Source organism: Lithobates pipiens, unplaced genomic scaffold (assembly GCF_037356315.1).
Source record: "Lithobates pipiens isolate NorthernLeopardFrog02 unplaced genomic scaffold, aLitPip1_a1.2 Scaffold_18, whole genome shotgun sequence".
NCBI classification, from domain to species: Eukaryota; Metazoa; Chordata; class Amphibia; order Anura; family Ranidae; genus Lithobates; species Lithobates pipiens.
In genome coordinates, this window is record NW_027507758.1 from 268,773,618 (window position 1) to 269,061,975 (window position 288,358).

Below are 288,358 nucleotides of genomic sequence, written 5' to 3' on the forward strand. Positions count from 1 at the left end.
TCTCCTTGGCCTACAAGTTTAAAGGGTTGGCTGTGCCAGGAGAATCACGGCACTCTTCACTGGAAGGGTCTCAACCTTGAAAGTGGCAGCAGTCCAATGTGCTGACATGGAGCCATCAGGAAAACGGAAAATTGAATTCAAATACTGTAATTTTCTTTTCCTGACGAGCTCCATGGCAGCACAGATCCCATCCAGCTTGGTAGGACTAGTTACAGAACGCAGAGGCTGTAGGTGGGCTCAAATTTATATAGTTAAGAGTTAAGTCCTGGAGGCATGGGGGGACATAACCCAGCTGTGCTGCCTTGGAGCTCGTCAGGAAAGAAAAATTATGATATTTGAATTAAATTTTCAGTTTTCTCCATAACCTCATCCCCCACAGCTATTTTGTTCCACTTGACCCTCCCTTCTAGATTGGAAGCTCTAAAGAACAGGGCCCTCTGATTATTCCTGTATTGATTTGTATTGTAACTGTACTGACTTGCCCCCATGTTGTAAAGCGCTGCGTAAACTGTTGGCGCTATATAAATCCTGAAAAATAATATAATAATAACTGTTTTGGGAAATAGTTGAATCATGGGTTTAGCTCCACTTTGAATTGATGGGGTGATTTAACTGTACACTCTAAACATCTTTTTTTCCCTACAGTTTCTTTGATGAATTTAACTACAAATTTACAGAAGTGGGCAGAAGAAAAAATGAAATAAGTGTCGCAAACTGCAAATGTCATTGCTACCTCCTCTAGCTCTGCTGTCCTATGCAATGCCCCCGAATGGTATTACGACAAATATAGCCTTGGCCTACACCAAGGCTTCTATCATTTCTCTAACTGACAGAACTGCTTAGGGTACATGTAGCACGGTTCTATTTTTTCACTTGTGAAAAGTCTTTTTGCATACAAGGATATTGAATGCACAGAAGAAAGGCGTTCTGATATCATGCTGCACCCTATATCATTTCATTCAGTCTGAGAACAGTAGCTGGCTTCTTGCATGTTCCAATTGTATAAGTCAGTACCACTATTGTAAGTAAGATTTGCAGTATATGTATGCCATGCAGGTATGAGTATTTTAATGACTATTTTCTGTTGCACTGGCCTGACAACTGTACTAATTTCTATTATCAAATGATAGACCCCAGAGGTTTGTAAAAGAGCTCTCTACTTATCAGCTGTGTTCCACATTGTAAACATGTGTTCCCTTTTGGGCCTGGCTTAACAGATTTCCAGGTGGTTCCTGCTTGTAAAAAGGAGACTCAGACTGTGGGCGGCCCATTTTAACAGCCCACAGCTGCTATAAAACTCTTTTTATTAAACTAAGACCTCTTCTCACTTGTTTGATAATTTATATACACTAAACAAAAGTGCCTTCGGTTACCACGGCTGTATAACACATTAGCACAGACGTTATAACATTCATATTCGGTATTACTTAACAATCAAAAGAAATCTCGAGGAATACATCACCACCACTGACCTTAATACATTTTCCAAAAAGCAAAAAGAATGACATTTGCAGAAAATACATACATTTTATTCCGAGTGGTTAGCAGAACAGTTTTCCTCCAAGCTGCTATAGAATCAGAACTGATGGGGTTACATAGGTACCTCTTTGCTTTGTGTAGGAAAATGTAGGTCAGTAGCTGTCAAGTAAACCTGTGGGTAAACAGAAGGTAAACAGAAGAGCAAAAACCATTGGCACATAAAAGATGGCACCACAATACTGCTGATTTTATTTTAGTTCATTCACTATGCCCTCCAAATTTGCTTAGCAAGCAGCGCCCCACCCAGGGAAGGTCTGGGCCAAAGAGAGGCATTTGACCCCCTGGCCATTACGTGGATGATGCATTCTGCTTTTAGCCCTGAGTGGAAATATGATACCATTTAGATCTAAATCAGAGTGGATTTAAAATAATAGTTCCTTCAAAGACTTCAGGTCTTTGATTTAAATACAAATGGTATATGTTTGACTGGCGTGTACCTTTAACTACATTAGAGAACAACAGGCAATAACTATAAGAAAAAGGTAATCTATTCATCAAATAAAACAATTGATTGAATTCCCTCAAGGGCTTTCATGCAGCAAGAGATAAGTCAAACAAATGCAATGGATATAATAAATGATAGTAAATTCTCAGTTTTTTTATTTAAAAATAACAAACATGATATGCTTACCTGCTCTGTGTAGTGGTTTTGCACAGAGTAGCCCTGATCCTCCTCGTCTCAGGTCCCTCACCAGCTTTCCTAGCACCTCCCTGCAGCTGAGTGACCCCCCACAAGTAGCTTTGTACGGGGGCACCTGAGCCAAGACGCCGCTCTTTGTCCATTCGGACACGGAGCTGCGGTTCAGCCCCGCCCCCTTTTTCCCATCATTGGCTTACTGACTTTGATTCCCACTGCTGTCTCACCCAATGAGGAGAGAGCAGCCAAGACTCTCATGCAACATCACTGGATCAAGATGAGCTGAGGTAAGTATTAGGGGGGCTGAGGGGGGCTACTGCACAGAGAAGGTTTTTTTAAAAAAAAACTTCTGACTTTACAACCACTTTAAAACCAACATATTGCTTACAATATAAACTCTGGTGCATACATGAGGATAAAATGACACCAGAGATTAGGGATGAGCCGAACACCCCCCTGTTCGGTTCGCACCAGAACCTGCGAACAGACCTAAACTTCGTGTGAACTTTAGAACCCTATTAAAGTCTATGGGACTCGAACGTTCACAATCTAAAGTGCTCATTTTAAAGGGTAATATGCAAGTTACTGTCCTAAAAAGTGTTTGGGGACCTGGGTCCTGCCCCAGGGGACATGGATCAATGCAAAAAAAAGTTTTAAAAATAGCCGTTTTTTCAGGAGCAGTGATTTTAATAATGATTAAAGTGAAACAATAAAAGTGTAATATTCCTTTAAATTTCGTAGCTGGGGGGTATCTATAGTATGCCTGTGAAGTAGCGCATGTTTCTGGTGCACTGTCCCTGCACAAAGTGTAATTTGTGCAGGAAAAAAAGTATTTTAAAATCACTTGCGGCTATATTGTCGGCTCCCGTAATACAGAGAACACTCAATGAGTATTCTCTGTATTAGTCGACAATTCATTCATTCATTGATAATAAAAAAAAAGGCCTTCAGGTCTGACATGGATATTAAGGGGAACCCTGTGTCAAATTAAAAAAAATTGACGTGGGGGTCCCCCTAAATATCCATACCAGACCCTTCAGGTCTGATATGGATATAAAGGGGAACCCCGCATCAAATTAAAAATTTTTTTTACGTGGGGGTCCCCCTAAAAATCCATACCAGACCCTTTATCCGAGCACACAACCTGGCAGGCCGCAGGAAAAGAGGGGGGGACAAGAGAGCGGAATTGAATTGAAAAAGATTTTAATTTCTATAATAGAAAGTATAAAATTTGTTAACAGCAAAGTATTGTCACACCATATACACTAAGACCCCTTTCACACTGGGGCATTTTTCGGGCGTTTTTCAGGTATATGGTATATGTTTGACTGGCGTGTACCTTTAACTACATTAGAGAACAACAGGCAATAACTATAAGAAAAAGGTAATCTATTCATCAAATAAAACAATTGATTGAATTCAGAGAACACTCAATGAGTATTCTCTGTATTAGCCGACAATTCATTCATTCATTGATTAAAAAAAAAAAAAAAGAAGGCCTTCAGTTCTGACATGGATATTAAGGGGAACCCCGTGTCAAATTAAAAAAAAATTACATGGGAGTCCCCCTAAATATCCATACCAGACCCTTCAGGTCTGATATGGATATTAAGGGGAACCCCGCATCAAATTTTAAAAAAAATTAACGTGGGGGTCCCCCTAAAAATCCATACCAGACCCTTTATCCGAGCACACAACCTGGCAGGCCGCAGGAAAAGAGGGGGGGACGAGAGAGCGGCCCCCCCTCCCTCCTGAACCGTACCAGGCCACATACCCTCAACATTGGGAGGATGCTTTGGGGGTCTGTGACCCCTCAAAGCACCTTGTCCCCATGTTGATGAGGACAAGGGCCTCATCCTCACAACCCTGGCCGGTGGTTGTGAGGGTCTGCGGGTGGGGGGCTTATCAGAATCTGGAAGCCCCTTTAACAAGGGGACCCCTGGATCCCGCCCCCCCCCCTGTTTGAAATGGTAAGGGGGTACAAAAGTACCCCTACCATTTCACAAAGAAAGTGTAAAAATGGTTAAATAAGACAAACACACTTTTGAAAAATTCCTTTATTAAAAATAAAAAAAATAAAAAAAAGATTCCAGCGGTGCTAATCCACTCTTGCTATCCAGCAACGAATTTCCGGGGTCTAGTGATGGATGATCATATCCAGCGATGAGGGATCTCTCAGTCCAGCGCTGTCCATACATCCGTCTTCTGTCTCCACTGCGGAGACACTGTGGAGATCCCAGCGCTGACGTTTCTTATATTAGGAGGGCGGGGCCACCCGTCACCTGACCCCGCCCCCTCTGATGCTGGTGAAAGGAGCCAGGGGTTCCCCAGTGACGTATGGGTGACCCCGCCCCCTCTGATGTAACGGAAACCTGATGGAGTAAATAAGTAAAATTGGGGAACTGCATTGTTCTACAGCCTTATAAAATCACACAAGACCTGGACCCACCAAACACTAAACAAAAGAAATATGGGATACCACTGACAGCTTTTCAACAGATCCTACAACTGATTTAGGTTTACTACCCAACATTAGGAATGAGCTCGATGTTCGGGTCGAACATAAGTTCGACTCGAACATAAGTTTGACTCGAACATCAGGTGTTCGCCCGTACGCAGAACAGCAAACATTATGGGGCGTTTTCGGGAAATTTGTTTGCCATGGAACCCCCCATAATGCACTGCGAGATTGCAGTGCATTGCTGTATGATGATGATGATGTTGTTGGCGTGGACAGAGAGATAGCTTAAGTTAGATTAAGCAGACAGGTTATTCAGTTAGTCGCAGTGTATTTGATAGTCAGTCTAATATATATATATATATATATATATATATATATATATATATATATATATATATATATATTTATTTATTTAAACTCTGGATTTAACATAGACTGTATATATTCAGTGTTGATATTTTAACAGAGGCATGTAATTACAATTTTTTATATAATATTTCAATGCAGGGCCCATTCCTGCACCCAACAAGAGTGACTGTGAGGGCTTACAGTGTTGTGGCACCACCCAAGGCCCAATTTTTCTGCCCCTGTTTAACGGGAATGTAATTACAATTTTTGATATACTGTAATATTTCACAGCAGGGCCTGTTCCTGCGCCCAACAAGAGTATCTGTGAGGTGTTACAGTGTTGTGGCACCACAGCTACCCAATGCCCAATTTTTCTACCCCTGTTTAAGGGTACCTGTGAGAGCATACAGTGGTATGGTACCACTAACACCTAAGGCTCAATTTTCTGCAGAGTATATAGGGCAGGCCCTAAACATTATAAACATGGGAAAGATGCATTACTTTACAGGCATACTAAGGACACCCCCAGGCACGATATTTAAAGGAATATTACATTTTTATTGTTTCACTTTAAGCATTATTAAAATCACTGCTCCCGAAAAAAATGCAGTTTTTTTTAAAAAAAATTGCATTTATACATGTCCCCTGGGGCAGGTCCCGGTCCCCAAACACTTGATTTTTCACGTTCGCATCCCATAGACTTTAACGGTGTTCGCATGTTCGCACAAATGTTTTGCCTGTTCGCTTGCTCTGCTGTGAACCGAACTGAGGGGGGTATTTGGCTCACCCCTACCCAACATAAGTATTTTATAAGAAGCATTTCTTGCATTGTAAATTCCATACCAACATTTGCCTAAATATCCAACACTGACTTTTTGTTAACCTGGAGTGCATTAAACATTACTCATGTTCATATATCAACTGATGTGTTGGTAAAAGGAAAGAAAGAACACTTCAGTTTTTAGAAATTGTGCTGATGTTAACAAAAGGCTGAATTGAAAAAGATTTTCATTTCTATAATAGAAAGTATAAAATTTGTTAACAGCAAAGTATTGTCACACCATATACACTAAGACCCCTTTCACACTGGGGCATTTTTCGGGCGTTTTTCAGGCGCTTTAGCGTTAAAAGAAAAAGCCTCTTGAAAGAAGCTGCAACTGCAATCCCAATGTAAAAGCCCGAGTGCTTTCACACTGAGATCCCTTTCACACTGGGGCGTTTTTCAGGCGCTTTAGCTTTAAAAAAAGCCCCTGTAAAACGCCTGAAAGAAGCCGCAACTGCAATCCCAATGTAAAAGCCCGAGTGCTTTCACACTGAGGCGCTGCGCTGGCAGGGCGTCAAAAAAAGTCCTGCAAGCAGCTTCTTTGCAGCGCTTTTGGAGCGGTGAATACAACGCTCCTAAAGCACCCTTCCCATTGAAATCCATGGGACGTGCCTGTAAAACACCTGAAAAGCGCCTGAAAAGCTCTATTGGCAGCAGTGTTTTGTGGGCGCTTTTAACCCTTTATTTGGCCACTAGCAGGGGTTAAAAGCACCCCAATAATGCTCAAAAAATGCTGGTAAAGTGCTGCTAGTTTAAGCGGCGCTTTACAAGCGTTTTTCGGGTGCTGACATTGTGAAAGGGCTCTTAAAGCACTCGGGCTTTCACATTGGGACTGCAGATGAGGCTTCTTTCAAGTGCTTTACAGGCGCTTTTTTTAACGCTAAAGTGCCTGAAAAACGCTTGAAACTTGCCCCAGTGTGAAAGGGGTCTAAAGGCTTGAATATTAAGTTTATGGATTGGCACCCAAAGCTGAGGGTAACTCATTTCAATTTAACTGTACAATCTCCTCTGGATTTAGTATCAATTAGTGTGTTAGTCCTGGATAAAAATGATGTGGATTGCATAGGCAGGCCTTCACACTATATATAGTTAATGATAAATATATTGGAGATTGTATTATGATTATTCAATCAAAATGTAAAATGTGTGGCCAGCTGAACTCCAAGACAGCTAAATACAAATTTCAAATACACATATGCGATCTGCATTATCTGCCAAAATATTTACAATTAGGTTGAGACATTCTTCTCATTGTTTAGGCACCCTACCATATCAAGGTCAAAATATTACTTTTTTTTTTTTTAGTTTTGAAGAGTGGAGTGGAATTACAACATCTGTCCATTTTTATTGTTGTCTGTGCTCCCTTTAAGTAGCTTCACTCTTTTTATTTGCCCTGTTTACCATTATTATTGAAGATGAAAGTAAAAGAAAATCCCAAATTTTGGATTGTCCCCAGAAAAGTAATAGTAGGGAAATTTTCTAATGGGGACACTAGTTCTGGTGACCTGGGGGTCCCCAAGTAATTCCCTTAATCTGTCGGGATTTCCTCTCACTTTGTGCTTGGTTATGGGACAGGAAGTGAAGTTAAATCTCTGCAATGGGACACAGATGGCGGAAAAAAACCTGACAGGGGTTATATCCCCCTTTGCTCTATCCAAAATGAAAAAAAAAGTGTTGCCTATAGTTCTACTTTAAGATTGGGTTGTTGTAAACCAGCCCTATACCAGTTTGCTGACTGGATAATGAGGAGCAGCAGCAAACTGATGTGGTCATCTCTCTGATCTCTCCTCCTGTTAGTTTATTCATGAGAGGAAACTGACAGCACTGTGTATTGCAGTACCACCTGATTAGCTCAATTTTCCACTTTTTCCGTTCTTAGCCAGGTACCATAGCAGATTGATATCAAGGTCATCATAATAGATATGCATATTGAAAATAAATAAATAATAATAACTTGAGTAAAAGGTGCATGTTCTTGATGCCATGGGCCCACAGGAAATGTGTTAAATGATGCCAAGCAGAGGAAGGGGTGTTATTGAACATTTATTTAATTTAACATACATGTTTAAATTTGGCCCATCGCTACCCTAGCAAACTCTTGCTGCTTAACCTCCTGAATAATGCCTAAAAGGCAACATTTAGGGTCTAGCGGGATGTTTACCCGAAACATAATTTTCTACGTGTCCAGGACTCTCTTCCAATAGAGCTACAGCTTGGGAAAGCGCCACAATAAGTGAATCAAATCCCTGTGATTTCTCTTACATTGAGCACAACAAGGATCTCCAATGCAGGCCATTTTTATTATCTTTAAAATATAAGCAACATTTTTGCTCCTTGTTACACTTTCTTTGCTTTACTTTATGGCATATCAAAGACATCCATGTATAGTTGTGCTCATAAGTTTACATACCCTGGCAGAATTTATGATTTCTTGGACATTTTTCAGGGAATATGAATGATAACACAAAACCGTATCTTTCACTCATGGTTAGCCTCCAGATCCTGTAAATTCTTGGGCTGTCTTGCATGAACTGCGTGTTTGAGATCTCCCCAGAGTGGCTCAATGATATTGAGGTCAGGAGACTGAGATGGCCACTCCAGAACCTTCAATTTATTCTGCTGTAGCCAATAACAGGTTGACTTGAACTTGTGTCTTGGATCATTGTCATGTTGGAATGTCCATGTACATCCCATGCACAGCTTCCTGGCTGATGAATGCAAATTTCCCTCCAGTATTTTTTGATAACATACTGCATTTATCTTGCCATCAATTTTGCCCAAATTTACTGTGCCTTGGTAGTTCGCACATCCCCAAAACATCAGCAATCCACCTCCATGTTTCACAGTAGAAATGGTGTACTTTTCACGATAGGCCTTATTGACTCGTCTCCAAATGTAGCGTTTATGGCTGTGGCCAAAAAGCTAAATTTTGGTCTCATCACTCCAAATGAATTTGTGCCAGAAGGTTTGAGGCTTGTCTCTGTGCTGTTTGGCGTATTATAAGCAGGATACTTTGTGGCATTTGCATAGTAATGGCTTTCTTCTGGCAACTCGACCATGCAGCCCATCTTTCTTAACGTGCTCCTTATTGTGCATCTTGAAACAGCCACACCACATGTTTTCAGAGAGTCCTATATTTCACCTGAAGTTATTTGTGGGTTTTTCTTTGAATACCACACAATTTTCCTGGCAGTTGTGGCTGAAATTTTAGTTGGTCTACCTGACCGTGGTTTCGTTTCAACAGAACCCCTCATTTTCCACTTCTTGAATAGAGTTTGAACACTGCCGATTGCCATTCTCAATTCCTTGGATATCTTTTTATATCCCTTTCCTGTTCTGCACAGTTCAACTACCTTTTCCCGCAGATCCTTTGACAATTCTTTTGCGTTCGCCATGACTCAGAATCCAGAAACGTCAGTGCAGCACTGGATGAAAGATGCGAGGGTCTGTCAGGAGTCCAGAAACTCATTGACCTTTTATACACACACACTAATTACAAGCAAACAGATCACAGGTGAGGATGGTTACCTTTCATAGCCATTCAAACTCCTTTGTGTCAACTTGTGTGCATGTTATCAGGCCAAAATCACCAGGGTATGTAAACTTTTGATCAAGGTCATTTGGGTAGTTTATCCTGCCATTATGATTTAAAAAGAGTAAACACAGTTGATTTATAATAAATGGCTTTAGCCAAACACTTACTATGAGTGAATTAAACGTTTTTGTGTTGTCATTCATATTCTCAAAAAAAAAGGCAAATAAATCATAAATTCTGCCAGGATATGTAAACTTATGAGCACAACTCTATACTGTACATGAGACAACTGCTTTGAATTCCAATGCTTTTCAGGAGGAATGAAACACATACCAACACACATGTCCGTGTTTGTAAGTGAATACCTTCTGTTTTCAATGTAAACTTTTTAGGAATAATTGTAAATTCACTGACATGTTCCAAGTTCTAATTTATTGTCATGCATTCAAATAAGATACTTCTAGAAGGCCATTTTTATGCATTTGGCTTTGATGGATCACTGTGAGTATGCCATTACAAGGGAATGCTTATTTGCAACTGATCACCTTTGATCATTTGAACCTTTGATCATGGTTGTGTAGCACTAACCCCAGAAGGAGCTGCTGGTCCTATTGGGCCCACCTTTACCTTCCTGTCTGCTTCTCTGTCTAGGGATTCCCGTGGTAGATGGCCCAAAGAAACGTGGAAACCGACACAGAATCTTCTTTTGGGTTATTTATTTGAGACAGAAACAGAGTCTTTCGATGAAGAGTAGAGGGTTAGTAGTAAGTTCAGGTACTTTAGACTGAAAAAAATAAAGGAAGTCCTTATAGAAAAATCCAGAGAATAGCAATCGTTTCACAACTGGATTTTACAACCCCACGGGTAGACCTCCTCTCACTAGGCCTAGCAGCCGGTAGGTTGCTCGGTAAAGTCTCTGCCACAGACTTGAGCATAGGATGTTTGACAAAGTCTCTGCCACAGACTTGAGCGTAGGATGTTTGACAAAGTCTGTGCCACAGACTTGTGCGTTACTGAGGGACGTAGACAAATTTAAAGAGCTATTATACGGTACCAGTATCTCTCAGCCGATACAGCGATACCGTATGAGTGTTAATCCAGGTTGCATCCTTCAACTAAGCCTCCAGGCTCCTTCAGACAAGCCAGCCTTGCCCTTCAGATGAGACAGCACCAGACCACTCTTGGATCAATAGGTCTCGAAGTCCACTCGGACCTGTCCCTGCAGTTGCGTTGCCTCAGGCCAGCCAGCCCCGAGACTCAAAATGCATGGTTCCCCACCCCAGGCCAGGAGGGCCATGGGGCTGGGTCAGGAGGACCACCAGAACCGAACAGACAGAAAATAATCTCCAGAACCCTGAACCACGTGATGTCCGTACCGTAAATACCACCTCCAAGAATGCACAGCAGGAGAACACTCCCACTGGGCTGGTTCCGAGAGAACAGTGGCATTCAATACACCCAGCTAAACTGCGTTCTTACTCTTGCCGGCGGTGACAGTGACACCTGAGTTCAAGGAGAACCCAGTGCAACCCAGCTGGACTGGTACTGAAACCAGAAATTTTGAAAATTAGCCCCAAAACCCAACTGTGGTTTCAGGAAAATTAACTTTCGAAAAATACATAGTGCCAGCTCGTCCGGAGGCAGCGCTACAGTTGTCAACCTACATTTTTGGCAGGTCATTTCTATGGAGCAAAAGAAACAATGTACCAGGTTCATGGTGAGTTTTCCTGCCAACTTTTTAGGTTAAACAGAGTGAGCTGTTCATTTTAATCACCCCTGCTAGTGGTAAAGTGTAAGTAAACCCCCCTATCATTTTCAACCAAGGAAGCTGCCATCTTTGCCTCTGTTTAATCTACAACTGCCACGATGCTTCACATGTGATCAGCTATGACACCAGCCATTGCATGGTTTGACAGTTTGGTTGAGAGCACAGACAATGAGAGTGTTAGATTTCCGGCATGTGGATTTACTTCCGCTTTAAGTATTTGTCTCATCAATGTAAACTGACACCGTCTGCTGGAGAGCTTGTGCTTATTTAAAACAACAGACTTGCTGGCTGGATCACTAGATGAAAAATACTTAACGCTAGCAGGGGTGATTAAAATGATCAGCCTTTATTCTTACAAAACTTTTATCCCAATAGGAAAAAAATATGTTTTCTGTAACTGATTATAAAGTGCGAGCTGGAGTTAGGTTCAATGTGTAAGGCCACGTACACACGGGCGGATTGTCTGCCCAACTTAGTCCGCTGAACCGTGTTTCAGCAGACAATCCGCTCGTGTGTGGGCTTCAGCGGACTTTTTCAGCGGACAGTCTGACTGACTTTGTCTTTCGGAATTTCCGTAATTTTGTCCGCTGAAACTTGGTTTTGTCCGTCCAAACTTGGTTTCAGAGGACAGTCCGCTCGTGTGTAAGCAAGTTGGACGGACTAAGTATGGCGCATGCTCAGAAAGGATTTACACGGCCGAAGGTTGCATTGCAGTGTATTGGACGTCGTTTTTCTAGTCCCGTCGTACGTGCTGTACACGTCATCGCGCAAGTTTTCAGCGGACTGTCTGTTCATCGTGTGTGGTCAAGTCCGTTCATTCAAAATTTGGACGGACTGTCTGTCGGATTGTCTGACAAACTTAGTTGGGCAGACAATCCGCCCGTGTGTACGCGGCCTTAGTGTCTAAATCATAACCCCCCCCAGACTTACAATGCAGAGGTCTGCTGTGACTCTGGTGCTCATTCATCCACAGTTGTGTCTCACTAATACAGTAGGTGTGTTTATGGCCAGATCATCAGGTCACAAGTTAACACAGGAGGCTCAATATAGCCTACAGAATAACCTTATGGTCAAAGCTACCATCAGCTGAGGCCTGAACCTCCACCTTGGCAAAATTTGAAGTGGAATTCCAGCTTAACCCCAAATTCTCCTTTGCTGTGTTGCCTACTTCTCAGTTGGACTCATTTTGGATGTCCCTGAATTGTTTCATCCTCTGTCCTTACTGTACGATTAAGAAAACAGGATTTTTTTAGATACCAAAAAATTATTTTCTTGGAGTACAGTAATGCCGTGTACACACAGTCAGACTTTCCGCCAGAAAAAGTCAGACGGAATCTTTTCATCGGATATTCCGATAGTGTATGGGCCTCATCAGACTTTTTTGTAGGAGAATTCTGACGGACCTAGAAATAGAACATGTTTTAAATCTTTCAAACTGAGTCAATTCCTATTCAGCTTTTATCCTAGCACAAATTGTAGGCCGATGATAGTAATATGCATAAAAAGAAATCATAGGAAGAGTGCAGACTAGGTGCATCAAGTGGTTCTAATCTGCTGCTCACTTCCGTGTTTAAAGTATTGCTAGAAACAATGTCAATAAATGTAAAATCTTTAGATCATGTCGTATTGTGTTCATCATCTGTTATCTTTTGAGCTTCAGTTCACTCTGTTTAACCTAAACAGTCAGCAGGAAAACTCACCATGAACCTGACACATTGTTTCTATTGCTTCATAGAAATGACCTGCCAAAAATTTAGTTTGACAACCATGATCAAAGGTTCACTCTGAAAAAAATGTCCTTATTTGACCAGTTGCATTCCCTTGTAATGGCATACTCACAATGTTACAGTGATCCATCAAAGCCAAAATGCATAAAAAAGGCCTTCCAGAAGTATCATATTTGAATGCATGACAATAATTTAGAACCTGGAACACGTCGTTGTATTCACAATTTTTCCTAAAAAGTTTATAGTGAAAACAGAAAGTATTCACTTACAAACATGGACAAATGTGTTGGTACCCTTAGGCCCAATGCTTAATTCCTCCTGAAAAGCACTGAAATTAAAGGCAGTTGTTTCATGTATACATGCGTGCCTTTGATTTGTCATGAAGTAAAGCAAAGTGTAACAAAAGAAGAAAAAGTGTCGCTTATTTAAAAATAAAAAAATAATGGCCCAGATTGAGGATCCTTTTTGTGCCCGAAGTAAGAGAGATCACAGGGATTTGATTCACTTATTGTGGCGCTGTCCCAAACTGCAGCTCTTTTGGAAGAGAGTGCAGGACACTTTGAAAATGGTGTTTCAGATAAACATCCAGCTAGACCCTAAATGTTGCCTTTTAGGCATTATTCAGGAGGTTGGGCAGGAAGAGTTTGCTAGGGTATCAATGGACCATGCCCTGTTTCAAGCCCGTAAATAATACTGTACCTCTGGAAATCTCCTGACCCCCCCTCGCATAGGTCATGGGTGACTAATGTAAGTAACACCCCTATACTAGAACAACATATATATCAATGCAAGGGCTGCTCCTGGATAATTTGAGAAGTTACGGTGCTTGATACACCCATTCTTAGTTCAAGTGAACTCATATATCAAAGAATTTTCCAATCTCCTGGAAGACCATAGGGGGGCAATTCTGGTTATGTTGTAAGGTACAATGTACATTATTTTCTTGGATGTCCCCAATTCCTCATCGGTGCTAGCCTTTGCTGGAGGAATGTTAGACGAAAATGTATAAGTGCTTTACAGTTGTGTTATTACATGCTTACCGAACATTGTATGTAATGTCCTGGAATGCCATATTCCTATTTATTCAATAAACTTCTCTTTATTTAAAGAAAAGAATGGCCTGGACAGATGCTGGTACCCCTAGAAATGATTATGAATAATTAGATCACATTGATATTTCAAACAGTTTTCTTTTATTAGGATCACTTCTCCAACCGTGTAATCAATCAATCTCCAATTTAAAAAACACTCTGATGTTTGGTATCGTGTGTACACCCCACTTAACATGGTCCAGAGGAAGCAAAGAGACTTCTCTGAGGAAATCAGAATGAAAATTATAGACCAGCATGACAAAAATAAAGGCTTTAAGGCATCTTTAACCAGCATGATGTTTCTGTGACTATAGCTGCAAACATTACTAGGAAGTTCAAGGTCCATGAGAGTGTAGTCAACTTCCCTGGGCATGACTACAAGAGGAAAACTAACCCCAGAATGAGCAGAAGGATGGTATGAATGGTAGACAAGCACCCAAGGAAAATTAATACAAGCTGAATTCCAAGGTCAAGGTACATCAATGTCAAATTGCATCATTAGTTGTTTTTTGAGTGCAAGACCTAGGAGGAATCCACATAATCAAACATAAATAGAAATTTGGGACTCACTCAAATATTCTTCTGACTAGTGGCGGCCGTGGGGGCACGTCACAAACTAACATCACCCTAAGACCCCTTTCACAACGCACCACCCATAGCATCGGTGGTAAAACGCTGCTATTTTTAGTAGCGTTTTATCGCCGGATTTGAGAAAGGGTTAAAACCGCCGGCAATACGCCGCAATAGTGGGGAGCAGCGGTGGAGGAGCGGTAAACACACCGCTCCTTCACCGCTACAAAGAAGCTGCTGGCAGGAATTTTCCCTGACGTCCTGCCTGCGCACCGCCGTAGTGTGAAAGCCCTCGGGTTTTCACACTACAAACAATGTTGCAGCTTTTTTAGGGTGGATTGCAGGCGCTATTTCTAATGCTATAGCGCCTGCAAAACGCCCTGGTGTGAAAGGGGTCTAAGCCCTTGTACACACGGTCGGGCATTCCGACGGAAAATGTCCGATCGGACCGTGTTGTTGGATAATCCGACCCTGTGTGGGCTCCATCGGACTGTTTCCGTCTGAATATCCGACCAACAAAGTTTTAGAGCAGGGCTATAAAATTTCCGACAACATGATCGGATCGGACTTTGTCCAATCGTGTGTAGAGAATTCGGGAGTCTATGCCTCTTCCTGTCCCTGAGTGTTGTCTGCTGGGACACACACAGGTCCCAGAGACGGCGCGGACAATTTCTATTGCGCTGCGCGACTCACGCATGCGCAGTAGGGAACCGGGAAGTGAAGCCGCAGCGCTTCACTTCCTGATTCCCTTACCTAGAATGGTGGCGGCAGCAGCCGAGCGATCGATCAGCCTCGGCTGCTGGCATCGCTGGACCCCGGGACAGGTGAGTGTCCATTTATTAAAAGTCAGCAGCTGCAGTATTTGTAGCTGCTGGCTTTTAATATTTTTTTCCACAGTGAAATCTCTCTTTAATGCCTAAACACAATTTTGCAACTTTGACATGTGTTAGTAAAACTGTACATAGAGTATCATCACAACTACTTTGTGCATCCAGGTGGTAAATGGTAATGGATACTTCCTGATTTATTTTTTATTATCAATAGAAAACTGGCCCAAATTTTTATTTAATTTAGTTGTATATTTATTGCTATCTAACTGTCTACCAAAGAACAACACAAAATAAAATTTACTGCTCCTGATGATCGCAGCGATACCACATATGTGTAATTTAGTTGTTATTTGTACCAGTAATACAGCCCAGTAATACAGCCCAGAAACAATAGTGCACAATTTGCTCTTTTTTATCCTACCTAAAACACTGCCACTGATACTAATTTAAAAAAAATTCTGTCCAAAAAAATACTGATCCTGATCTTTACCCAAACACTAACCCAGGCACTTGACCCAAACACTTCCTCTCTGCAAGGAAATATATGAGGTATATTTCCATACATTCACAGAGGGAGAAAACATGGGGGCAGGTTTCACACAGTGACTGTGGTAGCCAATCAGAGGCAATCGCAGAGATCAGGTGACCCAGAATCGTGAGTTCCAGGTCCCAATTGTTAGTACAGGGCCCGCACTTCCAGCACAAAGGGAAATATGCAAATATGCGGCCCAAAGGATTCATAGCACGCTGACATGTTTTGTCAGAACCTTCCAAATCAATGGAAGGAAGGATTTCCCTAACTCCATGACTATACTCATGGTCCACTAACCCAGGGCAAGCCTGGTTTTGTAGGTTAGGTGAATGCAACAGTCCTAAGACTGAATCTGCTTGTCCCAGGTTGGCTGATACAGGATCCATCCAAACCTCTGTATGCTCTAGACAGTCTGACATTAGAGTCTGAGCTGACTGATTCCTCAGAAGGTCATCCAGATATCCCACTATGGGGATGCCCTGAGAGCAAAGCAGAGCAAGAACAGGGGCTTGGACCTTGGTGAAGTGGACAGACCAAAGGGAAAAGCAACAGACCCACAGCAAAATGCAGGTAGTGTTTTTATATTTGTTGTGATGATTTTTGGGTGCTCGACTGGAGAAGCTCAGGGGGAGTCCTTTTGGTTTGGCTGGGATGGCATCGTTTGGCATGTGTGGCCCCCCTTCCATGTTCTCGTCGGGTGTGGGGGCATTTGTGGTGACTCTCTGGGTTCTGGCGCCATTCTTGCTGTCCCCTTGTCGAGCGTGGTGTTTGATTCTGCTACAATCCTGTCTTTGCAGACACTGGTCTTCAATACGGCCACCATGTGCCACCCCTATGCATGCACATGACATCATCAGTGGCCATTTTTCCATGGTCTGGCATCCCGCGCATGCAGTGGGGTCCAAAATTGTGGCATGGAGGGTGCCATTCTGCATACTGTGAGCTGCAGTTTTGATGGCTCTTTCTATAGGGCCATACTTGTTGGTTTCTTGGAGTCTTCTCTTACTGTCTCTTGTGTATTTAAGGTGGCCCATCCAGTGGCACGGCTGACACTGCTCACTTGCTGTTGGTCAGCATGCGACCGTGTCACTGGATGGGCCCTGTGTATGGTAAAGAGTAGGTAGGTTTGTTTGTTTTTTGTTTGTTTTTTCTGTTTCTATTTTTGTTAATATCTTCTTTTTTTTTTGATTGTTGGGTTCTTTTTTTTTTTTGATTGGTGATATTTACTATTTAATGCTGCATCTCTCCTGGATCCCCTTGACTGAGCACCTGTACAATACAAAAGTGTTTGTAACAACTTATCACAGGCTAAACTTTTACATGTTGTTGTCCTATGGTCCATGCCCATACCTTTTACCTATGTTTTTCTGTTTATGAATGTATCTTCAATGCCAGGGTTTCGGGGTTGTCCCTGAGGAAGAGCTTTATACATGTATAGCTAGCTAGCCCTTCTTGAGCTATTGTCTAATGATTACTAACATTTTCAAGCCTGTGTCTCTGATGTTTTAGTCTTTTACATGTTTAATAAATTACTTTTGTATTTTTATACAATTGTGTGTGTTTGTGCTCTTTAAAATCCCTTCCGCCTACTTCTTTTGATTTGTATTTCATTTTTGGGATGGGCACAGATATAATCTCTTTCTACACCATTCTTGTTCTTGTTTTAACTGCAGGTAGTGATGATGTGCCAGGATGATGGGGACATGCAAGTAGACATCCTTGATGTCAACAGAGGTCGAAAGGTCTCGCAGATGAAGGGATGAAATGACTGACCTGGTGGATTTCATGCAGAATTTTTGCACTTGGAGGAATGTGTTGTGTTGTGAGAACCTTCAGATCCAGTATGGAGCGAATGCCCCCTTTGCCACAGGGACGATGGACAAGTTTGAATAGAAACTCTGGAAACTTTCCATTTCTTGAACAATGGTTATGACTCCTAAGAGAGGAGCTGCACCAGAGCAGCATGGATTTCTTGAAAGTCTGATAACATAAAGTGGCTACAATATTCTGGACCCAAACATCTGAAATGACCTTGGATCAGATGGCCGCAAAGTGTCTGACAAAGGGTGGCAAAATTTCATTGATAGGAGGACTTTTTCATAGATTTTGGCGGATTTGGGGGTCCATGACTTATGGTAGAATCAAGTTCTGAGTCCTGAGAAAAATTAAAATAACTTTCTTTTCAGCCATGGTTGCATTAGATAGGCACTCACCAGGAAGTACCACAGATCACCCATAGGCTGTCAAATTTGCACATGTAGCACCTACCTTAATTTGCATATGTACCACACTACCTTGGGTAGGTAGGTTCCTAGAGTAGTGTTTTTGTGTGTACTGCCAGTGCAGGTAAATTTAGGCAGGCCTACCTGTGAGCTAGGCCTTTTTGTTTTTGATCTGGGGGCAGGGGGGTGGTTTTAGTGTAGCAGCAGGTGACTGACATGTGCCTCAGCTCTCTGGCGCCTCCTCTGTTTCCAGGGAAAGGTTCTGGAAAAGAGGCAGGACAGAGGGCTGGAGTGACATGGGGTGTACGTGGGAGCCCTGACAAACGCCAACTAGGATTGGCAGGGGGCAGGCCTACTATATATACCCATGGTCAGCCTGCTGAGGGAGGAGTAGTCGGGTGGAAGAACTGCGATGATGGCGTGTTAGGCTGTGGTGGCCCTTGAGGAACCCCCTTTCTGGGGTGGTGACCTCCAGCCTGGAGCTTGGAAGGAAGCCTCTCTTTACACGGTCATTGAGAGGTGCCCTGGAACAGGAGCAGGAGAAAGACAGCGGGGAGCATGGCCAGGAAAATCATTCAGGAGGCATCCATGTCGGGGTCGGTGAGTGAGAAGTTCTGAGAGAGACATGCCAGGATTGGATGTGGAGCCAGAGAGAGTGTGGTGTTGTTGAAGTCAAGTCGCTGCAGCCACAAGGGTTGACAGGATTTGCACCAGACTTGCTGGGCTCGGTAATCCACCAAGTATTAGTTAGCAAAACTATCCTTTTCATCTAAAATGGTTGCTACCACAGAGAGGACTGCAGACCCCCGCCTGCAAATGGCTACTAAAATTTTTTTAGGACTTATTCATAGTGAGGCCTAGCCATGTTCTAACGGTGACAGGAGTCTGGAATTGGACAGTAAGAGAGCAAGCGATCTCAAGTTACATCCAGTTGCCCATAGAGCTAGTGTGAGTCCACCCATGTCCAATGGAAAACACACAAACCGAACAAGCCATTAATGTAAAAAAAAAACTAACATCCATCACATTCACCTGTGATTCAGCAGGGGATCTGCTCACAGATCCCCTGCTTATTGGGGAGGTCCAAACCATTTGTAATAGAGCCCTAGATCTGCATTGTTTTCTGGTGCCCCCTCTGGGTGACAGTTGTCTGTCCTGAATATAATCAGCTGCTGTACCCTTCAAAAAGACCCTGCTGCTGTATCAGAAGTGTCTAGGTCCCCAGGCTCTTGGACACCCAAAGAAGGACCATTTTCTCTATAAAGAAGATGGAAGGCTCTCACAGTTATTTTGGCATGTACAATTTAAAATATTTAAAAAAAATGTCTTAAATTTTTTAGCTGGTTGGTTAGTTAGTTGTGTAGGGATGGGGGGTGTTGTGCTTGGAGTCCAGTGTTAATACTGTGGCACAACAGGGATACAAACAATGGACACTGACTGCAGAGTCTACAAACTATGGTACATACTGTATATCGGCCAGTGAGTGTATATATATATATATATATATATATCTGCCAGGACAGTACAAATACCCCAAATAACCCCTTTTTGGAAAGTAGACAGTCCCAGGTATTTAGTAAAAGGCATGGCGAGTTTTATGAAGTTGTAATTTTTTGATGCCATTTTTTTTGGAAAATTAAGAAATTAAAAAAAAAAATTTTTTACATATCGTCAGCAGTGCAGTTCAGCATCATATGACTGGTGTGGTGGTGATCAGGGACACTGACTGACAGTATGTAAAAAAATATATATATATTAATTAATTTTTTATGATTTTTTTGCATACTGTGAGCATAGTAACACTGTACTATGGAGATGTGATCAGCTTTTTTTTTTTTTTTACACACTGATTGCTTACATCAGTGAATATCACTGCTATAAATAAAAAAAAAATTCTGAATGAAATCCATTATTTCAGTGTTTGCTATTTTGATTAGCAGTGACTGGCCACGACTATTCATACGGTACAGATGGGCAGTGATTCGCCTTGTTTGTACCATGTGTTTACCGTGACCAATTACAGAGATCAACACAATGAATGGCATGAATGGAAGCCATACACTGTGTACAACTGTAATTTGATCTGCTGTGATTGGTCACAGCGATCACATGGTACCAGCAGTGGGTGGGTACACCGATTTGTCATCTGCTGTGTCTGGTAGACACAGCCGGTGACAGATTACACCGCAGCATGGCCCATGGGATGTGCGTGAGGCATGTTCTGGGGAGGATGTCATGTGATGTCCACCCAGAATGAGAGAGCTGTTAAAGTTTTTTATAAAGCTGGCTGTAGATGAAGCGCATAATGGCTGTTTCAGCAGAGACTGCCCAAGATTCAATCCATCTATAGGCAGGCTGATTGTAGCCAAGTCGATCCATCAATCCCCTTGGGTACAATCAGCATGTTGGATTTTTAGCATGCAATTATTGCTGCTAGCAATAATCACTGTGTTCTCCTGGCAGAGATAGCTCCCCACCAGGAGAGCACAAAAGCTCAACTGACTGTGTTGATGGGGGAAGCTAGAGATTTTCTTTCCTGCAACCCATGGTTACAGGAAAGGAAATTGCATATTTATGGCTTAAGACTCTCTTTACAACTGTTAAAAGCAATGCACTGCTTGTGGTTGTGACTGATATGTTATCTTATTAAGTTTGCTGCCACACAAACATGCATTGTGAGAAGGAGCAGTAAAGCAAAATCAATTTGCAGAATTGCCAAACAGGAAGTAAATCCAGCTGAGTATGTAATGAGAAAATATGACTGACAGGTAAAGGGAAAAACAATAAAAATGGGTGGAATATATTAGGCAGCAAGTAAACATGTTGTTCCTGAATCTGATGTGTTGAAAGCAGAAAAAAATGGGCAAGCATAAGGATTTCAGCAACTTTGACAAGGGCAGAATTGGAATAGCTGGATGATTGGGTTAGAACATCTTCAAAAATAAAATACTGTAGCTCTAGTTAGATGCTCCCAGTCTGCAGTGGTCAGGATCCACCAAGAGTGGTCCAAGGAAAGAAAACCTGCAAACCAGCGACAGTGATGGGTGGCAGAGACTCACTGATGCACATGGGGAGCAAAAGCTGGCTTGTGTAGTCCGATGCATTAGAAGACTTACTGTAGCACACATTTTTGAAAAACTTAACACTGGTTGTGACAGAAAGGTATCAGAACACACAGTACATTGCAGCTTGTTGCATATAGGGCTATGTAGCTGCAGACTGGTCAGGGTGCCCATGATGACCTGTGTCCACAGCCAAAAGTGCCTACAATGGGCAAATGAGCATCAGAAGTTGACCACAGGAGCAAAGGAAGAGGGTGGCTTGGTCTGATAAATTCAAGAATGGTTTGAGGAACACAATGAGTTTGAGGTATTGGCCTCCAAATTCTACATCTCTCAATCTAATCGAGCCTCGCAACTTACAGGACTTAAAGTATCTGCTACTGATGGCTTGGTGCTAGATACCACAACATAGCTCCAGAGGTCTAGTAGAGTTCATACCTTGACGGGTTAAGATGGGTGGTCAAAATGTTATGGCTAATTATACATAGAAACAAGGTTTTTAAAAATGATACGCATAAAATAATTTACATCAAACCAATTTATTTCACATTTATTTAAAAAAAACATATTTAAAAGACAATACATTCATTAAGATTTTCTATTTACAATTTATTATATGATCAAAATGCAAGGTCAGCTTTAATGCGTGATGTTTAATGGGAGTTTATCAAGGCAAAAACACCTGGAGAATCTTCAGATATAAGCTACCAATCTATCAACTCAAGGGATGCATACAATTCCTTGGAAGTGAAGCTTAGCCTGTTCAGTATGCTGAGGGACATCACTGCACTGGAACAATGCCTGGGAATCAGATAATGGCAGCTTCCATTTGACACAGATATTTTGATTTGTGAGAGATTCCCTTTCAGAAAACAATTTAAAAACGACCTTTATTAAATTGTGTCAAACATAAAAAAAAATGTTTCAGATTACAAAAATCATAGAATCAGTCTGTATTTTATTTTTACATGCCAGCATGCAGGATCTCAAACGCAGGCAGTATCCAGTCACTATGTAGGTCATACGGTCACTTTGCACATTTCACGTTTGGTTTCTCATTCTCTTCCAGTTTATACAATTTTAAGTATCAAATGTATCGGGCTTCCAGAGTACACTGGGTGGTTGACTAATACTGGAGTCATCAGTTCACTCCAGTCCCACACTTTCCTTGTCCTTTTCACCTACTGTGTGCTGGACTAGTGTAATAGGAACCAACGCCCTACTAACCACAGAACTAGCTTTTAGTGATTCATCTTTATGGTTAGCTGCCCCAGTGTGACAAGGTAAAATCAGCAAAGTATTACCTCTGAAGAAAAATAGAGGAACGCAAAAGTCTAAACACAGCTTCGGTTTCAAAGAAAGTGTTTCAGTGTCAACGTAAGTAAAATCCCACACCTTGTTTTGACTCCACAAAAAAAATAAAAAAATTATAATGAAAGAAAAAAAAAAAAAACAACATAAACTCGGTTGTCTTCAGAGAGACAGATTTTAGGAATGTAAAAACAAATGAAAAGGAACAGATGAGCTTCAGATGTGGACAGGCTCAACTGAATACCATAGCCTTCCGAGCCTTAGTCAGTCCTTTGGGCTTAACATAACTGGCCTGGGTCAGACCAATAACAAACCACAAAGGGCCCTTTGCATGCAACACTATTGTAGGAAGACAAAGCAAGATTGTGTGTGTTTTATGTGTATCAATTACAAACAAAAACAAATGAAAGCAATCTCTCTAATGAGGGACACTTCATCACCCTTACATGTTGAGAACAAATTCCAGAGGTCCGAGACTGAAAAGCAAACAGTACAACTTCCTTCTGTGAAAGACAGACGCAGCAGCCAGTGAGCTCCAGCTCTGTGGCCACTTAGCAGTGCTAATTCCTATTAAAAAGATCATAAATACACAGCGCAGGTTTATATACACAATAAAAAAGGCAAATGTAAACCAGAAACCTCACAAAACCACCATGAAATGTTTTTTTTGCTGTTACTTTAACCCCTTGGTAGCCCTTAGTAAGAGTCAGTGCAGATACTTTGGATTCAAAGGCAGGTGTCAGGGTCTTGTACGGCACATACTGCTATTACGGTTCTTTGCAGTTACATTTATTCAGCCTCTCCAAAGGTTTACCATAACTAATGTACAGAACTCTGTATCTTTGAATCCAGCTTCTTCAAAATAATGATGACGATGATGATGAAAGAAATAGATGAAAATATCAGTAGTTAAAAATTTGACATAGACATTAAAGTATATTTCCACTTTGCAATCAAATTTGAGAAACCCCCCACAATACGTTTACTATGTGTTCACACAGCATACCTAGAAAAAATGTTAAAAATATTTCTCACCTTTCTAATAGTTTCTTTGGAGTAGGTTTAAACAGCGCACTCTGCAAAATAGTTTAATTAAGGGACAGATGGATGGATAGTTTTTTTTTTAGGTGCATAACATAAAATGAAGAGAATTTATCAAAATTGGAGAAAGAGGGTGGAGCAATGGTGCATGGCAACCAATCAGCGTCTTTCATTTTTAAAGCTTACCTGAGCAAGCTAAAAATAGAAACTGATTGGTTGTCACACACAGTTGCTCCACATTCTCCAGTTTTGTTAAATTCTCCAATTGTACTACCGAAGCCTGAGGTCTTTAACTTTGTTAGGGCAGACAGTGTGCACATCTAGTTTAGAACGGATAGTGAGCTCTGCCAGCACAGTACAGACAAGGTTAGTTATAATAAACTACCCAGCCCCCTCCTTAGAAGGTGAAAGCTTGATAGGATTTTTATAGCGGAATTTTATGTTAGAAATGAAAATTGGTGAACAGGTAGGATTTTTTTAATGCAGAAGAGACATGCTTTGCATTAAAGCTACTTACCTGCCTGTCCGATCCTGTACAGTAAGCTGCGCAAGCGCAGCAATGCTGAATGTGACGAAACATGAACATGCGTGGGAGTGACGTCATCTGGCCAATGACAGCAGCCGGCGATCAAGACCAGGAAGCCAGCTGCCCGAAGATGTCAGTGGCAGGTAAAGAGTTCCTGGGATGATGCATCACTGGATTCACAGCAGGTATAGTTTCCATTTAAAGCGGAGGTCCACCCTAAAGTGGACCTTCCGCTCATCGGAACCCTCCCCCCCTCCGGCGCCACAATTGGCACCTTTCAGGGGGGAGGGGGGTGCAGATACCTGTACAGTACAGGTATTCTGCTCCCACTTCCGGGATAGCTCTCTGCGGAAAGGGGCGTAGATTACGCCCCTTTCCGCAAGCGCCCGCCCCTTTCTGCAAGTGCCCCGTTGCCTGCTGGGAAACACACAGATCCCAGAGGCAGCGGGGACCGTCCTTATTGCGCAGCGCGATTCGCGCATGCGCAGTAGGGAACCGGGAAATGAAGCCGAAAGGCTCCATTTCCTGATTCCCATACCCAAGATGGCGGCGGCAGCACCCGACAGACGATCTAGAGATCGGCTTCGGGTGCCGACATCGCGGGCGCGCTGGACAGGTAAGTGTCATTATTTTAAAAGTCAGCAGCTGCAGTATTTGTAGCTGCTGGCTTTAAAAAAAAAAAAAAAAAAAAAACGGAGTCCCGGCGGACTCCCGCTTTAAGTAAAAAGGTATGCAGTCATTTTAAATATATTTTAAGTTAAGTTATGTGAATGGGAACATATAACGAATATAAAGTAGGTGTTATTCTAATTTACCTGCAAAAGTGGAATATATTTTAAGTCTATTGAGAGGTAAATAAACACATTTAGTATGTGAACAGCACACAACTGTCAAATCTTTTACATTAAAAAAAAATCTGGGAATTCCATAATGTTTAGCGTCTGTCACCTGCTAAGCAATTATCTTTCTATAGCACAAAAAAAAAGCATTAAAAAAAGTTTACATTTGTCACAGAACAGAGTAATATTCCCTTAATACTGCACTGTGTGCCAATCCAGCTGACAGTAAGAGTTCTATACATATCAGTCAGGATTGTCAAGTCACTGACTATATTATTGAGCATTCCTGCACTTCATTTTTTATTTTGTTTATTGGTTGGTCGATTGCTGTTTGGTAGCATTATGTGGCGCTTGGGTAGATCTGCAATCTGGGGAATTCTCTCCCACTTTGGCTTTTTCTTCTCTTGCAAGTCTCTTTGTTAATCCACTAAAATACTTTTCACGGAAAGAGTTGTGGCCATGGTATGGTAAATACTGTTCATCCAAAAGATGAGCATGCTGGTCTTGTTCCTGTAAGAGAAAAATAACTGTGTAAAAGTGCATATAATATAACAGTGAAACAAAACAAGTACCAGGGCATACTGTATAGTATATCCTGGTTTTTAAGAATGCAACTAAAAGACCTCCAAACTAGATCTTCTGCAAAACAAGTCTACTAAAATGCTCCCAGGACACATCATTTGAAGTATTTTTAGTTTTAAGATGTACTGTATTTAAATTCTAAAATTCTCTGGAAGAATTACATAGATGAGCTGACGCTATCTCAACATTCATGACAACATAGATTGATGGTTACTGAAAGACAAGTTCAAGTTGGATAGTGCAGTTTTAACAGTCATATGTAGGAAAAAGTAATTTCACTAGTAATCAAAGAGACTATTTTTTTTACAGATTTTTTTTTTGGGTTTAAAGACAAACCAACATACAAGAAAAAAAAACTTGTTGTTCATTGGTATACAACAGGCAGTACACTCTTTCAGTCAATAAACAAATGGCCATGCACCTATCACGTGTGATTATTAACTACTTCCGGACCAGCCGCCGCAGTTATACTGTGGCAGATTGGCTCCCCTGGGTGAACCCCCGTAACTCTACGTAGGCCCTTTAAGACGTAGACTTTAAGTGTGCTCGGAGCCAATGTGAGGGCCCCATGATCGCTCGTGACAGAGCGAGAATCGGGATCTCTGTGTGTAAACACACAAATCCCGATTCTTTCAGGGGAGAGGAGACAGATCGTGTGTTCATACTAAGTAGGAACACTGAGCTCTCTCCTCCCCTGATCAGTCCCATCCCCCCTAGAGTTAGAACACATCTAGGGAACACAGTTAACCCCTTGATCGCCCACTAGTGTTAACCCCTTCCCAGTCAGTGACATTTATATCGTAACCAGTGTATTTTTTATAGCACTGATCGCTGTATAATTGTCAACGGTCTCAAAAATGTGTCAAAAGTGCCCAATTTGTCCACTGCAATATCGCAGTCCCGATAAAAATCGCAAAACACAGACATTCCTAGTAAAAAAAAAAAAAATGGCATAAATCTATCCCCTATTTTGTAGACGCTATACATTTTGTGCAAACCAATCAATATACGCTAATTGTGATTTTTTTACCAAAAATTTTTAGAAGAATACATATCGGCCTAAACTGAGAAAAAAATTATTAAAAAAAAAAAAACGCAGTGGTGATCAAATACCACCAAAAGAAAGCTCTATTTGTGGGGGGAAAAACAACGTCAATTTTGTTTGGGTACAACATCGCATGACTGCACAATTGTCAGTTAAAGCAATGCAGTGCCGTATGGCACTTTGAAGTACGTAGCACGACCAGGAATTAACATTAAAATGTATTCACTATGGGGTAAGGGTGAGAGGACTACCTATCCATCTACCCCAGATTATTTGGAATGTCTTATTCCGTTTCTGGAGTTAAATTTATAGAATCATTAATTAACTTTAACCAGAGGGATTTCAGAGGGGTCTGTGTTCCCTCCCAAGACAGAAAGATCGTTTTTTTTAACATAGAAATACAGAATGCAGAGTAGTCTCTTAGCATGTGACGATATGTGAAAGTCACCAAAGATGCCTAGAAGGCAGTTCTTGGGATGAACAATATTCGGGAGACCCATCGCTGAGGAAATGAACAAGCCTACCTCTGCCCATAAGTCTTTAACCACTGGACATGACCAGAAACAGTGTAGGAAGCCAACGATTTGGCCACAGCCTCGGAAGCACCCAGGTGAGGGTGTTAGTCCTATTTTATGTAACCTAGCTGGAGTAAGCGGTGAGTGATGAAAAATTTTGATGTGTATAATTCGGGCCCTAGATGAGATAACTGAGGTTTTGTACCTATCACTAAATTTGGACCAGTCATAATCCGTAAGAGAAATGTCCATAGAGGTCCATTTCGTCTGAGCCTTACAGCATCTAGGATTAAATTTGTGAGGGCAGCATAGTAAGTGGAGACAAGTTTAGTGGGGTCAGAGTGTCTTAGCAGTTTCTCCAATGGGGGTGTAGGGTCATCTAAAGAACCAAACTGGGCACGAACAGCATGTCGGAGCTGATAATAATAGATCGTATAGATATAGACCAATAATAGGTCAAAGTCAATGCGTAGTTAATGGAAAGATTTAAAGCCCTGTGCATTGTATAATTAACATAGGTATTTAACCCCCTTAGAGTACCAGCTATTGGGATCGGTAGGGAGTACAGTTCCTGCAAATTGGGAATAAACCACAGAGTGTTATCAGGGGAGGTCGACCAGGAATGTTTAGATATGTTTGAAACAATGGAGCAAAATAATGAAAGAGGGGTAGTGAATATGGATGTGCCGGGACGAGCTGGGACCCAGCCTCTATAGATAATGTTATGGAGGGTAATACATGTATTCGCTGCAACTGGGTGCAGCCAATCATGAATATGGACCAGTTGAGACGCTAGATAGTATAGATAAAAGTTAGGAAACGCCAAACCTGCCAGATGCATCGGCAAAATAGACTATTTATACCTAAATTGTTATAGCTTCAGTTAGCAACAAAGTAAAGTATTTCAAAATAAAAACCAGTATTCATCAATATGCCTGAAATTGAAAACTGGGCTAAACAAACATTCTGTAAATATAAGAGGCATGTGTAATATTATTTAAATCTTGGTGTCCTTTGTGTCTTTCTTTCAGATCTTTGAAGTAATTTGGAGTGGACATCCTGAACTTTGATCTGAGAAGTTTCTCTTAATAAAGATTGGTCACTGTTGCTCACTCTCCTTGTGCAGTGTGACAGGCCCTTCCCCTATAGATTTCTGCAGTCAGCCTGCTGTAGGTGGAACTGCTATGTTCCATCCACAGTTCTCTCGACACAGGTGAAGCACCCTCCTAGTTGGGCTGCTAGGTAAATTGAGTTTTAGCTCCTTCTGTAATCAGGGGAGCAGAGATTGTTTTGTCGGGTCTGGTCAATGTTTCACAGGCTGGGAGTTTGATTGCTTCCCCCTACCTCTAGAAGAAGCTTCTAGAACTTAGGGAGGGGGGAATTCAAATAGTCAGCCTGAAAATTGATCAGGGGCTAGCCAATTCCTGGGGAGGTGTGCACACATGGTGGCTCTGAAGCTGATAAATAGTCTGGAGCTCTAAAGAGATTGTCTGGATTGTTCCCAGCCTCATGGGGCTGTTGCCCCTGCAGCAGCCTAAGGGCTGTGTCACTGTTTTGTGAGATCTCATATGCGGAGATCTGGGACCTGGAAGTGATCCGAAACTAACTGCAGGACTTCTCCAAAGGGATCTAGTCTAGAAAAAGAATTTCTTACTCACTGGATTGTGTCTGGAGGAAGCTGGAAGGTGTGCTGCTGTCCTGGGGATTTGTGAGTAAAGACCCTTAACTGATCCCTGTGACTGTACAGCGCTCTGGAGATTGCACTGGGTACCAGCTGTTGTGCATTGGCGCAAGGTAACTAGAAGCTCAAGAGACTTGCCTAATGGTCTTCAGCTGTGAGAGAATGGACTGTTCATTATTCGCGTTTGCTTCAGACGAAAATTAAGCTACAAAGAGACAAACCCCTATACGGTTTATAGGAGCCAGAGTGAATGGACTGCTTGGGTGACCAGAATCCTCTGTACTGTTTGGAAAAGAACCAGTTAATATCTGTGAACCCTACAGGGGTAGCACTACATGGGCTATATGTATAAAAAATATCACAGGCTATATGAAGGTACTTTAAAAAAACATATCTGGGTGGTAAAGCACATAAAGTAGTATTTATTTAAAAGTATTTATGGCCTTTGTGACAATTGTGGAATGCACATAAAGCTTTAATTGGGCAAATAAATAACTAAAAGCTTAATAAGGCCTTGTAGACAATCACAGCAGATAATGTGTATCTGAAACTAGTGTAAAAAATTTCTGTAGGAGGTGTGCAGCATTAACACGGAGTAACGGTTTAAACTGTAACATTGACATTGGACACAAAATAATATATACAGTTGTGCTCATAAGTTTACATACCCTACATAACAGTGATGGGTCACCCAAACAATGATGTCATGCACTAACGGTAAATTTAACGGAACTATAGAAAACTCAAGTCATAACTCTCCAATAGACACAGAACCCCCCGTCCCTAACCAAGGGATGAGTGCATGATGCGCAAATCCAAAATGTGAGAGAACCACCGCTCCAGGTAAGTCCACAAATCCAAGAAAACAGCCCCTCCAGGAATGGAGAAACCCAGGTGCAGGTACAGCATATACTTGCTGCAAATAATTGAAGAACTCTGGATGGCCGCACTCCAAGTTAAATTCAAATGCCTTTTATTCGTGAAGCAGAATCACACAAAAGTGAGTCACAGCAAAGCACAATAGCTAACACGTTTCACACTACCAAGAGTGCTTACTCATAGCTTTGAGTAAGCACTCTTGGTAGTGTGAGACGTGTTAGCTATTGTGCTTTGCTGTGACTGACTTTTGTGTTATTCTGCTTCACAAATAAAAGGCATTTGAATTTATCTTGGAGTGCGGCCATCCAGAGTTCTTCAATTATTTGCAACAAGGGACGAGTACGGGGGGGGACATATGTTGAGGTCCCGAACCATGAGCATACCAACAGCATGCGCGCCAATTCCATCCCTCCACATATAACACTAGGTTGTCACACATACTAAATAAGGCTTCTGGTGGTGGCAGAGTTGTCAAATCTCATGCCTGTCATTCTCTCTTCCATACCCCCCCTTCCTCTTCTTCTACCCTCCCCTCCCCTCACATCCATACAACACCTTAGCTTAGTTCTCCAGAATAAGTCCTAATATCTAATATCACCAAGTTGTTCCTCATGAAACACTTCCTCAACGCAACTGAACAGCACTTAAACCTATACCCCACACAACCACATAATACATTAACCAAGCATAAGAACCCATCTCCATTCTCATCAACATTAGAAGTTGAAAGGGGATCCCTAATACATCCCTAATACATAAAACGTCACCCGTCATGAACCCAATGGTAGAGGAGCTTTTTCATTCCTTTTTTGTTTCTTTCATGTTTCAATTTACTATTGATAAGCTGTTAGGTATTAAGACAGGGGAAATATATGCTGATTTCGTTCTACGTGCATAAGTTCTTTAATATAGATCTACACCAAATACTGTTTTGTATACACATTGTTTACATGAGGACATTGCAACCTGCTTTTATTTTCCTCAAAAAACTTATTGGAACAAAAAAATTTACATAACCTGGCAGAATTTAGGAATTCTTGGCCATTTTTCAGAGAACATGAATGATAACACAACATTTTTTCTTGCACTCATGGTTAGTGTTTGGCTGAAGCCATTTATTATCAATCAACTGTGTTTACTCTTTTCAAATCATAATGGCAACAGAAACTGCCCAAATGACCCTTATCAAAAGTTTACATACCCCAGTTCTTAATACTGTGTATTACCCACTTGAACATCAATGACGGCTTGAAGTCTTTTGTGGTATTTATGAATGAGGCTCTTTATCTTCTCAGATGGTAAAGCTGCCCATTCCTCTTGGCAAAAAGCCTCCAGTTCCTGTAAATTCTTGGGCTGTCTTGCATGAACTGCACCTCTGAGATCTCCCCAGGGTGGCTCAATGATATTGAGGTCAGGAGACTGAGATGGCCACTCCAGAACCTTCAATCTATTCTGCTGTAGCCAATGACAGGTTGAGTTAGCCCTGTGTTTTGGATAATTGTCATGTTGGAACGTCGAAGTACGTCCCATGCGCAGCTTCCTGGCTGATGAATGCAAATGTTCAAGTATTTTTTGATAACATACTGCATTCATCCTGCCATCAATTTTGATCAAATTTCCTGTGCCTTTGTAGCTCACACATCCCCAAAACATCAGCGATCCACCTCTGTATTTCACAGTAGGAATGGTGTACCATTCATCATAGGCTTTGTTGACGCCTCTCCAAATGTAGCATTTATGGTTGTGGCCAAAAAGCTAAATTTTGGTCTCATCACTCCAAATGACTTAGTGCCAGAAGGTTTGAGGCTTGTCTCTGTGATGTTCGGCATATTGCAAGCGAGATACTTTGTGGCATTTGCGTAGTAATGACCTTCTTTTGGCGACCCGATCATGCAGCCCATCTTTCTTCAGGTGCCTCATTATTGTGAATCTTGAAATAGCCACACCACGTTTTCAGAGAGTCCTGTGTTTCACCTGAAGTGATTTGTGGGTTTTTCTTTGCATCCCAAACTATTTTCCTAGCAGTTGTGGCTGAAATTTTAGTTCTACCTGACCGTGGTTTGATTTTAACAGAACCTCTCATTTTCCACTTCTTGATTAGAGTTTGAACACTGCCGATTGGCATTCTCAGTTCCTTGGATTTTTTTAGATCTCTTTTCTGTTTTATACAGTTCAACTACCTTTTAAATTCTTTTTCTTTGCCCATGACTCAGAATCCAGAAAAGTCAGTGCAGCACTGGATGAAAGATGCAGGGGACTGTCAGGAGTCCAGAAACTCATTGACCTTTTATACACACACTAATTAATAATTAACACTAAGAAATCACAGGTGAGGATGGTTACCTTTAATAGCGATTCAAAACCTTGTTTGTCAACTTGTGTGCATGTTATCAGGCCAAAATCACCAGGGTATGTAAACTTTTGATCAGGGTAATTTGGGTAGTTTCTGTTGCCATTATGATTTAACACAGTTGATTGATAATAAGTGGCTTCAGCCAAACATGAATCATGAGTGAAAGAAAGGTTTTTGTGTTATCATTCATATTCTCTGAAAACTGACCAAAAATTTATAAATTCTGCCAGGGTATGTAAACTTATGAGCCCAAATATATATATTTGGGCTCATAAAACAGAATATCAAAGACCATCCTAAAACTATTCATTTGTCTTAATACAACTCTTATTTCACTAGGTACTAAGAAAACCCTAAAAGCATGGCAAAAACTTGCTCCGCTTTGGTGTTCATGCAAATGAGATCTAGTGGAGAAAAATGTGTTACGGGTAGAGATTAATATGCAAATAATTACACTTACCAGTTAAATTGATATTAAAGTTACTTTTTTTTTTATTTAAAAATAGCAACCATGATATATGTACCTGCTCTGTGCAGTGGTTTTGCTCAGAGCAGCCCAGATCCTCCTCTTCACTGGTCCCTTGTCGGTGCTCCTGCACCCTCCCTCCTGCAGAGTGCCCCCACAGCAATCAGCTTGTTATGGAGGCACCTCAGCCAAGCCGCTGCTTGTTGTGTCCATTCAGACATGGAGCCATAGTTTGTCCCGCCCCCCTCTCTATTCATTGACTCTCTCCTCATCAACAGCCAAAGAGGGGGGAAGAGTCTCAGGCGGCCACGTGGCTCGTGCAACATCGCTGGATCGAGATGGGCTCAGGTAAGTATTAGGGGGGCTGCTGCACACAGGTTTTTTTTCTTAATGCATAAGGATAAAAAAACCTTATAACTTTACAAGCACTTCAAGTCACACTACTGTAGTAAAGCTTTTCCACTATCAAATCTTGTAGTCATCTAGTATCTTGTAAAAGTTTCCCAATGACATTCAAATGTTTTGACACAAAATGGCCTAAGGCAGTTCTACAAAACTGCTTTTGAGGGCCATGAGACTTATACAGAATTCAACCTTCTCTGCCAACTAACTGTACATGGACCAACAGATACTAATATAGCCTGGCTGTAAAATTGAATTAATTGTGGTCCACATTGGTGACAACCCTGCGCGGTTCCCGGTGACCACGCTTCAAGGTGACCATTATCACACATAGCCAAATATGGAGATCAGGCTGCATCAAGCAAAAAAAAAAATAGTGCTTTGAGTGACAATCTCTGCACATGCTTGGGAAGTAGTATCCCAGATAATGAACTGGGATTGTACACCCCAATGCGGCCCTGAAATACAGGCCAGAAGACTGACAGCACACTATCAAAACAGAAAAAAAATGTGATAATCATCCTATACACAAGATCTCAATCATGTTTCTCCCCAAACCACTGAGTATTTAAGTTTTAAGGGGAGCTCCCTGATTTCTTATCTGATACTTAAAAGAAAATACATCTTATTTATTACAATCTTATTCTGTGGCGATAATTCCATGTGTGCACAAAGGATCTCTATGTGTCAGGGCTCTGCAAATAAGATAATAATCTCTGTCTTGTAGTGGGAAAATAAGTACCAGGTGTGAGGAGACAGGAACCACTTCAACTAACAATCTACAGCAGACAGAAATATATACGATCCCTTGTTTAAAGTTGGTATAATTGGGAGCAAACAGACAAGAAATGGTCCAAAGTAAACTGTTGTTTTCAATAAAAGTTTTTTTAGATTATAAAGGGTCATGAAACTCTTAGAACCCAACAGACATAATTCCCTATTTACTGGATTAAGAGAAAGTTGGAAACGAAGTCTTGAATAACGGTTTTATCCTGCAGTCAAATCAACAACTCTGAAATTAGAGAGTGTGAGGGAGGAACATTGCTGGAAGCCAACTCCAAAGTGTGTCTAAAGATTTGGATCTTGACAAAAGACAGACGAGAAAGTTTCTACACTAAGTAAATGATTTCCAAACAATCTGGTGCTAACGAATGTTTAAACCTACTGCTGTTAAAGTAGTGCAGTCAATTACCAGTGGAGTCACACAAATCTCACTTATTTTTAAAGCCAAATTAAATTGTGGCAATATTAAAATGTTATTGCCTTCTACTGTACTGCTCAAAAAAAAAATCTGCAATGCCGAAACATTACAGCAAAAAATGAAATCTGCAAAAGTGACCACCCAGACAGAATCCCAATCTAATATATCACAGTATAATTGCTCACTATTTACTGAATAGTTGTGAGGCAGTAGTTCTCAAATTCTATCCTCAGGACCCACTAACAGGCCAGATTTTAAGTATTACCTTGGGGAGATGCAGACTAGAATACTGCAATCACTGAGCAGCAAATTATATCACCTGTGATGTATTTCAGTTATCTTGCAAACCTGGCCTGTTAGTGGGTACTGAGTTGAGAACCACTGGAGTTGAGAACCACTGCTGTAAGGTGTAGGGACAACTAATACAACGAAATACTATATCTGACTGTGTTACAAATGACTGGGCTATTAATATAGAAGGCTATAATGTGCACAACTGATCAGCCCATTTTCAGGTGATCAGAATTGTGGATTAAAGTCCAATGTCTATATGATGATAAAAATATGTATAGTTCAGAAAAGGACTTTATTTTGTTGTATTAAAGTGGTTGTAAAGGCTGAAGGTTTTTTACTTTCACCTTGTGCTGCTCCCATCACAGCCCCACCTAATACTTACCTGAGCCCCCTCTTGATTCAGCGATGTACACGAGTACCTCGGCTGCCCCAGGACTCCCTCTCCTCATTCACAGCCAGTAAGCCAATGAGGACAGTGCGGGGGAAGGGGCTGAGCCAAGGCTCTATGTGCCATAAGGACACAGTGCAGGACTCAAGAGTGAGCAAGCACCAGTGCCCCCATAGCAAGCGGCTTACTATGGAATGCTGGTCAAGGGGGAGGAGCCAGGAGCATCAGCAGGGGACTCGAGAAAAATCGGATCGGGATGCTCTGTACAAAACTACTGCACAGAGCAAGTAAGTATGACATGTTTGTTTTTGTTTTTAAAAGCCAAACCTTTAATACCACTTTAAGCTTAAAATGTTTTATTTAGGTTTATTGGAGACCCAGAAGGCCTGTGGTTGCTATATGTTTAGTCTTTAGGATACTGGATACTAAAGGCATGAGTAGTATCAATTCCTTCTCCTAAGTCCTAAGTAAGGTGTCCCAGGATTTTGCTTCATCTCATCAGCCTGGCATCCACTGTCAAAATTATCCATTGTAATAAATAGTATTTATCTGAAAGGGATAAATAATGTACTGGAGTAACTAGAGGGCAGAGATCTGTATACCAGAAGAGAAACCCTCCTTTCCAGAGAATTATCCAGAGAATTATCTTTTTCAAACTGGACACAATGTCTACCCAAAGACTGGCTGATTGAAAAAAAAAAAGAAAAAACTATGCATGCGCACCCAGCTTTAGACTAGCTTGTACAAGGCTTGCATCTCCTCCAATATCCGCTGAATCCACCAAAATTTGAGCCAAGGGGAGCCCTATCGACACTACTTGTCTCAAGCAACTTTGACAGAGTCGGGTAGAAAATTGCCAGCCAAACAACGACTGTATAATCAGATGCAGTCACTGTTCAGGTATTCGGACAGTCACTGGTCCTGCAGATTCAAGTGATGTATCTTGTTCAGCCATGAAAATCTACAAAAGTGTATGGCTAGCTACACAATAGCATAGACAGAAGGCAGATGAGCAGGACTTGTGCAGATAGAGATTCTAAAAACAAAGTCCTTCTCAGACAGATAGAAATAGTAATGTATTGTATACACAGACTGCATGTGAATGGTACGGGCAGGTTCAAAGTTATATATATAAAACCAAGCCCTTCCTATCAATATTCTACCTCTATTAAATATATATTAGATATTGTTTGTGCATAATGATAAAGTGCAAATGCTAAAAAAATCTTATATGCCTATATATAAACAAAGTGCAAGCGTGACTCTGATGTGTATATCAATCTATATATGTATATGTATCATCACAATTTTCAATACAAAAATGTATTTGTGAAAGAAATCTAATAACTGCAACTATTAATTGTTGGTGAAATGAAAAGTGTAAACATAAAACTAAAAAATATATATTTTGTAAATAAAAAAAATGTCCGAAATTAGAAAAGTACAAAGAAAAAACAAAAAAAACAAAAAGAAAAATGTTTTTTTGAATGTCTCCAAATACTTTTGTACAATCAAACACAATCCAAATTTCAAGCGTCAATGAAAAAAAAAAAATATGTGATCCAACCATTCATGTGTTCAAATATCTGATGTGCTCCTTCATCAATAAAATCCTAAAATGACTCATCAGATGCTGTGGCTGGTCAGATTATAAACTAGCAATGTTTGTATATTTAGGAAGATCCACTTTACACTCTGCTGATTTCCAATGCATCTATCCATCAGTTTATCTCCCGTATTAAACAGCAGATAATTATGGGGAAAAAAATAAATATTTTTTTATTTTTATTTTTTGTTTTCTGTTTATTTTTTGGACTTTTCTAATTTGGGACTTTTTTTTATATACAAAATAATAGGATTTTTGTACACACCGTAAAATCCTTTTCTCTGAAGTTTTTTGACGGACACAGCATCTTCATCTTGACCTTAGGTTTATATCGCACCTTTAGGAGAGGACTAGGCAGAAAGTGTTTAAAACAGCAACACTTGCACGGTACTACCCAGGGGGCGGTCCTACTGGCTATAACCCCTCACACTGCACCCAGCAGCTCTGTTCCTCAAAAGCAGTACAAACATAAATAGGAGGGGTGGGTGCTGTGTCCGTCAATGAACTTCAGAGAAAAGGATTTTATGGGGAGTACAAAAATCCTATTTTCTCTTTCGTTCATTCACGGACACAGCATCTTCATCTTGACCTTAGGGACGTCCCCAAGCAGTGTCAAAAAAACAAGGGGTGGGAACAGCAGGAAAATAACTCCACCCATAACAACCAGAGCTCCTCAACGGAGGAGTTGCAACCTTAAACAGCTGTCTGCAAAACCTTGCAGCCGAAGTAAGCATCCGAAGATGCGCTCACATCAACCTTGTAAAATTTAGTGAAAGTGTGAACAGACGACCAGGTCGCCGCCTTACCCACCTGAGTAACAGATGCTTGATGCCGGAAAGCCTAAGAGGCAACGAATTGCCCTGGTAGAATGTGCTGTGACAGGAAAGGAAGGCACCTGCCCCCTTATGGCATAAGCCTGGACCACCGAGAAATGGTGGCCTACGAGACCGCCAGTCCCTTCTTTGGAAACAGCAAGCCCGACCTCCGGAAAGGAGTCATAGCAGACAGATACACCCGCACAGCCCGGACCACATACAAGGAATGCAAAGCCACCTCTTTGGTGTGTGACGGCTGAGGACATAAGGGCGGAAGCACAATGTCCTCATTTAGATGAAAGGCCGAAACAACCTTTGGCAGAAACGAAGGCTGCGGACCGCTTTATCCTTGTGGAGGATCAAGTAGGGAGACTTGTAAGATAAGGCCGCCAACTCAGAAACCCTCCTGGCAGATGTAATAGCCACTAGAATGTCTACTTTCTGAGAGAGTATCAATAAGGGGATCTAATTTTCAAACAGCGGTTTCTGAAGCACCAGATTCAAATCCCACGGAGGTAGCAGTGGTCGAACTGGAGGGGTCGCTGAAAAAAGACAGCCAAAGCTGATATCTGCCCATTAATGGTGCTTAAGGCAAGTTTCTGATCCACTCCTAGCTGCAAAAACAGCAGGATCCTGGAAACTGAGTACGTGCGTGGACGCCACCCCATCCCCTTACATATGGAGATGTAGGCCTTCCACATACGATGATAAATCTTCCGAGAAGATGACTTCCGTGCCCTCAGCATAGTGGAGATTACCGAATGCGACAGACCTTGGTCCCTTAGCACCTGGTTTTTAACAGCCATGCCGTTGGTGTCGTGTAGAAAGGCTACAATCTTTCCAAAGGCCTTGTATTTTCAGACAGGCCCAAATTAGGTGGAAAAATGTGCCCGCCTCTTGGTTGCACATCAAGCAAGAGGTAGACCGGCCACGGATATATCTAGCCACTCTCAGGGGAGTGAGATATGCTCGATCGAGTATATAAATTTGGGCTAGTCTATCCGAGAGCTTGGGGGAGACAGCCTTGCAGGACTCCAGCGTCTCTTCCCATTCCCATTCCACATTGGTCCTATCTCTCTCTCCCAATGGAGTTTAAGATCATAGGCTAGTTTGGTAGAAACGGGAGTAGAAAGTATACTGTAAAAAGTCAATATCAATTTTTGGGGGTCTGTGCTTTTCATTACTGTCATAATGGCATTGGGAGTAGGTTGTGGAAGGGATTGTGATTGGACAGCGTGTCGGACCTGTAAAAATCTGAAAAACATGTGGTTTTGGAGTGTGAATTTGTCACGAAGTGCGTCATAGGTCTTAAGCTTTCCATCTGACAGCAGGTGGTGTAAGTAATATATTCCCTGAGTCCTCCAAACACCTGCATTCTATAGCTGGAGGAATTCAGAGAGGAGTTTGTTATGCCATAGTGGAGTATGATCATTATATTGTGGTATCCCTAGTTTGTTCGAAGTGAGGTCCCATATGCGCCTATAATGATACAATAGGGTCCGTTTCCCCCTGATTCTGCTCCCCTGGAACCTACTGCTAGCGCACACATCCCGAGTGTGCCGCACCCAGGCTGGGCACAATAGGGTATCAAATCTGTCACTATCATTTTGGCAAATGTGGAATAATTGGGATAGCTGGAATGAGATGTAGTATAGGTTAAAAATCAGGTAAGACTGTGCCAAACAAGGTCTGTTGGGTTCTTAACCACTACAATACAGGGCACTTTCACCCCCTTCCTTCCCAGCCCAATTTTCAGCTTTCAGCGCTCTATCGCTTTCAGTGACAATTGCGCGGTCGTGCTACACTGTACCCAAATGAAATTGTTATCATTTTGCTCGCACAAATAGAGCTTTATTTTGGTGTTATTTATTCACGACTCCGTTTTTTTTTTTTTTTGCGATATAAGCGCAAAAATAGCGGAAATTTGGAAAAAAAACAATATTTTCTTTTTTCTATTTGAAAAGAAATCCAATAAAATCAAATTTTGTCATAAATTTAAGCCAAAATGTATTCTGCTACATGTTTTTGGTAAAAAAAATTCCGTTAAGTGTATAATAATTGGTTTGTGTGATCACGGACATATGTACGCAAATGATCATGTACATATGTGTGCAGGTGATCACGTACATATGTGTGCAGATAATCATTGGGACATGTGATTTTAGTGGGACATATGTGGGGGACATGTTTTTATTATTAGGGACATGTGTTTTTATTATTTGGGGACATGTATGTTTTGGGGACATGTGTGTTTTGGGGACATATGTGGGGACTGTGTTTGTACTGTGTGGTGTGTTGTGTGTTTACACTACACTGATGATCAGTGAGTAAAAAGCTGTAAAAAGCAGCCCATACTCACTGATCATCAGCCGGCTGCAGCGTTCTGCTCTCCTCTCCTCAGTGGTGACTTCCGTGTGAGGAGAGGAGAGCCGATTGCCTAGCAACCGGCTGTTTGTTTACATCACATGACGGCCGTGATTGGACACGGCCGTCATGTGATCAGGAGGGCCAATCACAGAGCCCTCCTGCCGATCTGAGATGTGCCGTGTCCGGGTGACACGAGCACATCGGGATCGCGCCGCTGCGCGGGCGCGCGATCCCGCTACTCCTGAAGGACGTTCCTGAACGTCCTATCAGGAGTAGACGGCTCCCACCCGGCCGTATATATGCATTGGCCGGGTGGGAAGTGGTTAAGCATTTGCCAAGCAAGTTTAGGGTAGCCTGGATCCTTTCCTGGTTTAGGTATAAAGACTATTGTTGCCTCTCATGGAAGGGGGTAGTGTGTAGGTCTCGAAAAGGTGGTTATACAAGGCTAGTAGTTTTGCCAGGCTTTGGACCTGGCAAAACTAGCTATTGCAGTCACTATTTCATCGGTGGTGAGAGGTGCCTCTAGGAGGTCTACCTGGTGGCTTGTCAATTGAGGAAAGGTAGCGCTCTCTAGGAAGAGGTACATCAGTTCTACTCTGTAGAAACTGTTGATGTGAACAATCCTGTGAAAAAATCTCTGAACATAGATATTATACTGGGTGGGTCTGATCTGTTCACCCCAGGGCCATGGAGAGAAACAACTGGAGGCCTATTTTCACTATGTACTAAGTATGCCAACAGTTTGTCAGCCTTCTTCCCACGTTCGAACAACTTTTGTTTAGAGAAAAATTGTTTTTGTCTTGCTCTCTCAAATTGTAGCTGGTCCACCACTCTAGTTTGTAGTTTGGTCTGCCTTTGCGGGGATGGGATAGATGCATATTCTTGTTCTGTGGAGGACAACTCCGCCACCGCCTTATCAAAGGCACCAGCAGAGTCTGCCTTGATTCTATTAATGTGTGAGATCAGGGATGTGCAGGCGTATAGTTTAAAGGAGTCCCTAACTGCCAATGGGGAAGCAGAATGATAGTTCTCTGCAAAGTATAACCTCCATTTATTCATGATCTCTTAATCCTCTGGCAGTAAAGAGAGCCAGAATGGGTTTAGGCGCCAGGATCGTGGCAGTTTGTGAATGGGGATACTTAAAGTAATTCAGTAAGGGTTATGGTCTGATAGTAGCCTAGGGCAGAAGGCTGCTTCTAGTAAACTTGGTGTGAGTGTGTGGGATAGCAAGATAGACACATGGAGATACAAGTTATATCAAGTGGAAGGTGGAAATGAGTTTTGAGAATCTAGTGCTCCTGACAGTTCCTGTAGTTGGAGATGATGGTTGGAACCTGTCTAGAGCAGGATTTAGCGTGGTATTAAAATCTCCAAGTCAAACTGCCTGTATCGTGGGGTGACGGGCCATACATGAGAATCCCTCCATAATTAAAGAAGTGCAGAATGGGGGAGGGACGTAGAAGGCTAGCAAGAGGTTCCCCATATAGTTTGGTGGCTAGAAATACATAACGCCCTTGTGGGTCAGTGGATAACTCACATGGTTTGAAATGCACTGACTTAGCAATAAGGACTGAGCATGGGATGTGTGGGTAGAACGAAATGCCCACCCAACCCACGGGCATTGGAGAGCCACCTGCAGCCTTTCCTCAATGTGTGTCTCAACCAGTACTACCACATCTGCACACTGTTTCTTAAGGAATGTGAAGGCTGTCGAGCGCTTAATTTTATCGCGCAGGCCCCTCACATTCCAAGACATTTTATAGACGCCATAAGCTAATTATTGCATAATAACATTACAGTTATACTGAACATCCGTTTTCCTATAAGCAGGTCAGCGAGATCTCTGTAACCTGGACATTGCAATAAAAGTAATAAACTTGAAGGAGCACAAGAGAATAAACATCGCCGTGCTACCTGTATCTGAAGCATGTCATACACATTGTTACTCAGTAAAAGAAGAACACCACCCTCCCCCCACCCCACCCTACACCCTTCCCAACTGGTGTGGGCATTATCTCATAACAAAGTGTAAATGTTAACTAAGAAAAAAATAGATCATCCAATACTTAAAAAGTAAGAAAATCAGGTGAAGCAGCTGTGACAAGGAGAAATACTGGGTCATCATCCATAGTAAAAAGACAGCAGTGAGCAGTGTTATATGACCCATGTAGAGTATGCTCAAGAAAGCAACCGGGTCCCAGCAGCTTCCCCAACCAACATAACTGTGTTTCCTAGTGGTAGGTGGGGCAAAGTCAGGTTGCACTTTACATGGGTCTTGTAGGACTGCTATGTCTCCAGGGCACCTGTGGTCAGCATAGTGCATGAAAACGTGTAGAACCCCATGGGGGGTGATAAACAACAGAAAGTTGACTCTTACAGATAAGATATCCAGACTCCTGGTAGTCTCTTGCACACGTTTGCAAAAAGGATTGTGGAGATGTATTTAGTCAAGATGTAGGTCGCAGTTTGCTTTGCAACGAATAGCTAGTGGGAGTCGAGATAACAGATTGTGACGCCAGGATCCAGTATGACTATATAATAGAAGGTATTGCAATAAGATAATCGTGGACGTGAATAGATAGTACATCATGCATTTCCTGGAACTCAATCTGCTTTCAGGGGTTCCTCAGCGTTTCAGCCAGGTGATTACTTCTTTAGAGTCTTCAAAAAAGATGACACGACAGTCATTCTACTCTGAGACTTGCAGAGAAGAGCATGGAATACTTAAGGTGGTGGTTTCTCAGTCTGTGTTTGGCTTCCATGAAGCTCTGGTGGCGACGCTGGACCTCCGCTGAAAAATCAGGGAAGATGGCCACTTTAAGATTCCCAAAGGGAATATTACCCTTTTCTCTGGCAAGTCTCAGGGCTGCATCTTGGTCCTTATAGGTAAGGAATTTAGCTATGAATGTACGGGGGGGGGGGGGGGGGGTTGTCACTGGCATGCGCGGTGTGCTCTCTCTACTGCCAGCATGGGGGAGAAGGCTTCTCTGCCATAGGATGTGATAAGTAGCTTTTTCAGGAACAGGGTAGGGTCCTTACCTTCTGCCCCCTCAGATAGCCCTATAAATCTATAAATCGTAGATGACACCTCCTGAGCCTGTACGCCATGTCGTCCTGCTTGGTCAGGAGCTGGTGGATCTGCTGCTGCATGCGGTCAGACCCTGTCTGTAATGGCGGGATGGTGTCATCCACGGAGCCTAGCCAGGTCTCCGCAGTCTTGATTCTGTCACAGAGTTTCTGGAAATCCTGCCTGAATAGTGAAAGGTCTACCTTGACCTCCTCAATTTGTGCTGTTAGCGAGGTCCAGCAAAACGTGATTGCTTCTAGTAGTTTGTCAGTTTCTCCTCCCGCCTGCACCCCCCTGGCCTTTACAGCACCGCCATCTTACTTCTACTCATCTCTTTCTTGCTGGCGGTATTGCTCAAGTTTTGCTGCAGCGGTTTTGTGAGCTTTTGACAGGGACATAATGTCAGTAGTCTGGGGTGCTTCTCCAGGAAAGTCAAGGTCTAAGAGGATGCCAGCGAGTCACAGGATTAGCTGGGTTGCAGGATCAATGGACAGAGCCCTATGTAGATGCACCTACTCCATGCCGCGTCAGTCCACACCCCCGAAACGTGTTCGTTTTTAATTCTGTTCTGTGATAACACTTAGCCAGCTTCTGTCCGACAGGCTACCATATGCACAGGCCGAATGTTGGCCGAGGTCTATTGAACCCGGCTAAAGCCACCTAAAATTCAACCAGTGTGCATAGCCTATAATTATGTTATGCAGATTGTAATTAAAAGATAATGGACCAAGAGTATGTGTTAGGGTCCAGGTGTGGAAGCCCGACTTGTAGGAGGAGACCTCTCTTACAACGCTGGTTCAGGAGCCGCTGGAATGGAGACAGCGGTCTCGAGAGCACAGTGGGTAGGAGTGCCTGCTGGATAGGACCGCTGGAGCTGATGGTAGAGCAGAGGATCCTCTGGAAAGGCTGAGCGACTGGAGGTTAGCTGGCAGGCTGAGAGATGCAGACAGTAGCTCGGGAGCCGATCACTGAACAGGCAGAAGGCTGGAGCAGAGTCAGACGGTCCGGGTCAAGGTAAGTAGGCAGGTGGCAACAGGAGGCAAGAAGTGTCGGTAAAACTGGCAGAGGTCGGCAACGGAATCGTAGGCAGGAGAGGTAGCGAGGTCAGGCAAGCCGGGTCGGTTCGGAGAAGGCAGAGAAGTCAGACAGGCCGGGTCGGTAACGGTAGCAGGTAATCAGGTTCAGAATCAGGTATTCAGGCACTCAGGAGCTGAGACGAAACAGCGCCGCACCAGCGCGCTTGAGGGACCTTTAAACGTTCAGTGGCGGGAAGTAGCGCACGAACGCCACTCACGACCACGCGAACGAGCGCGCGCACGAACGGCACACACGACGATACATATTAGCGTGTAAACGAACGCGCACGCGAACGCGTACGCGAACGCGCAGGGAGCACGCGTCGACGCCTGTGTGAACGCAGCTGTGCCTGTCTATTGCTGGTAAGTTCCTGACATTGCCCCCTCCCAAGGGGCAGCCTCCGGATGCCCAACAGGTTCCTCTTTTCTGGATGGGCAGACAGGTATGCACGAATTAATCGCTTGGCATGGATATTGCTATCCGGCTCCCAGGAATTGTTCTCCGGCCCAAACCCCTTCCATTTGATCAAAAATTGAATGCGTCCCTGTCTTCTTCTGCAGTCAAAGATGGCCTCCACCTCATATTCCTCATTTCCATCCACTAGGATGGGCTCAGGAGGTCTAGTTCCTCTATCAGGGAAAGGATCAGGGACGGCAGGCTTCAGCAGTGACACGTGAAACACAGGGTGAATTTTAAGCGACTCGGGCAGAGTTAACTCATAGGAGACTTCATTAATTTTCCTCTTAACCGAGAAAGGTCCCATAAACTTAGGTGCAAGCTTCCTGGAAGGACAAGCCATTTTAATGTTACTGGTAGAAAGCCATACCTGGTCGCCCGGTTGTAGGGTCAGTTCCCCTCTTCTTTTCCGGTCAAAGGCTCTCTTACCGTCTGCCTGGGCCTTGGCCACTGCCTCCTGCAACACCCGGTTATTGTGGCTGAGGAAGTCCACTGTCTCCTGGACCGCTGGGACTGAGGTTTCTGAAAGAAAATCAGGAAAAAGGTTAAATGAAAGCCATAATTGGCGAAAAAAGGGGATTGACCGGTGGCCGAATGACAAGCGTTGTTATAGGCAAATTCTGCCAACGGCAGCAGGGGCACCCAATCATTCTGCACGAATGAAGTGAAGCACCTAATATACTGCTCAAGAGTCTGGTTGGTCCTTTCTGTCTGCCCATTAGTTTGGGGATGATAGGCCGAGGACAGGGCCAGCTCAATTTTCAGGATTTCACACAGGGCCCTCCAGAAACGTGAGGTGAACTGCACTCCTCTGTCGGAGACTATATTTGCAGGAACTCCGTGTAGCCTCACAATCTCCTTAATGAATACGTGGGCAGTCTCCACGGCAGATGGGGTCCCTTTTAGGGGTAAGAAATGGGCCATTTTGGATAGCCGGTCTACCACCACAAAGATGGTCGAGCACCCCTCAGAACATGGGAGCTCGACAATGAAGTCCATGCTAATCATTTTCCAGGGTCTGTCGGGCACGGGTAAGGGTTTTAGCAGTCCCCAAGCCTGATTCCTTGGTGTCTTGTTCTGAATGCAAACGGGACAGGAGCTGACGTACTTTTCGCAAAAGTCCTTCAGATTGGGCCACCAGAACGTGCGTCGTACGAGCTCAAGGGTCTTACGGACCCCAAAGTGGCCTGCCAGCGGGTGGTCATGAAGAAGGGACAACACCTTGACTCGGACATCTTTGGGGACGAAGACTTGACTTCCCCTCCAGAACAGGCCATCTCTGGACACTAGGGTGATTCCGGGGGGTTTTGATGAGTCAGAGGATGCTTCCTTGATCAGGGAAAGTAGGTCTGACTGTAAAAGTAAAAAATTTCCGGCAGGCAGGATTGTATCGGGGACAGATGAGTCTTTGGGGTTGTCGTACATTCGTGACAGCGCATCTGGTTTCACGTTCTTCGATCCGGGCCGGTACGTGATATGGAAAGAGAAGCGCGAGAAGAACAAGGCCCAGCGGGCTTGTCGGGGTCTTAGTCGTTTGGCAGACCTTAGGTATTCTAAGTTCTTGTGATCTGTGTATATTAATACCGGGTGAGCAGCGCCCTCCAACAGATATCTCCATTCCTCCAAGGCCGCTTTAATAGCAAGCAATTCTCGGTCGCCCACGTCGTAATTTCTTTCTGCGGAAGAGAGTTTCCTGGAGAAGAACCCCACAGGGTGCATTAGGTCCTTGTTGCCTCAACGTTGGGAAATGACCGCTCCTATAGCCACTTCAGAAGCGTCTACTTCGAGGATGAAGGGTAGAGACGGGTCCGGGTGACTGAGAATTGGGGCAGACGTGAAAAGTCCTTTAAGTTCTTCAAAGGCACTCTGGGCCTCCTGAGTCCAGCAGAAGCGAGAGTTCTGTTTGGTCAGTTGCGTGATGGGCGCAATTATAGCCGAAAAACCTCTTATGAATTTTCTATAGAAATTCGCGAAGCCGATGAAGCGTTGTACGCCCTTCTTATCCGGAGGCGCGGGCCAGTCTAGCACAGCAGATACTTTCTGGGGATCCATCTTGATGCCCGTTGGGGAAATCACTAGTCCCAGGAATTGGATACTCTGTAACTCGAATTCGCATTTCTCAGCCTTTGCGTAGAGTCGATGTTGGCGAAGACGGTTTAGGACCTTGCGGACATGTTCCCGATGCTGATCGAGGGAGCTGGAGAATATTAGGATGTCGTCCAGGTAGACGATCACAAATACATCAAGGAAATCCCTGAATACGTCATTGATTAGGTGTTGGAATGTGGCCGGGGCATTGCAGAGCCCGAAGGGCATTACTAGATATTCATAATGCCCAAATCGGGTCCGGAAGGCTGTCTTCCACTCGTGGCCGGCCTGAATGCGAACTAGGTTGTAGGCTCCTCTTAGATCAAGCTTGGTGAATATGACAGCGGATCTCAGTCTCTGAAAGAGTTCGGGTATCAAGGGTAAGGGGTAGCGGTTCTTCACCGTAATTTTGTTTAACTCCCTATAGTCCACACATGGTCGGAGGGTCTGATCCTTCTTGGTGACGAAAAAGATTCCAGCTCCTGCTGGGGAAGTTGAAGGACGAATGAACCCCTTCTCTAGGTTCTCGTCCAAGTAGGTCTTAAGTGCTCCCTGCTCCTTTTCCGATAGAGGGAAAATGCGTCCGAAGGGGATCTCGGCCCCAGGGATTAGTTCAATCGGACAATCATAGGGGCGGTGAGGAGGTAGAGTGTCTGCTCCCTTTTTACTGAAAACATCGATAAAGTCGTGGTAATGCTTGGGTACAGTCCGAAGTAGATCTTGGTCAGAGTCTACACAAAAAAGGGTGGCAGAAGGTTTGGTGGAGTCTGTGAGGCAGTGCTTAGAACAATAGGAAGAGGGAAACGTGACTTCTCTAGTGACCCAATTGATGTAGGGGTTATGGGCTTGGAGCCAAGGTATGCCCAGAATGATCGGAAACATTGGAGAAGAGATCACATCAAGGGTCAGGAATTCTTTGTGCAGAGAGGAGATGGTGACAGGCAGGGGAAGAGTCTCTTGGATTACCTTCCCAGAACTGATACTGGACCCATCGGCCAGAAAAACTGAGAGTTCATGTGCCTTGCCTCGTAACGGGATGCCCTGCTGGCCAGCAAAGGTGGAATCAATAAAGCAGCTGCACGCCCCGGAGTCAATGATAGCGTTGACTGTCACCGTCCTTCCTTGGAGCTGTAGAAGAAGAGGAACAGCAAGGTGGGTTGAGTTGGCAGACAATGCAGAGAGACTGGCAGAAGCAGGAGACAGACACTTACTTGTCTTGACAGGGCAGTTGAAGACATAGTGGCCCGAACCACCACAGTAGAGGCAGAGGTTCAGCTGCCGACGACGTGCGCGTTCCTCCGGAAGTAAAGCAGGGCGCATTAGTCCCAATTGCATGGGCTCAGAGGTGTCTGGAGTCGTGCAAGGCGGAATGGAGCTGGTCGGAGGCACATAACGGGAAGCAGGCATTGGGGCCTTTGCTGTCATCCAAACTGGGCGGCCTTGCTGAGCGGAGCGCTCTGATCTTCGCTCCCGGAGGCGGCGGTCAATCTGGATTGCCAGGGAGATCAGGGCCTCCAGAGTTTCGGGTATGCCAACTCGAGCAAGTTCGTCTTTAAGCCCCTCGGATAACCCCATGCGAAATTGATGTCTCAAAGCTGCATCATTCCATTCCGTGTCTGCGCTCCAGCGTCGAAAGTCCATAACGTAATCCTCGGCCGGTCTGCGGCCTTGCTGGAGCGCAAACAGGGCAGACTCAGCCGTGGCAGTCCTTTGGGGATCCTCGTAAAGCTGAGCCATGGCCTCAAAAAAGGACTGCAGAGAGAAGGTCGAGACTGAATCTCCTTCAAGTAAGCGGTGGGCCCAGGTCTGGGGTTCTCCTTGCAGGAGGGAGATTACAAACCCTACTTTAGTAATCTCTAAGGAAAAAGTCAGTGGTTGTAGGGCGAAATACAGTTGACAAGCGTTCCGAAAGGCCCGAAATTTGGTTCGATCCCCAGAGAACCTCTCTGGGATGGGTACCCTTGGTTCAGGTGGAAGCATGACAACGGATGGTGAGGCGGCAGGCTGTACTGGTGGGGAGGAAGGAGCAGGAGCCGCGTGACCGGTATCAGTAAGGTTCTGGACCTGTCCTTCAAGTCTGGTGTAGCCATCCTGCAGTGATTTTACAGCTTGGGTAAGGGCCGACAGATGCGTGCAGATCTCCTTCATGGGAGAGGTCTCTCCTGCGGGCTCAGTCATGGCTGTTTCGTACTGTTAGGGTCCAGGTGTGGAAGCCCGACTTGTAGGAGGAGACCTCTCTTACAACGCTGGTTCAGGAGCCGCTGGAATGGAGACAGCGGTCTCGAGAGCACAGTGGGTAGGAGTGCCTGCTGGATAGGACCGCTGGAGCTGATGGTAGAGCAGAGGATCCTCTGGAAAGGCTGAGCGACTGGAGGTTAGCTGGCAGGCTGAGAGATGCAGACAGTAGCTCGGGAGCCGATCACTGAACAGGCAGAAGGCTGGAGCAGAGTCAGACGGTCCGGGTCAAGGTAAGTAGGCAGGTGGCAACAGGAGGCAAGAAGTGTCGGTAAAACTGGCAGAGGTCGGCAACGGAATCGTAGGCAGGAGAGGTAGCGAGGTCAGGCAAGCCGGGTCGGTTCGGAGAAGGCAGAGAAGTCAGACAGGCCGGGTCGGTAACGGTAGCAGGTAATCAGGTTCAGAATCAGGTATTCAGGCACTCAGGAGCTGAGACGAAACAGCGCCGCACCAGCGCGCTTGAGGGACCTTTAAACGTTCAGTGGCGGGAAGTAGCGCACGAACGCCACTCACGACCACGCGAACGAGCGCGCGCACGAACGGCACACACGACGATACATATTAGCGTGTAAACGAACGCGCACGCGAACGCGTACGCGAACGCGCAGGGAGCACGCGTCGACGCCTGTGTGAACGCAGCTGTGCCTGTCTATTGCTGGTAAGTTCCTGACAGTATGATAGGACACATTAAAACTGACAAATTTGTAGAGGAAAAAAAAAAAAAAGAAGAAAAAAAAAAAAAGAAGAGCGGGCAGTAGTTCGATCTGCATTTTAGATGTTGTCAGTGAAAGATTACAAGGGGTATATGAAGCAGGGGTGTGATAGGATACATAAACACTACTTTGTAGTAATGTAAAAAAGGAATGGGGCAATAAGAAACAGAGTGGCAATGAGGAAAGACAGCTGGGCAGTGGTAGGGGACAAATAGCCACAGAATCCTGGGCTGGAAAGGTGAAAATTAGAATTTCGTGAAATTATTATTTGACAAATAACCCTAAACACCAGAGATTTGTGCATGGGCAAGATGTGAAGGGCATAGGCCTGATTCTATTTACCTAGACAACTATGGATCTAAAAAAGTTATAAACTGTATAATTGTAGTGTAATTAGTAATGAGAAGTTTTCTCCTTTAAGATGATGCAAATATTAGTGCTGTTTTACACAATATAAAAAAAGCACATTAAAAAAAAAAAAAAAAAAAAAAAAAAAAAAAAGTCATATCTGATATAAGCAGCATCCTAATTCAAAGATCCAACGTTGACAGTGTGTACTGTACTGCTATGCTAACAAGTGTACAGGAGGCTGGAATCACTTAGTGTATTTCTGGAGAAAAAAAAAAGTGCTTGTGCTCCAAAACTACAGAGCACAGCTGTATCTGTGTGCAGGAACCAAAAGGAAGTCATTCATAGCTCCAAGTACCCCTTAGCAGAGCGTGCAATGTAAAGTTCTGGTGTCAATGTGCAAATTATCTGCAAACCATCTGCTCTGTGAATTAGAAGCACCTGCCTGTTTGCCTGCCAAGGAGCAGTAAGTCATTTGTCTCTGTGCATCGGTCAGGTGCTGTAATCCAAACTCTTGAAACCACAAATAGATGCTTGGATAAACAGCCAAAATTGCAAAAAAAAATAAAAAATATTGGACTGAAGAAGCAGGATTGCATGCAGTGCTCAAGGGGTTAATGAGCAATAAACTACCAAATGTGGCCATTCTAAAAAGATGCTTCATTTAAAACCTGCTTGTGGATTACAAACAAAAACCAGAAAGAAAACAAACATATGCCAAGGGTTTAAAGTGGGGGAAAAAACAGAGCAAACCTTTTGTTTGTGCCAAAGTCAACACTGTTGATCTGAGGAGTAACAAGCACAATTTGTTATGTTAATGCTAGGGCTGTTTATCATGCTTGCTCTCGTTTTATCCAAGCACTGCCTGAGATTTGGTCGCTTGTTGTGCACATCATAGATGCTTATGACCTTGTAGTGGCTTCCCTCAAGCTGTGATGTTTTGACAAACCAAGTATAAACCACAGATGGTTAGATCCGTGCATTATGAACACATTTAGGCCACATCCTGGAAATGCAACCATTTAGGACAAACAGAAGGAGTAAAATCAAACTTTTGATGTCAGTTCTGTCGCTAACTCCCAACAGTTAAAGGGGACCTAGCTACATAGATATGTTTTGTGATAATGGCTTGCATGCCAAGTAAGGTGTAATTGTAACACTTGCAATGATTTACTAAACTTTCCCTTGACAGTGCCTCCACCTTTATATTATGTCAACCTCATCATAGTTGCAGGGTCTGAACCTTTTTCCTGGAACGAGCTGCTGTCCCAGAGGGGGCAGTCATGTTAAAGCGGCTTTCTGCACAGTAGCTTGGTTCCTAGCTGAGTGTATATGTACACAGCCACATGCTGCTAAAAAGTTAGGAACAGTGTAGGAACAGTTTGGGTGAGTGATCACTAGTGAACATTTAACAAATGCTTCCTCCTGCCTGCAGCAGACATCATTCCGCCAAAATACTCCTCTCAGGTTGATGCATACTTTATTTGAACTCAAGGAGTAGCTTTTAAGCAGAGAAGGTAAAATGGCATGGTTAGTATATATTGCAACATGTCATGTAGACTTGTAAAGTTTTGTTAGGTCCAAGAACAGGGCATCTTCCAAAGACACTGAGCACATATGAATAATACATGTTCTGTCAGGCCATCTACATTCAATAATACAGCTTCTTCTTGTTGTTTTCTGTGAATGCATGTTTTCCTGCGGATGAGCCTTTTAGAATAGAATGTAATGCTTCACAACATTTTGAACCTTAAAAGAGAAGTATATAAAATATATACCATATTTATCGGAGTATAACACACACTTTTTTCCCCTTAAAACCAGGGGAAAATCGTGGGTGCGTGTTATACGCCGACCCCCCACCAATTGTGAGCTTCTCTGCGGCTTTCAGAAAGCCGAAAGCCGCAGAGAAGGGGCAAGTGCGGCCGAAAATAGCGGAAAGCCGCAGAGAACGACCAAGAGCTAGCGAGCGCCCCCGAGATACACAGAACATCCTCTCTGTATCTCGGCGGTATCTCGGCGGTGCCATTTTTAAACGGCAAGCCTGCAACGACACTGACAAGGCTGCAATGCAAGGCTGCAAATGACTGACAAGGCTGCAAATGGCACTGACAAGGCTGCATTAATGGGCATTTAACCACCTTCAGACCGGACCATTTTGCTGGTAAATGACCAGAGGTCTTTTTACAATTTGGCACTGCGCTGCTTTAACCACTTTCAGACCGGACCATTTTGCTGGTAAATGACCAGAGGTCTTTTTACACTTTGGCACTGCGCTGCTTTAACTGGTAATTGCGCGGTCATGCAATGTTGTACCCAAACAAAATTTGCGTCCTTTTCTTCCCACAAATAGAGCTTTCTTTTGATGGTATTTGATTGCCTCTGCGATTTTTATTTTTTGCGATATAAACGTAAAAAGACCGCAAATTTTGAAAAAAAATGATATTTTCTACTTTTTGTTATTAGAAAAATCCAATAAACTCAATTTTAGTCATACATTTAGGCCAAAATGTATTCAGCCACATGTCTTTGGTAAAAAAAAAGTCAATAATTGTATATTTATTGGTTTGCGCAAAAGTTGTCACATCTACAAACTAAGGTACGTTTTCTGGAATTTACGCAGCTTTTAGTTTACGACTGCCTATCTCATTTCTTGAGGTGCTAAAATGACAGGGCAGTACAAAACCCCCCCAAATGACCCCATTTTGGAAAGTAGACCCCCTAAGGAAATTGATAAGAGGCATGTTGAGCCCATTGAATATTTTATTTTTTTGCCTCAAGCGATTGAATAATGACAAAAAAAAAATTTTTTTTTTTTTTTTACACAAAGTTGTCACTAAATGATATATTGCTCACACATGCTATGGGCGTATGTGAAATGACACCCCAAAATAAATTCTGCTGCTTCTCCTGAGTACGGGGATACCACATATGTGGGACTTTTTGGGAGCCTAGCCGCGTACAGGGCCCCGAAAACCAAGCACCGCCTTCAGGCTTTCTAAGGGCGTAAATTTTTGATTTCACGCCTCACTACCTATTACAGTTTTGAAGGCCATAAAATGCCAAGATGGCACAAAACCCCCACAAATGACCCCATTTTAGAAAGTAGACACCCCAAGCTATTTGCTGAGAGGCATGTTGAGTCCATGGAATATTTTATATTTTGCCACAAGTTGCGGGAAAATTACAAACTTTTTTTTTTTTTTTTTTTTTTTCACAAAGTTGTCACTAAATGATATATTGCTCATGCATGCCATGGGCATATGTGAAATGACACCCCAAAATAAATTCTGCTGCTTCTCCTGAGTACGGGGATACCACATATGTGGGACTTTTTGGGAGCCTAGCCGCGTACGGGGCCCCGAAAACCAAGCACCGCCTTCAGGCTTTCTAAGGGCGTAATTTTTTGAGTTCACTTCTCACTACCTATTACAGTTTTGAAGGCCATAAAATGCCAAGATGGCACAAAACCCCCACAAATGACCCCATTTTAGAAAGTAGACACCCCAAGCTATTTGCTGAGAGGCATGTTGAGTCCATGGAATATTTTATATTTTGCCACAAGTTGCGGGAAAATTACAAACTTTTTTTTTTTTTCACAAAGTTGTCACTAAATGATATATTGCTCACGCATGCCATGGGCATATGTGAAATGACACCCCAAAATAAATTCTGCTGCTTCTCCTGAGTACGGGGATACCACATATGTGGGACTTTTTGGGAGCCTAGCCGCGTACGGGGCCCCAAAAACCAAGCACCGCCTTCAGGCTTTCTAAGGGCGTTACAGTTTTGAAGGCCATAAAATGCCAAGATGGCACAAACCCCCCCCCCAAATGACCCCATTTTAGAAAGTAGACACCCCTAAATTTAGGGGTACACTAGTGAGACTAGGTAATAAATGGCGGGTGCCCTGAAACTATAAAAAAATAACTAACCAACCAGCGTCACCTGTAACAGTTATATGGTGATCACTGGTGAAAGGGTTAACTAGGGGGCAATCAGGGGGCTTTATGCGGTAGTATATGGGGGTCCCTGGCGCTATAAAAAGCTGCGGCGAACCTAAATACCTACCTGCCTAACTAGCGTCACCTGTGACACTAATACAGCGATCAGAAAAACGATCGCTTATTAGGCTGGGTTCACACTGGAGCGATGCGGGAACGCCACGAATGCGCGGCGGGTTCCCGCATCGCATGCCTCCCGGCGGCAGTTCACACTGCCCTATGCGAACTGCTGGGAGTGTCAGTGAAATGTTAATGACACCCCCAGATCAGTTCGCATATCGCAGTGCGATCTGCAAACTTGGATCGCATGGTGTGAACACCCATGCGATCCGATTCTGCTGCGGACCAAAAAAAGGGTCCCGTGCGAGTTTGCGGCGGGTGCGGCGGGTGCGACACGAATTCAGCCATACTATCTGTATAGCTGAACTCGAATCGCACAGAGATCGGATGTGATTTGCACTGCAGTGCGGTGCGAATCACATCCGTTCTCATAAACCGCTGCAATGTGAACCCAGCCTTAGTGACACTGGCGACGGGGGGTGATCACGGGGTTAAACCTTTATTGGGGGGGTTAGGGGGGTACCTTAGAACTAAAGGGGGCTAACCCTAACTGCCCTAACAGTTATTAGTCACAAATGACACCTGCCGGGTGATCAGGGGGTTAAACCTTTATTAGGTAATAAATGGCGGGTGCCCTGAAACTATAAAAAAATAACTAACCAACCAGCGTCACCTGTAACAGTTATATGGTGATCACTGGTGAAAGGGTTAACTAGGGGGCAATCAGGGGGCTTTATGTGGTAGTATATGGGGGTCCCTAGCGCTATAAAAAGCTGCGGCGAACCTAAATACCTACCTGCCTAACTAGCGTCACCTGTGACACTAATACGGCGATCAGAAAAATGATCGCTTATTAGGCTGGGTTCACACTGGAGCGATGCGGAAACGCCGCGAATCCGCGGCGGGTTCCCGCATCGCATGCCTCCCGGCGGCAGTTCACACTGCCCTATGCGAACTGCTGGGAGTGTCAGTGAAATGTTACTGACACCCCCAGATCAGTTCGCATATCGCAGTGCGATCTGCAAACTCGGATCGCATGGTGTGAACACCCATGCGATCCGATTCTGCTGCGGGCCAAAAAAAGGGTCCCGTGCGAATTTGCGGCGGGTGCGGCGGGTGTGGCGGGTGCGGCGAATGGCTTAACTCGAATCGCACAGAGATCGGATGTGATTTGCACTGCAGTGCGGTGCGAATCACATTCGTTCTCATAAACCGCTGCAATGTGAACCCAGCCTTAGTGACACTGGCGACGGGGGGTGATCACGGGGTTAAACCTTTATTGGGGGGGTTAGGGGGGTACATTAGAACTAAAGGGGGCTAACCCTAACTGCCCTAACAGTTATTACAGTCACAAATGACACCAATGCAAAAAAAAAAAAAAAAAAAAAAAAAATGACATTGGTGTCACTGTGACTGGGGGGCAGGGGTAATTGGGGGGGTGATCGGGGGGTAAAGGGGGGGTGTGAGTGTGCCTGGCATGTTCTACTGTGTGTGGGATGTGTTGGTGCAACTCACTGATCCGCTCTCCTCCGTGTCGGAACGAAAAATACCGACACGGAGGAGAGAATACATCACTTCCTCTCCTGTGTTTACATTACAGGAGAGGAAGTGATGTCACCGGGGATTTCCATTCGTCGGGAGCGATCGCGAGGGGGTGGCCATGAATGAATGGCCGTCCCCTCGTCCGGGATCGCTCCCGAACGAAAACCGACCGCCGCAGGCACCGGGCGGGGGCCCGATCGGGCCCCCGACCCGCGGGAGGCAAATCACGTACATGTATGTGCTTATGCCTGCCCGTGCCATTCTGCCGACGTACATCGGCGTGCGGCGGTCGGCAAGTGGTTAACTGGTAATTGCGCGGTCATGCAATGTTGTACCCAAACAAAATTTGCGTCCTTTTCTTCCCACAAATAGAGCTTTCTTTTGATGGTATTTGATTGCCTCTGCGATTTTTATTTTTTGCGATATAAACGTAAAAAGACCGCAAATTTTGAAAAAAAATTATATTCTTATATATATAGTCATACATTTAGGCCAAAATGTATTCAGCCACATGTCTTTGGTAAAAAAAAAAGTCAATAATTGTATATTTATTGGTTTGCGCAAAAGTTGTCACATCTACAAACTAAGGTACGTTTTCTGGAATTTACGCAGCTTTTAGTTTACGACTGCCTATCTCATTTCTTGAGGTGCTAAAATGGCAGGGCAGTACAAAACCCCCCCAAATGACCCCATTTTAGAAAGTAGACACCCTAAGGAAATTGATAAGTGGCATGTTGAGCCCATTGAATATTTTATTTTTTTGCCTCAAGCGATTGAATAATGACAAAAAATAATTTTTTTTTTTTTTTTACACAAAGTTGTCACTAAATGATATATTGCTCACACATGCTATGGGCATATGTGAAATGACACCCCAAAATAAATTCTGCTTCTTCTCCTGAGTACGGGGATACCACATATGTGGGACTTTTTGGGAGCCTAGCCGCGTACAGGGCCCCGAAAACCAAGAACCGCCTTCAGGTTTTCTAAGGGCGTAAATATTTGACTTCACTCCTCACTACCTATTACAGTTTTGAAGGCCATAAAATGCCAAGATGGCACAAACCCCCCACAAATGACCCCATTTTAGAAAGTAGACACCCCAAGCTATTTGCTGAGAGGCATGTTGAGTCCATGGAATATTTTATATTTTGCCACAAGTTGCGGGAAAATTACAAACTTTTTTTTTTTTTTTTTTTTTACACAAAGTTGTCACTAAATGATATATTGCTCACGCATGCCATGGGCATATGTGAAATGACACCCCAAAATAAATTCTGCTGCTTCTCCTGAGTACGGGGATACCACATATGTGGGACTTTTTGGGAGCCTAGCCGCGTACGGGGCCCCGAAAACCAAGCACCGCCTTCAGGCTTTCTAAGGGCGTTACAGTTTTGAAGGCCATAAAATGCCAAGATGGCACAAACCCCCCCCAAATGACCCCATTTTGGAAAGTAGACACCCCTAAATTTAGGGGTACACTAGTGAGACTAGGTAATAAATGGCGGGTGCCCTGAAACTATAAAAAAAATAACTAACCAACCAGCGTCACCTGTAACAGTTATATGGTGATCACTGGTGAAAGGGTTAACTAGGGGGCAATCAGGGGGCTTTATGCGGTAGTATATGGGGGTCCCTGGCGCTATAAAAAGCTGCGGCGAACCTAAATACCTACCTGCCTAACTAGCGTCACCTGTGACACTAATACAGTGATCAGAAAAACGATCGCTTATTAGGCTGGGTTCACACTGGAGCGATGCGGGAACGCCACGAATCCGTGGCGGGTTCCCGCATCACATGCCTCCCGGCGGCAGTTCACACTGCCCTATGCGAACTGCTGGGAGTGTCAGTGAAATGTTACTGACACCCCCAGATCAGTTCGCATATCGCAGTGCGATCTGCAAACTCGGATCGCATGGTGTGAACACCCATGCGATCCGATTCTGCTGCGGGCCAAAAAAAGGGTCCCGTGCGAATTTGCGGCGGGTGCGACATGAATTCAGCCATACTATCTGTATGGCTGAACTCGAATCGCACAGAGATCGGATGTGATTTGCACTGCAGTGCGAATCACATTCGTTCTCATAAACCGCTGCAATGTGAACCCAGCCTTAGTGACACTGGTGACGGGGGGTGATCACGGGGTTAAACCTTTATTGGGGGGGTTAGGGGGGCACATTAGAACTAAAGGGGGCTAACCCTAACTGCCCTAACAGTTATTACAGTCACAAATGACACCAATGCAAAAAAAAAAAAAAAAAAAAAAAAAAAAAAGCAATTGGTGTCACTGTGACTGGGGGGGCAGGGGTAATTGGGGGGTGATCGGGGGTAAAGGGGGGGGTGTGAGTGTGCCTGGCATGTTCTACTGTATGTGTGGTGTGTTGGTGCAACTCACCGAACCTCTCTCCTCGGTGCCGGAACGAAAAATACCGACACGGAGGAGAGAATACATCACTTCCTCTCCTGTGTTTACATTACAGGAGAGGAAGTGATGTCACGGGACATTTTCATTCGTCGGGAGCGATCGCGAGGGGGTGGCCATGAATGAATGGCCGTCCCCTCGTCCGGGATCGCTCCCGAACTAATACTGACCGCCGCAGGCACCGGGCGGGCCCCCGACCGGCGGGCAGGCAAGGACGTACATGTAAGCCCTTATGCCTGCCCGTGCCATTCTGTCGACGTACATCGTCGTGCGGCGGTCGGCAAGTGGTTAAATGTAGTTTTTTTCCTTAAACTTCCCTCCTAAAAAAGGTTTTCCTTAAAATGCCCTCCTAAACTTGGGGTGGGTGTTATACGTCGATAAATACGTTTTTTTTTTTTAATCTGACTTACCTAGGTGTCCCGCGCCAGCTCTAACACTGAGAACCAAGTGATTAAACACCTCCGTTCTCAGAGCTACATGAGCTCACTTGAGTGTTGGGTTGTGTAGGGGAAGGAGTGGCCAGCTCAGGCTCTTGCTAAGAGGTTGAGCAGTGTGGCGGTCCAGGCATGTGGGCGGATCCCGACCATATGGTCACGATTTTTCCTGACCCTGGACCGCCTCTGTGACATCAGGCGACAGCGAGCTTCACAGGAGTGCAGAACGAACTGCAATCCTGTGAGCAACAGGAAAAGTATGGCCAAGAAAGCTTTAGCTGTACTTCTCCTAGAAAATGAAGCGTGTCATAAAAAAGTTTCTGTGGCTGAGTCAAGTGTCCCAGGGCACATGTAAAGGTAAGTTTATAAAAATGTTTATTGTGATTGGAGATCTATAAGCAGACTAACTGGTTTTCTCTTCTATTTACTTTACATTTGGTTAATTGATAAAAAGATAAAACGATTACCGGTAACACTTCTATTTTGGAAAGCATTTAACTTACAGATCATTTTTACACCTGCCTAAAACTTTTGCACAGTACTGTATATATACAGAGGCTAAATCTGACAGATCTGTACTATTAAACTCTCTGCGTTTATTTCCATTTCATCCATCATTTTAGCATTAAGGTTAACTTCTGAGATCTTTCATCTACTAAACGAGTTCTAATTCTAAAATAAATATAGTAAAAACTAAAACGATTTACCTAAACTGTAGCTTTTATTAACATTAAAATATCTACCTGAATACATTTCTGACATATCACTGTATAGAGGAGCAATATAATAATAACAACAAATAAAAAGGAGGCGTAAAGTGTATCTACTATGGTCAAAATTTTAAAAAATATAAAATGATTTCCACATTGAATCTATCCTACATCTTTTAATCCGAATGAAAATCCTTCTTTGCGAAGAGCCGCACACATTTGATTCCTTGATTTCTGTGACACGTATTCACTATGCCTTGTGAAATATGTTCTGCTGTGTCACGCATTTCACAGAGCCTGCTGTGTGAACTACAGAGGTGGTGAAAGGTAGAGTTTCAGGAGGCACAGTCAGTACAGAAAATACACTTTACCACTTCAAGGCAGCAAGGTACAATGGGATATGTAGTTCTTAGCGATCAAAAGCAAACCAAAGGAATGAGCAGAGGAAAAGCTACAAATCATGCATGTAAATTCAGGAAGTTGTGGAAAGAGATGGCCAGAAATTTTACAATTAAGCTTATCTTGGATTGCCAACAAATAAATAGTTTGTACTGCAATGCTGATGTTATAAAATGTAGGTGTATGCTGTAGAGCTGCATTAATCGTGTAATAATCGCGATCTCGATTCAGCCCCCCCCCCCCCCGTGCAATCTCCAGCCTGGATTACCAAGATTTTCCGTCTCCCCGGAATGTAGCCTGGCCCGGAGGAGAAGCCGCTGGAACCAGCATGAAATGCAAATGGCGCCGATACCGGAAATGATGTCAGTAACCAGAACTGATGTCAGCAGAGAGCGTGATGCGCCGCGGTGGATGCCTGGGCATGGGCGGTACCACGTTTCCCATCCAGGAAACACAGTGACTGAGTGCACACCAGCAGCATTGATCCAATGCAGCCATTTTCCAAAACAAATGTGAGCTGCCCTATATATATTATGAATATATATATTTATTTATTTTCTTGTTGAGTTTAACTTTGATATAGATCTTTCTTTTTTTAATCATTTTAAAATGTAGATCTGTGGGTGGTGCATGGTGACATAGGGAGGACTAATATATATAATGTGTGTGTGTGTGTGTGTGTGTGTGTGTGTGTGTGTGTGTGTGTGTGTGTGTGTGTGTGTGTGTGTGTGTGTGTGTGTGTGTGTGTGTGTGTGTGTGTGTGTGTGTGTGTGTGTGTGTGTGTGTGTGTGTTCAAAAGTTGCAAATCTTTAAAATGAAAACGTTTTTGAGAATCGTTATCTTTAGTCTAAGCAAAAGAATCGTGCTTCTCATTTTTCCCAGAATGGTGCAGCTGTGACTGAGCGTTATGAATTTCCCTTAACCACTTTCAGACCGGACCAATTTGCCGGTCAAAGACCAGACCACTTTTTGCGATTCGGCACTGCGTCGCTTTAACTGACAATTGGGCGGTCGTGCGACGTGGCTCCCAAACAAAATTGACGTCCTTTTTTTCCCACAAATAGAGCTTTCTTTTGCTGGTATTTGATCACCCCTGCGGTTTTTATTTTTTGCACTATAAACAAAAATAGAGCGACAATTTTGAAAAAAACGCATTATTTTTTACTTTTTGTTATAATAAATATCCCCCAAAAATATATAAAAAAAAATTTTTTCCCTCAGTTTAGGCCGATACGTATTCTTCTACATATTTTTGGTAAAAAAAAATCGCAATAAGCGATTATTGATTGGTTTGCGCAAAAGTTATAGCGTTTACAAAATAGGGATAGTTTTATAGCATTTTTATTAATAATTTTTTATTATTATTTTTTTTACTAGTAATGGCGGCGATCAACGATTTTTATTGTGACTGCAACATTGTGGGGGACCCATCGGACATTTTTGACATATTTTTGGGACCATTGTCATTTATACAGTAATCACTGCTATATAAATGCAGTGATTCCTGTGTAAATGACACTGGCAGTGAAGGGGTTAACCAGTGGGTGGCAGTGTAGGGGTTAAGTGTTCCTAGGGGTGTGTTACTAACTGTGGGGGGGTTGGGCTTTCATTTAGTGAACACTGATCTCTGCTCCAATCACATGGAGCAGAGATCAGCGTCACTAGTTGCTAGGCAGAATGGAGAAATGCTGTTTACTCGGCATTTCCTCCATTCGGCCGCTCCGTGAGACGATCGCGGGGATGCCCGCGGCGATCGAGTCCGCAGGTCCCGCGACCGGACTCACGGGGGTCCTGACCATGGCAGGGCGGCATTGAATATTGGACGTACCTGTACGCCAATATGCCTGCCCGTGCCATTCTGTCGACGTACATCGTCGTGCGCTGGTCGGGAAGTGGTTAATTAACCCCATGGGCTAAAGGACATTGATTCACCCATTTATGCTAGGCAGCATAGATAAAGGATTGTCAGCTGCTAGTTATTGAATTTAGCAGGTGCTGTTAAACTCCTGAACAGTGCTTACATCTGACTGTATGCTCCTTCGACAGAATTTTATTGAAAATTCAACTTTTGTTAGGTGAGGAAAACAAAGGAAACCACAGACTCAGATAATGCTGTCCCACAGAATCTGGGCTTCAACAGCCATCCTGTTAAACCCAGGGGCTGAGAAACAGGACAGTAAATCAGCTCTTGGGGCAGAAGATCCTGACAATCTGGACGAGTCCAGAGCATTGAGAAGCACCAGAATTTCGTTCATTTTGATCCTACGGAGCAGACGAAGAAGACATTTCTGGAGACAAAAGGCAAAAATTTGCATGTACCGATACCACTGAGCCATCAGGCCATAGACTGCTTCCACAAGAAGGATGCCTGTACTTGGATACAAACATGTCTAGTTTTTTCTTGAACCTGGAGGCCAGGAGATCCACATCCAGTTTCCCCCATGACACAGGTCATGGAACATCTTTGGGTGGAGAAGCCACTTCCCTGGGTCCTTGCACTGCTGGCTGATGAAATCTGACTGTTGATCATCTAGTTCTGCCCAAGACAGGATCTTCTACACCTCACCAGCTACAGCAAGAATTCTGGGGGGGGCCTCATGGTTGATGTACATCATGGCCATGGTTTTTGTCCAACTGACCTTCCAACAGGGTGATCCAATGCTGAAAATCCCAGAATGTTTATCAGGAGAAGTGATTCCTACTATGACTAAGGGACCTGCACTGACTCATCCACAGTCTGACAGGCTGCTGTCTCTTAAAGCAGTAGTAAACTGCCTGCGATTTTTTTCAATTATGTGAAACTTAACTTAGAAGCAGGGCTTCCATCTTCACCTGTCTCCCTTCTGGACAGTTTGTGGACTTTAGCTGTGTGAGTGGCATGCGCGTGGGAGCAGCCATTTACAGCACAAGACTGAAGGAACAGCCCAGGTGGCCATTCCTTCAGAGCACATGCGCCGGTGATGTCCCCAGCTGTATGTAAATATATCCTAAATGGTGCACATTTAGGAGATATTTCCTGTACCTATAGTTAAGCCTTATTATTATCAGTGATCCAAAGCAGCTACTGAGACAAGCTGCTTTGGATGAAAGGGCATGCTGAGTCGTCTTGTTAGTCACTGACCCTACCTTCAGGACTCTATGGCAGTGCACATTTTTCATCCCTCCAGGAGAAATAGAGGATCTTTTTACATATGCTGGGCTGAGTAACGGATATACTTTTGGATGATAACAAGGCTCAACCCTCTACGGATGATACCTTATCCCCCTTGATAGGCACAGGGATGTGTGGAGACCAGAAGTGATTTTGATCTCTATACCTTGAGATCCAGAGTCTCTGGTAAAAGGTGTGAGTTGATGTTTGGCGGTCTTGTACAAGCACCCTGAAATTTGTTTTGCTCGTTTTGCCCATTTAATCACTGGGATACCAATCATCTAAATGGACTGTCATTTCTTGGATCATGTGTTCATGTATCACTTTGATGGACTCACTTGAAAATTGTTATATATTTTATGCTTTTTTGTCATATGTGATTATTGATAACTTGCATAAAAAGTGTCATCAGCAAATACCTGGATAATTTGGGTGAAGTTTTAAATGATTGTGGTAGAGATCTCAGCTGAGAGGGCAGAGGACCCAGTTCCTCCTGACAGAGCTAAAAAGGCTCTGCAAATGGGGAACAACAACAGCAGAAGACAGCATGACTACAGATATTGGCACTATTAGAAGATGTGCTACAAGCAGTCCTGGAATTCCCCAAGTGTCTACAATCCTACATGCCTCTCAGTGAACCGCAGAGCAGAGAGCTGGTGACAGACAGTCATCACCTCTCTGTTCATGAAGCTGTTAGAACCAAGCGATCGGCGGTGTTTGATCACTCGGTTCTCAGTGTAGAGGTGCCGGGGGACAGATGCAGCATAAAACCGATGCTCAATCCACCTAGGTAAGTATGATACGGAAAAAAAAATCCAACCCCATACTTCTCTTTTAAGACACTATACAGGCTCAGGGTAAGAGGCATGCTCAAATACTCATAAAACCGAGACAGCTAGTAGCATGTGAGGATCAGATACCCAGAGGTGACCACAAGGAAGGAGGGAACGAATCAAAGATCAAATTTGCACATTTCCCTTTGCAGCAGAATATGGTTGGAAAAAAGTGGAGAGAGAATGCACAACACTCCACCCAGTGGATCACAACAGAACTTCCACAACGTAAAACCCTTCTGAGAAAAAAATGCCAGAAATTATGAACAATGGAGGGCATTTCTAGGCTATTGCAAATTCCTTGAGATTTGGGCTTATTGATTATTTACTTTAAAGTGCCAAGTCCAGCCCTCTGATACAACTAATTGTATACTTAAATTGTAAAAACAATTGTGAACAACTATATGTGAGTGGCTAAGGGGTTAGCACTTGCGCCTGGTAGCACTACCTGCCTGAAGTTTGCATGTTCTGCCTGTGCGGGTTTCCTCCAACACTACAAACACATGCTGGTAGGTTAATTGGCTCCTGTCTAAATTGGCCCCACTATATGTACACATGAATGTGAGTTAGGGACCTAAGATTTTAAGCTCCTTGAGTGCATGGACTAACATGAATGTACAATATATATGTAAAGTGCTGCAGAAATTGTTGGATCTATAGAAGTACTTGCAATAAATAATAAAAATAAAGTAAGGAAAATGAAACATAAAATGGTTGTTTTGACATGATCATTGATGTTACAAGTGTCTTAATTTAAAATGTTTTTAAACTGACTTTAATTTGAACCAAAAAATGTGAAGTGAGCTAAAAAATGTTTGATATTGGAATTTATCTTTATTTTGATGTACTGTATATCGTTTTGTGGCCCAATTAGCTTTTAAATTTATATTCCCTTTAACAAAAGATTTTAAAATTGACCTGTATTCTGTTTACTGGCAGAAATACAGCCTAGAAAAGAGCAGCGGCAGAACGTAACTGTCGATATATGAAAGGAGAAATTTCGTTTCCTGCTGTTAAATGGCACACAGTATGATGTCATACAGAAAGTGAGTCAAATGCAAACATGCTGAATGGCTGATTATGACAGGTAAAAATATATCCCTATTCTGGCTTCTACTCTGTCTCAGCACCCTTACCTCAAACTCCTTCACCTTTTCCATTGTTATGAGGCGGCGAGACGTGTGGCTGGAAAGCATCTGTTCACAGTTGCTAATAAGTTTCAGGCACGGATGCCGGGGTACAGTCTCATCTGTATACCTAAAAGAAATAAAGCAGAACTTTAAAAATTGGGCAATAAACCATAAGTATTAGCCTTTCAAGAGCATTTCAGAGGCCGTTCAAACCAACATTCCATTGTGTTTTACATATCATTAGGATGATTTACTAAATCAAGTACATATTGTGAAAAAGGCAGGCTCAGCTAAGGAAACTGGCAACAAATAAGAAATGCACCTCAGAGTGGTAACTGTGTGGTCAGTACCCAGAAGAAAACTTCTACATCCAGTGTCACAAAACTGATATTCAAATTATATTCTACATATATTGACAAGTAGAAAAAAACTGTAATACTTAAACACCTCCACAACAAATGTAAAGTATAATAGATCTATTGCAGCTGGTTATGTGCAGAAAGAATGGAAACACATCTGTCAGTTGATCAGCCTACTGTACATACAATCTATTCTGACCTAATAGCAGTAAACATTTCAAAAGCTTCCCAGAAATGCTTTTACTTACAGATGTAACTCAGACGTCTCAGCTTGGGTCCAATGAGCAAATTTTGGTAGTGCAATGGCAATACTAAAATTGCCTGCGATTAATTATGCTAGTAATTAGCAACAGATTGCTAAACATAGGATACAATGGACTGTACAGTGTAGGAACAATTTGCGCAAGTGATCGCTAAAACAGATAAGGCCAACCATAAAATTAATTTAGAGGCTATATCAGGAAAATCGAATGAATCTGTCTGCAATCAAAAAGCCTGGAAATGCAATATGATGAATGAATCACAAGAACACACGCAGCTCTCTCTCTCATTACTATTAACTATTCCTGCCATTTAATACAATTTCCCATTATGCATGTCTGATTTGTATGGGGCAGAGCCATTAAAACAGGAACAAAAGGGCATCTGTTTCCCATAACAACCAATAAGGCTAATAATAAAATGGCACTGGAACTCCAGTTGTAGAGTTGCACAACATACACTATATTACCAAAAGTATTGGGACACAAGTGATTCAACCCCTTCTATGATAGGATTATTAGTTTGAACTATTTAGGACTTCTGTTCATGGGTCATCCCAGGCATAGGACTTGCCACCAGCATTTCTTGTGGTCTCCCTTTCCCCAATACCGATTTATCATGTCTTGTTCTGCACAGTGACTTTGTATGAAGGCAGACAGCTTGATAGAGTGAAGGTTTTAGATCCTCCTGTCAGATCCTCTGTCTAGGACAGGGGTCTCCAAACCGCGGCCCTCCAGTTCTTAAGGAACTACAATTCCCATCATGCTTAGTCATGTCTGTGAATGTCAGAGTTTTACAATGCCCCATGGGATGTGTAGTTAAGCAACAGCTGGATGGCCGTAGTTTGGAGATCCCTGGTCTAGGAGAACAAGAGGCAGCAAGGTAGTACTATCATCAAATCTTACTCCAATTCTCTTTAGTTTAGTGCAGTTAGAGGCAGCATTGCCTTGGACCTCACACAGCAGATTTATAGCTAGCATACTGTAAGTACAGGAGTGCCTAGGCACACTCACATAACAGAAAGTGCACGGAAACTACAGACAACTGTTACCTGCAGTAACATAGCAGTCAACTTTACACTTTCAACATCCTTACACTTTCTGAATAAAAGAGGTGGAAAAGCAGAAAACGTTATGGATTCATCAAGCAAGAATTCCCCTTTTTTTCCCACAAAAAATGACCTCATTTTAAATAGATGTATTAATTCTTTTAGAGCCTAAATAAAACAAGTACTATGAGATGGCAGTCGAAGGCTTAGGAGAACTATTAGGCTTCTAATTAATTTTACATTTCATGCAGAGGAATTTCTGGTTCTGAGAAGTGTAAAATATCTCCAAATAGGACATGTTTGTAGCCTTTCCCCGCTGTGTCATAATACTGTCTGCTCTCTGGATTTGCTCAGCGCACGTTCTCAGCATCCCATATCCAAACTGATTTCTAACTCTCAGCAATAAAACAGAACAAGTACCAAATCCCTTTATCCAATACTTGTCAAACAATATTAACTTCTAAAAGCTGTTGAAAATGAGTGTTTGGTCTGAAAATATAGCAACTTGTCACAGGGTGAAGTTCATGGATAAAAAAATGAAACTGCTGCCAGGTTTAAAATTAAAGGAGCAAGAATCGACCCCTCATATTGTTAATTGCCATTGAACTGTGTTCTTTAAATGTTTCCGAGAACTGAGCAGATGATGCTTATGCTGTCAGTGCTGCAGGTATACTATGTATACAACGCCACATGTGTACTGTAAAGGAACGTTAAAGTGATACTAAACAGAGAAGTGTAATTTGCCATAATTTGTTCACATTAATCATGTATTTCATGCAACTGTATTTTGTTGTTGATATTTCCCTGTTCTTTGCCATTTCCAGGGAAAGGTTTTTGGGAAGGGCTTCTATTACTCTGCTGATGTATGTTCTCTGCAGTTTGAGTCTGTGTCTGGCCAGCCCTGATTGGTGCTGTGACAGTCACTGGACTTAAAAAAAAAAAAAAAAAAAAAAAATTTCAGAAGAGTAATTCAAATTAGAATATAAATATCAACTGTTTTATAGTGCACTATAAATCTTTAATGAACATCAAAATGTGTATTATTTGTGCATTAATATTATGTAGGTGGAGTCAGAGTTGATTGATAGTAGCCTTCATTTTTTTCAGATGGCATCAGCATCCAAGGCTCTTTTTTACTTTAAAGGTATTAGCAATTACATTTTATATATTTAAAAGAAACGTTGTGGATTTTTCTTTTCTTTTTTAAGAATCATATTTACCTAGGTGGATGTAGCATCGGTCTGATGCTGCATTTGTCTCCCGCCGGCTCCAAGACTGAGAGTTGAGCAATCAAACAGCACTGATCACTTGGGTCTCAGTGCTCCATGAGTCCGGTCTGTCAGTCACTGCTGCCTGCTTTGCCATCCCCCTTCCCTTACTGGAGTGCTGTACTGTGAAGCGGCTGGCCCAGGCTCTCAGCAGCTCACTGAGAGGTTGAGCCAGGTGCCGGTCCAGGGTTCTGGGCAGATCCCGACCATATGGTTGTGATCTTTCCCCAACCGGGACTGGCTTGACAGAAAATTGACAGGGGTATAATCCTCCCTTGCTCTATCCAAAATGGAAAACAAAAAATGTGCCTATAGTCCTACTTTAAGGACTAGCATTCTTTATCAAACAAAGCTGTTTATACCAATAGCACACATCATAAACAGCACAGTTAACTTACAGCAGAACAGGAAAACCTCTACAGATTTGCTTCAGCATGGTTATAGCCTGCCAGAAGTTGCATCATATTTATGACATTTATACAGGCAAGCCAGTGATACTTTGTGTGTCGGGGTGTAACCTAAAACGTGAAGTGCAGGGAAATCTCCTCAGCTGGGACAAAGACTACAATTCTACACCTGATACAGCTTCAAACCCTTCTCCACACTTTCCAAATTTAAAAAAAACAATAGGTCAGAGGATTGTTTTAAAGCTGCTAATAAATTGTACAGTATGAGATCAAGTGGTTATACCTCACAAATAATTTTAGAAACATGATCAGAAGAGACATTAGCTTTCTCAGTGATACCACAAAGGAAATAGTCTATATCAGAGATATGCAATTAGTGGACCTCCAGCTGTTGCAGAACTACAACTCCCATGACGCATAGCAAGACTCTGACAGCCACAAGCATGACACCAAGAAGCAGAGGCATGATGGGACTTGTAGTCCTTGTATGACTTGCAACAGCTGGAGGTCCCCTAATTGCATATCCCTGGTCTAGAAGAATGTTTGTCTATTAGTTATACTTATAGCAGTTCTTAATGGTCCACTATATCTAAAACTGGCAAGCCAGTTTGTTTGGTTGGTGGTAAAATGAACCAAGTGCTAACTTCGTATACCTCAGGTCTTCTAGTTGTGAGGTACAATATCTCCCTCAGAATTCCTTTTTCTCTCTGAATTCCATTACAGAGCCAAATAATGGTGTCATGCCCGCCAAGATGGATTCTACATAACGTAAACAAACACTTGGAAAATCAGCCACGGGAGAAGGACACCTTTGTTATGGTCTTTTGGGGGAGGCACAAACTACTGTGAGGAAATTGTATTCCTGGTGTTACTGAGAGCTATGCAAGAAATGCATGGACGATTTAACCTCCCAGTATCCTTCTGAAATATACATTTGGGACTTGAAATGCAGCATTTACAACAGAGTTTACTCTGACATTTTTTAAACTATCACTGACAAATATATGGATAACTACTGTACTAAAACTGCACTGCAAAGCCTAACTATAACTGGGATGTCTACAGAAATACATACACGCGCTGACACATTTCTATTTCACTGCACAAGGGTTACTATCGGAAGAATGTAAAAAATTCAGACACAACAATGATGTTAATGTGAGATTAAACAAATAATCTTTGTAGTTTGATGTTATCTTTCAGACAGAGATGATTATCGCTTCTCGCTAAAACACAGCCTGTCTTTCGCTTATGGTGCGCGCAATAAGGTTTGCTTGGTGAAAATCATATTTAGAAGCTCAACCTAAAGGATAATAAAAAGAAGCAGGTGCATAGCTAATGATTTTCTGATGTGGGCAGACTCACCTAAAAGCAGCATTCTACTATCCACTGGTGCATAAGTCTACAGTAAGGAATTATCTTCTAATAATTCAGATATTTTGGACAAATTATAATGGCTGATTGACCTCAACTTAATTTTACTATGAATGCTTTTCTATATTTTATCTGTCAAATTTAACAAAAATCTAATATTGGCAAGAAAATGCACTGTTTACACTAGCACCCATCAATAGAATTGTATATCTGAACAATAAATACTAAAATATATTCCTCTATTCCTACCAATAAAACTATTTAGTTATACGTATTTTAAAGCCATCAGAACATGCATCATAGCACAGAAATGCTGCAATTGTATTAAAAAGCACACATCTACAATCAATATATAACTCAACATAGAGAATAACCTCAGTGTATGCAAGTTGAAGCACTTACTCTGGACGGTACACAGGTAACCAATAGACTAATCTTCCTCCTATAACAAGAAACTCAGCTGAAAAGTTCAACAGGTCCAAGAAGATATCACTTAGATGATAATTCAATTGAACAGGAACGTGACCTTCAGGGCTGAAAGACAGAATTTGATGTGCAGTATTTTAGTATACAATATTCACAAATACTATATTACAGCACATGTAAACAACTTACATCAAGTGTATTACTACTACAAACTATATATAAAACATATCTAATAAAATAAATAAAAAAAAAGGCACTTTAGTTGAGATTCCTACTACTGAATTCTCTTCTGAAGATGTTGGACACAGTCCATTGCATTGTAGCTGCTAAGCCCTATAACAGGGATATGCAATTAGTGGACCTCCAGCTGTTGCAAAACTACAAAACCCATCATGCTTCTGCCTCTGGGTGTCATGCTTGTGGCTGTCAGTCTTGCTATGCCTCATGGGACTTGTAGTTCTGCAACAGCTGGAGGTCTGCTAATTGCACATCCCTGCCATATAAAGACCTAGACAATTACATATTTGTATGCAATAACCATCATATCATATTACAGGTTGAACTATGTTCTAAAATACACAATACCTCATATGTAGATTCCATACATACATATACACACACACACACACACACACATTATATATATATATATATATATATATATATATATATATATATATATCTATATATATATATATATATATATATCTATATATATATATATATATATATATATATATATATATATATATACATACAGTGGTGTGAAAAAGTGTTTGCCCCCTTCATTTCCTGTTCCTTTGCATGTTTGTCACACTTAAGTGTTTCGGAACATCAAACCAATTTAAACAATAGTCAAGGACAACACAAGTAAACACAAAATGCAATTTGTAAATGAAGGTGTTTATTATTAAAGGTGAAAAAAAATCCAAACCATCATGGCCCTGTGTGAAAAAGTGTTTGCCCCCCTTGTTAAAACATACTATAACTGTGGTTGTCCACACCTGAGTTCAATTTCTCTAGCCACACCCAGGCCTGATTATTGCCACACCTGTTCACAATCAAGGCATCACTTAAATAGGAGCTGCTTGACACAGTAAGGTCCACCAGAAGATCCTTAAAAGCTACACATCATGCCGAGACCCAAAGAAATTCAGGAACAATTGAGAAAGAAAGTAATTGAGATCTATCAGTCTGGAAAGGGTTATAAAGCCATTTCCAAAGCTTTGGGAATCCAGCGAACCACAGTGAGAGCCATTATCCACAAATGGCGAAGACATGGAACAGTGGTGAACCTTCCCAGGAGTGTCCGGCCGCCCAAAATTACCCCAAGAGCACAGCGACGACTCATCCAAGAGGTCACAAAAGACCCCACAACAACGTCCAAGGAACTGCAGGCCTCACTTGCCTCAGTTAAGGTCAGCGTTCATGCCTCCACCATCAGGAAAAGACTGGGCAAAAATGGCCTGCATGGCAGAGTTCCAAGGAGAAAACCACTGCTGAGCAAAAAGAACATCAAAGCTCGTCTCAATTTCTCCACAACACATCTTGATGATCCCCAAGACTTTTGGGACAACATTCTGTGGACCGATGAGACAAAAGTGGAACTCTTTGGAAGGTGTGTGTCCAAGTATATCTGGCGTAGAAGGAACACTGCATTTCATAAAAAGAACATTATACCAACAGTAAAATATGGTGGTGGTAGTGTGATGGTCTGGGGCTGTTTTGCTGCTTCAGGACCTGGAAGACTTGCCGTGATAAAAGGAACTATGAATTCTGCTGTCTACCAAGAGATCCTGAAGGAGAATGTCCGACCATCTGTTTGTGTACTCAAGCTGAAACGAACTTGGGTTCTGCAGCAGGACAATGATCCTAAACACACCAGCAAGTCCACCACCGAATGGCTGAAGAAAAACAAAATGAAGACTTTGGAGTGGCCTAGCCAAAGTCCTGACCTGAATCCTATTGAGATGTTGTGGTATGACCTTAAAAAGGCCGTTCATGCTCGAAAACCCTCTAATGTAACTGAATTAAGACAATTCTGCAAAGATGAGTGGGCCAAAATTCCTCCAGGACGCTGTAAAAGCCTCATTGCACGTTATCGCAAGCGCTTGGTTGCAGTTGTTGCTGCTAAGGGTGGCCCAACCAGTTATTAGGTTTAGGGGGCAATCACTTTTTCACACAGGGCCATGATGGTTTGGATTTTTTTTCACCTTTAATAATAAACACCTTCATTTACAAATTGCATTTTGTGTTTACTTGTGTTGTCCTTGACTATTGTTTAAATTGGTTTGATGTTCCGAAACACTTAAGCGTGACAAACATGCAAAGGAACAGGAAATGAGGACGGGGGCAAGCACTTTTTCACACCACTGTATACTGTCAAAAGCATTGGGACACCTGCCTTTACACACACATGAACTTTAATAGCATCCCAGTCTTAGTCCATAGGGTTCAATATTGCGTTGGCCCACCCTTTACAGCTATAACAGCTTGTACTCTTCTGTAAAGCTTGTCCACAACATTTAGGAGTATGTTTATGAGAATGTTTGACCATTCATCCAGAAGTGCATTTGTGAGGTCAGGCACTGATGTGGATAAGAAGGCCTGGCTCGCAGTCTTCACTCTAATTCATCCCAAAGGTGTTCTATCAGGTTGGAGTCAGGACTTTGTGCAAGTCAGTCATGTTCCTCCACCCCAAAGTCACTAATCCATGTCTTTATGGACCTTGTTTGTGCACTGGTGCACAGTCTTGTTGGAACAGGAAGGGGCCATCCCCAAACTGTTCCCACAAAGTTGGGAGCATGAAATTGTCCAAAATGTCTTGGTATACCTAGTCTTAAGAGTTTCCTTTAATGGAACTAAGGGGGGTCTAGCCCAACTCCTGAAAAACAACCCCACACCATAATCACCCTCCACCAAATGATTTGGACCAGTGCACAAAGCAAGGTCCATAAAGACATGGATGAGCAAGTTTGGGGTGGAGGAACTTGACTGGCCTGCACAGAGTCCTGACCTCAACCTGATAGAACACTTTTGGGATGAATTAGAGTGGATATTGCGAGCCAGGCATTCTCGTCCAACAACATCAGTGCCATTATTGATAGAATAAATTGGGTCATGGATTCTTTGCCAAAATTGGCATTTCATCTTGTCATTATATTATGACCCACACTTGCAGGACAACAGATAAACCAACCCAGTGTTTTACAGTCTATATATAATGTTTAGGAATAAAAATGTCCTTATTGGGCAATCAAAAACGTGCCGTGCAATATACAAAAAAAAAGTAATATATACAGTGAGGGAAAAAAGTATTCGATCCCCTGCTGATTTTGTACATTTGCCCATTGACAAAGAAATGATCAGTCTATAAAAGTAATTCATTGATTTGCATTTTAATGAGTGATATAAGTATTTGTCTCCTTTCACAAAACATGACTTAGTACTTGGCAAAACCCTTATTGGCAATCACAGAGGTCAGATGTTTCTTGCAGTTGGCCACCAGGTTTGCACACATCTCAGGATGGATTTTGTCCCACTCATCTTTGTAGATTCTCTCCAAAGCATTAAGGTTTCAATGCTGACGTTTGGTAACTCGAACCTTCAGCTCCCTCCACATATTTTCTATGGGATTAAGGTCTGGAGACTGGCTAGGCCATGCAAGGACCTTAATGTAGGGCTTGACAAATTTGCTTTGAATCTAGGAGCCAGCTAAAAAAGTTAGGAGCCAGGTCGGTAACGGCGATCTGGACCCGTCCCTGGCCTGACATGGAGACGAGTGAGGGGAAGATAGCGCAGCCCCCCCACCTGTCTCCAAGTCATTGCCCATAGCTCTTATAGGGAATTTTTTTTCAAATGACAATTTTTTTTTAAATTGCATTTTAGTGTAAATATGAGATCTGAGGTCTCTCTGACCCCAGATCTCATATTTATGAGGACCTGTCATGCTTTTTTCTATTACAAGGGATTTTTACATTCCTTGCAATAGGAATAAAAGTGAATTATTTTTTTTTTTTTTTTAAAGAACAGTGAAAAAAATAAAAATAAAAGTTAAAGTAAGAAAATAAAAATAAATTTTAAACGCGCCCTGTCCCACCCGCATATGAAAGCGGTGTTCAAACCACACATGTGAGGCATCGCCGTGATCGGTAGAGTGAGAACAATAATTCTAGCCCTAGACCTCCTCTGTAACTCAAAACATGCAACCTGTAGAATTGTTTTAACGTCGCCTATGGAGATTTTAAAGGGTAAAAGTTTGTCGCCATTCCATGAGCGGGCGCAATTTTGAAGCGTGACATGTTGGGTATCAATTTACTCGGCGTAACATTATCTTTCACAATATAAAAAAAAAATTGGGCTAACTTTACTGTTGTCTTATTTTTTTATTAAATAAGTTATTTTTCCCCAAAAAAGTGCGCTTGTAAGTCCGCTGCGTAAATACGGTGTGACAGACAGTTTTGCAACGACCACCATTTTATTCTCTAGGGTGTTAGAATAAAAAATATATATAACGTTTAGGGGTTCTAAATAAAGGGAATGGGCAGGCAATAAAACCAGGCAGGGGAAGCTCCATTAGCATTGCTGGTTGTCATACCAACGACCACCACAAGAGGGCGCCAGATTCCAGAAGGAATCATAGGACCGCAGAAGGCCTCAAAGCCGCGGCCTCAATTACCGGCCATCGGCGGAACGGCCCGACGCGATCACGCCGGGGGGGGGGGGGGGGGGGGTCCATGGAGACAGGATACCCCCAGCTGTGCTGCCCCAGGTGCCAGGTCGCTAATTCTAGTCCCAAATGCGACCTGTCGCCCGGGTTTTGTCGAGCCCTGCCTTAATGTGCTTCTTCTTGAGCCACCCCTTTGTTGCCAATTGTGTTGGGTCATTTTTATGTTGGAAGACCCATCCACAACCCATTTTCAATGCCCTGGCTGAGGGAAGGAGGTGCACACCCAAGATTTGACAGTACATGGCCCAGCCCATTGTCCCTTTGATGCAGTGAAGTTGTCCTCTTAGCAGAAAAACACCCCCAAAGCATAATGTTTCCACCTCCATGTGTGACCGTGGGGGTGGTGTTCTTGGGGTCATAGGCAGCATTCCTCCTCCTACAAACATGGCCTGTTGATGCCAAAGAGCTTAATTTTGGTCTCATCTGACTACAACACTTTCACCCAGTTCTCATCTGAATCATTCAGACGTTCATTAGTAAACTTCAGACGGGTCTTTACATGTGCTTTCTTGAGCAGGGGGACCTTACGAGCACTGAACAATTTCAGTCCTTCACGGCGTAGTGTGGTACCAATTGTTTTCTTGGAGACTATGGTTCCAGCTGCCCTGAGATCACTGACAAGATTCTCCTGTGTAGTTCTGGGCTGATTCCTCACCGTTCTCATGATCATTGAAACTCCACAAGGAGAGACCTTGCATGGAGCCCCAGACCAAGGGAGATTGACAATTATTTTGAGTTTCTTACATAATCGCACCAACTGCTTGGCGATGGTCTTGTAGCCCATTCCAGCCTTGTGTAGGTATAAAATCTTGTTCCTGACATCCTTGGACAGCTCTTTGGTCTTAGCCATGGTGGAGAGACTGGAATATGATTGATTGCTTTTGTGGACAGGTATATTTTATACAGGTAACAAGCTGAGATTAGAAGCACTACCTTTAAGAGAGTACTCCTAATCTCAGCTTGTTACCTCTATAGAAGACACCTGGGAGCCAGAAATTGTGCTGATAGATAGGGGATCAAATACTTTTTTCACTCATTAAAATCAATTTATAAAACTTTTTTAAATTAGTTTTTCTGGATATTTGTGTTGTTATTCTGTCACTCACTATTAAAAAAAAAAAAAAAAAAAAAAAAACTACCATTAAAATTATAGACTGATTATTTCTTTGTCAGTGGGCAAACATACAAAATCAGCAGGGGATCAAATACTTTTTCTTTCACTGTAGTAAGATCATAGAAGATGGAAGAAGTATGTAATTCTAAAGTCAATTAAATTTAGATACTGTGCATAATGCTCAGAGAGAGGTCTAAACTGTTTCAGGCACGGCAATAAAGATTCATGAAAACCCTGTACTCCTACATGCTTATTTGAAATTGGATTTTTGTACTCACAATTAAATTATTTTACTATGAGTCCCATGAGGGACACGACTCTTTCACCTTCAGGTTACAGTATATTGAGGCACCAAGGGGGGTCGGGCAGTGGCAAACAAAAAACTGCAGTCATAGGAGGGGATAACTCTGATCATAAACTCAGAGGGGTGAGACCTGTCCCCCAAGAAAAGGATTTTGCAGTAGCTAACCCACTGCTTGAAAGATGGTATGTCCAAGTCATTTAGAAATGGTGCAACGGAAAGCCTGTGTATTTTTAGAGATGATGACAAAAAGGGAATTAGTCTTTGTAAAAAAATAAAAAATAGTAGTAGCTTAAAGTTAGACTCTCACAGACCTGAACCCCATCCAGATAATGGAGGAAAATTCCTGGTTAATGTGAAAGGCAGAAACTACTTTGTGCAAAAAGAAAATCCTTGCAGGACAAGGCCGCTAGTTCAGGCATTTGCCTCGCAGAGCCAATAGCTACAAGGAACACCATATTATAGGAGAGATTTTAGAGAGATACTGGGTTCAACAAGGTGGTTTCTGAAGAGCAGAGAGAACCAGATTATGATTCTACAGAGTAACATGAGAACGAACCAGCAGAGCTGCATAAGAGACTCCCTAAAATAATGTGTGGAGTTAAAATGGTATTAAACCCAAAACCAAAATGTATTATACTGCAGCTTACCAGTCAATAGATGCGGAGGCTTTATCAGTTTTATTTTATTTTTTTGGGCTTTTTCCCCCTCTGTTTTCACCTGGTGATCTGGCCAGTAACACAATGCATGTATTAGTGAGACACAACTCTGGATGAAGGCGTACAGGAGGCACATCAGGCAGCAACATTGTCAGTCTGGGGGGCGTGGCCTGACTGGGCATGTGAGCAGCAGTGTTTTACGGAGCTCCCGCTGGTGATCTTCTATTGATCCTCTCCCCGCAGATAATACCGCCGAAATCTGGGTGGATCTGCCGCACACTAACGCCCAGACCCTCAGGGACCACACTGCTGCTCGCAGAACGGACGGGATGACCCGCAAAAACCGGGGAGAAACCGCAGCTGCCGCCTCCGCACACAGCCAAGATGGCGCCTGGCAGTTACAGCCACACAGCACGCCGCGCGGCCAGGACAAGAAAGATTCACAGGGGGGTAAGTCAACTAAACCCCCACAGGCTAAAGACCAGCCTCGGGACATATTATATTACGCCCAGAAGCTTACAGGAACACAGGACATGTCCCCAGAAGCATCGCTGTGTTCAGCGTCCATTGCACAACAGGCCTCCTCACTCCATGCTGATGGAGATGATAATGGTGCCCCTATGGATTCTATTCCTGACCCTATGCCTGGTATACTTGAGGAGCAGCCAGATGATACACCCCAGCCCACACTAAGTGAGATTCTGCATGCAGTACAGAGATGCACAGCATCTGTGGATGACCTTAAGGAGAAATTTGGGGGGCTGAAAGAGACTGTCATTGCTGCGCCAGGATATACAAAAAATCAGGGAGAACCACGGCAGTGGAAGGGAGGGTGAGTGATATGGAAGATCAACTACCTCACCTGCACCGCGATGTGAGAATTGCAATGCAGCAAGCGCACTTAGCATTTGACAGAACAGACGACATTGAGAATCGTCTAAGACGCAACAATGTCCGGATAGTGGGGTTACCGGAGAAGGTGGAAGGTAGGGACCCCACTGAGTTTATGGAAAACTGGCTGCAGGAAGTTTTTGGCAAGGAAGCTTTTTCCCCTTTATATGCAGAGTCCCGCCGCGGCCCCTTCCACCGGGCGGCCCCCCAAGAGCGATGCTGGTCAGACTCCTGAACTACAGGGACCGGGAAGTTGTGTTGCGGTTGGCCAGAGAGAGGGGTTCGGTGCAATTTCAAGGCAGTAGAATATCCTTCTATCCGGACTTCTCTGCTGAAGTGCAACGCAGACGCTCTAAGTTTGCCGACGTTAAAAAGCGCCTACAGAGGCTGCAACTGAAATACGCTATGCTGTTCCCGGCGAAGCTTCGTATCACCGCCATGGATCAGAACCATTTCTTTGAAAATGCGCAAGATGCTGCCCGATGGCTTGACCACAATGAGAACGTCATCCGTCACAGAGCAGAGGATTGGTCCCATGCTGTCTTTCTCTGGAGGGCTCGGGAGGAGTCGGCACGTACCTACCCGAGATGTTTTGCACAGTTACCGAGGGGACATTACTTGATGGTTGTTATCAGCAAACTTATCTCCGTCCACGGAATGTGGTTTACATCTGCTCCCTACAACCACGGTGGATGTCAAGCTGCGATGGAGCCCATGTGTGCCCGGCTGCCAAGCTGGAGGCGCACTTGGGTCACCCCTCTGTTGTTAGGGGGCATGTTCATCCTGCCCGGTTGGCAGGAGCAAGACTACAAGTTGATCAGTACGTTTATTGTTGCTGCTTAGTCGGTACAACTCGGCAGCGGAATTCCAAGGTTTTTTACCGCTCAGCATTACATATCCAGTGCACAGGATACACTCTTTTTGCAGTTTTGGGCTACATCTTTTTTGCTACCATGGGCTTGCCGCTCTTTGTACCAGTCCCTCCTGTATGTTTGAGGGGTGCAAGTCTGGCTCCGGCGGGAGAGATGTCTGGAGGATCTGGAACCCCCAGTAGGTACAGTAGATTCTACACAACAGGTTTATGTCCGCTACACCCATAGTGATTTGGAATGTCCGGGGGGTAAATGATCCTCTGAAAAGGACCATGATCTGTGCAGGTTTACGAAAATTCCACCCGGCCATTGTAGGCCTTCAAGAGACGCATTTACAGGGGGACACAGTGAAATTTCTCCAATATGCCTGGGTTGGGAAGGCCTATCACTCCACTCACACCTTGTTTTCTCGTGGGGTGAGTGTTCTGATACATCGGGCACTGGCATACCAGGAACTGGATTCACTTGTTGATGTGTCTGGCAGATTTGTTTTTCTGTATTGTAAAATCTATGCTTTTACTTTAATTATTGCTTTTGTATACATACACCCCCCCCCCCCCCCCCCGTTTTCACGGGAGGTGCTTCAGCTGCTGATCTCATATCTGGCCAATAAACAGGAGGTCCCGGTTTTAATTTTGGGGGACTTTAACTGCTACCTACATCCCAAAATGGACAGACACCCCCCGACGGCGCCTCCTGGGGGCAACCGGGGTACTGCCCTTAGCAGATTACTGACGGAAGTGGGGTGGGCTGACATATGGCGGATCCGAAACCCAGACTGTAGACAGTTCTCATGTTTTTCCAAAACCCATGGATCCCTGTCCCGTATAGATCTCTGTGTGGGTACTCCCAACATGGTGGGGTTCACCTCGAGGGTGGAATACTTCCCTCGGGGAGTGTCGGATCATTCCCCCTTGGCTCTGTGGCTGACTACTCAACCCCCCAGCACGCTGCCCAGGGCCCCGTGGAAGCTGAATGCCATTTGGCTCAAGCTGTTCCCCTCGCCGGATAGGATTGCATCCCAAATCCAGGGTTTCTTCCAGACACACCGCCACCACCCCAATGACCTTTTGACGTGGGAAACTTTTAAGGCATTTATGCGGGGGGTGTTTGTCCATGAGATACACCTAGTAAAGCAGAACTCCACGGCAACGCTGGAGCAGGCGGGAGACTTGGTAAAAAGGTTGGAAATAGAGTATGTCACGGGGCCTACTGACTCGGCAAGGGAGGCATGAATGGCGGCACAGGATTCCCTGGATCGCCTGAGATCCTCCACTGCAGACCGTAAACGATTCTTTACAAAACTGGCGTTTTAGGAGGAGGGGGAAAAGACGGGGCGCCTACTCGCCAGAATTGCGAAAGCGCAACAGATGTCCCCGGCCATAGGGGCCATTCGAGCCAAAAACGGCAAGGTGGTCAATTCCCAGGAGATCATTATATCCGAGCTGGCTTACTTCTACCAGGATCTTTACAGGTTGAGGGAAACCTACTCGGATGACGATCTACAATCATACTTGGCCACAATAAATTTACCCAGGCTCTCGGAAGAGGCCGTGCGTCATCTCGATATCACCCTAGAGGAATTGATGGCGGCCGCCGGCTCTTTCCCCACCTGCAAAGCGCCTGGAACAGATGGTATTCCCATGGAGGTATATGTACAGTACGGGGAGGATATTCTGCCTGAACTGTTGAAGGTGTTTAATGTATGCTTGGAGGGTGGTGCCCTCCCCGAATCTATGTCAAAGGCTAATATTGTTTTACTGCTTAAATCGGGGAAGGATCCAGTGGATCCGGGGTCATATAGACCCATCTCTTTGCTACAAAGTGATGTAAACATCCTGGCCAAGGTCCTGGCACTCCGGGTAAACGGGATAGTGTCCACTATTATTCATCAAGATCAGGCTGGTTTTATGCCACATAAGTCCACAGCAACCAACTTTAGGAGATTATTTCTGAACATGCAGCTGCAGGCAGATAATGGGGAGAGTAGGGCCCTTCTGTCCCTTGACGCCAACAAGGCGTTTGACAGTATAGGCTGGAGGTACCTGTGGGCGGTCCTAGGTAAGTTTGGCTTCGGACATCGCTTTATTGCCTGGGTTAAACTACTGTACGCCTCCCCGAAGGCCAATATTAGGATGACGGACAAGATGTCTGCCGATTTTGCCTTGGCCAGGGGGACGCGGCAAGGGTGCCCGCTGTCCCCCTTGCTTTTCGCATTTGCGATAGAACCTCTTGCCGCCCTTATAAGAGACTGTGTAGGAATACAGGGATTTCAGTATGGGGCTGTTCACGAAAAGATCATGCTCTATGCGGATGATATGCTGCTTTTCCTGGACGACCCCAGCCAGTCCCTGCCGCAGGTGATGGCCATAATAGAAAAGTTTGGAAGGTTCTCCGGTTTGACCATTAACTGGTCTAAGTCGGCCATGTTGATATTAGATGGAGGAGAGGTGGCGGTTCCGGAGTCCTGCCCAGTGCCAGTATTGACTAGTTTTAAATACTTGGGGGTACAAATAACGTCCAAAGTAGGGGACTACTGCTCAGTGAACATATGCCCTCTGCTTTCGAGATTCCGGGACAGGATAAACACATGGAACACCCTTAGGATGTCCCTGGCCGGGAAGGCCAATCTTATAAAAATGATTTTAATGCCCCAATTGCTCTATTTCCTCCACAACTCACCGGTTGTAATACATTTAAAAATTTTCAGAGTAGTGAATACGCTTTTTCGGAAGTTGTTGTGGAACACGAAGCCCCCTAGGATCAAGTTGGAACAGCTGCAGCGCTCCAAGGACAGCGGAGGGTTGGCGGTACCCAACCCTTGGCTGTACTATGTTGCAGCCCAGTTGCAACATTTGGTGGGCTCCATGTCGCATGAACCGGTGGGCTCCTCAGCGAGGCTGCTGCTTCATGCGCCAGGGGCAGAGACCATCCCTATAGGACTGGAGGCCCAGATGTTTAAGGGCTCCAATAAACTAACCCCTACGCTGTCCATGATACAAAAAATATGGAACAAGAGTAGACAGTTGCAGGGGGTGCAGGGATTCACGGAATATAGTCCGATATGGGGTAATCATACGTATGTAGAGATCGCTAAAATACAGCCTGACCCTAGATGGAGTGCCCATAACGTAAAAATGCTGTCCCATATATTTCAGGATGGAAAGCTTCTCTCCTTTGCAGCCATGCAGTGTAAATTTAACCTTACGGAGGCTATGATCTTTCCCTACTTGCAGCTAAGACACGCGGTGTCCGCGCAGGGGGACTCGGGAGAATGGGTATTGTCGCCCACCCCGTTGTACCATGCGTTGCACTCTGCGGACTGCCGCTTTGGGAACAGGATGTAGGTACACTCACGGGTGAGCAGTGGGAGGAGGCCAAGCAGGCCATCACCTACTGTTCACTGAATGTGGTGCAAAAAGTCTCACAACTTTATATCACGCTGAGAGCGCACTACACACCGGTTAGGCTGTGTAGGATGGGTGGGACGGCTGACCCCCTGTGCGGTAGGTGCAGGCAACACGAGGGGGATCTTATCCACCTCCTGTGGTGCTGCCCGAAGCTCCACAGATATTGGAAGGAGGTAGTGGACACTGTCAATATGGTGTTTTCACACGCAGATACCTTTGGATCCCATATGTTGTATTCTAGGGGTACTGGAGGATGTGGTGTCTTTGGAACCAATCAGGGTGGTGGTCTCCAGGGCGCTATTCCAGGCTAGGAAACTTATTTTGCTGGGCTAGAAATATGCAGAACCCCCAGCAGTGGCGACCTGGATAACCCATATGGGCAGGACCCTTATCATGGAGAAATACATCTATCAGCACAGGGGATGCCCGGGAAGGTTTGAGCGCCTGTGGTCACATTGGCTGGATACACCTGGGCTAAGTCCAAACGAATTAATATTGTCCAGATTACTGTAAGATGTGTGGCAAAGGGCGGACAAGGGATGCTTAGTCCGGAAATGTTATACCTGCTGGGGAACTCTGTGCGATTATGGGGCAGAGGGAGGGCTGATGTATTGCCTGTCTGTACATTGACAATTGTGTATCAAGCGGATGTAACTGTGCACTGGAAATTGTTGTATACCTGTAACTTCAATAAACACCTTTTTGATTTAAAAAAAAAACATTGTCAGTCTGGAGGGAGGGCAGTGTTAAATGTTTTAGCAAATTAAGATACACTAAAAAATGGAAGACAAACTCCAGCTCACACTTTATAAGCAGTTACAGGAAACATTTTTTTTACCATTTGGGTTAAAGGTTTTGCATGAATAAATAAAAACTGATAATTTTAACACCCCTGCCAGTGATAAGTGGTTTGTCTAATCAATGTAAACTGATACATTCCGCTGGGAGCTTGAGCTTGTGAAAAACAACTGCTGACTGGATCACCAGATACCAATATAAGAAAGGAAGTCTAAAAACAGAAACGAATACAGCCATCACATCTAAGATTTGGTAAGCCTGCAATATAATAAATGTTTGCTTTTGGGTTTATTACTGCTTTAAGGAGGTTAAGGAGTGAGAGGCCAATGGTCTCCAAAACAAGAAAGGAATGGAAGAAACCTGACCTTTGATGCTGATAGCCAAATACTAGCCTAGACCCAGCTGTGGAAATGAGGATTTGTCCAATTGAGAAACTCCTAGAGGGGAAGCCCCGAGACTTACATCAAGTGAAAGCCCCAAGACTTATATCAAGTGAAATATGCATTTCATGTCCAATAATAGACCTTTCAAGAAGTAAACTTCTCGATTTTAACATTGTAGGAATCACTGATGGCCCTGTCTCTCAGAACCTGGGCTTCAACAGCCATGATGTTAAAGCCAGGGATTGTGAATCAAGATGTTAAATCGATCCGTGAGAGAGAAGATTCAGATGATCTAAAGCCCGCGGTCCACCAGAGGTCTAACCAGGTCAGAGTACCACAAACACCTGTGCCAAACCAGAGAAATTAAAATGTCTGGAATGTCCTCCACCTTGATCCTGCAAAGCAGACAAGAACATTTAGGAGAGGAAAGGCAGAGATAAGTGTGGCAATTCTATGGAGTTACCAAAGTTCCACAGCTTCTGCTATAGGATCCCTGCAGGCAAACCTGCAGTTTTGTTGAACCTGCGGGCCAGGAGGTCCTCATCTTATGTCCACGGCCTGGTACACAGGTCTGAAACACCTTCCAGTCCTGGTACCACCCTCCTGTTTCCAGGTGCTGCTGGCTGAGGAAATCTGCCTGTCAATTGTCTACATCTGGACAGTACATGTCCAACAAGGTTGGACGTTTAAGTTCTGTCCACGAGAGGATCAACTCTGCTCTTACTGTATGAAGGCTTGGGTTCCTCCATTAAGGTTACTATATGCCACTTTCTTGATGTTACCTGACTGGATCCATGTTGGATGATGGTCCAATCCGGCAAAGACTACATAATCACCCAAAACTTCAGGATGTTGAAAAGGGAAGCAAGACTCCAATTACAAAGGATCATAGCATCAATAAGAGCTTAAACTATTTTGGTTATCTTCGGAATTATGTTAAAAGACTGACTCTTGGGAGTCTGGTAAGGACTCGGACATTGTCTCAGCAGCTGATGGCTCAAATACCCTGCACAGATCAGATGCAGAATGTGCAGGGAAAGGCAGGGAGTACATTTGTGGCCTAAGTCGTAAAAGCCAGCAAATAACTGGGCGATTTGGAACATAAAAATCTTGCAATACTGTAGTAACAATCTCAGCTGAGCCAGCCACACCAGACAGGGCTAAGAAACACTGTAAAGACAGAACTTACTCTAGGAGCAGATGACAAAATTAACTGAGGCTGGAAATATTGGCTGCATCAGTAGGTGCACCACAAGCAGCACCAGAGGAACTTCCCCAAAAGGTTCAGGGTACAAGGCAAGGCCTTGGGTATTTAAGAAACCTGGACAATTGGTAAAGGGAGGGTCAGACATCTGAAGGTGCCCAAAGTCACAATGAGCAGGCAGCTAAATGGATTAAGTATGGAAGTTCCTCGTGGCTCTTTGCAAAAGCAGTAGCAGGAGATACTTCCTCTATGCAGTATGGTGTGAAAGAGAGCACATGCGCACAACATTCCACCAAGAGCTTGACATCAGCACTCCACAAAGTAAACCCCTTTCCTACTGGAAACCAGCGGAAAATAGGGTGTCAAGCAACCTTTGTACATGAGGTGGCTTCCAGTGCTCAGGCCTCATTCACACTGGCATACGTAAGAGTATACCCATGTGATGTGTCAACTGGGACTCAACAACTGCACAGACACAGCTGCTGTTTCCAAACTGACATCCATGGGGTGTGGGTCCCTGAACAGTGTGTGTTCAGGGACTCACACCTGCACCCATGTGAATGTCAAGTCAAATAGAATGAAAAGAAAATGTGTTTTTTGGTACTCTTTGTAAAATCTTTTTCTCAAGTATAACAGAGAACACAGAATTTCATATATAAAACTACAAAAAATGGTTGCATTAGCAGATTTTAGCTGTGGATTTAAGGTACTGCAGGATATACTGAAATTTGTTACATTAAGTCTTGAGGGTTACTAATGCATGTTTGCCCCTTTTTGTTGGTGTCCTCTCATTTTAGGAAACTGCTTTTGAGATCCCACATGTTATGCAGTAGAGTCCTGTGTTCAATGAAGGCTGGGAGAAAACCCCTTTGCTCCAGTAGTTCACTGAGAACATAGATTCCTATCCTTTGATAGATTTTTTGATGTTGCTGGCCACAGTCAGGAGAATGTTATAGAAGGTTGTAATTCCTTGTCCCTTTTATGTCAATGTGTGCTGTTTTAAGAGAGAACAAACCTACCAGATTACTTCCCACGGCACGCAATAGATAGATTCAAGTGTCATCACTTGTACATGAAAACTATACAGACAAGAAATGCTATTTATAAATAAGAGGACTTAACTGATTTGCCTTACGCTCACATTAGTCACAAGGGTAAAGCTGGGTTAAAACTCATAGCAAAACACAGAAACAAAGATAATATCACACTAAGCCTATCTCCACTTGTAGACTACACAAACATAGTGAAAGGAACCCGGTCATCAGTCTTGGTAAATTAGGGAACTTACTACTGTTCTGTCTTTATGATTTCCTTCTGTGTGCCGGTTTTTCTCGTTGACTCTCGAATGCCATAAGGAGCTACACATGGAAAAAAGAATTACAATTATTCTGCCAATAGCACGTAAGAGGTTTATTTACAAAGCTTAGCTCGATCATGATTTCTGTCAGACACTACCGCTCAGATTTTCTCTTATTGAAATTAAGTTAAGGTCTTTGATTTTCTGTCAGCATCTGAAGTCAAGGTCATGCTTCGGCCAGACATCAGCCCCCACCAGAGACAGGCCCCTTAAAAGGTGAACAGCCCCAGCTGTTATACAGACTTATCCCTATTATATCTCCCACCAGCACCATTTAATATAAGTGACTTCATCAGATAAAAACATCATCCAAGGATTGGCTCATAACAGGTGTGCACAAGACTCATTTATACTGTTCTACATAGACCGTCATCTGAATTGCTCAGCGAGAACATATGGTCAGGTGCTTAACTGTATCAACACCTTTTTACTTCCCATACAAATATTAGCGAATTGCTAAGGCATACAAAGCAGTCATTTTTGGCGACTATTGTTAATAGCTGTAGCTGCCCAACATTCTGGGCAAAATCAACTTTCTTGCTATGCAAAGTTTTGATATATCACTTAGATCTCAGCTATGCAGTTGTTTAGTCCATGTAACAATTTTACATATTTTAAGAGTCAGATGGCGCCACAATATTGAGGGAAACTTAGATTAGAGATTAATAATTAAGCCTTTAGTTGCTAGAATATTACTAAAATAATTGTGTGCAATTCAGAAGCCAAATTAAACTAGGTTTCGGTTTAGTTATCCAAGACCTAGCTACCTATTTTATTGTCCTCTATTATGTAATCTCAGACTTGTAAATAAAGTTCTTTAACCGCTGCAGGCCTGGAGGAATTTGACAATTGCACAGTTGTGCAAATGCTGTACCCAAACAAAATGTATGTCCCTTTTCCCCCACAAATAGGGCTTTCTTTTGGTGGTATCTGATCACCTCGGCGGATTTTATTTTTTGTGCTATAAACAAAAGAAGCGAGTCAATTATGAAAAAAAAATATATATATATATATATATCTTTTACTTTTTGCTATAATAAAATATCCCAAATTTAAAATAAATAAATAAAATGTCTTAATCAGTTTAGGCCAATATGTATTCTTCATATTTATGGTAAATGAAAATCACAATAATTGTATATTGATTGGTTTGCGTTACAGTTATAGCGTCTAGAAAATAGGGGATAGATTTATGGCATTTTTATTTTTTTTACTAGTAATGGTGGGGATCAGCGATTTTTATCGGGGGGCTGCAACATTGTGGCGGACAGATAGATCAATTTAATTTTATATGGAGATCAGAGCTTAAAATGGCCACCAATTACTGTATAAATGTCACTGGAAGGGAAGGGGTTAACACTAGGGGTTGATCAAGGGGTTAAGTGTGTCCAAGGGAGGGGTTTATAACTGTGAGAGGATGGGACTGACTAGAGGAGGAGCCGGATTGTTGTTCCTACTTAGTAGGAACAGAAGATCTGTTTCTCCTCCCCTGTCAGAACAGGGATTTGTGTGTGTGTTTACAGTGGCTCAAGAAGAAGCACATTAAGGTCCTGGAGTGGTCTAGCCAGTCTCCAGATCTTAATCCCATAAAAAATATGTGGAGGGAGCTGAAGGTTCGAGTTATCAAACGTCAGGTGACGCTGCTGCATACAGGAAGTGAGGTGGGAACCTTTGTATCCAGCTGACCACAGGAGCAGTTTGTTTTCAACTTAAATTTACTATTTTTTAATAAATACCTATTTTTAAATTACTACACAATAAGGACTCCACTTTTTTGTTTTGCATGAGTCTTTCTACAGTATGGAGGAAAAACTGTTGTTTTACAGGGCCACACACCCCACTAAAGAAAGGTTATCTGGACATAGAGTGGAACAAATGAGGAGGAAGAGGTGGTCAGAGGAGCCCACCATGCATACCCCAGCATATAGGGGAAGGTGAAATTTGAGCTAGTAAGAGAGGTCAAACTTAGAGGTGAGCGCATTAATTAAGAGGTGGTGGGGATCACTGAAGCACCAGCACATTTTTGATTACCGATTATTACATGTTGAACTTTTAAGGATTTTTCAATTTATGCTGTGATATTGTGTTTTTGCGATTATGCCATTTTGCTGCGATTTTTTTCACATTACACATTATGTATCACATTTATTTGCACTGCTATTATTTAGGAACCAGTTTGTATAATATATATATATATATATATATATACACACACTGTATTTATCAGCGTATAACATGCACCCCAAGTTTAGGAGGGAATTTAAAAGAAAAAAACTTTTAGGAGGGAAGTTTAAGGAAAAAAAAAAACTTACATTTAAAATGTCCATCAATGCAGCCTTGTCAGTGTCATTTGCAGCCTTGTCAGTCATTTGCAGCCTTTCATTTAGCCTTGTCAGTCATTTGCAGTCTTGTCTGTGTCTTTGCCATTTAAAAATAGCGCCGCCGAGATACAGAGCGGATGTCCTGTGTATCTCGGTGGCTTTCGGGTATTTTCAGCCACACTCGGCCGTTCTCGACGGCTTTCCGAAAGCTGCCGAGAACGGCCGAAAACGGCCAAAGATAGCCAAGAATGGCCGAGTGCGGCCGAAAATACCCAGAAGCCGCAGAGAACGGCAGAAAGGGTTAGAAACAGCGGGGATCGGCATATAACACGCACCCCCGATTTTCCCCTGATTCTAGGGGGAAAAAAGTGCGTGTTATACACTGATAAATACGGTATATTATTTAATATATTATATATATATATATATATATATATATATATATATATATAATTATAGACACACACACACACACACACACACACACACACACACACACACACACACACACACACACACACACTATTCACTAAGGAGGAAGATTTCTTATTTTGTTTCACTTACGTTTGGTAATATTATGGACTCACTTATTAATTGCATAAACATGTTGCACTTTTAAGGACTTTTTCAGTTTTAGAGCTCCTTCACACAGACGTCCCGCTCAGGGACTTCCCGCTGAGCAGAAAGAGGACAGGTCCGTCTCTGCATACTGTGCAGGGATGGACCTGTCAGAGCGCCGCTCTCCCCTATGGGGGATCGGACAAGGACGGACCGCAGAGTCCGTCGTCACCCGATCCGATCCTCAGACGGATGGAAAAGTAGGTTTTTCCTCCGTCACACTTTTTTGTATCGGAGCGGGTCAGATGTCAGCGGACATGTCACCGCTGACATTCGATGTTCCATAGAGGTCTATGGAGCGTCCATTCAGGTCCGCCTAAAAAAACTCACAGGCGGACCTGAACGGATCGTTTGTGTGAAAGAGGCCTAAAGTAGTTTTATTGTGAGATTGTGATTTTGCCATTTTGTTGTGTTTTTTTCAAAGTAGACATTTTTTTTCACATTTTTACTTATATTTGTGTATTTACATATATTGTTTACCAAGGATGAAGGTTTCAGATTTTTTTGCACTTTATACTTTAACACAATTTTTATTGACACCACTAAGGGCACTAGGCACAACAGCGTACTGGTATCATTATCAAGTTACCAGACGTCAGTCGCGAAACCTTAATGACTTGGAGAGGATCTACAGAGGAGTGGGACAAAATCCCTCCTAAGATGTGTGCAAACCTGGTGGCTAACTAAAAGAAACGTCTGACTTCTGTGATTTTCAACAAGGGTTTTGCCACCAAGTACCAAGTCATGTTTTGCGAAGGGGTCAAATAATTATTTCACTCATTAAAATGCAAATCAATTTATAACTTTTTTGAAATGTGTTTTTCTGGATATTTTTGTTGTTATTCTGTCACTGTTAAAATAAACCTACCATTAAAAGTATAGACTGATCATTTCTTTGTCAGTGGGCAATTGTACAAAAAATACTTTTGGATCCAGGTGCATAGCAAAGACTGCAACGCATACAAATCAAAAAAAAAAAGAGAGCGGCATCCAAGGGTCTTGAAAATGGTGAACGCACAATGACTGTTTAATTCGCCATTTCGACGAGGCACAAGCTGGGGAAGACGAGCTTGTGCCTCGTCAAAACAAACTGCCATTGTGCGGTCACCTTTTCTCTCTCTGACATTTCTCTTCTACATGTAAAAATCATAAGTTTTTTCCTAGAAAATTACATAGAACCTCCAAACATTATATATGGATTTTTTTTTAGCAAAGACCCTAGACAATACAATGGCGGTCGTTGCAACTTTTTATCTCGCACGGTATTTGCGCAGCAATTTTTCGAACGCCTTTTTTAGGGGAAAGAAACAGTTTTGTGCTTTAAAAAATAAAAATAAAAAACAGTAAAGTTAGCCCAATGTTTTTACATATTGTGAAAGTTACACCGGGTAAATTAATACTTAACATGTCACGCTTCAAAATTGCACACGCTCGTGGAATGGCGCCAAAGTTCGGTACTTAAAAATTCCCATAGGCGGCGTTTGAATTTTTTTTACTGGTTACATGTTTTAAGTTACAGAGGAGCTCTTGCTCCAACGTTCGCATCGATACCTCACATGTATGGTTTTCATATGTGGGCGGGACTTATATATGCGTTCGCTTCTGCGTGCGAGCACACGGGGACAGGGGCACTTTTTATTGTTAATTATATTTTTTTATTTATTTTGACATTTAAAAAAAAAAAAAAAAATTGATCACTTTTATTCCTATTACAAGGAATGTAAACATCCCTTGTAATAGGAATATGACATGACAGGTCCTCTTTATAGTGAGATATGGGGTCAGCGAGACTCCACATCTCACCACTAGGCTGGGAAAAATAAACCGATATATATATATATATAATATCTGAATGATATCTGTAGCTACAGGCATCATTCAGATATACCCGCTCAAAGTCCGCAATGTCATATGACGGCGGGCGTGAGGAGGTTAATGTTTGGCTGATGTAATTTATTATCAACTGTGTTTACTCTTTTTAAATCATAACGTCAACAGAAACTACCCAAATTACCCTGATCAAAAATTTACATACCCTGGTGATTTTGGCATGATAACATGCACACAAGTTGACACGAAGGGGTTTGAATGGCTATTAAAAGGTAACCATCCTCACCTGTGATCTGTTTGCTTGTAATTAGTGTGTGTGTATAAAAGGTCAATGAGTTTCTGGACTCCTGACAGACCCTTGCATCTTTCACCCAGTGCTGCACTGACGTTTCTAGATTCTGAGTCGTGGGCAAAGCGAAAGAATTGTCAAAGGATCTGCGGGAAAAGGTAGTTGAACTGTATAAAACAGGAAAGGGATATAAAAAGATATGCAAGGAATTGAGAATGCCAATCAGCATTGTTCAAACTCTAATCACTAAGTGGAACGAGGGGTTCTGTTGAAACCAAACCATGGTCAGGTAGACAAACTAAAATTTCAACCACAACTGCCAGGAAAATTGTTTGGGATGAAAAGAAAAACCCATAAATAACTTCAGGTGAAATACAGCACTCTGAAAAAACATGTGGTGTGGCTGTCTCAAGATGCACAATAAGAAGGAGGCACGTGAAGAAAGATGGGCTGCATGGTCGAGTTGCCAGAAGAAAGCCATTACTACGCAAATGCCACAAAGTATCCTGCTTACAATACGCCAAACCGCACACAGAGACAAGCCTTAAACCTTCTGGCACAAAGTAATTTGGAGTGATGAGACCAAATTTAGCTTTTTGGCCACAACCATAACTGCTACATTTGGAGAAGAGTCAACAAGGCCTATGGTAAAAGGTACACCATTCCTACTGTGAAACATGGAGGTGGATCGCTGATGTTTTGGGGATGTGTGAGCTACAAAAGGCACAGAAAATTTGGTCAAAATTGATGGCAAGATGACTGCAGTATGTTATCAAAAAATACTGGAGGAACATTTGCATTCATCTTCCAGGAAGCTGCGTGTGGGACGTACTTGGACATTACAATATGACAATGATCCAAAACACAAGGCCAAGTCGACCTGACATTGGCTACAGCAGAATAAAGTGAAGGTTCTGGAGTGGTCATCTCAGTCTCCTTACTGTGGCACAAGAATTTACAGGAACTGGAGGCTTTTTGCCAAGAAGAATGGGCAGCTTTACCATATGAGAAGAGCCTCATCCACAAATACCACAAAAGACTTCAAGCTGTCATTGATGTTAAAGGGGGCAATACACGGTATTAGGAACTGGGGTATTTAAACTTTTGATCAGGGTCATTTGGGTAGTTTCTGTTGCCATTATGATTTAAAAAGAGTAAACACAGTTGATTGATAATACATACAACACTAACCACGAGTGAAAGAAACGTTTTTGTGCTATCATTCATATTCTCTGAAAAATGGCCAAGAAATCAAATTCTGCCAGGGTATGTAAACTTATGAGCACAAGTGTAGAATATCTGACTGCCTCAACTGAAGTTGCTGTTGTCCTTGACAGGGTACCACAAAACCCACAATGTATACAACCTTGAAGAAATGTCACCCAGGATACAAAAATGCAATTGATTCTAATGTTTATCCAAAAGAAATGGCAGGTCCTACATGCAGGCATTCCCAAATTTGGGATGAAGGGTGGGAGCTTAGTGCCGACATGCACAGCAAAGAGCACTGCAGCAGGGGGCATTCCCAAAAACTGTAAATGTGTCCTACTGGCTGCAAGGGTCTTACTGTATATGTGTGAGGGCTGCACTTCTTTGGCTCATCCCACAAAGGATTGGTTATATATTTTTCTGGATTGAGTGGTATTACCAAGCACTGAAGAAAATTATTGATCGACAAACGTCAACCTTTTTGTTTTAGCATTAGCCCCCCCCCCCATTTGCAGGATATCAACCATTTTCTTTCCAAACTGCTTGACATTTAACAGATTGTGCTTTGGCCACTATGGACATCAGGCACACTCCAGGTGCAGCAAGCTAATGCAGTGTAACAGTGTAAAGCACGTTTCATACCTGCTGTGGGACTACAGCAATGATCAAAGAAACAGGGAGGCCGTCTCTTACCTGTACATGTTCCTGTACAGAGTCTAGGCTTCGCCCGTCAAGGTGGATGTACCTCCAAACAGGTCTTAAGGGTCAGGGTTCCATAGAGATGGACTGTGCCCCTTAATCTGTATAGCATCCTGAAACTACAAACATTGCACCAAGTGCCAAGTTGAGCATCCATGCAGAATGCAGTGCCCAAAGAAACATTACAAACCACCCCCAAGGTTTTTCTGAGGTTGCACCATTCCTGATGCACTGGTTATATTGTTATATTATTGTATTATAACTGTACTGTTTGCCCTCATGTTGTAAAGTGCTGCATAAACTGTTGGCACTCTATAAATCCTGTTTTATAATAATAATTGTAGAAGAGAGTGAAAGAGCTGATTGAAGAACCCGAAGATAAAACAATAAACTAGTTAAGCCAAGAGTGATTTCTCCAAATGGGAGCTGAGGTTCATCACTTTAGGACACTAGGAAAAAAAGAAGGACTCACGCAGTAGGGTAGGGTTATACGTGAGGCACCCAGGGCATGTCCTCAAAAGCTTGTCAGTGTCTAATCACCTGAAGGTATCAGCCTATTGACCACTCTATTCCACTCTATTCTTTGAATTTGTATTTATGTTTCGTCAAGCATCACCTATAGAATTGTATACATAACCAGTGTTTTCAGTAGGAAATATTTTTCTTCATTTTATTTTATTTATATTAATATCAGTTACTTATATACAAATATCCCATAATGAAGCAGAGTCAATGCAGCAAAATACTTTCTTACAAGGCATCCACTCCTCGCAAAGTTTATTCTGCAAAGCCTTGAGTTTGCTTTAGAAAGTTTCTACTTCAAATTTTAGCATACCTTTGTAAAAACAAAATTTGGGGGTACAAAAAGGGGGAATTCCATGGCTCCCGCTCAGGCTAACCTTTTTATTGGTCTACGTGATGAGGGATATGTTTTTTGTTCATCTATTTATCAGGATTATGAACAAGCATAGTACTGATACATAGTTATTTTCAATATCTGGAGGGCTCTGCCACGGAGTTTGAAGCATTTTTAAATTTTCTGAATTCTTTACCAACTATTTTTTTTTCTAGAAACTATGTTTTTTCTGGACTTGTCTATATCTGTTGGTGAGAATGGTAAAATCTCCACAAATTTATACGGCAAACTTACAAGTAGAAATACCATCCTTCACTTTTGTAGGGATTATCCTAAATACCTTAGAGAAAATCTCCTTATTTCCCAATCCATTCACATACTAAGGGATTTGTTGTAATCCCAAACAGATATACAGTTGGAACTAATAAGAAACAGATTTTTGGAGATGGGTTACTGTTGCCATATTCTTGATCATGCACTAACTAAACTTTACAATAGGTGAGAATACAATTTAACATATAGAAACCATCAAAAGCATTCCTTTTTTAAAGAGACACAATTTCCCTTTGGAATATATTGGAAAAATCACTGGCAGACATGGACATACCCTTACTGGTGGTAGGGATTTGTGCCCTGAGGTTAGGCAGCCTTATTACATACTTACAACACCAGTAAGATTTTACAAGACCTGCTCATTAGAGTGGATCACAAAGAAAAATATAACAAAACATCCCTCAAGGTTTTTCTGAAAAAAAAAAAAAAGGATTTTACAGATGTTTTAACTATAATATCTTGATTCAAGGTCCTTCTTGTGTGCACCCTTATGAGGGACACAAATACCTCAACAATAAATTTTATTGCATTAGGCCCCTTTCACACTAACGTCCCGTTCAGGCCCGCCTGTCAGTTTTTCAGGCGGACCTGAACGGGTGCTCCATAGAGCTCTATGGAGCGTCGGATGTCAGCGGTGACACGTCCGCTGACATCCGACCCGCTCCGATCCGAAAAAGTGTGACGGAGGAAAAAGCTATTTTTCCATCCGTCTGCGGATCGGATCGGATGACGACGGGCACTGCGGTCCGTCGTCATCCGATCTCCCATAGGGGAGAGCGGCGCTGTGACAGGTCCGTCCCTGCACAGTGTGCGGAGACAGACCTGTCATCTCCCTGCTCAGCGGGGATCGGCGGAGTGATCCCCGCTGAGCAAACGGACATCCACGGGGCGGATCAGAACTGATCCGCCCCGTGTGAAAGGACCCTTACTGAATTTTGCATATCTACATAAATGCCCTTGCACTTTGGTATATATTGGAAAATCCTTGGGTCCCTTTAATGCGCCACTAATTCTCTCCCTTATTTTTATTTTTCTCCAATATCATGTTTTATGTTGTACAGTTTTACATTATCATCTTTTATTTATTACTCCCATCCTGAAAATCCAATTTTTATAATTATATCACCCCTCTATCCTTTCAGCTGCAGTTACCTTAATGTCAATTTTGTATGCTGGATAGCACTTCTCAAGGGCTATACATGCTGTGGGTTTTGTGGTATTCTCCCTGGGACACCAGCAAATTCAAATGAGACCGTCAGTCGATCTTGCACCAGTTGTCTACTGGTATTTGTGTGTGTGTATGTATATAATATATATATATATATATATATATATATATATATATATATATCCCTTCATTCTCCCAAAACAATGCCTTTTCTGATATGGGAACTTGAGTAAATTTCTCCGCTTGGGCTTTTAATTGTGAGTGCTGGCTTTCCCTGCAGTTTACAGTTTCTGTTATTGAGCCATGCACCTGCTCCTATTTATTCCTTAGGAAATCTGTACTGCATGGTATGATATTAGCCAGCAAAAATTTGAGAGCATGTTCTCAATTTTTCAGACGGAAAAACTTTCTATCGGAAATTCCAATTGTGTGTATGCAATTCCGGTGCGCAAAAACTCACGCATGCTCAGATTCAACTACGAGATGGAAGCTATTGGCTACTGGCTACTGAAAGTCCTTTTTCTAGTTCTGTCATATGAGGTAAATGTTATTGCTTTGTTTTTATACTATTAAATACGATATTTAGTGAATGCATTATTGTATGCACCCGGGAGAGAACACGACCTCGATGTAATGTTCGGTCATACATTAACCACTTCAGCCCCGGACCATTTTGCTGGTCAAAGACCAGACCACTTTTTGTGATTCGGCACTACGTCACTTTAACTGACAATTGCGCGGTCATGCTCCCAAACAAAATTTACGTCCTTTTTTCCTACAAGATAGAGCTTTCTTTTGGTGGTATTTGATCACCCCTGCGGTTTTTATTTTTTGCCCTATAAACAAAAATAGAGCGACAATTTTGAAAAAAAACGCATTATTTTTTACTTTTTGTTATAATAAATATCCCCCAAAATATATATATAAAAAAAAATTTTCCCTCAGTTTAGGCCGATACGTATTCTTCTACATATTTTTGGTAAAAAAAAAAAAAAAAAAAAAAAAAAAAATCGCAATAAGTGATTAGCAGTTATAGCATTTACAAAATAGGGGATAGTTTTATGGCATTTTTATTAATTTTTTTTTACTAGTAATGGCGGTGATCAGCGATTTTTATTGTGACTGCGACATTATGGCGGACACATCGGACATTTCTGGGACCATTGTCATTTATACAGCAATCACTGCTATATAAATGCAGTGATTCCTGTGTAAATGACACTGGCAGTTAAGGGGTTAACCAGTGGGTGGCAGTGTAGGGGTTAAGTGTTCCTAGGGGTGTGTTACTAACTGTTGGGGGCTGGGCTTTCATTTAGTGAACACTGATCTCTGCTCCAATCACATGGAGCAGAGATCAGCGTCACTAGTTGCTAGGCAGAACGGTGAGATGCTGTTTACAACGGCATCTCTCCGTTCAGCCGCCCCGTGAGACGATCGCGGGTATGCCCGCGGCGATCGAGTCCGCGGGACCCGCGACCGGACTCACGGGGATCCCAACCAGCACGTGGCGGCATTAGAGATTGGACGCCTGCCCGTGCCATTCTGCCGACGTACATCGGCGTGCGCTGGTCGGGAACCGGTTAATGATTCTCTAATATTGTTTTTTTTTTCTATTCTTTGTTTTAATTATTTTTTATAATTACTGTATTGCCATTTAGATAGTGCCACGTTGTTACATATATAACTAGATTGGATTGCAAGGTTTCAGATTAGCCATATCTATTTGCCTATTGGGTTTGTTTTCTTTATTACCATCATGTGATCGCTATGACTGTCGGATCAAGGTCTGGTTCTCTTTTGCGTTGCATAGAATTTGAGAGTCACAATATGGCGCCCGGGTGAAACCGAGGCTCAGGTGTAGTAGGATGTTATTTAAGCGATGGATCAGCGCATCGCCCGTGCCCCTGGAAGACGTAAGGTATTACGAAACATGTAGGGCAGTGCATTGCGATGACGTCATCATGCCACATGTAACCCCGGAACACGGGTATTTGCTTGTTTTAGCTAGCCAGCTGCTTTAAAATGTATTTGTATTGTCCCATTGCGGTTGTTACCGCTTATTGATTACCATTAAAGGCTCCTTTTTAAAAAAAAAATGTATTTCATGATTGGAGTCTTTTTATTTGTTTACAATCGTGGCTTTGAGCCCGAGTGTAAAATCTTTTTCAGATCTTAGTGTTTGCTGGGTTTTTTCCACATCCTATTGAGGCAATTTTCATTCACTACTGGAAGACGTCGGAGGGCCCGAGGACACCGGACGATCTGCCTGTCCCCGCAGAGGGCTAATTATGCCTGCTTCTACAACTCTGCTCTTGGGGGAGTCCACCTGCTCTGGTAGGGGTTTCCACATTTAGAGTTCATCCTCTTCAGTTTGAGACTTGCTTTCTTCCCTACAGTGAATCTACCTCAATAAATGCTGATGGGTAGTGGAAGATATAACTCCAGTGGACTTTGTTGTGTATTTACATTCATCTTTTCATCTCTCCATATACTCAATTCATGCACTTACGTTTTGTTGATGTCAATATATTGAATTGTGCATATGGACAATTATTTGTATGATCATCACTGAAATAATTGTTAGTTCATTTTGTATCACATAAGCGTGACTGCTTAATTTTAGCGCAACTTTTATTATTTATTTGCACCGTCGTACGTGTTGTACGTCACCGCGTTCTTGATGGTTGGAATTTGGTGTGATCGTGTGTACGCACGACAGCTTGAGCGAAATCCCATCGGAATTCCGTTGGGAAAACCAGAGTTTTTTCCAACCAAAATTCCGATAGTGTGTACGTGGCATTAGAGATTAAAATACATTTACAAAAGTTCTTCTTTTTTTGCCCTCCCTTTCTGAACAAGCCTAAACATTTCTCTCCTGATCCTTAATTTTTTTACTTTGTATTTTACAGACGTACGGTCTGTGATGATGGCATCAAATAATGGCCCTTTTCTCCAGATGGGCTTGGATGCATCAGATACAAGGACATCGAGATAGTGTTTTTCTAAACCATACTGCCGTAGGTTGGCTTTTATGTTCTCATCGGGCCCACGCCACTTCTGGTTCATCCTGGTAGCTTTACCTGGTGAAAAACATTGTTAATTACCATGCAGTCCAAGAAAAAGTATCAAAGAATCAAACACTGAATGAATATGCCCAAGAGCATAAGTGAATAAAAGACATAAAACAACCTGTTTTCTAGGACTAGTTGTACCAATTTAGCTATGTTCTGTTAATACCAGTATAGTCTGAAACATGCAACCATGCTCTTCAAAGCCCTAATGCAATAAATGTTTCCAGCAAGCTTTCCTATAGCTCTGGTAATAATTACTGTGTACGGTTCATGACAAACACTCAAGACTGAAAATTGCACAGCAAAGATTTTTTTCCATACATTAAACAAACAGAAAAAAAGTGATTATTTAACTGTTGGCCTCATCAGGAATCATAAACCCAACTGCTCAAATCAGATTCATATTTAGAAGCCGTGAACAGAAAAGGAGCACAAATATGTCAGCAGTGGTTAAAGTTGGTGATTTGCTCAATTATAAAACTCTGTGAAGACATTAGTTCACATTCTGCAGCGCTCAAATAATACTGCTAAACAGGGCTGGATCTAGATTGTTTGATGTAGGGGTGTAATAAAAAATGTTAGGAGGGCAGAGGATGGGAGGTGAATAGGGTCAGCAGTTTGTAGGGCAGTGTACAGAGGCCATTTGTTTGTAGAACACTGCACAGGGGTCAGCATGGCAGAGGACAGGGGTCAGAATGGCAGTGCATGGGGTCAGCATGGTGGGGGACAGGGGTCAGACGGACTGTGTACAGGGGTCCACACAGGGAAAGACAGTAACATGGCAGTGTACAGGGGTCACTGCTGGCAGGGCACTCAGCTGAGCTTCTTCTCCCATCCCTGCACTGCACACAGCCTGGGCACAGTTAGCGGATCTCCACACAGCACATGAGATTGGAGATCCTTACACACACACACAACCACAGCACTGTGTGTAGCTCGCTACTGTGGCTGTGCTGCCATTCCAGTGGCTAGGGTATTGGTTTGCACATTAAACAGAGGCACTCAAACTTAGTCACCGATTCCGAGTCTCTATAGGGCCCCAGTAAGAAAGAAAAAAAGAGAAAAGAAGTGTTTCAGTTGGGCATATCTTGTGTCCTTTGGAAATCACCCCCATTTCTTCCTGGGAAAGGCCAGAAGGTTTCAATTTACCATTCACTGTAAATTTACCACACTTAAAAGATTCCATCAGACCCCCACCTCCTAAAGAATGTTGTATGTACATATTTAGTAACTTAGGAGCTGAAGCACCAAATTTGACAATAAGAATTTGCCAAACCTTTCCTGGAGGCTCATATTCATATCTGTGCAACAGTTAAAGGAATCGATTCTGGAAGTTGCACTCAAAAAGGACAGAGGACAATTACTAGTATTGCGTATGGTCACCCAGCAGCTGAACTTTCTCCCATGACTGATTTACCGTTCCTTGCCTTGTTCTTCACAGTTTTTGTGTGTGAGGCAGCTATAGTAGTAGGGGCAGGGCTTTGCTTCCTTATGTAAAAGCCTCCAGCAAGGAGAACAGTGGGCAGCAAAGTACTGACATCAACAAATCTCACCCCAAACACTAGCAGTCAGAAGGTGAAGTATCTTAGATCTCACACTGCAAAAAATGCAGCTATGAGACTGTAGACACTGGAGTTTCTTTGCTTACCACCAATTGGCAGTGGCTGCTTTCAAGACTTTTCAGCATCTGATGCACTTATGGGTGTCACATGCCATTGTCATCACTATAGGACAAAAGAGTTACCACCCACTGCACAGGCATTATTCATTTTTGGCAGGGTGTTTTTTTAACCGTATGTATCGGCGTATAACATCCACCCCAAGTTTAGGAGGGAATTTTAAGGGAAAAAACTTTTAGGAGGGAACTTTAAGGAAAAAAAAAAACCCTTACATTTAAATGCCCATCAATGCAGCCTTATCAGTGTCCATCTGAAGCCTTGACAGTGTCATTTGCAGCCTTGTCCATCATTGCACCCTTGTCAGTGTCATATGCAGCTTTGTCATGTAGCCTTGCCCACTATTGTAGCTTTGTTCATTAATGCAGCCTTGTCCCCTTGTCTGTGCCATTTTTTAGCTTTGTCTGTTTTATTTTTCGCTTTTATTTTTAAAAATGGAGCCCCCGAGATGTCCTGTCTATCTCAGCGGTGCTCGGTAGTTCTCGGCGGATTTCGGCCGCATTCGGCCCTTCTCGGTGGCTTTCGGCCGTTCTCTGCAGTTTTCGGCCGCCGGGAAAGGCCAAAAGCTGACTAGAAGAGCCGAAGGCGGGCGAAAGCCGCCGGGAAGCGCTGAAGGCGGCCGAAAGCCGCCAAGAAGGGCCGAAGGCGGCTAAAAGCCGCCCAGAGGCTCCAAAATGGCGGGGGATCAGCATATAACATGCACCCGCAATTTTCCCCTGATTTTAAGGGGGAAAAGGTGCGTGTTATACGCCGATAAATACGGTATGTATTTTTTGTATCTTGGACTATCCCAATATACAAAATGGTTACATTTCATGTATATTTTTGAATCACCTTTAAATGACAGCCTTCTGAAAAAATTATGTAATCAGAACTCTGACTTCTCAAATCTACATTTTTTTTTACATTTAAAAAGTCAGTAGAGATTTTGGATTGCTGTTCCTTATGCTTGGGCTACACACAGAAAATACACAGAATTTTGAAAGATACAAAAACCCTGTTTACAATCTTATATTTCTAGACATAACTTTGCACAGAAAGTAGTCACTCACCTCGACCATGAGTTGTGTTGTAATCTATTTCCGTGCCACATACATAAGCACCAAAGTGAGCACAAGGTACCAAAAGACCACCTAAAAAAAAAAAAAAAAATCCAGACTCATCTACATGTGATATAATTGGTATATTGAAACTGCAGCATATATATTAAACAAGAAAAGCAGATGTACACTTTTTTGTAGTATTAAGTATTTGAAGAGACATAAAAGAAAAAAAATGCGGCAAAAGCTTTTTTTTAGCTGTTCTTCACTTGATAGACTGAGTGCATTTAATTTTGTTCACCTGTGACCCAGAGTCAGCCTATCAGCTTACGTGGCAGTCACTCCAGGCTCGGGAAAGATCATGACAATATTATCGGGATTTACCTTCCTGCAATATGACAGGTGGCCCTGCCTTTCAGCTCGCAGCAGACAGCTGGAGAAATCCATGCTTCTCCATTCTCGAGTCAGGCACTCTAGTGAACACTGAAGGATTATAGCGGAGGGCAATAACTGAATGTAACTGCTCTCTACTTGGAGCAACACTTGGACTGACAGCTGAGCGATCAGCACTCATGTGGTCCCTGAGTTCTCAGTCTTAGAGCTGGCATGCGGAAGGTGCAGTGTCACATAGATGTTGTGGCACTGAAGGATGTACATTTTATTTTTAGTATTTCTAGATTTCTACTTTAACCACTTTCAGACCGGACCATTTTGCTGGCTTAAGACCAGACCACTTTTTGCGATTCGGCACAGCGTTGCTTTAACTGACAATTGTGACAACTGACAAAACGTGGCGTGCGACGTGGCTCCCAAACAAAATTGACGCCCTTTTTCCTCCACAAATAGAGCTTTTTGGTGGTATTTGATCATCCCTGCAGTTTTTATTTTTTGCGCTATAAACAAAAATAGAGCGACAATTTTGAAAAAAACGCATTCTTTTTTACTTTTTGCTATAATAAATATCCCCCATATATATATAAAAAAAAAAACTTTTCCTCAGTTTAGGCCGATACGTATTCTACATATTTTTGGTAAAAAAAAAAAAAAAAAAATCGCAATAAGCGATTATTGATTGGTTTGCGCAACATTTATAGAGTTTACAAAATAGGGGATAGTTATGGCATTTTTTTTTACTAGTAATTTGCGGCGATCAGTGATTTTTATTGTGACTGCGACATTATGGCGGACACATCGGACATTTCTGACACATTTTTGGGACCATTGTCATTTATACAGCAATCACTGCTATATAAATGCAGTGATTCTTGTGTAAATGACACTGGCAGTGAAAGGGTTAACCAGGGGGTGGCAGTGTAGGGGTTAAGTGTTCCCTAGGGGCGTGTTATCTGTGGGGGGCTGGGCTATGTCTTAGTGAACACTGATCTCTACTCCAATCACATGGAGCAGAGATCAGTGTCACTCGTTGCTAGCCAAAACGGGGAGATGCTGTTTACATCGGCATCTCCCCGTGAGATGATCGCGGGTATCCCTGCGGCGGTCGAGTCTGCAGGCCCGCGACTGGACTCATGGGGGTGACCGGCGCACACGATGGCAGGGCAGCAAATACAAATGGACACGCCTGCCCGTGCCATTCTGCCGACATACATCGTCGTGCACTGGTCGGGAAGTGGTTAAAATAAAGTGTGCTCTTATGCGTGCCAATGTAAACCAGTCACATTTTAGCCTGTCACATTCACAATATAAGGGTTTTTCAACTTACAGGAAAAATATGTTTCTTGCAGTACAGTACTGGGAACAGGATCTTTAGTCTTCAACCATGGGTTGTATGAAGCTACCTTCAAGACATTGGCAAAAAAGAAAGCTACAGGGACATGCAAGCCTCAGTTCTGTAGCAAGCAATAGGGAGATCCTAAAGAACAGAGGAGAGAGTCTAGTGTCCTTTAGTGTATTCCAAAGAACTAATTTTACTGGCAAGTCAAAAATTCTGTTTTCTTAGACTAAGTTCATACTGCAGCTGTCTCTTAGCCCTTGTACACACGGTCGGAGAATCCGTCGGAATGTGTCCTATCGGACCGTGATAATCCGACTGTGTGTGGTATGCATCGGACTGATTCCGTCCGAATATCCGTCGGACCCAATTTTCCAACATGTTGGAAATATTTCCCGACCAACTGGTTTGATCGGACATACTCCGATCATGTGTAGCGAATTTTGATCGGACCAAGTGCCACGCATGCTCAGATCAAATTCCTACATCAAAGCTATTGGCTACTAGCCTGAACGTAGTCCCATCGTAACGAAATTACGTCATCACGTTCTGAAAGATCGGATTTTTCGACAACTTAGTCCGACCGTGTGTATGCAACAGTTTCGGACACAATCCGTCAGACTAAATCCAACAGACAAAATCCGATGGATTTGGTTGGCAGAATCTCCGACCGTGTGTACAGGGGCTTAAAGGTGATCAGTAGGAAGCCTCCAGAATATGTTTTTTTTTTCTTTGACAAATGGAGATTTTGACTGGAACTAATGTTTCACAACGGCAAAACGCCCCAGATTCAATAAAGAATGTCTGTACCAGCTTGGCACATCTAGAGTGACATTATTGCCCATTCTTCTATGCAAATTAGCTCAAGCTCTGTCAGACTGCATGGGAAAACATCTGTGAACAGCAATTTTCAAGTCTTGCCACAGATTCTCAATTGGATTAGGTCTGAACTTTTTTTGGTCCTTCCTTTGACAAGTACATTAAGGAGATTAGAGGGATTTAGAGAACTCTCCTGCCCCAGAAAAAGAAGGCTGCACTCCTGCAGGTATATATTCTGAGACTAGGAAAAGTTTCTTTTATCCCTCTCAAGTCCAGGTCTGTCAAGTGCAGGTCTGGAACACACTTTCCAAGTGCTTGACTCATGGTTGTGACACATTATTAAGGGATTGTTTATATGGAATATCTTGGTACTTGGTAATGAATAACAGATAATGAGTAATAAAAAAAAAATTATATAAAGTTTAGTAGAGACAAACATATACACAAACAGTAAATCTTTCTGCTTCTTCAAGAGGATGATCTATAAAGTAAATAATACATTTGAGCAAAGCATAATCAACACAGCAAACAATACATATATAGCGAAAAATTTACAAACAATGTTAAACTAAGGAGTCCATTGCCGTTGCAATGGGATGAGTCGATGAAATATCTAGGGGTTCGAATCACAGCTAATGTCCGGGACTATAGGTCTCTGAACTTACTCCCTCTGCTTCCATTACTCAAGAAAAAGGTTCAGGCCTGGGCTAAATTACCGTTGTCCCTTGCTGGGAGAATCAGTCTACTAAAGATGAAATTTCTCCCGATTATTTTGTATTTCCTTAGACATGCTCCTGTATGGGTCCCGAAGTCTTATTTCAAGAAAATTAATAGCATTGTCACGTCTTACATTTGGGCCCCCGGGACCCCAAGGGTGGGCATTGGAACGCTGCAGGAACCGACTGACCAGGGGGGACTAGCGCTACCCTACTATCACAGATACTATTTAGCTGGTCAGCTGGTGTTTGCTCATAGATGGTTAACGACTGATGAGGGGGATGCTGCGAACATGCTGGAGGCTGCTCAGCTGGGCTCCCTGGAGAGTCTCCGGTTCGCCCTGTTTCGGGGTCTTCGGTCGGAATTGCCCTTAACGGACACGATGAAGGCCACCATAAAGGCGTGGGGGGTGGCGGTCAGGTTGGCATGCCAGTCTTTCCGGGGGGTGTCCCCATCGACTCCTTTGTGGATGAACCCCACATTACCCCACTTTTATAATTTACAGGATCCTATGCTTTGGGCGACAACAGGTATTAAGGCAGTACAGGACATAACCACTTTTGGGGAGCTGCTTACTTTCCCTCAATTGCAGGCGAGATATGACCTCCCTAACAGGTACTTGTTCAGGTATTTGCAGATCCGACATGCCTATCAAGCATGTCGGAGTCGTTCCCCTCTTCGCTGGAGACTCTGCTACAGAGTGAGAGTCTGATCAAGCCTCTCTCGCTCACGTACAAAGCAATGTTTGCGTCCACACCTCTGATGATTGTTAAATGCAGGGATAAATGGGCGGTGGAGGTCCCAGAGGTGAGGGGGGAGGACTGGGACTCTGTGTGGATCCAACCATTTAGACACTTGGTGTCCGCACGGGATAGGTTAATCCAGTTCAAGTTCTTGCATAGTGTCGGCGGAGTGCTGGCGCTGCACTCACGCACCCGCGAATGCGGATCACATCTTCTGGGGATGTCCTCAGATACAGAAATTTTGAGAGGAGGTAGTCTCTTGTAGATCTGATTTAATACAGGTACCAGTCCCCTTAACAATCCGCGTGTGCTTATTGGGGTTGGTGGAGGAGGTGGTCCCGTCCCGGGCTATGTGCACAAAGTTGAATGTGTTTCTATTTTATGGCAGGAAAGCCATACTGCTGCACGAAGAAAGTCAGGGCTCCGGATGTTTCCTTCTGGAAGGGGTTGGTCAACTCGATGTTACCATATTACAAGGCCACCTATGAAGCTAGGGGGTGCATGAAGAAGTTTGATAAAGTATGGCATACGTGAATCAACAGTGGGATGAGAGGGACTGGAGTCGCATGGTTGTTCGGGTGCTGGGCATATCGATGCTGAAGTAGATGGGTTGTGATATAGTGACTTCTGTAATGCATCTAGGGGGGTATGGCAACTGAGGTTTTGATATTGTGGCTAACCTGTTAAGGTGGTGCGAGACAACGGGTGAATCCGTTAGAAGATCGAGCTGTGGGGGGGGGGGGGTGTTGGGGGATAGATAGTTGTATCGTGTTAGCTAGTTCAACGGCCGGCTGGCCGGATGGACGCCTCCAGTTGAGGCGTTCACTGTTTGTATTGTATTATTTTATTACAAAATAAACAGAATTTTTCAACAAAAAAAAAACGAAGGAGTCCAGCTCACCCACACGGATGGAAATCACATACCAGAAATCGCAGACCCCATCCGTGTGGGTGAGCTGGTCTCCTTAGTTTAACATTGTTTGTAAAATTTTTCGCTATATATATATATATTTTTCTGTGTTGATTATGCTTTGCTCAAATGTATTATTTACTATTATAGATCATGATGGGAAATGTAGTCCCTGAACAACTGGAGGACCAAAGTTTGGAGAACCCTGAACTACAGGAACAGACTACTTTTTCATTAAATCTTTTTTCACTGGACAGAGTTCAGTAAAGACCTTTAAAGTAGTGAAAAAAAATCTCTGAAGTGATCCAACTGTCATAGCCTGCCTATTCTGTTTGTTCATGAACAGGGACTGTCTTTTTGAATTTTTTAGGTCTCTTTGTACTCAAAGGGTCATGGCGAGACACAAGAGAATCAAGTGCGACAATACTATGGCTTTTGCACACAGCAGAAGTGAGCATATCCACATTAGTCAGCATGTTATACGAAGCTGCAGCTTCAGGTGTACAGGAGTGTGGCAGTGTAAAATTCTCCACAGCCTCCTATAACAATGCATCTGTGTCCCCTTCATTCACCTCATCAAGGTCAGGCATATTGGGATCTGACTCAGGTAGAAACAGGGAAGCTAGAGAAGGGGCTTGGCATTCTGTAGTCCTGGAGAGAGATGGCTGTAATAAATCCATTAGCTGTCCCAGAAATTATGACATACAGTAGATGCAGAAATATCTGCTTTTGTCAGGTAGGCTGCCTGCTGCAGGCCTGAAATGAAATCAGAATGGGAATCAGGTTTTGATATCAAATCCTACTCTGGTGTGCAAGGGAAGCATCATCTAAGGTTAAGTGTATTGTGGACCTTCATCAGAGCGAATGTTCATCTGAGATTTTGCCATGCATCTATTTCAGTGCGTTTTCCACCATAGCGCCAGATGAGGATATTTACCTGTGGGCTTCTCACAGAGTAGTGTACGGAATATAGAGTGTAAACTGTCCTGTAGTGAAGTCCTTGTGGTGAAAGGGCGAGAGGAAGCAGACCTGGACCTGTAAAGCACCCTGCAGCTGTCTACACACATTGCACCAAGTGACAGGGAAGCGCACGTGCAGGATCTAGTGCCTGATCAACAGTACACTCAAAGTCTGAGTATGGCAAGGATGACTTTACCGAGGTTGCATTGATCTGGATGCACTGCTTCTATAGTTGTATTAGAGGACACTGAAAATGTTGATTGCAGAGATAATTGAAGAATTTTTAAATAAAATAATAAACTAGGTAGGCTTCGAGTGATTTCTTCACAAGGTAAAATAGGTCCACCTCTCTATGACACTGAGTGAGGTAGGGTTATAGGGGAAGTGCCCAAAGAACACATCCGTAATAGCCTTCTATAGTGTCCAATCACCTGAAGATAAGAGCCTATAATAAACTAGGGTCTCTGAATACTTAGCCTGTGTCCTGCACCATACGATTAAGGAGTCTTATGAATTTGGCAATGAACATAAGGAAAAAATTTAGTTTATGCAGAGCTCAATAATATATACCTCATATCACCTTACACAATGGTAATAAATACCATGCTCCCCAACATAGCTGCTTCTTTTAAACATCACTATAGCTTCCCCTATAACCTTCCACTCCAATTTAACACACAGCAACAACTTCTTCCACACTTACAAAATGGTGGACTCCCTTCTGTACTATCTGATGTTTGCACTCAGCTTGAAAGTCCCTTGGCTACTGAGGATCTCCAGAATGGCATACACTCTAGGCATCAGTGTCCCAATGGTTTAAACCTCAATTACTTCAAAACATTCATAACAATGCTCATGCACCACTTCCTTAAGGCCTTCAATGCTCTAGAGTCAATTTCTTTCAAAAGACTCCCCCAGACACCCCTTGCTTTGTCCCAATTATAGCCTCATCTGCCTTTGGAACTGCGAACCTAAGGCCAACATACACGATTCGAATCTCTGCTAGTTCAGCAGGAACCAACCGAGATTCAGACCATTAATGGACAGGTTGAATGTGCCAAGTTGATTGATAAACTTGGGTACAACCAGCCTGTTGGATTCTCATGCGATTATTGCAAGTGGCTGCTATAGCCTCTACTGATAATCAGTCTACTCCCAGCGGGGATGCCCTCCCCCCCGTGCGTAGATGCATGCATGTTTGCATTAGGGTGATAGGGGGCAAAAGGAGTGCTTTTAAGTTATTTTTTTATTATATATCATTTAAAAAATTTTTTTTAACAACATGTATATATTTTTTTATTGGCTCTCACAAGCCCTCTGGGTGACAGCATTGGTAGGTGACAGGTCCACTTTATGAAGACAGCAAAAGGTCTATTAGACTTCCAATGTCTCCCCTGCACACCATTTCAACTAATCAAGCACAGATCCGGGCCCCCAAAAAATTGATGGGGCAGACTATAGAGCTACCAAGATAAAAGGCTATACACCTCAATACCAAGCTCATGGCTGCACCAGAAACCTTGAGCTTTATTTAGCCCCTTGAATACCAGGAAGTTTATAACCCTACCTTGGTATACCAACAGGGGTAATATTATCCCTGAAAAGAGTGCATCCTTGGAGGATGGTAATTTATTTTTTTGTTAATGGCAATCTGCACCCCCTACCACTCACACCCCTTTCTTATTAAGCTCCTAAACTCTCCCCTCTAGAAACATAGAAGTTTGACAAGAGGAACAGCAGACTGAGTGGTCAAAGAAGTCTGCCCCTTTTTTATATTTTTCCACAAGAGTAGAACTATGTTTTTCCCCAAGCATGTTTACATTTACTTACTGTTGACAGACTATCGCTGATGAAAGTCTGTTCCAAGCATCAACTACTTAATAAATAATACTTTAGAAACTTAGTCTTGGACTTCCCTTTGTTAGTTTGGGACTCATTCTATCTAATCAATATATTTTAGTTAGTGAGGGTTTTGTTTGCCATGCACCCTTTTTACATGAGTAATGGTATAGCAGCAATAGACAAACAGACCAGACAAGAACACATGATTACTTTTACTGAATGGTCTCTTTATTGAGGTATGGGAAGGGAGATAGGAGGGTTAATGAAAGAAGGAATGTTTTGCTGTAACTGTAATCACAAAAACAATTGTTTAATAAAAATGACTTAAAGTGGAGTTCCATTAATTTTTGTGTTTATTAAAAGCGAGCAGCTACTGACTTTTAATAAACACACTCACCTGTCCCAGGATCCAGCGATGTGGCCAACCTTACCATTGATTCTCTCCCTCTCCTCTCCCCGGCATTACAACTGTGGGCACCTGGCTGTGACAGCTTGCCGCCTCACAGCTGGGTGCATACTGCACATGCGTGAGTTGTGCTGCACCTCCTAAATGTTTGGCCTATCTGATTTTTCACATGCAATTACTGACGGTGACCCCCCCCCCGGCAGAACACAATAGGGATTTCTCCAACACTGACTGTGTTGATGGGGGAATCAAGCGATTTTCTTTCCTTTCACCCGTGATAGAAGGAAAGCAAATCAAATCACCTATGAGCGGTCTAAGGAGGAAACTAAAATCACATTTTATTTCCTGTTTTTTTTTTTTTTTAATTATAAGCAACCACAGGGTACAGCAAAGTAATAATATAATAGTCACTGTCACTTTCATTCTCCCTCTATACTGAGCAAGAAAAATCGAGTTGCTGTGAGGTGACAGATTGCTCGGAACGTTGCTTTGCTGAGACCTTTTGATTAATGAGGCCCGTTGAAGCTTACGTACAATAATCAGAAGAAAGCTTTGTGTCTGCAGTGTCAATAGCAAACTTTCTGTTTCCCGCTGTCAATTTTCTCAGCACGGGCTATAAAGATAAAAGAAATGAACAGACTATGGGCAGTACAAACCCTTTTCTTTCTTCCAGCTTTAAATACATGTCATAACAAAACATGTATATAAAATGTAATTTCTTGACTCAAACTTACAAACAGTGTTAATAAAGTAAAAAAGAGAAACTGTTTAAATATTTGGAAAACCTGAATGCACAACAACAAAGTAACAACTTTAAATCTACTAGTTTTTAGACATTTTGGTCAGTCATCTGCTGCTAACACTATAGCCAAAAAAAAAAAAAAAAAAGAAAAAAAAAAAAACAAAGAGGCCCACCCAGATATACTCATAACATTTTATGTCTTTGTGATTAATACATAACATAACATAGGCGCTGACAAATATGTTTACATCTATATTTCTGTTAAAGGAAATAAAAAGATATAATGAGCTGATGAGAGGTGTACTTGAAAGATCGACAGAAAATAAGTGTAAACGTATCCAATATTGTCTTACTTACATATAACTGCTTATGTGCTGCTTATGCGAGTCTTAAATATATAAATATAGAATACACATTGTTTTTATTAGTAATGATCTTACCGATTATATTAAGAAATATTATTTCAAATAAATATGCATATAAGGCACATCTGTAAAATGTGTCTTATTAGGTCTAGTGTGTGAAACTGAGCAAGGATTCTTTAAGTCCTCCAATTATATTAATTTGTTATACTTGCTCTACGTACGCAATGCTCTTAACAGGATCAAATAAGGAAAATATTACACTTTTGCTGCCTTATAAGATTTATTAAACATATTATGCAATACTGCCCTCTTGTGGCCAGCCAAATGTACAACACACAATGTCTTTTTTTATGCTCCAAGTTAAAATTAACAAATATTTAGGGTCTTGCAGTGACCTAAATATTACATCTGCTAGATAAAAACTTGAATGTAGCTGGTTGTTCAGTTAAAGATATTTAATGTATTTTTAAAGGGGTAGCCCAGGTGTGCACTGTGCACAAGGAACCTGCAGGTAGGGGAAGAAGCAGGGGGATAAGCCCATCTGTGAGCTGTTGCTGCATCATTGTCCAATCACAGGCTGTGGGCAAGGTGGTGTACTGATGTTAATGTAGTACAGAAAAGCAGGGTACCAGGCTGGCTGTGCTGTCTGACAAGGCTGGGTAAATCTCCAAAATGCCTGGGCAGAAATATTATTTCTATGACCTGTAAAGCAGTTAGCTGTCTGCCTGGAGTTGTTTGCCTGAAGTTCAGCTTTAAAGAACTCTTAATGATATCTTTGGTGGAATTGCTTAATACATTAACATTTTTTGCAGTTCCTGAGTGTGTTAATGCTGCTGCCATGCAAATGTGTTGATCTCCAAAAAAAGTGCCCAGAACAATTTGTTCTCCATCAGACCCAAAGAGCAAGTGTAAAGCTAAATTTTACAAAAAAATACATATTGTAAAGAATGGATAATAAGTTAAGGTGCTATTGTAAAAGGGAAAAGCATAAAATAAAGGTCCATGCAGGAATTCCATTTGCTAAGTGGCCAAAATGTGCAAGAATGTTACAGGCATCCTAGAAAACGGCCTCCACCATGTCTCCCTTTCAATCTCACCAACAGTCTCACATACAGTGAATCCAAAAAAATATTCACTGCACTTCACTTTTTCCACATTTTGTTATCTTACAGCCTTACTCCAAAATTGATTAAAATTAATTCTTTTACAAAAAATTCTACAAACAAATACCCCATATAATGACAATGTGAAAGAAGTTTTTTTTTTAAATCTTTGCAAATTTATAAAAAATAGGATTTTTGTACTCACTGTAAAATCCTTTTCTCTGAAGTTCACTGAAGGACACAGCAGTTCTTCTTGAATTTAGGGTTATATCACCCCTTTAGGAGAGGACTAGGCAAGAAGTGTTAAAAACAGCAACACTTGCACAATAACGCTCAGGAGGCGGTCCTACTGGCTATAACCCGTCACAGTACATCCAGCAGCTCAGTTCATCAAAAGCAGAAATAGGAGGGGTGGGTGCTGTGTCCGTCAATGAACTTCAGAGAAAGAGATTTTACGTGAGTACAAAAATCCTATTTTCTCTATTGTTCACTGACGGACACAGCAGCTCTCCTTGACCTTAGGGACATCCCCAAGCAGTGTCAAAGAAACGAGGAGTGGGAACAGCAAACAATAACTCCACCCAAAACAGCCAGAGCTCCTCAACAGAGGAGTTGCAACCTTAAACAGCCGCCTGAAAAACCTTGCGGCCGAAGCAAGCATCCGAAGATGCACGCACATCAACCTTGTAAAATTTAGTAAAAGTGTGAACGGACGACCAGGTCGCCGCCTTACACAACTGAGAAGCAGACGTTTGATGTCAGAAAGCCCAAGAGGCACCAACTGCCCTGGAAAGGGAGGCGCCCGCCCCCTTATGGCATAAGCCTGAGCTACAGTCTGTCTGATCCACCGAGATATGGTGGCCAATGAGACCGCCAGCCCCTTTTTGGACCAGCCATCGACACAAACAGCGAGTCCGACCTCCGAAAAGAAGCCGTAGCAGACAGATACACCCACAGAGCCCAGACCATGTCCAGGGAATGCAAAGCCACCTCTTTAGGGTGCGACGGCCGAGGACATAAGGATGGAAGCACAGTGTCATCATTTAGACGAAAGGCCGAAACAACCTCTGGAAGAAATGAATGCTGCAGACGCAGCACCGCCATATCCTTGCAGATGATCAAGTAGAGACTTGTAAGATAAGTCCTCCAACTCAGAAACCCTCCTGGCAGATGTAATGGCCACTAGAAAGACCACCTTCTGAGAGAGTGTCAATAAGGGAATCTCCCTAATGTTTTAAAACGGCACCAAGAGCACCAGATTCAAATCCCACGGACGTAGCGGTGGCCGAATCGGAGGAGCCACATGTTGAACCCCTGGAACAAACGTACTCACCAATTAATGAGCTGCTGATATCTGCCCCTTAATGGTGCTTAATACAAATTTCTGATCCACTCTTGCTGCAAAAACAGCAGGATCCTGGAAAGTGAATATGTACGCGGACGCCACCCCATCTCCCCGTATGATGCTAAATCTTCTGAGAAGATGACTTCCGTGCCCTCAACATAGTTGATATTACTGAATATTACTGAATCCGACAGACCTTGGTCCCTTTGCACCTGGCTTTCAACAGCCACGCCATTAAAGCCAGTGATGGTAAAGAAGGATGAAATATTGGACCTTGCGACAGAAGGTCCTCTCGCGTCGGCAGTCGCCAAGGAACATCTGCCACCATTCGTACTATGTCGGCTTACCACGGACGCCAAGCCCAATCTGGGGCAATCAGAATCACTGGAATCCCCTCGGCCTCCACTCTGCGAAGCAGACATGGTAGAAGTTTGAGTGGGGGGGGCATAAAGCAGCCGATAATCCCCCCATAGAGCCACCAATGCATTTGCCGTGCCCGCCCAGGGATCCTTTGATCTGGCCACAAACCTCTGTACCTTCTGATTGAGCCGAGAAGCCGGGAGATTCACATCGGACATGCCCCACCTTAGGCAAAGGAGCCAAAATACACCTGGATGTATCGGCCATTCCCCTTGGTCCAGCATTTGAGGACTTAGGTAGTCCGCTTGCCAGTTTTCTATGCCCGGAATGTACATGGCCGACAGAGCCGGTATGCGCCGCTCTGCCCAATGTAGGATGTAAGCAACCTCCAGTTCTGCAGCCGAGCTCTGCAGCCTCTGTGACCATGTGGAGAGGCACCGCCTGATTGCCCGAAGCTCCAGTACATTGATTCCTCCTGGGTCTACCGACCCTGGGCTGACTGTACGCCCCAACCCCCCCCCCCCCAACTGGTCAGGTTGGGGTCTGTTGTGATCACCGTCCAATGAAGAGGAAGGAAAGACTTCCCGGGCCAAAGGGCCGGCGACCTCAGCCACCATAGCAGGGAATCCCCGACTAGCTGGCTCACCCGAATTTGACAATCCAGGGACCACAGAGATTTGTCCCATTTGGACAATATCTCCTTTTGCAAGACTCGAGTGTGGGATTGAGCATATGGTACCACCTCGAAAGTGGCTACCATTAGACCCAGGACTCGCAAGAGTCTGCAACTTGTCCAAAGGGAGAAAGACTCTTGCCTCTGAGGAGTCCATAAGCAGGCCCAGGCACTCCAGGCATCGGCACCAACGACTTCTCTAGGTTCAGTACCCAATCAAACTGCCGAAGAGTTTGCATGGTGATTGCCACATCCTCCCTTAATTCTGAGGCGGAAGCTGCCCTCAGGAGGAGGTCGTCCAGGTAACCCACGATTGCGATCCCTCACTGCCTGAGCAAAGCCTATATTGGGGCTAGCACCTTGGTGAAGACCCCCGGTGCCGACGCCAGGCCAAAAAGCAGAGCTACAAATTGGTAGTGCTCGTCCCTGACCACAAATCGCAGAAACCTCTGAGTGCATACGGGGATATGCAAGTATGCGTACTTGATGTCCAGGGATGCCAGAAAATCCCCCTGATGGAGTGCAGCGACCACTGAGCAAACCGATTCCATTCTGAACCTTTGTACTTTCACAAAGCTGTTGAGGGCCTTGAGGTCCAGGACCGGACGGACCCCTTCCTTCTTTGGCACTACAAACAGATTGGAGTAGAAACCTTTCCGGTGTCGGTACAGGTACTATCCCCCCGTGCAGCAGCAGGTCCTGTACTGCCCCAAACAGGGCCTCCCGACGAGCCGGAAGATGAAGGTTGGAGGGAAAAAGTCTGTTTGGCGGACAAGAAAGAAACACTATCTTGTACCCTGAGGAAACCAGTTCGCAGACCCACTGGTCGGAAGGCAGGGAAGTCCACCGAGCTGCAAACTCCCAAAGGCGACCCCCCACCCAAGAGTTGGGTGGGGGCAAACCTTCATGTGGTAACAGATTTGTTCGCAGGCTTGTTTGGCTTGCGAAACCAGGGACGCTTTTGTCCCTCAGCAGGCACCTTGTCGGACTGGGAACGCTTACCTGCCGACCCAGGTGGATGAAAAATATGCTTCTGAGCGGAAAAGGAGGGCCCCTGCCTTTCAGCGTGGCTCCTTACCTTTCCTGGACTGTGGGAGCAACGTACTCTTACCCCCATAATGTCATCCAGCGAGCCTCCAAATAGCCTCTCTCCCTGGAAGGGCAAGTCTGCCCAGCATGTCAGCCAAATCAGGCGACGTAGCACTACTGCTGATACTGAGGCTCTAGAGAGCAAGGGGGCCATATCTAAGGCCGCATCACAGACATACTGAAGGCCCTGCACCAACTGGTCTGCCAGCTCCACGTAGACTGGGGAAGCCTGTTCCTTCTCCAATTCACAGTGCAAAAATTTAGCCCATTCAGTCAGCATCTGCGATAGCAGGGCCGTGGCCAGCACTGGCCACAATACTGCCCCCACCACAGTAAACATGGACTGGCCAACCGCCTTGGCCCTTCTGTCGGCAGGGTCCTTGAAAGCAGGAGTCCCTTCCACCGGAATCGTAGTTTCTTTATTTAACCTGGATCCCGGGGAGTCAGCAATCGGAGGAGATGCCCATTTCTTCAGGAAACTCTCCTCAAAAGGTGTAACACACCTCCAGTCCCGCTGCGGTTTTCCCCATTCCTTGTAAATAAACTTATCAAAATAAGTTAGGTAAGGAAACACCTTAGCCGTGCGGGCAGGCTTGTGGGACCCGAAAGGGACCGACACCTCTGTAGATGCCCCTGCCGTATAGTCCATTTTTAGGGTAACCCGCACTGCTGTAATAAGTGCTCCAACCAGCGCCTTTTCCTGCGCTGACCCAGACACGGCTGACCCAGAGTCATCCTCACTGTCCGAACAGTCCTGGTCCGCATCCTCTGATACATCATCACAGGGGCCGCCAGTCTAAATCAGAGCTTTCCTCAGAAGACAGTGGGGGGGAGGGGGCGTTTTTTTACACCCCTTACACCCGCGCACCACTTCCACCCTGACAACAAAGGCCTCCAGGACTGCCGATAGAGTGTCCATAGGCACCGCAGTTGCAGAGGAATCAGTTGCAATCACAGGGATGTCTGGGGAAGAAGCATCAGCTTCTGACGCCATGCTGACTCACACTCGCCTGTCACCACTTAGGGACCTAAGGCAAGTCACACAAAAGTCCACCCTTCTAGCTGCACAGGCTGAGGGGGCCCCCCGCAGGACTCACCACCCTGACCCAGGTACTGCGCTGTGCTGCTGTCCGCTCTCCCCTGTGCCATCCATGAGGTTTCAGTGTGGGAGTGCGCTGTTCTAGAAGGAAACAAGGGCCCAGTGCTAGAGGCTACTAGAAAATGGCTGCCGGCAACCTCAGCAAAAAAAGGTCTGAGAGCGCCAAGAAAACGGCAGCCGAACTAACAGAAAATGGCTGAAGGCAAAATAACTAGCTGTGGCTACCACAAAATGGCCGCGGCCCCAGGAAAATGGCTGTGGAGCGTGCAGCGGCCTCTGCACATGGCTCACACAGAACAGACACCCACCGTGGCCCAGAAAAAAGGGAAGAGGATGAGTGGACCCCCAACACCCAGTGCAGCCCCCTGCCAGGACCCAGAGGCCGCCCCCGGACCCAGCCAGGTACATGCACCACACTCCCATGTGCCCAGTCAAACTGCGGCCCATAGCATGGGGAGGAGGGAAGGGACAGGGAGAGAAAGGGGGGGGTGAGAGACCCCCTAGTCGACCTCCCAGGGAATGCGCAGCTGCTCCATCCTGCCGAGACAGGTGGAACCATACAGACCCATCCTGCAGGAGCTTCCACAAACAGACCCATCACCCGAGCAGTACGGGGTGGCAGCCGGCTACGGCACACTGTGACACAGACAGCAGTAGCCCAGTCATATGTGTGCCCCAGAGCATATAGCTCACCGGCCGCCCTTGGAATAGAGGTCATGGTCGACCCAGCACTTACAGTGCCTTGCGAAAGTATTTGGCCCCCTTGAACTTTTCAACCTTTTGCCACATTTCAGGCTTCAAACATAAAGATATACAATTTTAATTTTTTGTGAAGAATCACCAACAAGTGGGACACAATTGTGAAGTGGAACGAAATCTATTGGATATTTTAAACTTTTTTAGCAAATAAAAAACTGAAAAGTGGTGCGTGCAAAATTATTCGGCCCCTTTACTTTCAGTGCAGCAAACTCACTCCAGAAGTTCAGCAAGGATCTCTGAATGATCCAATGTTTTCCTAAATGACTGATGGTGATAAATAGAATCCACCTGTGTGTAATCAAGTCTCTGTATAAATGCACCTGCTCTGTGATAGTCTCAGGGTCCTGTTGAAAGCGCAGAGAGCATCATGAAGACCAAGGAACACACCAGGCAGGTCCGTAATACTGTTGCAAAGAAGTTTAAAGCCGGATTTGGATACAAAAAGATTTCCCAAGCTTTAAACATCCCAAGGAGCACTGTGCAAGCGATCATTTTGAAATGGAAGGAGTATCAGACCACTGCAAATCTACCAAGACTTGGCCGTCCCTCTAAACTTTCAGCTCAGACAAGGAGAAGACTGATCAGAGATGCAGCCAAGAGGCCCATGATCACTCTGGATGAACTGCAAAGAACTACAGCTGAGGTGGGAGAGTCTGTCCATAGGACAACAATCAGTCGTACACTGCACAAATCTGGCCTTTATGGAAGAGTGGCAAGAAGAAAGCCATTTCTCAAAGATATCCGTAAAAAGTCTTGTCTAACGTTTTTTTAGAGCCACCTGGGAGACACACCAAACATGTGGAAGAAGGTGCTCTGGTCAGATGAAACCAAAATCAAACTTTTTGCCCACAATGCAAAACAATATGTTTGGCGTAAAAGCAACACAGCTCATCACCCTCAACACACCATCCCCACTGTCAAACATGGTGGTGGCAGCATCATGGTTTGGGCCTGCTTTTCGTCAGCAGGGACAGGGAAGATGGTTAAAATTGAGGGGGAAGATGGATGCAGCCAAATACAGGCCCATTCTGGATGAAAACCTGTTGGAGTCTGCAAAAGACCTGAAACTGGGACGGAGATTTATCTTCCAACAAGACAATGATCCCAAACATACAGCAAAATCTACAAAGGAATGGTCCACAAATAAACGTATCCAGGTGTTAGAATGGCAAGTCAAAGTCCAGACCTGAATCCAAACGAGAATCTGTGGAAAGAGCTGAAAACTGCTGTTCACAAACGCTCTCCATCCAACCTCACTGAGCTCGAGCTGTTTTGCAAGGAAGAATGGGCAAGAATTTCAATCTCTCGATGTGCAAAACTGATAGAGACATACCCCAAACGACTTGCAGCTGTAATCACAGCAAAAGGTGGCTCTACAAAGTATTAATGCAAGGGGGCCGAATTATTTTGCACACCCCACTTTTCATTTTTTTATTAGTTAAAAAAGTTTCAAAAATCCAATAGATTTCATTCCACTTCACAATTGTGTCCCACTTGTTGGCGATTCTTCACAAAAAATAAAATTTTTATATCTTTGTTTGAAGCCTGAAATGTGGCAAAAGGTTGAAAAGTTCCAGGGGGCCAAATACTTTCGCAAAGGCACTGTAGCTAGGGCCTGCTCACGCTCGATGGCCAGGCTGGGGAGACTACAAGGGTCTATATTACCCAGCCTGCCACCCAGCCCGGCTGTTGATTGAAGATCACAGGAATCAAAAATACAGAAAAAAAAATTCCCAAGACCAATGGTCCCACTGGGAGCCAGGTCCTTCTCCCATACTAGGCAGAAAAAACTGAGCTGCTGGATGCAGTGTGAGGGGTTATAGCTAGTAGGACTGCCCCCTGGGTGGTACTGTGCAAGTGTTGCTGTTTTTGCTGTGTTGCTGTTTTTAACACTTTCTGCCTAGTCCTCTCCTAAAAGGGGCGATATAACCCTAAGGTCAAGAAGAGCTGCTGTGTCCATCAATGAACGATAAAGAAACACATGTATATAAGCATTCAGTCTTTCCTCAATACTTTGTTGAAGCACCTTTGGCACAAATTACAGCCTCAAGTCTTTTTGAGTATGAAGCTACAAACTTGGCACACCTATTTTTGGGCAGTTTCTCCCATACTTCTTTGCAGGACCTCTCAAGCTCCATCAGATTGGATGGGGAGCCTTGGTGCAGTCATTTTCTGATCTATCCGGAGATGTTCAATCAGGTTCAAATCTGGGCTCTGGCTGGTCCACTCAAGGACATCAAAGAGTTGTCCCGTAGCCACTCTTTTTTTTTATCTTGGCTTTGTGCTTAGGGTCATTGTCCTGTTGGAAGATGAACCTTTGCCCCAGTCTGGAACAGGTTTTCATTAAGGAGGTCTCTGTAGGGGCGTGGCTTAGCAGCTTGGGCTCTCTGCTCCGCCGAAGAGCCTCTCTTTGATCCCGTGGACCATTGCTTCCCCTGCTTTCTCCCCGGATCCTGCTACCGTAACTGCAGCAAGGAGGCTGCCCAAGGACTCCTCTCTTCTGCCAGCTCTTCAGGCTAAAGTGTATGATATCCACAATGAGGCACACGACAGTCCTGTTGGAGGACCCTAACACACTGCTTTTTTTCATGGGATAGTGTGAGTACCCCTGTGAGTGGCTCTGACATGCGATGGGTCCCTCCTCCTGACACTGATGACTCAGAACCTACCCTGAGGGACATTATGGCTGCAGTTCAATCCTGCAACACCTCTATAGTGGCCCTAACATCTGAAATCAAAGTAGTGAAAACGGAGCTGTCCTTTGTAAGGCAGGACATGCAGAAATTGCGGGACCGCACTATTGCATTGGAGGGAAGATTAAGTAAATTGGAGGATAACTTGAACTACATATGAGATGTGAACTACAATACAATTGCGGTTGACAAGCAGGCCGCCGCATAGAGGACATGGAAAACAGGATGTGGAGGAATAATGTTCAGGCCCTCGGCATTCCGGAAAAGACCGAAGGGAAGAACCCGGTACATTTTATTGAACAGTGGCTCCTTCAAATTTAGGGTAAAAACTCCTTTTCTCGTATATGTTCTGTGTTGAAAGAGCTCACAGGGTACCTGAGACCACTACCGCCGGGCAACACACACATTTCTATTCCAGCTACTCAACTACAAAGATAGAGACGTTATCCTTTCAAAAGACAGAAGTCTGGGGGACTGTGTACATACCTCCTCCCTTCTCCGCAGAGGTTATTAAGATTTTGGCAGGCTTTTTGGCCCACCATCCTAATGTTCCAGCCCTCATTTTGGGAGACTTCAATAACTACTTACATTTCCAGTTAGAAAAATTTACAATGGCTCGCCCCTGTCGGGCAGAGGTCCGACACCATTTGCCAATTTTCTAGCGGAGATAGGACTTCAAGATGTCTGGTGCCTAAAGGACTCTCAAACTAGGACTTGTTCTTACCCCTCTGCTTCACACAGGGCCCTCTCCAGAATTGACCTTGGTCTATGCAATGAGGAAATGCTTCCATTTATTGCTGATGCCCAGTATGAACTGAGGACGGTCTTCGACCACTCTCCATATTGGGCTCAGATAACCACTTCTGGCACTTGCAAAAGTAAACACTGGAAAATAAATCCATTCTGCCTCTCCTTGTTTCCTACTCCAGACACAGTAACTGCTGCTCTTGCTGATTTTCTTACTATCAATAAAAATACAACGTCTTCATGTATGTACTGGGATTGCCTTAAGGCCTTTCTCTGAGGTCAGTTCATTAAATCAATTTCCTCCAAAAGACCAAGACCAAGGCCTGGGAGATCTCTGTATTATAGGAACTTGGGGAGGCAGGGACAGGGTTCATCGCAAACCCTACAGATCACACTGGGGGGAGATGGTTGGAAGCACAAAATGGCTAAACAAATTACATTAACGAAAGCAGAAACAAAAATTTGCAACAAAAATTCTATGAGGAGGGTGAGAATACTGGGCACATGCTGGCCACAATGGCTAAGTTCAGTAGAGGCTTCCCCTTCATAGCTGCTCTCCAGGATGTCTCAGGCAAGATGGTGAATTCCCACTCGGAGGTGATGATGACGTTCCTGGCCTTTTATGCAGACTTATACTCCTCTAAGGTCTCATCTAATCCCACTGCTATCCAGGACTTTCTCTCCGGGTGTGCTTTGCCATGATTCTCTCAGTCTGATAGGGATATGCTAAATGACCCTCTCACAACCAACAAATTACTGGAGGTTCTGGCCCTTTCCCCTCCTGGAAAATCTCCAGGGGGCGGACGGGCTACCGGCGGAGGTTTAAAAAAAAAAGTATGCTGGCTCTCTACCATAACTGAAGCAGACTTTAAATAGAGGCCTTGGAACTAGGTCAACTGTCTCTGTATGATGGAGGCTACCATAATTCTTATACTTTTTTTATATATATATTTTTATAGCAAACATATCATACTTACCTTCACTGTGCAGTTCGTTTTGCACAGTTTGGCCCCGATCATCATCTTCTAAGGTTCCCCAGCAGCTCTTGTGGCACCTAATCGCACCGGTAAACCCCCTGGGAGAAGCACACCCCCTGGGGTTACGTTGCAGGCGTGCTCCCGAGTCCAGCATTTACGTCTATAGACACAGAATGCCGAACTCGGCCCCGCCCCCACCACCTGCATCATTGGATTTGATTGACAGCAGCAGGAGCCAATGGCTGCGCTGCTATCAATCTATTCAGTCAAGAGCAGAGAACCCTGGGCAGAGAGGTACAGCGCATCTCCGCCAAGGTAACAAAGGGCTCAGGTGAGTAAAACGGGGGGGACGGGGACAGGGGGGCCGGTCAGTGTTAGAAATTTTTGGAAAACAACAAGAGGGTTTACAACCCCTTTAAGCCAGGCAAAGACCCCCTCCTTCCGTATTCCTACAGGCCCATTTCATTGTTAACGGCGGACGTGAAGCTTTTGGCCAGAGTATTGGCTACTCGTCTAGCGTCTGTCATTCAAAAACTCATTCACCGTGATCAGTCAGGGTTTATTCCCTCTAGGGAAACAGCTTTAAACATAAAGGCGTCTATTCCTCAACCTGCAGATCCCGGTGGATAACCCTGGCAATAGGGTGACATTATCACTTGATGCTGCCAAAGCTTTGGACAGCTTTGAGTGGTCGTACCTATGGGAGGTCCTGGGGGGGGGTTGGATTAGGAGAAAATTTCATCAGATTGGTCCAGTTGCTCTACACGAATCCCACTGCTAGGCTACGCATTAATGGTGATCTCTCTGACCCTTTCCGTCTGCACAGAGGCACGAGACGGGTGCCCATTGTCGCCCCTGTTGTACGCCTTGGCCCTGGAACCTTTGGCGGAGATGATGAGTTGCAATTGCTATCCGGATTTATAGGCGGCCATATAGAGGATAAATCTTGTTAAATGCAGATGACACTCTCCTATATTCACTCCTCCACCTCACTGCAAAATGTGATGTCACTAATAACACAATTCGGTACCTTTTCTGTCTTCTCCATAAACCATAGTAAGTCAGCTCTTCTACCTCTGGGTGATCTGCCAGCCTCCTTACCGGACTGCGCCTAGTCTCTCAAGATTATCTCCCCCTTTAAGTATTTGGGAGTTCAGGTCACTCCAGACATTTCCAGGTATCTAACTCTTACCTTACTCCCTATCCTTACTAAACTACACTAAATGCATTGCCTGGTGTAAGCTGCCTATTTTAGTCATCGGTACAGCCAACCTTATAAAGATGGTGTGGGCACTTCAGCTACTGTACATACTCCATAACTCTCCGCAATGGATTCCCCGTAGATCGTTCACAGCATTGACACTCTATTTAAAAGTCTTATTTGGAAAAAGAAGATTGCTAGAAAAGCTCTCCACGTTGTAGTACAGTAAGGACCAGGGTGGCCTGACAGTGCCAAACATTAGATTCTATTTCCAACTGGGCGGCTGGGGGGGGAGGTAGATATGGCAGAACCTAACCATAGTTTACTATTTTCTAGCACACAAAGTCTCAGCGTTGTTTCTCATCTTGAGGGCAATTTTCCCCAGTACCCTAAATACTACCATACTTTTACTGACAAAACTATGGGCCCTTATCAAACACAGATGGGCTTTATGGTTCAAACTCTAATTGTGGCGTAACCCTCGCTACACGGAACTACATAAACTAGAGGGGTTTCAGTCCTGGGAGGTCACGGGTATTGGCTACATTTCCCAACTCTATAATCAGACTATTTTTAAATCCTTCATGGACTTACAGGAGGCTGCCAAAACACAATTTTTATAGATATCCCCAACTTCGCCATGCTTTACAATCACAGGTAGAACATCCTTTAATAACTGCCATACTCACCACACAGAATAAAAGGGACATGATCTCACAGATATATAGTACGCTCTCCTCGAGGACAGGGGATGCAACTAGACTACCGTCAAGAATGCAGTGATGTACAGCACGTACGACGGGACTAGAAAAAGGAAGTTCAATAGCCAATAGCTTCTGTCTCGTACTTGCTTCAGAGCATGCTTCGTTTTTGGTCCATCGGAACAGCATACAGACGAGCGGTTTTCCCGATAGGAATTGGTTACGTTGGAAATATTTAGAACATGTTCTATTTCTAGGTCCGTCAGAATTTGAGAAAAAAAAAAAAAGTCAGATGAGGCATACACACGATCAGAATATACAATGAAAAGCTTCCATCGGACATTCCACTCATGTGTACGTGGCATTACATAAAAGCAGGATCAATCCTGCATGGTGATGATTGAAGTAAAAGGTAAAGTCTTACAATCACAGGTGCTGTTCTCACCATACGTCCATCAGATAAAATAGTTGGAATAAGGAGCACATTTGAGCTTCCTGAGAGGTGTCATGGGGAGAGCCTCTCCTAGCTAGGGCAGAGTTTAGAGCAATATTAGAGTCTCCCATTAACAGTAGGGTATCTTTAGCATGATGAGAGATAAATCCATGTTGAAATGTACTGGGCACATAATAGGCAACTAGGGAGACTTCCTGAGGGGGAAGATGAAAGGAAGAAGTGAGGAAGAGAACAGAGGGAAGGGAAACCAGGGGAGTATGGGTCCGTAAGTAGGATGAGGTACCAGACATAGGATGAGGAGAATAGAGGAGAACTATAAGGAAAGAAAAGGTAAGATCGATGATAACATTGCTGACAAGCAGAGCAGGGGAGTTACAAAAATAAATAAATAAAGCTAGAAAGAATAATATATAATGTATAAGAGCATTTTAAATTCAACAGGGATGAGGCTCACCCATCAAAAAAGGAATAAGTCCAATGCGTAACCTGAGAAATATGAGCCCACTTTAGGCGGAAATACAATAATACATAATCCAAGCTCCTCAGGGGTAACCAGGCCTTCACAAATGTCCCCAATCACCCTAGGGGAGTGAGGATGATCATGAATAGTAGGAATCCACAACACCAGTTTTGCACAGTGCAGAAGGTTATGTCCTCCTAACATATGAGTAGGCGAGGAAAGGGCTGACTGAGGTGGGGCAAAAAGCCCAAGAGGCATAGAGGTTAGATCCCCAATACACCAGACCCAGAAAAACAGACAAACCTTATAAGGCAATAAACAACTAGAACTCATGTTATCAAATGTATTTAGAAACACGCAGTTAAACTTAAAGCAGACGGCATGAAACATGTTTTCCGACTCCCGAAGGCCACATATGAAAAAACTATATTGTGCGCCCTGTTTTTCTAATTTTTTTGCATGCTGATGGATACAGTAATTTTAGGCAATGCAGGACTGGCTGTAAAGAAACAAAACATTATACAGAGAGGCAATTGGTTAAAGTGAAACTGCCATGAAAGAAATAAAGAAGCTGCCATTACTGACATTTTTAAAAATATCTTTACTCATTTTGGACTTATGGCTTCAGGGCTTAACTCAGAAGAAATAAGCAGTTAGGGCTGTTCAGGAGTTTCAGCCTGCATGCTTATTCCAATAATTTCATTACAGAATACAGCCCGTCAGCCAAGAAGGTGGCAATTTTAAAATAATAATCAACAAAAAAGAAGTGATCTTTTTGTAGAACTGCAAAACTCTCTGACCACGGACCTTAATAACGTGAAGCATCCTCCAAAAAACTGGATATTTCTAACAGATTTCTTCCTATTCTACCATCTTTTTTTGTGATGGGCCCATGAGGACAGGAAATCCAGCCATAATGCAGGCTATCAGTTTCAACATGTCATCCCAGTTAGGTCCCTACATTTCAGAACTGAGTATGTTACTAATCTAATACCAAACTAATCTCTCTCTGGGGACTTAAAACTGCTTACAGACTGATTTTTTAACTTTGCCAGCCCACCCATGACATCATATCCAGCCAGATGTCTGCCAACTATTTAAATTCTTCACTGGATATATGAACATCCAAACCTGCCTAAACTCTGCACAGAAATAAAATTCATGATACTTCTTCTATTTCTTGGAAGAAAACAGCCATCTGTTTGTTCTCAATACAATGACTTTTACATAACTGACTTCAATAGGGGATTTTCAATATATTAAGTGGAATATTCACTTTTAAAATGTTCTTCATGTTGTATTACAAATGTGGTGTCTATCTCATGGCAGGAGCTGGTGAACTGCTGGAGCTATACAATGGAAGAGGAATCGATTCAAAGAACTTGAACATATTGCTGCATGCAAACACAGTAATCTCCTGTAAATGCAGATTCCATTAGTGCCAGTAAAATCTGGACCAATGAAGATGAGGAAATCATTAGATAGAAATGTTTGTTATTGTGATCAATTTGATTACATTTGGTTAAATTGAAGATTTTACTCACCTGTGCCAACAAATGGATCAAACACTAAATCATTAGGCTTAACTCTTGCATGGTTAGCCATAATGAAGGACAGGCCAGCCTCCATACTCGTGTTTCCAATAAAGTGCCGTTTTTTTACACTGTACGAGTTGATTAATTCCCGCTGTCCATCTGCAATCTTAAACAGTGCTTAGAATTACACATACGATAGGTATCATATACTTGATGACTATTGGGGTCTAAAGACATGTGGAAATACCCCCCTTTGGTACTCATGTTTATGAACCCTATAGTTTTAGAACCATTCATTCACATATACAAATATACATCTAAAACATGAAAAAAAGGAGAGAGGACAATAGCTTCCTGACTTGAGGATACACTGGGGACCATGACATATTTAAATGAGAATGTTATCCTGGGAACATACAAGAGGACTATTAAAAAAAAGGAGTTGCATGTTCTTAGAAAAAGGAACATGCAACTTTATTTCATTAAAATGCCATATTTGGACACTATAGGAGAGAACATATTGCACTTCAAAGTTTTCTATCTGTGCAGCCATGCTCCTAAACTGGACTGTGTGGGTGTCCATCAAGGAGAGCGCTTCTCAATCGTGAACACTCGATGTGGGGAGGAGCCACCAGCACCGCCGAGGGACCCCAGAGGTAGATCGGGGGCCACTGTGCAAAAACAAGGTTTTTTTAAGATCACTTTTGACACATTTTTGGGACCACTGACATTTAAACAGCGATCAGTGCTATAAAAATGCACTGATTACTAAATAAATGTCACTATTAGGAAAAAGGTTAATACTAGGGGCAATCAAGGGGTTAAATGTGTTCCCTTGTTTGTGTTTCTAACTGTGGGGGGGATGGAACTGACTAGAGGATGAGACATATCAATGTTCCTAGCTAGTAGGAACAGACGATCTGTCTCCCCTTTCCTCACAGAACAGGAATTTGTGTGCACGTCCCTGTTCTGGCTCTCATGCCCGCGATCACACGTGGCCGTTGGTCATTGCGACCGCCGGCTACGCGCATCGGCTCCCCACTGTGCAATAGGCCTGCCCACTATAGACATTTAAAGGGCCGACGTACAGCTATGACGGTTCACAGGATCGTGCCGACATGCCACAGTATCATGGACGGCGGCTGGTCGGCAGGTGGTTAATTTGAAGGAATGTCCATTAACTTCCTGTTTTGGCTATGGGACAGAAAGGGAAATCTACCCAATGGCACACAGATGGCAAAAAAACTAACAGGGCTTATATTGAGAGATGCACCGATATTTTGGCGGCCGAAACATATGGTCTGAAAATGGCGTTATCTGCATTTTGCCTATAAAAGAAAGAGCCTGATAATGGTGCCAAAAAACGCATGCAATTTTGCCGTGACTTTGCCGCAATTTTACTATGCTTATGGTGTGTTTTGCATAGGTCATGTGACTCAAAAACCACATAAAAAAATTTAACACTTGTGCGTTATTGATGCGTTTTCAATGCATTTCAATGGGGAGGTGTGTTTTTGGTGCGTTTTTTTAGCCAACCAAAAATGCAGCAATGGAAGCGCAACAGACCAGTGTGAAGACATACATAGAATTTAAAGGGATACATTTTTCTTGAATTTTTCTTGAACTTTTCTTGCACTAGAGGTGCCAATAATGGCCCACAATAAATTAAAATGCATTAAAATTTATGATGATAAAGAACCAAATATAAAATACAATATCTCACAAAAGTGAGTACACCCCTCACATTTTTGTAAATATTTTATTATATCTTTTCATGTGACAACACTGAAGAAATTACACTTTGCTACAATGTAAAGTAGTGAGTGTACAGCTTGTAAACAGTGTAAATTTGCTGTCCCCTCAAAATAACACAGCCATTAATGTCTAAACCGCTGGCAACAAACATAAGTACAAATTGGGCCCAATTAGCCATTTTCCAGTGTCTTGTTAGTGTTACAAGGTCTCAGGTGTGAATGGGGAGAAGGTGTCATTTATAATAAAATATTTACAAAAATGTGAGAAGTGTATTCACTTTTGTGAGAGACTGTATATATGTTTTTTAAAGTGGAGGGCCACCCTAAAAAAATTAAAAAAAAGTAGCATTAATATTTTTTAAATAATTTAAAAAAAAAAAATTACAAAAAATTACTTTTGCGCAAACCATTTTTTTACCAAAAATATGTAGACGAATATGTATCGGCCTAAACTGAGGGAAAAAAAAAATGTTATATATTTTTGGGGGATATTTATGAAAGCAAAATGCAAAAAAGAATGCGTTTTTTTTTCAAAATTGTCGCTATTTTTTTGTTTATAGCGCAAAAAATAATAACCGCAGAGGTGATCAAATACCACTAGAAGAAAGTGTTATTTGTGGGGAAAAAAGGACATCAATTTTGTTTGGGAGCCGTGTCGCACGCCCACGCAATTGTCAGTTAAAACGACGCAGTGCCGAATCGCAAAAAGTGCTCTGGTCAGGAAGGGGGTACATTTTTCCAGGGCTTAAGTGGTTAAGAACCACCTTAAAGGCATTAAAACCTTCTTACCTTTCATGGTGTCATTTGTTATGCCGCGTACACATGACCGGCTTTTTGACAGCAAAGGTCAGACGGAACGAGTTGGACTATTCGATTGTGTGTGGGCTCCATCGGACTTTTGCTTGCCAAAAATCAGGCAGACTTTAGAAATAGAACAGGTTTTAAATTTTCCCGTCGGAACTCCGCTGGACCGAGAAATCCGTTCGTGTGTATGCTAGTCCGATGGACAAAAACCCGACGCTAGGGCAGCTATTGGCTACTGGCTATGAAATTCCTTATTCTAGTTTGGTCGAGAAGACTGTCGGACCTAGTCCGTCGAAAAGTCCAGTCGTGTGTACACGGTAATAACCTTTGCACACAGCCTACAGTAGATTTAAATCACATTCCTGTTTCAAAGTTCTGTTTGTTTGAAACATGAGGCATGCAGCATGGCACTTCACAGGTTAATGCATGATCCCTGTAGTCCAACAGCCAACACTTCCAGTGAAAAAACTGCATATCCTAAATTTTCATGGTTCTCCGTCTAGTCTAATGCTGGTGCAGGTGAAAGCAACTGTCAGAGCTTACCATGCTAGAAGAGATGTGTGTGTTTCAGATTAGATTGTAAGCTCCTTTAGGGTAGGGACCGATGTTAATGTAAAATGTATATGTAAAGCGCTGCATAAATTGACGGCGCTATATAATTACCTTAAATAATAATAATATGAAAAATGAAAACACATGATTACAAGTTAAGGCAAACAAACGACAAGGGATTTTAACTAAACTAATAGTGCAAGTATAAGGGTAAATGGCGCTGCCTATATAATGAAAGGCAACAGACCCTGTTCACTTGTTAGGTGCTATGTGCCTCTATAGTGACTAATAAAATTGCATATACCAATAGTGTAATCGTAATAAATTACCAATGTGCATATACCAGTGGTGCAAACCTCACTAGGTTGCCAAATAAATATGAACTTGATCTAAATAAATGTTTAAAAGTGATGCATTTTTGGTATTGGAGTATCACAGTTTATGTATCACTTTTAAACATTTATTTATATTTATTAGCTGCTCTGTGTTCTGTGATGTACGAAAAAGAAAATTTTATTTTTTTCTTCATACTTACCTGTAAAATCAATTTCTTTGAGTACATCACGGGACACAGAGCAACCATATACATTACTACCTGGGTTATATGCCACCTATAGGTGAATGGACACTGGCAGAACAAAGAGACAGGAAGTCCCCCTCTATAGAACCCCTCACATACAGGAAGTACTTTGGTTTTGTAGCAAGCAATGAAGAAAAAAATCTAATTTTCTTTTTCGTACATCACAGGACACAGAGCAGCCATATACATTACTACCAGGGACGTCCTAGAGCAATCCCTTTGAGAGGAGGTAGACACATGGTATAAATACCACCATCAGATTTATACAGCAGCCTGTAAGACACTACAGCCAAAAGCCGAGTCCTCCACTGCCCTAACATCCACCTGATAAAACCTTGTGAATGTATGAACTGAAGACCAAGTAGCGGACTTGAAAATCTGCTCCATTGAAGCCTGGTGGCGAAAAGCTCAGGAGGTACAAACACCCCTGGTAGAATGAGCTCTTACCCCAAAGGGAGGAGATTTATCCTTCAGGCCATAGGCCTGAGTGATTAACTGGCGAATCAAAAGTGAAATGGATGCCTTGGAAGCCGCTTGCCCCTTCCTGGGGCCTTCAGGCAAAAAACAAAAAATGCGTTAGAACTTCTGATGCTTGCAGACCTTTCCAGATAGACTCTGGACTGCCTGCCCCACATCCAAAAGGTGCAACCGTTTCTCCTCTGGCGAACCAGGCTGTGAGTAAAAGAGGGTGGGACAATATCTTGATTTAAATGAAAACCAGAAACCACCTTAGGCAGAAAACACAGAAGAGGGCGTAGTACCACCTTATGGTACAAAATCAAATACGGCTCTCTACAGGAAAGAGCCGACAGAAGCAAATTCAAATCCCAAGGACAAAGAGGCACCTTAACGGCAGACAACAACTGAATCATTCTCTCAAGAAAAGTTTGGACCAGGGAATATGAAGCTTATTTAAGTACACTGACAAGGCCAAGACTTGTCCCTTAATTGTTGCCAAGGCTAACTTCTTGTCAAACCCCTTTCAGACCAGATCATTTTGCTGGCTTAAGACCAGACCACTTTTTGCGATTCGGCACTGCGTCGCTTTAACTGACAATTGCACGGTCGTGCGACGTGGCTCCCAAACAAAATTGATGCCCTTTTTTCCCCACAAATAGAGCTTTCTTTTGGCGGTATTTGATCACCCCTGCGGTTTTTATTTTTTGCGCTATAAACTAAAAAAAGAGTGACAATTTAAAAAAAAATGCATTATTTACTTTTTGCTATAATAAATATCCTCCAAAAATGTATAAAAAAATGTATTTCCTCAGTTTAGGACGATAAGTAATCTTCTATATATTGTTTGTAAAAAAAAAATGATTTTTGATTGGTTTGCGCAAAATTTATAGCGTTCTCAAAAAAGGGGATAGTTTTAGGTCATTTTTATTAATAATTTTTTTTTTTTTTTTACTATTAATGTCGGCGAGCAGCGATTTTAAAGTGACTGCGACATTATGGCAGACACATCGGACATTTTTGACACATTTTTGGGACCATTGTCATTTATGCAGCAATCAGTGCTATACAAATGCACCGATTCCTGTGTAAATGACACTGGCAGTGAAGGGGTTAACCAGGAGGTGGCAGTGTAGGGGTTAAGTGTGTCATAGGGGCGTGTTGCTAACTGTGGGGGGCGTGGCTGTGTTTTACAGATCACTGATCTCTGCTCTAATCACAGGGAGCAGAGATCAGTGCCACTGTTTACTTTAGCATCTCCCCGTTCTTTCTCCCCGTGAGACAATCACGGGTATCCCCATCGCGATCGGACTCAAGGGGGTCCCGAACTGGCGCGCATTGCGATGGCACGGCGGCACATTTAAAGCCTTCCATACCACCGGAAGAAAAGACCTTCCTTGTACCAGATTCTGGTCTATTGACCACAAAGTGAGACTTCCACGAGCCTTGGGGTAATGATCATGCATGGAACTGGCCATAAGCATTTGCCTCGAATGAGGACAGCATTCTTCCCAGAAGACTCATACAGAGTCGGAGAGAAGGGTGTTTTTTTCCCCTTATTTGTTGTACTTGCTCCTTTAGAGGCATTGGCCCTTCTTGGGAGTCCTTTGCCTGGACTGTGTCCATAACGAGACCCAAGTATTCTAGACTCTGAACTAGCTTCAAAGCCGACTTCGATATTTATGATCAAGCTGAGGTGATCCAGGAATTGAACCGCAAAGTTCCACATCTTGTACCGAAATAAGCCTGACCGAAATGACTGATCCCCAAGTAGGAGATCGTCTAAGTATCCTGCAATCAGGATCCCCCGAGACCTTAGCGGCTCCTCTATTACAAAGTGAAAAAGCTTTTGGTGAGGCTGTAAAATTGCTACGTTCAGGTATGCATCCCCGATATCTATGGATGTCAGGAAATCTCCTACCTGGAGAGAGGCCACCACAGAACGGACTGATTCCATCCAAAAGGGCCGTACTGAAATATAGCGCTTTTAGATCCAGAATCGTTCTTATGTCTCCATTTGGTTTTAGAACCGTGAACAGGTTCGAATAAAACCCCTGTACTATTGGGAACTGGGACCTCCATAATCACACCTTGTCGTTTTTGGCTATCTAGTGCCTGAAATATTAAGCCCTTTTTTGAAAGGTCTGTGGGAACGCCTGACCTCAAAAATCTTTGAGGAGGGAAGGACTGTAACTCCAGCCTGTACCCGAGACAATGTGGCAATGACCCACTTGTCCTGAACCAGCGTTCCCCACACTCCTGCAAACTGCAGCAATCTTTCCCCCCACCCGCATGAGTGGGGAGATTTCTTCACAAAGAAGGGATGCTCCCCTTGGCACCAGTATTAGAGGGTTTTTGGACTTGGTCTCTTTTGGCTCTGGCCTTGCTGCCCTCTGGCCCCAGATCCCTGGTGTCATCTAAACTGACTAGGGCCTGAAAAACCTAAGTAGCACATGGTCCCTTAAAAGAGGGCCGTTTAGCTACCCTTTTCACAGGAAGAAGGGAGCTTTTTCCTTCAGATCTCTTCTGGATGTACTTATCAAGATCCTCCGCAAACAAACGTTCTCCATTAAATGGAAAACCAGCTAGCAACCTTTTACTGACCAGTTTTTTAGCCACAAAATTCTGCGCATATGAACAGATAAAAGAGCCATACAGGAAATTTGCTGAATGGAGTCTATGAGGACATCTATAGCAAAGCATAGGACCTGAGGAAAATCTGCCTTCTCAGCAGACTCTTCTACCCTATTGGGCCATTTTGCCTGATCCTTCAGAGCTTGACAGACCCCGATTGCTGCCATTGTAGACCGAATAGCAGAACCTGCCAGAGCACAGGAGGCTTGTAACAAGGCTTCCAGCTTCTTAAAGACCCATGCATTATCCACTGAACAAGTTAAGGTATTACTTAGGGAGGAAACCGTTGTATCTACAACCGGTATGCTCCACTTCTTACTAAAGCTTTCCTCCATTGGATAGAACAGGGAAAATCTCTTTGGAGGCACAAACATCCTGTCTGGGTGCTCCCAGTCGGAATACACCACTTGCTTCAACTGCGGGTGAAAGGGAAACACTTGCGTACCCTGCTGAGGTTTCAAAGAACCTAAGGAGGATCAAGGTATTTCAGGGACCTCTTTTGGAGTCAACTTAAAAGCTGTACGAACCATCTGCGTGAGAGTATGGATGAGAAGTTTTTGTGATTGAGAGGCTGACCTAATCTGAGCTTCTTCAGGTTCTCATTTACCTGAGGCAGATTCCTCAGATTGGATACCATCTGCACCATCAGCCGCCACATCTTCTACCTCATCTACCCAGTCTTGCTCCAATATAGGAGGAATAGGGGAAGGTGATCTATCACATTTTCTGCCACTGCGTGACAGAAATGATCATACCAGCAATTTTGCTTTCCAAACCAGCCAAAGCTGATGATAGATCTCTAGTAATATATGCAGAAGTAGAAGCACTGGTAGCAGCCATAATGCCAGATAGACGCAGCGGCTCAGATTGCCCGGTGTCTTCCGGTCCTTCAGGGGAGGCTATTGTATCAGAGTTCCTATTAGCTTCTACAGGAGCAATTGGTGGAAAACTTGTGCCCTTTGCTGCAGCGTTACCCTAGTGCGCTTTCTGGAACACATAGCTTACTGAAGCAATTGGTAACTGGCTTTGTAAAAAGTAATATACAATTCCCTCAGTATCACAATTACCCCTTCAAAGACTCCTGTATAATAGACCTGGTCTTTCTGTCAGTGCAACATAACTAGGCTGCCACTTGTCAACACCCAAAGGACTCACGTGACCCCAGGATAGGCTACTCTGTGTCCCTCCAATCAGTCCAACAGGGCATCTGACTGTAGCTTTTTTTTTAAAAAGCTTCCCATGGCTTGTACAGCACCACGTGCAAGCTCCTGAGCCATGCGCGTGCCTGTGGAAGGAGGAACACAGAACAGCAACCCATGCCCTCTAGAGGGAAAAACAAGCATAGCAAGGAAAAGGTTCTTTTTTTCCCCCAAACATGTCAGTCTAGATTTAAAACAGTGTTGCAGGGGCATACATAATAATCAGCCCCTGCTTGCCACTCATCACTCCCGCCGCAGGACTATGGCCTAAGCCAGAGGTCCAGCCTTCACCCATCACGGCGGGTATTTACAGTCACAGACCTTCAAGGATTGGGTACCCTTTCATGTTTTAGGGTCCACTCCCTTGGACTTGTATAGCACCCTGCAGGAATGCCTTAGCTCTGTGGTGTCCAGGATTCCACTACGCAGGGTCCAGTGCCCGGAGGTCGCATTACAGGCAAAACCTCGTAGTTGCTTTGAATCTTCTTTACGAGGCTCAGGTACCATTTATCTTAGCATAGTAGCTTTTTTGAAAAGGATCCGATTTGGAAAAGCCGTTCCTTGATTCACAAGAACCTGTTCGGGATTACAGCATGGAAGTTCACAGAGCTTCAAGAGTGACCATCCACCTTCAAGACACTGGCGAAAAAACTGAAGTACTTCCTGTATGCAAGGGGTTATATAGAGGGGGACTTCCTGTCTTTTTTGTTCTGCCAGTGTCCATTCACCTATAGGTGTTGCATAACCCAGGTCATAATGTATATGGCTGCTCTGTGTCCTGTGATGTACAAAAAAGAACTAGAAATTTAGAATCATGATGTTAAACTGTGCTATAGTGCATTGTTTTTATTGTTACATTTTCTGGTGACAGATAAGTACTCTTAATGGTTTTAACGACACTTTAAAATAAAGACATTTGAAAGTGTACAATGCCTTTAAAAAGTGCTCATCCTACTATGAACACCTAAAAATATACAATCTCTTCCCATACCCTGCATAAAGATTAAAGAAGTTTATTTACTGAAAAAAAAGCTCAAATTTTGCACCTGATAGGCCAAACTAATTTATATATTTTAAAGACCTTAAGGTTACTTTCACACTGGGCCGTTGGGGGGCGTCGGCGGCAACACGCCTTTATTTTTAGCAGCGCTTTACCATAGTTTTTGCTGGCACCTCGGTGGCGATGCCCATTGATTTCAATGGGGAGGGGCAGTGTATACTCCACTCCTACAGTGCCTCATAGATGCTGCTTGCAGGACTTTTTTTAGCGTCCCGCCAGTGCATCGCTCCAGTGTGAAAGCACTCACTCTTTCATACTGGAGTGAGAGGCTCTTTATAGGTGCTATTTTTAGTGCTATAGCACCTGTAAAGCGCCTCAGTGTGAAAGCAGCCTAATAGGTTCATCTATAACCTCACTGTCAAATGCCTTGCGTAGAAGTTAAGTATAAGTAGAGCTGCTGTTACAAATCATAGGCCCCCATACAGCCTACCTGACAGGGAACTAACCCCCCCCCCCCCCCCGAGCCGAAAGTAACTGAGGAAATGGATTTACCAGTCCCCTTCCCTACAGCCTCAGCTGCACAAATTAATGAATAGGATTCGCTCTGAAGTTTTCTGATCATTCACAGACTGAAGCATAGTAAACACAATGTACTATGATTCAGTGATGGATGGACACAAGAGTGATGGGTGCCCATCACTCACTGTGTTCATTCAGGAAAGGAAGGGGCCAGTAAATGACATCCCCCGTGTGCCCGCAGCAGCTGTTAACAGGAGAGGGGGGAAGCCGGCAGTGCTGTGCGGAAAGGACGGGGGAGCCCGTATAACAGATGGAATGGACGAATGTACTAGAATCCATCCTCTTGCAGTGCAGCCAGAGGGAGGGAGAGGAGTAGAAAATGGCAGGGCTTCAGTTAGAGACAAGAGAGGATCGGTGTCTGCAATAAAATAGTACAGCTGGCCCTCCTTTTGAACTGATAGGACCTGGGCCCAGTACAGGAGGGCTGGCTGTGCTGTCTTATCAGCGGCCCAGAGTATAGGGTTTCCAACACTATTCATAATTCTCCTCCAACTACTATTAACGATCAGGACACATTTTACATTGGAACAACAGGATCTCCCTACCCTTAGTGTGTTAGAAAAATTATTCCTCTACTGCCTAATGTAGTGATGAGTCAGAGACCCTTTTTTACACTGTGATAACCCATACCCTTTTTGGCCGATCTCCTTTTCTACCTTTACCAATCTAAGCGTCCCTTCATAAACACCTCCTACCATGTAATATAGGCTGATCTTTCACATACAGTATTTCTAACATTACCCCAGCCCCCCCCCCCCCCCCCCCCAAAAAAAGTACATTGACATAGTAAATAATAATAAACAAAATAAAAGTAATCAAACTTTTAATACATACAAAAAAAAAAAAAAAAACACCCCATATTTCAATCATATGTATATAGACTTTTTCTTACATACTATATTAAGAGGCAGGGGCGGCTGGCTTAGGATCTCAGTATTGTCAGAATCCTTCCAGAGCTTGGAGTGGCTCTGTGACTTTAACTGACAGCGGGCTTTAGCACAAGTGCATTCCTGTGACCCAGAAGGGAAGTATGACCAAAAAAAAAAAAAAAAAACTTTGGGCATACTTGTCTTTTAACCACTTGCCGACCTGCTCACGCAGATATACTGTGGCAGGTCGGCTCTCCTGCGCAAACTGACGTACCTGTACGCCAGTCCGTAAAAGCAGGATAGTGGGCACGTGACCGCGGCGAGGAGAGGCAGAACAGGAACTGCCTATGTAAACAAGGCATTTCCCCGTTCGGCCTAGTGACATGACAGATCTACTGCTCCCAGTGATCGGGAGCAGTGATCTCTGTCATATTTCAGTAAGCCCATCCCCCCTACAGTTAGAACACGCTGAGGGACCACACTTAAACCCTTGATCGCCCCTTAGTGTTAATCCCTGCCAGTGTCATTTTTACATTGATCAGTGCATTTTTATAGAACTGATCGATGCAATAATGTCACTGGTCCCCAAAAAGTGTAATTTGGGGTCAGATTTGTTACAGTCCTGCTAAAAAAATAAAAATCGCAGATCACCGCCATTACCAGTAAAAACAATAGAATAAAAAAAGTCCCTAAATCTATTCCGTAGTTTGTAGACGCGAGAACTTTTGCGCAAACCAATTATTATACACCCATTGTGATTTTTTTTTTTTACCAAAAATATGTAGAAGAATATATATCGGCCTAAACTGATGAGTAAATATTTTTTTTTTTATATATATTTTTTTTTTGGGATGTGTATTATAGCAGAAAGTAAAAAAAATACTTTTTTTTGAAAATTGCTGAGGTGATCAAATACCACCAAAAGAAAGCTCTATTTGTGGGGGAAAAAAAGGACATCAATTTTGTTTGAGTACAGCTTCGCACGACCGCGCAATTGTCAGTTAAATCAACGCAGTGCCGTATAGTAAAAAAAAAAAGGTCATTAAGGGGGCAAATCCTTCTGGGGCTGAAGTGGTTCAAGATCTTGAGCCTCACCAAGCTCTTTTGATCCAAAGCAACAGTTTACAATGGTTATTGTTTTTTTTATCTTTCTGATTATCATTTTGCATTATATGACACTTACCTGCAAACGAAGCTTGCGCTGGCCCATGAGTAGGCCGCATCCATCTTCGCCCCTCTTCCTTCCAGGGCCACAGATTCCAGCTCTTTGACTGGCTGGAGTCAAGTGATGTCACTCCCGCGCAAGCCGTCAGTCACTGCCCACGCTGGTGGAAGAAACAGCACGGTGGTCCGTTTCTTCACAGAGCATGCGCCGATGACAAAATCAGCACACTACAAGTGAAATACCTCCCAAACGGCGCACGTTTAGGAGATATTTCCATTACCTATAGGTAAGCCTTATTCTAGGCTTACCTATAGGTAAAAGTGACCAAAAAGTGTTTACAACCAATTTAAGGTGCGGCTCCCCCTAGTATTCATCTTCCCTTACACTCACCTTCTATTCCTATTCCAGTGCAAATATACACACACATATACACATTATATATATATATATATATATATATATATATATATATATATATATATATATATATATATATATATATATATATATATACACACACATACATATACATATACACACACACTAATACATACACATATACATACATATACACCGTATTTTTCGCTCCATAAGACGCACCTGACCATAAGACGCACCTAGGTTTTAGAGGTTGAAAACAAGAAAAAAATATATATTCTGAACCAAATGGTGCACTAAAATATTTTCCAGTGCCCATTACCATAGAAAGTATTGGCAGGGTATTGCAGAGTATTGGCAGGGTATGGAGGGATGGCTGTGACTGCAATTGTCACAGAGCAGTGCTGTGTGCACTACAGATGCAGCCCACAACGCTGCTGCCATCCGATCTCTCCCCTCCACTGTACAGATCTGTACACAGAGGGGAGAGAGGAACCACCATCATGATGGAGCGATCACATTGCAAACGGCGGGTGCACCAAGATGGCTGCCGCTCTGGAGCTAGGCCGAAGCCGCGGCCTTTCCTAAGGCCGAGGCCGCGGCCTTTCCTAAGGCCGAGGCGTGCTCCGGAGCGTGGCGGGGGGCGGTGCCAAGCGTATATTCGCACCATAAGATGAGGGCACATTTTCCCCCATATTTTTGAAAAAAGTGCGTCTTATAGTCCGAAAAATACAGTATATGTGTGTGTGTGTGTGTGTGTATGTATATATATAATATATGCGCACACCCATACATAGACACACATAGACACACATACACACACACACACACACACACACACACATATATATTTATTGATAATATCTTACACCTTACAGTATAGTATGCTTCTAAAATCTATCCTCTATTCCTTTCTTTTAACATATATTTACATATGGTGATTTCTTTAAAGCAGTTGTAAACATCAGACATCAAATATGAACAAAGCATATAGTGTGTACTTCTCTCAATCCAGAGCACTAATGCCGCATACACACGACCCTTTTTCCCATGAGAATAAACTCTGACGGTTTTTCCGGAGGAGTTCCAACGGAATTCCGCTGAAACTGTCTTGCGTACACACGATCACACCAAAGTCTGATCATTTAGAACGTGGTGACGTACAGCATGTACAACGGAACTAGAAAAAGGAAGTTCAATAGCCAGTAGCCAATAGCTGCCCTTGCGTTGTTTTTGGTCCATCGGAACAGCATATAGACAAACGGTTTTCCCGATAGGAATTGATTCCGTCAGAAAGATTTTTTAAAAATCTTGCTGTTACGCCCTCATGCGTAAAAACAGCACTCTATCCTTGTGCATTATCAGATACGGTTCTTTACAAGAGAGGCCCGCTAATTCTGATACTCTTCTGGCAGAAGAAATGGCCACCAGAAAAATGTATTTCCTTGTCAACAGAACTAAGGGAATTTGATGTATCGGTTCAAAAGGCTGCTTCTGTAAAGCTGACAGAACCAGATTTAAAAATAGGATTTTTATAACAGCTTACCTGTAAAATCCTTTTGGAGGTACATCATGGGACACAGAGACTCAGTAATTACTGATGGGTTATAGGGTATCACTAGGTGATTGGATACTGGCACACCCTAGACAGGAAGTTCAATCCTCCATATAACCCCTCCCCCTACTGGAGGTACCTTAGTTTTGTAGCAAAGCAATATAAGTGTATTAGAAGAGGAGAGGGACCTCTGTGTCCCGTGATGTACCTCAAAAGAAAAGGATTTTACAAGTAAGCCGTTATAAAAATCCTACTTTCTTTCTCGTACATCACGGGACACAGAGACTCAGTAATTACTGATGGGATGTCCTAGAGCAATGCTATCTGAGGGGAGGGGAACCACACAACATAGGGTGTAATCAGACCGGAGGACCTTGTACCGCTGCCTGCAGCATATTACGCCCAAAGGCGATGTCCTCATGCCTTCTCACATCCACCTGATAAAATTTGGTGAATGTATGGACTGATGACCAGGTTGTGGCCTTGCAGATTTGAGCCATGGAGGCCTGGTGATGCACTGCCCACGAAGCACTAATAGCCCTAGTGGAGTGCGCCTTGATTTGAAAAGGCGGAATCTTTCGCTTCAAACCATAAGCTTGAACAATTACTTGTCGAATCCATTTAGCAATGGTAGATTTTGACGCTGCCTGTCCTCTCTTAGGACCCTCTGGCAATACAAATAAAACATCCATTTTGCGAACCTGAGCAGTCGCTTCCAGATAGGCTTTGACTGCTCTCACTACATCCAAAGAATGTAGTGAATTCTCTTCCATAGAGCAGGGATTTGGGAAAAAAGGAAGGCAGAACAATATCTTGGTTTAGATGAAAACCTGAGTTCACCTTCGGTAAAAAACTAGGGATGAGGGCGTAACAGCACTCTATCCTTGTGCATTATCAGATACGGTTCTTTACAAGAGAGGCCCACTAATTCTGATACTCTTCTGGCAGAAGAAATGGCCACCAGAAAAATGTATTTCCTTGTCAACAGAACTAAGGGAATTTGATGTATCGGTTCAAAATGATGCTTCTGTAAAGCTGACAGAACCAAATTCAAATCCCAGGTGTTCAGAGACGCCTTAACTGGAGGATTAAGGCGCGTTATCCCTTGTATAAAGCTTCGGACCAAAGAATGCGAAGCAAGTGGACGTTGAAACAGAACCGATAAGGCCGAGACTCAAGGCCAGTTTCCTCTCTAACCCATTTTGCAGAAATTCGAGGATTCTGCTTATGACATTTTCTGGGGTGCCAACCCCTGGATTCACACCAGGAGACATATGCTTTCCAGACGCTGTGATAAATCATTCTGGGAGCTGGCTTTCTTGCATTAATCAAGGTAGATATCACAGGGCCCCAAAGCCCACGATTCTTCAGAATGTGGGTTTCAATAGCCAAACCGTTAAATTTAGCGTTTGTAAGGTAGGATGGAATACCGGTCCCTGGGATAGCAGGTCTGAACGGGACGGTAGAGTCCAAGGAGACTATTTCTGCATACCAAGTTCTTCTGGGCCACGCTGGTGCCACCAGAAGCACTGACTTCTTCTCCTGCCTGATAGTGCAAAGAAGTCTTGGCAGTAGCAGAATAGGAGGGAATGCATTAAAGCGGGAGTCCGCCGGGACTCCGCATTTTTTTATTTTTTTTTAAAAGCCAGCAGCTACAAATACTGCAGCTGCTGACTTTTAAAATAGTGACAATTACCTGTCCAGCGCGCCTGCGATGTCGGCACCCGAAGCCGATCTCTCGATCGTCTCTCGGGTGCTGCCGCTGCCATCTTGGGTATGGGAATCAGGAAGTGGAGCCTTTCGGCTTCATTTCCCGGTTCCCTACTGCGCATGCGCGAGTCACGCTGCGCAATAAGGATGGACCCGCTGCCTCTGGGATCTGTGTGTTTCCCAGCAGGCAGCGGGGCATAATCTACGCCCCTTTCCGCAGAGAGCTATCCCAGAAGTGGGTGCAGATACCTGTACTGTACAGGTACCTGCACCCCCCTCCCCCCTGAAAGGTGCCAATTGTGGCGCCGGAGGGGGGGGAGGGTTCCGATGAGCGGAAGGTCCACTTTAGGGTGGACCTCCGCTTTAATCAGAGAGAACTGATGCCATGGAGTTACCAACGCATCTGTCCCGCATGCAAGAGGATCCCTCATTCTTGACACAAAGTTGTCGACCTTGTTGATGAACCTGGATGCAAAGAGATCTACATCCGTAAACCCCCCCCCATCTCTGGCATATGGCCAAGAAGACGGGGTGAAGAGACCATTCCCCTGGGACTAACTGCTGGCGGCTCAAGTAGTCCGCCTGCCAGTTCTCTAACCCCGGAATGAAGACTGCCGATATGCATGGCACGTCTTTCTGCCCAGATTTAGATCTGGTTTACTTCTCCCTGAGCAGCACAACTCTTGGTGCGCCCTTGGTGATTGATATAAGCCACTGCTGTGGCATTGTCAGACTGGATCCTGACAGGGCAACCCTGCAACCTGAGTGTCCAGGCTTTTAGGGCTAGATACACCGCACGGATCTCCAGAATGTTGATGGCTAAGGCCCTCTCGGTCTTGGACCATCTCTCTCGGACAGTCGACTGTTCCAGGACTGCCCCCAACCCGAAAGACTGGCATCTGTTGTTACCACTGTCCAGCTAACTGGTAAAAAGGATTTTCCTTTCCACAGATTTTCAGGTATCAACCACCAGCTGAGGCTCCAAAGCGTTGTAGGGGACAGATGCATCAGAAAATCTAACGCCTGAACCTTCTTGTTCCAGGCCAATAGGATACTGTTTTGCAGTAGCCTTGAATGAGACTGAGCGTAGGGAACTGCTTCGAATGAAGCCACCATCTTCCCCAACAACCTCATACAAAGAGGACTAGAAGGACCCTTCTTTGCCCTGACTACCTGAATCAGTTCTCTTATAGCACTGATCTTTGCTTGGGGTAGGAATACCCTCTGCTGGGCTGTATCTATGACCAGACCCAAATACTCTAGTCTTCCTACTGGTTTTAATGAAGAATTCTCTAAGTTGAGGACCCAACCTAGGCATTCCAGGTAGTTGATTGTGGTGACCAAATTTTGGTCCAGGCGGGCTACCTGCCAGTCTATCAAGAGCAAGTCGTCTAGGTATGCTATTATTGTTATACCTTGGGCCCTTAATCTGGCCAGAGGAGGTGCCAAGATCTTTGTAAACACCCGAGGTGCAGTAGCTAGCCCGGAAGGCAGAGCTACAAACTGAAAGTGGCATTTTTCTACTTCGAAACGCAGGAATTATGATGAGCAGGGAAAATAGGTACAAGCAGGTCCGCATCCTTGTGTCTATTGACGCCAGAAGTTCCCCTCCTTGTAGCATAGAGACTACTGATCGGATCGATTCCATGCGAAAGGACCGTATCTTTAGAAATCGGTTTAGATCTTTGAGATCTAGAATGGGTCTGAAATCTCCATTTGGCTTTGGTACCGTGAAAAGGTTCAAATAAAACCCCATTCCCTGCTCTTGCATGGGAACTACCATGATAACTTTTTGCGACAATAGTCGCTCCAACGCTAGAAGGAGAGACTTCTTTTTCTCTGGGTACATTTGATCTGAGGAAACAAGAAGGGAATTCTCGGAATTCTAGTTTGTAACCTAGAGTTATTGTGGAGACCACCTATTTGTCCCAAAAATTCCTCCTGCCAGAGCCCTAAGAACTTTAGTAGTCTTCCCCCCACTCGAGTGAGCAGGGGCTCCCCTTCAAAAGGAGGTCTTAGCGTTTTGTCTTGAAGACCTTCTCCCCCAGGACTTCTTTTGTCCCTGGGGTTGACTCTGAGTTTTAACCTTTGAGCCTGATGGAGTAGGCCGTCGTGACTGCCTGGGGGCTGATGACCCTGGCACTGGAGAAAGCGCCCATTTAAAGGAGGGATGTTTACTCCTTTTCTTGACTGGTAAAAGGGTGCTTTTCCCACTAGAGATCCTTTGGATATAATTGTCCAAATCCTCTCCAAACTGTTTTGCACCACGAAAGGGAAATCCCGCCAGGAGTTTCTTACATGGCGATTCGGCTGACCAGTTTTTCAGCCATAAGATTCTATGCATGTGTACCAATCCAAGCGTAAGGCGAGAGGTCTGAAGGATAGAATCTCTGATAGCATCAACAGCAAAACACAAAGCTGCTGGTAGGTTAGCTAACCCCCGGCTTGCTGTTCAGGTAAAGCTTTAAGCACCTGTTTAACATGGTCTCTCAAATATTGACAGACTCCAATCGCTGCCACTGCAGGTTGAGCTACTGAACCTGCCAAGGAGAAAATATTTTTTAATAACAATTCCATTTTCTTATCAGTTGGATCCTTAAGCATCTGAGCATTGTCAACAGGACAAAATCAGGCTTTTGTTTACGGAGGAAATGGCGGCATCAACTGCCGGTATACCCCACATGTTAGTAATTTTTTTTCTCCATAGGACAAAGTGTAGAAAACTTTTTAGGAGGGAAAAAAAATGTTTATCTGGGTGATCCCACTCAGAATAGATAAGCTTTTCCAGCAAACCATGAACAGGAAAAGCATGTGAAGTTTGAGGAGGTTTCAGTGAACCCAGAGAAGAAGTGGGTTCTTTAACTGACTCAGGTACGGGTAACTTAAACATGGAACGGACCAATCCAGAGCAAGAATTTGCACCAACATCTTCTCATCCTGAGAAGCTGCAGAGGGCCCTTCTCCACTAGATTCCTCAGAAGTGGAATCAGTCTCCTCCCGGTCCTCTGAGGAGGATTCCTCTCCTTTATCCCAGAGTTCCTCACTCTGAGGGTCCTGGGTGACAGAGGTGGGCCTAGTCAGTTTTCTTCCACTGAGTGAATATGCGATTTAGGCCACTAATCTTTCCTCTAAACCGTTTATGGTTGAGGAAAAAACCTGTGTAATGTACACAGGGGCTGAATTGCCAGAAGCAGCTACAGGCCCTGACCCTGGCCAGCCCCCCCGGGTCCTGCAGGGGGAGAAGGTGCTGCAGAGGGGGGGTCCTCAGAGCCTGAAGGAGACCCCTTAGAGCCCCTATTCTTCAGGGTACTTGTACCTCTTCTACCCATAGTGCAAAGCAACAAAAGGTAGAGGTTCCACAAAAAAATGCACTGACTGCTGAGCACTGTAGTTCAGCAACTGCCGCTGCTAACAAGACTGGTGCCTAAGTAAATGCTGCCTGGGAATGCCTGTCTCTTCCACACTCACATGCGCCTGTCAGCTCTGTGTCCCTCCATAGGCTGTGTGCATCTGAAAAAGAGTGCACTTTAAAGCCTGTGTAGCCTAAGGTATGTGCTTTTGGCAGCCCCCGGTGGCGACTATAGACATAGCATACTTTTACTTAAAAGGAGAAAACCTAATAAAATTACCTTATCCAGCTGCAGGGTCTGAATAACAGTCCCAATCTTCACCTCTCGCGGTGGGCTCTGTTAGGAAAAAAACCTTCAGAGACTGGGGCCCCCTTGAATATGAAAGTTCTGGGCCCCTAAAGCACCCTGCCAGGAATATGGCTGAAAGAAAACAAATACTGAATTCCAGGGTCCAGCTCTCTAAAAAGAGAAGCGTTACAGGTAAAACCTTGTTTCTTCGGACACGAGGCCCGGGTACCATCCAATTCGGCCTGGAAAAGACACTTTGAATGGATCGGTTGCATAGCTGGCCCCAGTAAGGATATTCCAGCGGAGCTCAGCACAGCACATCTTTACTTGTGACCAACACCTAAGACACTGGCAAAAAAACTGGAGGTACCTCTAGTAGGGGGAGGGGTTATATGGGGGATTGAACTTCCTGTCTAGGGTGTGCCAGTGTCCAATCACCTAGTGATACCCTATAACCCATCAGTAATTACTGAGTCTCTGTGTCCCGTGATGTACAAGAAAGAAACATTCTATTTCTAGGTCCGTCACAATTATAAAAAAAAAAAAAAAAAAGTCCGCTGAAGCCCACTCACGATCGGAATATCTGATGAAATGATTACGTCTGACTATTTCTGCCGGAAAGTCCCTTCTGACAAGTTTTCCTAACACCAAGAGAAAAAAGGTGGCAGGGGAGGGAGCTCCAGCACACAGCCAGTGACTGACAGCTTCATCTCTCCTCCTGTCCATTCCCTCCAACCAACTCTCACTGAGTGCTTTAGAATGTAAATTCAGCTCCAACCCCCCCCCCCCCCCCCCCGCTTTCTGACAGCTTAGATGAGATGTATAAATTCTGCATTTTGAATGGATGTACATCGAAAAAGGCTGCAAATAAGTGGGTACAACTAATATAGGAGGACTTGTTTCATCTCTATGTATCACCTTAGGCCAGTCACTTCACTGGGTATATGTAAGGGTTTACAACTACTATTAACTACTAGTGTATATATTTTGCTTTTAGTCCTTTTTATAAGAACATATTGCTCTTGACTTCTTACGGTCCTCAGAATAACATTCTCATTTATATACCTGTATATTATGGTCCTCCATATCATGATATTGTAGTTCATGTAATGCATGACTGCCTATTTATATTCAGGCTGTTATATCGGATCCCATAGAGGCTGTGACCTGATGGGGGGGGGGGGGACCTAGAAACACAACCATAGCAATGCCACAGCAACCACACAATTCAGTGACCAAAGCGTAAGCTTGCTTCATAGTTGTGAGGACTTCAATATTACAATATCTTTACAGCATCTTGGGCAGTGTGACTTTATTGTCTAGTTAGGAACCAAATTTTTTGATTCTGTGACTCAACAATGAGTCATATGACAATGCACTGTAAACAAATCTAATAATAAAAATGGCAGCCCATAGAGTTCTCAGATTTCTTTTAAAGAGGAAGTAAACCCTGATGGGTTTTACTTCCTTTCTTTTTCCCTGCAAAGTAAAAGCATAATGTGCTAGTAGGCATTGCCATGACACACTCATATACATGCGTAGATTTTCGGACGACCGAACATCCATTTTTTGTGTCATGCTAGTCCTCATGTTGAAAGTGAAGAGGTTACTCACAATACAAAAATTTTCCTACGACAGAATACGTCAGAAGTCACGTAATGTGTTGAATCGTTTTGTATGTATTCTTTTGTTTCTGAGCGTGCGTAGTCTTGCTGTTACGATGTTGATGAAACGAAAGTTGGATGTTGAGTTCACATCTGACAAAAATTTTATAGTCTGCACATCCAGCTTTTGTCTGACGAAAAAGCAAAAATCAGCTGTCGAAAGCACCGTATGATCTGAAAATTAGCAGATTGTTCGTCGTTCAAATATTTCCATCCAATTTTCACATTGTGTGTATGGGCCTTTACCCGCAAACGAAGCCTGCTCTGTCCCCGCTGCAGGCCGCATCCATGTTCGCCCCTCTTCCTTCCAGGGCATTGGACTCCGGCTCTGTGACTGGCCGGGGCCACGTGATGCCATTCATGCGCATGTGCGTGGGAGCCACCAGCCACGGCACTCACTACTGAAGAAACAGCACAGGGGCCTGTTTCTTCACAGCACATGCGTCAATGACGTCATCAGTGGAGTACAAAGTAAATATCTCCTTAAAGGCGCACGTTTAGGAGATATTTACAGTACCTATAGGTAAGATTTATTATAGGCTTACCTATAGGTGCAACTTGCAAATTGAGGTTTACAACCTCTTTACTTGTGCTGTCTAAAATATCTGGTTCCCTAGCTGCCATGACTACCCTTTGACTTTGAAAGAAATATGAAAAGTCAATCACAGAAAAAGCATGCAGAACAAATGTTCTAATTTTACCTGACCTGTGCTATACTTGTTTTTTTGTTCAGTATTTTTATCCAGAAACAGCTAGGAAATTCATATTTTCAAAAGCAATTCAGAAGGCAGCCCTGGTATTGAAAACCCACACAAGATCATGTCCTTCACTATTATTGGCTTTTGCTCTAACAATCAAAAAAAAATAAAAAATACGCCGGAGTGGATCGCATGTGCTCTGGCTACTGCAGACTCTACCTCTAGCTCTGTAACTAAGGGTTTGCACCTTGGTACAGGCTTTTAATTACATAGCTGGTGGAAGTTTTAAGTGTGGTGATGTCATGTTCCCCATTGCTGCAGGAGAAAAGCTGGCGAGGAGGGTGGGGGTCTGTGGACTCTTACATGAAACATGGTCTGAAAGTTGTAGTTAACATTTAAAGCGGAGTTCCACCCAAAAATAGAATTTACGCTTTTCAGAATCCTCGTGCCACATTTGGCACCTTTCAGGAGGGAGGGGGGGAGCTCCACCCGAGAGCCGAGGGACAGATTGGCTTCGGGTGCCAACATCGCAGTATTTGTAGCTACTGACTTTAAAAAAATAAAATAAATGCAGCAGAACTTCGCTTTAAGTTTAGAACTAAAAAAAACACTGAAAACGAACAGGGAAATCATCTAGGAGTGCATCAAAATGACGAGTATCTCAATGCATTAATCTGACAAGAGACATCAAAAAGTACCCAGTGATTTTGGGCTGTTCTGATTACCTCCATTCAGGATTGAACTAAAACATGCCCGTGCCACTGTCAAAATTAGCACTCATGTCTCTAATGCCACGTACACATGAGCGAATTGTCCGGCGTACTTAGTCCGGCAAACAATCCGGTGGATAGTCCGGCGGACTTTCTACCGAACGGACTTGGCCACACACGGACACACAGAAAGTCCGGTGTTTGCTAGCGCGATGACGTACAGCACATACGACGGGACTAGAAAAAGGAAGTTCAATAGCCAGTAGCCAATAGCTTCCTTTTTTCGTACTTGCTTCTGAGCATGCGTCATTCTTAGTCCGCCGGACTAGCATACTCACAAACGTATTGTCCACTGAAACCCAAGTTCGGCGGAAAGATTGGACTGCAAAACTACTTTCTAAGTCCGCCAGACTTTACACTGGAAAAGTCAGCTGAAGCCCACACATGATCGAATTCGTGTGTACGCGGCATTACAAAACCTGGTGTTGCAGTATGCAATCTCACCTACTGCTGAACTGAACATATTTATTTGTTCCACACATTTGATATTCGTCAGTTTGACACAGATTGAGCAGTTTAACCACTTTAGTACTGTGCTATAGCCAAAAAATGGCTACAGCGCGGCTCTCTGGGAGGGTGTCCATGAATGTCATCCCAGAACCCCGCCCCATGGGCACCGCTGATCGCAATCACAGCTGCGCTTTACCATGTGACCAGCTGTGTCCAATCAACATGATTTTTAGCAGGATATCAGAGGCACATTCACAACCTATTAACCTGATAAAATGGATTTGTGTACCCTGCATAAAAAAAAAGATTGATAATAACTCAAATAATATTCATATGTAAATAGGAACGTGCTTACCAGTGATTGTAGAGTGAAAGTAAAAAGCAAGTCTGACTCTAACCAAACATACTTCAAAGGCTATCCAGAGTAGAAAATTCAATTCTAATAATGATAGTAACAGTCAAAAATGGTTATATAACTTGTGGTACTCACCCACCGGCCAAAGTAGATCAGCAATGGGACTTCAGGTGCATTGTTTGGGTCTTGACCATAATCCTCCAACACATAGAATATATGTTCTGCATTCTGTAAACTCACTCTTCCTTTAAATGGTATGAATTCCATCCCCTGTTTCATTATGTGAAAATAACAGATTATTCCATATTCATTACAAAATTTATTGGCGGGACTAAAACTGTTACTTAAAGAGGAACTGCGGTCTGCTCACATAATTTGTAATAAAAACATCTTTGTCATTCTGAAGCTTCCCTCCCACCACTTTGGATATTATTTTATATATACTGTGATTCTGTACTTGCCAAATATGCTGCAAAAATCTCCCTCCACTGAGTCTGGCTGCAACCATTTTAACTGTGGGCAGCTGAAGCTGCTGCCTGTTCACTTCCTGGATTTACACACAGAGGCACATCTCCAGCTCTGCAGCTCTCATTGGCCCTCTTATGACTCCCCCCCCTCCCTTCCTGGTACACTCTCAGAAAGGTGAGAGAGAGTGTTGTGCATGATGTCATAAGCCTAGGCTAATGACCAGATAAGAAACAGGAAGAGGGCTGTAGAAGGTATTTACTGGCAGAAAAAAATATGTTTTACTATCTAAAAGTTAAAACAACAAGGGAAGAAGATTTCACATATAGAAAGATGAAAAAAATGACTGAAATTCCGCTTTAACAAGTGCAATTCATTTTTGGTTGAGGAAGACCCGCTGGTAACATTTTACACACAAGCTTAAACAGAATATTGGGTTTCCTCTCCAATGCTGAACACATGTATCTTAAAAAAATAAGACTATGCGAGCCTCTTCTTTATTTTTTCTGAGTTGCTGAAAAGAAAGTCTGCACTCTGAAGGTGGAGAAAGGAATAAGGCCCCTTTAACACATAGCCTGTCTGTTTTGACGGACTCCGTTTGCTCAGCGGGGATTGAGCCATTGATCTCCGATGAGCAAGCGCATGACTGGTCCGTCTTCGTTCACTGTGCGGAGACAGACCTGTCAGGGCCCTGCTGTCCTCTATGGAAGATCGGATGGAAATGGATTGCCTGTTCGAATCCATTCCATTTGTCTGGATTTGGCAGACCGGATCAGATAGTGCTGGATGTCAGTGGACATGTTACATCTGACATCAGTCATTCCATAGAGATGAATAGAGTGTCCAAGCAGGTCCAGAAAAGAATAGGTGGACCTGATCAAACAACATGTGTGAAAGGGGCCTAAAAAGAAAGTGGATCTAGCTAAAATGCTAGCTTTCACCAACTTATAAATAAGTGGTTAAAATCACCTGGCGAGTGCCTATTCCTTAGGGTGCACTGTGGTAAACCATAAAAAATAAAAAATAAAAATAAAATGGTGGAAGAAAAAAATAGGATTTTTTGTACTCACTGTAAAATCCTTTTCTCTGTAATTCACCGACCGGCACAGCTCCTCTCTTAGCCATTGGCTTGTTACGCGACCTTTAGGAGAATACTAGGCATTACATGTTATGTAAAACACAGAACTTTCCAGTTCTGCCCAAGGGACGGTCCCTTAGGCAACAACCCCACAGCCTGCCATTCAGCCATCAGTACGTCAACAGGCAGTATAACGTAAAGAAAAACAGGAGGGGCGGGTGCTGTGTCGGTCGGTGAATTACAGAGAAAAGGATTTTACGGTGAGTACAAAAAATCCTATTTTCTCTTATATTCATCGACCGACACAGCTCCTCTCAACCATTGAGACGTCCCCAAGCAGTGCCAAAACGAGGGGTGGGAAAAACAGCATAAAAACTTTATCCACCATGGCAAGTGGGAACTAGTGTAACTTTACCCACAAAAACAACAGTGCGTGGAACAAACCATCACAAAACCCACAAAACCAGGGAACCCGCAACAGGAGGGACCGCACCAAAAACTGTGGAAATGAATGCAACAGTGCATTAACGTAAAGGTACTGTGTTTTTACCCCAAAAAAAAAAAAAAAAAAGGAAAAAGGGAAAAATTGCATACACAATTGCAACTATACAGCCGCCTGCAAAACTTTGCGGCCAAAACAGGCAGCCGATGCACTGACGTCTACCTTGTAGAACTTGGTAAACGTGTGGACTGACGATCAGGTCGCTGCTTTACACGCTTGAGCGACAGACGCTTGGTATCAGAAGGCCCAAGACGTTCTGATTGCCCTTGTGGAGTGGGTCGTGAACGGAAAGGGGGGCACCTGCCCCTTCAAGGCGTAGGCTTGTACTACAATCTGTCTGAAAATGGTGGCCGACGAGACCGTCATGCCTTTCTTTGTACCAGCCACTGAAAAAAACTGAGTCTGACTTCCGGAAGGGAGAGCGTGAAGGGCCACCTCCTTAGGATGTGTCGGCTTAGGACACAAATACAGTAACACAATGTCCTCATTGATGTGAAAAGACCACTTTCGACAGAAAGGACGGTTGCGAACACAACACCACCTTATCCTTGTGGATCACCAGATTGACCAGCAAGTTGCCCTAAGCCGCCAGTTCTGAAACCCTCCTGGCCGATGTGATGGCCACTAGAAAGACCACTTTCTGGGAAAGAGTCAACAGGGGAATCTCCCTGATATTTTCAAACTGCGGTTTTTGAAGCGCCGATAACACCAGTTTCAGATCCTACGGGGGGTAACGGTGGGTGCACCGGAGGGACTACATGTCACACCCCCTGAACAAAAGTACTCACTAGTGAGTGAGATGCCAAAGGTCGTTGAAAAAAAAAAAAAAGACAGCCAGGGCTGATATTTGTCCTTTAATGGTGCTTAACGCCAATTTCTGGTCATTCCTTGCTGAAGAAACAGCAGGATCCTGGATATAGAGAAGGAGCGTGGATGCCATCCTTTCTCCTCACACATGGAGATGTAGGCCTTCTAGGTACGATGATATATCTTCCGGGAAGATTTCCATGCTCTCAACACCGAGTCCGACAGACCCCGGTTCCTCATCACCTGGCTCTAAATAGCCATGCCGTTAAAACCAGCGATGGTAAAGCAGGATGGAAAAATCGGACCTTGAGACAGAAGGTCCTCTCGTAATGGCAGTCGCCATGCGGCGTCTGCCACCAGACGCACTAGGTCTGCATACCAAGGATGCTGAGGCCAATCTGGGGCAACCAGAATTACCAGGATCCCCTCGACTTCCACTCTGCGAAGCAGACGTGGTAACAGTTTTAGTTGAGGAAAGGCGTAAATCAGCTGGTACTGATCCCACGGAGCCACCAGCGCGTCTGACATGTCTGCCCACGGATCTCTTGTCCGGCACACGAATCTCGTCACCTTCCAATTGAAACAGGAGGCCAGAAGATCCACGTCTGGCATTCCCCATCGCAGGCACAGTAGCCTGAATACCTCCAGATGCAACACCCATTCTCCTGAGTCCAGCATCTGGTGACTTAGGTAGTCCGCCTGCCAGTTCTCCACTCCCGGGATGTAAATGGCCGACAGGGCCGGTACATGTCGCTCTGCCCACCGAAGTATGCGAGCGATCTCCCGTGCGGCGGCTGAGCTTCTTGTTCCTCCTTGGTGATTGACGTATGCCACTGCAGTGGCGTTGTCTGACTGGATCCTGATCGGACGCCCTTGCAGTCCCATCGACCATGTGGAGAGGCATAGCCTGATCGCTCTTAGTTCAAACAGATTGATCGGCAACTTGGATTCCTCCGTCGACCAGAGGCCCTGAGTCGACTGAACCCCCGTCACTCCACCCCAGCCGGTTAGGCTGGCATCCGTTGTGATCACTGTCCATTTCAGAGGTAGGAACAACTTCCGGACTGAAGCACCGGGGACCTCAGCCACCAGATCAGGGAATCTCTGACCAACTGGCTCACCTGGATCTGTCGATCCAGGAACAACGGAGATTTGTCCCACTTCGTCAAAATCTCCTCCTGCAGAACTCTGGTGTGGAACTGGGCATACGGTACTGCCTAGAAGGAGGCCACCATGAGACCCAGGACTCACATGCAAAAGCGAAGCGACGACCACTTGCAGTTCATCAGCAGTTTTACAGCGGCTCTGAAAGTCTGCAGCTTGTCTGAAGGGAGAAACACTCTCGCTTCTCTGTAGTCCAGCAACAAGCCTAAGTACTCCAAACTCTGAGTTGGTACTATCACTGACTTTTTTATTTTCAACAGCCACCCAAATTCTTGCAGGGTCTGCATGGTGATCGCCACATCCTCTTCTAACTCTGAGGTGGAAGAAGCTCTCAGGAGGAGATCGTCTAGGTATCCCATGATCGCGATCCCGCGTTGCTGCAGCAACGCCAAAACAGGAGCCAATACCTTGGTGAATACTCGGGGGGCTGATGCCAAACCAAAAGGGAGAGTTACAAACTGGTAGTGGGCTTCTCCGACTGCAAACCGCAGAAACTTTTGATGCCAAAGGCATATGGGCATGTGCAGGTACGCATCCTGGATGTCTAAGGACGCCAGGGAGTCTCCTTGATGGAGTACAGCGACTACAGAGCGAACCGATTCCATTCTGAACCTCTGCACTTTCACAAAGTGATTGAGGGCTTTTAGTTTCAAAATTGGATGTACCCCTTCCTTCTTGAGAACTAAAAACAGGTTTGAGTAGAACCCCTGGAAATGTTACGATTCTGGAACAGGTACAATCACCCTGCGATTCAGCAGGTCCCTTACTGCCCCCAAGAGGGCTGCCTGGCGATCTGGAAGAACGGGTATGCTGGAGGGGAAGAATCTGTTTTGGGGCCAAGAGAGGAACTCTATCTTGTAGCCGTAGAAAATCAGATCGCAGACCCATTGGACAGACAGTCGGGAGGACCACTGGGCTGCAAACTCCTGAAGGCGACCCCCCACCCGAGTCATGGGTGGGGGCAAACCTTCATGCGGTAGCACTTTTGTTCGCAGGCTTGTTAGGCTGGGGACGTTTTGCCGACGCTCCAGGCGAACGAAAAAGCCGATTGTGAGCGGAAAAGGAGGGCCCTTGCCTACGGCGTGGTTCCTTAGCCTTCCTGGCCTGTGGGAGTAGTGTACTCTTACCACCTGTGGCATTTTTAATAATGTCATCCAAAGAGGCTCCGAAGAGCCGGTCGCCAAGGAAGGGCAGATCCGTCAGGGCTTTCTTGGATGCCTGGTCGGCGGACCAGCATTTTAACCAAATCAGGCGCCGCAATACCACTGCTGACACTGAAACCCTGGATAAGAATATCCAGGGCCGCATCACAAACGTACTTAAGGCCTTACACTAGTTGGTCTGCTAGTTCCAAGCAGACAGGAGAAGCCTGTTATTCTCCCAATTCGTGGTGCAACAGTTTTGCCCACTCAGTTAGTGTCTGCGACACAAGTGCGGATGCCAGTACTGGTCGCACGGCTGACCCCACAACCGTAAACAAGGAACGAGCCACTGCCTCGGCCTTCCTGTCCGTGGGATCCTTAAATGCAGGAGTCCCCTCTACCGGGATCGTGGTTACTTTGTTTAACCTGGATACAGGAAGGTCAACCACTTTGAGAAGGCTCTCCTCAAAGGGGTAATGTACCGCCATGTATTTGGGAACCGAAAAGGTCAGTTGCGGTCGACCCTATTCCTTGTAAATGAACTTGTCAAAATAAGTCAGATACGGGAACACCTTCGGTGAAAGGGCTGGCTTACGGGACCCAAAAGGGACCGCTACATCAGCAGAGGTATCTGCTGGCTCCTGAATTTTAGAGTATCATGCACAGCTGTGATAAGTGCTCGAACAAGCGCTTTGTCGTGCACGGACCTGGACGGGGACTCGTCCTCACTGTCCGAATGGTCCTGGGTCAGCGTCATCTGAAACGACGGGGGCAGGGGCCGCTTTTTAGTACCTTTGCGCCCACGCACTGCCTCCATCTTGTCAACGAACTAATTGAGGAACGAACTGAGCATTCCGCAGGTGAACCGGTTGCAGTTGCCTGGATTTCGGAGGAAGAAACACCCTGCCCTGTCTGCCACCTGAAGGGGACTTATGACAGTGACAGTCCCACCCTCCTTACTGCTGCCGGCAGAGGGGCTCTTTCCTGCAGGACTCGCCACCCTGAAAAGTTCTGCGCTATCCAGCAGGTAGGGCCTGTGGTCTCTGTTGGCTCCCAGGTGCAGAGAAATCCGCTCTGTGTCAGTGATAGCTGCTGCTAATGGTGCTCAAACCGCTCTGCAATGTGCTCAGGCTCAAAGGAAATGGCCGCCCAGCGTCCAGTATAAGGACATAAAAAAGTGGGAAAATGTCCGCCAGAGCACAGGGACACATGCTGCCGCTAGAGAACGCTGAAAAACGTCCAATATAAGGACAAATCACAGGGAAAATGGCCGTTAATGCCCAGGAGAGCATGCTTTCCCTTGCCCACACCCAAGATGGCCACTGATGCTAAAACCATGAGGGACAGAGCTGAACAAATGGCTGATCACTGCTGCAAGGGACACAGACACAGCCTCACAGGCACCTCCAGGGACATGAAAAACAGGACTCAGGACACAGCCAGCCAGCGCAGCCCCCCCCCACAGGTGAAACCCCCCCCCCGGAGAGCCCCTGGACAGAGACACACACACACACACACACACACATCGTTCAGCAGCCACATGTAGCATCCCCCACAGGGAGGGAAGATAGGGACAGGGAGAGAAGAGAGGGAGAGAAGAGAGGGAGGTGAGGGACCCCCGAATCGACTTCCCAGGGAATGCCCAACTGCTCAGCCCCACCGAGGCAGGGAGAGCTGAACTTACCAGTCCTGAAGAGCTGGGAGACATTCCATTAAAGACCCACTCTCTGATCAGTACAGGGTGGCTGCTGGCCTTGGCACACTGTGACGCAGACATCAATAGCCCGGTCATATGTGCGCCCAGGAGCATAAAAGCTCACCAACCACCTCTGGAGCTGAGGTTTCATCGTGGCCGGCCTAGCACGGAGCTGCGACCTGAACGCACTCGATGGACAGGCTGGGGAGACTACAAGGATAAGGGTATCCAGCCTGTCACCCAGCCAGCTGTTGATAGCAGATCACAGGATCTATCATCTTGTGCAAAAAGCCAAGCTTCTGCAGAAAAAAAAAAAGACGGACTGATGGGCCCGTCAGGGTTCCTAGGTCCTTCTCCTTCACTAGGCAAAATAAAATTGATGACTGCATGGCATGCTGTGGGGCTGTTACCTAAGGGACCGCCCCGTGGGCGGAACTGGAAAGTTCTGTGTTTTACATAACATGTAATGCCTAGTATTCTCCTAAAGGTGGCGTAACAAGCCAATGGCTAAGAGACGAACTGTGTCGGTCGGTGAATATAAGAGAAAAAGGAATAATTGAAAATTGTTTAAACACATTGTACACTGGGCACTTTATTTCTAAGGACACGGTTTTGGAAGAGGAAACTCATCTTTATGACATGGACAGATTTATTTTGCATTTGTACTTATATATGGTCATGGCAGATTATAACTCTTACAAATCCAAAGTCTCATTTGTGATAATTGTATGATGGTTGAGACACTTTAAAAACACATACTTTGTATCTATTAGATTTGAGAACATACACCGCTCCTGCCCATTGAAATCAACAGGCACCGATGCAGTAGCACCAATTTTAACCCTTTATTTGGCCACTAGCGGGGGTGAAAAGTTCCCTGCTAGTGGCCAAAAAGCACTGCTAAAATTAGCAGCGCTTTACCGCTAACGCCCCCCACCCCAGGGTAAAAGTAGCTTTTAGGCATCTACTGGGTCTAATCCACCTGCACCTTCACCCCTCTGCACTAGATGTCTAGTCCATAGACATGGGCACAATGGGTACAATGCCTACCATGCCTAAAGAGGTAAAGCCAGAAGACAGTGTTCTCAGACATTTCCTAAAGTGGTAGCAAAGGCGTTTTTGTTTTTTTTACATTTCTACACACAGGTAAGCCTATAATAAGCTTACCTGTAGGTGCAGTAAGTATCTCCTAAACGTACACCATTTAAGAGATACTTACTGTAGCAGCGCTGGTGATGGTACCAGCGTATGTGCACTACGCTCTCTATGTACGGTGTGCTGTCCATAGAGAAAACAGTGCCTTGGCCATGACTACCATGCATGCGGCTCGGCCCAGTCAAATGGCTGGAGTCCGTTAAACCACAAGGAAGCCCAGGTGAAGTTTAAAGTAGTGGCAATTTAACTTGTACATTCCCCTTATCACTTCTTCACAGAGCAATGCATGTCAGAAATAAAGAAGGATTACTTACATCAATCTTCACAAGTTTTTCTGTCTGTGTTAAGGTCTTATTAAAAGTGTGAATGCTGATTTTGTACGTCGAGTTAGGTTGAAGATAAGGTACCTAAACGAAATAGTGAAAATTACTAACAGAACACAGGCAGAAATGCAGATAAATATATGTCATTGTATTTTCTTACCATCCTTTCCGAATGATAGCTCTGGATGGATTGCTTTAGTTCTGTTAAATTTCTACCATGACCCCACAGCTCAAACAGAGATCTAAGGAGATTACAAAATTCTGTGTTTACTGACTAATCATCTCGTAATTGGTTAACACAGGCTAAAAAGCAATAATTAATTGGACTTTTCAATAACTTTACAAGCATAAGTAAATATCTGACGAGTCAATATATCCAGCAACATTATTGTGTTTTTAAAAAACTGCACCTATTGTCATTCAAAAGCAGTCTTTCAGCTCCCAAATATGACTTTGTTTAGGCTGCGAGATATTATGTCTGCTGCAGGCAGGAAGAAGCACTTCCTCAGTCTCCCCTGGCCAAAGAAGGAGACTGCCACAGCTTCTGAAAATGCTGGTTGCCCAGGTGTCATGCTGTCCCTAGTGCTTTGAGTAACTGACCTGAAATGCATATGTAGATAAGGACTTCTGAATATTCTTTGATATACCTGATCTGCATACTTAATCCAAATAATCCACTCAAAGTACTGGAGCCTAGTGTCATCAAGACAGCCAGATAACTAGCATTTTCAGAAGGAGATCAGAAAAGGGGAGTCCCTGCCTTTAAACGTACTTTAAATGAAAACACAATTTTCCACTACACAAACAATAATGTCTAGCTGGTCTGTGGCTTATTGCTGAATTGTCTTTTTAATAAGCTGAACTCCAGGATTTTTTTTTTTTGATGTGTGCTCAAACAATCATAGGCCAATATCAATTCCATTTAGTTTAAAAATCCTAGTCTTATTCATGCCAGAGCTATACATCCGACATTGCAGGAACAGAGCCAAGACAGTGACAGACTCCCCAATGTCCATCTAGAAAACATCTTGTATTGTAGTCACAGAATCCGGACACTAGGTACAGTGGAAGATGGCCATTTACCAAGCCTTACTTTGCACAAACCGTCCGCTTCATTATTTTTCTTGCCAATTCCTCACAAGGGATATTGAGCACACAGAATGGAGACTGTGAAACAAAAGAATACAGAAATATTGGTAAAAATTGTAATGCTCAACATAGACATCCTGCAATGCTAAGAAAACATTTTAATAGATCCAAAAACATTCTACAATTCTCGACCAGATCAGTATTGTTTAACTATTGAATTAGAGCCATATAAGTCGTTTTTTAGCATAAGTATCTAATCCCACTCAGTACATGGTAATAGATTTCAAATATACAGCCATAATATATACAGTATCTCACAAAACATTTCACAGTGACAACACTGAAGAAGTGACATTTTGCTACAATGTAAAGTAGTGAGTGTTCAACTTTTATAACTGTAAATTTTCTGTCCCCTCAAAATAACTCCACACACAGCCATTCATGTCTAAACCACTGGCAACAAAAGTGAGTACATCCCAAACTGGGTCCAATTAGCCATTTTCCCTCCCCAATGTCATGTGACTCGTTAGTATTACAAGGTCTCAGGTGTGAACGGGGAGCAGGTGTGTTACATTTGGTGTTATCACTCTCACTGGAAGTTCAACATGGCACCAAGACCCTGAAACTGAGCTACAGCATGGTGGCCAAGACCATACAGCAGTTTAACAGAACAGGTTCCACTCAGAACAGGCTTTTTCATGGTCAACTAAAGAAGTTGAGTGCGTGTGCTCAGCGTCATATCCAGAGGTTGTCTTTGGGAAATATACGTACGAGTGCTGCCAGCATTGCTGCAGAGGTTGAAGGGGTGGGGGGGGGGGGGGTCAGCCTGTCAGTGCTCAGACCATACGCTGCACACTGCATCAAATTGGTCTGCATGGTTGTCATCCCAGAAGGAAGCATCTTCTAAAGATGATGCACAATAAAGCCCACAGTTTGCTGAAGACAAGCAGACTAAGGACATGGTTTACTGGAACCATATCCTGTGGTCTGATGAGACCAAGATAAACTTATTTGTTTCAAATGGTGTCAAGCATGTGTGGCAGCAACCAGATGAGGAGTACAAAGACAAGTGTGTCTTGTCTAATGTCAAGCATGGTGGTGGGAGTGTCATGGTCTGGGGCTGCATGAGTGCTGCCAGCACTGGGGAGCTACAGTTCATTGAGGGAACTATGAATGCCAACATGTACTCTGACATACTGGAGCAGAGCATGATCCCCTCCCTTTTGAGACTGGGACACAGGGCAGTATTCCAACATAACGAGCCCAAACACACCTCCAAGATGACCACTGCCTTGCTAAAAAAAGCTGAGGGTAAAGGTGATGGACTGGCCAAGCACATCTCCAGACCTAAACCCTATTGAGCATCCGTGGGGCATCCTCAAATGGAAGGTGGAGGAGCGCAAGGTCTCCAACATCCACCAGCTCCGTGATGTCATCATGGAGGAGTGGAAGAGGACTCCAGTGGCAACCTGTGAAGATCTGGTGAACTCTATCTCCTAGAGGGTTAAGGCAGTGCTGGAAAATAATGGTGGCCACACAAAATATTGACTCTTTGGGCCCAATTTGGAAATTTTCACTTAGGGGTGTATTCACTTTTGTTTTCAGCAGTTTAGACATTAATGGCTGTGTGTTGAGATATTTTGAGGGGACAGCAAATTTACACTGTTATACAAGCTGTACACTCACTACTTTACATTGTAGCAAAGTGTTATTTCTTCTGTGTTGTCACATGAAAAGATAGAATACAATTTTTACAAAAATGTGAGGGGGTGTACTCACTTTTGTGAGATACTGTATGTATATGTGTAAGAAGGAAGGAAGGAGAGGGGGGTAAAATGTAAGATTTTGAGAAATCTAAACTGTCTGTGTTGCCAAACGTACTCCAATATGAAACCCCTTATGCAGCTGGGAACAGAGATTATGTGTTTAGAATGTTTTTATATGTATATACAAATGTTTTGCCTTTCATTTCTATTTTAAACTGAATGAGGTGAGGATTTACATATACTTTAACCACTTTACCTCCGGAAGGTTTTCCCTCCTTCAAGTCCAGGTCATTCTTTGCTATTCAGATCTGCGCTACTTTAACTGGCGATTGCACGGTTATGTAAAAAACTGTACCCAAATTTTTAGATTTTTTTTCACACAATTAGAGCATTTTTTTGGTGGTATTTGATCACCACTGGGATTTTTATTTTTTATTATATAAAAAAAACAAAAAAAAAAAACACCAACAATATTTTCTACTTTAGGTTATGAAACATATCCAATAAAATGTCTTCATAAATTTAGGCCAAAATGTGTTCTGCTACATGTTTTTGGTTAAAAAAATAAATCCCAATAAATGTATATTACTTAGTTTGTGTGAAAGTTATAATGCATACAAACTATGCTACAGTATATACACTGGAATCAACGTAGCTATAGACACTATACTGTAATGGCGGTGATCAGCTGCTTTTACTGGGACTGTGATAGGGTTGCGGGAAATCTGGCGCTAACTGGTTGGGAGGGTCATTAACGGACACGGACGTCGCTAGTGACACCAATATGCAGTGATCAGTGCTAGCACTGTACTAATGATGCTGGCTGGGAAAGGGTTAACATCTAGGGGCAATCAAGGGGTTAACTGTGTGTGTGACAATGTAAAATGTACATTTTGTGCTGCTCTTAGTTTGGCCTTTTTCCTGCCTGCTTTTTAGGGAGAAGAAACAGCCAGATCGCTTGTTCCCTGTTTACAGAGTTATTTTTGTAAACACAGACGTGTGTGTGATTGGACAGAGCCGACCAGCAGGTTTCAGTCAAAACCATCGGCTGAAATCTGCTACCCCACGCGCCACAAACCTGAACGAAGGCTGGTCCCATACACGTACGCGACTGTGCCATTACCTGCCACCACCGCTCGCAGTATACATACTATGAGCAGTCGGCAGGTGGTTAATATACCGGTGAGAAGGTAACAGCAATGAAACAACTGATTTGCAAGCATAATCCTGCCACTGGCACCTCTAACCTTTCAGACCAACTGCTCACCTTTGTAAGGAAAAATTGTGGGAAGGTCTTCCTTTCTACTAGTGTGAGATCGCCAGCCCCTCAAGCAGAGGCACTGATGTGCAGTTTCCTAGTTTTAACATAGGATGGGGAAACGTACAAGGAATGATATGACATACATATGTAGATGTGTCTCCCGATCTCCCTAAGGCTTCAGTACAGGTATACATGTACTCTTAATAGGGTAATAAAATTTGAACCACTACAAGAAAAATAGCTCAAGCACCCAGATTCACCTTAAATGAACTTGTCCTTCAACAAATCACATTCACCCCACCCTCAACACTGATCTCGGTAAAGAGCCCCTGATGGAGGCTCTTTACCACATGATTAGCTGTGTCCAATCACAGCTGATCACGATGTAAACAGGAAAAGCCGTGTATCGGCTTTTCCTCACTTGCGTCTGACAGATGCGAATAGAGTAGAGCTGATTGGCGGCTCTCCTGACAGGGGGCGTCTCCACTGATTATCAGCACAGCCCCCCGCCCCCCAAGAATGCCCACCCAGGACCACCAGGTATGCCACAGTACCAACAGCAATGCCTGCCAGTGCCTCCATATCAGTGATGCCCATCAAGGCCACCCATCAGTGCCCATCAGTATGGCCTTTCAGTGCCCATCTGTGCCACCTATGAGTGCTGCACATCAGTGCCACCTATGAGTGCCCATCAGTGCTGCCTATCAGTTCTCATCAGTACCACCTCATCAGTGCCCATCAGTGAAGGAGAAAACTTAGTTATTTACAAAATACAGAAACAAAGAAAAACTTTTCTTTCCAAATTTTCAGTCTTATTTGTTTAGCAAAAAACAAAAACCCCAGGAGGTGATCAAATACCACCAAAAGTAAGCTCTATTTGTGGGAACAAAATTATAAAAATTTTGTTTGGGTACAGTGTAGCATGACCGCGCAATTTAAAAAGTGACAGTGCTGAAATCTGAAAATTGACTTGGGCAGGACGGGGGGAAAGTGCCCTATATTGAAGTGGTTAACTGATAATTGTGCAGGCGTGCGACACTGTACCCAAAAAATGTATGTCCTTTTTTTCCCACAAATAAAGCTTTCTTGTGGTGGTATTTGATCACCTGTGTTTTTTGGGGGTTTTTTTCCCGCTATAAACAAAAAAAAAAAGACAAACGATTTTGAAAAAAAAAATTATATATATATATATATATATATATATATATATATATATATATATATATATATTTTTTTTTTTTTTTTTTTTTTTTTTACTTCCTGCTATAAAAAAAATATGCAATAATAAAAAAAAAAAAATTACAAAAATCGCATTTCTTTAACAATTTAGGCCAATATGTATTCTGCTACTTTTTATTTGGTAAAAAAAAAAACAATAAGCGTTATATTGATTGGTTTGTGCAAAGGTTATAGTGTCTACAAAATAGGGGATAGTTTTATGGCATTTTTTTTTGTTTATAGCGGGGTTCCACCCTAAAGTGGAACTTCCGCTGATCGGAACCCTCCCCCCCTCCGGTGTCACAATTGGCACCTTACAGGGGGGAGGGGGGTGGAGATACCTGTCAAAGACAGGTATTTACACCCACTTCCGGGCATAGACTCCCGTGGGAGTCTATGCCTCTTCCTGTCCTGCCACGCTGTCTGCTGGGACACACACGGGTCCCAGAGACAGCGCGGACAATTCCTATTGCGCTACGCGACTCGCGCATGCGCAGTAGGGAACCGGGAAGTGAAGCCGATTCGCTTCACTTCCTCCCTCACCTAGAATGGTGGCGGCAGCAGCCGAGAGATCGATCGGCCTCGGCATCGCTGGACCCCGGGACAGGTGAGTGTCCATTTATTAAAAGTCAGCAGCTGTAGTATTTATAGCTGCTGGCTTTTAATATTTTTTTCCCCAGTACAGTCCCGCTTTAACTAGTAATGGTGGCGATCTGCGATTTTTAGTGGGACTGCGACATTGCGGCAAACAGATCACCTGACATTTTTTTACACTTTTTTTGGGAACGAGTGACATTATTACAGTGATCAGTGCTAAAATAATGCACTGACATTGTACTACTAACACTGGCAGGGAAGGGGTTAACATCAGGGGCGATCAAAGGGTTAACTGTGTTAGTGTGTTAAAGACAGGATCTTTGTGTGATCCCCCGTCAGAACGGAGATCTGCCTTGCTTGCACAGGCAGTAACAAGTTCACCCCCCCCCCCCCCCCCCGCACTGATCCTCATGGCAGGATCCCCCATACGCCACTTGCAATGGCAATGTTAGCCCCCTCCTCAATTCCAAACTGCTCCAAGCCCAAATTCTCCTACTTCCTGTACTCTGGTGATAGACAGGGAGCAGCAGCAATGACATAAAATATCACCGGCTGAGCTCATCTCAGCACACACTCAATCCTGCTCAGCTCACATCTTCCTCCTCCACGCGAGCCGGTGAGCAGGTGGAACAGCGGTGGGATCCGCATTCCCGCCCACACAACAAACAGCAATAGCTTACAAAGGAGTCTCTGCCTCCAGGTTGTTCTGCTGTCCTGCACCAGAGCCCCTGAAACTGATGGAGGAGATCCAGTCCCACAACTGGAGGGAGGATTTTACTTTGTTATTTCAGCCCTGCACTGTGCTCTGTTCTGAATGACAGGAGTGACTCCTGTCATTCAGGTAGCTGGAGAGGGGAGCTCTCATTGGCTCTCAGTGCCCCCCAGGGCATGTACCCCTTCTGCCCACCCCTTGTCTTGACCCTGCCTGTTCTATCCAAAACAAAATGAAAAGTTTTGCCTGCCCTTGGGTTTTAAGACAAAGCTTTAGGACAGGGGTGCCCAACCTTTTGAAGAGCAAGGGCCACTTAGGCGACTTGGTAACCGATCATGGGCCACAATAAGCGGAGCGGGTGAATGGCATATCCATGTCCACTCTGCATTTGCACAGACGCAGCCCACGATACTTTTTGGTGGATCGTATTGAAGGTAGAACACAAGTCGGTTTATGTTTGCCACTACTTAGAGGTAAATGGAGGGTCCAATTGGTCAGACTGACCATGTGAAAGCGGTCCAAGGCTGCCTTCACACTGATTTACCCGCACCACGTGTGCAACGCAGTTTACCTTTGGCTTTCCTGTAGTTTGCAATAGACTTCTATTATATTCTGCAGGTTTGGTGCACTTTCAGAAAGCTCACCAAACTCGCAGGTAATAATAGAAGTCTATGGCTCAGTGCAGGTAGGTAACCTGCAGGTAAACTGCTCTGCACTTGCAGATCAGTTTGAAAGCAGCCCAGTAACCACTGCAGAAAAGATATGCCCATATATACACTGTGATTTTAGTAATAAACTGACCTTTAATAACAGTATTCTTTCTATTCTACCCCAGAGCAGGAGGTTGTGGGCCCCATCAGAGGGCTCCGCAGGCCACATGTGGCCCCCGGGCCACTGGTTGGGCACCCCTGCTTTAGGACAAAACAGGTGTCCTGACAAAGATAATTAAATGTAAATGACATACCTTTCCATGGTCATCAGGAATATTACTAAAATTTCCCCCATAGAGAGAGATTAAAGACTGGATTTCCTGTGGGGGAGAAAAAAAAAAGGATTTATATATTTAAAAGTGGAAAGGAAAATCTTTTAGAAATGAGACAATGCATGTACAATCCTAAACCACTGTGCAATGTACTGTACAGAACCACAACACATCTGGAGGTATCCAGCACAATATTAGGGCAATCTAATATCCCTACATTCATTGACATTTATCACTAAAAGGGTTCAGACTAATTCATAAAGCATGTCTGACACTCTTTAGGATTCCAGTATGCCGTTGCACAACAAATATTGGTGCAAACACAGGCCTGTCTCTATAAGCCAACTTAGTGTCAGTCCTAAGAACTTGCAGTTTGCATTATCTTCAAACTGGACATAATTGTTTTTGAATTCAGTCCAGACAATGATGCACTTTTTGGGAAAGCTACCCAAACTGGGCTTTTTGAATCTTGTGCAGGAACTTTTAAGGGGTGAAACCTCCTGAAAGGCGGACATTCTGCGAATGGATGAATGTCACAATCACAGGACGGCTTGCATTCAGTGTAAAGAATACAAGGTTTTTTTATGAATGGCTGAGGTTCTGGGCAAACAACCTCCTGTGAAATCTGTACTACAAGTCTCAGGGTTGGTTGTTTGGTACTAAAAGGAGATTGTGGGCTGTCACAGTCTGCAACCATTATCCTTTGAAGTAGGGCTACGCCTGCACGGCAAGAGGTAATTGCTCATTTAGGTTTGGGGGACCTGTTAAAAACGTGACCTTGGAAAGGTTTCACCCCCTTCCTCATCAGGCCATTTTTTGCTATTCAGCACTGTGTTACTTTAACCACTTAACAACCGCGCTATAGCTGCATGATAACATCTTCCCAGAATCGCACTCCTGGGGTGCGCGCACACGAGTATCAGCGATGACTCGGCGCATCATGGTAAATGGCCGCTGACAGCGCCCGTTTACCATGTGATTACTCCATCAAATGATCACTCACTTGTAAACAAACCGACACCATGTCCCGTTCTTCTCTCCCCTCTCTGTACAGTGTGAACGGAGAGGGGAGAGATTGGGTGCAGCAGCGCTGTGGACTGGATCTGTAGTGCCCACAGTGCTGCTCTGTGCCCATTGCAGCCTCATCCATCCATGCCACCCATGTCAGTCTGTTACTAAGGCAGTATACATTCCAGTGCAGCTCCTGTGCACATGCAGCTCAGTATACATTCTGGCACAGATCCTGTGTGTCAGAATGCCTGAACTCCTGTCCGCATGCAACTCAGTCAGTATACATTCTGGTCAGGGTGGATAAAAATCGTTTAATCCGATTTTTTTTTTTTTTTTTTTAAAGATATCTAAAGATAGTTTTCTTTTTAAGATACATTAATAATTTAGTTTATTCAGCATGAAATGGAGCTTAGTTTTATAGCATGAGGCTGTATATTCTGCAATATTTACATTTTTGGTAAACTCATTCGATGAATTCAAGCTGTGCAAGCTGAGATAACATTGATACATTCACATAATTTCACAGTAACCATGAGATAAAATAAAGTTCAGAAATATTCCTTTTACCATTGTTTTGCAAATCTATGTACACTACAAACTATATGATTGAATCGGTTCCGATACCGCTGTTTTACTAACCTGACAGCTCGTTATTCTAAATAGGAAACCTTCATTTTGTTTGCAAATATTAAAGATTCTAACTACCAGCAAGAATAAGTCCTTACATTTAAAGAGCACCTGTCATTTCTAATCCATCATGGCAGCGCCTGTTAGGGGGCATCCACTCACCTACTGCCGCCAATCCCTCACCTTATTGTGTCACTGCCACATCACCAGCCGTCCCATTAAAGTGAATGGAACTGTCGGTGAGACAACAGCGGGTCAGAGGAGCCACTGCGGGACAGATCACAGTTGTTCTTTAAAAATTAAGATTTAAATAAAGACTTTTTACTAGTGATTTAAATCAAATCCAGCCTGATTCTGGTATAGATCCTGTATGCCAGGACAATTGAACTCCTGTGTATGCGCAGCTCAGTATACATTCCGGTACAGATCCTGTGTGCCGGGATACCTGAACTCCTGTGCACATTCAGCCCAGCATACATTCCGGTATAGATCCTGTGTGCCGGAGTGCCTGGACTCTCATGCAACTCAGTATACATTTTAATACAGATCCAGTGTGGTGGGATGACTGAACTCCTGTGCACGTGCAGCCCAGTATACATTCCGGCACAGATCCTGCATGCCGGGGAAGCTGAACTCCTATGCAAGAACAGCTCACCACACATTCCAGTACAGATCCTGTGTGCCTGGGGATGACTGAACTACTGCACACGTGCAGCTCAGTACATTCCAACAAAGATCCTGTGTGCCAGGATGACTGAGCTCCTGTGCACATGCAGCTCAGTATACATTCCGGCACATATCCTGTGTTCCGGAATGCCTGAATTCCTGTGCACATGCAGCTCAGTATACATTCCGGTACCGTACCTGTGTGGCGGAATGACTGAACTCCTGTGCATGTGCAGCTCAGCATACATTCCGGTACTGTACCAGTGTGGTGGAATGACTGAACTCCTGTGCACGTGCAGCTCAGCATACATTCTGGTACAGTACCTGTGTGGTGGAATGACTGAACTCCTGTGCACGTGCAGCTCAGCATACATTCTGGTACAGTACCTGTGTGGTGGAATGACTGAACTCCTGTGCACGTGCAGCTCAGCATACATTCTGGTACAGTACCTGTGTGGTGGAATGACTGAACTCCTGTGCACGTGCAGCTCAGCATACATTCTGGTACAGTACCTGTGTGGCGGAATGACTGAACTCCTGTGCACGTGCAGCTCAGCATACATTCTGGTACAGTACCTGTGTGGCGGAATGACTGAACTCCTGTGCACGTGCAGCTCAGCATACATTCTGGTACAGTACCTGTGTGGCGGAATGACTGAACTCCTGTGCACGTGCAGCTCAGCATACATTCTGGTACAGTACCTGTGTGGCGGAATGACTGAACTCCTGTGCACGTGCAGCTCAGCATACATTCTGGTACAGTACCTGTGTGGCGGAATGACTGAACTCCTGTGCACGTGCAGCTCAGCATACATTCTGGTACAGTACCTGTGTGGCGGAATGACTGAACTCCTGTGCACGTGCAGCTCAGCATACATTCTGGTACAGTACCTGTGTGGCGGAATGACTGAACTCCTGTGCACGTGCAGCTCAGCATACATTCTGGTACAGTACCTGTGTGGTGGAATGACTGAACTCCTGTGCACGTGCAGCTCAGTATACATTCTGGTACAGTACCTGTGTGGTGGAATGACTGAACTCCTGTGCACGTGTAACTTAGTATACATTCTGCATCCCACCGCCTAGATATGCAATTAGCGGACCTCCAGCTGTTGCAAAACTACAAAGTCCCATCATGCCTCTGGGTGTGATGCTTGTGCTGTCAAAGTCTTGCTATGCCTCATGGGACTTGTAGTTCTGCAACAGCTGGAGGTCCGCTAATTGCATATCCCCCCCCCCCCCCCCCCCCCCCTAGAAGAAGCTGGGTAGAACATGCTGGAGAGGGACTTTGGACAATGGAAGGTGAGATAAGCATTGCAGGTTTTTTACTGCTTTAACCCTTGCAGCACAGGCACAATTCCCAATTCCCCAAAGTCAGGCTGTAAACACTACAGCAGCCATAGAAGGGCACACTTCATTAGCGGGAACCTACTGTACAAATGCACACAAATCATTTTGTTCTTACTACAGCTTTAACAAAGAGAAAATGTGCTCGGTGAAAACGGAGTATTAGGTAACATAATGAAACGTGCACAATGAGGGAGAAGACACTGGCACACCATGCCACCCCTCACACACAGCTCAGGGTCCAGCACCCCCTGCTCTATGATGATGGAAGCTGAGTGAACGGAGCACATGTCTCACCGGCAGACGGAACTCGCAGTTCTCCTGAGCCAGCAGCAGCAGATACTTCTTCAATGCAGCACCGCTCTTACAGGACAGCGCCATCTTCCCCGGTGACGTCACGGCAGGAGGGTGCAGGAAGTGTGCTAGGACAGGGCATGGGCGGAGTCAGACACAAAGCCAAGGCAGGGCGGAGGCTGAGCTGCAGCCGGTGTGTATGAGGGACAAGAGGACAGTATGTCAGCGGAGGACGAGGAGCAGAGCCCGTATAGCTATGACAGCAGGTGTATATTCTGCAGGATCTCCAACAACCAGGAGAGCGGCTCCGAGATCCTCCACTCTGATGTGAGTACAGGGACTGCACTATATCGTTACACTGCATGGGGACTCCATGACATTACTATCAGAACATTGCACTTTATGGGGACTCTGGCATCACACTCATAACACATCACTATATGACATCACACACTCACAACACTGCACTGGGACTCTATGACATCACACGCTCTCAACACTGCACTGTATGGGGACCCTATGACATCACACACTCACGACACTCCACTGGGACTCTATGACATCACACACACAACACTGCACTGGAACTCTATGACATCACACACTCACAACTGCACTGTATGGAGACTCTATGACATCACTAGCAGAACACTGCACTGTATGGAGACTCTATGACATCACACACTAACAACGCTGCACTGTATGGTATCACTAGCAGAACACTGCACTGTATGGGAACTTTATGACATCACACACGGACAACACTGCTCTCTATGGGGACTTTGTGTGATGTCATACTCACAACACTGCACTTGTATGGGGAATCTATGAGAGCACACACTCAGAGCATTGCACTGTATGGAGACTCTATGACATCACACTCAGAACACTGCATTCTATCTGATAACATAGGTTTTGCCAGTAAAGCAGTAATCAATTGCAGCACTGACCAATCAGGTGTCAGTGTATGGCACTAAGCTCTAAGAAGCACCAGTTCTGATTGGTGTCTGAGGGATACTAGAGCAGCCAAACCTTACCAACCACTGCTAGCTGTCAGATTCATGTACAGTCATTAGCCTGCTCTCATACCAAGTCTTCTCATCACCCAATTAGAGATCACATACACTCACCGGCCACTTTATTAGGTACACCTTGCTAGTACCGGGTTGGACCCCATTTTGCCTTCAGATCTGCCTTAATTCTTCCTGGCAGAGATTCATCAAGGTGTTGGGAAGTCCATATTGACATGACAGCCTCACACAGTTGCTGCAGATTTGTTGGCTGCACATCCATGATACAAATCTCCTGTTCCACCACATCCCAAAGGTGCTCTATTGGATTTAGATCTGGTGACTGTGGAGGCCATTGGAGTACAGTGAACTCATTATCATGTTCAAGAAAGCAGTGGTGAGATGATTTGAGCTTTGTGACATGGTGCATTATCCTGCTGGAAGTGGCCATCAGAAGATGTGTACACTGTAGTCATAAAGGGATGGACATGGTCAGCAACAATACTCAGGCCGTGGCGTTTAAACAAAGCTCAATTGGTACTAAGGGGCCCAAAGTGTGCCAAGAAAATTTCCCCCACATTACACCACCAGCCTGAACCATTGATACGAGGCAGGATGGATCCATGCTTTCATGTTGTTTACACCAAATTCTGACCCTACCATCTGAATGTATCAGCTGAAAATCAAGACTCATCAGACTAGGCAAAGTTTTTCCAATCTTCTATCGTCCAACTTTGGTGAGCCTGTGCCAATTGCAGCCTCACTTTCCTGTTCTTAGTTGACAGAAGTGGCACCTGGTGTGGTCTTCTGCTGTTTTAGCCCATCTACTTCAATGTTCTATGCGTTGTGCATTCAGAGATGGTACTCTGAATACCTTGGTGGATATTTGAGTTACTGTTGCCTTTCTATAATCTCGAACCAGTCTGCTCATTCTCCCCTGACATCAACAAGGCATTTTCATCCACACAACTGCCACTCACTCGATATTTTCTCTTTTTTTTTTTTTTTTGGACCACTCTGTAAATCCTAGGGATGGTTGTGCATGAAAATCCCCATAGATCAGCAGTTTTTAAAATACTCAGACCAATCTGTCTGGCACCAACAACCATGGCAAATTCTAGGTCACTTAAAACCCATTTCGATGCCTGGTTTGAACTTCAGCAAGTTGCCTTCACCACATCTAGATGTCTAAATGCATTGAGTTGCTGCCATGTGATTGGCTGATTATCAATTTGTCTTACCAAGCAATTAAATAGGTGTACCTAATAAAGTGGTCAATGAGTGTGCACGTAAGCTGTATTTCTCCATTTGGCCTGGTTCACACCTATGCAGGTTGCAGTTTGTATATTCCAGGTGCGTTTTGCATTTATCAATACACGTTTTTGATCCAATGAAGTCTATGGAACCAAAAACCATAAAAAAAAAATCCCTGGCCCTTTCCATAAAATGCACAGATGTGAACGTGACCCATAGGAAACTATTTTAAAGTGGTGTTCCACACACCCAAAAAAAAAATGCTTAAAATTCCTAAAAAATAAATAAATAAATAAAACATTTTGAATTTTTTTTTTTAACTCACCTCTAAATGCCTGTTGCTAGGGGGTCCCTCGTAGTCTGCCTCCTTCAGTGCCCGGGCACCTGATGTCACTTCCTCTCAGCACAGGAAGGGCTCAGCTCTGCCCCTCCCTCCTGTCAGTCATCTGGGACACGTGGCAGGTCCCAGATGACTGAGAGGCCAATCACGACACGCGGCGCCGTTCGTGCATGCACAGTGGGTGCCCAGCTGTGAAGCCACAGCCGGGTGCCCACAGTTGCAATGCCCGTGCCGCCGAGAGGAGGGGGCGACGAGCGGGGCTCCGTTCCCCCGCATCGCTGGACCCTGGGACAGGTAAGTGTCTGATTATTAAAAGTCAGCAGCTGCAGTGTTTGTAGCTGCTGACTTTTAATTATTTTAAGGGGAACTCATCTTTAAATTAACTATAGTGTGTCTCTACAAAACTGAAAATGCACTAGGTGTGAACCAGGATTTAGTAGTGACTTATAGCTGTGGTTCTCAACCTCACAGTGACCATACACGGAACCATTTTATGTACGGTCATATTATTGATACATTTCCTGTCTAATCAGAAATATGACTGACAGATGCGCCATACATATACAGTAGAACTAAAGTCTGCAATACTTACTTTTGCTAATAACCTAATAAGATTAGGTGACCCGTCAGATATTGTAACGGAAGTGATGTTCCTTCGCGGCCATCTTGGTACACCCTGCACTTGTCCGCAGTAAGCCTACAGTCAGAAGACGGCAAGGGGACTTTTTTTTTTTTTAACGGTAAACTGAGCTTGTATAGTGAAATACAGTATTTTGAAATCCGTCTGATGTTCAATTTTTTTTTTTTTTTTAAACTTCTTTTTTTATTAGTAGTAATTGGTACAGACAGGTACGGTAAAACAGGTATTGTACATCTTGATGTTCAATTTTAAAAGCAGCGGCAAGCCTGCTGATCTCACAGTTTTGCTAATCTGACAGAACACTGCTTTTTTCAAAATTTAACATCAAAACAGTGAGAACAAATGCTGAATTTCACTATATAAACTCAGTTTATTGGTAAAAATAAGTGTGAAATGCAGGACTCCGGTGGGTGTAAAAAGATGTCCGCTTGCCGCCTTCTCAGCGTATCCTTACTGTGGACTACTGCGGGGTGTACTAAGATGGCCGTGACAGAGTGTCACTTCCATGACAAAATATGACTGGTTGCCTAATCTGATGGAACACCGGCATCTCCTCCCCACCTTTTTCTGGGTGCTTATCTTTGCCTGACTAGTTTGGCTTATATAGGATGACATCACTTCCATGCTTGCGCAGTCATCCAGGCAAATGTGCATCTCGGTGTGCGGTCTGTAGAAGACCACGAGCAGGCAGGTTTGTTTATTTTATTGCAGAAGAGACATAGGGATTGATTTACTAAAACTGGAGAATACAAAATCTGGTGCAGCTCTACATAGAAACCAATTGGCTTCCATGTTTTTTGTCAAAGCTTAAGAGCCAGTTCACACAGAGGCAGCACGACTGCGTCAGGCGACCTCCACACGACTTCAGCGGTGGCTTGCAAAATGACTTCTGTATAGAAGTCAATGCAAGTCGCCCCAAAAGTAGTACAGGAACCTTTTTCTAAGTCGGAGCGACTTGAGTCGTTCCTATTAGAACCGTTCCATAGTACAGAATGTACTAAGTTGCCTGACAAGTCACCCCTGTGTGAACCGGCTCTTTTTTAACAAGTTGAAGTTACAAGCTAATTGGTTACCATGCACAGCTGCACTAGATTTTGCACTCTCTGGTTTTAGCAAATTGGCCCCATTGCAGGTCTCTTCTACAATAAAGAGCCTGTCTGCTGGCAGTTTTTTTTTTTTTGGACATTAGTTACACTTTAAAGCTAAAGTCCAGGTTTCCTACCACTCTAGTTTGTTTGGGCCAAGCTATTTCCTTTACTAAGGCTCCTTTCCTTTAGGGCAATTTTAGAATCGTGGGTAGAATCGGCAATTAACATTAATGGGACCCCCACACATTTCCTAGACTGCAGTGCATTTTTGCCTGTGGATGGTTGCAGTTGCTGGAATATGAGCACTCCCACTACAGCAACCACCCACACAAGTGTGAATCTAGCCTTAGAGAGCACTATATCTAAACCAAGTTAAAGACTAAAGGTAAACAGGTCTCTACCAAATCACCTGTTTGTCTAAGTTCCTGAGGAAGACATCAGAGCATGACATTCTGAACAGTATGTGAAGTCAAATCAGTAAAACTAGGTTTTAAAATAAAACATCTTCCTTCCCATTAATCTCATGTTTGTGCTATGAATCAGATAGGATATATGTGCCCTCTGACACCTGGTGTCTTTATAGCGTAATTACATTAGGTGTCCCCATCACAGTGTCACCATCAGAGTGCTATTGCATCAAGTGTCCCCATGGGAGAGCCCCCTCACATCGGGTGTCCCTATGGGAGAGCCCCCTCACATCGAGTGTCCCCATGGGAGAGCCCCCTCACATCGAGTGTCCCCATGGGAGAGCCCCCTCACATCGGGTGTCCCCATGGGAGAGCCCCCTCACATCGGGTGTTGCCATCATAATGTCATTGTCAGAGTGCCCATTACATCAGGTGTTCCGACCAGGGTGCTTCCTTACATCAGTTGTCCCCATCAGACTGGCCCCTTACATCAGGTGTTCCCATGAGAGTGCCCCCCACTGCCCATATAATAAAGATAAAGGCAGACATGTTTCAGGAACCAGCTTGGGTGACATTCATGACTTACTCTATAGATACAGTGAAGAAGAGAGGCGTAGACACCCTAGTACAAGAAGTGTAGTTCCCAGAATCACCAGGAGAAAATAAAGGGGGGGGGGATGCCTGAAAACGATAAAACTAAAAGCGCCACTACTTCTACTGACTGGTAAACTGCAGTACAACACATTTTGTTTTTGGGTTTAGATAAACTTTAAGTTATGCAGGAAATATGAAGATTTGTAGATGTACTAGATCTAAAGTCATTGCTTTTCACAAAAGGTAACTTCTACATTATTTTTTCCTCATATGTTCAGTTTGAATTACCCATGTTAGAGGCATGTTTAATTTTGTGCTCCTTTATAAATTGACAACTATAATATTGTTATCCCAACTTGGTTATTTTTGGATCTTTTGTTGTACAACTTTTTTTGGGTTCTGTTTATAGTAATGATTGATTCTGTTCACAGGAGGATCTGGTCTGCTTTAGAGACATAAGACCCGGAGCACCATATCATTATCTAGTGGTACCCAAGAAGCATATAGGGAACTGCAAAACCTTAACCAATGAACATGTACCACTAGGTAAGACCACAAGCTGCATATATGATAAGCATCAGCCTCAGCTATTTGTTTCTAGATCATCTTCCTTGAAAACCTAGCAATTAAAGCCCTTAGCCTTCCACACCTTCTCATTGTACCTTAGTCCCAGGGATATGTAGCATCAGTATGTTTGTTTCTGATGTCTCAGTTGAGTACCTGTTCTAGATTGATCAGCATTCAAGCTGAACATGAAAGTTTTTTTTACCTTAATGCAGAGAATGCATTAGGGTAAAAAACCTCCTGCCTTTACAGCCACTTTAAAGCCCAACATCAGGATATTTGCCCCCTTTCACCCCCCTCTAACTACCTGCTAGTATGAAAAATAAAAAAATATATATAAATGCCCATTTTACTTGAAGCAATGGTCACTAGACTATCCTTCTCTCTTCTGTTACCTTCCTGGAGTCCTCCTTCAGTTGTCCACATCACTGCCTGCACGATGTGGATGTCTGCTATTGGTAAAGGTGACACTTCCCAGGTCCAGGTCCTTTCTCATATACTCCAGAGTCAGATAAACTCATAAGGGGGGAGGGGATGGGTGAGGGGACTAGTGCCCAAGAAGAGAACCAGAGGGAAAAAATGTCTGGTCCCCAGGGCAGAAAATTAGTTTGGCTCATTGAGGAAACTCTGACTTTGATCCATTACATTATGACAAAGTGACACACAGATCACAAATGCCAAACATCATGCCACAATCTAAAAAAAAAAAATCAAGAACAGATTAGAAACAGTCATTTACATGTATCGGTCTAGGAAGGGGTTCAAATACATTTCTAAGGCTTTGGAACTCCAGTGAACCATGGGGAAAGCCATTATCCACAAATTGAGATAACTTTGAACAGTGGTGAACCTTCCCAGGAATGGCCGACCTACAAAAATTACTCCCAGGAGCACGACGACGACTCATCCATGAGGTCCTAAAAGAACCCAGAACAACATCTAAAGAACTGCAGGCCTCACTTGCCTCAGGTAAGATCTGTGTTCATGATTCAACAATAAGAAAGAGACTGGGCAAAAATGGCATCAATGGGAGAGTTCCAAGGCCAAAGCCACTGCTGACGAAAAAGAACACAAAGGCTCATCTCACATTTACCAAAAAACATCTTGATTATCCCCAAGACTTTTAGGCAAATATTCTGTGGACTGATGAGACAAAAATGTAACTTTTTGGAAGGTGTGAGTCCCGTTAAATCTAGCATAAAACTAATACAGAATTTCATAACAAGAACATCATACCAACAGTGAGACGTGGTGGTGGTAGTGTGATGGTCTGGGTCTGCTTTGCAGCTTCAGGACCTGGACGACTTAATAATTGATGTAACATTGACTTCTGAGCTCTACTAGAAAATCCTAAAGGAGAATGTCCGACCATCAGTTTGTGACCTCAAGCTCAAGTGCACTTGGCTTTTGCAGCAGGACAATGATCTGAAACACAACAGAAAGTCCACCTCCAAATGGTTCAAACAAACCAAAATGTAGGTTTTGGAGTTGCCTAATCAAAGCCCAGGCTTAAATCCAATTAAGATGCTGCATCATGACCTTACACAGGCCATTCATGCTGGAAAACCCTCAAATGTGACTAAATTAAAACTATTCTGCAAAGAAGGGTAGACCAAAATTGCTAAACAGCAATGTGAAAGACTCATTGGCAGTTATCACAAATGCTTGATTGCAGGAATATTTACTAACCTGACAGTGTATTCTAAATAGGAAACCTTCATTTTGTTTGCAAATAAAGACTGTAACTACCAGCAAGAATAAGTCCTTACATTTAAAGACCACTTGTCATTTCAGATCCATCATGGCAGCGCCTGTATGCGGGCATCCACTCACCTGCTGCCGTCACTGCCGCTTCATCAGCCGTCCCATTAAAGTGAATGGGACTGTCGGTGAGTCAACAGTAGGTCAGAGGAGGAGCCACTGGGTTACAGAGATGACAGTTGCTCTTTAAAAATGATGATTTAAATCAAGCCTTTTACTAGTGATTTAAATCATGATTTACATCGACTTGATTTAAATCAAATCCACCCTGCAGCATCCTCAGAAGAGGTTTGGCAATGGCCGCCTATGCGTCTCTCAGGATAAGTCTGCTTTAACTAGGTAAACTGCTTCTGTTGGTACAAATCTATCATTTTGATGTCTCCTTTCCTTTTTTTTTTTTTTTTTTTTTTATGTTCTTAACCATTTTCTTGTACTCCTCTTCTAGTTAGAAATATGATAGAAGTTGGGAAGAATATGCTGCAGAAAAATCATGTCACAGATTTGGAGGATATAAGGTAAGCCTGTTCTGTTCAAATTGCTTAATTAAGTTTTGTAAGCGATGTAATGCCATTAATTCTGACTACCATCTCAATGCACCTTTCCAGCACACCTGCATTGCAGTTCAACACAACATGCTGTAATGCACTGCCGTGTGTTGCACTGCCATGGCCAAAAAACTGCATGCACAATTTTTGATTTGTTGTGGTGTACTAGGCACACAGATGGGCTGCCCTAAAGACATAGTCCACTTTTTACAAAAATGTAATAAATACACCATCCTTAAAAAATAAATAAAATGAATTTAATTATTTTTGCATTGTAGCCCGCAGAGCATTACAAGTACAATCAGTGCATCGCAGGTCCTGCAGACCGTTCCCCTGCAAGTATGGAGTTGGAAGTAAACGGTGGACTGCAGGTGCAGTGATTTCACTGCCCTTGTGCACCAATTCGATTTTCGTGTTCCTTCGTGCAATGGCAAATAGGAGTTGTCTTCCATTTACAGAGCCCTGTGAATGGATAAGGCAACTGTGTGGGTGGAGCAATGCACAACTGTGCTGAATTCAAAAGGAAACAGGCATGTGCACATAGAATGACCCCACGATTCAGGTAAGTTTAGAGGATTTAGAGAGTAGGGGCTATGAATTGTAAATATGTTCCATATTACACCCTAAAGATGGGTGTAACATGAAATGTAGTCAGAAAGGTGGACTATTCTTTTAATGCAGGTGCATTAGCATGTGATGCAATGCTTAGTGAGCTAGAGCAGTCTGGAATGGCATGAATGTTAGCAGAGTATTTAAGCACAGATTGAAAAAGTGCCTTTAGCCTAGGTTTACACTGATGCGGGTTTGAAATCAAGTTCAGCTGAACTTGCACAATTTTATACCCGCATGTCAGTCTGACTTCAGGAGCAATTTCGGAGACATCTGTGCGGTGTTCGTGCATAGATGTCTATTGCAATCGCCCCCAAAGTCGCCAAAAGTAGTACAGGAACTACTTTTGGGAATTGGTGCGGCGCACATATCTCTTGATTACTTGGATGTACATTACAAGGTGGCAATTCTGGTATTTTTGTATATTTGTTTTAATGTGACATTCCCTTTTAAGATATATTCCTTACACAGTATGGGGATTATTTACTAAAACCGGCGCGGCTGTGCACAGAAACCAATCGGCTTCTAGGATTTGTCAAAGCTTAATTGAACAAGCTAAAGTTAGAAGCTGATTGGTTACTATGACAGTTGCACCAGTTTTAGTAAATCTCCCCTTTTGTCTTTTAACTGATCAAGCCTGCCAGACTGGACAATGTTTATTTTGCTAATACAAAACGCCCTCTGGCTTCTTATATCTACTAGGGACTCCAGCAGGTATACCTCTGCACCTAAGCTCTTAGCTTATTCACTTGTTAGAACCATTGCAGGGTAATCTGGCTTTTCTTGCAAGGTTCAATACAAAGCGTGCCGCTGGAGGGGGAAAAATCTTGACTTGTCTTTATAATGTTGGTGGTGGAGGCAAATCCGGAAGACCTATTTAGCTGCTTGGCAAGAGATCCTATGGCTTGTGATTCAGCACTCCTGCATTCATCCAAAACTGAAAACTTTGGGAGGATTTAACCTTTAGTTGACAGTCCAGTTATATGTGATCTGTGACATTCTGTGCACTGTGTAAATGAAAGTGAGGCCAGTTTAATAAAGATAGAACTAAAGGCAATTTTTTTTTTTTTTTTTTTTTCATTTTGAATTTTATTTTTGATATCTTTTACATTGGGGGTATTTCCCTTCCCTTTCCCTGGCCCATAGTCAAAACAGGAAGTGAGAGGAAATGCCTCTAAAGTCAAGGAATCAATCCCTGTTTGTTGTTACCAAGGTCACCAGAACTAGTGTCCCCATCAGAAAATTTCTCCTCTATTACTGTACTGGGGACAATTCGAAATTTGGTATTTTCTTTCACTTTCAGTGATAACAGTAAACATGACAAATAGGGTGAATCTCCAGACAGCAATAACAACCCGACAGGGGTTATAATCCTTCTCCACTTATCTAAAACCCCAAGAAACGTTTTACCTTTTAGTTCTATTAAAATTAATGTGATTGTAGTCGTATTTATAGCAGTTCTATTAAATTTTGTTTTTAAAAAGGACTGTGGGTATAAAAGGGGTTAAATGTTGAACATCTGGTAATACTGTGGTCAGCATCCTCTGCAAAGTGCTTTGCATTAGACATCCTTAATTTCCTAATGCTAACCACACATTGATTTTTTTAATTTTTTTTCCTTTTCTTTTAATATCAGGTTAGGCTTCCATTGGCCTCCTTTCTGCTCAATAGGCCATTTACATCTACATGTTCTGGCTCCAGCCAGTCAACTGGGATTTCTTTCAAGAATGATTTACAGAATCAATTCTTATTGGTTTATCACGGTAAGTGCAGCATGTGGTAGTGCAGTCTTGCTGGAAAATGTTATAATCAACACAGTATTCCCACCTGAGCCAAGTGGAGAGATACACTCACAGCAGCAATATAGTTACGCCATTTCAAGCCTTAAAGAGACACTGGGATTGATTTACTTAAACTGGAGAGTGTGAAATCTGGTGCAGCTGTGCATAGTAGCCAATCGGCTTCTAACTGCAGATTGTTCAATTAAGCTTTGACAAAAAAAATCTGGAAGTCGATTGGTTTATGCAGAGCTGCACCAGACTTTGCACACTCCAGTTTGAGTAAATCAACCCCACTGTAAATATGTCCTGATTATTTGTGCAGTCCCAACAGTGCCCATCAGTGGCATCTCATCAGTGCAGCCTCATCAGCACCAATCAGTAAAGGAGAAAAATGATCTGTTGGTAAAATTTGATAACAACCCGTTTTTGTTTTGTTTTTTATTTTGTTTTTTCAACATTTTCATTTTTTTTAGCAAAACCTAAAAAAACACAGTGCTGATTAACCACTTAACAAACGGCCCATAGCCGAATGACGGCTACAGGGCGGTTGTTTAACTCTGGGAGGCCGTCGTATGACTACTACTACAGGGTTTGTCTGCAAGAAAACTTTTGTTCAGTTTTTAAAGTCAAAACAAAAAAATTAAAAATCCCATGTGCATTGGTATTCACAGCCTTTGCCACTCAAAATTGATCTGAGGTGCATCCTGTTTCCACTGATCATCCTTGAGATGTTTCTACAACTTGATTGGGGTCCACCTGTGGTAAATTCAGTTGATTGGACATGATTTGGAAAGGCACACACATGTCTTTATAAGGCTCCACAGTTACCAGTGCATGTCAGAGCACAAACCAAGTCATGAAGTTCAAGGAATTGTCTGCAGACCCCCCAGACAGGATTGTATCAAAGCAGAAGTCTTTGGTAAGGCTACAGAAACATTTCTGCAGCATTAAAGGTCCCAGTGAGCACAGTGACCTCCATCTTCCGTAAATGCAAGAAGTTTGGAACTACCAGTGCCTTAGTCAGGGAGGTGACGAAAACCCCGATGGTCACTCTGACAGAGCTCCAGCACTTCTCTATGGAAAAAGGAGAACCTTCCAGAAGATCAACCATCTCTGCAGCACTCCGCCAACCAGGCATGTATGGTAGAGTGGCCAGCTGGAAGCCACTCCTCAGTAAAAGGCATGACAGGCCACCTGGAGTTTGCCAAAAGGCACTTGAAGGACTCTGACCATGAGAAGCAAAATTCTTTGGTTTGATGAAACAAAGATTGAACTCTTTGGCCTCAATGGCATTTGTCATGTCTGAAAGAAACCAGGCACCGTGTATCACCTGGCCAATACCATCCCTACAGTGAAACTTGGTGGTGGCAGCAATATGCTGTGGGGGTGGTTTTTTCAGCAGCAGGAACTGGGAGACTAGTCAGGATCGAGGGAAAGATGAATGCAACAATTTACAGAGACATCCTTGATGAAAACCTGCTCCAGTGCCCTCTCGACCTCAAACTGGGATGAAGATTCATCTTCTAACAGGACAACGACCCTTAGCACACAACCAAGATAACAAAGGGGTGGCTATGGGATAATTCTGTGAATGTCCTTGAGTGGCCCAGCCAGAGCCCAGACTTGAACCCCGATTGAACATCTCTGGAGAGATCTGAAAATGGCTGTGCACCAACGCTTCTCCAACCTGATGGAGCTTGAGAGGTCCTGCAAAAAAAAGGGAGAAACTGCCCAAAAATAGGTGTGCCAAGCTTGTAGCATCTAACTCAAAAAGACTTGAGACTGTAATTGGTGCCAAAGGACCTTCAACAAAGCAAAGGTTGTCAATATTTATGTACATGGGATTTTTAATAAATTTGCAAAGATTGTAACCACTTCAGCCTGGAAAATTTTACTCCCTTAATGATCAGAGCATTTTTTGTGATTCGGCACTGCGTCTCTTTGACAATTGTGCATTGTACCCAAACAAAATTGACATCCTTTTTTTTCCCACAAATAGAGCTTTCCTTTGGTGGTATTTGATCACCTCTACAGTTTTTATTTAAATTTTTTGCGCTATAAACAAAAAAAGACTGAGAATTTTAAGTAAAAAGCAATATTTTTAACTTTTTTCTATAAAATATATATATATCTCTATCTATCTATCTATCTTTCTCAGTTTAGTCCGATATGTATTCTTTGGAATACATTTGCAATAAGTGTATATTGATTGGTTTGCACAAAAGTTATAGTGTCTACAAAATGGTAATTTATTAGTAATGGCGGTGATCTGTGATTTTTTTTTTATTTATCAGGACTGCAACATTGCAGAGAACAGATCAGGCACTTTTTTGACACTATTTTGGGACCATTGACATTTATTTAGCGATCAGAGATGAAAATAGCCACTGATTACTGTATAAATGTCATTGGCAGGGAAGAAATTAAACACTAGGGGGCAATCAATAGATTAAATGTGTTCCCTCTATGTGTTCTAACTGTAGGTGGGGTCTACCTAGGACATGACAGAGATCGCTGCTCCCAATGACAGGAGCAGTAGATTCCCGTCATGTGACTAGGCAGAACAGGGAAATGCCTTGTTTACAAAGGCATTTCCCCATTCTGCCTCTCCTCAACGCCATCGCAGGCCACTGGCGGACCCGACCCCACGGGGCCCAGCTAGCCCAGTGTTACGAAGGGACATACGGGTACGCCCTTTTGCGCACCCGTGCCATTTGCTGACATGCGGTGGTCAGAAGCGGTTAAACAAACTTCTTTCACATTGTCATTATGGGGTATTGTTTGCAGAAGTTTAATCATGTTTAATAATGATTTTAATCCCTTTTAGAATAAGACTATAACATGAGAAAATGTGGAAAAAGTGAAGCGCTGTGCCTTTTTTTTGTAGATGCACTGTAATTCTGAAAATGCTTATCACAATAATGTTGTAATACCATCAGAACTTTCTTAGCTGTGACGTAAAACAGGCAGATCAGAATTTTGGAGTTCACTTGCTGCATGTCTGTTCAGGGACCCCCACCAGGGACGTTGTTAGGTCCACAAAAGATCTTGGGCTTGAGCCCAGGGTAGCAACACATGCATATAATATACGCGTGTGAGTGTATATAACCATAGTGAGGATCCCCCCCCCCCCATACATCAGGGTCCCCAGAGAGCCCCCTTACATCAGGGTCCCCAGACAGCCACCCCCCCTTCCAGGGGTTCCCCCTGTACCTGGCTGGTCTCCGCTGTGCACCTTGGACCCCCAAGCACATCTCTGTACTCCCCCCCCCCCCCCCACCTGGGGGGAGGTGGCGATCGGCAGCTGTATGGTGCCCACGGGCGGAGGGATTTCCCTGGGGCTTGTAGTTCTCTCTCCGACTATATCCACTGGAGAGGGGAGGGGCCTCTGACACGAGCATGTATCATCAAGAGTGTAGAAGCAGAGTGACTCACTCGAGTAAAGCCAATGCATGCCCGGGTCAAAGGCCCCTCCCCTATCCACTGTATACATTCGGAGAGAGAACTACAAGCCCCAGGGAGGGCTCGCGGGCACCAAAGAGCTGCCAATCGCCCCCCCCATGTTAAACGGTCAGCCAGGGGTGCCCCCACAGCGGCAGAATGACAGGGCCCAGTCGCGAATGCAACTGCAGCGACCCCCTATATAGAGCTCAGGTACATGGTCTTTGCCTTTTAAATGTAATACACAGCATTCATACATGGTGTTACTCAAATCCAAGCTTTCAATTGTCTGTATTTGACGTGACATGAATGGATCTCAAAGGGACATGGTCAAAAAAAATTGTCAAACGCAACCTAAGAAGAGTTATCCACAGTTCATTGTTAAACTGAAATCTACAAACTTGTGATTAAAGTTCACTTTAAACTCTGGAAAATCATAATCCATCTACACAAGCCCTTTGTAAGTCAGGAAATATTAAAGCCAGACGATTCACATGGGCTCCAAGTCAACCGATTACAAACTTCTCTCAGCCAAGACCTAAATAGAAGTAAAATCCAATTACAGTTGTGCTCATAGGCTTACATACCCTGGCAGAATTTATGATTTCTTGGCCATTTTTCAGAGAATATGAATAACAAAACATTTCTTTCACTCATGGTTAGTGTTTGGCTGAAGCCAATTATTATCAATCAACTGTGTTTACGCTTTTTAAATCATAATGGCAACAGAAACTACCCAAATGACCTTGGTCAAAAGTTTACATAACATGGTGATTTTGGCCTGATAACATGCACACAAGTTGACACAAAGGGGTTTGAATGACTATTAAAGGTAACCATCCTCACCTGTGATCTGTTTGCTTGTAATTAGTGTGTGTGTGTGTGTGTGTGTGTGTGTGTGTGTGTTTCATCCAGTGCTGCACTGGCATTTCTGGATTCTGAGTTATCGGGAAAGCAAAAGAATTGTCAAAAGATCTGCGGGAAAAGGAAGTTGAACTGTATAAAACAGGAAAGAGATATAAAAAAGAAGGAATTGAGAATGCTCATCAGCAGTGTTCAAACTCCAATCAAGGAGTGGAAAATTAGGGTTTCTGTTGAATCCAAACCAGAGTCAGGTAGACCAACTAAAATTTCAGCTACAACTGCCAGGAAAATTGCTTGGGATGCAAAGAAAAACCCACAGATAACTTCAGGTGAACTACAGGAGTCTCTGAAAAACATGTGGTGTGGCTGTTTCAAGATGCACAATAAGGAGGCACTTGAAGAAAGATGGGCTGCATGGTCGAGTCGCCAGAAGAAAGCCATTACTACACAAATGCCGCAAAGTATCCCGCTTACAGTACACCAAACGGCACAGAGACAAGCCTCAAACCTTCTGGCACAAAATCATTTGGAGTGAGGAGACCAAAATTTAGCTTTTTGGCCACAACCATAAATGTTACATTTGGAGAGGAGTCAATAAAAAATTAAAGGTACGGAGGTGGGTAGCTGATGTTTTGGGGATGTGTGAGCTACAAAGGTACATGAAATGTCAAAATTGTTGGAAGATGAATGTAGTATGTTATCAAAAAATACTGGAGGAACATTTGCATTCATCAGCCAGGAAGCTGCGCATGCGATGTACTTGGACATTCCAACATGACAATGATCAAAAATATAAGGCCAAGTCAACCTGTCATTGGCTACAGCAGAATAAAGTGAAGATTCTGGAGCGGCCATCTCAGTCTCCTGACCTCAATATCATTGAGCCACTCTGGGGAGATCTCAGAGGTGCAGTTCATGCAAAACAGCCCAAGAATTTACAAGAGGAGGCTTTTTGCCAAGAGGAATGGGCAGCTTCACCATCTGAGAAGACAAAGAGCTTCATCCACAAATACCACAAAAGACTTCAAGCTGTCATTGATGTTAAAAGGGCCAATACACGGTATTAAGAACTGGGGTATATACGTTTTTGATCAGGGTCATTTGGGTAGTTTCTGTTGCCATTATGATTAAAAAAGAGTAAATACAGTTGATTGATAATAAATGGCTTCAGCCAAACACTAACCATGAGTGAAAAAAGTTTTTGTTATCATCCATATTTGCTGAAAACGGCCAAGAAATCATAAATTATGTAAACTTATGAGCGCAATTGTAAATAATAATCAAAGTGCACCAAAAACGCACAAATTACATTCACACGCAAAATTAGCACCAGCAGAAAGAAATGTTAGTAAACATTTTTGGAGCACGGTGAGGGATTTAAAATTGGGCTTTAATGCTAAAGAATCTCTGAGCTCTGGGCTTCCACCACTGACACACCTTCCCTCTTCCTAACCAATTATTAACATGCAAACAAAGAATGAAATGCCCCCTTTACTCACCAAATCCTCACAACATCCCAGTTCCGTATCTTCTAGCCTCATCATTATACAGGAAGGTGGGGTCTTTGAGTGTCTACTTAATTTCGTGTGTGATTTGGACACTTCCTATTGTCCAGCAATGGAGTGCTCTCAGGATCTAGAAAAGGATGGCATCACAAAAGGTGACTGGCTGGGGCAGGCATATCTGCATCAGTAGATATACCAGTCTCCTTCACCAGCAAGAGACATGTGGGATTGATTTAGATTAGCCTTCTAAAGAATCTTATATTAAAAAAAAATAAAGAGTTGCAGGGGTGAGAGGGCGGGAAGGTGTTAAAGGATAAGTTAACCTTTTGTAAAAAAAAATAATAATAAATATATGGTATGTTTTTGCAGGTAAAAAAAAAAATGTGTGTTGATTTATTTATTTTACACTGCAGCCTGTAAAGCATTCTACCTATGAGTAGTGATCGCAGGTACAATGCCAGGAGCCTGCAGACTGTCAGCTGTCTGTTGTACTTCTTATCTGACTTCGTACCTAAGACAATTTATCATGTTTTATAGTGTATTGAAGGTGCATCTATATATGGACCACTGTTCTATGTCATTTCCTAGTAGCTAAAGGCAGGAGCTGCTGTGCCGTATAATGGAATGACATATGTTGTCTTATATTCTACAGGCTGACCAGCTCCTGGAGCGACTTCAAGCAAACACAACCACGAGCTGAAATGTCATTTACAATAATTCTTGGATATTATTCCAGATGGATGAGTCACTAAGAGAACACTGCATAGAATCTCACAATCATGTATTAATGACTGAATGGGGTGTGTTTATTCTTTGAAAGCAAGCTGGGAAATTGATAATACACTTTATATAACATGCCCATAATTTTGTGGAGAAGCTGACGAAGAGGCATATGTATTTTTCAGAAGGTCCTATGAAGTCTAATGCATGTTATTTATTTTATAAATCTTATGTATATTTAGTAGGATGCCTGTTAATAGAAGTATGGATTGCCAAATAGCTGGTTCTTACAATACAGGAGGCACATCATTGAATTCTTGTATATTTTGCAGTAGGCCCCTCAGCTAATTTTAATTCTGGAAGATACTGTTATGCTGAAGACACTTTATCGTGCATATAATATTGCATTATAGACTGTACTAGGTTTTTGTTTTTTTATCCTAATACAAACTTCACTTCTGATTAAATATTGCATATCTTCCCATCTGTTTCAGTGCTCAATTACCTGGCATCTAGTTCTGTCTTCATGCTTTTTGGCTTTACTGAATTTTGGTTCTGCTCAGTAGTGGAACGTTCGGGCCATGCCTGCAATATGGTAATGGTTCTCTGCAGTTGGCTGCTCAGTACTTGGTAGTTAGGAGGCTTTCACACAGGGATTACAACAAAATATGTACATCATTTAATAAGCAGCCCCAAAATGTACAACCTCAAATCATCCTGGTGCTTTTAGGCTGCTCATCTGTAGTTTTAATAATCAACCAATGTCCATAAGGCTGCAGGATTTCTTATGAAGCCATTTTATAAGTCTTTCTAATCTTCTAACAACTTTTTAACTCTGCCTTACTTATGGCGTTTTACAGTTATCCCTTATATCTTCTGCTATGGCTTACTGTATACTGTTCTTGTGATATCAGTACAACATGTTACCCTAAAGCTAATGATTTCCTCTTTCTTGATTTGTAAACTATATGTGCCATTAAATAGTAATTTATTGTGCTGTTTTTTTGTTTTTTTTAATTAAAGTCGATTTTCAGTATGCACGTGGTGTGTGTGTGTGTGTGTGTGTGTGTGTGTGTGTGTGTGTATATATATGTATGTTTGTAGTCAGAGTCTTCATACAGAAATACGATTACCCTGACTACCAAGGCCTGAGGTGTGCCTTGGCTTGGCTGGACAGTATGCCTAAAAGAGGGCATACCCTGAATGAAGTTGTATGAAATGATGAAAGCAATGGGGGAATGGGTGGGGGGAACCCAGAAATGAGCCGACGAAGGCTCTGATGGAGGGGGAGGAGGGATTTAAAGCCCTCAGACTCCTCCTACAAATTCAGGCTAGCCTGCGGCCAGCCTTCCAACTTGTAGTCAGAGTCTTCATACGGAAATACGATTACCCTAACTACAAAGGCCTGAGGTGTGCCTTGGCTTGGCTGGACAGTATGCCTAAAAGAGGGCAAAAAGACACAAAGTAGGTGTGTTGTGAAAGCTACAAAGAAGGCCCGCAACAACCGTTTAGTCCGGAAAATGCGAATGCCCGGCTGACTACAGAAAAGGGGGGTTACGTATGTCGCTGCTAACCTGGAGGATCTCCAGCGCCCCATGAACCTGATGTAAGGAAAGGACCCCCTGCGGGACCTACAAAAGATTGCCCAGGAACCTGATGAATAACAGAAAAGGGGGTTAGGATAACCGCCTGGTTTGGCAAGTAACCTGGACGTGTGTAACGGTCGTTCCCAGAACCCAGTGACTCGTGGTAGGCCTGCCCACGTTGTCTCTTCGTTTAGAGCCAATAGGTACCCATGGGCGCGCGTTGGCGCTGACGAACGCTTACGTTTAGGTATGAACGGGCGCACGCGGGTGCGCGGTATGGTGAACGAGCGCACGCGGGTGCGCAAGGGCTCGAACGGGCGCACGCGGGTGCGCGGGCGCACGAACGGCTGCACGATCTTGCACGGGCACGCTCAGACTGACCGTGCGACCGTTCTTGGCGCCCAAAGGGCTATTTAAGGAACCTGTTGCAGTCTCCCGGTGCTGTCCAGTCTACAGCATTCCCGTGAGTTTGTCTCTGTGTAACCTGATTGTTCCTGCCTCTGATCTACCCGGTTTGTTCCTGTTTACTCCTGCTTGCTGCCAGCCCTGACCTTCGGACCTCCTGACCACGCTCCTGCCTTCTCCTTCGGTACCTCTGCTGCCTGCCTGTTGACGACCCGGCCTGTGTTTGACCCTTCTGTTTGCCTGCTGATCCAGTTGTTTCCTGTGACCACCGCTGCCTGTAGCCAGCCGTTCCTGTGCTCCAGTCCTGCACCTGCTGCCAGCCGCTGACCTCCTCTCAGCTGTTCCGTTACCATCCTCTGCAGTCCAGCTCCAGGGCCTACCAACCATCACGGACTTGGCACTTGTGCCCTCTGACCTCTAGAGTCCCTGTTCTCACTCTCAGGGGATCTCGAGCCAGAGGTCCACGAGAGGCCGCTCCCTGCACTTTGGGCTCCTTCCACCAGGTACGTGACAGTACTGGACAGCCATGTCCGAGCCCTCGCAGGGAGCCTCTCCTATGGACGAGCTCTGCCGCCATCTTGCAGGACTTACTCAGGCGGTAAAGAGCCTACAAGAAGGCTACAGCCAGTTGGAAGAACGCGTCCAGGCCCTGTCTACCTCCACGCCAGCCGTCTCCGGGACTCCTGCTGCACCTTCTGTGATGATGTTGCCACCAGAACCCAGGGTACCTACTCCCGAGAGATTCTCCGGCCATCGGGGAAGTTTCAGGGCTTTCCGTAATTCCTGTGAGCTTTACTTTGGGCTTCAACCAAGGACCTTCTCCCTCGAATCCACCAAGGTGGGATTCGTTATCTCCTTGTTGTCTGGCGAACCCCAATCCTGGGCTCACCGTTTATTGGAGAAGAAGGATCCATCCCTTAACACTCTGAGCACCTTTTTCCTGGCCATGTCCCAACTTTATGAGGATCCACAATTATCTGCCACCGCAGAAGCAGCTCTACATTCGCTGCAACAAGGCCGTAGGCCCGTGGAGGACTATGTAACGGAATTTAGGCGTTGGAGTGCCGACACAGACTGGAATAATGCAGCACTCCGCTACCAGTTCCGTATGGGACTTTCAGAACCCCTGAAGGACGAGTTAGCCCGAGTAGGCACCCCCGAGACCTTGGAAGCGCTTGTGGACTTGTCTATCCAAATTGACAGACGCATCAGAGAGCGTCGTTTGGAACGCTCCACTACCTCCTCTCGTCCAGTGTGGATGCTACCCCGGGTTTCCAACCCCTCTCACCCAGCTTCTTCCAGTTCTACCACAGTGCCCCAGGATCTTCCTGAACCCATGCAGCTGGGTCTGCTCAGACCCTCCTTGACGCCTGAGGAACGCCAGCGCCGTCGGGCAGGAAATCTCTGCCTATACTGCGGAGAACCAGGACACTTCGTGCGCACTTGCCCAGCTAAACTCCGTAAGTGCCTTTCCATGTACCCTGTCCCCACCGTTGACTTTTCAAGTAGTTCCTCTCATTTGACTTTACCCATTCTTTTGCAGCTCCCAGGAGGGAATATCCGAGTCAACGCAATTATTGATTCGGGAGCCTGCAGCGGATTCATTGACCTGACCTTTGCCACAGGACATAACATCCCTCTTCGGCCCAGGGCAAAGGGTCTTTCTGTACATCTGGCCGATGGGTCAACTCTCAAATCCGGCCCAGTAGTTCAAGAAACCTTGCCGTTACTTACCACCATTGCCGGGATCCACCAAGAATTACTGAGCTTGGATGTCATCACATCCCCTTTATTTCCTGTCATATTAGGCATACCTTGGCTAAAGGCCCATAACCCCCAGATTGATTGGACTACCGGAAAGGTAACTTTCCTCTCTCCCTACTGTCTCCAACATTGTTTGCCGGAAACCAACCAAGCCTCTTCTTCCTCTTTACTCTGTCTAGAGATAGACGCAGAAGCCCGTCAAGCTGTGCCCCCAGCCTACCACAGTTTTTTGGATGTTTTCAGCAAGAAGGGTGCTGAGGCCTTACCCCCTCACAGGCCATACGATTGCCCAATTGAACTGCTCCCAGGTGCAGAGATTCCTTTTGGAAGAATTTTCCCTTTATCAGAGACAGAGTTGGTAGCCTTGAAGACCTATCTGGATGATAGTCTGAGAAAGGGATTTATTCGCCCTTCTACCTCCCCGGCTGGCGCAGGAATCTTTTTCGTGGAGAAAAAGGACCGATCTTTACGCCCCTGTGTGGACTATCGGGCTCTCAATAAAATCACCATAAAGAATCGTTACCCCCTGCCACTCGTGCCTGAACTATTCCAAAAGCTGGGGTCTGCAGCCATCTTTTCCAAGTTGGATCTTAGAGGGGCCTACAACCTTGTTCGTATTCGGAGTGGAGATGAATGGAAGACCGCTTTCCGTACTCGCTTCGGCCACTTCGAGTACTTGGTCATGCCTTTTGGCCTTTGTAACGCCCCCGCCACGTTTCAACATTTTATAAACGATGTTTTGAGAGACTATTTGGACCTATTTGTTATCGTGTATTTGGATGACATCCTGATCTTTTCTCCCTCCCTGGCGGAACATCGGGAACACGTCAAAAAGGTGCTGTCCCGTCTTCGTCTTCATGGACTATATGCTAAACCAGAAAAATGCATCTTTGAACAACGCAGTATCCAATTTCTTGGTATGATCATTTCAGTAGACGGCATCGAGATGGATCCCCAGAAGATCGCAGCCATTCGAGATTGGCCGGCGCCCACAGACAGAAAAGGGGTGCAACGGTTTATTGGTTTTGCGAACTTTTACAGGAAATTTATTAAAGGATTCTCCACCATCATTGCACCTATTACTAGTCTGACCAAACAGGGCTTGAAATTCCAATGGTCTCCCGAAGCCCAAAAGGCTTTTTCCACACTAAAGGACCTGTTCGTTTCTGCCTCCATCCTTAAGCATCCCGATCCAACCTTGCCATACATCCTGGAGGTTGATGCCTCCGAGATAGCGGTCGGGGCGGTGCTTTCCCAAAGACATGGACCAAGATCTCTTTTGCATCCGGTGGCATTCTTTTCCCGTAAGCTTTCCGAGGCAGAAAGCAACTACGATGTTGGAGATCGGGAATTATTAGCCATCAAGGTGGCCCTTGAGGAGTGGCGTTATCTGCTGGAGGGAGCAGCCCATCCAATTCTTATCTTCACGGACCATAAGAATCTGGAATACTTGAAGTCTGCCAAGAGGTTAAAACCCCGTCAGGCCAGATGGGCACTTTTTTTTTCCAGATTCTTTTTTCATATAACCTACCGGCCAGGATCAAAGAATACGAAGCCGGATGCCTTGTCCCGTATGTTTAACGAACCCGAAGCCTCCCCACATCCGGACACCATCCTGTCATCAGGGAATTTTCTCTTGCTTCAAGGGAGCTTGTTGTCCCAGATTAAGCAGGCATCTGCTAGCACCATTCTGCCACCCGGCATCACCCTCCTGGCCAAGGACGGACTCCTCTGGTACCAAGACAAGATCTTTGTCCCTCAGGAAGTGCGGGTCCCCGTCCTCAGTTCTTGTCATGACCACTCGTTGGCAGGCCATTTCGGAGTCCATAAGACCTCTGAGTTACTCCAACGGACATTCTGGTGGCCGCAATTAAGGCCGGACTGTAAAAAGTATGTGGAGGCATGTATCACCTGTATTCAGAATAAGGGGAGCAGATCCAGGGCGTGGGGTTTGCTAAAGCCACTTCCGGTCCCTGATAGACCTTGGCAGATGTTATCAATGGACTTCATTGTAGAACTTCCTCTTTCCGAAGGCTTTTCCACAATCTTTGTGGTTGTGGATAGATTATCAAAGATGGCCCACTTCCTTCCAATGAAGGGCACCCCTTCCGCCTCGGAAACAGCCGGGATTTTTATCAAAGAAATTGTAAGACTGCATGGCATTCCTGCAAATATCACTTCGGACCGGGGAGTGCAGTTCACATCCAGATTCTGGAGAGCTCTTTGTGGAGTCCTGAAAATCGATCTGTGCTTTTCTTCCGCCTACCATCCTCAAACTAATGGACAAACTGAGCGAACTAACCAAACTTTGGAACAGTACCTGCGCTGTTTCTCTTCGTTCTCCCAGGATGATTGGGCCCCCTTACTACCCTTAGCCGAGTTCGCTTATAACAACTCCGTTCACTCGGCTACGAAACAATCTCCGTTCTTCGCGAACTACGGTTTCCATCCCTTGTTCCTGTCTAACGAGTTTCCGGAATGCTCGGTTCCTGCAGTTCAGAAGAACCTTGACTTCTTTAGGTCCAATAATAAACTCCTACAGGAAACCATGACTAAGACTCAGAAGTACAACAAGGAGGTGTTTGACAAGAGAAGAAGGGGAGAACTTAACCTCAAAGTCGGGGATCAGGTCTGGCTATCCACTCTAAACCTGAAGTTGGCATGCCCTTCCAAGAAATTGGGTCCAAAATTTGTGGGCCCTTTTCCTGTAGTTAAGAAGGTGAATGATGTGGCGTTTGAGCTAAAGTTGCCAGAAACCTTCCGGATTCACCCTGTCTTCCACGTGGCTCTCCTCAAGCCGGCCGTCCCTGATCCCTTTGTCAGTCGGAAGATGGCTCCACCAGAACCCGTGATCATTGATGGGGAGGTCGAGTATGAGGTAGAATCTATCGTAGATTGCAGGCGAAGACGCAATCAAATTCAATTTCTGGTGAAATGGAAGGGGTACGGGCCTGAAGAAAACTCGTGGGAGCCTGAGTCCAACATCCATGCCAGGAGGCTGATACTTTCTTTTAAGAGATCTCATCCGGAGAAGATGGCACAGTTGGGCATCCGGAGGCTGCCCCTTGGGGGGGGGCAATGTAACGGTCGTTCCCAGAACCCAGTGACTCGTGGTAGGCCTGCCCACGTTGTCTCTTCGTTTAGAGCCAATAGGTACCCATGGGCGCGCGTTGGCGCTGACGAACGCTTACGTTTAGGTACGAACGGGCGCACGCGGGTGCGCGGTATGGTGAACGAGCGCACGCGGGTGCGCAAGGGCTCGAACGGGCGCACGCGGGTGCGCGGGCGCACGAACGGCTGCACGATCTTGCACGGGCACGCTCAGACTGACCGTGCGACCGTTCTTGGCGCCCAAAGGGCTATTTAAGGAACCTGTTGCAGTCTCCCGGTGCTGTCCAGTCTACAGCGTTCCCGTGAGTTTGTCTCTGTGTAACCTGATTGTTCCTGCCTCTGATCTACCCGGTTTGTTCCTGTTTACTCCTGCTTGCTGCCAGCCCTGACCTTCGGACCTCCTGACCACGCTCCTGCCTTCTCCTTCGGTACCTCTGCTGCCTGCCTGTTGACGACCCGGCCTGTGTTTGACCCTTCTGTTTGCCTGCTGATCCAGTTGTTTCCTGTGACCACCGCTGCCTGTAGCCAGCCGTTCCTGTGCTCCAGTCCTGCACCTGCTGCCAGCCGCTGACCTCCTCTCAGCTGTTCCGTTACCATCCTCTGCAGTCCAGCTCCAGGGCCTACCAACCATCACGGACTTGGCACTTGTGCCCTCTGACCTCTAGAGTCCCTGTTCTCACTCTCAGGGGATCTCGAGCCAGAGGTCCACGAGAGGCCGCTCCCTGCACTTTGGGCTCCTTCCACCAGGTACGTGACAACGTGAGAACAAACTGTTTGTAGTGAGAGGATGGAGAAAGCGCAGACCCAAGGAATGATGCAGTGAAGGCCAACTTACTTACCCGACACCAAGGCTAAGGTACAGAAATATGACCACAAACCCCTAGCTTACCCATCTATACCAAAGAAGGGGAAGTTGTGAGCAGTAAGAGAGAAACTACCTAAAGCACTAACTGGGAACTGCCAAGGGAAGGACCCAGGAAATCTGAAACACCACGTAAACCTGGCCGGCAACTGGTAGCTGTGCCAAAGAGAACAACCCTGACTTCCCTCCCTTGACGGATAGAGAGGGTGAGCCGCAAAAATGGACAGATTGACAGGAGTGTATAGGTCCTGAACACTGGTCACCTGATACTTCATAGAATTGGCAGAAGAGGCCAAATTGCCAATGCAATACCCAGCAAAAGCCATAAACATGAACCTATGAGACCATCCCGCCTTGAGAGAAGCCCACGGCACAATCTGGACAAGAACCATGGCTAGATTGATGCCCGAGACTACACTGCCCCCAGTTCTACAAGCCACTGTGAAAAAATACCAACATCATCTGAAGGTGCACTGAGAAGAACAGGAGCTGCAGCTGAAACCTCAGTGCAAGCCTAACGGGCTATGAACCCCACCATCCTGACTAACAAATAAGAGCACATGGAGAAACTGCAGGAACTGAGTTGAAGAATCCTGCACGAAACATGCACCACACTGGAGGATGGAAGAGGTTGTAACAGAGTTGGGGATAACTACCTGAACACTGCCCCCCCCCAGCAGAGGCTGGGAAAGGGGTACCTTGGCGATAACTGAGCTAAGAGTTTGGAATGGCCCCACCCCTAAAGATGGGGTGCTACCAAGCACTGAACCCCCATGCGACGGTGGAGGGATGCATTTGCACCAGCCTGCTCCGCAACTCACCCCAAGCCCCAAACAGAGAAACAACAAGCGAAAAGAGAACAGACAACCAACACACAAAACAACAATACCCCAACGTACCTGACAAGTATGAGGATGTAAGTGCAGAAATGACAAGCCAACAGCGCGTGAATGTGAACCTAATGCTGACACAACCCTAGTGTATGTAGTGAGCGAGCCCGAGCAACCTGCAGCGCCAAGACAGGTAATTAAAAAACAAACACTCAGGGCTGAGGTACCCACAGACCATGGTGGGTAGTAGTAAAGGTATGGTGAACGTGCACGTATGGCCTTTGGTATACGGGCGAGAAGATTGTGGGACGACAATCAATTAAAAAACAAAACCTCAGCCCGTATGGGTCCATAGACGTGACGGACCCTGGATGTAAGCCCTAGCTAACAGACATACTACGAACCTAAAGCTATGACATGAAAATTACGAGCGAAAAGCTCAGACAGAACAACAGAGACAGATAGCAAACAAACCCTCCGGGCTGGTGTACCCACAGACCGTGGGGGGTAGACGTACAAGAGTGAAGAAATAAGCATGCAACGTATGACGTACTGTATACGGGCGGGAAGATTGTGGGACGACAATCAATAATAACGAAACCTCAGCCCGTATGGGTCCGTAGACGTGACAGACCCTGAAAGTGAGCCCCCAGCTAACATACACTATGAACGACAAGAAGTTATGAATGGAAAAGCTATGACAGAACAAGAAAGACAGATAGCAAACAACCCTCAGGGCTAGTGTACCCACAGACCGTGGTGGGTAGACATACAAAGTGAGATGAAAAGCAAGCAACGTATGACGTATAGTATGCGGGCGAGAAGATTGCGGAATGGCAATCAATTAAAACAAAACCTCAGCCCGTATGGTCCGTAGGCGTGACAGACCAGGATATGAGCCCTGGCTAACAGAAAAGCTACATACAAAACTCCATGACAGAAAGCAGACAGGTAGCAAACAACCCTGTGGCCTAGTGTACCCACAAACCGTGGTGGGTAGACGTACAAGTACAAAGAAATGAGCGTGCATCGTATGACGTGTGTTATACTGGAGAAAAAATGGGACAACAAACAAAATGAAACAAACCCCAGCCCGTATGGAACCAACAGAAATGCCGGACCGAATGCTACGACAGAAATGCCGGACCGAACGCTACGACAGAAATGCCGGACCGAACGCTACGACAGAAATGCCGGACCGAACGCTACAACAGAAATGCCGGACAGAATGCTTATGACAGAAATGCCGGACAGAATGCTTATGACAGAAATGCCGGACAGAATGCTTATGACAGAAATGCCGGACAGAATGCTACTACAGAAATGCCGGACAGAAACACTACAACAGAAATGCCATGAAGGAAAAACAGGATAGAACGCTATGCCGGAAAAAGGCTGGACCGAACGAGATGACGGAAAAGCTGGACCGAACGATATGATGGAAAAGCTGGACCGAACGATCTGACGGAAATGCTGGACCGAACGATATGATGGAAGAACCCAGAGACAGAAACCTGGGGCCGATGAAACCTCCGAGACTGAAATGGGTGCCTGGACCTGCAGGGGGGTGTGAGAGTGCCCCCCCCATGAAAAACCGGGAAGCGTGAGGACATCCCCTCCCTGGAGCATGGCGAGAGTTCCAGGGAGGTGAACTGGCTGGCAAGCGGTGGGTGTGGGGTGACGCTATGACTGAAAGCTGGACAGATACGCAATGACAGAAAACCCTGGACAGAAAACGCTGTGACTGAAAATACTGACTGAAATGTAGAACAGAAAACGCTGTGACAGATCATGCTGGACAGAAAACGCTTACGACCGAAACCTAGACAGAACGCAGGCTGCGATCGACACATAGACCAAAGAAGCAAGATTCACAAGACAGCAGCAACCCTGGCAGACCTGCCGTAGCAGTGATAGCTGTGGGTGAACTGACATCCTCTGTCACAGCAGTAGAGGTGTCAGTGACCGTTCACCCCCAGAGCACCGACGCCCCCCCCTCCTGGTGGAGCCAGAGGAGAGGAGGGGACAGAACACTGACTCCCCACCAGGTGTGCGGCACGGATGTGGGGACAGATGCCGATCCCCCCTCCCCCCCAGAGTCTGCCAGAGGCCCCCCGAGGCAGGCAAAGTGCATGGGGAGAGAGGAGCTGTCGGGCGGCCAATCCCCTCCCCCATACTGGGAGAAACGGCGGGAGCACAGCACATGCGAGGGGAGAGGGGGAGCCGGTGACGGCCGATCACCTCACTCTACCCCCCCACCAAGAGAATCAGCCAGCACTCCGCACATGTGAGGGGAGAGGGGGAGCCGGTGGCGGCCGAACACCTCCCCCTCCCTCCCCCACGAGGAAAATCGCAGATTTAAATATATATATATATATATATATATATATATGAAATTTGCGGAGAAAGACGGACCCCCCCGCTCCCCCCCCCATGAGCTCCGGGAGAGAGGGGCGGCTGCGCGCTGGCCAGGAATGGCTGTGGGGAGACTGTGAGGTGGAGGTTGGAAGGACAGACACCCACCCACTCCCCCTCCCCATGAGTGTCGGGAGAAATGGGCAGGCCGCATGCTGGCCAGAAAGAGCTGAGTGAAGAGGTGGAGGATGGAATGGATGGCCCCCCGCTCCCCCCCGCATGAGTGCCGGGAGAAGCGGGCAGGCCACACGGAACTGCACGAGGAGGTGGAGGAAGGAGTGATGGACGGCCCCCCTGCTCCCCCCCGGCACGAGCGCCTGGAGAAGCGGGCGGGCGGCACGGAAGAGCATAAGGAGGTGGAGGGAGGAATGAAAGACGGCCCCCCCACTCCCCCCCCCGGCACGAGCGCCGGGAGAAGCGTGCGGGCTGCACGAAACTGCGAGGACGTGGAGGAAGGAGTGATGGACAGCCCCCCAGCACGAGCCTGGAACGTGTGTGGGGAGTGGAACCGGCAGCTGGCCGAACACCCCCCCCCCCCCGGCGGCTCCCACATGGAGCTGGACGAGCATAGAGAAGCCCCCGCCCCTGCAGCCGGATCTGCCCCGGGAGAGAGGAACTGGTGGGCAGCCAACCTCCACCACAGTACCCAGGGGAAGCAAGGTGGGTGGGCAGGCGGTCTCCCTGGTGTGACCACAGAGAGATACACCGCCATTGCTGCAAAGACCCGGAAGTGGCGTATGTCAGCCCCACCCCCTCCTGAACCCAGAAATGAGCCGACGAAGGCTCTGATGGAGGAGGAGGGATTTAAAGCCCTCAGACTCCTACAAATTCAGGCTAGCCTGCGGCCAGCCTTCCAACATGTATGTATGTATGTGTGTGTGTGTGTATATATATATATAATATATGATTTATTTATTTTTTATTGTTAAAACACATTGCACAACCAAGAACAGAACTCCTGGTTTAGTTTTCCTGCTATGAACCCACCTCTCTGCTGAAAGCATACTGTCAAATATAACTTTGGTCTGTATTGCTATTACAATTCTGATGTTATAATACAAAAGTGCATGCTGGGACCAAAGAACCCCTTTAACTACCTCCTGTCTAGCCTATTATCATATTACAGCTGAGCAGGAGCACCGTTATCCCACATGGACAGCATATGATGTCCTCCCACTCGCTTGCCTTGTGCACGCCCTAGGGGCCACCCTTGATCTATGGAACACAGATCATTGTACTGGACCAGCCCTGGTACCATGTGAACACTGTGACCATATGGGCACACTGTACTGCATTTTTTTTTTTTTAACATACTGTCACCAGTGTGTAAAAGAGAAAAAAACTTTATTTAATTTCTTAATTTTCCAAAAAAAAAATTACAACTTCAAAAAGCTTGTCATGCCTCTTACTAAATACCTTGGGGTGTCTTCTTTCCAAAAAGGGGTCATTTGGGAAGTATCTGTACTGGTCTAGCATTTTAGTCCTTCAAGAAATTAGATAGGCCGTCAGTACATCGGGATCAATCGATTTTCAAATATATAGCTGTCATTAAATGGTGGCCTGCGGTTTGAACACAGACCAAGTGACGTGGAAGGCAGCCAGTGTAGAGTGGAACATCGTCACTCAGCAGTCATTTCGTTGCTGGGAACGCGGGCATCCCAGCAATCAATAACGCTGTGCGTGTGTGCCCTGCTCCTGCTGCTAACTATCTCCTGGATCTCATTCCCTGCGGCGCTGCGAGGTATGGCATAACGTCACATGCAGGCCCTGCTGCTCATTATCTCACTCCCTGACAGCTGCAAGGTATGGTGTGATGTCATATGAGCACCCCATCCCTTTCAGCAAGGTTCCTGGTGCAGCTCCCGCCCCCTGCAGCTTGCTTCCTGTCTGCCCTCAATGTGTGTGGGGTGTGTACCTCATTAATATTTATAGGGGCATGCTTTCTGTTAAAGGGAACTCTGGTGGGCACAATTTATGTTTATGTTCAGGGGCACACTGATGGGAACATCTGATGTACGGTGGCATTGAAATGGGAACACCTGATGTAAAGGGGCTCTCTGATGAGGACACCCTATGTAAGGGGGCACTGTGATTGGGGAACCTTGTATAATGGGGCACTCTGATGGCAACAAATGATGTAAGGGGCACACTGATGGGAGACCCCAGATGTAAGGGGGCTTTTTGATGCAGAAACCCAATGTAAGGTGGCACTCCGATGGCGACACCTGATATAAGGGGGTAATCTGATGGTGGCGCCTGATTAATGTCTCATGGGGGTACCCAATGTAATGAATTACTCTAGTACGGCACCAGAACACTAATGGGGACATTTACATTTACAGAGTATGTGGAGGAAACAGTAATAAATGCGCCAGAGAGCGTGGCTTGTGCCAGAAAAAAATCTTTCACAGAACAGACTTCGGACCTAGGCTGGAAGAAATATTTAGTGACCAGACCTCCTTGAATTTTAATTTAATACCCCTGATATATACCATGGATTGTAGACTCTATATCTGTCATACAGAGTAAATAATGTACACTGATTTGAGTTATTTTATTTTTTTTTACCAAAGAAAAAAGCAGAATACATACTGGCTTAAATTTATGAAGAAACAATATTTGTTTGCAAAACTTTATAACAGAAAAAGATTTTTTTTCTCAAAATTGTCTGTATTTTTTGTTCATATGGCAAAGCAATAAAAAAAAAAAAGTGGTGATTAAATACCACCAAAAGAAAGCTCTGTCTCACAAAAATGACAAAAAATGTATTTGGGTATAGTGTTGCATGACTAAGTAATTATCATTCAGGCTGGGTTCACACATGTGAATTGGATGGAGGTTTTGCCGTATTCAATTCGCATAGCAGGAGAATGTGACTGACTCTCTATGGAAGTGGTTCACATGTCTCCGGGGTGGCTGCGGAGCACACTGCACAGAAACGCTGTGCGCATTTACCTCTGTCTCAGGGCCGAATTCAGGCAAAGATTCTACCCTGAATCATCCCTGAAACAGAGAACAGGGATGGACAGCGTTGTTGTGCGGTCCGTGGCCAGTTTAGGTGTGAACCGAGCCTCAAAGTGTGACCTCACTGAGATGTGAAAATGGACCTGTACAGGAAGAGAGTGAAATTGATCGGTAATGTAAGTTTTCTGTAATCCATGGCACACTTTGCAGGTTCAAGTGGAGTAATATACTTCCTAGATTCTGTGCGTTGTAACTTCTTGTTCTGCTTGCTTCCATCAAATGTAGGATTGACTCAGATGACTAAAATAAAATATTGGTACTGCCATTTTTTTTATAATAACGTAGCAAGAGGTAACAAGGAGGGCTTGGCAGCATCAAAGAAGTCACAATCCAGGATAACAAGATCACAGACCAAAGGGATGGTCCAATACATCAATTCCAAATGGAAGGCTCCCTGCTTTTTTACGCATCATCTTATGCTTTGGGCTGGGTGCACACTTATGAGAATTGTATGCAGGTTGCATGATAGGAGACTGACTGGATCTCAATTGAGCCGGTTCACACATCTCCAGGATGTGCAACTTTGGCTCAGTTTCAGGTCCAAAATTCAGGTGAACATTCAGGCCTGATTCGTCCCTAAAATGGTGAACAGGGACGCAGTGGACCCCTGCTGGATGCTGCATCAGTTTTAAGTGTAAACCCAGCCTGAATGATGCTGTCAGACATTCTGCATTGCAGTATACCCCTAGTCCAAAACTGAAATGTTAGTTTTGTGATGAAAATTATCTGGCAACTGCAAACTTTTGAAATCATTTCAAATTCTACCCCCCTTTACTGTATTGCAATAATCCTGTTATTGGAAGTGAAGCGGGGTCATGTTAGAAGCAATGTTTACTATTTTTTCTGAAATAGAACAATCCTGAATTTGCTGGAAGATATTAACTTCCAGATGTGTGTAAGCTTCAAGATCCTTTCTGGCATCCGGAATCTTCTTCAGAGAGTGCTACCAGCTTATAGTTATTCATGGTGCCAAACCCATGCAAGGCTCCTGCCCCCAAATGCTATTCTACCACTTTGGAATTTAGCAAGTTGTGCAGTTAAAATTGGTTGACAGTAAAAAAAGCATCACTCCAGCAAAGTGATAACAACCTGGTCATCACGTCCTTGCCACAGCATCTCTCCCTCAAACTGCAGTAGCCCGTGCTTTCTGGCCCTCAATAAAACACCCACAAGCTTATTGGATATAGTCACATAAGCTTCAAACAACCTCCCAAATGTGACTCTAGTTAGTCCATCATCTCCTTTCACTCCAATTGTTTTCATGACAAGACACAGGTCCTCCACTTCTTTTCCTACATGTCTGTGAGCATCCTTGCCCCTCTGCTCTGTTCGGGAACCAGCTTTTGGCTTGCCGTAGTCTGGATGTTGTGTGTCTAAATGGGCAGCCCCAGGCCTTATGTCATTGCTAAAAGGGTTTTGTTTCTGATAAACCTCATGTTCTTTTGCCCAGGTTTGCCACGTCTTCTTAAGATTACCAACAGAGTTGCATCCTTGCTCTTTGCTTTTCTGTTGTAAATGATCCATGACTGATTCCTGGTTCGTTCCATTTACTGGTTGGTCAAACTACGAAAAACAGACACATGCACTTTTAATTCAACAACCATTGCAAAAAATAAACTTTACTTTTTATAGAGCCATAACCCAGTGGTCAACCCTGTCCTCAGAGCCCACTAACATGCCAGGTTTGCAAGATAACTGAAATACATCACAGGTTATATAATTTGCTGCGCAGTGATTGCAGTATTCTAGTCTGCATCTCCCAGAGGTAATGCATAAAACCTGGCCTGTTACTGGTCCCTGAGGACAGGGTTGATGACCACTGCCATAACCGATGCTGACTAAGAGGGCTTTGGTTTACCAGTTCCCCTCAATCTGCCCAATAAATTGTTCTTTTAGTGTATGTCAAGCCAAAAATTTTTTTGCTAATTTTGGATAGTATGAGGAAGGATTAGAACAGCGGTCATGTTTCTACTCATTTGGAGCCCTCTAAGGCCTCGTACACACGGTACAAAAATCAGAAGAGAAGTTTGAAGACGAGCAGTCTGCGAATTTTCGGATCGTTCGTACGGTGCATTCGTCAGACGATTTGACTTTTACATCAGACAAAAGCTGGATGTGCAGGCTATAAAATTTATTATTCGAACATTTATCACATGCTCCACTAAGTGTGTTGTGTACCTACTTAGGTGTCCATGTGGTTTGGAATATGTGGGTCGCACAGTACGTATGCTACATATACGTCTGGGGGAGCATATAACCAACATTTGTAAAGGTTTTGACAAGCATAATGTGAGCAAACATTATGATTTGAAACATAACCATGATCCAAGAGGTACCACTTTTTTAGCAATTGAGAAATATGTACCACATTGGCGCGGCAGTAATGCTAAACGCACCATCTCAAGAGCTGAAACCAATTGGATACATAAATTAGGTACACACATCCCTGGGGGACTCAATATAGAGTGGGACATCAACTGTTTCATTAATAATGGGTGATGCCCCCCCCCTTTTTTGTCCGTCTCAGTGACTGTGTTTTAATAACTGAAATTGTCATTTAAAGTACTCATATTTTGTTAATTAAACCACATGACTCTGGGTTCCATTGTTGTTCGTGTTTAACTTTTGCGATATTAGTTGTACATCTTTTGTGAAAAGTGTGTTATTTTCAAGTCTAATAGTCATATCTTACTTATTAGGCTATTTTGTGAATAGACTATGGGTTAAGTTGGGGAGCTGACGCTGGTTTGGTATTTCATTATATCATCACGTTTTTGCATCCAAATTTGTATTGGTCTGAGGATGGTTGTATTTAAATTTATACACATTCACTAGTTTTGTACATCTTGAATTTTTCGTCGCTGTTGGTGATATTACTGTTCGGTTCCTTTGAATGGTAAGTGTCATCACACACACATTCTACCATTGGATACAATTGTGGTATTCGATCTTGATCGAATGTGTATGCCGTTCGGCAGGTATCTCTTTTTACAAATTTTTCTATTTTCGGTAATGGGTGGAAATTTGGGTTTCGACTTCGTTCGAGTGAATTGGCTTTCGATTTTGACCGAATGGGTATGTCATTCGGTAGATATTTCAAAAACTTCTATAAATTTTTCTATTTTGCGTAACGGACGGGAGTCTGGGCTCCGCCCTCGTTCGAATGATTTGGTAGTTCGGTGGTTAAATCAATTGAATCTACGATTGGACGTTTTTGTTTTCGCCTATGGCAGGGCTCCTCACCTTACCCATAGGCTATAAAAGGGTTTAGCACAAGGGTGTGGGCGTACCCCTGATGACGTCAGATTTTGACGAAACGATCATGTGAGCAAACATTATGATTTGAAACATAACCATGATCCAAGAGGTACCACTTTTTTAGCAATTGAGAAATATGTACCACATTGGCGCGGCAGTAATGCTAAACGCACCATCTCAAGAGCTGAAACCAATTGGATACATAAATTAGGTACACACATCCCTGGGGGACTCAATATAGAGTGGGACATCAACTGTTTCATTAATAATGGGTGATGCCCCCCCCCCTTTTTTGTCCGTCTCAGTGACTGTGTTTTAATAACTGAAATTGTCATTTAAAGTACTCATATTTTGTTAATTAAACCACATGACTCTGGGTTCCATTGTTGTTCGTGTTTAACTTTTGCGATATTAGTTGTACATCTTTTGAGAAAAGTGTGTTATTTTCAAGTCTAATAGTCATATCTTACTTATTAGGCTATTTTGTGAATAGACTATGGGTTAAGTTGGGGAGCTGACGCTGGTTTGGTATTTCATTATATCATCACGTTTTTGCATCCAAATTTGTATTGGTCTGAGGATGGTTGTATTTAAATTTATACACATTCACTAGTTTTGTACATCTTGAATTTTTCGTCGCTGTTGGTGATATTACTGTTCGGTTCCTTTGAATGGTAAGTGTCATCACACACACATTCTACCATTGGATACAATTGTGGTATTCGATCTTGATCGAATGTGTATGCCGTTCGGCAGGTATCTCTTTTTACAAATTTTTCTATTTTCGGTAATGGGTGGAAATTTGGGTTTCGACTTCGTTCGAGTGAATTGGCTTTCGATTTTGACCGAATGGGTATGTCATTCGGTAGATATTTCAAAAACTTCTATAAATTTTTCTATTTTGCGTAACGGACGGGAGTCTGGGCTCCGCCCTCGTTCGAATGATTTGGTAGTTCGGTGGTTAAATCAATTGAATCTACGATTGGACGTTTTTGTTTTCGCCTATGGCAGGGCTCCTCACCTTACCCATAGGCTATAAAAGGGTTTAGCACAAGGGTGTGGGCGTACCCCTGATGACGTCAGATTTTGACGAAACGATCATGTGAGCAAACATTATGATTTGAAACATAACCATGATCCAAGAGGTACCACTTTTTTAGCAATTGAGAAATATGTACCACATTGGCGCGGCAGTAATGCTAAACGCACCATCTCAAGAGCTGAAACCAATTGGATACATAAATTAGGTACACACATCCCTGGGGGACTCAATATAGAGTGGGACATCAACTGTTTCATTAATAATGGGTGATGCCCCCCCCCTTTTTTGTCCGTCTCAGTGACTGTGTTTTAATAACTGAAATTGTCATTTAAAGTACTCATATTTTGTTAATTAAACCACATGACTCTGGGTTCCATTGTTGTTCGTGTTTAACTTTTGCGATATTAGTTGTACATCTTTTGTGAAAAAGTGTGTTATTTTCAAGTCTAATAGTCATATCTTACTTATTAGGCTATTTTGTGAATAGACTATGGGTTAAGTTGGGGAGCTGACGCTGGTTTGGTATTTCATTATATCATCACGTTTTTGCATCCAAATTTGTATTGGTCTGAGGATGGTTGTATTTAAATTTATACACATTCACTAGTTTTGTACATCTTGAATTTTTCGTCGCTGTTGGTGATATTACTGTTCGGTTCCTTTGAATGGTAAGTGTCATCACACACACATTCTACCATTGGATACAATTGTGGTATTCGATCTTGATCGAATGTGTATGCCGTTCGGCAGGTATCTCTTTTTACAAATTTTTCTATTTTCGGTAATGGGTGGAAATTTGGGTTTCGACTTCGTTCGAGTGAATTGGCTTTCGATTTTGACCGAATGGGTATGTCATTCGGTAGATATTTCAAAAACTTCTATAAATTTTTCTATTTTGCGTAACGGACGGGAGTCTGGGCTCCGACCTCGTTCTAATGATTTGGTAGTTCGGTGGTTAAATCAATTGAATCTACGATTGGACGTTTTTGTTTTCGCCTATGGCAGGGCTCCTCACCTTACCCATAGGCTATAAAAGGGTTTAGCACAAGGGTGTGGGCGTACCCCTGATGACGTCAGATTTTGACGAAACGATCGTCGGGTAGTTACGCTCACCCTTTGTGCTTTTAGCATTCGTTGATTTTATATTTGTTTTGCTAGCAAAATTGTTTATTTTTTAAGTTACGTCTACTTTTGTATGGCTCGGTGGAGTCATCTGTAGCGCTCAACATTATTCGGTTGAATAATAAATAAATTCTACGTGTTTAAACTTTATTACACGATCGGGTGCACTTGTTCATTTTGTTTTTATGGTGACACGATATCCCGAGATTTTCGAAAGGACCGGAACGGACCTGGAACTACGAAAAACACTCGAAGGTGTGGGCTGAATTTTGGCTTCCCACATCGAAAATTCTACACGGTCTGTGCAAATCGTCCGGTGAGGAGACTCGAATAGACTCGGAGACAGTTGAACGTCTGAGTGACTGGGTCGTTGTCCGGTTGTCCGCTTCGAATCGTTTGGGTATTCGTATTTGTGCATACTAATCGGTGATCTGGTAAGCCTCCATTTCTTATTTGATTTGTAGCTGTGAAGGGTCCACGTGGTCAAGCACTCTCTCCTGAACAAACAGGATTAACTACATTCTTGTTCACCTAAATTAGGACACTATTTTATGCTTTTGAATTTCTTTTCACATGTTTAAATGCACTGGACTTTTGGGTTATTGAAAGATGTTAATTCTGTCAACTAACAAATAATTTTTTTTGTATAAATTGTTGATTTCACTTCATTTGGATTCACCAACACTTAGGTTTTTTATGATAGTTTATTCATTTATACTTAGTTACACGATACTTCACTTAGTGATAAGCGCTGCACTTTTATTCTTTATAAAATTTTTGTTGGATGTGAACTCAACATCTGATTTTCAGAAAGTCAGTACAGGAATCGTCACACAAAAGTCAAAAGTACAACCACACATGCTCGGAATCAAGGAATGAGCCAGAAGAGTTTGGTCTTGTAAACTACTGTTCGTAATGTAGAATTAACTTTCGTGACATGGCAATTGATGAAATGTCGAAATGCAGCGCACATTCTTCTCTAATGGGATAATAATAAAGCTGCTTTGCTGGTGATACTGATGTAGTTATGCCAAACGTATTTTAAAAGGCATTTGTTTTGTATGATCTGAGAATTGCGAATCAACGCTCACCAAAATTATACTAACTTCTACCAACACACAATTAGCATAAGCGGTCCAAAAGGTGGCGCTTGAGAAATTAACTTCCTCTTTATACTGTATTGTTAGTATGCTAGACAAAATCCTGCACATGCCCTTTTGACAAAAATCAGACATCCAACAAGCAGACTGTGTGTATGAGGCTTAGGGCTCTTTTCACACTAGCCAACTCCAAAGTTACATGATTTTCAGTGCAACTTTGGAGTCCCACTTTGATTAGACTGTTTACTTTGATAAGACTATACTTTTTGTCATTGACGTAATGTCAAAGTTGGATCAAAGTAGTGAAGGAACCTTTTCTGAAGTTGCAGAAACTTCAGTAGTGTCAATAGAAATGTCACTCATAGAGCTACATGGCGACTTGGGGTCTTACAAGTGTAAAAGGAGCCTAAGAGAGATTTACCCTCACTTCCTGTCCTGCTGACAACCATTATCTTTGCCACGGGTAGCTATGGGTGCATTCGTGCATGCTCGCTCCCAAAATTCTGCTCTATGTCCCCATAAGACACACAGAGTGGGGCTCGGCCCTGCCCTCGCTCCCTCATCACTGGCTGTGATTAACAGCAGCAGGAGCCAATGGCTCTTGTTATTGTATCTGAACCAATGAAGAGGGATAAAGCTGCTGCTGTCGATGGCTGGATTGAGATCAGGCCCTGGTATGTATTTTGGGGGGAGCTGCATGCAGAAGGTTTGTTACCTTAGTGCATAGAATAGTATTCATGCATTTTTTGCACTAACACATATTTATTTTAATAGCACATCCAAGGCACAGAGCAGCTTTATTACTTTCCTGTGATTGACCAATGACAAAAATTTTCCCATGTGTGCTGTACAAGGCACAGGCTGCTATGTAAGGGGCCCAAAGCAAGAAAAATGTCCTGTCCCCCCCTCCTCATACCTATCTGCTTAACCTGTAGAGCTGCACAATTCTGGCTAAAATGAGAATCACAATTTTTTTGCTTAGAAGATAGATCACGATTCATGATTCTTGTGGCGTAACATCATCTTTCACATTAAAACAAAAAATATTGGGCTAACTTTCCTGTTTCGTTTTTTTTTATTCATTGAAGTGAATTTTTTCCCCAAAAAATTGCATTTGAAAGACCGCTGGGCAAATACAGTTTGATGTAAAATATTGCAACAATTGCCATTTTATTCCCTAGGGTCTATGCTAATATATCTATATTATCTGACAGGCTCCATGGCAGCATACGTGTGGGTTAGCCCCGCCTCCATAATTACCCAATAGGACCTCTACTCCCATAAATCTTTGCTCCAAGCTGCTATCCGTGTTCCTTTTTTGTCCTCCTCCATAGGACAGGTGTTTCCTATCTGAAGAGATCTTCACTACGATCAAGTCGGCCGACTATCAAGCTTTTGTTCCTCCGATAGGCCCTGTCTGTTAAGCATGGGTATGGAGTGTATGGCAGAGTAGCGCTGAAGGCTTGGTTTGTCCGAAGATAAGTGCGCACGGCTTATTACCTGCTATGTAAGGTGGCCATTATCTGCCCGGTGGATCGGTGGTGTGTGCTTGAACCTGTTCGGCCAGATGATCGTTGGTGGAGTGGTGAGCTGTAAAAATTCAGTTTTTCATGGCAGCAGTGTTTATGTGTTTTCTTTTTTCTACCTGTGTCTTTTCATATGCCAGCTGGTTCTTGTGTATAGGCGCTGACGCTTCCGCGTTCCAGCAGCCTTTCTCCCCCTGTTTCCGGGTCCATCGCTGCGTTCTGCGCATGCGCGGACCCAAATCCAAAGCGAGGCTTGGTTCCCGCGCATGCGCGCGGGCATCTCGCGTCTGACACTGCTGATGACGTCATGGGCGCCATATTTAAAACACAGTGAGAGATGTCAGAATTTGGGAATGATTGCAGGAAATTCAGCGACTTCCCGGGGCCATTCTCTGGTTGGTGTAAGGTAGGTTATGGTCTGCTCTGATGTATTGTTGCTCCTGTGTTTTGTATGGCTGCTTATGAGGGTCTATTGTTGTTACAGTCAGCGTTCTTAGTCATGGATGCCTCACTGCCTACTAGTGACCTGCCCGCTTGTAACAGGTATGTACATGGCTGGATTGCTGTGTATTTGTGGAGTATTCCTTAGCATTTGATACCAGCCTGGTCTGTATCTCTCTCTCTTTCTTGTATATTTCCTTATAGCCCTTCTAGGTCTGAACCGCATTACAGTGCGCATAGTCGCAGTGGATCGTCAAAATCGCACCACCGCAAATCATCGTCAAAGTCTGGTTACCGTAGGTCTTCCAGATCTGAACAACGCAGTGGTCACTCGCACTCAAGCAGAGGACCAGATAATTCATGTTGGGGCTGTAAGATGCCCATCCCATCAGACAAATCGCTCTGTGATCATTGCTTCTCTAAAGTCGCAGATGAAAGAGATGGTGCGGATCAACGCTTGGAATCTATGGTGAGAAGAGTGGTAAAGGAATCCCTGCATCACGCTATGGAATCCCCCTCAGACCCATTATGTCCTTCAGGAGGTGAAGGGCTCTTACAAGAGACTGGGGAATCTTCTCAACCAAGCCACCACTCTGTGCTCTTGTCTGACAGCGAATCGGATCCAGAGGATCCAGGAGTAGGATTTGATTATGCTTTAGTACCTGCTCTTGTCAAGGCAGTGAAAGAAGCTTTAAAATGGGAAGAACCCACTACTTCTCCCCTCCCCAAACAAAGAAAGTTTTTCAAACAACTCAAAAAGGAACAGCAACATTTTCCTTTCCTATCTGAATTGGGAGAAATCATTACTGAAGAGTGGAGCAAGATTGATAGGAAGAGCTGCATGCAATCAAAGGTGTCTAAATTGTACCCCTTTAAGGAGGATGATGTGAAGCACCTTGAATCAGCTCCTCTGGTAGACGCAGCACTTATGCGTTTAGTCAAATACGTGACTCTCCCTTTGGAAGACACAGTATCTTTCAAAGATCCGTTAGAGAGAAGAATTGACTCAGATCTGAAAAGAATTTATCTAACTTCAGGGATGGCTTGTAAACCAACTTTGGCTTTAGCCGCAGTCTCAAAGGCTATTGAAACATGGGCCGACAATGTTGAAGAGTTCTTGAGAGGTATCTCAGTGAATACGGCTAAAGACTCTCCCATTCAGGAGATCAGAATGGCATCAGCCTTTTTGGGGGAGGCATCTATTGACATTACCCGCCTTCTGTCTCGGGCTATGTTGGCAGCAGTCTCGGCACGCCGTGCTTTGTGGCTCTGTCCCTGGTTGGCGGATCCAACATCTAAGCAGGCATGGTGTCGTATACCATTTGAGGGAACCTCCTTGTTTGGTAATAAACTAGATAGCGCCATATCCCGGGCCACAGGTGGGAGGTCTGGGTTCCTCCCTCAAGACAGACGCCTTCAAAACCAAAAACGTATTTTTCCAAGAAGGCAGACCTCGGATCGTGCTAGAGAAGCGCGCAGTTATAGACCCGGCAGGGAGTTCTCTAGATCTTGGAGGTCCAGACAATCCTCCCTTAAGAAATCCTCAAAGGGGGCTTCCGCAGGTAATCAAGATTCTACCAAATCTTTTTGAAATTGGGCCCGCTCAAACATGTCAGGTGGGGGCTCGCCTTCTTCACTACCGACATGTTTGGGCGGCCTCAATTCAAGATTATTGGACCGTCAAGACGGTTTCCTCTGGTCACAAGTGGACTTTCATCAACACTCCGAGATTAAGGTTCATTCCCACAACAATTCCAGGCTCAGAGGAAAAGAAACAGGTCCTATTGACCTACGTAAGTTGTTTGCTGGATCAAGGCGCAGCCGTGCCCGTGCCAGAAGACGAACGTGGCGAAGGCATGTATTCTCCTCTGTTTATGGTTCAGAAAAGAAATGGCGCATGGAGGCCGGTGATAGATTTGACCTTCCTCAATTCCTTCATTCGCAAGGAAAAGTTCAAAATGGAGTCTCTTCTTACAATCCAACAGTCGGTGCAGCTAGGGGATTGGTTAATCTCAATCGATTTGAAGGACGCATACTTTCACGTGCCAGTAGCAAGGGGTTTCCAGCAATTTCTCAGTTTCGCAGTTGGCGATCAACACCTCCAGTTTACCTGTCTCCCATTCGGGTTGACAACATCTCCTCGGGTCTTCTCCAAGGTACTCCTAGCGATAGTAGCTCTTTTACGAGTCAAAGGAGTTCGTCTCCATCATTATCTGGACGATTTGCTCCTATTATCTCAGGACAGAGATCAAATTCTGGATCACAAGAGTTTAGTCATCTCCACTCTACAGACGTTTGGTTGGCTCCTGAACCTAGAGAAGAGCCATCTGGTTCCAACTCAAGTGATCGTGTTTCTAGGGGCTCAGTTCGACACATTCAAAGGCACTATCTCTCTGCCGGAGGAAAAAATCAGTGTGATCCGGGACAGGATTCACAAGGCTTGGGAATCATCTCATCTTTCGGCTCTACAATGCTTGAAAGTGATCGGCACAATGACGGCCACCATCCCTATGGTGAAGTGGGCCCAGTGGCACACTCGTCCCTTCCAGAAAGGGTTTCTGCAACAGTGGGACTCGTCCAATCAAACACAGCGCATACTCCTTACACCAGCGATGAGGATGTCTCTCCTCTGGTGGCTTCAAGGGAAGAATCTACGCAACCATCATTCGATAGTCCCCATTTCCTGGGTAATAGTAACCTCAGATGCCAGCAACAAAGGTTGGGGCGCTCATTGCCTTACGGAAGTAGCTCAAGGAAGGTGGTCGTTCCCGTCGCTGTGTGTGGTCTCCAACATCCTGGAGTTGAGAGCAGCCTTTCAAGCACTCATAGCATTTCGCCATCTGGTGGCAGGGTCGTCAGTAATGTTAAGACTGGACAACACAACTGCGGTGGCCTATATAAAGAAACAAGGAGGGACTCGCAGTTGGTCTCTATTACGAGAAGTAGAACCGATAATGAACTGGGCTCAGAAGAATGTGGTCAACATTTCTGCTGTATACATCCCAGGGGTCCAGAATGTTCAAGCAGATTTTCTGTCAAGGGTCAAAATAGACAACAACGAGTGGTCCCTTCACAGGGATGTCTTCGAGTGGCTTCTGACTCTGGGAGTATCTCCAGAGGTCGATCTGTTCGCTTCGCCGTACAATCGCAAGATGCACAGATACTACTCGAGGTTCAGGGATCCTCAGGCGTTCGGGATAGATGCTCTCACGGATTGTTGGAAGTTCCAGAGAGCCTACGCCTTCCCTCCAGTTCCTGTAATCCTACAGTTCCTTCGGAGGCTCAGAGGGGAGAAGGTGGAAATCATTGCGATAATACCATTCTGGCCCAACAGGCCTTGGTTTCCTCTGCTGTTGCTCCTCAGCTATCAGGACCCAGTTCCCCTGCCTCTCAGGCCAGATCTACTGTCTCAAGGCACACTGTTACACCCGTGCCCATCCTGTCTACACCTCAGGGCATGGTTCTTGAGAGGGGAAGGCTAGAAGCTCTAGGTTGCCCAGAAGAAGCGATTCCAACCCTTCTTAGTGCCAGACGGAAGAGTACCAATAAAGTGTACGAACGTATATGGGCCAGGTTTATGGGCCACATGTCTTCTAGGTCAAATTCATATAATTCTCCGGCAGTTCAAGATATCTTGTCTTTCCTTCAGTCAGGGTTAGACTTGTCTCTGGCAGTTAGTTCTCTTAGAGTACAAGTTTCAGCCTTTACAGGAGTTTCGTGGGCGAATCACACCTTAATTCAACAATTCTTTAAAGGAGCCATCAGGCTTAGGCCTCAAAAGAGGCCCAGGTTTCCCAAATGGGACCTTCCATTAGTATTGGACTTTCTTTCTGATCTTGGGAAAGGTTTGGATGCTCCCCTGTCTTTAGGAGATCTCACTATCAAGACGGTGTTTCTGGTGGCAATAACTTCAGCCAAAAGAGTGTCGGAAATTAGGAATCTTGGGTCTGTTGAACCATTTCTAACTTTCTTTCCGGACAGAGTGGTCCTGATCCCTATGCTTGGGTCAAATCCAAAAGTTACATCAGTATTTCATGAAAATCAGGAGATCGTGCTACCTACGTTTAGAATGTCAGACAACCAAGAGATTCATCCTCTGGTTGTTGGTCGCACCTTGAAACAATATCTGGACGCTACAGCCTCGTTCAGACGAACAGACTTTCTTTTTGTCCTTCTTCATGGCAAAAATAAAGGGATGCGAGCATCAGTAAGATCAATCTCATCTTGGGTGGTCCAAACGATTCAAAGGGCATACAAGGCAAAGGGCATGGTCCCTCCTGAGGCAGTGACGGCTCATTCAACTCGGGGCATCTCGACCTCTTGGGCAGCAGTTCGACATGTCGCACCAGAAGTTATCTGTAGAGCAGCTTCCTGGTCTTCAATTAATACCTTTGTTTCCCATTATTGTGTAGAGCCAGCTGCGCTTTCTTCTGTTAATTTTGGTTTACAAGTATTGTCAGTGGACAATGAAAAATAAAATTCTAGTTTCTTTGCTCAACATTTTTAGCCCACCCGGGTGTGTTTGGCGAGTTATTTCCCACACGTATGCTGCCATGGAGCCTGTCAGGAAAATGGAAAATTTTTTTTAAATACTTACTGTAATTTTCCTTTCCTGATGGGCTCCATGGCAGCAGGAGTTCCCTCCCAAATGTTGGAGTAGGCTAGTTACGGAACACGGATAGCAGCTTGGAGCAAAGATTTATGGGAGTAGAGGTCCTATTGGGTAATTATGGAGGCGGGGCTAACCCACACGTATGCTACCATGGAGCCCATCAGGAAAGGAAAATTACGGTAAGTATTTGATATAAATTTTCCATTATATATAATGTTTTGGGGTTCCAAGTTATTTTCTAGCAAAAAAATTTGATTTTAACTTAACCACTACAATACAGGGCACTTTCGCCCCCTTCCTTCCCAGCCCAATTTTCAGCTTTCAACGCTCTCGCACTTTCAATGACAATTGCGCGGTCATGCTACACTGTACCCAAATGAAATTTTTATCATTTTGTTCGCACAAATAGAGCTTTATTTTGGTGGTATTTATTCACGACTCCGTTTTGAATTTTTTGCGATATAAGCGCAAAAAAAGCGGAAATTTGGAAAAAAAACAATATTTTCTTTTTTCTATTTTAAAAGAAATCCAATAAAATCAAATTTTGTCATAAATTTAAGCCAAAATGTATTCTGCTACATGTTTTTGGTAAAAAAAATTCAGTTAAGTGTATAATAATTGGTTTGTGTGATCACGGACATATGTACGCAAATGATCATGTACAGATGTGTGCAGGTGATCACGTACATATGTGTGCAGATAATCATTGGAACATGTGATTTTAGTGGGACATGTGTTTTTTTTATTTGGGGACATGTCTTTTTATTATTTGGGGACATGTGTGGTGACATGTGTATTGTGGTGACATGTGTGTTTACACTGTGTGGTGATTTGTGTTTACACTAGACTGGTGATCAGTGAGTAAAAAGCTGTAAAAACATCTCATACTCACTGATCACCAGCCGGCTGCAGGGATCTGCTCTCCTCTCCTCAGCAATGACTTCTGTGTGAGGAGAGAAGGAGCCGATTGCCTAGCAACCGACTGTTTGTTTACATCACATGACGGCCGTGATTGGACACGGCCGTCATGTGATCAGGAGGGCCAATCACAGAGCCCTCCTGCCGATCCGAGATACGCCATGTCCGGGTGACACGAGCACATCGGGATTGCGCCGCTGCGCGGGCACGCGCTCGCGCAATCCCCCTCCTTCTGAAGGACGTTCCTGAACGTCCTATCAGAAGTAGACGGCTCCCACCCGGCCGTATATGTGCATTGGCCGGGTGGGAAGTGGTTAAGAAAGAAGTGTCAGAAAAAGATTTAGAATTTAAGTGGTTAAACTTCCTGCATTTACACAGTTAATCTGGCAGTCTGCCCAGATTATTTATTTACACAGAAGTTCTATCCCTTTGATCTAAAAAGGAAGTTTAGTTACAATGTTGCAAGTTAACCACTTGCTTACTGGGCACTTAAACCCCCCTCAGTCCCAGACCAATTTTCAGCTTTCAGCGCTGATGCACTTTGAGTGACAATTACGCGGTCATACAACACTGTACCCAAATGAAATTTTTATCATTTTTTTCCCACAAATAGAGCTTTCTTTTGGTGGTATTTAGTTACAGCTCGGAGTTTTATTTTTTGCTAAACAAACAAAAAAAGATGCAAAAAAAAAAAATCATGTTTTAATAGTTTGTTATAAAATTTTGCAAACGGGTCATTTTTCTCCTTCATTGAAGTGCGCTGATTAGGCGGCACTGATAGGCTGCATTGGTGGGCACTGATGGGCTGCATTGGTGGGCACTGATGGGCTGCATTGGTGGGCACTGATAGGCTGCACCGGTGGGCACTGATAGGCATAGTTAAGGCGGCACTAATAGGCACAGATAAGGCGGCACCGATGGGCACAGATAAGGCGGCACTGATGGGCAAAGATGGGCACAGATAAGATGGCACGGATAAGTGGCACGGATGGGTGGCACGGATGGGCACTGATAGGTACCACAGATAGATGGGACTGATGGGCACTGATAGGTGGCACTGATAGGTGGCTCTGATAGGTGGCACTGCTGGGCACTGATGGGCGGCACTGCTGGGCACAGATGGGCGGCACTGGGGTGCAGCACCTTTGAGGCAGATTGGGTGGCACTGTGGGTGGCACTGTGGGTGGCACTGTGGGGTGGCACTGTGGGTGGCACTGTGGGCACTATGGGCACTGACGGGGGGCACTTACTTTTGCTTTTATTTTACTTCAGGATGGCACTGCGGGAGGCAGGTGGGCACAGGCAGGTGGCAGGTGGTCCCTTGTATTGATGGCCGTGATCGGGACTGATGTCCCGATCACGGCCGCCGGTGATCGGCTTTTTTTTTCTCTCCTCGCGCTGTCAGCGCGAGGAGGAATAATAGCCGATTACCGGCTCCGTTCTATCACATGATCAGCTGTCATTGGCTGACAGCTGATCACATGATAAGGGGTCGGGATCGACCCCTTACACGGATCGGTGATCAGGCGAGTCTCACGGACTCGCCGATCACAGGGGGCGCGCAGGCCGCTCGTAACCGGGACGACGTCAATAGACGTAGTCCCGGAAATGTAGGTCCGCGCTAATGCCGTCATTTGGCAATAGCGCGGATCTGTAGTGGTTAAAAAAAACTCGGCAGACTGCCCAGATGTTTTCTTTTGAGAGCTGAGTGAGCAGATAGTTTCTCCACTTGTTTATATGAAAGAATAGGCAACCACTGCAGGAGAGATTGAGGGGGTGAATCGAGATCACATTGTTTTAATGATTTATTGTGCAGCTCTATTAACCTGTCTGAAAAAACATCTGTGTACTTACCTTTTTTCGTTTACTACAGTCCAGTCATGTGATCCTGCAGCTCTAGCTCAGGGAGTGCTCAACAATAGCTTGGAATTCTGGGAGCCGTCACATCACCCATAGGCTGTCATGGCCCAACCATTGTCTGCACTCCATACCCATGCAGCAGCCGCTTGCTGACACAGGGATGCCAGAGCTGCAGGATCACATGACGGGACCAGAATGGATTAAAAATAAGCACACACGTCTTTTTTTTTTATACAGATTAGGGGAGGAAGGAGCATCTTTTAGTATAGATAGTGTTAAGACTCATACACACAATCCGATTGTTAGCAGGGGTGTCTGTTGACAGACTGTTGTCCTAAAATCTGACCATTAGTACGCTCCATCTGACAATTGTTGTCCAACTTTCGGGCCAACATATGTTGGATGGCAGGCTAGTAAATTTTTAGTGGACTACGGTCTGTTGTCTGATTTTCGTATCGTCAGTATACAAGTCCGTCATACAGAAGTTAAAAGTACAAACACGCATGCTCGGAATCAATGCTCACCAAACACAAAATTAGCAGAAGAGACCCAAAGGGTGGCACTCAAGAGCTGACATTCCTTGTAGTATGTCACTGTGTTTGTGTTTGTTGACCGACAATTGTGTGCTGTTAGTATGGAAGACAAGTTCCAGGCACACACCCTTTGGACAAAAATCAGACAGTCGGTTTGCCAAAAATCAGATCGTCTGTATGAGGCTTTAGGCCAGTGATGGCGAACCTTGGCACCCCAGATGTTTTGGAACTACATTTCCCATGATACTCATGCACTCTGCAGTGTAGTTAAGCATCATGGGAAATGTAGTTCCAAAACATCTGGGGTGCCAAGGTTCACCATCACTGCTTTAGGCTGTTCTTCCGTTTTAGGGTCCCATTCACACATTAGCGTTTTGTAGCTCAAAGCTCCAGAATGTTCAAAATCTTATGATTTTCATTTGTGCCTGTTTACACCTAGGCGTAGTGCCAAAATCGTACATGACCTTAATTTGTGCTTCAACTGTTTTTGGCTTCAATAGACTTCAATTGGAAACAAACGAAGATGCGAGTATTGCATTTTTTCTCCTCCCATTGACTAAAAGTAAAAAATGCTCAAGTTTCACACGCTTACAAAAACACTCAAGAAATGTAAAAAAACCTGTAAAACGACCAGAGACTCTTAAGTGTGAATGTAGCCCTATAACCAGTACTGATAAAAAAAAATAACGTTCTTTAGCAAGGAACATACATTTCACATTAATAACTATTCTACCAAAATTAGTGTATGCTGTAAATTGCCTCCACCATTTCTTCTGTTTCTGCTTGCTGGAGGCTGCCATTTTGCTAAAGCCAAGAGCCCCCGAACTGTAAATCATAAAGTGGAACTAAACCCATAGATTTAACAGTTTCAAAAAAACAGTTACATTCCTGGATTGCTAACTGTCACATTTGGCTGTGTCCTCAAACTGTCAAACTATCAAATGGCTGGTGTTATAGCTGATCACATGTGCTGCACCATAGTAGTTGCAGAAAAAACAAATGCAGCTTCCTTGGCTGTAAAAGATAGGATGGTTTAATTCTACTTTAAGGCTGACAGCAAATCGGCCTCTACAAACTCAGCAATGCCTAAAATGGAAAACAACTGAGCATGTGCAGAGCAGGCGAGACCGTGTATTACTGGATTTTAACTAACCGCGCTATAGCTGAATGATGGCTAGTTCTGGGAGGCTGTCATATGACGGCCTCCCATGATTGCAGGCGGCGCATTCTGTGATCACTGTGATCACAGATTGAGGTAAAGTGCCAATCACAGCTGATCACGGATGTAAATAGAAGCCGGTGATTGGCTGACAGCATTGGGAGAGGAGAAGAGAGACGATTACCGGCTTCTCTAAAAGACATGGGCACCGATTATCAGTTCAGTCCCTACAGTGCCCTCTAGTGCTGTCATTCAGTGCCTCCTTATCAGTGTCACCTATCAGTGCCGCCTATCCATGCCCACCAGTGCTGCCTCATTGGTGCAGCCTATCAGTGCCCATGAGTGCCCCCTCATCAGTGCCCACCAGTGATGCCTCATCAGTGCAGCCTATTAGTGCCAGCTCATCAGTGCACATCAGTGAAGGAGAAAAATTACCTGTTTGCCAAATTTTCGAACAAACTATGAAAACTTTTTTTTTTGTTTTTTTACATTTTCGGTCTTTACCGTATTTGTTTATTTAGCAAAAATAAAATAAAAAACCCAGTGGTGCTTAAGTACTGCCAAAAGAAAGCTCTATTTGTGCAAATAAAATTATAAAATATATGGGTACAGGTTTGCATAACCACGCAATTGTCATTCAATGTGTGACAACACTGAAAGCTGAAAATTGGCCTGGACAGGAAGGGGGTAAAAGTGCCCAGAAGGCAATTGGTTAAACATCAATATTTTTGAAGTTATACATAGCTATACCTGCAAAGGGGGCCAGCCTGTATATATCCGGAAGGACTTAATTTTCCTAATAAAGTTCCACTTTAAATAGTCACAGGGTCAGACTGAAATCTCTTCTAGCACAGAGGTATTATGCACCGTCAAGAGGACAGGAGTTAAATGCAGTGCTTGGTAGAAGAAAGACAACCTACCCCACATATAAATAGCAGGCTCCATTTGGAATTAAACAGCGCTGTATATTCTGATATAAGACACTACACTGAGCATTTCTATAAGCAGAGAAGCTGAACATACCAGATTGTTAACATGGTTGAAGCTGCAGCAGACTGTCACACACTCTATGAACTTCCTGTTATCCCAGCTGTGCATTACAAAGCCGATAAACTCACTTACAATACATTGTACAAGTCACATGCCTGCAGCATCCAATCACTTCTGAAGCTGCAGAATCACAATCCTTCCTCCAGATTACACTGCTATATAGAGACATGGAATTTGTATGGGAGAGGCCGCACTGATCTCCTCTCCAAGGGATGAGGCCTTTTATCATAATCCGCCTCTCTAATAGGAGCAGGGAGAGTCAAAGTGCGTGCTTCTAGCATGGTTTATTGTTATACAGTGTTAAAGGTTCTTTTGATTGTCTCATGTAAATACAGTGCCTTGAAAAAGTATTCATACCCCTTGACATGTCCCACATTTTGTCATGTTACAACCAAAAACGGAAAGGTATTTTATTGGGATTTTATGTGATAGACCAACACAAAGTGGCACATAACATTGGGAAGGGTTATCACCCCTGTAACATTTTTTTTGCTTTCTGTGCACCTCTTCAGAAGATTTCACCTCACTTTCTGTCCCAATGACAAATGTTTTTTGAAAATTTGGTGTATTTAGTAAAACAAGGATTGGGATAAAGCATCAGTGGAGAGGAGACACGTTTTTCCCATATCAACTCTTACAGGAGAGAATTTCCCTTCCTAGGGGTAGATTCCACCTCACTTCCTGTTTTCTCCTTCCGTTTGCAAGTAGGAGACGTTTGTAAGTTGGATGTTTGAAAGTAGGGGCCTGCCCTATATGCTCTGCATACATTTGGGCCTAAGGTGTTGATGTTGCCACAACACTGTAAGCCCTCAAAGTTACTCTTGGTGGGTGCTGGAATGCTGTGAACTATTATATCAAGAATTGTAATTACATGCCATTGTTGAACAGTGGTAGAAAAACTGGGCCTTTGGTGGTGGTGGTGCCACAACACTAAGTCCTCACAGTTACTCTTGGTGGGTGCTAGAATGGGCCCTACTGTGAAATATTATATCAAGAATTGTAATTACATGCACCAAAAATTGGGCCTTAGGCACTGGTGCCACAACACTGCAACACCTCACAGAAACTATAGTTGGAGAGCAGGAATGAGCCCTGCTGCAAAGTATTGGATCAAAAATTGTAATTACATGCCCCTGTTAAACAGGGGCTGAAAAATTGGGCCTTAGGCACGGGTGCTGGTGCCACAACCACTCACAAATATTGTATTTGAGCATAGCAACGAATCCTCCTGCAAAATATTGCATCAAAAATTGTAATTACACGCCCCTGTTAAACAGGGGCTGAAAAATTGGGGCCTGAGGCACTGGTGCTGGTGCCACAACACTGCAACCCCTCACAGATACTCTAGTTGGAGCACAGGAATGAGCCCTGCTGCAAAGTATTGCATCAAAAATTGTAATTACATGCCCCTGTTAAACAGGGGCTGAACAATTGGGCCTTAGGCACTGGTGCCACAACACTGCAACCACTCACCAATATTGTAGTTGAGCGTAGCAACGAATCTTCCTGCAAAATATTGCATCAAAAATTGTAATTACATGCCCCTGTTAAACAGGGGCTGAAAAATTGGGGCTAGAACCAAAAATGTTCTTACAAGCTATCAGCATGATCATTGATGAGGAAGAGGATAGTCACTCAGCATAACAGGCTAGTCACTCAGCATCAGCATAGGCAGTATTGAAGGGATGTGACATTTAAAAAAAAAATATTAGGTTACATCAGCATCAGGTGCTTGGTAGCTGGTGGTGATCCAAGACTGATTCATTTTTATGAAGTTCAGTCAATCAACCGAGTCGGTGGACAGGCACCCCCTGTGATCGGTTACAAAACCTCCAGCAGCACTGAATGTGCATTCCAAAAGAACGCTGGATACAGGACAGGTCAGTAGATCAATTGCATACTGTGCAAGCTGTGGCCAGTGATCCATCCTCAAGACCCAGTAACCCAGAGTATTTTTAGTGGGAAAGGTGTCCAAGTACGATCTTGCTCCTATGTATTCCTGCACCATGTAAATCAGACACTGGCGATGGTTGCTGGAACTGATCATACCTTGGGGCTGCGGACTAAAAAATTGTCTGACCGAATCAGTCAGATGGCCACTTTCTCCACTGCTCCTTCTGTGACTGACCGAAGCCTCAGCAACACGTTGTCCAGGACCAGGAATTTGTAAGCTCCCAGTCTCTGGGAACGCATTGCACAGACCTTTCTTTCTGCAAGGCCTCCCAAAATGTTTCATCCTCTGCTCCATCTGCGCTGGCAAGATAAGGTCTGCAACCTTACCCTTGTAACGTGGATCAAGGAGGGTTGCCAGCCAGTAATGATCCCTCTCCTTGATCCAATGAATACGAGGATCCTTCTGCAGGCTTTGCAGGATCAGGGAGGCCATGCAGCGTAGGTTAGCTGTGGCATTCGGTCCGGAGTCCTCTGGGTCACTAAGGACGACATGATTTGCAGCCACGTACAAGTCCACGGGTTTCTTGGGAGTGTAAATGATCCCTAAAAGACTGCTGCTGATGCCGAGTGCCAGGCTCCACCTCCATGCTGACACAATCCTCCTCCTCCGCGTCTTCTTTCTGTGTGATCGGTGGACCAGCAGGAACATTGTCTGGATAAAGGGGGCCTTGAGAGGTAAGGAAGTCCTCCTCTTCCTGCCTCTGTTCTGCCTCAAGTGCCCTGTCCATTATTCCATGCAGCGTGTGCTCCAACAGGCAGACAAGAGGCACAGTGTCACTGATGCATGCACTGTCACTGCTCACCATCCTCGTGGCCTCTTCAAATGGTGACAGGACAGTGCATGCATTTCTGATCATGGCCCACTGGCGTGTGGAAAAAAAACAAAGCTCCCCTGACCCTGTCCTGGTGCCATAGTCGCACAGGTACTCATTGATGGCCCTCTGCTGCGTGTGCATGCGTTGCACTTGGTGGGCATGTCACAGGTTAGGCAGTTCTTGGGCAGGTTAAATTCCTTTTGGAGGTCAGCCAGCCGAGCACTGGCATTATATGACCGGTGGAAATGCACACAGACTTTCCTGGCCTGCCTCAGGACATTCTGTAAGCCCAGGTACCTGCCCAAGAACCGCTGCACTGCCAAGTTAAGGACACGAGCCACACAGGGCACATGGGTCAGTTGTCCCTGTTGGAGGGCGGAGAGGAGGTTGGTGCCATTGTTGCAAACCACCATTCCTGGCTTAAGTTGGCATGGCGTCAACCACCTCTCAGCCTGCCCCTGCAGAGATGACAGTGTGGCTCCTGTCCCCCAAGCACAACAGCGCAAGCACCACATGGAATCTTTTTGCCTGCGTACTTGCATAGCCTTTTGAACGCCTACGGAGCACCGCTGGTTCAGAGGACAAAGCACAGGAATAGGCCATGGAGGAAGAAGAAGAGGAGGGGGTTAAGGAGAGAGGTGTGTCAGAATCACCAGTAGTAGCATTTTGGAGGCGTGGTGGCAGAACCACCTCCAACACTACTGTACCTTGTCCTGCATCCTTCCCAGCTGCCAGAAGTCACCCAATGCGCCATGAAAGATAGGTAACATCCCTGTTCATGCCTGCTAGACCATGAGTCAGCGGAAATATGCACCTTACCGCTGACTGCCCTGTCCATCGAGGCCAAGACATTACCTTCCACATGCCGGTAGAGAGCCGGAATCGCCTTCCGTGAGAAAAAGTGGCGTTTGGGAACCTGCCACTGAGGAGCCGCACATTCCACAAGCTCATGGAAGGGGGCAGAGTCTACCAACTGAAAAGGCAGCAGTTGAAGTGCTAGCAATTTAGCCAAGTGAGCATTCAACCGCTGGGCATGTGGATGGCTGGGAGTGAACTTCTTTTGACGGTGCAGCAGCTGGGGCAGGGAAATTTGCCTGGTACTATCGGATGTCGGTGTACCGATAGCAGATTGCCCGCAAGTACTTGGCTGTGACACACCTACTTCTACACCTTCATTCCTCTCAGTGAAAGTTTCAGAGGACTGAAGGTATAGTGGGGTTGGAGATACCAGCTGATGAGGAGCAAGGTGAGGTCCGCTTTGTTCTTTGGTGTGGGTCTTTTAGATACGCTTGCCAACAAACTGCATGGCAGGTCGACATATGCCTGGTCAAGCATGTGGTGCCCAAGCGGCTGATGTTTTGGCCATGCGAGATACGCTTCAGACATATGTTGCAAATACCTGTAGAAGTGGTGTGATCTGATGCACTCATCTCAAAAAAGCCCACACCAAAGAGCTTTTGGAATAACGCGCAGAGTCAGTGCCCTGCACATGCGGAGCTCTGCGGCGTTATGCCCTTAAGCTGGCCCCTGGAGGGCATCCTGCCTCATTGGAGATGTACCTCCTCCTCCTCCTCTCAGGCACCCACGTGGAGTAAGTGACCTCATCATCCCCTCCCTCCACATCACTGGAGCAAACCTAGCAGTATGTTGCAGCTGAGGGAACTGCCAGATTGCTGTCCTTCTTGGGCATCCCCTCTCTCTGGGATCACATTACTGCCTTCCTCTAGCTGGGTATCATCATCAGAGCCTTCAAAATGCTGGACATCCTCATGGAGCATGTACCCAACACTTTGCTCAAACAGTTCAGGGGACTCCTCAGGAGGACATGGTGGGGCTAGGGAAGGAGTGACTGATGCCATTGAGCCAAGGGTAGAGGCCGCATTGGCAGCTACTTTGCCAGTACCCTGAGCTTGGGTGAGAAAGGATGAGGAGGATGAGGATGGCTTGATCATCCACTCTACCAAGTCTTTAGCATGTTGCGGCTCAACATGTTGAGCTGCTGAAAATAAGGACAAGCGTGTCCCATGGCCACGTGCTGATGTGGATGCACCGTGTCCACGACCAGCACTGTTGCCTCTAGACACAGAGCCTGCTTGCCCTCTTAATAGCTTGTGACTGTCTGCCTCTCCTTGTTGGCCTTCCAGACATACTAATGGCCTGCAGGGAGATGTAGCTGCACAAAGCTGGGACATATATACTGATATACTGCAGCTAGCAGAATCAACTGCCTGCCTGTAGTATTATTATGAGCAGGGCTGGTGCAAGGATTTTTGACACCCTAGGCGAAACCTCATTTTGGCGCCCCCCCCCCCATTAGCTCTGCCCCTGACCCCACCCCTTTTCAATGACCATGTATATGGTGGAGATGGTGGGGGGAGATTTTTGCAGCACCTCTCCACCTTTTCTTCAGCCCGTGAAGCACAGGCCCACACCAGGCTAACTGTGTAACTGCCTGTCTGTACGAGCAGACAGATACACTGACAATGACTAAAATAATAATAAATGCAATTTTTTTTTACGATCTGCATTTATTATTTTTTCACAAAGGTGAACTTGAACCTGCACACCTCAAATCACCCCAATTCCTGTATTTTCAGCACCTCAGATCACCCCAATTGCTTCATCAATCCCCTGAACACCTGTTCCTCGCTGCACCCCCCCCCACAACTCTGTTTATCTCTGTACCCTCCCTGCACCTGTGTACTCTCCTCTGTAACCCCCCCACACATACATACACCTGTTTTCCTCTGTACCCCCCCACCTCTGTAACCCCTTCCCCCGCATATCTTTTCTCCTCTCCCCCCCCCCCCCAAGCACATCAGTTCCTCTACGCACCCACCCCCACACCTCTGTCCTGTCCCTCTAATCCCCCCCCCCCCCACACACACACACAACTCTGTCCCCCTCTGTACATAATGCAATATGAACCTGACAGCAGTAAAAGTTTTTTTTAAAATTCAGGTTACTGGGTGCTGTTTTTTCACTGCCTGTGCAAACGCCATGGTAACCTCACTCCAAGCAGAGCGGCGCTGCTTCCTGTCCTCACAAACTATCCCGACAGTCCAGGAGAAGGAGGGTGGGGAAATTTGCGCCAATCCCGAACTTACATGCAACCGGGGGGCTTCCATCTCATCCGGCCGGTTCCATGTATCCTGCAGGCAAGCACTTCAGGGCCGGCCGGTGCTCTGCTCTTTGTCCAAGCTCTCTCCCCTCCTCTTCTCACTGCCACCGCTAGGGAACAATAGAGACCCGCGTGTGGTGGTACAGAGACAGGTCACACTCACTGGCAGTGGCACTGTGATCATCAGGGGCGCGCAGCGGTGCAGGGGATGTTTTCTTTCCTTCCTTTATAATGGATACAGTACCCCGCCGCCGCTGCACTGGCGCCTCTGATACTGTATGGAGGAACTTGGGAGCAGAGCGGCTGCTTGTCAAGTTAACTGCTGAGGGAAAGAGGGAGTAGGATCACCAGCGGCCGGGCGCCCTAGGCGGCTGCCTTGTTTGCCTAGTGGTAGCGCCGGCCCTGATTATGAGAGCACCAGCAATTGGGGTAGCTGTATGTGCACACTGTGCAGAGTACACAGTGCACCAACAGTAATGACTGCAGCTGCCTGTGGTATAGGATCAGCAGAACACCAGCAATTGGGGTAGCTTTAGGCGCACACTGTGCAGATGACACAATACACCGACTGTAATTAGTGCAGCTGCCTGCCTGTGGTATAGGATCAGAAGAACACCAGCAATTGGGGTAGCTTTATGTGTACACTGTGCAAATGATACAGTACACCGACTAATGACTGCAGCTGCCTGCGGTATAGGATCAGCAGAACACCAGCAATTGGGGTAGCTTTAGGTGCACACTGTGCAGATGGCACAATACACCGACTGTAATTGCTACAGCTGCCTGCAGATAGGATCAGCAGAACACCATCAATTGGGGTAGCTTTAGGCAAACACTGTGCAGATGGCACAATACACTGACTAATTGCTACAGCTGCCTGCGGATAGGATCAGCAGAACACCATCAATTGGGGTAGCTTTAGGCGCACACTGTGCAGATGGCACAATACACTAACTGTAATTGCTACAGCTGCCTGCGGATAGGATCAGCAGAACACCAGCAATTGAGGTGGCTTTAGGCGTACACTGTTCAGATGGCACAACACAATCATAGGGATTAAAAATAGTTGATACCGATTGAGAGAGTGAGGTTCCGCTTTAAAATTAAAGTGTATGGCTCTGGTTTTAAAATGGAAGGAAGAGCTATATCTTGGAATGTATAGCCATCTTTAGTATACAAAAAAACTGATGCTATTAAACGCTGGGTGCTTTTAGCTTTAAATATTTTATAGTTGTCTTTATTTTCAAATAGGGATGAGCCGAACACCCCCCTGTTCGGTTCGCACCAGAACCTGCGAACAGACCTAAACTTCGTGTGAACTTTAGAACCCTATTAAAGTCTATGGGACTCGAACGTTCACAATCTAAAGTGCTCATTTTAAAGGGTAATATGCAAGTTACTGTGCTAAAAAGTGTTTGGGGACCCGGGTCCTGCCCCAGGGGACATGGATCAATGCAAAAAACAGTTTTAAAAACGGCCGTTTTTTCAGGAGCAGTGATTTTAATAATGATTAAAGTGAAACAATAAAAGTGTAATATTCCTTTAAATTTCGTAGCTGGGGGGTATCTATAGTATGCCTGTGAAGGGGCGCATGTTTCTGGTGCTTAGAACTGTCGCTGCACAAAGTCTCATTTGTGCAGGAAAAAAAGTCTTTTAAAATCCCTTGCGGCTAAATTGTCGGGTCTCCGTAATACAGAGAACACTCAATGAGTGTTCTCTGTATTAGCCGACAATTCATTCATTCATTGATTAAAAAAAAAAAAAAAAAAAAAAAAAAGCGTGGGGGTTCCCCTAAATTCAATTACCAGGCCCTTCAGGTCTGACATGATATTAAGGGGAACCCCGTGTCAAATTTAAAAAAAAAAATTGACGTGGGGTCCCCCCAAATATCCATACCAGACCCTTCAGGTCTGATATGGATATTAAGGGGAACCCCGCATCAAATTAAAAAAAAAAATTGACGTGGGGGTCCCCCTAAAAATCCATATCAGACCCTTTATCCGAGCACGCAACCTGGCAGGCCGCAGGAAAAGAGGGGGGGACGAGAGAGCGGCCCCCCTCCCTCCTGAACCGTACCAGGCCACATACCCTCAACATTGGGAGGATGCTTTGGGGGTCTGTGACCCCTCAAAGCACCTTGTCCCCATGTTGATAAGGACAAGGGCCTCATCCTCACAACCCTGGCCGTTGGTTGTGAGGGTCTGCGGGCGGGGGGCTTATCAGAATCTGGAAGCCCCCTTTAACAAGGGGACCCCCAGATCCCGGCCCCCCCCGTTTGAAATGGTAAGGGGGTACAAAAGTACCCCTACCATTTCACAAAGAAAGTGTCAAAATGGTTAAATAAGACAAACACACTTTTGAAAAATTCCTTTATTAAAAATGAAAAAAAAAAAAAAAAAGATTCCAGCGGTGCTAATCCACTCTTGCTATCCAGCGACGGATCTCCGGGGTCCAGCGATGGATGATCATATCCAGCGACGGGGGAATCTCTCAGTCCAGCGCTGTCCATACATCCTTCTTCTGTCTCCTCTCCGGAGACACTGCAGAGAGCACAGCGCTGACGTTTCTTATATTGGGAGGGCGGGGCCACCCGTCACCTGACCCCGCCCCTCTGACGATGCAGAGGGAAGCCAGGGGTTCCCCAGTGACGTGTGGGTGACCCCGCCCCCTCTGATGTAACGCAGGTTTCCGTTACATCAGAGGGGGCGGGGTCACCCACACGTCACTGGGGAACCCCTGGCTTCCCTCTCCAGCGTCAGAGGGGCGGGGTCAGGTGACGGGTGGCCCCGCCCTCCCAATATAAGAAACGTCAGCGCTGTGCTCTCTGCAGTGTCTCCGGAGAGGAGACAGAAGAAGGATGTATGGACAGCGCTGGACAGAGATTTCCCCGTCGCTGGATATGATCATCCATCGCTGGACCCCGGAGATCCGTTGCTGGATAGCAAGAGTGGATTAGCACCGCTGGAATCTTTTTTTTTTTTTTTTTTTCATTTTTAATAAAGGAATTTTTCAAAAGTGTGTTTGTCTTATTTAACCATTTTGACACTTTCTTTGTGAAATGGTAGGGGTACTTTTGTACCCCCTTACCATTTCAAACAGGGGGGGGGGGCGGGATCTGGGGGTCCCCTTGTTAAAGGGGGCTTCCAGATTCTGATAAGCCCCCCGCCCGCAGACCCTCACAACCAACGGCCAGGGTTGTGAGGATGAGGCCCTTGTCCTTATCAACATGGGGACAAGGTGCTTTGAGGGGTCACAGACCCCCAAAGCATCCTCCCAATGTTGAGGGTATGTGGCCTGGTACGGTTCAGGAGGGAGGGGGGCCGCTCTCTCGTCCCCCCTCTTTTCCTGCGGCCTGCCAGGTTGCGTGCTCGGATAAAGGGTCTGATATGGATTTTTAGGGGGACCCCCACGTCAATTTTTTTTTTTAAATTTGATGCGGGGTTCCCCTTAATATCCATATCAGACCTGAAGGGTCTGGTATGGATATTTGGGGGGACCCCCACGTCAAATTTTTTTTTTTAATTTGACACGGGGTTCCCCTTAATATCCATGTCAGACCTGAAGGGCCTGGTAATTGAATTTAGGGGAACCCCCACGCTTTTTTTTTTTTTTTTAAATCAATGAATGAATGAATTGTCGGCTAATACAGAGAACACTCATTGAGTGTTCTCTGTATTACGGAGACCCGACAATTTAGCCGCAAGTGATTTTAAAGGACTTTTTTTCCTGCACAAATGACACTTTGTGCAGCGACAGTTCTAAGCACCAGAAACATGCGCCCCTTCACAGGCATACTATAGATACCCCCCCAGCTACGAAATTTAAAGGAATATTACACTTTTATTGTTTCACTTTAATCATTATTAAAATCACTGCTCCTGAAAAAACATCCGTTTTTAAAACTTTTTTTTGCATTGATCCATGTCCCCTGGGGCAGGACCCGGGTCCCCAAACACTTTTTAGGACAGTAATCTGCATATTACCCTTTAAAATGAGCACTTTAGATTTCTCCCATAGACTTGTATAGGGTGTTCCGGCTTTTCGAATTTGCTACGAACAGCCCAAATTGTTCACTGTTCGCTGAACAGGCGAACAGGCAATGTTCGAGTAGAACATGAGTTCGACTCGAACTCGAAGCTCATCCCTATTTTCAAAGCTCCATCCTCAGCCGAAAAGTCTGTGCCTGCCTAGAAGCCACGGCTAAAGATTGCCTTTCTCTGTATGATCGCAGTGGTCTCTGTACAGAGGTCTGACACGGCCTGCTTTATCATAACTACATCATTGCAATGAGCAAGGAAACTGAACTTTGCTTTTTCTTCCTATGTGAGAAGGCATTCAATCTTCCAAGGGTCATAAACTTATTACACAGTATATAATTGTAGTGGACTTAAATATATATTGAGATTCTGTTTAATGTTGCACTTTTGATTGCAATTATAGTCATTATTCTTAAAGTGAACTACACATTTATGTATACATGTTTGTAGCATCTGTTTGCAGATACTAGTGGAAGAAGCTATCTTGACCGTGATATTGGTTACACATTTTTTTTTGGTTTGTATAACCTTTTATTTTTTTTGGCTTATTCATAATTTTGCATGCATAAAATTATACTTTGTGGATCTGATATTTCTCGGTATGAATACAATCTAGGGTAATTCAAAGTTGATCTACACAGTTTTTTTGTTTTTTTTCTGGTAGAGACGTTTTTTTTTTTCTGCCCCTTGTCCCACTAGGGAGGATTTCCTTTCACTTTCTGTCTCAGAGACAGGAATGGAAATCCTCTTAGACAAGAAAAGTGTCCTCGTTGGAAGAATTTTCCTCTTTTCCTAATCCTGCAACAACCCACATGCTAACCAGGACAAATACAGTAAGAGAGGGTTATTTACTCCAAGGACACAGACAGAAATAAAAACCTCATACTGTAAGGGTTCAAACCCCCTCACCACGCCATCCAAAACTAAAAATAGGATTTTTATAACAGCTTACCTGTAGTACATCACGGGACACAGAGCTACAGTAATAACTGTATGGGTTATATGGCACCTTCAGGTGATGGACACTGGCACACCCTAAACAGGAAGTTCAATTCCCCATATAACGACTCCCCTTACCAGGAGTATCTCAGTTTTGTAGCAAAGTAATAGACGTGTAACCAGAAAGAGGGGAGGGACCTCTCTGTCCCCTGATATACTCCAAGAAAAGGATTTTACAGAAAATCTTATTTCAGTGGGGATGGTGTTGCAGAGGGAGGGTTCTTAGGGCCTGAGGGTGATCCCTTTGTGCCCTTGGTTTTTGTGGCATTTGTATCCCCCCTCTGGTCATAGTGCCAAGCACAATGCAGAGGTACTGCCAAAAAAAAAATATACCCACTGCTGAGCAATAGTCTAGCAACTGCTGCTGCTATTAAGCTCAGCCTGAGGCTTAAGTAAACGTGCCTGGGAACACCTGTGTCACCTACACTCACATGCCACCCTTCCGCTCTGTGTCCCTCCTTCAGCTGTATGCACCTGAAAAAAGGTACACCGCCTGCGTTGTGGACGCTGAAGCACGCCAACGCCGATAAGCCTTCCTCCGACAACCCACCGTACTCCCCTCATCCCCCCTCACCGGTTTCCCGCGCGAGCAGGCTCCGATCCGACTGGATCGCATGGAGGAGGGCTGGGGTGGAGGAGAGGATAGCTGCCGAAGGGAACCGTAGGAATGGTGGCGGCAGCCACGCGGCACACAGTTGACTGACGCCATGCTCCCTCTGTCTTCTGGAGTGAAGTTATCCAGGTGGGGGGACATTCCATGGAGAAAAAAAAAAAACCCTTCCCACGTCTTACCTGGAGCTTGGGCCGGAGGAAGCGTGGAGCTTGTTACAGAGGCATGGAATCAGGTACGAGCTCTTCACAGCCTCCTGTGGTGACTATAGGCATGACATTTACTTTAAAAGGAGAAAACCCACAAGAATTATAAACATTTCTTAGGAATCTCCCTTACCTTATACAGCTGCAGGGTTCTGTGGTAACAGACCCAATCTTCACCAGGCACGGGGCACTTCTTTAAAAAACCTTCAGGGACTGGGCCCCCCTTTTTTTCGAGGGGTCCACAGCCCTGCGTCTGTAAAGTACCTTACCAGAAATATGGCTGAAAAAAACAAATACTTGATCCTGGGGTCCAGCTCTTTAAAAAGAGAAGCATTACCGGCAAAACCTAATTTCTTCGACACAAGACCGTGTACCATGCAATTTGGCCTGGAAAAGACACTTTGAATGGATCCGTTTGCATGGCTTTCCGCAGAAAGGAATATTCCAGCAGGGCTCAGCACAGCACATCTTTACTCGTGACCAATATCTAAGACACTGGTGAAAAAACGGAGGTACTCCCGGTAAGGGGAGGGGTTATATGGGGAATTGATCTTCCTGTTTAGGGTGTGCCAGCGTCCATCACCTGAAGGTGCCATATAACCCATACAGTCATTACTGTAGCTCCGTGTCCCATGATGTACTAGAGGTAAGCTGTTATAAAAATCCTATTTTTAGTATTGGATGGTGTGGTGAGGAGTTTGAACCCTTACATTATGTGGTTTTTATTTCAGTCTGTGTCCTTGGAGTAAATAACCCTCTCTTATTTGTGTTCCGTGAAGTACGATAAAGAAAGCATAGTTTTGGTTTTAACCTAATCCCTTTTCAGTAACTATACCTTCGACAGTGATATTTTTTTTCACTATGGTTCATACCTAACAAAAATAACCATCAATTTTTAACAAGCAGGTTTAGCTACACACACTTTCTGCATAAAATTATACCACACAGTTATCAAAAATCTCTTGTGTAGTTTTGCTCTTTTTTTTTTATTATTCCTTGTATCATTCAAGTTTTTTTTCAGAACTTAGTTACTTTGAAGCAGTCTTTGTGTAAAGTTTCTGTAAAAGGGGCAAAATTATAATGAATTATATATATATATCATTTTAAAAACACAAAAATGACAAACTGATTCCAGATATTTACTTTATTACAAGAATTCTCTCAGCAAATCAGATTATTGTGGTCACATTACTCTGTTTAAACAGATTTACTTTACACCACAAACCATTCTTACTTAAACGGACATAATTATAGTTTGCTAGACTTTGCCCTTTAAGAAATAATGCAAAATAAAATGCTTTTAGAAAAAAAACAAATAAAAAAAAACGCAAAAAAACAAAAACAAAAATAAAATAAAAAAAAACACAAGAAAAAAAAACATTACAAAAATAAAATCAAGCAGCATTTTAGAAACGGCCTGCGTTCCTCAGTACAATACTCTTGCCTGGAACAACTTAACTGCTCAATGCCACATCTCTTTCACAAAGACACTTTGTTGCCAACATTCTCTTGGCTAATAACAAATTTGCAAAAAAATAATAAAAAAATTTATTCTGCCTTGCTCTAATCCAAAATTGCCAGTTAACCTGGCTGAGCCACAGAATGGCCATTTAAAAAAAAAAACACTGAAGAAAAAAAAAGTTGAAATGACACCAACTAAACTTATACGCTATGGGCAACACTTTCCCTTATTTTCAACAGTCTTTATAAACTTAGAACTGGTGTTCACTTGTAGGGAGCCTTGATGTGCTCTGTGGATCCTGTCTTTAGACTTCAGGCCTTGCCACGTTATTTGTCATAAAGCTAATATCGTAAGAATTTTCGTTCATGGTGTACATATTTGTGCGCATGTATTTTAAGTGAATTAAAAAAGTGCTATGAAGGCATGTTAAAAATCAAGGCCAACAATATCATTCAATAAATAAAATGGAAAGTAAAATGGTAGAATTGATCCCTTAAAATGTGAAATATTTTCTTTCATATTATGTACATAATATTAAGTGTTTTTTTCGCAGTCACTTTTCATCAAGTTCCGTGAATAAGTCATTTGGTCAAGTGTGTTCTACCACAACATGAAGGCTTAGACCTAAAATATGAACATTTATAGCAAAGCTGTTTAACCACGTGTTCAGTTCCTGCAGCCCCGGCACACAAAACGGCTTGGAGTAGTCAGAGATTTGTTCAGGACACTATTGCATTCTGGGAAAACATGGATTCTTCAGTGCAAACATGAATGTCATTGTTTTAAGTTCAGTAATAAAAAAATCAAATGCAAGTCTTTGATGAAAATTCATGGACCATTTTCTTGCTTTTTCTGGATCTTCTCTTTTTGACCTTATGTAACAACATCTCCTGTAGAACAGCATCATTCATTTATTTAAAGGTCCACACTTCTATGTCCTGTACAACAAAGTCTTCTTTCTTGGATAAGATGTCATTGTTAAATGTGCCGCAAGAGTTACTCCGCCCATGATATAAATCCGAATCAAGCCATAATCCAAATCCACTGCTGTAAAGAATTACAATATAATAAACAGTTACGCTGCAAAGAAAAACCTAAAAAACTTAAATGAAAAGGCATATGTTAAGTTTCAAAAAGTGAAAGTAATTGTAAGGGTTTTAAAAAACAAAACAAAAACATACTTACCTCCACTGTGCAGCTCGTTTTGCACAGAGTGGCCCCGGAACTGCACTTCTGGGGTCCCCCAGCGGCTCTCTCAGCTCCTCCCCGCATCAGATAACCCCCTAGGACAGTGATGGCGAACCTTGGCACCCCAGATGTTTTGGAACTACATTTCCCATGATGCTCAGCTACACTGCAGAGTGCATGAGCATCATGGGAAATGTAGTTCCAAAACATATGGGGTGCCAAGGTTCGCCATCACTGCCCTAGGAGAAGCGCTTCCCCGAGGGGGTTACCTTGCGGACTCGCTCCCGAGTCCACCATTCGCCGTCCATAGCGCAGAATGTATGGCTCGCCCCCCCCCCCCCCCTCCCTGCATCATTGGATTTGATTGACAGCACCGGCAACCAATGGCTGCGCTGCTATCAATCTATCCAAATCAGGGCACGAGACACCGTCCGGAACTGGTGTGCTTGTTCCTATCACGCAAATTTCAGGGCTCAGGTAAGTATAGGGGGGCTTGGGGGCGCTGCTGCATTTAAAAATGTTTTTCACCTGAACGGCGAAGGTTTACAAACCCTTTAACTATGGTGGAAGTTGTTAAGATTTTTAGCTTTTCCAACTAAGGCTAGTTGCCAGGGTCCCAAGTATTGTATGGTGACTTAGTGCAACAGGGTAATCTAAGCTGTGCTTTCATAGGTTTACCCGTTGCCTACGGTTTACTTTACAGCTTTCATTGCCAGAGCAGTTTTTCCATTTTTTTTTTCACACGTTTAAAATTTTGTTTTAGGTCTGAAGATTACTTAAAATTGCCAAAACATTTGTTTTCTGAAGGCAGAGACCAGTAGTTCCAATTGTTTGACAATATTTGCGCAATGGTTTATCAAAGGCAAAATTTTTATTAAAAAAATATTAAGTACAAGATGTTAGGGGTGGATCCTGGATGGTAAATATGTATCATCATTTATGGGTTGTGGTCGCTTTAAGGGGGATCTGAAAGACTGAACCCGACTGCCAGAGAGGAGCATGAATTAGCCAGCAGGTCCATGAGGTGTAGTCTGGGACACAGTGCCTTTGATTTACTAAAATGGGAGTGTGCAAAATCTGGTGCAGCTCTGCATAGAAATCAATCAGCTTCCAGGTTTTTGTCAAAGCTTAATTGAACAAGCTGAAGTTAGACACCAATTAGCTACCATCAGGCCTGGCCCAAGACATTGTGCTGTCTGCGTCCAAGAATTAAATGCTGCTCCCCCCCCCCCCCAAAAAAAATAAAAAATAAAATCACGCCCACCAAAAGGCCCATGCCCCTCACATGCATCATTTTCTATCATGACCATTATATAATCATCAGTGCCCACCAATGCAGTCTCATCAGTGTGCAGCCTATCTGTACCCAGCAGTACTACCTCATCAGTGCCCACAAGTGCAGCCCATCAGTGCCCACAAGTGCAGCCCATCAGTGCCCACAAGTGCAGCCCATCAGTGCCCACAAGTGCAGCCCATCAGTGCCCACAAGTGCAGCCCATCAGTGCCCACAAGTGCAGCCCATCAGTGCCCACAAGTGCAGCCCATCAGTGCCCACAAGTGCAGCCCATCAGTGCCTATAAGTTTCCATCAGTGCAGCCCATCAGTGCCCAGCAATGCCACCTCAGTGCCCCCTAGTGCAGCCTATTAGTGCCACCTCATCAGTGCTCCCCAGTGCAGCCTACCAGTATCCATCAGTGCCACCTCAATGCTCCCCAGTGCAGCCTACCGGTGGCGCCTTATCAGTGCCCATCAGTACAGCCTATGATTACCCAATTTCCATTTGTGCCACCACATCAGTGTCCATCAGTGCAGCCTTTCAGTGTCCATCAGTGCCACCTCCAATCCCACCAGCCCCCCCTCCCCCAGTGCAGCCTATCAGTGCAGCTCATCGGCGCAGCCTATCATTGCCCATCAGTTTCCATTTGTGCCACCTCATCAGTGCCCAACAGTGCAGCCTATCAGTGCCCCCAGTGGCATCTCCTCAATGCTCACCAGTGCAGCCTATCAGTGTCCATTAGTGCCACCTCATCAGTGCCCTCCAGTGCAGCCTATCAGTGTCCACCAGTGCAGTCCATCATTGCCCATCAGTTTCCATCTGTGCCACCTCATCAGTGCAGCCTATCAGTGACATCTCAATGCCCACCAGTGCAGCCTATCAGTGTCGATCAATGCCACCTCAGTGGCCACCACTACCCACCAGCGCAGCCTATCAGTGACCATAGGTTTCTATCAGGGCCACCTCATCAGTGTCCATCAGTGCAGCCGACCTCCCTCAGTGCAGACACCACCCCACCCTCCCATAGCACCCCCTGCACATGTCCATCTATGTTACAATACAGTATATAGACCTCAGAACAGCATGGCACATGCAGAGTGATTTGTCCCTCCTTGAACTCCCTCCTCCTGTGTACATGTAAACAGAGGGAGAAGTGGCTTTAGTTTTCTCCGCTGAGGGACACAGCCGGAAAAACAGAGCAGAGTAGGGGTGCAGTGTTATCAGTGCCCCGCTGCCCACAGGTGTTACCCATCTGGTGGGTGTCCCACTGGTGCAGTCTGCACCCCTTGCCGCCCTCCCTAGCGACGCCACTGATCATGGGGCTGGCCTCAATGTGCAGGAGTCAGCGCAAGCAGCACGACACTGCACACTGCAGGGGGTGAGACTCGGCAGTCTGCCCGTATCGCCGCCCCTCTGAAACAGCTGCCTGGGTCTCATGGTCCCACCGTGAACCATGTTAGGGCTGGCTCTGGCTACCGTGCACAGCTGTACTAGATTTTGCACTCTCCAGATTTAGTAAATCAACCCAGTGTGAATGAGCTGTAGGCTGCTGAGCCTTGTTGTGGGACAAGTTCATATTGCAGTGAGCTGAAAGTTTGTTTTAGATCAAGAGTGCATGGACTGTTTTGTTTGCAAAATGCTAAAAATAAGTAGATTTTTTTTTACTGTTTTTTTTGAGCAATAAAAAGGTTTTAGCATCGCAGAATATAACACTAAAGTTCATTTTACGGCACACGAGCACAATATGATCTTTTTTTGATAAATTATAAATGATGAGGTTGCATAGAGTAAATAGATCCCCAACATGACTTAACTTCAATATCACATACTTTCCATAGATCATACTTTAGAAGCCCCTACAGGTCATCACTTTGGCGTTAAAGCAGAACTAAACCCAGCATGCCAGGAAAGCTAGCTCATTTGCTTGGGCCATCAACCAATCTGTCAAATCAAACCAAACTGTCAAACCATCAAAGGGCTGGTGTCATAACTGATCACATGTGCAGCACCATGGCAGTTGCAGATTAAACAGAGGCTATGACCGTTCCTTGGCGGAAAAGGATGGGGAGGGTTTAGTTCCTCTTGTGAATTCCGTGTAGCGCAAGCAAAATTTCAAACATAGGTGCCCCTACATATTTATGTACAAATATGGGGGGGGGGGGGGGGGGGCTAGGGCGTGATGCTCACATTTTTTGGGGGGTGTGAGTTTAAGTACTTGGGTGTAAATTTTTTGACTTCTCACTAAAGCGAAGGCAGGTGATATAATTTCTTTGTGACAAGTTCTCTGTAGTCAGACAATGTTTGTTTGTTTTGGAAAGAGTAGGGGGAAAAAAGAAACTTTTGTTTTTGGAAGATTTCTCTTTACTTCCAGTCTTAGGGATGCAACAGGAAGTGGCAATAATTCTATATTTTTAGATCTCATGAAAAACCTATATTTAAAGCTGGAGTCTGGACATATAAAATAATGTGTTTCAGTGTAGCTACATGTATAATAGGGCTGAAACGATCAACATTATTTATAAAAAAATCGATAAAGAAAATCGTTCATCACTCATCAGTAGTAGTACAGCACATTAATAATTTCTTTGACAAGTGGCCCAGTATTTCTGGGGGGGGGGTGAGTGCCACATTATTGGTGTTCCAGGGGGTAGGTGAAATAGTGCCCCATCATTGGTTTTCCTGGGAGGGGGAGAATAGTGAGAATAGTGCCCCATCATTGGTGTTCCCAGGAGGAATAGTGCCCCATCACTGGTGTTCCCGGGTGGAATAGTACCCCATCATTGGTACTCCCAGGTGGAATAGTATTCCATCATTAGTGTTCCCGGGAAGAATAGTCCCCATCATTGGTGTTCCCGGGAGGAATAGTGCCCCATCATTGGTGTTCCTGGGAGGAATAGTGCATATTAGTGCTCATTACTTTTTTTATGATTTTATCCAATTAATTTAAACCATAATCGGGCAAGCAAATGGATTATGAAAATAATCGTTAGTTGCAGCCCTAATGTATAACATACTGCATCTTAATCTGGAGTTGTTTCTTACTGTATATGTTGTTTATGCTGGTAATAAGAAAAAGCAGTGCTGGAAATAGCGGTAAGGCACTACTCGTTAGGCTGCCTGTGTGTGGCCAAATGCACCACTGCATCTAAAGGTTCTGTGCAAGCAATGCAACGTCGTCATTGCCTAAACTAGGGGGTTTACAGTTTTTGTTACAATTTCAATTGTGTGGTTAGCTGCTTTGCAAGAGGGTAATTATGTTCAGCCAGTCCTGTGAATCAAACATCTAACACAACCAGGCACATAACATTATTTCTCATTTCGGCTTTTCTTGTAATGTTCTCTGAGAGCTATTGAACCCCGTCATTTCCTGCTCACTTTCATTAGTTTGGAATGAGCAGTGCACATTAGTTGCAGTCATGTGCATTGCTCTATGCCAGTGATGGCAAACCTTGGCACCCAGATGTTTTGGAACTACATTTCCCATGATGCTCAACTACACTGCAGAGTGCATGAGCATCATGGGAAATGTAGTTCCAAAACATCTGGGTGACAAGGTTCGCCATCACTGCTCTATGTACACTACAAATCCCTTGGCACCCAGATGTTTTGGAACTACATTTTCCATGATGCTCAACTACACTGCAGAGTGCATGAGCATCATGGGAAATGTAGTTCCAAAACATCTGGGTGCCAAGGTTCGCCATCACTGCTCTATGTACACTACAAATCCCATAGTCCATAATCACTAGTTCATCACAGAGTGCGCCTATGGAGATTTGGAGGAAACTAAGTATAGTAAACAAACATACACACACACACACAAACATATTTGAATATAATTTTTGTATTTTTTTTTTATTTTTTTTTAATACCAGATGCTATCCTAATGGCTACTAAACAGGTTGTAGGCAGAATGGTGGCACCGGAAGCAAAATTTTACACAGCTGTCATCTGCCTGGCTTATAAATCCGGAAAAGCTGTGGGAATCACAAGACTGTAAAACAGAATTTGGAATCATTTTGCAATTAAATCTGTCCACTTAAATGTCATTTTAACTGTGCTGTTCACCTGAAGTTCCACTTAAATTGGAAACTCAGAATTTTAAGTGGCATTCCCGCTTATTCTTAATTATAGAACGTACTTGATAAAATAAAAATAGATCAGACACAATTTATGATTTTTAAGCCGAGAAATGTTTTGATGCAAAAACCAAAAGCTTTAAGAAAGTATGTGAATACTAACCCTCCACCTCCCAGTGCCAAAGAAGCTGTGTCTCCATTAATAAAATACGAATTTTCTCCACTCCACTTGAATGCCTGCAATGCAATAGATGAGAAATACATGTAACATCATTCAGTGCAGAAAAAGACATTCATTTTCAATAAAGAGTTAAGTAACTGAAGCAACAATCAGTATCTATTCGGCTAAAGTAGAACCAGTACAAGATGGCTCCAAACAATGGGTTGTAAGGTCAGGTCATACATGCCTCTAACAACTCACCGGGCCATGTTGCTAATTCTCTAAAAAAGAGAAGATGCATAAAGGAATGCTAAAGTATATTTTTTTTTAATAAATTGCACCTGCAAAATGGGAGACTTACTCAACATGTTGATGCTGCTTCTTCAGTCGATCCCCCCCCCCCCAGTGCTGGCTAGATATTGGGATTCAGGGAGTCTCTGTTCCCTGAAGAGCACTATAGAAACACCTTTGCATACAGCAAGGGCTAGTGCTGAATGGACATGCGTCTATTCAATACACACAGCCAGAGCAGGCCATTCTCCTTAATCTCCCCTTCCAACTGGTTAACTGCTGGTGCCTGGGCTGTTCCCTTTGACCCAAAAGGCTGCATTGAGGCCCCCAGAGCCCACAGCAGTGAATAGGGATGGTGTAAGAGTTTGTGCGCACAAGTTTATTGAGGGATGTTTACCACGCTGCTTAGCTTGCATGGATAAAAAAAAAAAAAAAAAAACATTTAGTGCTGCTTTACTGGATCAATTACATTTTTACATAAACCACTTACCTACTGCCATACAACAGTGAGGTGGTGGACATATATTTCGGCCATGCAAAAGGAACTAGAGAAATCTTCCCTGGTCACCTTGGTTCACACTGCGTACAGAGACAATCGGAGTGGCTCTGTACCATATTATTATTATCACCGTAATCCCCAATGTAAACAGTGCAGTGTTTACACTGGTAGGTCTGCCCCCTCACCTAACAGTGGAAGAGGGAACTAAAGAATGAATCATTCATTAGTACCAATTCAGGACAGCAGTTGTGGGTTTGTTTTAGCTATTACCCTCCTTTTCTTTCTCCTTACCCAAGCTCTATTCTGTCTCTGCAGTAAGCTGTATTTTAACCACTTCACCTCCCTTATCCTACACATGCACATTAACCCCCTCATCTCCATCCTCTCACTGTATGCGACCTTACATTAATGCCTTCACCTCATCCTCCTGTGTATGACCTGGACATTTAATGACTCTAGTGCACCATTATTAAGCTCCATGTAATAACCCCTCAATACCAGTATGTTTCTTCATTGCCAAGACATTTTGGCAAAAAGGAGAGATCAACTTGGTGTGTCTACTCTACTCTCTAAAAAGGGATTTAGATGTGTTATGACAAAGTAAGGAAAACATTTTCTTCAGAAATATTGATCCTTTTTCTTTTTGTGCAATAATAAAAAAAGGAAAAACACAGTTGTTATTACATACCACCAAAAGAAAGCCCAGTCTCCCTAAAAACTGGAAAATGTAATTCCTGCATACGAATAATAGTTGTAAGCATATCTCAATTCTGTAATGATAATAACATTCTATTTATTTCAAATAGATCTAAATCATAACAAATATTTTTCCAAAGCTATAGTCTGAAACTGATGAAAGCAAGAAATACAACTGTCATTCAGCTGTACCAAAATGCAAACAGAAATATTTACTCATTCTGCTTTAAAAAAAATAAAAAAAAAGTTTTCAAAAAGGCCACTAGGTGTCACCAAATAGGTATACATTTAGATTAAGCATCCATACAGGAAAAAGCAGCAGGATCACAAAAAAAAAAAAAAAAAAAAAAAAAAAAAGTCTTACTTGGTTTTCATAGGTTTTTGTGAACGCTCCTGCTTGTATCTCGCCGCCGCCATTACTACTGCCGTCTTCTGTGTCTATACAGTTATATACTTCAGCCTTCAGTATGTAGCTGTGGCTATAATCCCGTGCGTGCACATTATTCCCTGAAGCCGAGCCTCGTCCCCTCTCCACAACCCCTGTGAAGTAGCAAGTTACATGGGTCCAGGCTCAGCTTCTCAATGGGAGTATCGTGGAATGTCGGGGCTGATGTTGATACTAGGAAATGACGCAGCCCCAGCATAGACCTTTTTTTTTTTGCCGGTGTTCTGGCAGATAGTGTCCCGCCATCATATAGTGTCCGCCCCGTACTGCGCATGCGCAGTACGGGGCAGAAGAAGCTTCAGAAAATTTCCAAAGCTGAACGGCGCCTGTGCCGCGAGTGGAGGTGGTAGCCCCACCATCCAAGCGGACATAGGGTTGTGAAAATTAGAGGGCCCCTCGCGGATGAGCTTCGCTCGCCATGTTTCAGGCTCGGCCTCGCTGCGCTCGGCTCTTTTTTCTCCTACTCTATGTCCACTTGGATGGTGGGGCTAGAACCTGGACTCACGGCGCAGGCGCCGATCATCCTTGGCTATTTTCGGAATCTGTGTTGCTGTGTACTGCGCATGCGCAGTACACAGCGGACACTATCTGATGGAGGACCTTATATGATGGGACACCGGCAGGGTCTATGCTTGTCGGAAAATTACGACATACGGCGCATGCGCGGGTGATGTCAAAAGAACAAAAATACAGATTACTCGCAAGGCAATCGGGTAAGGAGATATTCATCTAGCACAATACATTTCCTAACCTGCAATTGTCCATATACAGACAAGTAGTCTGAATGGGTATACAACCACTTTAAACCTGCTCCCACCCCCATTCTAAGCCTATTCTAAAGGAAAGAGGTCTATACCTAATCTCAGGGCGCTCTGGTCCAGTCACATGATCAGCTCCCAGCGCCAGCTTTGGTGTAGAGAAGGGACAGCCAACAGATGCCTTATATTAAGCCTATGGGTTACATCACCTAGGCTCTGCAGCCATTGTCAGTGGTCTCTCCTCTCCCCTTAAGCCAGCCACTGGAGAGATCATGTGACCAGAACGGAGTGACCTTAGCATAGGTAAGAATAGACATCTTTCTTTTAGAGGGTGATTAAAGTGGTTGTAAAGGTTGTGAACCGTAATGCATACTCTGCATTAAAGTGGAAGTTCAGCTACCACTAACCTGCTCTCAGCTCTCTAAGCCTAGTCTATCTAGCCCTGTAAAGAAGAGATCTCTATACTTACCTGTTCTTCGGTTGCTCAGCTCCAGTCCAATGCTGAGCTGTCAGCAGTGACTTTAATGTGTGTAGGAGAGGCAGCCGACAACTGAAGTCCCATAGTAACCCTATGTAACCCCATGTCACTTCCCAGGAATTTCAAAGCAGCCCTTGCTGGAGACTGAACTGGATCGGTCTCAGAAAATGTAGGTATAGCAATTTTTTTCTTTACAAGGTTAGATAGATTAGGCGTAGAATGTAACTGGGAGTAGGTTTAGTATTAGATGAGTATTGCCTGAGCTTCCACTTTAACCACTTCAGCCCCAGAATACTTGGCTGCTCAATGACTAGGCCACTTTTTGCGATACGTCACTGCGTCGATTTAACTGGCAATTGCGTGGTTGTACCCAAACAAAATTCACATCTTTTTTCCCCACAAATAGTTTTCCATCTATCTAAAAATGTATTTCGTGGTATTTGATCATCTCTGCGTTTTTTATTTTTTGCACTATAAACAAAAAAAAAAAAGCCACAATTTTGAAAAAAAAAAAACACAATATTTTGTAAAATTTTCTGTAACAAACAAAAAAAGCTAATTTTCTCCCCAGTTTAGGCAGATATGTATTCTTCTACATATTTTTGGTAATATAAAAAAAAAAAAAAATTGCAAAAAGCATATATTGACTGGCTTGCGCAAAAGTTACAGCATCTACAAAATAGGGGATAGCTTTATGGCATTTTTATTATTATTTTTTTTTTATTAGTCTATTAGTTTATTAGCGATCTGCGATTTTTATCAAGACTGACATTATGGCAGACACATCGGACACTTCTGACACATTTTTGGGTCGATTGACAATGATACAGCGATCAGTGCTATTAAAATGCACCGATTACTGTATAAATGTCACTGGCAGGGAGGGGGTTAACTCTAGGGGGCGATCAAGGGGTTAGCTGTGTTCCCATTGTGTGTGTTTTAACTGTGGGGATGGGACCGACTATAGGAGATGAGAGATCGTGGTTCTCAGCTCGTAGGAACTCATGATCACTCTCTCCTCTCCTCACAGAACCGAGATGTGCGTGTTTACACAAACACGTCCCTGTTTTGCCTCTCGTGCCCACGACTGCCGGTCATGAGCATTGGCACCCCCGCTGTGCAGCGGGCACGCACGCCTCCGACTGCGTGCACGCACCTGCTGATGTATAGCTACGACGGTTCGCGGGATCACGCTGACCTGCCGCTGTATAAGGACGCCAGCTGGTTGGCAAATGGTTAAGGTAAAATACCTTCTTTCTAAAGCTTCCCCCAGCCCCCCTTATAATTACCTGAGCCTGATCCCCAGTATTGTGCATGAGAGCAGCAGCTCACACTGCTCTTTCCCTCCTCATTGGCACAGACAGAGCAGCGGGAACCATTCACTGTCAATCACAGCCAGTGAGAAGGACCGAGCACAGAGTGCCCCCAGACCATGCAGCTTGCTATGGGGGTACTCGGCTGCGGAATGAGCTAGGCGTGCCAGCGGAGGACCCTGAGAAGAGGAGGATCAGGTGAAAAACTATTGCACAGAGCAGGCAAGTATGACATCCTTTTTTTAAATGCTTTTACAATCATTTAAAAATAGGTTTAGAATTGGGATGGGAGCAGGTTTAAGTATAGTTGGGATTTGACTTGACTTACTTTAAAACATTGTCCCCATCTTTATTTGTTTTATACACCTTCCCCCCTGGTTACCCTGTCTTTGCATCCTGCAGCGAAATACCCAGCATTTCCAAATATGGGGAACATGTGCCTTTCACCTAAAATGCAGTGCTGGGTCCCTGAGAAGCCAATTTTCAGGCCTGGGCATTGATGCTTTGTGGTGAGGAAAGTGTTTGTTTGACTTAGAGTCTTTCCTGGCCCATCTTGTGTGGCTCCTTCCTTTGTATTATCTAGAAGAATATTCTGCAGCCATGTCAAATTTTATGCCTAAAATCACTGCCATAATAGCAGACTCACAAGGCAGGGGGCCACAAGCGTACTTCTAAGCCTTCCATCCTTGATATGCCTGCAGCTTCTTCTGTACACTCAGCGGAGAATGAGGAGCGTAACCAATCCCGGGGAGGTTCAGTCTCGTGACCGATATCAATTTGGTTCTTACCGACACTGTGCATACGTGTCTGGATATGGAGCAACCTGTGCTTGAATTCGCCAAGGTTACCAGCCTGAGCTCCCTTAGGAGTCCCCAACCTATTAAATCCTAATTCCCAGTACACTAATGCATTCTCTTGTTTGTTGGAGAGTGTCATAGAAGCTTGGCTAGCGTAGACTGTATTTGCCTAGAAAAGAAGAGGGCTATGCTAGGCAATGTCCTCTTCCTTAAGATGTCAAAATCACTAAATCAAGAAAAGCAGACATCGTACTAGAATGTGCGGAGCTTCCTTTAATGCCATTAGTTATTGAAAAAAAAAATGCACCCACAGCACTATAATGTTTGCAGTCTATGTGTATAGCAGATCTTTTCCTGATGTTACTTCTGGGTATTAGCATTAAAGCGATGGAATGAGGACGTTGACTGGGGCACTTAGAACTCATGCACCACAAACCAGTCCCAGATTCCTGCTCCAGAGATCACCCATCCATTACGGGACACTTGACTACGCATTGTTGCTAAAACATATGTTTTGGGGAACCTTCCCCTTCATCAGGTTTTGCAATCAGGCCCGCTACATAAATATTTTTCACAAACCAAAAGATTTTAATTGTAAATTATCTATTAGTAAATGTCTATTGATTGAGATCTTGCTTTTAGCGTCTTCACATTAAAATAATAAACATTATATATAGCAGCATTCATAGTATTGATAGTGCTAGCAGCACATCTAAAATTTATACAAATAGTAAAAATCAATCAATTCATAGATGCATAAAAAGTGCATCATAAAATTTAAATATAAAATTGATGGAAGGGGGAAACTAAATAAATATAATGATCCAAAAAATGCTCCGATATCAATCTGTATATAAGCTATCCCCATTTATGGTGGATTTTACGTAAGAGTTTAGAAGTTTTCTCCCTTAAGAATCATACTTGGCTAGGTGGATGCAATATCGGTCCAATGCTGCATCTACCCTTTGCCGGCTCCAAGACTGAGAACTGAGAAATCAAATACTGCAGATCGCTCGGTTTTTAAGAGCTCCGTGATCAGAGAGCTGGTGACTGTCTCTCACAGCTCTCTGCTCTGCCCCTCTCGTGCTCACTGGAGCTCTGGGCTGTGGAGGTGATCAGTGGATAGTGGATGCAATGTTAGGCTCCTGCAGACACGTCCAACAGCTTTCTTGCCCGTACCTCTGTATGGGCCATTTGAAAGCTGGAGGGAGGAAGTGCCCGTGGACGACGAGGGCACTTATTTACGCCCTCGCCATCCATTGAAAGCTACAAGTCTGTCTGTCATGGTGGCACATGGGACCTATAGTTTCTTCATATTGCGACGTTGCACCCAAACAAAATTGACGTCCTTTTATTCCCACAAATTTAGCTTTCTTTTGGTGGTATTTGATCACCTCTGTGGTTTTAATTTTTTGCGCTTTTTTTTTTAAAGAAAAAAGAGCGACCATTTTGAAAAAAAAAAAAAAAAAAAAAAAAAAAAAAAACCCAATATTTTTTACTTTTTGCTATAATAAATATCCCCCCCCCCCCCCAAAAAAAAAAATATAAAAAAATTGAATTTCTTCCACAGATTAGGCCATGTATTCTTCTATCTATTTCGATCTATTCCTATGGCATGAACAAGAGAAAATCAATAGATTCCTCCGTCCATGTTAATCAGCCTGGATAGATGAATCAGAACTTTGGACTATGGTATTTAAAGCAGAGTTCCACCTAAATACTATGGTATTTAAAGCGGATTCCTTCCCCCCTCCGGTGCCACATTTCGGGGGGGGTACCTATTTTTTTTTTTTTACAGGTACCCTGTCCCAACTTCGGGACACCAGGCTGCAGCAAAGTACGTCAGCAACTCTGCCCCCCTTCTCCCCCCCCCCCCCCCTCTGCTGGGCCAGTGGGAGAATCCAGCACACTTTGCGCATGCGCAGTAGGGACCTGACCACGATGCAGAAGCACAAAATTGCTGGGTTCCCTTACCAGCAATGGCAGTGGCAGCATCTGACCAGCCAATGTAAACACTGGCTGTGCCGACATCGTTAGACTCCAGGACAGGTAAGTGTCCTAATGTTAAAAGTCAGCAGCTACAGTATGTGTAGCTGCTGACTTTTAATTTTTAAAGGGGCGGACGGAACTCCTCTTTAAGCAGCCCCAGAACCCGCAGCTATTTGAATACTTAAATAAGAGGAGTCACTGTTCACCTACAATTTTCCACCGAGCTCAGTTGATTTTTAAGCCCTCGTTCACATTGGAGTGACTTGTCATGCGATTTGACAGGTCAAATCGCATGACATGTCGCACTCCACTGTTGGCAATCGCTGCAACGCCAACTTTGTGATGAATTAATTTGAAGTTCATGCACTACTTTTGGCGACTGCAGGTGCGACTTGCATAGTTATCTGTGCATAAAGTCGCAAAAATGTCTTCAAAGTTGCACTGACAAGCGACTTTGAAATTGTGCAATTTCAGATGAAGTCACATGATTTCACAGCCGCATTCAATGTGAACAAGGGCTAGATCAACTTATCGAGCCAGATGATGCCGACATGGTCACCCATGACTCAAATTTCTAGCAAACCAACCAAATTCAAGTCATTTATGGCTAGTTAAAGCCTCTATTATGCCTCTGACTGATGAGAGGCCCCAGTTGTATCCAGCACTAAGGCCCCCTAGCAGTCAGTTACATTTCTGACTACTGGAATGGTTGCCTGTACTTTAGGTCTGCAGTTCAGTATATGTCTACGTTTCACAGACAGACACATGATACGTTGTTTATGTAAAAGATTTACCTTGAAATCAGGACTAAATGTGAAGAGGAATGTCTCGCCTGTGCCATAGTAATGGTCGCTGACTCGGAATGGATGTGTTGCATAAGCTCCAAATACCTGGAAAAAAAAAAAAAAAAGTTCAGCAATCTTAAGGGATGCTTCACTTGTTTGCAGTTTAGGTGTGGCACAAGCAGCATCATTTACCGCACTGCACCCAACACAACACAGATTGTCAACGAACACAAAGCGGCATTCTACAGTTTTTATCACACAGCAAGAAATTGTGCTAAACAGGGAATTACAGAAAATCTACTAGAAAGTCTGGGGGAAAAGTGAATTAAATATACTGTTTGCATGTTAAGTACACATATTGAAAAAAATGCATTTGCGGAACTCGTCTCTATTAAATCCTCTAATAGATATCAAAACTCCACCTGACAGTGTCTTCATGTTTCTCATAGTTACATAATAGGTGAGGCTGAAAAAAGACACAAGTCCAACCTATGTGTGTGATTATAGGTCAGTATTACATTGTATATCCCTGTATGTTGTGGTCGTTCAGGTGCTTATCTAATAGTTTCTTGAAACTATCAATGACCCCCGCTGAGATCACCGCCTGTGGAAGGGAATTCCACATCCTTGCCGCTCTTACAGTAAAGAACCCTCTATGTAGTTTAAGGTTAAACCTCTTTTCTTCTAATTTTAATGGGTGGCCACGTGTCATATTAAACTCCCTTCTGCGAAAAAGTTTTATCCCTATTGTGGGGTCACCAGTATGGCATTTATAAATTTAAATCATATCCCCTCTCAAGCGTCTCTTCTCCAGAGAGAATAAGTTCAGTGATCGTAACCTTTCTTCATAACTAATACCCTCCAGACACTTTATTAGCTTTGTTGCCCTTCTTTGTAGTCGCTCCATTTCCAGTACATCCTTCCTGAGGACTGGTGCCCAGAACTGGACAGCATACTCCAGGTGCGGCCGGACCAGAGTCGTGTAGAGTGGGAGAATTATCGCTCTATTCCTGGAGTTAATCCCTTTTTTAATGCATGCCAACATTGTTTGATTTGTTAGCAGCAGCTTGGCATTGCATGCCTTTGCTGAGCCTGTCATCTACTAGGACCCCAAGGTCCTTTTCTACCCCCCACCCACATAGAGCAGAAACTTTATCTAGGGCAGTGTTAATTTCTTTGACTAAATTAATACTATTTTAGTTGACTAAAATACAACTAAAACTACTCTACACATAACTTTGTTAAAAAAAATTAATAAATAAATAAATAAAAAAAAACTGCACTAATCACATAAAAATTAGTAGGGGGCATCTACTAAGCTGCTGAAAGAAAAAAAAATATATATAAAAAAGGAAGAGAAAGGCATTTCTTTTTTTTATATTTAAAGTTGGTAATATATTTAGGTAATATATGCAATGGCATTACAGTCATTAGGGTTTACAGTTTTTTTATATTTTCAAGTTGTACTTCTGTTTGTCAAAAAAGCAAAATGTTTGTTTATGAAACTAGGTTTTATTTATAAAGATGTAATATATCACAACAGCTAAATCTGTGTCTGTAGTGCATGTTCATACCTTAATACAGGGCTCGACAAACCCCAGGCGCCAGGTCGTCAATGCGACTAGAAATCGCAACCTGGCGCCTAAGCTGCCACCAGCCCACTCACTATTGATGCCCCAGACATGCAGCAGCATTAACACTGACTGCCGTCCTCCTCCCTCTTCCACACTCAGCGGTGCCACGCTAAGTGTGTGAAACAACCAAAGGAAGAGAGGAGAATCTGTCAGATTTCAGCTTGATTTTCGGGGTGGGCGGACCCGGCAGCTATCAAACACCAGCCAATGGGATCTGGGCGGGCCGCTACGTGTATGTGACCCCACCCCTTTTCTTAAGCAGCCCAATCGTTGGCTGGAGTTTGATAGCTGCTGAGTCTCGCCCACCCGGCCGGGCCCCGCCCACCCCGACATCAAGCTCAAATCTGACATATCCGCCTCTGTAACTTGTCAGTTTCACACCCCAGCCGGGTCCACCCATTCAGTAACAAAGTGCTCTGTGTGAAACCTGCCAGTGTCACCTGCCACCGCCAAACAGTGCCACCACCAATCAGTGCCACCTGCTAGTGCCACCGCCAATCAATACCACCTGCAACCACCAACCAGTGCCACCTGCCACCAACCAGTGCCACCTCCAATTAGTGCCACCTGCCAGTGCCACCATTAGTCAGTGCCACCTGCCAGTGCCGAGTGTCACCGCCAATCAGTGCCGCCTGCCACCGCCAACCAGTGCCACCTGCCACCGCCAATCAGTGCCACCTGCCGCCACCAATCAGTGCCACCTGCCACCAATCAGTGCCACCTGCCACCAATCAGTGCCAACTAGTGCCACCGCCAACCAGTGCCACCTGCCAACACCAACCAGTGCCACCTGCCACTTCCAAACCAGTGCCACCTGCCAATCAGGGCCACCTGCCAGTGCCAATAGTGCCACCTGCCAGTTCCAAACCAGTGTCACCTGCCAATGCCAACCATTGTCACCTGCCAATGCCATCTGGCAGTGCCACGTGGCTGCCAGTGGCAACCAGTGCTGCCTGCCAGTGCCACCTGCCACCGCCAGTCAGTGCCACTGCCAATCAGTGCCACCTGCCACTACCAATCAGTGCCACCTGCCAGTGCCACCACCAACCAGTGCCACCTGCCAGTGACAACTAGTGCCACCGCCAACCAGGGCCACCTGCCATCACCAACCAGGGCCACCTGCCACTTCCAAACCAGTGCCACCTGCCACAGCCAGTGCCAATAGTGCCACCTGCCAGTTCCAAACCAGTGTCACCTGCCAATGCCAACCAGTGTCACCTGCCAATGCCATCTGGCAGTTCCACGTGCCTGCCAGTGCCACCTGCCAGTGCCAGCCAGTTCCATCTGTTGCCTGCCTTACTCTTTCTGGTCAGCCCATAACCCTGATGTAACAGCGTTTCAATGGAGTTATTGACTGGGTGCTCCATTGTGAGTTAGGGATAGGGGGTGAAAATGAGTGGCCTTACCCCGGGAGCTGACAATTCATACCACTCTAAAAAATAAAAAAATTAAAAAAAACTGTCTCCTAAATTCAAAGCAAATTTGTCAACCCCTGCCTTAATACCATAAATAATAAACATGTTATTAGATTTTTACTCCAGTAGTATATGTTGTTTGGTAATTCTAAAGAAATAATGCATTCAAGTGTAATCAAACCCATTTGAATTTAGTCGACTAAAGACAAATCTGATTTCTTTTTATGAGGAGGCAAGTAAAACCTTGGACAGAGGGGTGGCGGTGGACGTGGTATACTTGGATTTTGCAAAAGCGTTCGATACAGTTCCCCACACACGGCTCATGTGTAAGGTAAAGTCTACAGGTTTGGAAATATCAGTTTGTAAATGGATAGAAAATTGGCTAAAAGACAGAATTCAGAGAGTAGTGATTAATGATTCTTACTCTGAATGGTCTAAGGTTATCAGTGGTGTACCCCAAGGTTCAGTGCTGGGACCCTTACTTTTTAACATCTTTATAAATGATATTGGGTCTGGGATCAAAAGTAACATTTCTGTCTTTGCAGATGACACCAAGCTATGCAGTGGAATAACCTCCTTACAGGATGTCTCCAATTTACAAGCCGACCTCAATACACTGTCTAATTGGGCGACTATGTGGCAGATGAGGTTTAATGTTGATAAATGTAAAGTTATGCACTTGGGGGCTAAGAATATGCATGCATCATACATGCTAGGGGGAGTACAACTGGGGGGATCCATAGTGGAGAAGGATCTGGGGGTTTTGGTAGCTAATAAGCTCAATAATAGCATGCAATGCCAAGCTGCTGTTTCCAAAGCGAGCAAAGTCCTTTCTTGTATTAAGAGAGGTATGGACTCCAGAGAGAGAGATGTCATTTTGCCCCTGTTCAAATCAGTAGTAAGACCTCACCTGGAATATGCAGTTCAGTTTTGGGCACCAGTTCTCAAAAAGGATATCGGGGAACTGGAGAAAGTGCAGAGAAGGGCAACCAAACTGATAAGAGGCATGAAGGAACTCAGCTATGAGGAAAGATTAGAGGAACTGAATTTATTCACTCTTGAGAAGAGGAGAATAAGGGGGGATATGATCAACATGTTCAAATATATTAGGGGTCCATATAGTGATCTTGGTGTTGAGTTGTTCTCTGTACGGTCAACCCAGAGGACAGGGGGGCACTCTTTACGTCTAGAGGAAAAGAGATTTCATCTTCAAGTACGGAAAGGTTTCTTCACAGTTAGAGCTGTGAAAATGTGGAATAGACTCCCGCCAGAGGTGGTTCTGGCCAGCTCAGTAGATTGCTTTAAGAAAGGCCTGGATACTTTCCTGAATGTACATAATATAACTGGGTACTAACATAGGTAAAGTTGATCCAGGAAAAATCCGATCGCCTCTTGGGGGATCAGGAAGGAATTTTTTTCCCCTGCTGTAGCAAATTGGAGCATGCTCTGCTGGGGTTTTTTTTCGCCTTCCTCTGGATCAATTGTGGGCATAAAATTGGGTATTTGGATTGTACGATTATTTTTTATTTTATTTATTTGTTTTTAAGGTTGAACTGGATGGACTTGTGTCTTTTTTCAACCTGACTATGTAACTATGTAACTATATACTGGGACAGTTCAGTCGACTAAAACAAAAACAATGCAGACAAAACTATGACTAAAACTAAAATGGCATTTTAGTCAAAAGACCATAACTAAAAACGAAATTCGAAATATGATGTCAAAATTAAACACTGGTCTAGGGTCAGTGTCTATGCTCTGGACTAGGATACTGGTCCAGGAACGACATGTCAATGTTCAATGCCTGTGCAGTAGCCTGTATGTTTTTGTCTATATGTGCACATACAGCTCAATCCCCATGATGCTTCTTTTTTACCTTGTGACCAGGCAAAAAGCTGCAAGGTTACAACAGTCCCAGTGAGTAATCACAATGGGAGAGTAGAGAGAGAAAAGGATTTTCCTTCCTGGAGCAGATTCATGACATTCTGCCAAGTTGTACCTGTCAGCCTAGGTATAGTCACTTGACTGGAGCTAAAGGATTACTTTTTAATCATACCAGATGCAGTTATTTTATTTTATTTTTTAACAGATTATATTGCTGTAATTTGAGACATAAAAGGAAATTATCCTTGCAGTCTGTTAAATTACTGATAGATCTCCTGTAGACCAAAATATATGCTTCAGGAATGACTAGAACAAGGCATAGCATGAAAATTATTTTTTTCATTAACTATATTGAGCAGAGGTTTTTTAAAAAAATTACATTCCTGTTTTTAGAAAAAAATTATATGCTTCCTTTAATGCGTGTTTTACAAGAGCTACCATACATTTCTATGAAACAAGCATTTCGATACAAAATGCACTTCAAACAAAGGCTACCAACACAATTTTTCCACATCACACCACAATTGTGAAAATTAGGTGGTTTCTATTCATAAGAATGGTACTTGTGATGCATTTTACATTAAGAAGCATGAAAAAACACATAAGTGTAACTGCACCCATGATGTTCTTTCCATATGAAGGTACTTCAGCATCTTTCATCAATTTAAATAAAACATTTAGGCTGGGTTCACACTTATGCAAATTGGATGAGAATTTCCACGCATTCAATTTGGATGACAGGAGACTGTGACTGGCTCACACACCTCCAGGGCAGCCGCGGTCCCCATTTAAAAAGGGTCCTGTGCATCTATGATTCCGGTTCAGGTGCAAATTCAGGCAAAAATTTGGAACCCATTCACACTTGACTCGGTGAACGGGGATGCACTGGATCCCTGCTGTGAGCTATAGCATGTGTGAACCCAGCTTTATTGAATACAAAGTTGTTAGGAGATATGGTTGCGGGTGCCTTTAGGAGTAGGGATTTCACAAAATTAATTTGAAATATGTTGCCATTATATGTGTAATTACAGTGGAATTCCAGCATAACCATAACTACTCTTCCAACTTCCCCCTCCTAACATCATTGCTTACTAAACAAACAAAGACCGTCACTTCCAGCTCTATGGGGTTTTCTAAAGTGAAGGGCAACAGGGACATCGGTATCCGATTACTAAGGATGAGCTTCTGCTTGTTTGCACACCCTACGTGCAGAGCCCACCAGAAAGCCGGAACTGCACTGTGCTAAATCACAGGCAGGGAGACATTTCCCGATCTCTGCCTGTGGTGTGTGCGAACACGCCGGAGCTCACGCTTACTCAGGACTGGGTGAATGCTAACTTCCTTGGGTGGGGTATTCCGATTGATACTACAAAAAAAAAAAAAAAAAAAGAAGAAGAAGAAGGACAAAAAAAAAAAAAAATGGAAGACACGCATACCTGGGCATTACCAATGACATTTAATAAATAATATATTTCATAAAAGGTGGTACTCACAAACAACTGAATTGAGCCATAAAAATACATAGTATGGAACCATGTGCCATATCCCATCACAAGGTATAAGCTGACACGTTTCAGGGGCGCACCCCCCTTTGGCAGTAGCCCAGCTCCGAGGAAGGGGGTGCGCCCCCAAAACAAGTTAGCTTATACCTTGTGATGATATATAGTTCCATACCATGTGTTTTTATGGCTCAATTGAGTTGCCGTTTGTGAGTACCCACTATATTATTTATTAAAAGTCATGCACTATGTGTGCGCACCTTCCATTTTTGTCTTTTTTGTAGTACCTATGCTTACTATCCCGTGTAAGACAGATGTATATGCCTACCTATTTTCAGATCACTCCACTTCGGTCATGTGATCTTCCCTGTGTCAGCCAGCGCAGCTTCAGGGGAGAGGAGGAAACAGGCAAAGAATGAGCCATTGAAGCCTATGGATGATGATGTCACTTCTTTGGGCTTCACAAGCCATTGTCAGAGCACTTTTGACTCTTTTCTCTGCAGTACCACGAGCTGACACAGGGTATATTACGTGACCAGACCACAGCGCCCTGAAAATAGACAAGTCTATACATCTCTCACACAGATTAGAAAGCATAGGTTTTCGGGGAGGGAACTGTTTTAAGAGTAGTTAGGGCCAAGATGAAATTCTGCTTTCAGATAAACTTTCATCTAGGCTGGATTTCAATTATGTGATGCAGTTGTGTTGTCTGTCCTGCACATAATTATTATATAGAATGTCAGATGTTTGATATACACCGATGAGCACAGGACAGGCATCACTGGTGGGCACTGAAAGGCACCATTGGTGGTTACTGTTGGATAAGTGCCCCGATTTTCACTCATTACAGATGTCCCTGCTGAGGAATGCACTTACCTTCTCCTCCCGTGCGGTCAGCGTGAGGAGAGGAATGCCGATAACCAGCATTTCCTGCTTACAATGTGATCAGCTGCGATTGGACGCAGTTGATCACATGGTAAAGAGCCTACACCATAGGCTCTTTACTGCAAATAGTAATGCGTTGTGTCCCAAGGCAAGCATGGAAGGACATCATATGATGTTCTCCCAGAATGAGAGTGCTCCCACCCATCCGTCATTTCACTATATGGGGAGCAGGAAGCAGTTAAAGCTAGTGATTAGGTAGGTCTCTTTTTACATAGTTCCATTGGGCTAGCTTCGACTAATCAAAGTATGTATGTGCCATACTTGTGGGATCCCTGTGGAAGCTGGAAATCACTGTAATAGACTCTACACTGATTGCCACTAACTACTGTGTCAAATGGCTGCCCTTTTGCTTACTGAACACACCAACTCGTTTGTTCTGCATGGGTGACATTCAAGGAACAGCTTTTACTGAATGCAATTCACTCAAACTAGCCAAAAATGGTCACAAGAGGACACTTTCAACAAGTCTATCAGTGCAAAATCAATTGCTTACTGTAAGCAGCAACCTGTTTTTTCCACTTTTCTATTCACACAAGGGCATGTAATAACAGATGTAGTAAACCCTGGAATATTAATGTTTTCTGCATTCCAGAATTCTACACTGTACAACACAAACTATATAAACTGTGCATATAAACTTTTATACCGTACAGTTTTTTTTTTTTTGTTTTTTTTAATTGTGGAGGTGCATGTAGCACACACCAATATGGTTTTAATCTTTTTCTTTAGCAGAGCTCAGGTGGAGCAAAAAGATAGGCTCAAGCTAAGCAACTTTAGCTTCCTGTATTTCTGGATCTGCCGATCATTTGACATGCAATTTCCCTGAAAGCATCTTCTGTATATTTTTCATCATATGCTTATTCTAAAATAAAACAAGGTTCCTTTTAATGCGTTTTTAAAATAGCCAATCCTAAGCCCTACCAAGGAAACTTGCAGCCTGCTCATGAACATTTAAAATAGAGTAATATTTGAGTTAAGGTAAATCTTCTTGTTGCAAGTGGGCAAGGTTTCTGAATAGCATCTATAGTTTAGAAAAAGTTTGCCAACTTGTCTAGTTACTGTATTCCCAGAGACTGGTTTATATGGGGCTGAAGGTTTACTGCAGACTTTAGAATACCGGATCAGCAGATAATCCCCAATTTGACTACCGATGCTTCCCCACATTCAACAGTTAGATTTGCACCTGTTGTGAAAGTTTCATTCGGACTGGTATCTGCAAAGACGTAACTCCAGTTCTTACTTATTAAGACTACTTTAGGGCCCCATAACAGCCAAAGAATACAAACTTCACTGACCTGGTACATAAAGATATTTCATTGCTTACCTGGTTATCCATATCTTTAACTACCAAGAGAACTGGGCTGTCCAGAGAACCCAGGTTCCTGTACAAAGTCTTCAGGCTGGCTCCATGCGCCTGCATGCTGTACGCCAGATACCAAGGATATCCCTGAACCCGGGCAGGAAGACGTTGGCCCAGCTGCACAAAGATAAGCAGGGAAAGTCAGACCCCAATATATGATCAGTTGCACTTTCAGGGAAACCACATTTCTTCAAACTCCAAAAGCTCCTTACATTACTTGCATAGTTTTTCACTGCCAGTGACAGAGGACATGTCTGCATTTCTGATAATACACTAGATGCGGAAACCAGAAATATTTTGTGGCGTTTTTTTTATTCAAGACGTATATATTTAAGACAGGGAACATGAAAATGTTTATCTATGCACATGTCAAAGAAGGGCAAACAAACAGAGAAAGTTAATGTGGTTGTCTTCAGCAATAAATGTATTTGACCTTTCATAACCTGCCATGAGTCAGAGCCGATTTTTGTTAGTCTAGTTTTTTAAAATGAGTTTTGGTATGCTTTGGTTGCAATTACAAGCAGCGGGATGGGAACTCTCTCGGCTCTCCTGTCCCACCAGGAGACCCGAGCTACCAGCTGGTATGTTCGCTGGTTGGCCGAATCGGCTTTGATCGTGCCACCGCTGTGGTTTACCTGGCTGCCATTGATGGCATTTTTTGGAAATCGAAAGTAATCAAAAATGCTGATCTTTGGGTTTTTCAAGTGCTTTCAAGTGCAAAAGGAGGGATTTGGGGTCTTGGTGACCCCACAGCCCTCCATAAAGAGAGAGTGTCCATCACGTCCCTATTGCCACCACTGGGTCTATGTGCTATGAAATACAGGCAAATCATAGCTCAACCCTAATGCAAGCAGTGGACTGGCTCTTGAAGGGAGTTAAAATGCCTTGATGTGTGGATGTCAGTCTAGAGGAGTGGGCATGCTTAGGCAGAATGAATTTGCATATAGACCTCCTTAGGTAATGCCCGTAAGTAATGTGGGGTCTCCATGACTGAAAGCCAAAATTCAATAAAAAGGGGTGTACCTGGGACATAAAGGCTGGAGAAAAAAAAAAGTTATGTGATGCTGGGCATCCTTTAGCAGAGAACTGAGGCAAGCTCTGACTTGCTGCAGTTTCTTATCCATAGTGGGGCCTCTAACAACTGGGCAAGACTGAGGGCTCGTTCACACCAGCAGCAGTGCTGAAAGCTTGGCCGCCTGTGTGCCCTGAGAGCACAGCACCACAATGCAGTGGTGTAAACTTAACAGAAACAAGGGAATATGCATGGTCTTTGTGTCAGGATTGCACTGGGCAAGGCCACCCAGCACACCCTAATGAAAAAGGTGTAGCCCTGCTGTAAAAAAGGTAATGCCAGAGGTCAGCGTTAACCTATACATAGAATAATGTTAAATTTAAAGAAAAAAAATCCTACCAATGTATACCGGCAAAGTGTTTTTTTTTATCCAAAACATTAAAAAAGGGAAGAAAATTCAGGTAAATAATTTACATTAAACACTTGAACTTCAATAATCTTCAACCAGCTATGGGCCTAGTAATACTTTTGTTATTACTTGATGACGCTAAAACATTTTTTTTTTCCCTTGGAAAAAAATATCCTCTTTTGGCAATACGGTCTTGCAAAACATTTTCCCATTTATGTATTCTAAAGCCATCACCTTTTCTTACGCTTAAAACGATGGCAAAGTTAGACTTTGGATAGGAGTCACATCATATAGACAAATCATATCACATTTTTTATATACATCTATATTGATCATATATATTATATAGAAGGAAAATGCATGGGAACACCAGCTATGAACTTATTTAATTTCCAAACGTGTTGATATATACCTACAAACACAAACTACCGCAATATTTGTCAGAATCCAGAGGGTTATCAAGTCATGCAATACAGTCTCTGCATCATGTCAAACATGACACTCCCATGAGTATCCAACCCAATCACCTAGCAGGAGCATGTTTGCTAGTCTTTGTAATGATGCCAAAAGATGCAAACTTAATAAACGAAACTAGAAAGAATGAATTGAGAAAGAATGAATGAAGTGAAACTAGAAGATACTGAAGCACAACATCTAGCTTTTGCATTTGTTTAAATTTAGGAGGCAAAGTACACAATGCAAAAATAAGCCTTCACTGATGTGGACTGTGTTATCACGTCAACTCAATCATGCTTCCTAGATTCAGAGTAGGCTCTCAACCTATTTTACAAATTTTCCTACATTAAAAAGATTTTTTTTTAAGATTTAATATATAAATATATATATATATATATATATATATATATATATATATATATATATATATATATATATATATATATATATATATATATATATATATATATTATAGATCACACATATAATCTGTGTGCATGTGTGATCTCACTCGATATAGATATATACACATATACACGCAATGGTATATTTAAATGCCACCAACTTTCTCACCCTACCCCCTGAAATTCAAATCCATGACATATTGTCAAGCATTGCCCTTCACCCGAAGATTTACTAAATAAAATAACTAAGAGCAGGAAAGTAAACTGCAAGGGGATGACGGGACCATCTGTTTGCATGCTTGAGTAAATGGGTGCAAACATTCACTCATGGGTATGGCAGCAATCAAAGAACCCCTCCTAGTTATCATACATTGACATTCAATGCATACAGTGCTCGCCTAGATTGCCATGTGTCTTAAATATACAAATCATCTTGCTTCATAGCATACAGTTTCTAAAAGGCAAACCACAGAAGATGCACACCAAATATGTTTGATACGTCAGGTCTAAAAGGCATATGCAAAGAAAAAACCCTGTATGCTTTGCTGTCATATGCAAAAATCAACTTATCTGAGTTTTTTCCACTGAAACCCGTATCATCATATATATCAGCGAATAGAATCTTGTGCACCGACTAGGGTTTGATTATTTGGCATAGACACAAAGATTTGCACATGCAGAATACAATACAGTGTATGAATTGCTGAGGCTTTTTAAAAAAAATAAAAAAAATTTTGTCTCCTTTAACAGATGCACCCTTGAATCGGTGTATCCCCGTACGTTATGTGCATTTAAGAATACCATTGGCATTTGGACCTAAAAGCTATAGTAAATACACATTTTTATTTTAGCACTGCCAAGAAGATGGAAGCACCCCCTTAATAAATTCCAATTTTATACAATGCAGTCTGTGCATGAAAATTCACACACGTTGTGGGTAAATTATAAATTCTATGGGCATGTATTTTGCCCATCTGCTTGGCATTGACAGACAATCGTGCACTCATGTATCAGGCCCAGTGAGCCCTGTCAATTTCCAGCTTCACGTTGGGCTTTGAGTCGGCTGCGGGGACTTGTTTTGGGGATCCTTGTGAGGGACTTTGAGCCTAGCGTGGTCATTTTTCCACCTGGATATGTGTCTCTCTACCTGTTCAGTTTCATCTTTACTTTTTTTTTTTTAATAAATATTGGATCTTATGACACAGTACTTGTATGTGCACCTTTTTGGCTGTTATGTTCCATATGTTGACGCAATGTTTGCTCTGGTTATGTTCTCGAACTGTAGACTCTGTTTTTTCTGTTCCAGAGTACCTTCAACCACCTTCATCTCCTTTATGTCCCTGAAGAAGGGATATACTTCAAGATTCCCAAAACACATTGGGATATAGGAGAAGGTTTTCTCTCATACTATATTACACCATTACATTTTTTTAACCTTTAAACAATACATTTTCTATGTTTTAACCACTTAAGGACCGCCTCACACCGATATACGTCAGCAGAATGGCACGGCTGGGCACAATCACATACCTGTATGTGGCTCTTTAAGTGCCCAGCCATGGGTCGGGAGCACTTCGCTGGCGGCGCGCTCCCGACCCGGTCCTGAGCTCCGCGACGTGGCCGTGGGACCAGCGGACCCGATCGCCGCTGGTGTCCCGATCGGGTCACAGAGCTGAAGAATGAGGAGAGGTCTGTGTAAACAAACCTCTCCCTGTGCTTCCTACTGTGGCTGTCACCGATCGTCTGTTCCCTTTTATAGGGAAAGACGATCAGTGACGTCACATGCCAGGCCACACCCCCACCAAAAAAAAAAAAAAAAAAACACATAAACGTCACACATAACCCTTACACTGCCCCCTAGTGGTTAACTCTTTCACTGCCAGTGTAATTTACACAGGAATCAGTGCATTTAAATAGCACTGATTGCTGTATAAATGACAATGGTCCCAAAAATTTGTAAAAAATGTCCTATTTGTTCGCCATAATGTTGCAGTCCCAATAAAAATCGCTGATCACCGCCATTACTAGTAAAAAAAATTAAAATATATTAATAAAAATCCTATAAAACTATCCCCTATTTTGTAAACGCTATAACTTTTGCGCAAACCAATCACTAATTGCGATTTTTTTTAATCAAAAATATGTAGAAGAATACATATCGGCCTAAACTGAGGAAAAAAATATTTTTTTAGGGATATTTATTATAGCAAAAAGTAAAAAATATTGCATTCTTTTCAAAATTGTGGCTCTATTTTTGTTTATAGCGCAAAAAATAAAAACCGCAGGTGTGATCAAATACCACCAAAAGAAAGCACTATTTGTGGGAAAAAAGGACTCCAATTATGTGTGGGAGCCACGACGCGCGGCCGCGCAATTGTCAGTTAAAGCAACGTAGTGCGGAATCGCAAAAAGGGGCTTGGTCCTTTGGCTGCAAATTGGCCCGAGGCTTAAGTGGTTAAACACATTTTTACCCTTAGAGTTCACCCTTAAAGTCCCATAGTACCGCGGGGTACTTTTTTCCTTTCACTATATATATTCACAAAATACTGGGATGTTGGCAACAAAAAATTTAGCTCCCTCATGCTCCATAACCACTTCAGCCCGGACCATTTTGCTGGTCAAAGACGAGACCACTTTTTGCGATTCGGCACTGCGTCGCTATAACTGACAATTGCGCGGTCATGCGACGTGGCTTCCAAACAAAATTGACGTCCTTTTTTCCCCACAAATGGAGCTTTTTGGTGGTATTTGATCACCTCTGTGGTTTTTATTTTTTGCGCTATAAACAAAAATAGAGCGACAATTTTGAAAAAAAAAAAAACACATTATTTTTTACGTTTTGTTATAATAAATATCCCCCAAAAATATATAAAAAAAACATTTTTTCCCTCAGTTTAGGCCGATACGTATTCTTCTACATATTTTTGGTAAAAAAAAAAAAAAAAAAAAAAAAATCGCAATAAGCGATTATTGATTGGTTTGCGCAAAAGTTATAGCGTTTACAAAATAGGGATAGTTTTATGGCATTTTTATTAATTTTTTTTTTTTACTAGTAATGGCGGCGATCAGCGATTTTTATTGTGACTGCGACATTATGGCAGACACATCGGACATTTTTGACAAATTTTTGGGACCATTGTCATTTATACAGCAATCACTGCTATACAAATGCAGCGATTCCTGTGTAAATGACACTGGCAGTGAAGGGGTTAACCAGTGGGTGGCAGTGTAGGGGTTAAGTGTTCCTAAGGGTGTGTTACTAACTGTTGGGGGCTGGGCTTTAATTTAGTGAACACTGATCTCTGCTCCAAATCACATATAGCAGAGATCAGCGCCACTAGTTGCTAGGCAGAACGGGGAGATGCTGTTTACAATGGCATTTCCTCGTTCAGCCACCCCGTGAGACGATCGCGGGTATGCCCACGGCGGATCAAGTCCGCGGGACCCGCGACCGGACTCACGGGGGTCCCAACCAGCACGTGAGCGCGCTGCCGGCGATGGCAGGGCAGCAAATTTAAAGGGACGTACAGGTACGCCCATTTGTCTGCCCGTGCCATTCTGCCGAAGTACATCGGCATGCGCTGGTTGGGAACCAGGTAACTAACTTTTAGTTCAGGTTGCCTAAAAAAGGAAATCATGCTATGTCTAAAGAAAATTGTATTAAACAGAATTCAAAAATAGCTTCCGAATATATAATGGGGTAGGATTAGACCCTCTCAAATTTGTTGATGTCCTCTGTGACTAAATGAGAAGATTCACACATCTATTTATACTTGTGACCATTGTCACAGAAACTTATGCCCTGTACACACAATCGGAATTTTGGTTCGGCGGGATTCCGCTCAAGCCGTCTTGCATACACACGGTCACACAAAAGTTCTCTGAACTTTCGACCGTCAAGAATGCGGTGACGTACAACACTGCGACGAGCTGAGAATTTCCAATCAGAACTTTTTCCGACCGAAAAATTGAGAGCATGCTCTCAATCTTTTGCTAGCTGGAATTCGGCCAGTAAAAGTCTGATGGAGCATACACATGGTCGCATTTTTCCATCTAAAAACTCTCATCGGTCTTTTGTGGGCCAAAATTCCGATCATGTGTACGCGGCAAAAAAGTGAGGGGAAATTTAAATTCGTCAAGTAAGGGAAAATCTTCCAATGGGGACATCTGTACAGAGGACATTCACATTGGGGGATTTCCTTCACTTAGGGAGATTTTCTCTAACTTCCTGTTGCATCTCTGAGACTGTAAGGGAAATTTCCCCAATGGTACGCAAAACAGCAAAAAAAAAAAAAAAAAAAAAAAAAGAAAAAAACAACGTGGCAGGGGATTTAACTTTTCCTCACGCTATCCTAATTGAAAGAAAAGTTTTGGCTATACATTCACTTTAAAGTGGAAGTAAACCTAGTTACACCACTTGTACCTACAGGTAAGCGTATAATAAGGTTTACCTGTAGGTACTTTAAATATCTCATAAACCTGCACTGGCGTCATCGGCGCATGCGCACTGAAGAAACGGCTCGCTAATGCTGTTTCTTCAGCAGCTGTACTGTGACCAGCGGCATCCCGCACATGCACGAGAGTGACTTCATCGTGGCTTCGCCCAATCACAGCGCCGGAGCCCGCAAACACAGAAATAACGCCGGGAGACATGTCGCCAGTCACATAATTAAATACCTGCATAGAGTAAAATATTGAATGATTGAATCATTCAATATTTTACTCTATGTGGGTATTTAACCACTTAAGCCCTGGACCAATTGTCAGCCTAAGGACCAGAGGTCTTTTTACAATTTCGCACTGCACTGCTTTAACTGGTAATTGCGCGGTCATGCAATGTTGTACCCAAACAAAATTTGCGTCCTTTTCTTCCCAAGAATAGAGCTCTCTTTTGATGGTATTTAATTGCCTCTGCAATTTTTTATTTTTTACGATATAAAAGGAAAAAGACTGAAAATTTTGAAAAAAATATATATATTTTCTACATTTTGTTATAAGAAAAATCGAATAAACTCAATTTTAGTTATACATTTAGGCCAAAATGTATTCAGCCACATGTCTTTAGTAAAAAAAATGTCAATAAGCGTATATTTATTGGTTTGCGCAAAAGTTATAGCGTCTACAAACTAGAGTAGCTTTTAATTTATGACTGCCTATCTCATTTCTTGAGGTGCTAAAATGGCAGGGCAGTACAAACCCCCCCCCCAAATGACCCCATTTTGGAAAGTAGACACCCCAAGGAAATTGCTGATGGGCATGTTGAGCCCATTGAATATTTTTTTTTTTTTTTTGTCCCAAGTGATTGAATAATGAAAAAAAAAAAAAAAAAAAAAAAGTTTACAAAAAGTTGTCACTAAATGATATATTGCTCACACATGCCATAGTTATATGTGGAATTGCACCCCAAAATATATTCTTCTGCTTCTCCTGAGTACGGGGATACCACATATGTGGGACTTTTTGGGAGTCTAGCCACGTACGGCACCCCGAAAACCAATCACTGCCTTCAGGATTTCTAAGGGTACAAATTTTTGATTTCACTCCTCACTACCTATCACAGTTTCGAAGGCCATAAAATGTCAAAATAGCACAAACCCCCCCCCCCCCCCCATGACCCCATTTTGGAAAGTAGACACCCCAAGCTATTTACTGAGAGGTATGTTAAGTCCATGGAATATTTTATATTTTGCCACAAGTTGCGGAAATATTACAAACTTTTTTTTTTTTTTTTTTTATATATTGCTCACACATGGTATGGGCATATGTGAAATTACATCCCAAAATACATTCTGCTGCTTCTCCTGAGTACGAGGATACCACATGTGGGGGACTTTTTGGGAGCCTAGCCACGCACGGGACCCCGAAAACCAAGCACCGCCTTCAGGATTTAAATATAAAACGCTACCAAAAAAAAAAAAAAACTGTTAGCGATCACAGGGATCAGGCCTAACTCTGCGAACGCTGCAGTTATGCGTTTAGTGTTTTGTAAGTGACAGTGATCGATCGATACTGCACTTGGGTGGGCTGGGCAGAGGGGCAAAACGCAGGTGCTAGCAGGTATTTGGCCTGCTAACAATGCGTTTTTTTGGAACCCTAAACTGCTGGGGACGCTAGTATAGATCTGATCAGATCAGATATTGATCTGTTCAGATACTATACCACTACGGGAGGTGTATGCTTTGCGCGTGGGTGTTAGCGGTACTGGCACTAACCTAGCGCTGCCTGGGCGACGCAGACCCTATCTGACCCTAAAACCTAATTGATATCACCCGCCGGGTGATCAGGGGGTTAAACCTTTATTGGGTAATAAATGGTGGGTGCCCTGATGCTATAAAAAGCAAACTAACTAACCAGAGTCACCCGTAACACTTATACGGTGATCACTGGTGAAAGGGTTAACTAGGGGCAATCAGGGGGTTAAAACCTTTATTGGGTAGTATATGGGGGTCCCTGAAGCTATATAAAAACCTGACGGGGAACATAAATAACTAACTAACCAGCGTCACCGATCGGACCCCCCACCCGCTGGAAGGCAGGCACGTACGGATACGTGATTGTGCCTGTCCGTGCCATTGTGCCAACGTATATTTACATGCGGCAGTCCTTAAGTGGTTAATTATAACAAAAACTGGCCACTGCCCACACCTATAACTGGCCTTCATAAGGTATTTAATCATGTGTGTAGTATATCAAATTTTCTATCGAATATGAATTATGAGAAAAATGCCCTACTTTTTTTTTTTTTTTTTACACATATTATAGATATGTTAATTATAACTCCACACAACATTTGACCCTCCGCTTACTTCATTCAAAGTCCCGCTTCCTTGTTCTCCTTTGTACTTGTGCAAAATAATGGAAAGCCTGAAAACATGACCCGTTGTGGGGCATTGAGGACTGGAGTTTAGAAAACACTGCTGTAGACAAGCAGATTAACTCCCAATCCAGGTAAAAAAGGGTCAGCTTGGGAAATAACACAGATTTTAGCTACAAAACCTTCTCAGGTTTACCGGACTTGTAAAAGGAATGTGTAAATATTTTACCTTCGTAATATGCATGCCTTCCAGAAGAAGGCTTTTCTCTTTCAAATCAGGTAGAAACTCCTCGATAGCTGCCTCCTCCTCTTCCTCATCATCTTCATAACTGCCCGTACTTTTTCGACGGTTTGCCTCATTTACATTGATGATCTGTGAAAACAAAAGTGCTTACATTAGCATAAAAACACGTAAGAACGGCAGGCAGAATGAGCAAGTTGCAGCATAAATCTATTGAAATATACAATTCTTCAAAACCAAAATCACTAGTATTTTCCCTGAGACATAATCTGGATTTCTGGACATGACATTTTTACAGCTCTTTATATATTAAAAATATAGTTTAGGATATTCTCAAAATGAATTAGCAGCTAATCTGTACCCACACAAAGAATAAGCCCTCAAACTATAGTACAAGTACTATGTTGATAGTTGTAATGTTATGCAAATCTATGATGATAGAGATCAAATTGAAATGCAGAAACTAAAAAAACAGATTCACAACATAAGTCAGCAATTAAAAATTAAATTTTCCTTTGCTAAACTTCTGTAAAGATGTTTTTTTTTTTTTTTTATTCCAATTTAAAAAAAAGTATTACATTGTATACAATATGTATGCATCTTCTAGGGCACATGTATTGGTTAGGGGTAAAATAATTATTATAGAGAACATCTGTTGCAAAATGAATAAAAAAATATAATAAAATAAAAAATCAAAAAAATAAAGTATCTACCTGGACATAAGGTTCCTGGGCACCGCTAGCAATATAGAGGATTTTGATATTCATTGGTTTTTGCTTATTCTTCATTGTAGCTGTTCAAAGCACCTCACTTCTGTAGACATGTGGTTTCTAATCGGAGTAACACAGATCCTCCAACAGAAAGTTTCACTTTGCCTATTACAGTTTATACTTTCCATTTCCTGAATGGAAGGAGGCAGGGCCGGATTAACATAGGGGCTGATGGAGCTGCAGCACCAAGCCCCTGCCTTAAAATAGGCCCACCCAGCCAGCAGCATAAGCCCGATTTTTTTTTTCCTGTCCATAAACTTCTATGGGACAGGAGAAGTGTGTGTAAATGTAGGGGTGTCTGGCTGCATCTGTGTTTGCTCACTGTGGTTATTACAATGTCACAGTGCACAGTTCCCCCCCTACACAAATGGGAGAGGCTGAGTCGGCTCTGCCTTTCCCCTCCCCCTCTGTGAAGTCTGTGCAGTGAAGGAGCCGTGTGGGTGGGAAACACCGGCAGATAGAAGGTGAACAGGATATCTCTGAGTGATGAGCCTCCAGGGACCGTCCACATGTGAGCTCAGTGACTGGTTTCTTATATCCCTTTCCCTCGTTTTTAACTTTTTTCTCCAGCAGTAGCTGTTATAACTGCAGCCAAAGTGTTTATAATTGTGTCATCAGCCTGTGGCAGTGCTTGGTGGCCCCTTGTGCTTTTAGGTGGTTCACACTGATTTGCTGTGTTTTGGCCCATTGCTAGTGTATCCACAGTTTTCCTGCGTTTTACCCCCAGTCCTATAGGTTTCTATTAGGTTGTTTGTTTTTTCTGCATTTTCTGAAAGCGCACCAAAATTCCTGCATGCTGCATCTTTGGCACACTGTCAGAAAATGCAGCAAAAACCTGCAACCTGATATAAATCAATAGGACTGCAGCTAAAACTGCAGATACATGAGCAGTGCAGCCAACTGCAGCACACCAGTGTGAGCCCAAAAGCTTGCACACACAACCCTGTACAACTTGGTCTAAACAAAACTCCTGGCATACAGCCATACCATCCCAGCTCAGGAGGGGTGGGGGCTCCAGGGATTTGATTGACTATGCAGGCCCTGTCTCTTCTATCCAATTGGGGAGAGTCTTGGAGGCAGTGGCAGGCTGCTGGTGGTAAGTGGCACACTGTATCTGGTGACAGGCTGTGGGTGGCGAGTGGCACACTGTATCTGGTTGCATGCTGGTGGCAAGTGGCACACTGTATCTGGTGGCAGGCTGCTGAAGGCAAGTAGCACACTATATTGTGGAAGGCTGCTGGTTGCACACTGCTGCTGGTGGCAAGTAGCACACTATCTGGTGGAAGGCTGCTGATGGCACACTGCTGGTGGCAAGTGGCACACTGTATCTGGTGGCACACTGCTGGTGGCAAGTGGCACACTGTATCTGGTGACAGGCTGCTGGTGGTAAGTGGCACACTGTATCTGGTGACATTCTGCTGGTGGCAAGTGGCACATTGTATCTGGCATGCTGCTGGTGGCAAGTGGCACACTGTATCTGATGGCAGGCTGCTTGTGGCAAATGGCACACTGTATCTGGTGGCATGTTGCTTGTGTCAAGTGGTACACTATCTGGCATGCTGCTTGTGGCAAGTGGCACACTGTATCTGGTGGTACACTGCTGCTGGTGGCAGGCTGCTGATGGCAAGTAGCACACTGTATCTGGTGGCAGGCTGCTTGTGGCAAGTAGCACACTGTATCTGGTGGCAGGCTGCTTGTGGCAAGTGGCACACTGTATCTGGTGGAAGGCGGCTTGTGGCAAGTGGCACACTGTATCTGGTGGAAGGCGGCTTGTGGCAAGTGGCACACTGTATCTGGTGGAAGGCTGCTTGTGGCAAGTGGCACACTGTATCTGGTGACATGCTGCTGGTGGCAAGTGTCACACTGTATCTGGTGACATGCTGCTGGTGGCAAGTGTCACACTGTATCTGGTGACATGCTGCTGGTGGCAAGTGTCACACTGTATCTGGCATGCTGCTTGTGGCAAGTGGCACACTGTATCTGGCATGCTGCTTGTGGCAAGTGGCACACTATATCTGGCATGCTGCTTGTGGCAAGTGGCACACTATATCTGGCAGGCTGCTTGTGGCAAGTGGCACACTGTAACTGGTGGCAGGCTGCTTGTGGCAAGTGGCACACTGTAACTGGTGGCAGGCTGCTTGTGGCAAGTGGCACACTGTATCTGGCATGCTGCTGGTGGCAAGTGTCACACTGTATCTGGCATGCTGCTTGTGGCAAGTGGCACACTATATCTGGCAGGCTGCTTGTGGCAAGTGGCACACTGTAACTGGTGGCAGGCTGCTTGTGGCAAGTGGCACACTGTAACTGGTGGCAGGCTGCTGTTGGCAAGTGGCACACTGTATCTGGTGGCATGCTGCTGGTGGCAAGTGGCACACTATCTGGCATGCTGCTTGTGACAAGTGGCACACCGTATCTGGTGGCAGGTTGCTGGTGGCAAGTGGCATGCTGCTGGTGGCAAGTGGCACACTATCTGGTGGCAGGCTGCTTGTGACAAGTGGTACACTGTATCTGGTGGCAGACTGCTGGTGGCAAGTGGCACACTTAAAGAGGGATTCCGCCCCAAAAAAATATTAAAAGCCAGCAGCTATAAATACTACAGCTGCTGACTTTTAATAAATGGACACTCACCTGTCCCGGGTTCCAGCGATGCCGAGGCCGATCGACCGCTCGTGCCTCGGCTGCTGCCGCCACCATTCTAGGTGAGGGAATCAGGAAGTAAAGCGAATCGGCTTCACTTCCCGGTTCCCTACTGCGCGAGCTGCGCCGCGCAATAGGAAATCTCCGCGCTGTCACTGGGACCCGTGTGTGTCCCAGCAGACAGCGCGGCAGGGCAGGAAATGGCGTAGACTCCCGTGGGAGTCTATGCCCGGAAGTGGGTGAAAATACCCCCCTCCCCCCTGAAAGGTGTCAATTGTGACACCGGATGGGGGGGGGGTTCCGATCAGCGGAGGTTCCACTTTAGGGTGGAATCCCGCTTTAATCTGGTGGCATGCTGCTGGTAGCAAGTGGCACACTATCTGGCATGCTGCTTGTGACAAGTGGCACACCGTATCTGGTGTCAGGTTGCTGGTGGCAAGTGGCACACTGTATCTGGTGGCAAGTGGCACACTGTATCTGGTGGCAGGCTGCTAGTGGCACTGTATCTGGTGGCACACTGTATCTGGTGGCAAGTGGCACACTGTATCTCGTGGCAGGCTGCCAGTGGCACACTGTATCTGGTGACAGGCTGCTGATGGCAAGTGGCACACTGTATCTGGTGGCATGCTGATGGCAAGTGGCACATTGTATCTGGTGGCAAGTGGCACACTGTATCTGGTGGCAGGCTGCGGGTGGCATCTGGCAGCAGGCAATGGTGGCAAGCGACACACTGCATCTGGTGGGAAGTGACAAGCTCAGGTTCCCACTGATAATGCATCATGGTGAGTTGAACTATTTCACTATATATTACAATGTAGTAATAGAAATAATGGAATTTGATCATCCCGATGCCATATCAAGCATAGCGTCAGGATGATTTTAAGTGCTAAGTGCCATTTGCCTGAAAAATCACCCCCCGCCACCTATTTCCCCATCAACCCGAGACTACATCCCCCCTCTTTTTTTTTTTGGGAAGGGGGGGATCTCCCTGAATGGCAGTTTGGAAATGTGGTCTCCTATGTTGCTGCTGTTGAGAGACCGCATAGCAGGTGGTATTGGGGGTGTTCCTGCTGCTCAAAGGCTGCACGGCCGATATTACTGGTGAAAGTATATTTAATTTGTTTTAGCAAAACATTTTTGCATTTTCATTTTGTTTCCGTAAAAAAGGCCCACCAAAATCCTCAGCACCAGGCCCATGATGCTGTTAATCTGGCCCTGGAAGGAGGAGTTTAGTGCATGAAACAACTTGCCTAGCACTCTGTTCAATTCTGTGTTTCTAGTGCTGCTCTGGCCAACCTCCAAATAGCTGATACAAGAGTGGAAGAAAAAGAAAAAAAAAAAAAAACACTAAACAAACACATGCTAGAAAATATAAACTTAATCTATTTTTTTTTCTCTACTTCTTCTCTATTTTTTTGCCATGGTCTGCATTTTTATCCATATGCATGGAAACATTTATATTGATGAATCCATGATCATTGCTTTTCAGCGAAGCTGCAGTCATAATGCAGTCACTATTTGCCATGTATCATATAGATCTAGTGCCGTCACACATGGGCTGACAAAACAAAGTTGCCAGAGTATAAATGCCAGACTTTCATCTTAATAAAACTTTTCACCCACATATTAACATCTTATATTATTTGCCATCTTGAAAGTTTACTCTGCCTTATAAATGCTTTTTTATTCCTGCATTGAAAAAGACCTAGATAGACTTTTTTTTTATATTATTATTATACAGGATTTATTTAGCGCCAACAGTTCGCACAGTGCTTAATAATATAAAACATCGTTCAATACAGAAAGAATAGGTGAGCCCTGTTCATGGAGCTTGCAATCTACTTTTTTCCCCATTTTTCCAGTGAACATAAAAAAAAAAAAAAAAAGAAAAAAAAACACACAACTCATAGCAATCCAATATCAGAACATCTGTTTTAGACAGTTCATTCCTTGGTGTTTAGTCTGTTAGAGCACGTGCAAAATGTACATATAACCAAGGTTTCATCCAAATACAAAGTGGAAAGTAAAATACCCCAACTAAGATGAAGGTATGTTATCTAAAAGCCGCATCAACAAGGCAATGAAATGTAAAAAAAAAGGGGATGCATTAAATGTACATTTAAAGTGATTCTAGAGGCTTAGGGTTTTACTTTTTTTTTTTTAAACAAACATACATATCATAATTACCTCCACTGTGCAGTCATTTTGCAGTGTAGCCCCGATTCTCGTCTTCTGGGGTCCTCCATCGGTGCTCGCGGCTCCGCCTCGCATCGATAAATCCCCTGGGAGAAGCAATCTCCCTGGGGATTACCTTGCGGGCGTGCTCCCGTGTCCAGCATTTGCGTACAAAGACTCAGAATGCCGGACTTGGCCCTGCCCTCCATTGTCCGCGTCACTGGATTTGATTGACAGCAGCGGGAGCCAATGGCTATGAGGAGGGAACAGGTGGGCTCAGGTGAGTAAAACGGGGGGGGGGGCCGGTCAGTGTCAGACGTTTTTTCACCTTAATGCATAGGATGAAAAAACATTAGGGTTTACAACCCCTTTAATATATTATATGCATTAGGGTAAAAAACCTTTTGGGTGCCCACAGCTCCCCTTTATACTTGCCCAAGCCTCATCTTGATCCAGCAAAGTGCATGAAAGCAGCAGCTCTCCAAGGTCTCTCTCTGCTCACACATTACTTTAACTTGGGAAGTGGGGGGAGGGGGAAGGGGTGGCATTACTGGTTGGTGACCCTACTGAAGAGGTCGGGGGCGTAAAACTAGTGACCACAAGTGTAAACTAGGCCTTATGCCATTGTCTCAGTAGAAAACAAACATTTACAATGCTTCGACCTGTGCATCCAATGAGGAAAACAGTAGAAACCATTGCCAATTAGTTTGTCTATTGCTGATAGTGTCACTGTAAAATGTACAAAACATGAATTACAATAAAAAGATCCTTATAGTACATACAACTCAAGAACAACATTTAATATAGTGCAGTTTACCAGTCCTTATGGTGGCTGCATTAGTTTGCTTTTTTACCACCTCAAGATCTTGCAAGCTATACAATTTTATATCCTAGAGTGACTACACTGGCTCATGGTATTGCATCTACGGAGCAGCAGCATTGCCACATTATGACTGGACTACAGAACACCACCTCCTCATCTCCATAACACACAGAGAAAGGAATCCTGTTGTTCATAGAGATCAACTCGGCAGAAAGATTAGACTTTTTGAGATAACACTGCAGAGTGCACATTAGCTTGCTGAATTTCTAGCAGGATCAATTGTTACTTTTTTTGCACTTATTGAACAGGTATACAAAAATGCTGGAAAGTATATTTAACAGACCAAAAGGAAGCAAATACGAGAAGCTCTTTGTGATTTTATGTATCCCAATTACAGGTACTTAGTGTTTAGATACACTTTAATTTATGAAGAACACACCACTGCCACTCCAAGGGTCACAGGACAAATATATGAAGAGATAAAAACACGGGTGTGCACCAATTAGATTTAGGTTGAATCAGCTGATGAGGAAGTTGCTGTGCGAGGTCTCCACGGACAGCTCAAATTCAAACATTGCTGGAAATGGGTGGAAAATTACTGGCTGAACAGTGGTGGCATCCATTCAGATGATGTTACTTTTCCGTGGTGCCACTATAGTTTGGCAGTTGCACGAGATGTTTATTTCCACAATTCGTGTAAACAGACATAAAACCTGCAAATCAATCCCTCTTACTCTAGATTGGTTTCTATTGAAAATGGTGAATTATCATACTAAAACCATTATTAACAAATATTGTCTGGAAATCACAAAAAAATAAATCTATACAAAGTAGATTGGGGACTCAAGTCGGCCATAGATGGAGCGATTTTCGCTTGATTCCCCCATCACAGTCAGGGTTGATGGGGGAAACCCTCCCGCGGGGCTATTATGTTCAGTGTATAGCCACTAGCAATAATTGCATGTAAAATCTGACAGGTTGTACTCAAGTTGAAGATAAGGGAAGATAACATAAAAAAAAATTCCAGTAGAGAGACACTGTCAAATTTTTCTTCAGCCGCATGTGTTCTCTCTAAGTGTAAAAGCATTTTTACAAATCCACATTTTTAAGTAAGTTTACAATTTTGTGTTGGGCCGCAGGTTGGACCTACCTGATCTGGTCGATTTGTCTCATCTCCTGTCTAGAAGTTAAAAAAGAGGCCTTGGTTAAGAATTGTTACCTAAAACTCTTAATTTGTGCAGTGTGCAAAAGCGACGTAGGCCATTTATACTAAGGCTACGTCTCCACTAGTGCAACGTGTCATGCGAGTTTGGACACATTGATTTCAAATGGCACCCGTTCCCATCTATGCAACTTTGAAAAGCAACACTAAAAAAGGTTCCTGCACTACTTTGATGTGACTTTGACCCAGAGAGTGTAAAGTCGCATCAAAGTCGCACTCCACTCTAAATCACGCAACTTTGGGGTTGCAATAGCGGAAACATAGCCTTACCTTTACTTGACCAGGTGAAGATCCCAAACTGATAAGCTGCGTTGGTGACTACTTCCTTTCAGGCTGGGTTCAAACTATTGCGAATTGGATGCAGGTTTCTCCACATCCAATTTGCATGTCAGGAGTTGGTGACCAGCTCTCAATAGAGCCGGTTCACAAATCTCCAGAGCGGCTCCAGAGTGAATTACACAGGAGTCCTGTGCATCTTCTGGTCCATTTAAGGTCCAAATTCAGCAAAAAATTTGGACCAAAATGGCATCTGAAACGTTGAACAGGGATGCTCTTCACCCCTACTGTTAGCCGCTCTGTATGGGGTTACATTTTTTTCCAGAATCATACTTGCGTAGCTGGATGCAGCATCGGTCTGATGCTACATCTGTTCCCCGGCACCTCCAAGAGTGAGAACTGAGTGATCCAACACCGCAGATCGCTCCAGTTCTCACAGCTCCCCAAGTAGAGAGCTGGTGATCCCCTGCGCTCACTAGAGTGCTGGGCTGTGGAGGGGGTGGGAGCGGCCAGCTCATGCTCTCAGCTGAAGGCTGAGCCAGGTGCCGGTTTAGACATGTGGCTGGATCCTGACTCCATTGTCGCAATCTTGCCCGCCTAGACCAGCTGTGTGACATCAGCAGACTTCAGCCTGCTGTAAACGGGTCACAGGCGTGTAGAAGAAACTGCACTCTATTCATCCACAGAAGAAGTACAGCCAAAAGAGCTTCGGTTGTACTTCTCCTTTAAGGTAACACTGACTGTCAGTTTGGTAGGAGCCGACCAACCTCAATGGGGTAGCCAATGACAGGACAAGAATTTCATCTTTGCTAGCAATGACAGCTGTTTGTGGCTTTCAGGTTTGTCATAAATATATGTGGCCTAATTACACCAAGCCTTTTATTTTATTCAGCCTGCAACTCCTTAGTATACTTTCCCTGCTCTGCTCATTGTATTCTGTCTATGTCTACCAGCACTACATTGTACTATTTCTATATACAGTATTGACCAGACTCAACAGTGCAATTCACTGCCTGTGTACCAAGAGCATTCCATTTGAAGGGACAGATTAATGCAGCTCTGTGGTAACGAATTAATCCATTAATGTGTTTTTTTTAATACAAGCAGAGTAAGTGTCTGGATTTGACCTGATACCATACTCTTGCAGGGTTGGAGCATGTACGAAAGGAAGATTAAGCAGTATAAAGAAAAAATAAATAGGGCGTTTTGGTGCACGGAGATGGAGCCACCCAGGTATACAATGAATAAAAGGCACATGTAATTAAAAAGTCCTTAAAGTCAAATAAATCCAAAGGTTCACAAAAAGTTTGACTGAGTGGCAGCCGATTCATCAAGAGCTAGAATATACACCGTGTAAATGCAAAATGGAAGGAGGAAAGCAGAAGCATCCAAGTATAGCTTTACAAAAAAAAAAAAAATATATAATAATAATAATAATAATAATAATAAATAATAATAATAATAATAGGAGAGATAGAGATAGAGATGGAGGTAATTTCCACAATCAAGCAACACACAAGAATCAGCAAGGAGGGCGTTCATCTAGCTACAAGCACCACTGTCTCATTCTTGTATGATCATGCTGACTGTAGATTCCTGGAGAGCTGTTCCAGGTTGAGGCTCGCAGCACTTCCTGGTTGGCTTGGGTCCACTGGGTGGGTGGAGAGGACATCACAACTTCCTGTTAAATCATCTCCGCACACCAAGTGGACCCAAGCTGACCAGGAAGTGCTGGGAGGCACCTGCACAGCCCGGGGCAGCCTTCCAGGGATCTACAGTCAGAAGGATCAGAGTTGCTTACTTGTGAAAATAAAATGGTCTGTTTTTTATGCTACACTTGGATTGTGCAATTTCCCTGCTTCAATTTTGCATGCTGTACAAATGAGACAATTACATCATGTGCCGGCAAGAAACATGCTGATATTAAAAGAAAGAGACAAAAGAGGAGCTCATCATTGTTCCGCTTCTGATTTCACTGTCCAGTCATAGGCTGGGATGGGTTTACGATGACCTGGGCTCAAAAGAAGAAAGTTAACTGATGCTGGCCATTAGAGGACATCAAGTAGCAGAAAAAGTTGGAGTAGAAAGTTCTGGTTGCACTTGTGCCTATCCTGCCCACTCCAGTGTAGGGAAGGTTGTACTTTGACATCCCTTCCTCCTTGTTTCTCGATTGCTAGCTTTGTGCACTGGCTTCTACCAATGCAGGGAATAGGTCTGCATCCTAAACTGCAATGTGTACTTTGCCTTTTTCCAGCTGCTGGTCAAGTGTTTTTTTTTTTTTTTTTTTTTTTAATATAAGAGGAGACACAGGCTTTGAGTAAAAATAAATATTATCTGTGTTAAATTGTCATACAATTTTAGATTAGAAATCAAATGTTTGTTATGTTTTGGTAACATCACGATGTGGGCTGATTTATGCAAAACACAAACCGTGTCACACCCCTCCAGTCTGAGTCTTAGAATAAGAGGGAAGTGAAGCCTCCATCAAGATGTAATATTCCCCCCCCCCCCCCCCATTGTGTTTAGCGGGCAAGGAGAGGAGGGAAAGGGCTGTCATTTACCAATGTGTATACTCTCACATATGTGACTCTATAGTCACATAGGCTGCTCAGATGCGATGGGGAAGAAATGCACAGCATAGAAACTCAATAAAAATGGAGCATGTGCAAAGCTGCCAACACTGCTTTGCAAAATTCCTAGCTGAATTGGGGACATGGACAGAAGGGGGGAGATAGAGACCAGCAGGATCAACCAGGTTTTTTTTGTAGAATACAGATAACTAATCTGTAAGAACGGCATGCAATACAGCATTTATTGATAGTTTTTCCATGATGCAGGTTTAGTGCAAAGAACACACTCAAATTAAAATAGACAATCTCAAAGAATAAAACACCTTCCTAAGAGCAGATACCACAACATGTCTGCTGTTATATTTATTAGCTATAATAAAAAAAAAAGCTGTTCAAAGCACCTCTTTGAATTTGCATCAGATCCAAGTATACGCTGGAGAACTTATTCTTATTATTTCTTACTTAAGATGAACTCACCTCCCAGCTTTTGGTAGAGGGATCACTAAAAAAGTTGTCAATCATATCCAGTTCATCTTTGTCTACCACCACAAAGCCTTGGTCTTTTGCATCTTTCCCATACACCTCTGGAGAACATTGGAGAAAAAACACGTACAGGTCATCCACCCTGTGGAAGAGAAGCACACCCTATAAGTATTACAAAATAAAATAAATGAGAGATAATTTAAAAGCAACCAAGAGATTGGTTTTCTTGTAAACTTTAAAATACTGCAGGAAGCAAGGGGAAATCTTTTGAAGATTTACAATTTGAATTTTCCCCCCCGATCTGCGCCACCAGGACAGCTACAAATAGCAATAAACAAGTTCAAACATTTTAACCCATCCCCATTCTGCTAAAAAAGGTTCATGGCCCCCTTGGAGAGATTTTTTTTTTTTCTTTTTGGGCCTCATGCACACTGGACATTTTTACAGCTGCTATTTTTTATTGCAGCCAATAAACTCCCAGCATGTTATCCTATGTGTTCATGCACATATTGGCGGTTATCGTTTTTGGCAGGGGTGTTTTCTAGCTGGAAAAAAAAAAAATAGAACTAGTGGATTTTGAGAGGAGTTTTTTCAGCTGGAAAAAACTCTCTAACTCTGAAAAAAAATAAATAAATAAAAAAACGCTGAGAAAACCTGGCTATTCTGCGCTTATCAGCATTAGATACATTTTCAATGATACAGTATGTAGCATAGCTTGTAAAAATGACTCATGTACTAAATTTTATAAATGGAAACAAATTATACCCCATAAACACAAGAGGATTTTCCGTGGATGGTTTTTCCAACGGAATTCCGCTCAAGCTTGGCTTGCATACACAGTCACACAAAAGTTCTCTGAACTTTTGACCGTCAAGATGCAGTGACGTACAACACTGACGAGCCGAAAAAATTAAGTTCAATGCTTCAGAGCATGCGTTGAATTGTTTCCGAGCATGTGTAGGAATTCTGCGCATCGTAATTTCTACAGATGATCGTACTTTCTGATCGGAACTTTTTCTGACCAAAAAATAGAGAACCTGCTCTCAATCTTTTGCTGGCTGGAATTCTGACAGCAAAAGTCCGATGGAGCTTACACGGTCGGAATTTATGACCAAAATCTCACATCAAACTTATGCCATCAGAATTTCTGATCGTGTGTATGGGGCTTAAGTGTTCCCCCTCCCCCGCCACCAAAAAAAAATTGACACTTTTTTTTGCAATATAAGCGGAAAATAGTGGTGATTAAATACCACCAAAAGAAAGCTCTAGTTGTGTGATAAAAGCTTTATTTGGGTACAGTGTAGCATGACTAAGTAAATATACAAAGTGTAAGCTCTGAAAAGCGAAAATTCGTCTGAGCAGGAAGGGGGTGAATGTGCCCTGTATTGAAGTGGTTAAAGACATAGAAGACGTTCCATACATGCAGACATCATGTCTTTAGTGCACCAGTTTAAGGCTGACATTCAGGAAGTGGGCGACAGTCTTACTCATATTGAGAACAAGATGGGAACGTGTGCAGCCATGTTTAATGACCTAGTGGACGCACATAATGACAGGGAGAATGACATGACCTAGATTAAAACCAAACTAGCAGACCGCTCACGATGAAACTATATAAAAATAAGGGACATTCCGGAGTCTGTGAAACCCTCTGAATTAAAGGCGTTCCTTCTTAAAATGTTCTGTGAGGCCCTTCTTGACAAAACCGAAGGAATAACTTATTGGCCGTATGGATAGAATGCCTAAGCCCTCTCACCTTCCGCAACTCCCAGGATATACTATTGTTCGCATACATTTCTATCACATGAAGGAAAGTTTGATGGTGCTCACAAGAAATTCAGATAGGATCCCTCTTTTCCCTCAGGGACTTTCACTTTATTCTGACCGGTCTGCCTATACCTTACAAAAAAGGAGGAATCTGGCAACAATTGCCAAATCACTTCTCAACCACCACATCCCTTACAAGTGGGGTTTTCCCAAGTTGCTAGTTACTCAGGGAAACAAAATCTTTCACCATCACGTCAGTGAAGGAAGGCCCCTGCTTACCGAAGGAATGCTGTACCCTAGAGAAGCCACTAATTCTCCCTCTCACTCCCAAAGAATCTCTCCTCCTCATAGTAAGGAGGAGGGTTAACGTAAACAAGCTTGGTAAAATATCTACAAATGTTTTGCATTTCTGATGGATCTTCCATGTGCACATTTAATGATCTGCAGTTTATACCCAGATACATCAATGGTGTTCTATCCACTCAGATTCTAGTTGGAATCGCTATTTTAATCCCAGGCTGACACGTTTTATTGCATGCCATACTGGGAGCTTCTGTTCTTGTTGTAATTCTTTCTTAAATTTCTTCTCGTTTTCGTGTTACTGACATCTGCCATCACATGACTGTGGAACTAACATGCAAAATTTCCAGCTGAATTCTTGTAAGCAACACCTCGATTATGTCCTTCTGATTGCCGATCACAACACAAATTTATGATTATATTTGTTCAATTACATTTGAGCCCCTGAAAATAGGGGGACTGTGTAGAAAAATGGTTACAGTTCCTAAAATTTTTACTTAATATTTGTTTAACCCCTTGAATTAAAGCTGAAAGTCTGCACTTCAAATTAAATTTGATTGTTTTGTTGTTACTTTGTTCTGGTGGCATACAGAGCTAAAAAGTATGAAAATTGTGCCCGTGTAAAAAAAATAAATGAAATTTATAATAATATATATATATATATATATATATATATATATATATATATATATATATATATATATATATATATATATATATATATATATATATATATATATATATATATATATATATATATATATATATATATATATACACACACACACACATACACACACACACACAATTTCCATACTTTTGGCACTGTATCCACCAGAATATGCTCAAATGTAATTGAACAAATGAATATAAATCATAAACAAAATGTTCATTTTTAACATTTTGTTGAGAATCCTTTACTGGCATTGACCGCCTGAAGTCTGGAACCCACTGACATTACCAAAGACTGGGTTTCCTCCTTTCTGATGCGTTGCCGGGCTCTAACTGCAGCTGTCTTCAGTTCTCTCTTTGTGGGTTTTTCTGCCTTCAGCAAGTGAAGTGCATGTTCATTTGGGTTGAGATCAGGTGATTAACCTGGCCATTGCAGAATATTCCACTTCTTTTCCTTCAAAAGCTCCTGGGTTGCTTTTGCAGTGTGTTTTGGATCATTGTCCATCTGTACTGTGAAGTGCCGTCCAATCAACGTTGCTGCATTTAGCTGAATCTGCTCTGACAGTAGATCTCTAAACACTGTAGAATTCATCTGGCTGCTTCTGTCACATCATCAATAAACACCAATGACCCAGTGCCACTAGAAGCCATGCATTCCCATGCCATCACACTGCCTCCACCATGTTTTACAGATGACGTTGTGTGCTTTGGATCATAAGCTGTTTCAAGCCTTCTCCACACTTTTTTCTTCCCGTCATTCTGGTACAGATTAATCTTAAAATTCATCCGTCCAAAGAATGCTTTTCCAATACTGGTTTGGCTTTCATAGATGTTTTTTGGCAAAGTCTGATCTGGCTTTTCTATTCTTCAGGCTTATGAATGGTTTGCACCTGTGGTGAACCCTCTGTATTTGCTCTTGTGAAGTCTTCTCTTCATTGTACACTTTGACAATGATATGCCCACCTCCTGGAGTGTGTCCATCACTTGTTTGGATGTTGGGAATGGGTTTTTCTTTACCATAGAGAGGATCCCGTGATCATCCACCACCGTTGTCTTCCATGGACGTCCAGGCTTTTTTTTATGTTGCTGAGCTCACCAATACGTTCTTTTTTCCTCAGAACGTACCAAACTGTTGATTTGGCCACTCCGAATGTTGCTGCCATCTCTCTGATGGATTTGTTTCATTTTTGAAGCCTTACAATGGCTGGTTTCACTAGCATGGACAGCTCCTTTGAATGCATGATGTAGGTAAACAACAATAGATTCCAATTACAAATACCACACTAAAGCCCCATACACACCATCAGATATGGTGTCAAACTTTAGGAGTTTGAATTTGTATGCAGGCAGGCAGGCGCTTGCACTACATGGCTTTGGTAAATCTAAAGACAAAAATCAGCAGAAAATCTGATAGTGTGTATGGGGCTTTAGAATCAACTCCAGACCGTTTACCTGATTAATGAAGACGTAATAAAAAGGAGTACCTCGCACCTGGCCATGAAACAGCTTTTAAATCAATTGTCCAATTACTTTTGGCCCCTTGAAAAAGGGCATCCCCGGGGTCAAGAGCTGTAATTCCTAAACCCTTCTTCCAATTTGGATTTACATACTCTCATATTAATCCTGAGATTGTACACTTTCAGGCTATATCCATTTTATAACTATAGCTTGAATATGCTTCTGTAAAATACCTGAAAAAATCTAAAATTGTGCCTGTGTCCAAATATACATGGACCCAATTTTATAAGGAAATTCTGGATTTTACATCCTTCTCTTAGTGCTCCATCATTAGACTGCTACCGGAATATACATACCGGTATTTATCTCATACCAAGGTGCAATTTGATATTTTATCATTCCACATCATAGATCTGAACAGTCCAGCCAAGAGGAGTATGAATTGGAGGAAAGCAGGTAACTTTAAAGCTGATGTTCTATGCTTGCATGAAAATCCCATTTGCATTAAGAACGCTCCTAAATTTTGCAAAAGGGAATTCCCATACATCTACCAATCTAACGGCCCAATGAAAAAAGGTGGCATCCTTATCCCAATAAAGAACACAGTGTCATTTAAGCTCCTTTCTATGACTGACAACTTGGGCCTCTATATTGCCCTGATGTGCCAAAATTAATAACACAGAGTAGACGCTGATCAACGTGCATCTTCCAAATTAAAAACCTCAATTTTTCTTTAATAAGTTTTGAAAAAAAAAAAATGCAAAGATTTGCCAAGGACATGTTAATCTCTGTGGAGACTTTAAAACCGTGCCAGATAAAATTCCTTGATACATCAGATCCCTCCCACACCAAATCTAGATCACCCGTGACTTTGTTTCTTCCCAAAGCACAGGTTTATGATGTATGGAAATGTTAACATTGCAACGAAAAAAAGAACTTACATGTTTCCCTTATGTACACCGTACTTATTCTAGAATTTACTCTCTTTTTTTTGTCTACAAATTTCTTTTGCAAAATATCAGAGATTTAAATGATCACCTGGTTGGACCATGCTCCTATCTCAATCCAAGTAGGAGGGGGTCACACTGAGACCAGGGCAAACCGGTGGCGGATTGATGTTTTTCTAATGTACACACCTGAAAACAAAACCAAGATGAGAGAGAGAGAAAGAGAGAGAAAGAGAGAGAAAGAGAGAAAGAGAGAAAGAGAGAGAAAGAGAGAAAGAGAGAGAAAGAGAGAAAGAGAGAAAGAGATTTGAACATATGTGACTTCCTCTGGACATTTTCACCTTTTTTGCTCCCTCTCCTCTCACCTTCCCAATTACCCCCTCCAGCAGTACACAAAAGGAATTCCATCAGGGAGGAGGAGCTGACATTACTGCAGCCAACAGGAGCTGAGATCCTTATAAACCATCTCCCTTCTTGCTCTCACCACTACTATACCCTAGTACAACAAATACTAGGGGTCAAGATACAGAACATAGATACTCAGATTTGAGGACCTTGAGGGCGGAGAGGTAGATTGGGTGGATGGCATTACTGATACTCGTCCACCCATCTCTTTTTTCCTCTATTATATACATTATCTTTCACCCACTCTAATGTTGACAAACTTATGTTGGAGCATGCATAATATGAGGTTCTTTAGGTTGACTTCAGTCTTGTTAGACACATGTATATTTAGGCTAAATGTTCAGAATAGGTTATTCTTCCAGGTGAGAACCAGGGCGTGCTTCTTTGCAAATTGTCTTGTTTGCAGTTATTTGACAGACGAGAGGTTCCCACTGTACATTGCCCATTACTTCTTGAAGATCTATATATCTTCTTTCATCTCTACTCCTTTTTTCTAAACTTTCATTGTTCCCTACCCACTCTAAACCTCCATTTCCTAATCTTCCTTCTTCCCCCACCCCGTTCTCCCTCTCCTGACCCCATCTAACTCGGGAGACAATGGATTCTATCAACATCTATTCACTAAATGCGAGGGGGCCTCAACATACCCGAAAAGTGTTGTATGTTGTTAAATGACCTTAAAAGAGCCCACATTAAAATACCATTCCTTTCAGGAGAGACACTTTAGGTCGGACAATCCTACCTACCTCAAAAACCGATACTTCCCACACACATATCATGCTACTAATGTAGCTGCCAAATCCAAGGGAGTATCTATACTGATATCAGGGGTGATACCATGGACGTGTATCGACACCCTAGCAGACCCTGAGGGTTTCTTCATGTTCCTTAAGGGATCGACAAGACACATTCCTCCACCCAACGTTACCTCTACTCACTGAATTTGAGGAGGGCCAGCTAATTCATTAACATACCTCTAGCCCCTGTGTTTGACACCTCTTCGAGTACCTCCTTGTTAAATACAGGCACGCATAAACGTATAATCCGGGACCTACATGATGCCCAACTGATAGACATTTGGAGGTTACACCACTCCGTGGAACGGGATCACACTTTTTTCTCATCTCCACACAAAGTGTACTCGAGAATAGACTATTTCTTTATCCTCCACGGTCAGCTAGAAGCGGTCCACAATATCGAAATAGGCAATATCACATGGTCGGATCATGCCCCCATTACCATGCGCTATTGTTTGTCATCATCCATGACCACCAGATCTAGATTTTGGAGGCTGAACAAAAAGCCTTCTGCAGACACCAGCGGTCATGACGGACATCAAGACCGAAATACAACACTACTTCCAAACTAACGACACTAACGACTATGACCCAGGTATTTTATGGGAGGCTCACAAGACTGAACAGAGGAGTGTTCAAACATGGCATGCACATCAAAAGAGAAAGGGAACAATTGTTGATCGAACGCCTTTCTAAGACACATGACGTAGAATCAAAAACACAAAATTACACTGACCACCTCTCTAGAAACAGAACTGATGTCCCTTAGAAAACAAACAGTAGCTCTGTTACATTATAGAGCCAAAGCAGGATTACAAATTTGCCGAAAACTCTCCTACGAGTCAGAAAATAAATGTGGAAAACTGCTAGCCAAGGCAGTTAGGAATCACCGACTTAACACATATATTCCTCAAATCATAGACCCATTAGGACAAAAGAAGACTACACCAACCCAGATAGCGAGAGAATTCAGGGATTACTACGCTTCCCTCTATAACCTCCCAGCTAGGCCCCCAAAAGTAACAATGATCAAACGACTACCTTTCCGCATCCCGGATTCTCCAACTATCGACAGAAATAACAGCAGGACTAAAGGATCCCATCACTTTGGAGGAATTACAGCAAGCAATGGAAGGGATGAAACCAGACAAGGCTCCGGGACCGAATGGGCTTACCTTGCAGTACTACCAAACCCTTCTGCCACTCCCAGGTCTTCACATGGTGAGGATGTTAAATGGATTAGGCGAAGGCGCTCCCCTTCCTAGAGACACCCTGAGGGCACACCTATCCATAATACCAAAAGAAGGTAAGGACTCGGCGGCATGTGGTAGCTATAGGCCGATATCCCTCCTGATCCTAGACCTCAAGCTATTCACGAAGGTACTGACCAACAGACTAACCCAGTTCATGCCAGACCTAATTCACTAAGATCAAGTGGGATTTATCCCTGCCCAGGAGGCAAGGGATAACACCACCAAAGTGCTCAACCTCATTCATATAGCTACTCAAAATAAAACCCTGTGCATCTTTCTCAGCATAGACGCTGAGAAGGCGTTTGACCGCATCAACTGGGCTTTCATGACAGAAGTACTCAAACAGATTGGCCCACGGCCCAAGTCAAAGCTAATGGAATCCTCTCAGACTCATTCACTATAACAAAACGGCACCAGGCAAGAAAGCCCGCTCTCGCCTCTCCTTTATTGCCCTCGCCCTAGAAACCTTTTTATGCACTGTGCGATCAAACCCCGATATATAGGGTGTGATGGTAGAAGGAACTCAACACAAAATCTCTGCCTATGCAGATGACCTCATGTTTTCTCTAACTAATTTGGTGGTATCATTGCCAAATCTTCTCAAGGAATTAGATATGGCAACCTTGCTAATCTAAAAATCTATTTTGATAGATCAGCTGCAGTGGGGATCATCGTACCACCAAATAGACTGAATTCTAGAACATTCTCTAAAAATCACAATTCAAATTTAAATGGTCGGATACCTTCCTCAAATACCTGGGAACTCTGATCCCAAATGACTTAAGATGCACCTTTGACCTCAATTTTCCACCCCTACTGACTAAGACCCGACTACTACTGGAAGACTGGAATAAAGGACTCCACTCCTGGTTCGGCAGGTGTAATCTGCTTAAAATGTCTATACTCCCGAGATCCCTGTACCTATTTCAAGCCCTACCAATTAGAATCCCACCCCAATACAAAAGAATACATTCCCTCTTTATCAAATTCATCTGGGCAAAATCAAAACCCAGGCTACGTAGGTACTATTTAACCTTACCCAAACACTATGGAGGATTAGACCTCCCAGACCTGAAGAATTATTTGGCCGTTCACCTAGGCAGAATAATAGGATTGGAACCGCCATAGTAAAAACAAACTATGGACACAGTTGGAGCAGGCACAGTTTGAGGCCACACTGAAAGGAGCAGTTTGGTGCTATGACCTGCTACCTTCAATGTTGAAGTCACACCCGGTGATTGGCACTACCCTCTGAATAGGTGTATCCACACTATTTGCAACCTCCCTCTCCACTAATAACTCCCCTCTTTATCCAATACTGGGTAATCCGGCCGTTCCTCCTGGCCTGGAATAAGCGGTGTATGAGACATTCACATCAACTGGCAAAGATAGAGCCTCAAACTTCCTAGTAGATAACTGGCCTTCCGTGCAAGCCCTTACTGCTGACAATGGTCAATATTAACTGCCATTCTGGAAAGCAATACGATTGCACCATTTCCTACACTCGATCCCCTAACCCGTGACCTGATGACTTTTGAAGACTATTGTAGGGAGGAGGGAGTTTTGCCTACTGTATAAAAGACTTAAACTCTACTCAACTCTACCCCAGAACAACCTGACCTGATATTCATACAAAAGTGGGAAACTGACCAACAACGCCAGTTCACTAATGTCCAAAAACAAAGATTCTCCCTGAAAATGTGCATTTGTGCAAAGATACAGGAACCCAATTACAAGAACCTGACCAGATGGTACTACACTCCTGACAGACTACCTCAGACAGATGCTGGATGTGCCAAACAAAGGGACACTCCTCGCCATCTTCTGGTCTTGCTCTCTGCTTCAGCACTTCTGGACAACAGTCCAAAGGATTACTCAAAAATTCACGGACTACGCGATAAGCGATGACCCAGCTTTCATCCTGCTACATGCCACTACAATCCTGACTCTGGAGTACAAAAAGTCGATAGTATGACACCTATTAAAAACGCAGCTAAATCCTGCATTCCACTATTGTGGAAGAAAAGCTTGCCTCCAACTATAGGGTTGTGGCTACGCAGAGTGGAGGAGATCTGGAGATTGTAAGACTTAGTCCTTACAGCACACAATAAAAACAACACTCCCAGGCATGGATGCTTTTGGATCATGTTCATATTCTCCGATACAGGAATGGCTATGTTTGGCCACTTGAATAGTGAAACATCATAGAAGACACTACACCAAATAAAACCGGGTCTACCCCCCCATCCCCTCTTAACATTGTCCGACCCCCCCCCCCCCCCTTCTCTTTTTCTATTCTACACTTCTTCTCTCGCTCTCTGTGGAATTTCTAGATTCCCAACTATTTGGTCTTTGAGATATCTCTCGGATGTACTTGAACCCAGGGAAGACGTGGTTCAACCAGACTTAACTACAAAGACTGGTGATATAAGCTATTCATTTACATTCAATCTCATTTAATTTCTATCAGTAAAAGTTAATCACAACACTGAATGTTCAACCACAAATATCTTAACTATTATCAATGTCATGTATTCAACAGTAAACATCAACTATGATGCTGGGCAATTGTACCGTATTTTCTCTTCCTTTTAGGTTTCTGGAAAATAATAACATTTATATTTGAAGAAAAAAAAACATCCTTTACAGATGTGACGTCATAGGGTCTCCGGATGACATCACAGAATGCTCCATGGCTATATATGTAATGGCACGTGCTGCAGGTTAACATTTACAGCAGGAGCTAGCATCGGGAGAAGATTGGAGGAAGAACCGGCAGAAGAAGAAGACAGCAGAGAGAAGTGGAGGAATGGAGGAAGAAGACATCAACACAGCGAGAAGAACCAGAGGATTCAGAAGACATCAGTGCAGGGACAAGAACTGGGATGATGATGAAGATATCACCGGAGGGAGAAGAGACGCTGGAGCCGCTTTAAAAAAAGAACTTTATCAAAAACCTGAAAGCTGGTTTTATTTTTGTTGACCCTTTTTTGGGTGAATGTATAGGCATACACATTCACATAGGGTGGAGGGCCGGGATCTGGAGCCCCCCCCTTGTTAAAGTGAGCTTCCAGATTTCGATAAGCCCCCCTGCCCACAGACCCCAACAGACCCAGACAAAGGGCCCATCAGGAAGAGACCCTATTCCCCATGTGGCCCGATATGGTCCAGGAGGGGGGGCGCTCACTCACCCCCCCGTCCTGACCTGCTGGTTTGCGTGCAAAGATAATTGCCCGGTAGAGACTTTTGGGGGTTCCACACGCCTTTTATTTGGCATGGGGATTTCCCTTAAAATCCACACCAGACCGAAGGGTATGGTCTTGGGGGGGGGACCCTACAAAGTTTTTCTTTTGACAAGGGTTCTACCTCAAGATTCGTACCAGACTCAAAGAGCCTGGTATCGCTGGGATCAAAGTTGGATCCCGTTCATTGAAGTCGAACATAAAGTCGCAGGGCAAAGTTGGACCCACAGTCATATATGGCTATCGCGTCATACCAGTGTGAACCTGGCCTCATTGTCAAAGCTTAATTTAGGCTGAGTTTAGAGCATTGTGAATTGGATGCGGTTCTCTGCATCCAAATCACAATAGGAGGGGATTTTGACCGGCTCTCTATAGCCGGTTCACATATCTCCGCTGAGCCAATTCACATATCTCCACTGTGGCTCCTGTGCGAATTTGCACAGGAACCCTGTGCGCCATTTGGTCCATTTCAGGTCCAAATTCAGCCCAAAATTTTGGCTGAAATTGGACCTGAACGGTGAACCAGGACGCACTGGACCGCTGCTGGGAGCTGCATGCGGTGATGGTGTGAACCGAGCCTAAAAGATGAAGTTAGAAGCTGATTGATTACTATGTAGAGCTGCACCAGTTTGAGTAAATCTCCCCTCATATAAATAAATTTACTCTAAAGCACAGCCAAATGCTCAGGGTGAATGGACTAACTGAAAAATCATAACTTGAATTTACAGTGCCTTGCGAAAGTATTTGGCCCCCTTGAACTTTTCAACCTTTTGCCACATTTCAGGCTTCAAAGATAAAGATATAAAAATTTTATTTTTTTGTGAATAATCACCAACAAGTGGGACACAATTGTGAAGTGGAAAGAAATCTATTGGATTTTTGAAACTTTTAACTAATAAAAAAATGAAAAGTGGGGCGTGCAAAATTATTCTGCCCCCTTGCGTTAATACTTTGTAGAGTCACCTTTTGCTGCGATTACAGCTGTAAGTCGCTTGGGGTATGTCTCTATCAGTTTTGCACATCGAGAGACAGAAATTCTTGCCCATTCTTCCTTGCAAAACAGCTTTACGGACCTGCCTGGTGTGTTCCTTGGTCTTCATGATGCTCTCTGTGCTTTCAACAGAACCCTGAGACTATCACAGAGCAGGTGCATTTATACAGAGACTTGATTACACACAGGTGGATTCTATTTATCACCATCAGTCATTTAGGACAACATTGGATCATTCAGAGATCCTCGCTGAACTTCTGGAGTGAGTTTGCTGCACTGAAAGTAAAGGGGCCGAATAATTTTGCACGCCCCACTTTTCAGTTTTTTATTTGCTAAAAAAGTTTAAAATATCCAATAGATTTCATTCCACTTCACAATTGTGTCCCACTTGTTGGTGATTCTTCACAAAAAATTAAAATTTTATATCTTTATGTTTGAAGCCTGAAATGTGGTAAAAGGTTGAAAAGTTCAAGGGGGCCCAATACTTTCGCAAGGCACTGTATATAGGTCTACAAATGTTCTTTAATGCCCCATACACACGGTCGCACTTTCAGACGGAAAATGTGCAATCGGAATGTTTTGTCGGAAATTCCGATCGCGTCGGCTCCATCTGACTTTTTCCGTTGGAATTTCCGACACAAAGTTTGAGAGCTGGACCTAAAATTTCCCCGACAACAAAATCCGATTGTTTAAATTTCCGATCGTGTGTATACAAATCCGACACACAAAGTGCCACGCATGCTCATAATAAATTACGAGATGAAAACTATTGGCTACTGGCCTCTTTATAGTCCCGTCGTACGTGGTTTACGTCACCTTGTTCTGAACAATCGTTCAGAAAACAAACTTTGCGCGACCGTATGCAAGACAAGTTTGGGCCAAAATCTGTTGGAAAAAATTTGACTTTAACTGACAATTGCGCGGTCGTGCGACACTGTACCAAACAAAATTGACGTCCTTTTTTCCCCCCCACAAATAGAGCTTTCTTTTGGTGGTATTTGATCATCTCTGCGATTTTTATTTTTTGCTCTATAAAACAAAAAAAGACCGTCAATTAAAAAAAAAAAAAAAGCAATATATTTTACTTTTTGCTGTAATAAAAATCCCCCAAAAATATATTAAAAAAAAAATTTTTTTCCTCAGTTTAGGCTGATATGTATTATACATAATTTTGTAAAAATAATAAAAAAAAAAATTAAAAAAAATCGTAATAAGCGTATATTGATTGGTTTGCTCAAAATTTATAGCGTCTACAAAATAGGGGATAGTTTTATGGCATTTTTTTAAAATTAGTAATGGTGGCGATCTGCGATTTTTATTGTGACTGCGACATTATGGACACATTGGAAATTTTTGACATCATTTTGGGACCACTGTCATTTATACAGCGATCAGTGCTATAAAAATGCATGGATTACTGTGTAAATCACACTGGCAGTGAAGGGGTTAACCACTAGGGAACGGTGAAGGGGTTAAGTGTGACCTAGGGAGTGATTCTAACTGTGAGGGGGCTGGGCTTGAACACACAAGACAGAGAGCAGTGATCCTGTCACTAGGCCTAGGTCTCCGTGACACGATCGTCGGGAGACCAGCGGACATCAAGTCCGCGAGCATGCGTCAGGGGTGGGAAATGTACAAGGACGTACAGGTATGCCCATTTGTCCAGCCGTGCCATTTTGCTGACGTAAATGTACATGCGGCGGTCGCCAATAAGGATGAGCTCAGGCGTGTTCACATGGTCCACATGCAGAGCCTGCCAGGAAGTTGGCGTAATGCTGTGCTAATCACAGGCAGTGAGACATCGCCCCGATGCGCGGCTGAAGAGATTGAGCAATGTCTCACTGCCTGCGATTAGCGCAGCACCGACTTCCTGGCGGGCTCTGCAAGTGGACCATGCGAACACGCCTGACCTCATCCCTAGTCTGCAAGCGGTTAATGATGTTCACTTCAGCCAGCCTTGAACTGTACTGTATGTTCATGAGGACGCCATTCCTCAAAAAGTAGCTGGGTGCTTTTGTAAATTTCAAATAGTGATTAAAAAAAGTGCAAGCATCTATGGTAGCTATCCAGACCTGGCACCTCTTTTTTTGGGGTGAACTAATAAAAGACGTACATTTTTCATGTAGCTAGACAAAGCTATGTTCACATTAAATACCAGATCAAGCGCAGAGCAAACAAAACAACAAAAAAATAAAATCGATTAGATGATAGAAGAGAATAATAATTACCTGTTCTGTGTGAGGGAATGAATCCTATTTATTGAGATCAAATCATGATGTGCAATGTACAGTAATGTACTGAGCTTGTTTTACTATAGTCAAATCATTATTTCTAGGAGGACAGGGATATTTTGCAGACAGACATACAAGAGACAACCTAAAACCATTTGGTAGCGCCTGTGCACAGTACTCACTCTTGTACACTGTAGGATACACCCATACTAAGGAGCATGAAAATATCCAATTAAATGAAGCCATGGCCAGCACAACCTCTTATACAAGAAGAGGTCTGCACACAAGCTAGTTAATGATTACAGCTTTTAGCCAGGAACAAAAGCTGATG

General features: G+C 43.8%; 4 protein-coding genes across 5 annotated transcripts in view; 1 reads left to right on the forward strand and 3 right to left on the reverse strand.

Annotated features, from left to right (window-relative positions):
* Window positions 1-21,665: 21,665 nt before the first annotated feature.
* TRMT11 (tRNA methyltransferase 11) lies at window positions 21,666-167,365 on the reverse strand. 2 transcript variants are annotated; one of them, XM_077486939.1, is made up of 13 exons: window positions 167,241-167,365; window positions 163,275-163,340; window positions 156,761-156,834; window positions 155,828-155,909; window positions 155,659-155,751; window positions 147,471-147,605; window positions 124,535-124,691; window positions 100,109-100,189; window positions 97,225-97,389; window positions 84,918-84,987; window positions 69,245-69,376; window positions 64,132-64,252; window positions 21,666-25,372 (listed from the first exon to the last, which is right to left on the reverse strand). In XM_077486939.1, exons 1-13 carry the CDS (start codon window positions 167,322-167,324, stop codon window positions 25,172-25,174), a joined length of 1,461 nt encoding a protein of 486 aa, XP_077343065.1. In that variant the 5' UTR covers window positions 167,325-167,365; the 3' UTR covers window positions 21,666-25,171. The 2 variants fall into 2 exon arrangements, with proteins under 2 accessions (XP_077343065.1, XP_077343066.1); XM_077486940.1 differs by lacking the exons at window positions 163,275-163,340; window positions 167,241-167,365 and having other exon boundaries at window positions 156,751-156,836.
* Window positions 167,366-167,375: 10 nt separating this feature from the next.
* Window positions 167,376-185,361, forward strand: HINT3 (histidine triad nucleotide binding protein 3). The gene is made up of 5 exons (XM_077486941.1): window positions 167,376-167,564; window positions 173,002-173,116; window positions 175,341-175,410; window positions 177,686-177,812; window positions 184,293-185,361. The coding sequence occupies exons 1-5, from the start codon at window positions 167,457-167,459 to the stop codon at window positions 184,338-184,340; spliced, it is 468 nt and encodes a 155-aa protein (XP_077343067.1). The 5' UTR covers window positions 167,376-167,456; the 3' UTR covers window positions 184,341-185,361.
* Window positions 185,362-196,660: 11,299 nt separating this feature from the next.
* LOC143987849 (actin-binding Rho-activating protein-like) lies at window positions 196,661-217,109 on the reverse strand. Its single transcript, XM_077486942.1, has 2 exons — window positions 216,952-217,109; window positions 196,661-199,920 (listed from the first exon to the last, which is right to left on the reverse strand). Exons 1-2 carry the CDS (start codon window positions 217,024-217,026, stop codon window positions 199,423-199,425), a joined length of 573 nt encoding a protein of 190 aa, XP_077343068.1. The 5' UTR covers window positions 217,027-217,109; the 3' UTR covers window positions 196,661-199,422.
* A 12,739-nt stretch (window positions 217,110-229,848) lies between these two features.
* Window positions 229,849-288,358, reverse strand: part of LOC143987850 (nuclear receptor coactivator 7-like) — a gene marked incomplete in the record, with an annotated part of 72,675 nt that continues 14,165 nt past the window's right edge. The window contains 7 exon segments of the mRNA XM_077486943.1: window positions 229,849-231,228; window positions 236,888-236,961; window positions 244,945-245,040; window positions 253,637-253,789; window positions 262,997-263,140; window positions 270,564-270,593; window positions 273,959-274,106. Of these exon segments, the coding sequence (XP_077343069.1) occupies window positions 231,093-231,228; window positions 236,888-236,961; window positions 244,945-245,040; window positions 253,637-253,789; window positions 262,997-263,140; window positions 270,564-270,593; window positions 273,959-274,106 (781 nt within the window).

What these genes read in the sequence shown, in the direction of transcription:
- HINT3 (XM_077486941.1), top strand. Translation starts at nt 167,457, where the DNA reads ATGTCAGCGGAGGACGAGGAGCAGAGCCCGTATAGCTATGACAGCAGG. An exon ending in CAATGAACATGTACCACTAG is followed by an intron (nt 173,117 to 175,340) that starts GTAAGACCACAA and finishes CTCCTCTTCTAG; the next exon opens with TTAGAAATATGATAGAAGTT. An exon ending in ATTCTTATTGGTTTATCACG is followed by an intron (nt 177,813 to 184,292) that starts GTAAGTGCAGCA and finishes TATATTCTACAG; the next exon opens with GCTGACCAGCTCCTGGAGCG.
- LOC143987849 (XM_077486942.1), bottom strand. Translation starts at nt 217,026, where the DNA reads ATGCACAGCTGGGATAACAGGAAGTTCATAGAGTGTGTGACAGTCTGC. An exon ending in TCAACCATGTTAACAATCTG is followed by an intron (nt 199,921 to 216,951) that starts GTATGTTCAGCT and finishes TGTTTTTCGTAG; the next exon opens with TTTGACCAACCAGTAAATGG.
- TRMT11 (XM_077486939.1), bottom strand. Translation starts at nt 167,324, where the DNA reads ATGGCGCTGTCCTGTAAGAGCGGTGCTGCATTGAAGAAGTATCTGCTG. An exon ending in CAACACAACTCATGGTCGAG is followed by an intron (nt 97,390 to 100,108) that starts GTGAGTGACTAC and finishes GTTTTTCACCAG; the next exon opens with GTAAAGCTACCAGGATGAAC. An exon ending in TGATGCCATCATCACAGACC is followed by an intron (nt 84,988 to 97,224) that starts GTACGTCTGTAA and finishes TTCCATGTGTAG; the next exon opens with CTCCTTATGGCATTCGAGAG.